The sequence below is a fragment of the Dermochelys coriacea genome, chromosome 2 (genome assembly GCF_009764565.3).
Source record: "Dermochelys coriacea isolate rDerCor1 chromosome 2, rDerCor1.pri.v4, whole genome shotgun sequence".
In the NCBI taxonomy this organism is placed as follows: domain Eukaryota; kingdom Metazoa; phylum Chordata; order Testudines; family Dermochelyidae; genus Dermochelys; species Dermochelys coriacea.
The window spans coordinates 170,545,356-170,833,713 of NC_050069.1; the positions used below are offsets into that span (position 1 = coordinate 170,545,356).

At 41.3% G+C, this 288,358-nt stretch overlaps 1 protein-coding gene across 2 annotated transcripts; it reads right to left on the reverse strand.

Moving 5' to 3' along the window:
- Positions 1-7,765: 7,765 nt before the first annotated feature.
- On the reverse strand, positions 7,766-234,167 carry ADCY1 (adenylate cyclase 1). 2 transcript variants are annotated; one of them, XM_038392725.2, is made up of 20 exons: positions 233,452-234,167; positions 161,408-161,557; positions 140,009-140,127; positions 128,340-128,451; positions 106,501-106,628; positions 92,786-92,944; positions 90,949-91,090; positions 68,064-68,219; positions 63,129-63,323; positions 59,218-59,315; positions 52,601-52,685; positions 49,017-49,106; positions 45,775-46,031; positions 44,871-44,997; positions 34,094-34,210; positions 32,116-32,262; positions 31,595-31,693; positions 23,307-23,421; positions 21,277-21,401; positions 7,766-20,361 (listed from the first exon to the last, which is right to left on the reverse strand). In XM_038392725.2, exons 1-20 carry the CDS (start codon positions 234,109-234,111, stop codon positions 20,023-20,025), a joined length of 3,420 nt encoding a protein of 1,139 aa, XP_038248653.1. In that variant the 5' UTR covers positions 234,112-234,167; the 3' UTR covers positions 7,766-20,022. The 2 variants fall into 2 exon arrangements, with proteins under 2 accessions (XP_038248653.1, XP_038248656.1); XM_038392728.2 differs by lacking the exon at positions 233,452-234,167 and adding an exon at positions 209,546-209,661.
- Between the last annotated feature and the right edge of the window lie 54,191 nt (positions 234,168-288,358).

Below are 288,358 nucleotides of genomic sequence, written 5' to 3' on the forward strand. Positions count from 1 at the left end.
ATCACTGTGTACCGCTGTGTAGTTGAGGCAGTTTTATTTTGTGGCTCTGAGTAATTTTGTGTCACCTCATTCTATGGGTACGTCCACACAGAGCCGCAGGATGGAACGAGGAGGACACAGCATGGGCTAGCAAGCCATGTTCATACACAGGGTCTGTGCCCCACTTGTACTACTTGCACTGAAGCCTTGGCTGTGCTGTTTTCTCTATTAATGTTACCCATACTAGTTGGATTCAAGCTAGCTCAGGTAGGCCAGTTTGTGCACAGCTTTTGCTGTGTATACATGCCTTATGCATCCCTTTACTGATTTCTTATTGTATATCAGAGCAAGTTGAAACTTTTCATCCTTGCCTCAAGCCCCTGTATAACTCTGTCCTGTACCTGCGTCTTTTTCCATACTGCCTCCTAGGCATAGACCTCCATTTCACAAAACCATTTCCCTTTGCTTCTTTCTAATTCCTCTTTCAGGGCCTATCTTTTCTGGAATGCCCACAAGAAGGGAGTTGTTAATGTAACAGGTTTCAGAGTAACAGCCGTGTTAGTCTGAATTCGCAAAAAGAACAGGAGTACTTGTGGCACCTTAGAGACTAACACATTTATTTAAGCATAAGCTTTTGTGAGCTACAGCTCACTTCATCGGCTGCTGTAGCTCATGAAAGCTTATGCTCAAATAAATGTGTTAGTCTCTAAGGTGCCACAAGTACTCCTTTTCTTTGTTTAATGTAACAGTAATTTTGGTGCTGATTTGCAGGTGAGTATTGCTATTAATCTCAGCTGTTGGTTAATCTGCCGATTTGTCTCTTTTGAGGGAAATGGAAGCAGGGGTTTGTGCGCAGAGTAGGGCCATTGTGATCTTTGTCATGACAGAGGGGCTAAAGGGGGATGGTTTAGATTGGCATCTTTACCTAGCATCTATACATACATTTCCAAACACATAACAATGCCAGTGGGCCCCAGCTTTCATGAAATGCGTGTATTAACTTCAGCGATTCCTGGGAGCTTGCGATAACTAGATTGCTTTATGTGGAGAGAGCAAACTTGGGATGCTTTAGCAACATACCAAGGAACAGCACATGCCACCATTGTGCAAACTTCCCCACCCTCTGTGCCCAGGTCTTGACTTGTGTGACCACCTCTTCAGTCTCCGCTGACAATGTGTGCCTTTTGCTGGGCACTCATTAGTGATAGGCCAATACCCGGGCCTGGGTCCAAGACTCCCCTAATGAGTGCCTTGTTGGTCCAACCGGAGAAGTCACATGTTCAACTCACCTCTAACTTTGATCCTGATACAGTTCTAAAAAAATACCTATTTCTTATTTAATGCTTTTTATCAGTAGCTCTCAACGTGCCTCACAGTCTTTAATGTGTTTATTGTCACAACACCTCTGTGGGGCAGGAAAGTATTAGCTCCATTTTATAGGTACTTAGAGGCTAAGGCCCAGATTTTTAAAGCAACTTAAGTGTTGCCACACTCAGCCTCTCACCCCCTAACTAATTTAGGAACCTAAATCTCATTTTCCAAAGAGATTTAGACACTTAGGCATCTGAATTCCATTGCCAGTCTATGGGCTTTTGAGTCCTAAGTGCCTAAATCCCTTTGGAAAATGAGATGTATGTTCCTAAATCAATCAGGTATTGTTATGCTGAGCACAGCAATGCCTAAAAACCTTTAAAAAATGGGTTTAAGTGATTTACCCATGGTTATATAGGAAGCTTTTGGTAAAGAAGAGAATTGAACCTACCTTTTTTAAGCTCTAGGGTGGTGTCCAAACCACTGGAGCATCCCTCATCTACTAGAAAGTACTAAGTCAGGTTCTTTGACTGTTAAGCAAACGGTCAGACCCCCCAGAATGGTCCTTTCACTATTGCTCATGCTACCATTCTGCTGGCCCTTGGTGAGAAGGTTCCAGATCCCAGGGAGAGCAAAATCTGCCATACAGCGGGAAAAAAAAGACTCTTGCTTCCATGGGGTGGGAGGGATAGCTCAGTGGTTTGAGCATTGGCCTGCTAAACCCAGGGTTCAATTCAATCCTTGAGGGGGCCATTTAGGGATCTGGGGCAAAAATTGGGGATTGGTCCTGCTTTGAGCAGGGGGCTGGACTAGATGACCTCCTGTGGTCCCTTCCAACCCTGATATTCTATGATTCTATGACTTCCTCCTGTCCCATTCCCCACGGCCACCTTCACCGTCTATCTGTGGTGTGATGTCAATGGACACTCTTCGGTTTGGAAATCAAAATGAGGTTGGGAGAAGGGTGAGCTTGATGGAGAACATAGCATGAACACACACAGTGCAATGACAGCTAGAATAGAAATTTTTTTGTTTTTTGTTTTTTTTAATAATAGAAAGGTTATGGTCCTGCTTCCGGTGGACTATCTCCTATTGAGGACTAGTGTTGACCCTTTTCTGCCAAAGGTGAAAGCAATAGGTTTTGTAGCTGCTCCGAAACCTTGGGGACAACCCCCCACCCCTGCCCCCCACTCCTTAGTTAAGAGCCAAAATATGGCATAAACATAGCAGTACTGGCATAAACATAGCATTGAAGAGCACATAGGTGAGATATATTGCATAGAAATGGCTATGTGGGGGAAGTAAAAATTCATGTGCAAGCTCAGAAATGAATATTTTGCTACCACCTAGATCCCAATGGCCCAATATTCCCCTCAAATATATAAACTTTAGAGGGATCCCCACTTGTATCTGCAAGAGGAGAATTGGGCCTTATGTATTTAAAGATTTTTTTTAAAACCTTGAAACATTTTCAGTGGATCATGGGATAAAATTTCTATGGCACTTTTTAATTTATTAAAAGGGGATTGTAATACATAGGGCGTTGTTTTTAAAATGTCCCAGGGAATGCCAATCAAGGGAAAATATTTATTTTGCCCTACAAGTTGGCTAAAGTGTTTGACCTTTTTTGTCTAATTACCTTGCTGATAATGAACTAGGTACAGTTTGATAGTTGTAAAGGTCATTAACCTTCTGAAAATCAAGACATCATCCACTTAATAGTGATGTCAATGATTCCTCTGCATAAACTCCATCTCACTCATACATTGTGCCCATTCAGTTCCATCATAGCTGCATGCCACATAGTGCTCTGTCTTCACATTGTTTGTGTGTTACTTGGCCTCCTATACAATTTCTACATGGTTCTACAGAGTTGAAGTCAACCCAAGTTAATGTTCAACAGGAATCCTTCCTCTGTACTTGCTGTGTGTATTCGGATGAGACTGCTCCCTTCTAATTCTGTTGGCAGTGTTGCTAAGTAGCACAGGATACTATTGCCAAAGTTCAATGAACATTCACAGTAACTATACGGTTTGAGGGGAAAACAGTCAGTGATGATTCCAAAACCTTTGGCAACAATACGAGTGCAGTTTGACCAATGCCAAACAGATGTCTAAACTCCAGCTCTCTCAGTGATCAGTAAGTGATGGATTTTCATTACTTTATTCCAGCTACTAATAAACAAAAAAGTTTGTGTCTCTCATTTGCGTGGTCAGACTGTAACCCAGGTCTAAACTGCACCAGATTGTTGAATAGATGCAGGAATTACTGGGTGACATTCTATGATCTGTGTTATGTAGGAGATCAGACAACATGGTCATAATAGTCCCTTCTGGGCTTAGAATCTATGAGCAAGAACCTCAGCTGGTGTAAAATGCTGTAACTGCAATGAAGGCATTGGCGTTATACTGACTAAACAACCACTGAGGCTCTGTATCTGTTGTAGTTTACCACCACTTAGTATGCCATGTCAATTGCTAGAACCGCACCAACTGTTCTATTGATGCACCCACTGGTATATTCAGATCATGTCTAGCTAAGAACAAATGTAAAGTAGACATCTACAATATTCAATCAATATTCATTCCTATATATATAGTAAACTGTAATAATATTGGGCCAATGTCTGGCTTCAGGCATGAAAACAGCATAAACCTGTGTCAAACAGTGGGCTCAACTGATGCCTTCTTAATGTAAGCATGTATTCTGACTGTCCTTGGCCTCATACACAGTAAACCTATAAACATTACTACTGCTGTCAGCAGCAGGAATAATCTACATGGGACTGGATGTGTATAATCTGTTCAGGATTCATATGCACCAAACCATGTGAGCCATGCTCCCTAAGTCCCATCCTCAAATATACCCTCCACAACTCCATGGGTCTGATAGGGAGCCAGAATCACAGTGGCAGTTTTTGACATGTGGCTCCCTTTCCAGCGGTAGCATTTTGGGTATGTGTGTGTGGGCAGCCAGAATATGGGCCATGATCAGTACATGTATAACTGTTCCAGTCCATTATGCAACAGCACATCACGTTCCACCATCAGCAATGGGAACCCAATTGACCTACTGATTCAAGAAGTGGCTGCAGAACTCTGGATGAAACTGGCATGCTTTGACATAGGTATAACCCAATGACAATCAGCCAGTAATGCCCAGCCAATGCACAGAATGGTCTCTTTTATTTTAAAGGTATAAAACTATTTCATAACAGCAAGACGACATTCCAGAGGCTGCATTTCTATAGTGTTATCTCACTCCTTGGGTGGTTTGGCCTTCTTGTCCCAGAATATCACTCGAGGCTATGAACCAATTGCCTGTACACTGCCTGTAGTACTTCATTGCTTAAGCAATACAACAATCTCAGACCGTGTGATTATGTTACTAACCCAGCTCAGCTATGTGGGGGGATGGGGGGCGGGGGGGCACAAGAGGAAACAAACTGTTCCCAAGGTTCAAGGTACTTGAGCAAGGTCATTACTCAGCACAGATGCATGAGCTAAAGTGTCTTACTGAGACTGTTTAAAGAGAAACACTGTAAAAGTTACAAATTTTAATAAAAAAAATGGCATTAAGTACTTATGTGGGAAAGAATTCAAACCACAAAAGGCCAGTTCTTTAGCTAGTGTCTCCATTGACATCAGTGGAGCTCCACTGATTTACACCAGGTGACAATCTGCTCCATAGGAAAAATGAATGAAAAATAAATGGTTATTTAAAGTCTCTCACTTATACCAGGGTAAATCAGATGTAATTGCATTAACATTCAGTGTCATTGTGATCACTGTGCAACATAAGCTGTGTTCTTTAAGCTACAAGTTAGAGTGTCTGGGAACTACAGTCCAGCATGCTGAATAAAGAATCCTTCACATGAATCCTGTCTGGTTTCCATCACAAGGGGACTCCACAGTTCCAGTCTCTCCAAGGTACCTATGAGATCTCCTTTTCTGCAGTGCTAACCTCTGACTACAAAACCCATTTCCCAAAGCCAAGCGGACTGACCATGACACTCAGCTTTCAGATCAAAATGCAAAACCTGCTTTTTTGCTATACCTTTCCCCTCATCATAACACTAGGAAGAAAGAAGAGAATGGTGTTTCATTACCTATCTCTTGCTGCCCATGCCTTGGGCTGAGCCCCTCCTGCCCCCATTGAACATATGTGAGAATTATTTGTATATATCAGTGGGCAGAATCTAGGTCTCATTTTGAGTGAATGCAGCATGAATTTTCCTCAAAGCAGTGTAAATTCTTTATGCTTATCTTCTCAATAGCTTCAGACTTTCCCTCCAGGGGATGATCAACACTCCATCGCAGTCAATGGGAAGACCCCAACTGCTTTCAATGGGCTTTGGAACAGGCCATTAATGAATAAAGCTTTCTGGTAGTACCCATCGCTTTTTCACACCCTGATCATCCCATCAAGCCTTGTCTTCACACATTTTAAGCACTGCCACCACCTCCTGTGAACACTCTTATTTCAGATTAAAAGTCTGCCTTATTTTGGGCCTTAAGTCTGTCAGTGACTGATTTAAGCACAATCAATGTAAACTACAGTTTAAGAACATCCACACAGGGGTTTTGTGCTAATGTAACTACATCTGTTTTTAAACCAGGTCTGTTTAACCCAGTGCAACTGTGTGTGTGGACCAGCCCTCTGTCTTCATGCAGCATTCACTCAGCACAAACTTCCTTTGGGAGCTGCCATACATAGCAGCTGCTCTACCCCTTTTGAACATTGTGTGGATCCCTAAATACAGGTTACTTGCATGGATGATAGCTCAGTGGTTTGAGCAATGGCTTGCTAAACCCAGGGTTGTGAGTTCAATCCTTGAGGGGGCCATTTAGGGATCTGGGGCAAAAATTGGGGATTGGTCCTGCTTTGAGCAGGGGGTTGGACTAGATGATCTCCTGAGGTCCCTTCCAACCCTGATATTCTATGATTCTATGACTGTTGTTAGGTTGGGGGAAGTGTGGCAGCATATGATCCAGCTGCCATTCCCCTTCTGCTCTTCTCCCTGGACACACGCGGCCAGTATTTGAACTTCCCTCTGCATAGCTCCATAATTGGGAGCATATGGCCGGAGCTAGCTCCGGCTGTAGTCAATGCACAGACTCCCATGGACTAAAATGGGAGATGGATTGGGCCCAGAGGATTTTGTAGTCCCAGGCAATCCTGAATGTACAATGGCAATCCTCGCTATGAGTTCTTAGACTGCAAATGTAAAAGCAGCGTTGTGAACCCTCTGAAGCACAGCTTAGTGCGGTTACTGTATAGAACGTAGTAAAAGAAATAGCAGCTGTTTACTCAAGCAAAGTTTTCCTTTATTTTTTTTAGTTAGATTTCAGAAATTATAATAGTGCAAACACTCAGTATAAAAGTTGCAATAAGAAATTTACATTCACATTTAACATTTCAGCCCATTCACTTTTTAACATAAAAATAGGACAAATATTCAATTGCTCTTCTCAAATTTAACAATGCTGAAAAAGAGTGGAAGATACTCTACAGTATTCTATTTACATAAAAATAGACCCGTATTTATGCAAATCTAACATTAGATGTTACCCAGTGTTGTTATTGTATTAATATTTTATATATATAGTATATGTGTATGTGTGTGTGTATAATATTTCTTTGAAGCATCAGTGGGCTACAGTAGTTGGAAAACACTGACATCTTGGCCCATTAGTCCATTCCTCAAAGCTATGAATATCTATGTTGTTTTACCTAGAGATGTTCTATTACAACACAATGAGTCTCATTCTATTTGCATGGAAGTCAATGGCAAAACCCCCTTTGGGGAGCAGACCCTTAATATAAAACCTGATACGAATCCCATTGAAGTTGATGCTTCCATTGATTGCAGTGGATTTTGGATCAGGCTGACAGTGTCTCTTATACCAATACAACTGAGGAAAATGTCTGATTGTCTTCCCATAATTAAGGATGGAATTACATTATAAGAAGTGATAATGAACTCAAATACTTTCATTAAAGTATGCAAGTTAGTTTGGAAGCCACATAGAATTTACTGCAGTCATCTGTGGTACAGGTAAAACAGCAGATAAGATTACTGTAACATGGTCTTCTTACTGAATGGCTGGATTCAATTTAGCTCACAATAAAGTATAATAAATGAAGTTTTAATCCAAAAATTGCACAGTTCAGAATCAATCTTTGCTCTGATTTTTGGAGAAAAATATCCTGATAACACTCAGACTAAATGATCATTTCTGAAATTACTTTACCTATGTTATGTATTTTCAGCAGAAGAAAAAAAAAATCAAGTTGCTTTCACTATATCATTTGGGCCACATTACTGCTTGCCTAATTCCCTCTAATAACATACATATTGTGTGTCAGCCGCATTAAAGCATGTATTATCACATATATCTTAATACACAAAGCAGAATTATGTTACTGTCTGAAATGTGTGTGTGTTGGTACCTGGCTCTTTTTCTTCTTAGCATCACTCTATTTGTTGATAGGAGTTTAAATGTCTTTGGGTCACTTTCAAGCATTTCATGGGGCTACAATGGATAGCACAGCTGGCTGTCATCTGACGACCGACAAGTTTTGATTGTGGAACATACGCTCCATTTTTGCTATCCACCTGCTTGGTGCTGGGACAGTTTGTGGTAGAAAGCAGAGACACAGGAGTCAGGGAGAAAAGATAGTTCATCATCTCTACCCTTTTCTATTCCGCCTTTTATAATTGTTTGTTTGCTACGAGGTGAAATCAAGCCCATGGAGAGGCTAGCACAAAGACTCACCAACACTTGAGAGTGCAGTAAGCCAAACCCTTAGTCCTACTTGAGAACCACGTAGGTGGTGGATAGTCCTTGGGTGAAATCTCGGCCCCACTGAAGTCAATGGGAGGTTTGCCATTGACGATAATAGGACCAGGCTTTCACCCCTTGTGCTGGCTCTCCGCAGAGAGCCAAGCTCAGTGTTTAAACACACATCTAGGACACTTTAAAGGACCCATGGAACATACTGAGGATTTCTCAGAGGAGAAACTTAAGTTAAAACAAGGCATATTAAATGTTGTAGGCCAGATCTTGCAGAATTTGGCTGTGTTTTGTGCTAAACACCCAATCTTCCCAACGGCCCAGGTAGTAGGAGATGGGGACAACCCATAAACTCAAATTATGTTTAACTCAGATTGCATTTTTGCTTTACAGTTCAAATCAGGGGATGAAATCCTGTCCCCACTTAGGTCAATCCATAGAATTCTACAGAGCCCAGATTTAACTGAGTGTCTTTAATCAGGCTGTTGAAATTAATAAACAACAATATGAAATGGATTATATTTTAATAAAAGGAAAGTTGAAAATTAAAATACATGCAGCCTGCCATATATTAAAAATGCTTTAGAGTAAGGGAAATGCAGCAAAGGAGCATAGTAGTACGTTAACAACGCCATATGAGAGAGTCAAGCAACTACTGTGCTTCTGAAAAGGACAATCTTTCTATAAATGAGAACAGACATGGCAACAAAGCTTACTGATGTCAATAGCCTCATTAACTTTAATGGGACTATTTGTATGAGTAAAGTGAGCAAAATTTGGCCCACAGTGTGTATGCAATAAGTAGACTTGTTCATACTTAAACCAACACTTCTTTCAAGATCATGGAGGAAAAAATATGTACAACATTGTGATGGGGTTTACAGACCTGATGCTAAGACTAAGGGAGTGAAGGGGCAGTATTGGACCAAGAAGGCCCTGCCCCTCAGCAGCCGCAGAGCATGCTCCAAATGGAGGATATACTTAAAAGGGGACTTGGACAGTCAAGCAGCAGGGAGAGTGAAGGAAAAACAGACTGTCTGCAGCTTTTGGGACACAGGGATCTACAGGGGAAGGATCTGGAGTGTGAGTAAGACCTGACTGGGAGAACAGGGGCCTGACCCCCTTCACCGACAAGGGAAAAATGGGGATGCTGAAAGTGAGATGGAAGCCCCAGCTGCTTATCTGAATTGTTGACACTGTGATCAACCCACTTCTGAGAGGGAAGCAGAGTGCTGGGACTATGCCCCAAACCGAAGAGAGAATCAGGGAGGTACGAAGGGGCCCAGGGGAAGCTGGTCTGGTGAATCAGCTAAGAGGGGGCTGAGACTCTCCCTCCTCTCTTTCCCCTGGGGCCCTGGGCTGGGAGCTGGTGGAGCAGAAGGGCCTGGGTCCCCTTACCTTTCCCTCCTCCTCTGGCTGATTGCAAGAACCCCCGGAGCACCAGGCTGGCTGTAACTTGGCTGCTGGGCCCTCAGATTGCCCAGCAAGGCCATCTCAAGACTCAGACTGTTGAGCTGTGACCTGCCCACTAGGCCTGCTGGCCCCCCAGTGAAGCCTGCTACAAACATTGAAAGGAAATCACTTGCAACATAAAATATATAGTACAAACTCAAAACGTTAAGGGCATGGTCACATGAACGTGAAAGCAGGCAAAAGATCTGTAAATCTGCAACATTTAAAAACAAGTTACTATAGCTCCTGTACTACTAACTCCTGTTAAAAATGTTTACATGAAAAAAATATGTACACACACATACACTGCTGTAAGACTTAATACTAAGGACCAAATTCTGGTAATAAGCAAAATGATCCCCCTAAATGAATATTTATTGTAAAAGCAACATTAATATGCACCTGTGTTCTGACTGATAACAGCTTCATACCCTGCTGTCAAATGGAGGCATAAATCTGTGCAAGGGTATGTGCATAGGACCATTGCTGGATCAAAGCTGTAAATGCATCAACAAGTGAATCATGCCTCCTGACTGAAGTACAGATTACACCTTGGCAGTTGTCACAGAGAGATTGTAGAATGTCTTCTCTCGAAGGCCATACGGGGCCAGAATAAGGGTTGTTGGTACGGGATTTCTAGCTTGCTAGGTAAAATTTGTCCCCAAAAGCTGTAATTTTGAAAGGCATATTTTTCTTTTTTAAATGTTAAAGTGCCTTATATTCAAAATTGCATGCTTACTTTGTGTGTGCAATTACACCAATTCTATGCAATAATTGGTCATTTGCACATCAATACCTTATGGAAAAAACATATAGAACTTAACAGAAAATTATACCTATCTATAGAATTTCTGAACCATCAATAGAATTTCATAGAGAATTATGTCCATGCTAGTTGCTATGGAATTCTATAGATTGGTTTAAAGTTCTAAAGAATGGATGTTCTCTATTGAATTCTGTTTTTAGAGTAGTTTCTATAGAAGCTTATTGGCTCCATCCCTATTAAGTTCTATAGGGCTTTCCATCTGGTTGCCTATTTGTGAGTTTAACTGCCTGTCTGGATGCACAGATAACTCACTATCTGCATATGCTGAATCCAAATCCGTAAATGCAAATGTTAAAAATTTGTACTGTGTGCGTGCAAATCAGGCAGTCAATTTACCATTACACAGTTTTGAAAACCAGGCTGTAAATGTTCAATGTGGTTATCAAAGCAAAAGCAAGAGTAACAATGGGAAAAGGTTTTTATTGGGGCTACTCTTTAAAAACATTAAGTACTTTTCTTTAATAGTAAACACAATTAACCTTAAATTAATCTACATTTAATCAGAACACGTTGATGTATCACTTGGATTTCGAACTGAAAGCGAAGGAAAAAAAAATCTCTAGGCTGTCTAGAGAATAATACAAGTTTTACAATAGCCTAAAATGACTTCAATTTGCTAATTCCAATTTGTCATAACTGCTCCCAGCATCAACACATTTGGGGTAAAAGTCATGTGCCAGGCACTTTAGCAGCAAGACACAATGGAGTGTGTGATAGCAGTAATTAATGCACACCTTGACCTAGTCTACAATGAGAATTTTTAGCAGTTCTAACACCATTGGTTTAGCACAGATACAGTTCCGTTGGAACTAATAAATGTGATAGTGCTACTGTAGATTGGAAATAGGTGTTTTTAATCAAGATATCTGTTCTGTACAATATAGGGCCAGATTTAAAAACAAACAAACAAACAAAAACCCCCACTCAGCTCCCCCATTTAGGCACCAAAATAACTAGCCAGATTCTCAAAATAAATTGGATGCTGAGGATTTAGGAGAATCTGGCCCTTATTTAGCTTTCTAAATGGGAGCTGAACACTTTTTAAAAGCAGGCTCCTTAATGATAAACAACAATAATAATGGTGGTAAACATTCCTGTGTGTGGCCTACACACGCACTTCCATTCCACCACTGATGGCACTGGTGCAGTCGTGTTTGTGCTAGATCAAATTGGGGAGGAAGACGTAAAAATGCTCTATACAGATACAGCTCTGGGGCCTGACTCTCCATTTTGTTCCACCAGTTTTAAGATGATGTGACTTCTTTGATTTCAGTGGAAGCACAGTGGATAAAACTGGAGTAGCGAAATGGAGAACCAGTCCCCTAAACCATATGGTAAGGCACAAGCAAAGCCAAGTGCTTCAGCACATCGGCCATGTACATTAATCAGTGCTAAGCCACATTCTGAAATATTGTGATTATAAAACAGACATTTTTAAAAAAAGAAAAAAATAACATTCCAAATTAGTTTAAAATTCTGAATACAGGTAAAAAACCAGCCTATTAAGAGATCTTACACTTTATTGTGAAAATGTAAACAAACAATACAAATTTGGCCCTGATTCAGCTAAGCACTTAAGCAGTTGCTTAACTTTAAGCACATGCCTAAATCCAATTGAAACTAGGCACATGCTTGAATATCTTGCTGAATTGAGGGCCTAAGCATTGAACCCTGCACCACTCAATCCATTGGGAATTTCACCACTAACTTCAAAGGGTGCCAGATCAGACCAGTACTATTCCTTTTCCTTACCATAGATTTTTATCCCCTTCAGTATTTTGGACCCCCTGCTTTGTGCTTTTTAATTGCCCTCCCAGTCCTTGCCCTTGCTGCAATCTGGCCCATTCTAGGCTAGTCCGCCTACTAGGTGCTGTTTGGTAGTTCAAAAAGGGAAATAAGGACCAACAGGGAGCTCCCAATTAAAATGACACTACCAGCAACATGGGCTGTGATGAGGCAGGTTGGATAGCTGTGATAGGAGAATGTGTGTAAGGTGTAGTACAAACACTAGGTAAGGAAGGGGACAAAAATCGAGAAAGAGGGAGAAAATTAGATGGAAAGGAGAAAGCAATATATGAAAGCAAAGAGGGTTAGGGTGATGATAGGAGTAGGGGAAGAGATAGGCAGAAGTGTAAGAGTCTAGATTGTCATTACTCATAACAAATACATCACATTTACAATAAAAATGTACTGAATTTGAGATGAATTAATCTATACATACTATTAAATGGGTTTAGAAAATCCTTAATTGTCATATGAAGCCAGTCATTCAATAGGATGTAATGATTCATGTATGAAGCCAATTTAGATACATGGATCAATGTCTGCATTTATGATTAAACACTAGTGTTAATTAACCAGGCAGTCATGTGAAAGGATTTCAAGCCCTGTAATAATACTAGATAAAAGTCTGCAAAATGTAAGAAGTCCATGTTAACCCACAGCATAAGTTATGTATACTATACATAGTGCATACACTTTTTCTACTTCCATCAGCCTCAGTGCTGTTCTGTGGTTAGTGGTCTCAAATATATTATTGAATTATTATGTAGCAGAATTGCAGTTGTGTAAATAGTTTGTCAAATACTATTAGCTATAGTAACAGATATTACAACACAACATTATAAGGATTTAAAGTTTTAATGAGATATTGAATAGGAGACTGGCTTTGGAATAACTTTCCCATCTTCCCTGCAACAAATGGGATTAAATTGCTTTGAAGCATAAACTACAATCAGTTAAAAGGACAGATTCCGATCGGTTATACAAGTGCACTTGACATCAGAATCTGGCTCAGGGTCCGATACTGCACCATTGCAGCCAATGGGGGATTTGCCATTGACTTCAGTGGGAGTACGACTGGGGCCTTCTACAGGAGGTCCCAGAAAAACCAATATAAAAAAGCCAAGTTTACATTTTTTTATTTTTAAACACAATTATATGCAGCACTCTTATATTTTGAACTACGGTTCATTTTGCAACAACAGGAGTCAAAAAATAAGGCCATAAAATGAAATGTTTATTATAGACACACATATATATATATATATTTATATGAAAATGATGTATTTGTATAGTGTATTTCTCAGATACAATAACTGTAGTATTTATTACTACATTAAAAAACAATCTGGGTAACACCAATGGGCCAAATTTACTTTCTTTCTCTTCAAATGAATTGTGCCTGCTCACTGCACTTATGAATTTGACAACGGCTTTTTCTCCCTTGATGCCTGTCCTAAATCAAACAGTACCTATTGAATGCCAGAATTGTTACACTGTTAGACACTAATATTTCCATTCATTTTTATTTTACAGTAAATGGTGTTTAATTTATTGCTTCTAATGACCAAAAGGTACTTTTAAAAAGATAGCATAGATGTTGATAGCACATTTCATATACCATAACATGGATTTAGCAACACTGAGGTTGGCGTGATTATTAGGTTACAGTTTCTCTTTGTTTTGCTGTTTGTATTTTGAATTTGCTTTGCAGAATGCACATGCAACGTATGGATTAAACTCCGTCAAAAGTGATATGTCAAAAATATTTAGGAAAAACTTACTGTTTTCTTTTGTTTTACTGAAGTCAGGCATGTGTGGCATGCAGTAGATTGCAAGGAAAAACAAAAGGATGTCCATTTCCAAAGGATTTATAATCTTCATGCGCATGTAAAACCTCTGTTACAAAAATCATTAACATTTGTTAAAAGTGTGCCTTTTTTTTTATACAAGTGTACATGCAATAATCTGTCATAGCTAAAACTATTTACAAAATTTCATACAATACCTCTTAAGTGAATAATACATGAAAGGCCAATGTTTAACACTGTACAAGATTACAAATAAATAAGGCATTATAATACAGTTTTATCACAAATTAAAAAATGTTTGTTGTCACTGCAATACAAAACTGTAACTTGAAAGAACATTATGGCTAAATAGTCCTCCTGACTGGACAGAACATGTGCAGAATTCGGACTTGCTGATGGTAGAGTAAATGCTTAACTTGTGCTACAAGCAGACAATCAAATGAATTAAAATTATTCATATTGACCACTTATTAATAGATTCAATTCCTAAGTTTTGAAATGGAACAGGACAGACACACACAGATGTTTCCCAAGTACTTTCTTTGCCTTATAGTTACAATACAGGCAAAAATGAGAGATATTTAAGTCTGTAATCCATTCTGTTACACTGTTCTAAATAAGGAGCAACTTTGATGGCGATACTGGAGAGTTACTTTAGTGTAACCAAAAGCACAATCTGGCACGCACTGGGCCAAGTACTAAACTTCTTCTACACCCCATACATTCATTGATTTCCATAGAACTTTTGGGTGCATAAAGAATACAGGTTCAGGCCTGATGAGCTGAAAGTTCAGGCTCTCCCAAAATCTCACCTAAAGGGAGCAGAGCTAACTATTATAAGTGTGCTTGTATTTCAGGTGGTGGTAATGGAATGTCAATACTCACAGGTAAGAACATCTACAGAGAAACAATGCACTTTACCTGTTGGGTAAAATTGCTTTTTAATCGATCAATGTGTTAAATGTTTGGAAATATCTAGCCAGTAATTCAGCTGAATGCCAGTTTGTAATCATGGTAGAATAAAAAAAAATCATTTAAAACACAAATGTAACATGGGAACATTTTGAAATTAGTTCCCAAGAGAGAAGGAGGTTTGAAGACCTCTGATGCTTATCTGCTTATGTAAAGAATGAAAGACTTTAAAATTATTACTATTATCTTAAGAGAAAACATGCAAACTGATGTGAAATATTGTGCTTGCAATTCACAGACATTAAAGACATCTTGCCAAAACTGGAACCAGTATATTGTAGGGCTCCTCCCAGTTAACTGTTCAAGCCAACAGCTACACAAGAATAAATGTAACCTTAGGACACTATTCTGCCCATGATGTGTCCATATAACTTCTCTTAATTAAAATGGGAACTACATATATATATATATATATATATATATATATATATATCAAATGGCAGCATTGACCCCTTAATGGGGCTAAAGCAAGATCCAATGCAAAACATTAATTGAAAAAATAATAAATCTAATATAGGTGAAATGCACCCTGATCCAAAGCCCACTGAAATCAATGGGAAGCTTTATATTTACTTCCATGGCCTTTGGATCAGGCCAATTATTATCTTCAGGCGGTTGCCGCAAAGAAACACAAGGACATTTCTCAAATTTGTCAAGAATCACATGCTTTTGTAGGCTGAGCAGGTATTACCTCTATTATCTTTCCTGCATAAAGCTTGCTAAAGGCATACATGGGAATGTAGAAGGGTGGAGAGACTACAGAAATATGTCATTTAAAAGAGGATACAAAAATGTACACAGAGAAATGAAATTGGAAAAGTCAGACAAATAGGAAACGAGAGCAGAAAGGCGAAAATATACTTTCACTCTAACATTATTAGAATGGGTGCCTAGTAGTGTGTTCTGTAATGGCTGCAAAACAGGTAACTTTGTTTTAATTTTTAAAACATCTGTTTTTTTCATTGGGAAGATGCAGCCATCACAATGTAAACAGATGTACTGCTGCCTTGTTAAACCTGCATTGCAGAACTGACCCCAACTATAGCAACAGCAAGGGGAGGAATTCACTTTTCCTCAGTTTATCGCCTCAGTGACATTAGATGCCAAGGCAATTTCCCCTTAATATTTCCTGTTTTTAAAAACCCTAGACAATTATTTAGATTGTAAGTTCTTGGGGCCAGGGACCGACTAATTGTTCTATTTGTACAGCACCGAGCGCAACGGAGTCCTGGTCCGTGACTGGGGCGCCTGGTGCTACAGTAATTTTACTATTAATAGTAATTGTAAATGCAAAAAAAATGGTTTTAATTTGACATAACAACTGTAATTGTAGTAGGAATGAATGACCCTAAACTCTACGGTTTAACTCACAAAGTAAGTAAGTGCATAAGTTAACCGATGGTATTGCACCTATACAGAATTTTCCATTTTGGTTAAATGTCTAGCTTAACAGAGGTTGTTTTACTTCATAAAATGCATATTATAAAACATACAGGATATGCAAAGTTTATAGACCAGGTTCTCATAGCTCTTGGAACCTCATCCTTTGCATTTCCTGACAACTTTTTATTTCAACAATACAAGCTCAGTGTTGCATTAATACAGTTTGCTTCAATTTAAATTATGCAATTTTTTGTTCTTGCTAACGTGTGTGATCCGTTTACTTAGAGGGCCCTCATCACCATAGTATTTGAATTAATGATTTTACTCCCAGCAACACCTTTATGAGGCAGGGAACTATTATTATCCCCAATCTGAAGATGGAAATACACACAGATGAAGTGACTAGACCAAGGTCACACAGGAAATCTGTGGCAGAGCCTGGAATTGAATCAGATCAATCTAGTTCAGTGCTTTAACCGCAAATCTAGCCTTTCAATCACTGTACTGACACACTGAAAATTGCTACAGAACTGAATAAAATAACTTCTACAAATCCATGATACACAATATAGCATTGATTTGGCTACCTGGAGAGCTGAAAACAAACTTCATCATGTTTACTCCCACGCGCTGCAACTGTTGGGACAACATTTGTCCATAAAGAGACCCCATTAAAAAACCCTTTAAAATAAGAACAAAAGAGCTCCTATAGTGGGCAGGCCCAATATTCTGTCTCCAAGAGTGATCCATGGCAGAGTTTAAGGGGGAGTGTACAGAAAGGGAAATTGTGGAGTGATCCACCCATCGTCCACTGCCAACTTCTGGCAGTCAGAGATTTAGGATTGGCGTTCCTGACCATCCAGGCTAATAGCCATCGATAGACCTATCCTCCCTGAAGTTACCCTGTTATTTTTTTCACCCAGTTATGCTTTTGGACATCACAACTTCCCAGGGCAATGAGTTCTACAGATTAGTTGTGCAATGTGTGGAAAAACTACTTCCTTTTCTTTGCATTAAACCTGCTGCCTACTAATTTTATCAGGTGACCCCTGGTGTTTGTTTTTTTCCACAACATTCATGATTTTATAGACTTCTATCATATTCCCACTTAGTCATTTCTCTTCTAAGATGAACAGCCCCAATCTTTTTAGTTTATCATATGGAAGCCGTTAATCTTTGTTGCCCTTCTCTGAAACCTTTTCCAGTTCCACTATATCCTTTTTGAGATGGGGTGACTAGAACTGGACACAATATTCAAGGTGTGGGCATACTATGGTTTTATTAGTGACATTATGATATTTTCTATGTTATTTTTTATCCCCTTCCTAATAGTTCCTAGGATATACTTAGCCTTTTTGACTGCTGCTGCACACTGAGCAGGAGTTTTCAGAGAACTATCCAAAGCAACTCCGAGATCTTTCTTGGGTGTTAACAGCTAATTTAGAACCCATCATTATATATGTACAGCTGGGATTATTTTTCCCAAGGTGAATTATTTTGCATTTAGCAACATTAAATTTAATCTGCCATTTTGTTGCTCAGTCACCCAGCTTTGGGAGATCCCTTTGTAACTCCTCAGTCTGCTTTGGACTTAACTATTTTGAATAATTTTGTGTCATCTGCAAACTGTGACACTTCATTATTCACCCCCTTTTCCAGATCATTAATGAATATGTTGAACAGCACGGGTCCCAGTACAGATGGCTGGGGGACCCTGCTGTTCATCTCGCTCTATTGTGAAAACTCACTATTTATTCCTACCCTTTGTTTCCTATCTTGCAGTTACTGGTCCATGAGAGGACCTTCCCTCTCATCCCATGGTTACTTAGTTTCCTTAAGAGCCTATGGTGAGGGACCTTGTCAAAGGCTTTCTGAAAATCCACATACACAATACTTACTGGATCACTCTTATCCACATGCTTATTGACTCTCAATAAATTCTAATAGATTAGTGAGGCATGATTTCCCTTTACAAAAGCCATGTGGACTCTTCCCCAACAAACTGTGTTTTTCTATGTGTTTTTGTTCTTTACTACAGTTTCTACCAATTTGCCTGGTACTGAAGTTAGGCTCACTGGCCAGTAATTGCCAGAATCTCCTCTAGAGTCCTCTTTAAAAATTGGCATTCGATTAGCTACCTTCCAATCATCTGGTACAGAGTGATTTCAGTGATGGGTTACATACAACAGTTAGTACCTCTGCAATTTCATATTTGAGTTCCTTCAGAACTCTTGGGGGAATGCAATGATCATTGCAAGCACACTGGCCTATGGACGGGCAGTTTACGAAAGATGTAGCCTATAGAACTTGACTGGGTGTATGCCTTAAGGCTTAATATAGGTGTTCGGATACCACAGTAATGGGTGTGGTATAAGATGAAATACAAACTTATCCATGAGATCATGAGAGCAGCTGAAAAATGTTCCCTTTTTTGCAAATGAAGAGCAGCCCTCAACCTCTGGGGAAGTTTACCAACGTGATCATCATTTGGAGAAAGTTTGATGTGCTCGCCTTTCAGAGTCCTATCTTCAAAAATAGGTATATACTTTCTGTAATCGTGTAACTAAGAACAAGAAGCCTGGTGTTGAATCACGATATATAATAAAACAGTGGCATCAATTAAAAAAAATGTTGGCTAATGTACAAATATAACAATACCAACAGCACATTTGTAACTGATACTGGTCAGCCCTTTGATCGGTTCAAACAGGCCTAAATCTTCACTGAGCAAGAAAATCTGTGCTTTCAGTGAAAGTCTGCTACTGCAAAAAGAGAGTGTCCCACTGTTCTCTACCTTCAATACAATTCGCAATGTGCTTAAAACAGGAAAAACTGTTCTATATTTCATAAGCATATTGCTGTACTTGCAGGATGGCACCTCTGTCTCATACAAGGCTAAAATGTCCTACAGAAAGACAGTATTTTAGCAACCTTCTTTGTCAATGGAAAGAACATTTATTAGTATCTGGTCAAATTCCTAAGCCCCGTCTCTTGTCTACCTCATAGCATTGTGTTGTAATTGTAACTGGAAAGCATTCAAAGTTACTGAACATGCAAATAAAACTTTAAAAGATACAATTTGGCAGTTGGCTTTAATTCAACCTTCATTTACCAATCGCTGACGAATTCTTGTTTCCTTATTTCAAGCAGTAGAACAAGGTTTCCATAACTCTTGCTATAGCCCCAAATTATTTTCAATCATCTCACCCTCCTTTCCTAATAGCAGCTTTACTAACCTCAGACCCAACAATACTGGATATGGTGGTAAGAGAAATCTATCCCTTATGCCATTGCAGGTGGATGTGTACATGAATACATATTTTTATATATATATAAATCTCTCTTATCTATCTCTATATAGGAGTGTTTGTATATGTGCATATATAGATTTAAAATATATATATATTCACACACACAAATGCAGTGTCATGTGTACACTTTTTTCAATTATAGCATTTATCCTTTAAAAATGCCAAGAAAATAGTCCATATTTCCAAAAAATTGGCTTTAGACTTTTCCTAACAGAATTGCTAGCCCTTATTTGTTCCACTCCAAGAGTTCATTTATGCAGTTCCCAAGTTCTCTTTGGTTGGGTTGTAGTGATCCTTGGTTGACGCCATGGCCTATGATCCTTGACCTCCTGGTGAAAATTCAGACAACCTCTGCTCTCTGAGTTCACTGCAAATGCCATAACCAAATTTTCTTTGCTCTATACTTCTTTCACAGCTGGCACAGAAGGAAGGTAATGTAATGTTTGATTTGTATGGGTTGTTGATGCTTGAAGTGCTCCAATCCCAGCTTTTACAGTAAAGCTGGCGACTGAGGACACTGATGGACAACTGGTGCCCAGTTTGGTTTGAATGTTTGTTCTCCCGTTGGAGTACATTTTCCGCTCTAAGTTTAAAGACCGTGGTTGTGAACTATTTCCATTGGCCTTTCCTTCAAGAAAATAGGTCAACATTTCGCCTTTTCCCTTTACACTGACTTTACCTCGGCACACAAACTCGTAACTGCACCTCTTTAATATCCGCTGAACTTCTTCTGTCACCTGTGGGTAAGAAGAGCCAGTATTATATTTTACCATTCCTATCAATTAGCTAGGGTTAATCCTAGAGTAAGAAAGCAGAATTATACTTCTCTATACTTTCTTTAACTGGGATGAAAGATGCCCCATGGAATGAATGAATAACTATTGGTTTTGGTTTTCCCTGGTACGTGCTTTGCTGGCAATAATTATAATAATTAATAATGACATGGGCCCTAAGGAGAAAATTTCCGATCTAGAACTGAAGGACTCCAAAGTTCTGGGGCGTTCAGATCTGGGGGTTTGGTTCTACTCATTAGAAACATAGGGCCTAATTCTCTGGTGGTGTAAGCTAGCACTGCTTCATTGAAGCTAGTTTACAGCAACAGAGATTTTGACCAAATGTGAAGTTCAGATACAGGCTTCCCCAAAGTTCAGTCCATGCTGGGAGCTGGAGCTTTGGTTCAGGACAATCTCGAAGTTTAATAATATTTTTACAAGAGTGTGGTGCCTTTCATCCAGAAGGATTCTACAATCTACACAAGATGTGACTGAATGTAATCTGATATGGGTCCTTATCCTGTAGTCCTTACTCAGGCAAAATTCCCGAGTGAAGTGGAAGTTTGGGGGTGACTGGCCTGCGTAAAGACTGCAGATTCAGGCCTATAATCCAATGGAGTTCAGTACAGCAGAAATTTAAAGGTGAAACCTCTCTTTGTGGTTTGTTGATCCTTTGATTTCACCACTTCAAAGCAATGGAACAGATAACAGAAGAATGAATACACAGCAGGCACCTGAATCACCTTTGGGACGTTGCTGCCTTCATAAGAAACATGAAGAGATGAGGCTAAGCTTTCTAAGCAGCCTTGAAAATGTAATCATAGGATTGTTAATATACAGGAACTTCAAACTGACAAAGAGTGATTGGAATGTACTCACCTGAATTTTACCCTGCACTCCAGTACTATCCATTCTGCTGGCAACATTTACAGTGTTGCCCCAGATATCGTATTGTGGTCTTCTGGCGCCAATAACTCCTGCCACTACAGGCCCAACATTAATACCTAAAATCAGAACAATGGCTTTTATTTTGTTGTTGCTGCTTCAAGTGCTGTGACACAGATCTAAGAGAAACAGTCGCTCTTTCCAACTGTTTCGCCATAAATGACTTCAGTGTTTTTACCTGTCATAGTATACAATAGCATCGTATTATATTAGAGCTTTTCAACACCCAGGATCCCGAAGAGTGTTAGAAATTGACCTATACAGGCACACAGAGCACACCTGAAATGTAACATTAATTTAACTCAAATTTTAAAAAAAACTGTTCTAATCTCATGAGGGAGGAGAGGAAGAATCACTTCCCGCATAAAATGTGTCCAGCTGTTTAGTAGCATAGAGCAAGACTCTAGAGGTCATGGCAAGAGGTTATTGACCCTTGATTACTTCTTATGGGCTCTATTGTGCTTTTTAAGAGACAGCCTTCTAAGCAGGAGTGCACCAACCCTGCACCGCCATTGGGCTGGGAAACATCAGGAGTTGGGGCAAGGGAAAGCAGGTCACAGGAGAAATTCTGATACCAGCACCAGACTAGGGATATATTCTGCATGCAGAGACACACAGGCTTCTCTGGGAGCGCTATCGGGGAGAAGCACTCAGAACTGGCACATACATTTCCTTTTTGGAGGCACAATATTAGCTCCCAGCCCCTATGCTGATTCACCAGTTAGTGTGGAATTGGGGAGCAGCATGACCGTACCCCCTTTTGCGGTGTCTTGCACAGTTGGTGGTTCTAATGGTCTTAGCCCCTGTGCAAAGTCAAGAATTATGGCTTCCCCAGGAGAAGTTGCACAAGATAAGTGGGGAGAGGGATTCTGGTGTTCTGTCTGCCCCTTGCACACTTGTGCATGGCCAGCCACACTGTAGTCTTCTAAGGACACTTTGGGAGGAAGGCATTGTACCAGTGATGGAGGAAAGCTTCCAGTTGGTGGATGATGAGGGAGTTCAGGACTGTAGCATGACTTGCCTCTCCTCACTATTGATGTCATGGTCTATGACCACTTTCACCACTTGGCTGCTAGTTTATCTGCTCCACTTTGAGCCCACAACTGATCTGCTCTAGTTTGAGCGCACAACTGAACCAATGGGCTAGGAAACAAAAGGGGATGAGGGTGGGGGAAGCATGTCAAATTAGAGGATTTCACTGAGATGAGAACAGCCATGGAGTTACCGTTGGGGAAGGGCTGGAAGGAGAGATGGCACTGAAGCAATGAAGGCTGCAAAAGGGAACTGGATTTCAGGGGTGAGGATCACAGTGCAATCCTACACGTGGAGGAGAGCATGTGTGTGTGTGGCACGAGAGGCTAAAGGAGGGAGCAGGGGGGTTGATTTGTTGGAGGAAGCAGAAGCTGCAGCAACTAGGAGAGGAAGTGGGGCTAAATGCAAGAAACCTGTTGATAACATAAGAAAGGTCTCAAGGATTCCAAAGAATTGTACAATCTATATCTGCACACAAAACATTTACACACACCAGTGAAGTACAGCCAGCTTTGGAGTGGAATGCTGCAGCAGTTTAACAATGCACAGCAATATTAGAGAACGGAGAATGACAGGGAATGAAAGCGAACCATATGCAATTGAAACTCTAAAAGAATTTTAACTAAGCATCACATAACTAACCAAACTGGAACTGATCCTGAACATAAGGACTAGCACCCTTAATCTTGATGTCTTCATTCTCACCTTCTGCATGTGTAACTCCCCTTAAATTAATGACAAACATGCTGATGATAAAATGGCCATCGATCTAGACTCTTCTGGCTCCAAGTTTCACTCAAGAGCATGAATATGAGCAATTTTCATTCAAATATATAGGCAATTCTCTATTACTGAACCTCTTCAGATAAAATGGTGAAGGCAGCCAACAGCAATGCTACATTTTATAGACTAACTCTAGAAACATAACTTACCAACTCGGAGGACAAAGTCGTTGTAAGACTGATAGTTGATTTCATCAAGAACGTCAAACATCTCTATTGCAAAATCTGCCAATGTACTCAAGTGGGAATAAATTGATTTTTTAGCCTAGATACAAAATAACATTTTACATTACATTTACACAGTAGTTTGAGCCAGATAAAACACTGCCATACCCCTTCATTCTCAATTGCATCTAAACTGTTTTGCTAAACGTGAAATGGAACTTTCAATTGTGTTTCGAATGTTTGCATTATTTTCTCCAGTGCTGAATTGTTTTGGTTTCTCTTTTTGACTTCTGGGAGTCATGGGGACAAATCTGGAGATTCAGACACAGACACTCAATGGGAAAAAGGGATCACAACAACAAGTCAGATGTGGCCAAAGCCTAAGGTTATATGAAGCTCCTCCTTCTACATTACATTAATTGAAAATCTTTATCTATTTATTATGGATTAGCATTGCAGCTCTGGCACATGACTTACCAAGGACTTACTATCATCTTAAACTTCAACACAGAGCTGTCCTTACTTTTGATCATTATCTTTTCTGTCTGAAACTCAAATGCTCTGGATTGCTGCCTTCCTCAGGTGTTGTTGAGAGGAGAAACAGATGAGTAAACAACAGGAAAGCAAAATTACTATGGGAAAAACTGTTTCTGTTGCTGGGCAATAGCTATTTGTTCAGGGTTGTAAGCACTGCTTTCTGTGGTAACTGATAACTATGTGGGTTCTGGGGGCTTCATGCTGTTCCTGTTGACAACATTCCTGTTGACCTGAGTGGTGCAGGATTGGACTCAATCCTGTGAGGAATGGAGAAGACTTATCTCCCTTGCTTTCAGTAGGAGGTGAAGGTTGGTTGTACCCTTCAAGGTCTAGGTCCTTTGTAGAGATTAAATCTGAATTATGTCAAGATTAAATATGAATAGGTAGAACAGATTTTCAAAGTGAAAAACTTGGAACAACTTTAGAGAGTGGGAGAGGGGCCATTGCAGGCGGATGATTTTGGTGGGGTGGCAGGAAGGCTCACACAGGACAGCTTTGGTAGCTGGGATAGGATGAATCGTGGTAGGTGAGCAGACAGCTCACTGGGTGGGCTCATGATGGTGAGGATGTGACACATCTAGCTGGGGGAAGTCCAGAGTGGTCCCCAAAGAGATGCGTTGTATTGCTGCTCTGTTGTCCAGCATTATTCTGATGGGGTGGCCCTTGATGTGCGGTGAGAACTATTAGTGAGCATAACAAACTGCTCTGAGATTCAGTATGTTGACATGGAGGCTCACCTCCTGAGGGGTCCATTTGCACTGTGCTGTCAGTTTCTGGAACTGCGTGCTCCAATCTATCAGGGAGCATCTGTGATGATAATCTTTGTGGGAGGAAGCTGTAGAAGGGAACTCCCACACACCCATTTTGTGGGTCCTTCCACCAATTTAGTGAAGCGAGGACTTTCTGAGCAACGGACACCTGCTTGGATAGACTGTGATTGTTGGGGGTGTAGATGTTTTTCAACCATGCTTGAAGACAGTGGTTTGTGAACATTGTTGAATTGTGAAAACAAGGTTGGACATTGTGGCGAATCTGTCCTTGAGGAAGTACACTCTGGTAGATAGAGTCCAGTATGGCTCTGATGAAATCTATACATTGTGTGGGTGTTAGAATAGGCTTTTCCACATTGAGGCAGAAGCCCAGAGAGTGAAGCAGAGAAACGGCCTTGCTGATTGCTGTCTGTGCTTCAATAAGTAAAAAACCTTTCAGAGGCCAATTTTCTAGGTAGGCGAAGATGATTATGCCCATCTGGTGAAGATAAGCTGCTGTGGCTGACAGAACTTTGGTAAGAATCCTTTGGGCAATGGAAAGGCCTAAGGATAAGACATAATACTGGCAATGATCCCAGCCTACCACAACATGCAGGGATTGTTTGAGGGATGAATGACAACATGAAAATAGGTTTCAGAGTAGCAGCTGTGTTAGTCTATATTCGCAAAAAGAAAAGGAGGACTTGTGGCACTAAATTTGTTAGTCTCTAAGGTGCCACAAGTACTCCTAACATGAAAATAAGCATCCTGAAGGTCAAGGGAAACAGACCAATCTCCCAGACCTAGGGAGGGAATTATCGTTGCTATGGTTACCATTCTGAACTGTTGGGAGTGGGCAAAAGTGTTTAAAATCCTCATGTCCAGAATTACTCTACACTGTTGGGGGGAGGAGGGGGGAATGAGAAAGTACCAGGAAGAAAAGCTTTTCCCAACCAAGTCTGGTGGAACAGATTCGATTATCCCAAGAGCTAGCAGGGATTACACCTCCTGCCTTAAGAGGACTTTGTAAAATGGGTTCCTGAAGAGGGAGAGAGGAGGCATAGGGGGTTGTAGGGAGCTGAACTGGATGGAAAAGCCTGTAGAAATCACTCCTAGGATCTGTTTCTGACACTGGCAGACCAGCTGCCAGCTCACGCCAAGGTCCCTAGGCCCTGGAATACTGACAAATGGATAGCTGGAAACCAGTCTGGCTCACCTGTGTATTAGCAGCGTTAAAATAGATATTAGAGTTATAAGAACGTGGTTAGTGTTTAGACTTTATGAAATGCTTGTAGGATGCTAAATGTATTAATCTTACTTATAATATCTGTATTTCATGTTACAAGGTAATATTTAAGTGTTTGCTCTGCAACTATAAAAATGTTTGCTAAGGCCTTGGCTACACTTGCAAGTTACAGCGCATTAAAGCAGCCCCGGGCGCCCTAACTCCCAATGTGTCCACACTGGCAAGGCACATAGAGGGCCTGGACTCTGCAGCTGAAGCACTCCTGGTAATCCACCTCCACGAGAAGCATAACGCTTGCTGTGCCCTGGCATCAGTGTGAACGAGGTGTTGCATTACTGTGCTGTGACTGGCCTCTGGAAACGTCCCATAATTCCCTGAATTCAAGTGGCCACTCTTGTCATTGTTTTGAAATTGGCTACAGGAATGTGGATATGCCCTTTCAAAGCTTTGTTTCTGACAGCCGGCATGCTTATCTGCTCCGGGACAAAGCAAGCCATTAGTGTGGAATGCTGCTGTTATGAGTGTGGGGGGAAGGGGGAGTCTGCTGTTGTTTGAACTTACAAGACAGCATGCTGACACACTCTCAGCCCCCCAAAAACCCACTCTCTCTCTCCCACATACACACAACACACTCCCTGGCACACTCCTCCCCCCACTTGAAAAGCATGTTGCAGCCACTTGCATGCTGGGATAGCTACCACAATGCATTGCTCTTTGTGAAGTTGCAAGAGCTGTTAATGTAGCCACACCACTGTGCTTGCAGCTGACAGTGTAAACACATGGCACCGTTTTCCCTGCTGTGGTCTCCAAAGGCTGGTTTATCTCCCAGCGCTCTATATCTGCAAGAGTAGCCATGCCCTAAGACTGAAAACCCCACAGTCAGGAGAGAAGCATTACCAAGTGTGAAATACTAATTTACCACAAGAGAAGTCATCTCCTTCCCAACAAAAGAAGGCCTATAGGCACCAGACAAGCCATTATGGAACATCAGTGGACAAAAGACTTTATTGTTGGCTTCCCCTATACCCACGAAGAGGGTATATGCACAAGCCCTTGTCCCATCACAGCTTGAATGCTGGGGGAAGGGAATAAAAATCCCCATTAAAGAGAAATTATCATCACTATGTTGCTTGGGATTTGGAGAAGGCAATATTTCTAAGCATAAGCAAGGGATTCCCAAGCTGCTTAGTTTGGGTTATCCCTAAAGGACATACAGAGCTTGCATATAGAGCAGCTACTATCACCTTTTCAAACCTAAGACTAACTCATTTATATGTATATGTTTACCTGCTTTAACCTTGTAAATAGCCCTTATTTCTTTTCTTGGTTAATTAGTTAGTTTGTTATAAAATTGTCTACAAGGTTTGTGTTTGGTGAGAGATCAGGGGTGCAATTGACCTGGGGTGAGTGACTGGTCCTTTGGGACTGTGCGTAACCTGAATATTGCTGTGATTTTTGGTATAAGGGACCATTTATCACAAATGTAAGCCTGTCTAGGTGGCAAGACAGACTGGAGTGCCCAAGGGAACTGTCTGTGACTCCCTGATAAGGCTTTTATAAAAAGAAAAGGAGTACTTGTGGCACCTTAGAGACTAACAAATTTATTAGAGCATAAGCTTTCGTGAGCTACAGCTCACTTCATCGGATGCATTTGGTGGAAAAAACAGAGGAGAGATTTATATACACACACACACAGAGAACATGAAACAATGGGTTTATCATACACACTGTAAGGAGAGTGATCACTTAAGATAAGCCATCACCAACAGCAGGGGGGGGAAGGAGGAAAACCTTTCATGGTGACAAGCAGGTAGGCTAATTCCAGCAGTTAACAAGAATATCAGAAAAAGAAAAGGAGTACTTGTGGCACCTTAGAGACTAACAAATTTATTAGAGCATAAGCTTTCGTGAGCTACAGCTCACTTCATCGGATGCATCCAGTTTGCAAATACTGGATACAATTAACTTAGGCTTGAATAGAGACTGGGAATGGATGAGTCATTACACAAAGTAAAACTATTTCCCCATGGTATTTCTCCCTCCCACCCCACCCCCCACTGTTCCTCTGATATTCTTGTTAACTGCTGGAATTAGCCTACCTGCTTGTCACCATGAAAGGTTTTCCTCCTTCCCCCCCCTGCTGTTGGTGATGGCTTATCTTAAGTGATCACTCTCCTTACAGTGTGTATGATAAACCCATTGTTTCATGTTCTCTGTGTGTGTGTGTATATAAATCTCTCCTCTGTTTTTTCCACCAAATGCATCCGATGAAGTGAGCTGTAGCTCACGAAAGCTTATGCTCTAATAAATTTGTTAGTCTCTAAGGTGCCACAAGTACTCCTTTTCTTTTTGCGAATACAGACTAACACGGCTGCTACTCTGAAACCAAGGCTTTTATAGTGTTTGTGGAGTTCACACTTGGTACTTGGTTGATGAAATCTAATGACAGAACACCCAACCTATTTGGGGATTGTGCCTCCTTCTTGACAGTCTGTCCAGAGCTTGGCTCCCATGTTTGTGATCCTCTCCAGACTGCTTGACACCATCTGTCTGAGGTGATGAGCTCCCAGGAAGTTAAGAAATGGGAGAGAGGATCCTCATAAAGATGGGGGTGGAGGGGATAGGTACAACATAGGATCTGGGGTAAAAAGTTTAGTGACCCTTGACCAATGGGTCAAAATGGGCATTTCAAGGCTGTTGTTGACTAAGAGGTTGCTGTAGAAGAGCCAACTTTCTTAGTAAATCTGGGTGATTTGGACCCTGTGATCTCAGAGAGTGCTCCATAGGCAGGAATTTAACTCTGACCTCCCTCCATTTTTTACATCTGCTTTTAAATCCTAAGCAGATCTTACATTTGGAGGGGATGTGAGTCTCTCTGATGAATGTCTGTTGCTGGTAGGGTTTGAGGCCCGGGGTCTTAGGCAGAACCTGAACTTGAGGAAAAAAATACAAAGCCTGTACCACATGAACACCACAAAGGGAGCAGAGCAGAACTGAAAATCTAGCTCATTGTCTAAAATTTTGGCCTTTGCGGTCTCTGTTTTCATGGCAAAATAATTAGGATATTTTTGTAAGAGAATTTCTATATGATTTGAACCATTGCGCTTGGCTATACTTCACTTTATTTAGCTTTTCTCTTAGTCTTTAGTTACTTTTTCTTTATTTGTTCCGTTATTTAGCAGAGTTTGTGCTTTGAGCGGTGTTTTCCCCCTCTGTCCTTGTTTGCCCATCTTGGGCTTTGTATTTTTTCCCTCAAGTTCAGGTTCTGCCTACGACCCAGGGCTTCAAATCTCTACTATAACATTTGAGTGAATATTTTCAGTACTGGACTAATTCAAATGACTCCTCTGCTAGCAAATATACAATGCATGAGATAAACATATTTAGCTTTTGGAACATACACTGCTGGAGTTACCCAATAACACACTTGTTTTTGGGATTCTAGTTCAAAGAGCATTTATACCAGACATATTGGTATGCCGTTGCTTGTTTGCCTGAGATCACACTGATACAAAATTCAAGTGATCAATTTTTGCCTGTCTCAGGACCCCAATTAGAGTCAACAATTTTACCACATACAAGTATTTTAAAAATACATCTCTGTATGTTTGGATTTACGTTCGTTTAACAGTAGCACAGAAATGAAGAGAATTAGGAATGGCAAAAAAAAGCAACAATCAGAGGCACAGAACACAATCACAGAATATTTATTATCTGGGATGTATTCCAAACTGATCCCAATAGTTGATTCAGCTAAAGCCTTGTTTTTTATTTATTTAACGAGGTTAATTGTCTCCTTGAAAAGTTCATGGCTCATTCTAGCCCAGGGGTTCTCAAACTGGGGGTCAGAAACCCTCAGGGGGTTGTGAGGTTATTACATGGAGGGTCACAAGCTGTCAGCCTCCATCCCCAAACCCCACTTTTCCTCCAGCATTTATAATGGTGTTAAATATATAAAAATGTGTTTTTAAATTTATAAGGGGGGGTTGCACTCAGAGGCTTGCTCTGTGAAAGGCGTCATAAGTACAAAAGTTTGAGACTTTCAGCCCCCTGTTCTAGCCCTTTTGCCCTCCAGTGCACTGTTATTCTGCAATTCTATTTCAGCTCACTCAAGGGTGCCTCTATGATTCATGGACATGAATATCAGATCAGGCATGGACAAATGAGGGGGTACATCCTAAAATGCATTGACCAGGGCCTCTGATATAGAAGTCCAACTCCAAACTTGCTGTGATTATTCTGATTTATACTGTGTTAGTGCCCAAAGGATCCCCCATTGTGCTAGCTTCTGTACAAACACTTGGAAAAGCATGATCCCTGCCCCAAAAAGCTTACAGTGTAATTTAAAATAAGACAATAAATAACAGGAGGAAAAAGGTGGAGGGGAGAGGACAAGGGTAGCAGTAATAAATTCACATGTCTACACAGACTAACTGTGCACATGGGGAGATGCTCAGAACTATGCTTAGAACTTGATGGCTCTGAAGTCATTTAAAATTTAAAAAGGAAAAAAGTTTAACTATGGGGTTGGGGATAGAGAAAGGATGAGGGGAAGGATGGAAATGGATGGGTTTTGGAGGAACCAGGATGGCAGTTCAACTATCATACCTGAAAAAATGAGGAGTACTTGTGGCACCTTAGAAACTAACAAATTCATTTGAGCATAAGCTTTTGTGGGATAAAGCCCACTTCATCAGATGCATGCAGTGGAAAATACAGTAGGAAGATATATAAGGTTTTAGTTGGGTGCTTCAAAAACAGACTCCAACGAGAAACTGCAAACTGGACACCATTAAATTAGGCCTGAATAAAGACTGGGAGTGGATGAGTCATTACACAAACTAAAAACAAATTTCCTCATGCTAATTTTCCCGTACTATTACCCACACCTTCTTGTCAACTGTTTGAAATGGGCCATCCTGATTATCACCACAAAAGTTTTTTTTCTCCTGCTGATAATAGCCCACCTTAATCGATTACTCTCATTAGAGTTGGTATGGCAACCCCCATTTTTTCATGTTCTCTGTATATATCTATATATATCTATACATATATCTATCTATCTTCCCTACTGTATTTTCCATTGCATGAATCTGATGAAGTGGGCTTTATCCCACAAAAGCTTATGCTCAAATGAATTTGTTAGTCTCTAAGCTGCCACAAGTACTCCTCATTCTTTTTGCTGATACAAACTAACATGGCTACTACTCTGAAACCAATCATACCTGAGTTACCCTCCCTGTTTCTGGGTTTTTGTCTAGAAATGTAGACCAATGTCTACATTTGGCCTCAGACTCGTTAAACATTGATCCCTAAGTTATATTCTGGTGGAACTGTCATTGCAGGACTTCCTGCTTCTCTGTTGCACTTATGGGGCTGACACGAGTACAAAGTGGGTGTAAAACACTTCCATTCTGCTCGGGTAGCTTTCACACTTAATTTGCACTTCTGAAGTTAACTACATAGGGTGCAGGGGAGCACAGAATCAAGCCCCAAGTCTTAACCATGTGCCTAATGCTTAGCACACCATGCTCACATTGTATCTCTAGAATCTTAAGTTATAGTTTGTTTTTTAGATGTAAAGAAGGTAAATTGTTGCAAAGAAATCAAACTGTTATCAGTTATATTTCTAGACATATTTTTACTACTGATGGTGTTTAGTAGTTCAGTTAGAGACTGAATTAGCATAATTTGCACATGGAGTACACCGAGTCTTTCATTATACTGTGTGACCAGCTTACCTTAGTTCCTGTAGTTGGTACAAGTCCTACCGCTGCCATATATGTACTGCCAATTGTCTTGATCTTTTCTATGTCCTTATAACATTCTTTGTCCAGAAGCTTTGTTTAAAACATAAAACTGTTAAACGTTACATAATATTTTAGACAACAAACCACTACTATCTGAAAATATGTGCATATTAAAGTTGATAAACGACTTCAATCTTTATAGGCCCAGTCTTGTTCCCATTCAAGGCAGTGGCAATATTCGCAGTGACGTCCGTGGGAGCCACATCAGAAATAAATGTTTTTAAGGGCATTTTGGGCCAGATTTTATAAGATATTTAAGCATGTAAAGAGGCAGATAGGTGCCTATTGGGATCTATAAAAGCACCTAGGCTCCTAACTCCCACTGAAATCAGATGTTTACAGAGTCACATTATTAGATAGCCAAACTAAGAGGAATTTTCCACAAATAATCTTGAATTGGCAGAAGTCTGGTAGACTCAGTAAGATCAAATGACAGAGAGTTTAGACCTTACCTCATCAAAATCGGCAATAATTTCATTTAAGAGGCGTAAACACTCCACTCCCATGTTATTGCCATCCAGTTCAATGTAGAAATCGTTGAAATTTGGGATGGAAGCAAACATCACTCCCACTTGTGAATATGACTGGTAATAAAGGTCCTGCAATTTTTGAATTATATGGGTTTTTAAAATTCGAGATTGATATAAACAGGCATATCATCCTTGTGATTTCTTGAGCTCAGCTTTACTTTTGTTAAAGAGAAATTTCATAATGTTTACCAAGCTCTGTCCTACAAATGAAACAGGTCGTAGAATGTTGTTTTATTTCCTATGACATGTCCTACCTCATTTTCCACCCACTCCCATAGAGGGCCTAAGATGCAGCACAAACAGTGTAATTTTGCTGTGCAAAGTGGGATAGGATTTAGAGAACTCCTAGAAGGCTCCATGCTTGAGAGATGGGAGCTTGAAACAGGGTGTGTGATGAAAGCAAAGAAAGACTGTGAAGGTTCACTGGCCATTCTTTCCTGTAAAAGAGGAGCAACTATGGCTGTATGGGGCTATTGCCGCACTGAACATGCTGCAGCCACTACAGAGTGGCTTTCCTACCACAGAGCAGGCTGAGGGAGGAAGGGACAGCTTCTTCCTGTTACAAGATATTACATATAGAGCCAAGTCCTTCATACAACACGCAGCCAGAGTATTGAGACTGTGAGCTGGGGCAATCTGTTTATTTGCTCCACCATCTTCTTACTGCGAGACATAAATACAGTCCATGCATGCATTGCATTCGTACAACAAATAATTATAAAGGCTCAATCATGCCTCTCCTGAGGCTTGGCCAGGCGGGGGATAGGCAGCAGAAGTATTGCTGGAGCACTGGTGCCTGTGGGAGAGCTGCTCCTTTCTCCATTTAGTCAATATGAGTAGTATGAGCCCAGCGGGGCAGCTGTCTGGGATGGGGAAGGGCAGGGCCTTGGACTTACCCTCACACTGGGCCAGAACTAATGGCCAAGTGGGGTCCATTAGTTCTGTCTGCAGCTTTAGCACCTTCCCCCACACCCACATTTCCCTACAGATGTGCAATGGAGGTGTGAGGGGTGGGTAAGGAACTCTCTGCACAATCCCTCCACTCCCTCCATGAAAGCTGCATTGGGAGCAACCATAATGTAGTCCTAAACATTTTTATGAATTTCACATTTACTATCTAGCCTAGTGGGATGCTGACCTCAGACTGGGCCTTCTAGGTGCTATTGCAACACTAACAACAACAATAACAATTCATAGTGTCATTAGTTGGTCAAGTGGTCCATCCCCCGCATTACTACAGGATTTAATTACTCCCACACTCTTTCCTTAACAAATAGGTGCCTAGATATTATTATTAATAATAATAATAATTATTATTATTCTACTCTCAAGTATTCCCAGTTACTATGATTCCATGATATCCTGTAGCAGTTTGTTCCCTTGCCTAAACTTTGAGATTAGTTTTCACCCTCAAAGTTACTGTATCCTTCTAGAATGTGTAGAATTCCTTATTTTGACTTTTAAATTTATGTTTTTGTAAACGAGGCACATTTCAAGAACATGAGTGCCTCAACTGGAAGCGTCTGACATTTCACACTATATTCTATTCAGAACCAAACTGATCCCAGTGGAAGATTGTAATAAACTCTGATCTTTTGACTTGATTGAAAAAGAAATTGGTTATTTGCATGTTGGCACTCAGTGCCATTGATGCGGAATGACACCTCATTCGCCTGAACGATATTGTACTGAAGTCCTTCAGAAAAGGTGAATGCTACCGAGAAAGGGAAAATAACCCGGACCTGACATCTGACAATGGCTTTTACCAGAACTATTCGCTTTAATGCATATGAAATATAAATGTTTCAAGCTTTGAAGAAACTATATAATTTCCCTGACCTGGCTGCCACACACAAATCATGCGTATCATCATGTGCTTACTTCCCCTCCCCGGCCTTACCATGTTCCTGGGGTTAGACATAAGAAAATGCTGTGCAACATGTGCTGGCAAGAGATTGAAGAGAATTCTTTTATTATCCAGCTTCACTCTCTCCATATCATCTCTCTCTTCCTCTGCCTAAGGGTGAGAGCAGGGAAAACTCTTTAAAATGACTGTTTTGTAATGAGCATAATATTAATTCAGATCCTCAAATTGCTTCGTCTGGCTCCAGGCTTTAAAAACCAGCTTGCACGGCAAAATAATAAATATCACCCTTTATGACAGTTGCAAGATCTGTCTGCTTTTAACATACAGGGCAAATTCCGGAACTCCTTATTAGGGCAAACTCCCACTAAAATCTGTGGGCCAATTTCTGCTCTTAGGTCTGGATCTGATGTCCGCAGAAGTCTCCCATTGCCTTCAATGGGCTTTTGATCAGGCCCTTAGTTAGAGGTGTAACTCCACTGACGGCAACTTGGTCCAATGGGAGTTTGTATGCACAAGGATTGAGTCAATACTTCAGGATTTGGCCCACAAAACCTTCAATGCCTTTTTAAAATTTCAAGTATGCAGATGACAGTTTCCTAAGAAATATTTACATTCTTGTATGATTTCTACATTATACAGGAATTCTTTTTGCTTCTGTAGTGACTTTATCACTTGCAAATGACAGAATTTCTCCAAATGGGGCTGCAGATTCCTACACATTCAGGCAACAGATTCTATCACAGAGGTGGGCAAACTACAGCCTGCGGGCCACATCCGGCCCGCAGGACCCTCCTGTCTGGCTCCTGAGCTCCTGGCCTGGGAGGCTAGCCCCCGGTCCCTTCACCGCTTTCCCCCACACCCGCAGCCTCAGTGTGCGGCGCCACCAGCACAATGCTCTGGACGGTCGGGCAGCGTAGTTGCAGAGCCGCGGCCTGACCCAGTGCTCTGGATGGCGTGGCTGTAGTGCCACCAGCCACTGGTGCTCCTGGCAGAACAGTAAGGAGGGCAGGGGTTCCGGGGGTGGTCAGGGGACAGGGGATGGTGGATGGGGTAGGAGTCCCAGGGGTCTGTCAGGGGACAGAGGGGGTTGGATGGGGCAGGAGTCCTGGGGGAGCTGTCATGGGGCAAGAAGCGGGAGGGGCGTGGGGGGTCAGATAGGAGGCTGGGGACGGGCCACACCTGGCTGTTTCAGGCCCTAACTGGCCCTCCATACAATTTTGGAAACCCAATGTGGCCCCCAGGCCAAAAAGTTTGCCTGCCCCTGTTCTATCATTTGCTATAGCAGGTGATAATGCTCAAAAGGACATTTTAAAACATTTGTACTGGCAAGGGTGACCATATGTCCTGATTTTATAGGGACAGTCCCAATTTTTGGGTCTTTTTCTTATATAGGCTCCTATTATCCCCCACCCCCATCCCGATTTTTCACATTTGCTGTCTGGTCACCCTAGTACAGGCTAAGGAGCATGCGCACAAAGAGCTTGGATGTTGCAAGCTAATCTGACTCTGGGTGCCTAAAGTTAGATTCCTGGATCCATATTCAGGCATCCAAATATAAGTGATTTGATCTGCAGAAGACAGAAGGAACTGCGGATTTTCAGCATTTTTGAAAATCAGACCACTTTTATTTAGGTGCCTAAACATAGACTTAGAAATCTGATTTTAAACACCTTGGTTTGAAAATGTTAGCCTCCGCTCTGAGCGAAGTCTTTTCTCAAGACACAGTACCAATCAGATCTTTCATCCAAATGCTCCTAGTGAATCAGACAATTGCTGATCAGGAGGATAAAATTCAGCCTACGGAAATCACAGCAAGTAGAATTTATTCTTTTAACTTCAACCCCCTCACCACGCTGTAACACACACTACATTTGTCATCAAGCACAACATAATTCTTGTTTACCTATTTGCGAAGTCAGCAAAAAGGTGGAGGGCCATATTCTCAGGTATTATAAATCAATATATCTCAACTGAAATCTATGGTGGATTTACACCATCTGAGAATCCAGCCTAATATTTCCCAATGTCTTTTTTTAAATGTAGACCTTGTCATACTACTGATATTGCAAAATCCTTTTGCTCTTCTGACAAAGACTATGCACATACTGACTAAGATGGAGGGTTTCCTGGTACACATTTGCCTGGGAGAAAAATCAGCATGCTATCTCCCATATACATACAATCTTATGATTAGAAGAAAAGTTTTCATGAAAACTCTCCCTTTTGAGGAGAAAGCAGGTTTTGTTGTTTTTGATGAAAAGTTTAAATTTTCAGTGGAAACTCCCTGCATTTTTTTGATAATCTCTACACAACAGTCATTGTTCAATTATAGATAGCTTTGCTTAGCAGCCATTTTCTGCACAGTGTTCTTTGAACTTCTTAAAAAGAAAAGGAGTACTTGTGGCACCTTAGAGACTAACAAATTTATTAGAGCATAAGCTTTCGTGAGCTACAGCTCACTTCATCGGATGCATTCGGTGGAATGCATCCGATGAAGTGAGCTGTAGCTCACGAAAGCTTATGCTCAAACAAATTTGTTAGTCTCTAAGGTGCCACAAGTACTCCTTTTCTTTTTGCGAATACAGACTAACACGGCTGCTACTCTGAAACCTTTTAACTTCTTGTCATTCTTTAAAGAGACACAGAAAAAGAAACCTAAAAAAACCTGATTTCATCAAGTTGACCTCTTTGGGAATCATCACCCCCTTTGGAAATACGCATTCAGCTTCTGTTCTAATTTGGACTGCGAGAATTTATTATAATTTATTCCGGATCCCTTACTCAAACTAAGCCCTCCAGTGACTCTGAATGCAATTTGCAGTCCACCCAAAGTCTCTATTTTCCATCTGTGAAGTATTTTCTTGACACTTTTTAATGCTTAGCGTTCACACTCTGTCTGCTTTCTCAAAACAGCCTCACCTCCTCCTATTTTAGAGATGGAAACACTGTGTTTCTTTATCATTATCTACAAGCATTTGAATATGTGAATGATGACAATCTGCAGCCTTATTGGTGGAGTCTGAGTATTTTATAGTAAAAACAAGAAGCTTTCCTTGAACTGCAAACTCAAACTGAGTTGCGTACATCCTGGTTTGTGTTATACTCAACTCATGAAGCTAGGGTTCTGAGAACAGCAATGGGAGTCCTGTACTCCTGAATTCTTACTCTATCTATGGGCTTATCAAATGCTTCTATTCCTTTATTTTTAACTCCTGGGAGTGTTATGATGATTAGTTAGTAATGGTCTGATTTTTGAGGAGTGGAGTACTTGCAGATCCAATTGAATGGTTGCTACTGAGAGGTCAGCATTTTTGTTAAGGCCACCATTTTCAAAAATAGGAACCTATGAAATCTAGAGAAATTCTTGAAGGTCAGTATGGTAGTATTATGCAGGAGGTCGGACTAGATGGTACTCTCTGGCCTTAAAAATCTGTAAAAGGATACTTGTTAGTTAGCTGAGTCTTTAGCAAAATTGAAGTGTGAATGATAAACAAGAAATACACATCAATAAACCAGAATACAAAAATGTATAAAGTTAGGTGTGAGAAACATCCCATGTAACCATCAGGTAAACATTCTGTGGGGATGTGCACACCATGATGTAAGACAGATGTAATGTTATCTTTTGGGAGCATTTCCAGTTTTGGCCTTCTTTCTTGTTAGCATTTATTAGGATCAAGATACCTTTAAATGGTGAATATGCAGTCATGTAGTCACCACACGCAGTGAACCACAGGTGTTATCATATAACTGTGTATGAAGCAAAATACCCTCCAGATTAACATTATGGGGCAGAACAGAAGTTAAAATAATTGTATACCAAATTCTTCCAGTCATGTAACAGATGTGTGGAGACATATGGTCAAATTAGAGTAGTCTAACAGTAGGGCTGGGTAAGTGGAGTAGAAAATTTGAAGCACAGCATGGATATTAACGCTATTCAATCACTATGTGTTTGGCCATCTGAGGCAGGAGTGCATGATTAGCATTCCTCTAACTCTGATTTGTCCAGTTTTAGGCCAAGCTTCCAACTCCTGGGAAAAATAATTGAGCAAGTACTAACCATCAAACTTCATCAACATGTGATATCAGCCAACACCCTGGAGGACTCAATATCAGGGTTCAGACCAGGGCACAGCAGAGACAGCTCTAGTGGCACTAAAAAAGGTAGGAACCACAAGGTATTAACACACCTACATGACACAACAGGAGTAGATAGCCCAGCACTACAGTGGCTCCAACCACTCCTCTCCAACAGAACTCAGAGTGGTGTTCTCTTCTTCAAATGTCCTCATCTGCGGGGCCTTGCAGGGACCCATACTATCCCTGCTGATCTTCAATATATACATATCTACCACTCGGAGAGATAGTGATATATAGTGGGTTCAACTGCCACTACTAAAATGTCAGAATGCCTGCAAGAAATTAGTTCTTGAATGAAGAGGAGCTCCTCAAGCTGACCCCAGGCAAGACCAAAGTGATGCTGGGTGCAAAGGGGAGACGCTTCCAAGAGCCCAAACTGTCCAAGATGGTATCTCCACCTTTCACCAACGTCATGTGGTCCCCATTAATCAAAGTGGTGCAAAGCCTCGGGGTCTTGTTTGACTTTTCACTAAACTTGGATGACTAAGTAGCATCAGTTTCCAAAACTGCCTTCTTTCACTTCCACTTTGCTATGAAATTTCATCCCTTTCTCCCCAGTGAGAAACTGGCCACAGTGATCCATACCTTTGTCTCCTCCAGACTGAATATGAAGACAATGCACCGGCTCCAGCTGGCACAGAATGCAGCAACTTGCCATTTCCATGCCTTAGCCACAGTGGGCACATCAGGGCTATGATCAAGACTCTCCAATGGCTCTGTCACGTTCTGATGCCAGCTTAAAGCTTTGGTCCTAATTTTCAAGCTAATTAATGAATTAAGCCACAGCTTCATCAAAGACTGATTTTCGATCTATGAACCCCTATGATATTTGGCACAATGCAGATCACAAAGTCCTGGAGGGAAGCATATGAGAGGGGGCACAAAGCATTCCCTATCCCAGGGATCCAGCTATGGAACAATCTTTCAGAGGAGATAAGGTGAATCCAGAGCCTGACCATCTTTAGGAAATACTGCAAAGCATTTCTCTGAGGAAGAGTTTCCAATATAAAGGACACTCACAATATGAAAACCCTCTACTATTCCAAAGCCCCTACCAATTCCACAATTCTACTCCCCTCCACAAAAACACCCATATTTATGTAAAGCTTTCACTCAAAAAAGGACAGGTGCCAGAGACTCCATGAAGTCCACTAGGGACTTTGCTATTGCTGTTGATTTTACATGGAAGGACTCAGATACTAGGGTGATGACAACAGTATAAAACCCTAAGATAGATAGCAAAGCTTGGGGCATGCTGGTCATACACTCTTAGTTCTGCCTGTGTTGGGCCCAAGCAGAACGTAGTGTTTCAGCTCATGCACTCTCCTCTCCTCCCCACCAGATAGTGGGTATGGGGAATAGAACCTCCTTCAAGTCTCAGGGGAAAGGGGAGTAAAGAATTCCACAGGTTAGGGAAGAAGACTAAAAATTCTGCGGCTGCTAGGCTCTGGAGATCCTTCCTCCCCATACCTCTCAAGGTAGCACCCATGTTCATCTTCAAGAAGTCAGCAGGAAGGAGAGAGAAGATCTCCTTGCCTCAGTGGCAACTGCAGACTTCCTACCAGGCGCCAATGAATGAAGATATATCCCGAGTCTCAAAATGAGATGAGGAAAGACTTCCTTTGATTTTCATCAGCAGAGAGAACTCCAGTACTCCCCTCCTCAAGTGTCTGAGGTGAGGGGAGTTAGGTAGTCACTGTTTCCCTTATGGACCCCATTATGACTCTAGCTCCCCTCCTTGGGCCTCCTGAAGAGGACAGCAAAGACTCCTGTTGCCCTCCCTCCATGTAGCTGAGATGAGACAACCTGTCTGGGCCCTGTCCCTGCCCAGACAGAGGCTGACAAAGAAGGGAAAATGGTGTGAGGGCTGCAGAAGGAGGAATAGACCCATACTCACAGGGGATGATATTTACAGCCAGGGACTGAATATTATCTATATAGTTCAACGCCTGAATATTATCCAAGCATTGGGCTGCATGCCCCCTCTTTCTACTGGTTAATTCAGGATAGCTGACAGCATGCTGTTTATATAAGTATTGGCTCCAAGAACAAAGCAAATTATTGAGAAAAAGTGCGAGACAGGAACTCATAGGAATAGCAACAAGAAAAGTGACTGTCATATGGACCACAGCAGTTTGGTAGTTATCGCATTTTGGTATCATTTTGGGAATTCAAAATTGTAATATTGTAAATCAGGACTTTTCCCCCTCTGATAAAAGTAAACAGTTCTCTGATGTCATGTTTTCTAATGTCAACATGATACCTGGGTAGACTTATAGCTTTGCATTACATAGTTGCATAACAGCCAGACCTACAAAAAGCTAAGGCAGAGAGGGAGTAAAGTCCCTTTATCAAGTAAACAATATGTACAAGTACGTACAAATTCTCAAGATCTGTGTTAAAGAGATTATCTGAAATGTTCTATGTAATTAGTTAATAGACAAAGAATCTGCTTTGGTAAGGTACCTCACTAGGTAAAAATTATCACATGAAGTTTCACTATCTGATGATACAGCTAAAAATAAATTGTGCTACCACTGTTCCTTTACCAATACATTCATATAACCTGAAGGGGGCACTAAAATCACAAGAAAGAGACAGTATATCAATAAGCAATTTTATGAACATGGAATATACAGGGCCAGGTTTTCAGCATTAGGTATGTAAAAAACTTTGAAATTCTGGCCTACAGACTGCAAAACTGCATTAGGACAGAGATTCTAGCTTAGAAAATTATGAATGGCTGAGATGCTAGTATTCTCTAAATGATTCAACAAAAGAAACAATCATACAGTACGATTACCCTTATTTTCCTTCCCAGAAACACAGGCAATTGTCAGAGGTGGGCAAACAATTCACAATGAATAATTTATCTGGTAAGTTTAACCTCTTTTTCAGGTTCCTGATATTTTAAATTAATTTGTTCATTATTTGTAACAGTTTGTTGAATCTTTTGTATAAGCAAATTTTGTGATTACACATACTGTTAAAGTACTTGTGTGAGTATTTGCAATTCGCACTTATGATTTGTCATATAAACACATAAGGGCTGTTTGAAAACTATATCAAAATTTTTTTTTTTGGGATAAAAAAGGCTTTTTGAGAAAATGGAAATTTTTGTAAGAACTTCTTTGGTTTTTGGTTTACTTTAAAGTTTTTTTCAGAAACGAAAATACATTTTTTTTTTACCAGCTCCATGCTGACTAATCACAAGTGCAAACAGAAAATACGTACACAAATATTTTAACTGTTTGTAGCAATCACAAAGTTTGTTCATACACATGATTTGACATATTATTTGTTATTAATTATTATTATGGTATTATTTCTGTTCCTTGGATACATAACCTTAAACTTTGTGAACTACCTTCACTTCTGCCTGAAACAAATTTTGTTTATTTATTTAATTTTGGCTACAGGCCCAAAATTTGGTTTCCTCAAACAAAACTTCTTTTGATGTCACAATTGGAGATAAGAGATCTGAGACAGCCATTGTGTTAATGGGGTTATCATATTACTCCTTCCTTAGCTCATGTTGTCAATTTTTATCTAGCTCTAATGATTGCCTATGTTTACTGGAAATTACTGAAGAAGAATCCTACCATGTGATACTTTACTTAATTGTTTCTCTTAGGCAACGCTATAATGTTATTAAACAATATTCTCTTTCCTGTTTCTCAATTGTTTCAATAACACTCTTCTCCAAACAAAACTGGCCTAATTCATGTACATTTGTGGTAGCAGAAGTTTTAGGAGCAGTGGATATTCAGCAGTTCTTGGCACATGTGGTCTACACTGAGAATTTCTTACATGTCTCAGACCGTGTTTCCTGGTTCTTTGTGCACACCCCTCACCCCAGTCTTTCACCAAACTCAAATGTATGAAAGAAATTGGAGTTTCATGTGAGTTTTGCCTGTTTTAAGAGAGCAGAATTGAACCCTCAGTGAAGGAAAAAAACACAAGCTTTTCATTTGGGGTCACATTTGTAAAGGTATTTAGGCACCTAAAGATGCAGATAGGCACCTAGTATAATTCTCAGAAGTGCCTACGCACCTGACTTTCCATTAGTGCTGTGGTACCTAACGTCAGCCTAGACACCTCACTTCAACTTCCAATGGGTGTTAGGTGCTTACGCACTTTCAAAAATCCCACTAGATGTCTGCCTGCATCTTTAAGAGCCTAAATACTTTTAAAAAAAAGAAAAAGAAAAAAAAAAGAAACCTGTCCTTGTGTCACCATTTTCTATCTTTAAGACTCAGGTATTTAACTGTCAGATAGGTGTGCTGCCTGTGGAATTTGCATGATATAATAGAGCTAGGTTGCGGTCAATTAGTAAACAAAGAAAAACAGGGACCAAATCCTTAGCACCTATCACTCCCACTGAAGTCAATTAGAGCTGTGGATACTCTACATCTTTCAGGATTTGGGCCAGACTTGTACTGCTGGATTTTCCATGTAGTATAAACCCCTATACATATTAATCAGTGGTAGATAGCCATCTTATACAATCTCTGCCATATGCTGTATCATCTTTCAGAGTAGCATCTGTGTTAGTCTGTATCCACAAAAAGAACAGGAGTACTTGTGGCAACTTAGAGACTAACAAATTTATTTGAGCATAAGCTTTCGTGGGTTACAGCCCACTTCATAGGATGCATAGAATGGAACATATAGTAAGAAGATATATATTAGCCTCTTAAAAAGAAAAGGAGTACTTGTGGCACCCTAGAGACTAACAAATTTATTTGAGCATAAGCTTTCGTGAGCTACAGCTCACTTCATCGGATGCATCCGATGCCACAAGTACTCCTTTTCTTTTTGTGAATACAGACTAACACGGCTGCTACTCTGAAATTAGCCTCTTACTTCACCTTTTCATGTTCTCTGTATGTATATCTATATCTATATATCTTCTTATTATATGTTCCATTCTATGCATCCGATGAAGTGGGCTGTAGCCCACGAAAGCTTATGCTCAAATAAATTTGTTAGTCTCTAAGTTGCCACAAGTACTCCTGTTCTTTTTGCTGTATCATCTGTTAACTCTGTAAAGTATTAGGGGCAATGATGAAAATCAGGACAAGAAATTACAGAGATGGGCACTGTAGAAACGTCTAAGATACATACACTATCCAAACAAATAAGTAATAAACACTCTGTTTGAGTTGTGACCTAATATTATTTTGAATATTTAAAATCTATCCAGAATGCTAACAGGAAATATCTAAATTTTAAATCAGACTTCAGATAGTAGAAAGATTATAAGTAACTAACTGATTCATCTTTATATGCTTATTAACAGTGGTGCTGCTCTCTGGATGCCTCTGTGATGTTTAAAACATGGTTTTATTAGGACTAGATTGCCATGCAGCATGGGGTAGGCAGGATGTGGTTTATAAATCACTGGGCAGTCAGTTGGAGCAGAATTAATTATTGGTACAAATGTAAATAAAATATTGAACAAAAAGAAAATCCTTCACACTGCGGTGTCACAAATGGGGCTTCTCATGTGGGTAAGGTCCTATAGGATCAGCCTGATGGCGAGCTTGGAGAGAGGAAGCAACGTGAAAGACAGTGTAAAGTATATTTTGGGAGTAGTGAATCTCCACTGGTGTAGAGTTTTGTCATTACACCCCATTTCATTTGTCATTATTTGTGATTTCTTTGCCAATTTGAATGTAATAGGAGGCTACAGAACACACCACTTTGCAAAACAAATATAAGAAGATATCCAAATAAAAGTTTGGGACACTACAGCCAGCGGAGTCAGCACCACCTCTGGGAAGAATGAGTCCCCATAGTGGCTCCAAGGATGCCTGCCCAAGTTCAGGGGGTGATTCTAGAAGAATGGGGACTTGGCCAGGGTGCCGCTATCCCCAGCAAAGTTCAGCTTCTGGAATGGTCCCTGTGGACCTTGGGCTTCTGGGGATATGCCCCCAACACCAGGGAAGCACATGACACTCCAGTTTCTTTCATATATTTGAGTTTGCAAAATTATAAAAGTAAGGCCTTTTAAGTTTTAACAATCACATTCCTTAGGGATGCACAATTCTCTTCTCCAAGCAGGGCAATTTTTTTTGAAAAATTGTGGAAATTATAGGAATATTCTGGATATTCCTATTTTCTATGTAAATGTCAAAACACTTTGAATCTTGCCAAGTTCTTGGTCTCAACAACTTCCTGTGGCAATAAGTTCTGCAGTTTAATTAAACATTGTATGAAAAAGTATTTCTTTTTATCAGTTTTGAATTTGCCACTTTTTATTGCAGAAAGACTGAGGAGTACTTGTGGCACCTTAGAGACTAACAAATTTATTTGAGCATAAGCTTTCGTGAGCTACAGCTCACTTCATCGGATGCATGTTACTCTAATTTTGATGTATTATTGTAAGACATTAATGCCCACAAGATTCAGTTCTTTGAGGAAAAAGATTGTGCAGTTGCATGTGGAAAGAAAATAAGGGACTCCTTTGCTGGTGAGCCACAACAAATATGGAGTTTTGTTTTACCTCGTCAATGCGTGCCATATGAATGGTTTTGTTTTGCCTAGTCAATGTGTGCCATATTAATGGTTTTGTTTTGCCTAGTCAATGCGTGACATATTAATGGACAGCATACAAAACAATTAGACATTGTGTGTGTTTTGGAAAGAAAAATAAGTGCCTTGCCTGCACAGCCCAGAGGTAGTCCAGACGTAACTTCAAGTCCACCTGTCTGGAATGAAGCGCCAAAGCACAAGAAAACAGCAAAATGGCTAATATAGGTTCATAGCCACGCATATAAAAGGAGCCACCCCTTTAAAAAAAAAGAAAGCATAAGTTAATACAGACCTTTTAAAGCAAAAACCTTGATCTAAATTCTCAAAATTGACTAGTGATTTGGGTGCCACACTTGAAACACACTGAAAGGGTATGATTGTCAAAGTGCTGAGTGTTCATCTTCTGAAAATCAGTATCCTTTAAATTTAGGCACACACAAATGGAGGCACCCAAAACCACTAGCCCCTTCTCAAAATGCAGGCTCTCTCATGCAGATATGTCAGTGTACAGGCTGACACTGCTGTAAGTATGATCCCTGCACCATGCCCCAAAACAAAGTGTGCCCAACTTCTTCAGGGTCTTACCCAACAAGAGCATAAATGTAGATAACATGCATCATATACTAATATGCACCATATACGTGTGTGTAGCTTTGTTTTAACATTATTTGAGCATTTCAATTACACATAAGGGCTTCATTCACTGCTCTGTTAACACCATTTTTAAACCAGTGAGTGTGACTCCAATATAATCAACTCTGTTACATCAATGTAAAACTGGAGTTACACAATGCGGAATCAGGCCATAGCTGTTAGTTCACAAAAGCAAATGTCCCACTCATGAATATTACCACAATAGCCAGATCCTGCAAGGTACTGGGAATTGAGCATCTCTTAGGAGATGCTGAGAGCCCTCAGTATCTGGCCTGAATACAGCACTGCAGTGTTTTAGGACAACAGTAGTAAAACAGAGTTGGCAATGTTTTGGATCATCCATAATGCTACTACTTTCCTTAACTTTACAGTGTACTTACCCTACTGCTTTTCTGTATCCGCTGAGTTCCAGAACAACTATGTAGAAAATAGTAACAAAAAGCAGGAGGATCATTTTTGGCAAGGAAGAGACACGTAGAAATATTGCCAAGGTAAGAGTCCCCACAATGCAGGAAAGGAAAGCATAATGGGCTGTATCACATGGAAGTTCATTCATTGTTTTATTCATTCCACCGGGAGAAAGGATAACAATGGAACTGCTGGAATTTGTACTCCATACCCAAGGCATGCAGCCAACCTGGGGAAAACAGCAGGGTTTAAAATGAAACACTTCATCAGAAGTTCAGTAGCTCTTGGGCCTGGTTACAGCCCTCTTCTCTCAATCAGATTCTCAAGCCAGAAACAAACCTCATATTTCCCAAATCCTAGCCTTACTTCTTAACAACAAGACTATTCTTCCTCTCCTAGCACCTTTCCACCTCTACTTGAGGTAGGAATCATGCTCCCAGTCCACTAGATGGCAGCGAAGGTGGAGAATTAGAGTTTGAACACAGTTTAAAAAAACCCTCTCCCTTTTCAGTGCTCAAGCAACAAAAGGACACAAGAAAATATCTATTTATTAATATTTTAAAGTATTTTAATACCCATATGAAGTGGTGATTTTGCTCGAATAGTTCTCACACACATCAGAGGAAGAAGCATGTTGATTATACACACACTTACTAAACTCTAACAAGTAAAAAAAAATCAAGTCACAAATGTAAAACAATATTTAAATCTCTGATGGAAGAGAAGAGGTATATAATTATTCTCTTTCATCTAGGGAGCTAAACATGAATTATGTCAATAACCATAACAGATTCAAATAAGACAGATATGGATAAACAGGAAATGCAGAGATCCATAGATAATTAAGGATAGGGATTCTATCTCCCTTTTTTCTCTAGTCTAACCACCATTAGTTTGGCACTCATCCTCCAACTGGGAGGAAGGTTGATCACATTCTTCCAAAGCTGATGTCAGTGACACATCCCAATTCCAACAGCCTGGAAAGTGAGGAATCCCAAGTGTATGATCTACTCCCAACATTTTTGTGATTATAATCACACATCAGCTTTTATCTTACATCATTGGAGAGGACTAGAGTTAACATTAAATGGGAGAGTGTGGTGGTAATGTGGGTTCAGGAGGACATCAGTGTTACTAGGCACCTACAGAAAGCTCTACCTGTACTCTCCTTCTATTCTGAAACCTATTATAGTCTTCTAAACAAATATTAACCACCGATAATGAAATTTTATAGTGTGCCATAAAATCAGTGATTGTCTGAAAGGTGATGAAGCAGTACATTTTATAGGCAGTTGCAATCATTTCAGAAGATGAGACTATGAGATAAATACTTCTTAGCTAATATTGTGATACAAAATCAGAAAGAGGGAAACAAAAAATTGAACACAATTTTGTTCAACAGCTTAATTAAAAATGTCACTTGCACTACAGAGCAGCCAACATTTCGAAACTTAGGAACACACAAGAGTTTGTAGATGATACGCAACTCATTTAGGAAAACACCAACTGCTCTGTAACTACCTAGGGTGAAACCTCAACATCTATCTGATTGTGAACAATTCTAGAGGGTGTTTTGCAGGAACTTATTCTACTGATTAAGCAGCTCCCCATAACGTTTGAAAGGTTACAAGTTATTGCTACACTAAAGTGTAAAGCTACAGATGTGAGATGCAGCATGGTGTAGTGAAAGAAACAGAGGATTGGGGAGGTCAGGACTCTTTGAGTTTTAGCCCCCACTCTTCCATTGACTTGCTTTGTGGCCCTGGACATCATAATTTCTGTATCTCACTTTCCTCATGTGCAAAACAGGGGTAATATTTATTTTGAAGGGGACGGAGAAGTGAGCCTTTTATTAAATACATTGAAGATTTAAGGTGGTGTGTAATAGCTGCTTCAGAAATGCTTACAGATATATACAAATACAAGTAGATATTCTTATATCAGGATGGGATTAAATTCCTGGTGGCACTTCTTGGAACAGCACTGTAATTTCTGTGAGAAAGTCTGTGTCGTTTGCAATTGTTATTCTACTTTAGGGAGTAGCCAAATAGCAGGATGTGAAAGTAGTGATTTAGGTTATTCAAATACCTAATTTTCCTGCAGATATCTAAATACCTCTTGGGGAGGGAGGATGCCTGTGAGGAGTCAAATCTTTTTTTTTAAGCCATAAAAGGTATCCATAATACTTGGCACTATACATCTTTAAATGCTTTATAAACAGTAGGTAATCAACCCTCACAACACTTCTGTGAAGTGGAAAGGTAGATATTACTATGTCAATTTCAGAGGTTAGGAAACTGAGTCGCAGAGAAGTCATGTGACTTGCCCAAGGTCAGACATCAATTTAATGGAGGAGCCAGGAACAGAACTTAGAAATACAGAGCTTCTAGCCTCTGCTGCACCACTCTGCTTCTCTAGCTTGGCTTTTAGTTCCAGAATGCCATATTGTGACACACCACATTTAACTGACAGCATCAGCCATCTTGTAATATATTCAAAGCCTAATTACGTTAATGGCAAGACTCTCTTTGGCTTCAGTGGGATCTGGATCAGGCCCAGTGTTATTTCTCTTGCTTTTTATATATATTTGTGTCCACATTTTCAAACCTGGGATCCTAAATCCCCATTTAAGCACTTAATAAAAGCGGCCTGATTTTCAGAAGTGCTGAACACCTATAACTCTATACCAGAGCAATTACACAGGCCTAAGAGATAGATGGATATTATGACCAAGATATTTATATACCTCCTTTCATTACATAATACTGTCGTGATTTCAAGATCTGATCTCTCACGGTCTATCAGGTATAGAAATAAATGTGTTATTCCATTTGAAAGTGTGGATTCTCTGACAAGTCACAAAATATCAGATGTTCATTTGGTCTCTGGTCCAATACTGAACATTTCAAACATAATTCTTCTGTAAAGTATGTGACATATGCAGAACATATGATGGTGTGGTTTGATATGAAGATTATTGTGGCACTAATTTGGAATAAACTATATAGCTTACTAGTGGCTTCCACTACTCATAACGAATATAGCCTTTAAATTATACCACATTGCTATATATACTTTATTAATATATTTACATATTTTGTGCATGAGAGAGAAAGAAAATGGGATGAAGTGGGGGACTAAATGCGATCTATAACAGATCGTTCTTAAACTTAATGTTAAACTTTATATACTTGGCTTATAGTTGTATACTCACCACGCACCCTTGAGCCACAGAGTAAATTAAGATCACAATAAAAATACACAAAATGGTTCGAATTTGTATTGTCAGGCACCCTGGAAAACACTGAAGGAGAAAAAAAGATTGTAAAATAAGTATATTTTAAATCCAAATAATGTAAAAAATGGATATGTTATTGTTTACAAGGATAGGATGTCAAATAAAAATAGGGAATAGATATGTGAATTCTGCCTGTACTGTAAATTACAAAATGATAATCATAAAATAAGAAATGTGCACGAATATTTTAAGGACCGTCGTATTTTCTGTAACAAAAAGGAAACAGATTTGTAAGTTATTTCTCCCTATAATTAAAATTGGCTTTCATTTTATTAATAGGATTTCTGTTCACAATAAATACAACAAATCAAAATGCTCAAATTAGCATTCTATTCTGTACATGTGAAGAAACGAAAACAAACAAACATTATAACTGTATCGTTTGGAAACTGTTAGTTGCAGACAGCAACCCAAGATTCCAGACCATACATACCGCACAGAATTTTGTAGTGCTATTTCAGTAACAGTGAACGCCAGTTGAGTTTTAATTAGTAGAGCCCATGTTTAAAAAAGTAATCTAATTTGTCAGACTAGGAAAAGCAGTATGGAGCAAAGATGGTTAATGAAGGCAGAGTCTTGAGCATCCCTCTCTCATCATTCAAGTTCATCTGAGTATCTGAGCACTAGCCCTCAATATAAACGAAGTTCTGGGGTAGAAGGTTGAAAAGGGAGGATAACAGTTTGTGCACTCATGCTGGGTTGAGTTATACTGATTTACTTTGGTCCCATGGGGAGCTGCTTGCTTCCTTATCCCCTTGGCTTGCAAATGAGTGGCACATTTACTATAGCTAGGGGCTTGATCCTGCACCATTCAAGTCAACATTTTCCCACCTAATAACTTGAACGGGAGCAGGACCAAGACCTAGAAGACACAAGAGTTTCAGTGGGGGAAAATCAGTGTACTTCTAAGAGAAGGAAAGTGCTTAGCCCCACCTGGACTTGATTTGGCTTAGGCCAGTGACAATGAGGGAGAACCAATTTTTGTATGCCTGTTAGTAAACATATGTAAGCCCTGCTTGCTTGGTGTGGCACTCTGTCCCCCTCTAGTGGTGGCTAGGCCATCTAAGATTAATGAGCCTGCTACAGCTTTGGCTAAGAGAAGTGCATCTTTTGGCTCAGGCAATAGAGGGCCATCTATTAAAGATTCAGATGTCCCATGTTTGATCCGAGTTGCTGCTGATTCATCCACAGGTTACAAGTACTGGCCTGTACTGGGAATTGAAATGGGTAGATACTGAAGCTGAGGATGGTTCCCCCTCTAATGGTGGCTAGGCCAACTGGAGATTAATGAGTCTTCCCAGTTCAACTGGCTTACACATGGTAGCCTCCTAACTGCATGAGGAACAGAGAAAATACCATATACACCTCACTGCAGGGTACTACAAAAGGGCTTCTGTAGGAACAGGTATCATGCACTGGAACTCCTGCTCTCCCTTTCACATGTGGAGACATGGACTCACTGGATTTATGTCACCCCTATGCATGGCAGTGACAGAATGTATGGCTGGTGATTGCAGGTGGACTGTACTCATTTATATTGCAAAAAACAGGAATACCAATTCTGTGGCTAATTAATTACACCAATAGAGCAAAACAAATCTCAGTGTGTATTATGTGATCTTGAAATACATCCTGGCTTCGATGTGAACCAAGGGATAAAACCCACATGGATGTAACAAGAGAAACCATTATTGTAATATCAACAGTTGATTGCTATAAACAACATGTTTAAAACAGAATGCAATAAACTGATCCCTAGTGAGTGCAATAAAGTTACACCAGGAATCAATTTGATTATCTGTCGATATCATTAAAATACGATAGACCATCTGGGATGTAAACACAGTATCTTCACACATTGTCCACTATGAGAACAAAGTGTTGAAAATCTACTGTGTCACAACAAGGGGAAAGGGTCAGCATTGTGAAAATACTACAAAGTGCAGCAGGGGACAGAATTCATAGCTGGGAACAAAGTCCAATATGGCATCTTACACAGGTGATGTGATTCAGTACCTAACACAACAAAGGATAACTATAATCCCATCGTATCACAGGAAACATTTTTTCATTGTATAGTGAACGATGCAGTTTGCAGTGGAAGTAATTCAAGGATAATTTCCTTGTTCTTCACAAAAGCAGTAACAGCAATAATGAAATGCAGAATATTCTGTTAGTACAGTGATAATGTTGCATAATTAAAATGACAAACAAGTAACAAAAGGTTCCAACCTCAATCTTGCCACATTGTATATCCTGTACATTTTATGGTTTACATACGGTATGAAGCATAATTAAATAAGCAACAAATTTAACTAGAAAAACCAAGTTTAAGTAATGCATGTAAGACTTGGTCAAGTTAAAAGTTTCACTTAAACTTTTACATTTCTTGCCTTTTTCTTATGATTTTAATATTGCAACCACTATATTAACATAGGTTTTTGCATGTCATTGCCTTTATTGACATTTATTTTCAGGACCACTGTATAGTAATTAATTAATTAATCACTCCCAGATTCCCTAACAAGGTTGGTAAATACCTGTATTATTATTTTTTCCATTTTATATGTGAGAAACTGAGGCACAGTGAAGTTGAGTGACTTGTCCAATGTCATACAGCAAGAGAGTGTGCCATAGCCCGAATTAGAATACAGGAGTTCCTGGCTTCCAATCCCACACTCCACAAACAAGGCTAAGCTGCTTCTCTAGACAATTGCTGATGTTATATATGGAATTGTCTACTTCTCTGTTTTCAGATATAGAGTTCAATCCAGTGAAGTGATAAACACCCTTATAGGGGCTGTCATTTACTTTAACAACAGCAGGAACATATCTTAAGTTTACATTAGCCTCAGAATTAGCCTTAATAATGGGAACGATTTCCTACAAACTGCATGAGTATGAACTACTGTGCCTTTTCAAAACAAAAGAGACTAACAAAATTACTCCCAAATAATTGTATATGTTTGAAAATAAAGATTTGCTTTTTACCAGATACTCTGCTAATTAAACTATTTATGTTTCCAAGAAAACAATTCCTCTCCTCTAACCAAAGGGCATTTTTCTTAATTTAAAACAAATCAGCAGAGCTGATTAATTGTGTGGGTATTTTCTCCAGCTCTTTATCTGAGAATACCAAATGATGACTAATCCAGTGAGGACTTCTTTCACCACAAAAATTAGTCTCTGCAGATCCCTGCTCTGATTTTCTCCTTCGACAGTGTGCAGAATGTCCTTCTGCTTTATTACCATTTTGAAAATCTGCTCAAAAACATGTCTAGGAGAGGGAAAGAAATATCTTTAAAAAGTTAGCCAGCCCCAGATTTGTTGGTTCTGTTTGGAGTTTCTAATGCATTGCTTTGCTACAAATTAGGCAGGTTAGAAAATTACACAGATTACATCATGCTATGAAGTGCACATAGGTGTTACCAGGTTCCAAATAACTACCACCAAATAAAACTCCTGAAGGAAAAGGTATCACGAAGACTCAGATCACTTACTTGTACTCGTGTGACATGTAGATACATAATACAAGCCACTAGGAAGCATATGCAGAACACCAGGAGGACAAGGACTAGGGTACTCCTAGAAGAAAAAAATATAGAAGTAAAGCAATGCAACTAAAGAGTATATCTGAGCTAGCTGGATTGGTGTTTTTCTAAGGCCATTTGATGGATCAGAGCAATGCATGTGGGATTTTTCCCCCCATGTAAAACTGACAGACACAGAGGGAGTTTTCACTTTTTTTTTTAAACCTTCTTCCTATTGTGCTGCCTGAAATCCTTTAGTGAAATTCTCAAGAATGACAATTCAATAACTTTTTTTATATAGTATCTATCAGGAACCTAGTAAGGGGATCACACAATCTCAGAGCCTCAGCTGTATTACGTCTCAGGGGTTTATATTATTTTTAATTGCAGGTTAATACAGGATATCCTGCACTATGTCCCTTATAAATAAAGAGTTTCTCCCAATTACTTAGCCTTCAGGGCTTGGCTAGGGGTCGGTAACATGTGCGTAAATAGACACAAGTGTCCAAGATAAACATTTTGAGGTCCGTGGGGGCAACTCCTCAGAAGTGGCTCCCCGTCCCTGCTGTTGCTGGCAGAGGTGCAGCCAGGCAGTTCTGCATGCTGTCTCCGTCCTCCCTCCTTCCCCGGCCACTGACTCCGCGGCTCCCAGCCCATTGGCCACGAACTATGGGGGGAGAGCGCCTGCAGACGAAGGCAGCGTGCCTGCAGAGCTCCCTGGCTGTGCCTCCACCAGCAACAGCAGGGACGGGGAGCCGCTTGTGGGGAGCTGCCTGAGGTGAACCTCCCCACAAGTGGCTCCTCATCCATTTTGTTGCTGTCAGAGGCACATCCAAGAGGCTCTGCACGCTGCCTCTGTCGCCCCTCCCCAAGCACTGACTCCACGGCTCCCCACCCATTGGCCGGGAACCACGGCTAATGGGAGCCATGGGGGCGGCACCTGTGGACAAGGCAGCACGCAGGAGCTGGAGCGTGGGACATGCTGCTGCTTCCAGGAGCTGCTAGAGGTAAGCGCTGCACGAAGCCTGCACCCCCCATGGCCCCCCCCGCCCTGATCCCCCTCCCACTCTCTGAACCCCTTAGTCCCAGCCCAGAGCACCCTCCTATACCCCAAATCCCTCATCCTTAGCCCCACCCCAGAGCCTGGACCCCCAGCTGGAGCACTCATTCTCCCATACCCCAAACCCCTGCCCCAGCCCGGAGCCCCCTCCCACACTCTGAACTCTTCAGCCTCAGCTCGGAGCCCCCTTCTGCACCCCAAATCCCTCATCCCCAGTTCCACACCAGAGCCTGCAACCCCAACCCCCTGCCTCACCCCGGAGCCGGCTCCTGCACCCTGAACCCATTTCTGGCCCTACCCCAGAACCTGTATCCCCAGCCCAGAGCCTGTACTCCCTCCCACACCCCAACCTCCTGCCTTAACCCAGAGCCCCCTCCCGCCCCCTGCCAATGTCCATCACTAAGTCCAATAATTTTGTCAAGTGTCCGTCGTGCAACATGGTGGTGTTGACCCCTGGGCTTGGCTGATATACAGTGGTTATCACAGTTCCTCTCTCTTTAATTCTTTGTGAGAGAAAGAAGAGTTATAAAGATTAGAGGTTTGTCCACTCGATCACTTATTCAATCAGATCTTAGCTGCTCCATTTCAGCTACTCCATGCAAAGCAACCAGAAATTTAACAGATCTCAACCCTGAGAATTCCCCATGCATAGAGAAAAAATTGGGTACTGCACAGTCGCTACAGTAACTCCTGTATCAAATTTCCTTTCAGCCCCCAAAGCAGGATATGAGGCTAGGAGAAAGGGGATATGGCCAGGCATTCCTACACCTTGAGGATCCTTGTCTGCTGGACTAGTCGCTTGGGTATGTGGCTAACCAGGCATAAATTACAGCATACATGCAGGTGTGCTAATTTATACATGGGCCAGGCTAGCCCTCGGTAAACCCCAGGATTGCGGGAGCATATAAGTGGCTTAACTTTTTTATAGGCCATTGTGTCTATGTCTGTGCTCTTTACTGTTACTACCAAAAAGTTCTTGCTCTTATAGAGTTTTAAAATCCAATAGTGCAAGAAGAAGAGAGTGACTGCTTTACAGTGGAATTTTTCCAAGTCACTATATGATCCCAATAAATATCCCTGATTTAAAATTTAGAGAAGTCCTGCAGCACTACTGAGACTTTTTTTAAAACTGTGTGAGACTCTAGCTAGGGGTAACTTCTTTAGGACAGGAATTACTGTTTGCTATGTGATTGTACAGAGCCTTGGACAATGGGGCCGTTGTGACAGATATTGCCTTTTCCTGCAACATATCTTTGGGGGCCAAAGATTGTAAGTATTTCCATGGATGGGGGAAACCACCAATCTCCAGAAACTAAGAAGTGGGCAGGGAGGGGATTAGGCAAATTCACTCAAGCTGTAACAGCTTTCAAGAGGTACCACCACCAGGCGAGGCTCACATTCACTGGATTTTCTAGAGACCAACACAGGAAGAAAGGACTTTTGGATAAATAGCCTGAGTTTACACTGACTCAGGACTTGCTTTCTGATTCAACAAGTGGACAAAATCTTCTGTCCAAGGGAGGACCCAAATCATTCCTGGGAAGTGTTGGAAGGACTTGACATATTCATGGGGTATTCTTGTTCTGAGGAAAACATGCTCTAAACTTGTAACCACAGAAAAAAAAAACAGTGGGGGGTTAAAAGAACTGTTCACCTGCGAGAGCCCATGCTGGAGTTGGGATGATCTCTGGTAACCTTATTAGCATGCGTGTATATTCTTTTATTGCTTGTAATATGTTTTCTCTCTAATGCTTTTACCTTAAGAATAAATGTGCTTGTTTAGAAAGAGCTGTGTGGTAACTTAACTATGGGTAATTATGCTGGTTATAGCTTCTGAGGAGAAGGCAAAACAGGCTTGCTGAAGCATTCTGACCTGCTCGGGAATTCACAGTGTAGGCAAGGAACTGTGCAACCTGGAAACAATCCAGTCAGGAGAAAGAGAGAGATGCACGTCTTCATCCAAAACAGATGATGGCTGATGAGCCAGGAGCCTAAGACTGGGTGCCCTTGCTGGACCACGGAAGGGGAACACAGGTACAGTTGCCCTAAATTGTGACATCCATGACCTGACTGGCCTGTAGGTGCTCCCGCAATATAAATATTAATAATACTAGTAGAATGCAGGTGCTATCATGCTTTTAAGGCACTGACTTGTGTGTGGTACAGCCTCATACCACCTTAGCTAGGAGGGGCGCATCTGCTGCATCACCCCAGAAGGGGGTGAAGCATACAGTCTCCTCCATAGTAGGCTAGCATAGGAAGACAGGATCATGGCCTAACCTTCCCCCACTCCTTTTGGGGAGGCAAGCACCACTTGGTCTCTGCAGTCCTTTAGCTCAGTTGATCACAAGGACTGTGAAAGTGACAGAGCCTTGTGATGGTCTGTATCCCTATGTTCACCTTTTCCATAAGACTTTGATAAATTTGGTTCAAAGTATGCCTTGTGAGGTATCATTTGAAAACTCATAATCTGCTGAACATTACTGTCCAGATAAAATGTGTGTGGCAACACAGTACGTAAAGTTATTCAATTCTACTGTATAAGACATGTTCAAAGTTTAGAAAAGTAGGCACAAAGCAATTCCTTAGGGACAAAAGGCAAACTAACACCTCCATTGGGTGTTAACCAAAATCAAAATCAAAACTGCTAGACCATGTGGTGACAGAGATCTGCTGCTTTGAATTCACTCTTACCTTTGTGTTGTGTTTTACCGATATTTTCTTGTAACCAAATTCTGACCTTTATGCCTCATTACTTGTAATCACATAAAAATCTATCTTTTGTAGTTAATAAACTTGTTTATTGTTTTTAACTAAGCCAGTGTGTGTTGTGTTGAGGAAACTCCATTTGAGATAACAAGATTTGTGCATATTAATTTCTATTAATGAAATGACAGACTTTATATGACTTTGTACTGTGCTGGATAGTACAAGACACACATTCTGGGGGAAAGTCAGGGACTGGGAATTTGCTGGTGTCACTATGCTGTATATTTCAAGGGTGGCAGACTGGCTGATTGAAGCATTCTTGCTGTATAACTGGGGGTAAATTTATATGCTGGAGGCTGTTCGAGAGCAGAGAACTGAGGGGGCACAGCTGCCCAACAGTCCAGATTGTACCCTGAGGAATGTCACAAACCTTTATTGACAGCACAGTGAGCAAAGGCTCCTTCCCCTTTATGTGCTCATGCAATGACTGACCAGAGTCTGGCTTTTAACACGGAGAAATAATGTGAAGGATTTTGTTGTTGTGATTGCATGTTCCCTCTGGGAATATTTCTCCTGTTTGAGTCGTCAAGCTTTTTGTTGCTTTGCTATATTTTCAGTCCTGTTGCAATAACATGACCTACATCCTTCCTGACTGTCTTTGTCTCTATTGACAAGAATCTCTTTCATCACCATATGCGGCTTTCGGCAATTTAAATAGTATTTCCAAGTCAAAAGAGTTGTGGGCAAGGGAGATCAGGACTTTCCTAGCAAGAATTTGCTTTTTCCAAGTTTTGGAATATGTGGGCTGTGATTTTGTCACAACCTTCAAAGGAACTGCCTAAATCAGTACTCAGAAGAAACACTGTTCAAGAACCCGTCCAGTGGATCCTGCAGAGAGTGGTACTAGTTATTTGGGAAGTGCAACTTTCCTGTCTAAATCAGTAATTAACCAGTGCAACAGCATGGTGTTCAGTAGTGCTGATCAGCTGGTGGTCTGTCAGATTAGATGTTAACCTGACGGCCTGACCAGATGATCACTAAATAACTATGCCCCTTTTTACAAGAGTCAATTTCCTATTACCATATTTTTTTGTCCCCTTAAGTTCATTCTCAAGTTTCAACTGCATCTGCTATACTTTGCCACTTCCTGTCCTGAACTTTTATATGCTGCTGCTGGGCTTTACCTTGAAGGTAAGTGAAGCAATTCCTAACTATGTTTTGCCTACTTCAGGAGGCCCGTTGGGGGTTAATTCCCTGAGTTTTGTAATTGGCTTTGAAATCCACACAGGAAAGATGCCATAACCCTTTAAAGTATTATTATTATTTCAACAACAAACACATGGCTCAAACTTTCGTATTACAGAACCTTCTTAAACTACAATTTAGTTTAAACTACCAGGAAAATTTAGTAGAGAATCACTGAATGAAGAGTTAAGGGTGGGTGTCATAAGGCAGGGTTTCTCCCCAGTTTACTAATGGCTCACTCACACCCACAGTCTCTTTCAGGTAAGATTTTATTGTCCAAACTTAACCGCCAGCCAAAAGCACAGTTTCTCACCTCACCCTTCACATCTCAGGCTCTCATTGCTTGGCATCCCAGGGGACTCTGGCAGTCCTGCCACGCCTGCTTCCTTTAGCTAGCTAGCTAGCTCTAGCTCTCGCTCTTGCTCTTGCTCTCGCTCTGCTAGTTCTGTTCTCACAACCAGCCCTGCACTGGAACTCTTCCTCTAATCATTTAGAACCTCAGATGCAGCCCTGCCCCCTTAATTGGCCCAACTGGGAACACCTGCTCTTGCACAGACCTACTTCAATTGCAGGGGCCAGCCACTCCATGACAGTGGGATTTTTAGCCATGGCCTACCTCTATTCACATCAAAGTCCTAATGACTTGGATGGGAACAGAGTTAGCCTAATATTGAGTGCTTCTGAAGATCCCACCCTAAAAAGGATATTGTCAGCAAATTAAAAAACAACAACAAAACTCTAAAAAGTAATTTCCCCCACTTGCTGACTATAATAAATCCTTGGAAACTTGACACTTGATGTCTGCTTCTTTACCAGTTAGAACCAATTCACGTGACTCAGTGCTAATTACTGAATTATATGAATTAGCCAATAAGCAAACGTACAATCAAAAGACAATGATACTGCATCACAAAATATTCCTGGCTCTGTAATTTCTCAAGTGCAGCTTAGTTTTAAATACTTATGATTAGACTTCATAGAAAACTAGTAAATATTCTAAAAGTTAAAAGTATTAGTAATATGAGACCTTACTCCAGTGCTGCTCCACTAGTAAACCTTTGCAGAGGATTGGGAAGAGATCAACATTTTGTGTGTGAGAGTTCTCAGTTGCAGGGCTAAGCAATGTCCCATTTAGCAAGTTTCTATTGTATTCTTCTTCTGCATGCATACTTTACTTGTTCGTTATTAAAGGGGTTGAGCATCAGAGGTAAGATGCTGGCAATGTGAAAAAAACCCAAAGATGAGCACTGAAGCATTTGTTTTGAAACAAGCCAGCTACAAATAATTATATGGTGATTTTATAGACAGGTGGAAGGGACAAGGCTGGAGTTTGGATACATTGTTTTACCATTGGATTCAAAGTTTACCAACCTTGTCTGTATACTTTCAAAATATCCTTTCAAATGCCTTTTGTTGTTTGGGGTCTCATTTTCCCTGCTTAGTTACAAGATCTAGTAAACTGATGCTAATAATATGTGCTTCAGTTCTTGCTCCAGAGCAGCTAATGTTGGAATCTGTGTACAAGATCCTTGAAAATAACGTGCTTTGAATTTAAATAGCAAGAGATACTTACTGTGGGATTATTAGAAGGTAGACAAGGCCAAATAAGGCAGCCAGAATTAGTGAAAGAACTACAGCACTGGTGAAGTATTCATCCTGAAGCTGGTGGTACTGTGAATGAGAGGAGATGCATAAAGACAGTTAGTGAGGCATCTATACCATATTTTCTGACTCTAAACTAGGAACAACCATGGTTTAAAATAGAGTGTGCGCCTATATCTCCACATATTTACAAACGTTGGAATGAACATGTTTTAATTCACACCCAGAAAAGATCTTTAAATGTGAAATTGCAGAACTAACTGTAGGCTGTAATCTATCATTTAAATCAGCTTCTGTACCAAATGACTGGAGGATAGCTAATGTGATGCCAATTTTTAAAAAGGGCTCCAGAGATGATCCCTGCAATTACAGGCCTGTAAACTTGACTTCAGTATCAGGCAAACTGGTTGAAACTATAATAAAGAATAATATTGGCAGAGATATAGATGAACATAATTTGTTGAGGAAGAGTCAACACGGCTTTAGTAAAAGGAAGTCATGCCTCACCAATCTATTAGAATTCTTTGAGGGTGTCAACAAGCATGTGGACCAAGGGGATCCAGTGGATATAGTGCACTTAGATTTTCAGAAAGCCTTTGACAAGGTCCCCCACCAAAGGCTTTTATGCAAAGTAAGCTGCCATAGGATAAAAGGGAAGGTGCTCTCATGGATTGGTAACTGGTTAAAAGATAGGTTAGGTATAAATGGTCAGTTTTCAGAATGGAGAGAGGTAAATTGTGGTGTCTGTTCTGGGACCAGTCCTATTCATAAATGATCTGGAAAAAGGGGTAAACAGTGAGGTGGCAAAATTTGCAGATAACACAAAATTACTAAAGATAGTTAAGACCCAGGCAGACTGTGAAGAGCTAAAAAAGGATTTCTCCAACTGGGTGACTGGGCAACAAAATGGCAGATGAAATTTAATATTGATAAATGAAGAGTAATGCACACTGGAAAGCATAATCCCAACTATACTAATAAAATGATGGGGTCTAAATTAGCTGTTACCACTCAAGAAAGAGATCTTGGAGTCATTGTGGATAGTTCTCTGAAAACATCCACTCAATGTGCAGCGGCAGTCAAAAAAACGAACAGAATGTTAGGAATAATTAAGAAAGGGATAGGTAATAGGACAGAAAATATTATGTTGCCTCTATATAAATCCATGGTATGCCCACATCTTGAATACTGTATGCAGATGTGGTTGCCCCATCTCAAAAAAGATATATTGGAATTGGAAAAGGTTCAGAAAAGGGCAACAGAAATAATTAGGGGTGTGGAACGGCTTCCGAATTAGGAGAGATTAATAAAACCGGGACTTTTCATCTTGGAAAAGAGACAGCTAAGGGGAGATATGATTGAGGTCTATAAAATCATGACTGGTGTAGAGAAAGTAGATAAGGAAGTGTTGTTTACTACTTCTCATAACACAAGACTAGGGGTCACCAAATGAAATTAATAGGCAGCTGGTTTAAAACAAATAAAAGGAAGTATTTCTTCACACAAAGCATGGTCAACCTGCGGAACTCCTTGCCAGAGATGTTGGGAAGGCCAAGATCATAACAGGGTTCAAAAAAGAAGTAGATAAATTCATGGAGGATAGGTCCATCAATGGCTATTAGCCAGGATGGGCAGGAATGGTGTCCCTAGCCTCTGTTTGCCAGAAGCTGAGAATGAGCGACAGGGGACGGATCACTTGATGATTTTCTGTTCTGTTCATTCCCTCTGGGGCACTTGGCACTAGCCATTGTCAGAAGACAGGATACCAGGCTAGATGGACCTTTGGTCTGGCCCAGTAGGGCCATTCTTATGTTCTTATGTTCTATTATTTGGTATCTGATATAGTTAAAGCTGCATGACACTTTCCTTTCTTACCCTCTGTGTCTGTACCCCATATCTTTCCCAAACATTCACCTTTCAGTCTGCAATTATTCAGCTTTGATCTCAGCCCAGAGGTGAATTGATTTTTGAAAGATCAAGCAAAAAGAGTTCAGCTGCTTTGTGGCAGAATGGGAAAGAAAAAATACACTTTTTCCATTATTAAGAAAAATCTTTGCTGCTTTCAAACAGCTCTTTGGCTGAAACAGCTGAGGGAAGAAGACTGATTTGTGGCCTGAAAATACCTCTTGTTGATAGATGTGGGTGAATCATTGGTTTTGAGTCTGAGAAAACAGTATGCCGCACAGGTAAGGAAGAATTTGAATGATTCCGATCTCAGTTTCACCAGCACGGACTTGAACTCGTTTCACTCAATAGACTTATTCAGGATTTACACCAGTGTAACTGAGATTGGAATTTGGTGCTAAACTTAGAAAGTGTGCAGCTACATAAGACTGCATGTGCACCATTGTAAAGTGTGCAGAGGCTGAGCCTAGGGTCCCACATGCTCAAACCCTGCGAGTTTGTAAGATGTAAGTGAGCTTTGGACAGTGCATAGGTGACAGTCCTGCTACAAACAGCTCAGGGGTTGTCTTCTGTGGAATTCTTAGGGGCAGGGCTCATCTCATGGGGTTTAGCCCCAAAAAATTCCAGGTTATGGAATTTACAAACTATTGCTTTTTTTCTCTTCTCCCCAAATTAATGGAACTTTGAAGCTCTTTCTATGGATTTTTTTTGTTCAACCTTCCCCACCCCCATCTCCTGTCGGCACTCCTTCTACATGGAAGTGAGGGAGTGGGAGGTACAGGGCTGGCTAAAATGGCTTCACATGACCTGAGGATTCCGTTCGCTCCAGTGGAATCCTAGGCTCCTACTTTAGGGCAGCTTTGCAGATGCTTTCTGCAGTAAAGCACACAAAATCACCAGCTAAACAAAATGTCTTTTTTAAAAGTCCTAAACATATATTTTCACAAGATTCCAAATACCTTTACCCCAAAAAAGAGCTGTTCCATTTTCTTTGGTAAACCTCACTCTTTTTAGAGTTATACAGGAAGGGCTTGTTTGCTTTTTAAACAATGAAAATTAAATGATTCATCTGTGGCATCTTGAAATGAATGTTAATGGGTAAAAATTCAGTTTTGTGTGTGGGACACTGATCAGAGGTGACAATGTACCCTTGACTATATCGCTTACATCTGAGAAAAAAAATAAGGGCTATTGCTACATTAGTCTAAAATCAGACCACTGCTGCCTTCCTTCACAAAAAAAATAACCATGTGAGTTAAGACTATTCTGATCTCATCTCAGTGTAACTACAATAAAATCAGTGGAGTTACTCCAGGTTTATATCCACATTCATGATGTCACATTGCAGTTTGGCCTAGAGAACATAAGGTTGTAATCCTAACATGGGATCCTCTACCAGCTCCGTGAGCAGAGGGAAGCTTCTGCATGTGATGCTCCCCTCTCCTGTGCAGATGTGTAGTGGTTAGTGTCTCCCCTAACTCCAGACTCCAAAGAATGGATCCACAGTTGGGGACATGGCAGGGACTGGGCAATTTGGGGAGTAGTGGGTAGGCCAGGGCTGGGTCCAGGAAAGATGAACATCAACCCCCAGCTCCAGCTTTACAGAAATTCTCCAGAAAAGATAATGTGGCCTTCTTACACAAGGTAGGCTACTAGAGGGAACCACAGAACCAGTGGGGGCAAGTGCCTTTTCATGGGTGCCTGAACCCCCTGCATATGTCCCTACATATGGACCTTGCAGCCTATTACGCAGGGCAGGAAATGGAATGGAATGATAGGGGAGGAAATCCACAAAGGAATCATCACTGGGATTTTCTCCTCTTTAGCCCCATCTTGTGAATTTCTGCAGGAGCGGGGAGTTCAGGCTTCATAATATTGTTTAAAGATAATGAGCAAAATCTGGACCTTGTCTAAGAAGGCACAATTCCATCTGTCCAATTATCTTTGGTTAGTGAACTTATTAAAATTCTCACTTACTTTATGCTCACGTTCAATTTGTTTATACTTGAGGGTAATGAAATTCAAGTCAGCCATCTCGGACTCAGTTTGCCGGGCCTCTATCAAACGGCTGATGTATCTGTTTACTCGAGTTCCTGGAGTGGTGTATACCACATTCGTAGAAAAAGAAGAACGATTCCTGAGTTTTTCAGAGGCTGTCCTTAATGCTCTCCTCTGCAGCAGAAAAGAAAACAGGAGAATGACTGCTATTCACTGCAATGACATTATCCATGACTGAAAATGTCTCATCATTTGTATTGCCAAGTCCCCAGTCAGCATCAGGAATCTGTTCAGCTAAGCAAATACAAATTTGTAGACAAATACATGGAAAGACATAGTCCTTGCCCCTGTCAAGTTACAGTCTAATTACAAATTAGTTACAATTTCTCAGGTAATATCCTGGCCCCATTAAAGTCAATGGCAAAACTCCCATTGACTTCAGTGGAGCCATGATTTCACTCCTCATCCTTAAAAATCCCTCTACATATTGTCCTCGACAGCATTCTATTCTGCCACTGTGGTGAAAGCCAGCTCAGCCCAGATCAGGGTGACTTGATCAGCAGAGTAACAAGAAAATTGATCACAAATGAGAAAAACTCATTTTTGTGACTTAGCAGCGACAACTCAAATTAACCCTAGACTGTCCATGCCTCTGAACAGTTTTGCTGTTGAGCACGACATGGATGGGATAGTATTTGCAAAGCAACCTTTCTTCACCTTCTCCACATCCACAGCATAAGACTTTGCATAATTTTACTCCACAAATTTAGCCACAAATATAGGGCTAATGAAGGGCTAATTCCCTTATAATTATATTTTCTCTGTTACCATTTCTCTTGCATTACTAACTCCTCTGGCTGCTGTCCTGCAAGCCTGGGCCTGGCTCCCTGCTCCAGGCGTTGTGACCTGATGCATGGGATGACAGCGCTGCTCAGATTTGGCCTGGCTGTGCCCCTGTCATGAGCTGTACAGAAGGGCTCAACCTGTTTCTACATAGTCAGAAACATATTTCTTTTATGAAACATTTGCAGGTGTCAGGGAAGACCATTTAATGCATTAGGTTATGACTGATCAGCTTGGAAAAAAAACAAAACAGATGTCTACCACCTAGGATATAATAAGAAGAATCTTTGCTGTCCCTTGTTACAAACAGACATAAGGTCTCAATGCAGTGCTGTCAATGCTACTTTTTAAAAGGCTATAGACCAAGAAAATATCTTTGAGATTTTACAATTTCCTTTCAAAGTCACAGCTCAGGGGACAAAGGTGACCAGCTAAATGTATGCAGAATGAATAGACATTTCCCTTCTCACTGTGCGTGAAACAGGAGTGGCAGCTCTTCTTAAAATCAAAACACAACACACAAACAAACACAGATCAGTAGTTAGTTGACTAACACACATAAACAGACTTCCCTGTAAAGTAGATATGTGAAACTAGTGATCAGTCAGGAAATACTACAAACCAGTGGCTTGGTTCAGGAGTGGTCCCTGATAAGTACTGGAAGAGATTCCATAGCATAGATAAAATGTCTTTTCAGTTCTCTCACTGTTTTCTTGTTCTCATATTCACACAATAGTGCTGGTGCTAAATGCTTATGACACAGCTACAATACCTGCTTGAGTTTTGCCTTTTGAGTTTAATATATTGAATAAGCATGTAATCTGAAGGGCCACTATGTTAACATGTACTTGAAATTCCAGTTAACACACACAAATAGATTACTACTCATTTCAGATGCTTATATTTTGGTGTCTCATAGTTTTGCTTTCTAAACTAAAGTTTGCAGGGCGTTTTTTCAATTAAGTGACCGAGGTTTTGTTTGGGTTTTATGTTGAAGAGAATTAAAATGGAGTGAGCTATTAGCCCATAAAATCAGCTACTGTCCACATATAACTACTTTTTCATTTATTTTCTAATATGCACTTTACCTCTTTTTTCATGTTACAGACTTTCATGATGTCTCAGGTTTTTGCAAGGTAAAAGTATTCTTGTCAGATAGTTTTTTTAACTTTATTGTGGCACAGATGCAGATAATACTGGGCCAGCTTCAAAGAGTTTTGAGCTAAATATGGCTTTCATGATTAAGGAATAATGATATCTGAAGGAAGCCTGGAGAGCAGGCTGGTTTGTACAGATTAAACTCTTAATCATTTTCCCTGAGATAAGAGTCCCATCTGAGTTGCAAACACTTGACACACAACTAGATAAGTTAAAGATAACATTATAGCAGTGACTTTGAATGTTCTGACTTCGGGGAATTTAAGCTAGTTCCCTAACATACTATAGGTTTTGTATGTGTACTATGTATACATGCACACACACAAAAGGCTAAATTGTCATATAACTTTTATAGAATAAACAGATTTTTTTCAAAATACTCAAAGAGCATTTAAAAGACATAATTCAGAGCTATGATGTCATCTGTGAGTTACATGCTATTTCTATAAATGGTAAATAAAGTCTGCAATAAGAGATTTGAGATTTAAACCAAAAAGGGCTGCTTTTTTACTTTTTTGTTTCTCTCAGTACTGACAGAAACACAAAAGTTTCACGAACAGGAAAGTTCTAATACTGCTAGAAAAGAAGATTTGAAGTTTCTCAAAATGTAGCTCTTATATCAGAGACAGTCCAAGACATAGTTCACATCCCAGTGAATGAACCTCCTGTTGACATTCAAGCAGCAAACTATGTAACATTGCCACCTACTGGCAAAATAAATGATCTGACAACTCTTCCAATCTTTTGGTTTCAACACCAAATCAGCTTTATGATTCATGGTTACCATTCACATTTTCATATAGAAATGTATAGGCATACAAATATACTTACTTTCTGTATGCTACTGCATGTACAGTGCTGTCAGCTGAAAACTGTGGAGGACTCCAGGGATTTGCAAAACAGGTTTTGAAATTTCTGCAATGGCCTCAGGGACTCTTTTCTGAATGTAAGTGGGGGAATAGTCCCGCTCTTGTGGGGAACTCTCCTGGCTTCTGCACTACCCCGGTGAAGTGGGCTAGTGAAAGGATCTGAGTCCTCACTCCCACTTCCTTTACCCAATGGCCTCCCTGCCCTTGAGGACTCCCCTTCCACTCTCCCATCTGGCAGAGTCCTTGTAACCACAACAAGGCTGGGCCCAGGACTCCTGGGGGGCTCAACCCCCAACCCGGCTGTGGTTACCTAGGACAGGGGCTAAGGTGTCCCCTCTCCGGGGTACTCTCTCTGCACTGGGCACTTCTCTGACCCACTGACCATTTCATACAAGTTAAAGCAAATGCAAGTTATTTAATCAACAATTAATTTTAAAAAGAATAAGGAAAAATGGGAAAGGTTACAGGAAACACATCAACCCGCTCTGTGGCAGGGAACATCACAAACAGTGTCTCTGGAATGTCAGGGCAGTTCACAGTCTGTTCCTTGTAATGGGGGAGGGATAGCTCAGTGGTTTGAGCATTGGGCTGCTAAACCCAGGGTTCTGAGTTCAATCCTTGAGGGGGCCATTTAGGGATCTGGGGCAAAAATTGGGGATTAGTCCTGCTTTGAGCAGGGGGTTGGACTAGATGACCTCCTGAGGTCCCTTCCAACCCTGATATTCTATGATTCTAAGTCACAGGCCTTCTTCTCAGGCCATGGCTTTGCTGCAGGAATGCTGTGGATTGGACACTTGCTCTGGTGGTCTCAGGCTCTAAGTGGTAGGACCCTTCTTCCCAGTGTTGCCCCCGCCCTGTCAGGGTTACGATCCAAGCCTGGCCTGCAGAGCCTCTTGGCTGAGGTGTCTCCCTGTGCTGGGCCCGCTGCCCAGGGTCCCCCTCGGTCTCCCCAGCTGCTCACCGCACCCAGCTCCAGACTGCTCCAGCCTCAGCTGCACCTCTCTGTTTCTGCACTTCTGCTGCTGCTGCTCTGCCTCCAGCTCCCTGGGCTGCTTCTTTGGCCCCTCTGGCTCTGGTTGCTGCAGTTCTGCTCCCAGGACAGGTCTGCTCTGCAGGCTGCTTCTGTGACTCTGCTCCCAGCATGACCTGCTTCCTGGGCTGCTTTTCTGGCCCCTTTGGCTCTGGTTGCTGCAGCTCTCCTCCTAGGACAGGGTCTGCTCTCTCTGGGCTGCTTTTCTGGTCCCTCTGGATCTGGCACAGCTCTGCTCTCCAGCTTAGCTTAGGCCCCTGCTTTCTTCTTAGCTTGGCCCCTCTGTCTGACCCAGGAAAATCCAGCTCATACAGAGGACGGGACCTCCCTGGCCTCCTGTCTCTTTCATTAGTCTGCCCACCCTGTCATTCAGGCTGATCTGGAGCATTGGCCTCTCCCTATTGTTCCTGGGGACTATTAGTCTCAGGGTCCTGGTTTCCCATAGACCCTTCCCCTTTTAGTACTGGGAGCTAGCCAACCAAAATACCCACTGAATGTTAGTAAGGGGGCAACAGTCCCCTTACATGAAGGACAAGTCGCAGATGGTAGCCACTTGTGAGATGTGTGTGTGCACACAGGTATGGGTGACTCTGCACCTGAGATCTGCTACACTTAAGCTTTGTCTATAATGGGGAAATTCTGCAAAATTTTTCATCATTGCTAGCACCAGTTCAGCTCCAGCACTAGTGGGAACCCTGGGATTCCTAGCACAGACAGGATGCCTGGTATCATTTGCCTTTTCAAGAGCCAAGTCAATTTACTATGCTCTAATTTACATGGTGCTTGAAATGCACAGATAAGGCACTTGTGGGTGCCTCAGGATTAAAGCTGCTATTACCTACTGAGCAAAAACCATATTAGCAACAATGGGGATTTTTTTCTAGACCAGGGTTTATTATATTGACAGCACTTATGTAGTAACAACCTGTTTTGGTTTAGTTTGTGAGACAACATGGATCAACATACATTTTAAAAGCACACATCCAAGGACCTCAGAGAATCCTTATTAATTACCTTATCATCATCCTCACATGTCATGACATTGGAGAAAGGTATCTCAGCTTTGAACATCTTACGACAATGCATGAGCTGGACCAGCAGGTAGCAGACTGTTTTGAACTTCATTCTTTTGGCAGGCTTTATGTCTGAGAGAATCAGTCCTGGAAATATCTGTCAGGCAATTAAAAATATGAAAGAGATACACACAGATTTACATACCTATAGACATACCTACATATACATATACCATCCAATGATCAGAATAAGCATGAAAACATTGTAAATTAATATTGTGATCAAACAATGTATTTTATTACACATTTTTTACATTTAGTACCTATTTTTTTGGGGGTAGAATACTTCTTTTTATTTCAAATATATAGAATATGTTTAACATGTCTTTAAGCACAACATAACTAATATTTCAAAATTGAGTTTCTATAGAAACTACGAGTACCAAACCCATTAGCGACTGATGTAGAAGAGAGGCATTATTTGTATTTTTTCTTTTACTTTATATTCATTTGACTTAACCATTTTTTTCTGAAAATAAAAACAGCACATAAGAAGTATAAACATAAGTGAACTTTTCTGTTTATTCCTTTTCTTTTTATAACATTTCTGTCATGTTTTTCTTACCTTCACTCTCCCATTTTATCAACTAGAGTTCTGGCTCCAGGATACAGGCATGCATCCATGGAACCATGGTCAAACAGGGAGCTGGGGACCCAACTATTATACTCCACACCTTGCTTCTTCAGAACTGGGGACATTGAGCCATGGAGAGGAATTCTGGGGTGGATGTTTATGGGTCCACTTCTTTCAGCACAGAGGCCCTGATTCAGAAAAAACACTTGCTTAACTTTTAAGCATGTGTTTAACACCCACTGAATTTGATGGAATGTAAGATATGCTTATGTGCTGTTCTTAGATTAGAACCAGGACTAGAACCCCTTGATCTATTTTCAGGAGCCATGCAACCACCTCTGCTTGGATTATTTATGCTTCTGGCATATGTCATCTGTGAAGGAGGATCTGCGAGAATTTTGAAAGGCCACACTACCTGATAGCACTGTAACACAAAGAAGTACCATAACTCTCATCAAATTACTATGCACCCTTTTTAGGAGCAAAAGTGAAGAGACCCAGAGTTCGGTGCATAGTGCTCAGACACCTGAAACATATTCTCAACCCCAAACAAAGCTCAGATCTTTGTCCTTGGGAGCCAAGGAATATGGCCACTGAAATGAGTAAAAAGGATTTGGTTTATAATTGCCATTAAGAGTCGAGAAGTGTGATGGCTGTTCACTGCAGCATAAGAGGTCTACCGCATGCTCACAACTGGGAGTTGCCCATGCCTATCAGGATTCACGGAAACAATCCCTTACTTCACCAAAATCATTTCTTCTATAGCTCCCCTCTACCTACACCAACCATGGGAAACGTTAGAGAAAATTTTTTGAACAAATTAAAGGGAATCCAAGAAAGTGATTCAGAGGAGTGTGCTGCAGATGAGTGAGATTCCCAGCATACATGGAGGGTTGAACTTCTATATCTTGATAGCACAGATCCAATGTACTATGGCAATGTATCAGCCAGATACAATATACTAAACAGAAATGTCATCTTGGTTGCAAAAAGTTCTATCCATAAGAGAAAATGTTTAGTCCAGGCTTCCATTATTGGTTTATATCACTTTTTTGGGGAGTGCTCAATTTAATGGTTGGCATTTAGGGTTTGATATCTAATCAACATGATGCAATGGTGTCATCTGCTTTATTACATCAAGTCCTAATGAGCAAGGTAGAAAGGAGGAAGTAAATCAGAACCGTTTGTTCACATACTAGGGTGAACGTGTACATACTTGGTTTTCTGAATTTAGAGCAACTGGGACAAATTTTCCTCAGTTATACACTCTATATTAAACACAGAGTAAGTCAGTGTGGAATTTGGCTTTATATCCAGTTTAAAATATGTGTATTTAGGTATTAAGAAATGCATTGCGTTTTATGGTGCAATACAGAGCTTTTCCTACCGAGTTGTATGGGTACCGTTCAGCAGACTACATGTTGCATTGCGACAACCAAACACAGAAATCAATTAGTCAGTTTAAATATCTGCATAACATTTAATTAATGTGTTACACAACCTATTATTGAACAGGAAAAAATTCCTGAATGGGCACAATGACTATATTGTGCACTTCAAGGATGATTGAAATAGATTAATACTATCTGCATTATACAGCACATCTGATAGTACTTCAATTTAAAGGACACTAGTTTACTGTGCATGTTATTCTGCTATATAAAGAGTTGATTATGTGTAGGTTCAAAATAGTGAAAAAATCTCTCTTAAGTGGCTTCCCATATAATCTCTCAGTTGAGGAATTTCTGGCAAGTGACTCACTGCTGGAAAGCAATATTCTGCCCAGAGGACATTGTACAGTGACATTCACTTCACTAAATATCTTGAACACATTCCTTAGTTGTTCATACCAAATAAAATATTTTTAGGCATAGATAGCCCTTAGGTCAGAATATGGCAAATGAGATCTACCTTCAGCCCAATGCTCTGCAAGCTAGAACATAGCCTTTGGGTAAATAGTTGTGATGTTACTGATTAATCCGATCATGTTTTCTTAACACAGCCATAGCTCTTCTAGAAATATAAGTATTTTGTTGCATGCCTTTCTCTAAACCCAACAAAAACGTAGCAGCTTTTTTGGCAATTAACTCCCAGTAGTTTTGCTCTATTTTGCAAGTTGCAGTAATAGAAAGGGAACATATAGAAGGCACAAGGTGAAATAGATCTTAGTGTCGCCACTGGATCTCAATTCCAAAACAACTAGTCCCTTTTCCTCTGTCTGGCAGACAAGGTCATTCCTCTCAGCTGGAAGTCACATTGAGCAGGTCAGTGATTTTGCCACACCTCTTCATTTTGGGGGCGATATTAGGCTGATTCTGAGTTGATCTTCTAGTTAAAGAACGAGAAGCTCCTTTGCAGCTCAGAATACCCACAAAAGAGAAACTGTAATATAGCTGGGTGTGCTAATGGAAATTTTTGCTAGCAGAGCCAAGAGGGCATATATGAGAGAGCAGCAAGAACAGGGGCATGGTCTCTCTCCCCCTGGAAGTGCTCGGAGGAGTGCGCTTTGGAAAGTACAGTCTAAACTTCCTTCAGTGTATCAAATCTCCTGTGAACACTATGCTTCTCTGACTGCCCAGAAGCATTATGACTTATAGAAGAATGTTGCCTGACAACTTTGCTTAGGCAGTGTATCTCCTCCCTTTCTCCAACTTGGCGCTCCCTCAGAAGAACCCTAAAGTGTGCAGATAATTTTTTAAAAGGTAACTTCCAGAGTTTATAACAGCTTCTTTAAAATATCTTCAAAGCAGCAGATGGAGCAAACCGTTTATTTACCAGTCATTGGGCATTGTTGGGCTCCTGCTAAAACACAGACAAATTGTCATTGCCAGGCATAATTCTCTTTATGCCACACTTAAAAAAAAAAAAAATTAGGCCATCCTTGACAGGCATCCCACTGAACTTGCTCATGGCCTGCTTTATTTTATTTTGGCACTTCTTTTTTAAGTGCAGCTGAATTGATGCCTATTCATTTGCAACATCATTTTAGGAAAGGTTCTTTGGAGTAACATAGCCAGCAAATCAGGATAAGAACAGGGATGTTCTATCAGACCCCTACAAAGGGCAGCCAGCCTATTTACAGCTCCGAGAGTGCATTGAAGCATGTGGAATACAACAATCATTGATTAAAATTCTGAGAAAACACCCCTCTGTTTGCATCTCTTGTAATACTCTGGTAAAGGAGCCACTGCTGCTTATCTAGGCTCCTCAGAAACAGCATCAGACTGCAGTTCATTTTGCTGTGGTCAGCTAGGGGCATGAAAAAAAAATCACAGAAAAGGAGGATATCGTTGATATTCGAAGTGCATTCACAGAACGCTTCCATGCTGTATTCTGTGTGTGTCTCTTGCTTATGCCTTCAGTCAGTCAGGTCTAAGCTTCTTGGTATTAGCATCTCTCCTGTTATTATTTGCAAGTTACTGAGCTTTCCTGTGGACTTTTTTTATCCTGAGATAAGTAAGCAAGTTTTATTTCAGGTTCGTCTTTTCACAGCTATTGTAATTAGCAATTTTTAGACAAATCTCTCATATGCCATATTATACTTATTTATAATCATTCCTTTACTAATATACTAAAGTCAATTTTACTTAGTGGTCAAAGAATACAACTTGCATAAGAAAAAAATTCTCCATAGTTCAAACCAGTTTATCTACCTATCCAACACAAATACAGCAAATATTTCTAATGTTTGCAAGTGTTAAAAGATGGCTGGGAGACCAATAAAATAGATACAATCATTCTCTAAGTCCATCACCTCTCTCGTCTCCAAGTGCCACATTTTTGGGGGAGTAAAATAAAACGGGAGCAACAGAACATAAAGCAAAGGCCCAAACCCAACTCCCACTCACAGTGATGGAATAATTTCAGACTGGGGGCCATCAGACTGACATTTGTGCATTTCTGTTCCTAGCACTATTCACAGTGACAGCAGGAGTGATACTGAAGTGGTACACCAACACATTTTGCAACAAAAGCATCATTCCCTCGGTGACCCTGGCAGAGCAGGTCAGATCAGGACAATAGGCCAATTCACTTGTGTATTAGAGTAAATCGAAGAGAGCAACATTTTAAACTTCATGAAAGCTAGTAGAATGTTACTTGTATTGTTTTCACTTATCTGTTTTTGTTATAATGTAGTAACAATTATTTACATTGTATATACCCCATGTAACTCAATAACACATCAAAGAATTCTTGTGAAATGCTAATGAAGGAATTTATTATATAAGGTGCTAATTCCAAAGCAAATGGCCATAGTGATGATGACTGGAGGTCAAAAGACTAAGTGTCATCAAAGGAAAAACCCATGTGGGTAAAGACAGTGTCCGCTTGCTTTCTGCATGAAGATACCATAAATATGGAGTCAAAGAAAGATCCTTTATCTCTGACTGTTTGGACTTTTACATGGAAGCGTACCAGATGCAAACAGAGATCTCCAGAGACAATCTGGGTATCTTGAAAGACTTTTGGGAAACTGGCAGTTTATTACATCACTGCTACTATTTGGAGTTAAAAACTGTGATTCACCTGTACATTCATTTTACCTGCTTTAATCTCTCAATAACTCTCATTCTTTATTCTTAACTAATAAACTTTTAGTTAATTTACTACAGAATTGGCTGCCAGCATTGTCTTTGGTGTAAGATCCAGAGTACCAATTGATCTGGGGTAAGTGACTGGTCTCTTGCGACTGGGAGAAACCTGATTTGTTATTTTTGGTTGACGTGACCCTTTTTCACAAAGTCCAGTTTGTCTGGGTGGCAAGACAGGCTGGGTACTAAGGGGACTGTTTGTGATTCCAAGGTAAGACTGGGATCCCAGAGTTCACATGTGGTGCTGGCTTGGTGAAATCTAATTATAGAATATACTACCAGTTGGAATATCAGCCCTTGTTTTCTGACAGTCTACCCTGAGGTAAGCACTCACAGTTGTGAGCCACTCCAGACAGCACAACGCCCTTATCTTCTTCTTTGGTCAGAGGTAGCACAGAGAGGCTACTCCCAATGTTAGCTGTGTGTTTGGTAGACCTAAAAATAGTGCTCTTCATTGTTAGCACATTTCTGTGTACAGTTTTTGAACTAATACAGATACCCTTATAGTGGAAGCTTTGAACTGTAATTATATCCCTTCACTTTGTCAGATCTGCATAAACAGTGGTTAGAATTTTCAAATTTAGGTGGTTAACGTTAGGCATTTACATTCACATTTAAGTGCTGAAATAAAAGTGATCTGATTTTTCAGAAAGTGCTGGACACCCATTTCTCCCACAGACAAGCAGACACTGGGAGCTGTGGGTGCTCAGCATCTCTGGAAAAAAATATCAGACCACATAATTAGGTACCTAACTATGGATTTAGGTTTCAGAGTAGCAGCCGTGTTAGTTTGTATTCGCAAAAAGAAAAGGAGTACTTGTGGCACCTTAGAGACTAACAAATTTATTAGAGCATAAGCTTTCGTGAGCTACAGCTCACTTCATCGGATGCATTTGGATTTAGGTGTCTAACTTCAGGAACCTAAGTTTCAACATTTTGGCCTAATGTGTTTGTTTTGTGGCTTCCTCTTTGCTTGCACAGAACACAAGCCACAAAAATTTCACCTGTGCTGCAGGAAGAGAGTGTCTTTTCTATAGGGACACACTATTATTCAATGGAATGCACCTTCCTGCAAGGAAGGTTATCGCAAGCAAATATAGATGGAAATTTAAGACTCTGTTAGTATATAGATGGACATCAAAAAAGAAAATAAAATGACTGGAATGCTAATTTTAGTCCTTTTCCTTCTCTTAATTTATTCCCCCCCCATTCCTTTTTTGTTTTTTTTACACATTGCTGACTAGCAATATTTCAGCTCATCAAGTTCAGATTTATTTATTTATTTTTATTTTAAGACGAATGAAAATCTAGTCCCCACCGTGGTAAAGTTTCTTTGGTTGGTCTGACAAAAACAACAACAGCCTTCTGTCAAAAATCCTATTCCAATAATAATCATACACATCAAACAAGCTACAGTTGATTAATAAAAGTCACTTGAAAGCCTTTGCAATATAGAATGAAAAGCATCCAGGGACCACATACACAAACCAAATGCACTTGCTAAATCTGAAGAATGCAAGCTGCTAACAATGATTCACTGATAAAAGCTGAATTGTAAAAACCACGCAGTAATTGTATATTCTACCTGTTCTTTGACAATGCTATCACTCTTTGATATTGAGTGTTAAATTCTATTTCTGGAGGCAGCTTTACGGTGGGGGAACTACCAAAAATATTGGTAGGCTAACTGAACTGATATTTTGGGGGTACAGGGATATGGGACCCCTGGTATGTCCTCTTAGTTGTTTTTACTGAAAGATGGAGCCAGGAATGGAAGGGTGGAGATCTGAGGGTGGGGAGATACTATAATTAAATGAGGAGAGAAAACTTGAATTCTCTACTCCCTCATACATGAATTCTCAGTCTTTTTCATACTCTAATCCCACACTCTGGTACCTGTAATCCATCCTTTGTACTGGTTTTCACACTGCAGTGGGAATTAGCGCAAGGCTTTAGTGTCTGCTTTCAGTATCTTTTTATATGCACGTGTGACTAAGGAAACTGTTTCAGATGAAAACCAGAGACAGAGAATGAAAGCAGATTCCTGACTATTATATTTGGACCCAGCAGAGGAGACAGAAACACAGCTCTATGCCGTGCTTGCTTTATTCTTCTTACAGCAAAACTGAAACCAACATGAAAGTGAGGCTTTGCACTGGGTGGGATAGGGGAGTGCTCAAATATTTAAAGGGACAGGACATCACTTTCAAACACCCTATTTAAAATTTTTTCCCAAATTATATATATATATATAATTTACATTTTCCACTGAATGCATCCGAGGAAGTGAGCTGTAGCTCACGAAAGCTTATGCTCAAATAAATGTGTTCGTCTCTAAGGTGCCACAAGTACTCCTTTCCTTTTTGCGAATACAGACTAACACGGCTGCTACTCTGAAACCTGTCATAAAACACTATATAGCCTAACTAAAAGTTGTGGGTAGACTACCAGAGATTCTCAAATGGCAAGGGATTATACTGCCCTGTAATAGCAACTCACTACCATATAAGATGAGGCACACAACTGGTTTTCACACTCTCTTGGGATAATGTGGTGATGGTTAAGTGACAGTGTCCTGAAAAACAGGAACAGTCGGTGGTAAGGAATCTAGTATGGCTCTAGTATGGAATCAGAGTCCTGTGATCCCTTTGGGTGCAGATGCACTTCTCCTCATATCATGGTGTGAGCTGTGGCAACCTGCTGCAAATAATCCTTGCACCAGTCAACACAGCTGTCCCCTGCTGGAATTGGAGTACATGTGAATCAATAAGAGAATACAGTTCTGTGGGGGAAAATAAAAAACACATAAAATGGCACACTTACTTTGTCAGTCCTTATGTCTGCTTATTATAGTGCAGTCTTCGCTGAAGCGTACTGACAGTATATCCCCACTGGTTCTGGGGGCAGAGTTAAGGTTGCATGGCATAGCTTGTGCGTACCGTAACTCTGTATTTCCTGGGTTTTAGAGATTTAAGTACAGGTGCACTCGACATTCAGGAAGTAGATGGAAAAGGAATACTTGTGGCACCTTAGAGACTAACAAATTTATTAGAGCATAAGCTTTCGTGAGCTACAGCTCACTTCATCAGATGCATTTGGTGGAAAAAACAGAGGAGAGATTTATATACACACACAGAGAACATGAAACAATGGGTTTATCATACACACTGTAAGGAGAGTGATCACTTAGATAAGCCATCACCAGCAGCGGGGGGGGGGGGGAAGGAGGAAAACCTTTCATGGTGAGGAGGAAGTAGATGGTCATACTTAACTCTGCACTAATGACATTTTAGGGCAGTGAATAATCAAGGTTGCCTCACATTTACCCCTGTAAGACTCTGTTTTCAGTTACTTATAATTTCCCCAAGTTTTAACTGTTTGGACTGAAATTTTCCATATGGGGTGTCTGCCTCAGGTCAAGTATTTTTGTAAAGTTTGGACAAGTTCAACAACACTGGTTCAGTCATTTTTGAGAACAGGGCTAGAGAAAAACAGATTGTTTTGCCAATGTTATTTTTTTTTTTACAACTGTTTAATTGACAATCTCTAGCACCCCATGCTTTGTAGTGGAGACTTTAAATTTAGCTGGGGTCAGAGAGATGCTTTTCCCCCATCCCTGTAAAAATCCACTCACATTTGGCAGTTATAAGCCTCTGAAAATTGCCATTTGCACATGCCTGGTAGAGGTTTGCTAGAAGCTGGCTGCTAAAGAGTGTCTGCATGCATGAGCACGCTCCAGCCCAAACTGGCACAGATGAGCAGGATTTTCTGTGCAATTTTCTTCTCTTACAGGCTGTAGTGCTGGACACTGGAACTGAGAGCGGGGAGACTCTCTCCACTGTGCACTCAATGCCCCCCGATGATCCAGGCAGCCTGGAGGAGGAGGAAGCATCCCACATCAAATGCAGAGGAGGACAGGACAGACTGAAGTCATAAGAACATATGAAGGCCATATTGGGTCAAATCAAAGGTCCATCTAGCCTAGTATCCTGTCTTCCGACATTGGCCACTGCCAGGTGCTTCAGAGGGGATGACCAGAACAGGTAATCATTAAGTGATCCATCCCTTGTTGCCCATTCCCAACTTTTGGCAAACAGAGGCTAGGAACACCATCCCATCGAGATAAATGGGCGCTGTAGTTTTCGTGCATTACTGAACTTAGAGTGTGTGTTGGCATTAATGTATCATATTCGACAATTCATGTTATGCGACCTATCGTAAAATGTTTATTTTGGGCTTTGTGGAAAAGCGCTAATACAGAACTTGCTTTTGGGTGATGTTGGTGAACGGTTTGTAGTGAATAAGTGAACAGACATAGCCGGTTTTTACTTTTTGTGAGTTATCTACAGACAGGCTTTGATTTTTTTAAAAATATGCTATTTATTCAAAATTATTTGGCGAATGCTTTATGCAAACATATATCAGTCTATCAGCTAGTCCAAACTATTTGATTATATCTTCAAATATTTACTGTTCTTCATTAGTAGTGTATGCCTGGTCATCTAAGTTACCAGATGTTTGTATTTCTGCTCTCTCTGAGAGGATGACAGTGTTCTGAACAGAAGATTTTTAAGATGGTTACCATAAAGAATTCTGACATGAACTTTTGCGCAAATATACATTTGCTTGAGTACTTCCCAGACTTGCAGCTTCCCCACAATGAGTATTTCATTTTCTTTCTGAATGTTAATTGAAAAAACAAATACTAAACTTATTTCATATTGTTTGCACATCACAAAATAAGCCGCATAATATCACATTGATTTCCTCTTCACCCTTCCTAATTTCTTAGAGCCCAATCCTGTAATCTGTATGTGTGTCACTCCCATTGAAGTCAATGGGAGTTTTATGTGAAGATAGATCTCACAATGGCCTAGACAGAACATTTGAATAAAATATCAAAAATGTCTGTGTTCTTCACATAAGAGTGGGAAATATACTAAATGCTGTTAGAATCTGAAGTCTGCTCTCTGCTGTTTGCTCTGTGCTATAATATGCAACGTTTGCTCTATGCTCATTCCCAGTTAGGGTGACCAGATAGAGTGAAAAATTGGGATGTGGTTGGGGGGTAATAAGCACCTATATAAGAAAAAGCCCCATATATCAGGACTGTCCTTATAAAATCGGGACATCTGGTCACCCTATTCCCAGTAGCGGATTTAGAATTAGTGGGTCCCTGTGTGCAGCTCCATTTTCAGGGCCCCCCCTCAGGACCCAGCCAAGAAAAAGAACATTCTCTCTTCCCTGCCCCATTTTTCATTTTTTCTTCTTCATCCTCCTCTATATTATAAGTAGTGGGAAGTAAATGAAAATAAAGTGAGGTTCCTTGATTGGGGCAGGAGGGGTGCGGGCTCCGGGAGGAAATTTGGTTGCTGGATGCGGGCTCTGGGCTGGGGTGAGGTGTATGGGGTGCAGGCTCTGGGCTGGAGCAGAGGGTTGGGGTGTGGGAGGGAGGCAGGGGGGAGGCGCTTAACTCGGGCAGCACGGCTCCCAAAACGACTGGCACACACACCCTTCCGGCAGCGGCTCCTAGGCGGGGGAAGTCAGGGGGTCTCCATACACCACTGCCTGCAGGTGCTGCCTCTGCAGCTCCCATTGGCGCTCAGGGTGGGGATAGCACACAGAGACCCCGCCCCCTCAAAGGGCCACAGGGACATACCGGCCGCTTCCAGGAGTGAAGCGGCGTAGAGGGAGGCAGAGCGGGCAGGGAGCCGCCTTAGCCCTGCTGCTTGCACATCTCTGTGTGCCCCTTGGGTGGAGTGGGGAAGCAGGTCTCCGTATACTGCCCGGGGCGGGGCAGCGCACGGAGCTGCCTCCCACCCCCCACCAGATATTTGTCCTGCATTTTGGGGGCCCCATGCCACCGCATGGGTTGTTTCATGGTAAATCTGCTCCTGCTCATTCCAAGCTGAACAAAACCATCAAATCAGTTGCAGATAAGATACATTAAACAACATTCATTGTTTAGTGGTGGGAAGGCATAGGGCTCAGTACAACATACAGGGACAGGTCTTCAGCTGATGTAAACTAGCAAAGCTCCAGTGAAGTCCCTGAAGCTACACTGATTTACACCAGCTGAGGATATTGCACTGTGTCAAAAATAGTTTCTGATATTCTTCTGAATCATCAGAATTATATACAAGCTGTTTACTTACTCACTTAGTGACAGGATTGCAACTGCAGGAAGTTTAAAATCGCATCTGTTTATGTTAGGTGAAACAACAGGGTATGACAGTGATGTGACAGCCATCAACACTTCTCCTGCAGCTGCTGTCACACATTTTAAAACAAATTCCAGGTTACTGAATTCCTGCCTCACCTTTTGAGCTATCAAATGCAATTGTGGTTTATAGTAAGTTTTTCTCAGAGGTGTACTGTAGATAATTGCTCTGGATCTCTCCAACACTCAAGCCACCTGGTAAATTTTAAGCATTTAGTGCTATATATTCCAAAAGATGATCCCACTGTATCTCATACGGAGAAGAATCCTCTACTTAAGTGTTTTGAACAGGTCTCTTCTAAAACAAACAATTATTGATTTCCTCTTTATTTGCAGATACGTCATTGGTAGCAGGGTTTGGCTGGAATATCTCCTAGATTAGAGAAACATAGGAAGTGTAGTTCTCTGCAGTAGAAAGTGTTTTGTAAATGATTTCCTTCACCAGAGTAGACCAGATTAGTAACAGAGATCCAGAATCCATCTAGCTCTCACTTCCTCTTATTAGGAATCCTACACGCTGGACTTCAGAGAGATTAATGAGGGACTAGTGAAATGTTCAAGTATAAACTAAGCAATATTCACTCACAAGAAAGCCAAAATCCATGCTCTCTCTGTGATGATGAGATCCATGTACGTTGACTTGCTGCCCCAAAACGAAATCAAAAGGGAGAAAAAACAGGAATTGGTCACTGACCTGAAAGGCAGCAGGAAGAATCACCTGACGCACCTCACCCTCAGTTATGAGCATGTAAAACTGTCACAATACCAGGCCTGACTACTGAAGGATCTGAGATAATCATTTACATGAGTAGGCCCTTATATCTGTGCATAGTCCTACAGAAATGAGAAATGAGAGCCTCGCGAACCCGCTGAGCGGCAGCGAACCAGCTGAGCAGCGGGGACAGCAGAGCAGCTCACAGCAGGAGTTTGCCTGGGAGTTCGCCTGGAGTGAGCCCAGTGAGGCTTACATCTTGCCAACGTCTCTGAGGAAGCTCATAGTAGGTAGGTGATATGGAAGGGGGGGGGTTCAGCTGTTGTGACCTGCACTGGATGTGCCATGTTTGTCTTTCTTCCACAGGACAGAAGCGACTTTGTCTGTACAAAGTGCAAGCTGGTCTCCATATTGGAAGAGAAGATTGAAGGTCTGGAGCAACAGGTAACGACCCTGCATTGTATACAAGAGACTGAGGATTTTCTGGACCAAACTCAGGATAGGCTTCTAGGGGCACAAAGCTCTAAAGATATAGAGCAGGTTGCACAGAGGAGCCAAGAGGCCAGTGAAGAAGCTTAGCAACATGTGACCTCCAGAAGAGGTAAGCGGAATGTCCGGGTTCCAGTAACACAGACACAGGTAACTAACCGCTTTCATGTTCTCTCCACAGGTACCATTGCGGAGAGTGGACCAGATGATAGGTCTGGGGGGAGAAAGCAGAAGGAGACTCCGCTGGTTGGGAGGCATGAGATGCGATGTCCTGAGGTTGGGGGTTCCACGACCACCACTCCCAAGAGGAGAAGGCGGGTGGTGGTGGTCGGGGACTCTCTCCTCCGGGGGACTGAGTCATCTATCTGCCGCCCTGACCGGGAAAACCGAGAAGTCTGCTGCTTGCCAGGGGCTAAGATTCGTGATGTGACGGAGAGACTGCCGAGACTCATCAAGCCCTCGGATCGCTACCCCTTCCTGCTTCTCCACGTGGGCACCAATGATACTGCCAAGAATGACCTTGAGCGGATCACTGCGGACTACGTGGCTCTGGGAAGAAGGATAAAGGAGTTGGAGGCGCAAGTGGTGTTCTCGTCCATCCTCCCCGTGGAAGGAAAAGGCCTGGGTAGGGACCGTCGAATCGTGGAGGTCAACGAATGGCTACGCAGGTGATGTCGGAGAGAAGGCTTTGGATTCTTTGACCATGGGATGGTGTTCCATGAAGGAGGAGTGCTGGGCAGAGACGGGCTCCATCTTACGAAGAGAGGGAAGAACATCTTTGCCAGCAGGCTGGCTAACCTAGTGAGGAGGGCTTTAAACTAGGTTCACCGGGGGAAGGAGACCAAAGCCCTGAGGTAAGTGGGAAAGCGGGATACCGGGAGGAAGCACAGGCAGGAATGTCTGTGAGGGGAGGGCTCCTGCCTCATACTGGGAATGAGGGGCGATCAACAGGTTATCTCAAGTGCTTATATACAAATGCACAAAGCCTTGGAAACAAGCAGGGAGAACTGGAGGTCCTGGTGATGTCAAGGAATTATGACGTGATTGGAATAACAGAGACTTGGTGGGATAACTCACATGACTGGAGTACAGTCATGGATGGTTATAAACTGTTCAGGAAGGACAGGCAGGGCAGAAAAGGTGGGGGAGTAGCACTGTATGTAAGGGAGCAGTATGACTGCTCAGAGCTCCGGTACGAAACTGTGGAAAAACCTGAGTGTCTCTGGATTAAGTTTAGAAGTGTGTGCAACAAGAGTGATGTCATGGTGGGAGTCTGCTATAGACCACCGGACCAGGGGGATGAGGTGGATGAGGCTTTCTTCCGGCAACTCACGGAAGCTACTAGATCGCATGCCCTGATTCTCATGGGTGACTTTAATTTTCCTGATATCTGCTGGGAGAGCAATACAGCGGTGCATAGACAATCCAGGAAGTTTTTGGAAAGCGTAGGGGACAATTTCCTGGTGCAAGTGCTAGGGGAGCCAACTAGGGGGAGCGCTTTTCTTGACCTGCTGCTCACAAACCGGGTAGAATTAGTGGGGGAAGCAAAAGTGGATGGGAATCTGGGAGGCAGTGACCATGAGTTGGTTGAGTTCAGGATCCTGACGCAGGGAAGAAAGGTAAGCAGCAGGATACGGACCCTGGACTTCAGGAAAGCAGACTTTGACTCCCTCAGGGAACAGATGGCCAGGATCCCCTGGGGGACTAACATGAAAGGGAAGGGAGTCCAGGAGAGCTGGCTGTATTTCAAGGAATCCCTGTTGAGGTTACAGGGACAAACCATCCCGATGAGTCGAAAGAATAGTAAATATGGCAGGCGACCAGCTTGGCTTAATGGTGAAATCCTAGCGGATCTTAAACATAAAAAAGAAGCTTACAAGAAGTGGAAGGTTGGACATATGACCAGGGAAGAGTATAAAAATATTGCTCGGGCATGTAGGAAAGATATCAGGAGGGCCAAATCGCACCTGGAGCTGCAGCTAGCAAGAGATGTCAAGAGTAACAAGAAGGGTTTCTTCAGGTATGTTGGCAACAAGAAGAAAGCCAAGGAAAGTGTGGGCCCCTTACTGAATGAGGGAGGCAAGCTAGTGACAGAGGATGTGGAAAAAGCTAATGTACTCAATGCTTTTTTTGCCTCTGTTTTCACTAACAAGGTCAGCTCCCAGACTGCTGTGCTGGGCATCACAAAATGGGGAAGAGATGGCCAGCCCTCTGTAGAGATAGAGGTGGTTAGGGACTATTTAGAAAAGCTGGACGTGCACAAGTCCATGGGGCCGGACGAATTGCATCCGAGAGTGCTGAGGGAATTGGCGGCTGTGATTGCAGAGCCCTTGGCCATTATCTTTGAAAACTCGTGGCGAACGGGGGAAGTCCCGGATGACTGGAAAAAGGCTAATGTAGTGCCCATCTTTAAAAAAGGGAAGAAGGAGGATCCTGGGAACTACAGGCCGGTCAGCCTCACCTCAGTCCCTGGAAAAATCATGGAGCAGGTCCTCAAAGAATCAATCCTGAAGCACTTAGAGGAGAGGAAAGTGATCAGGAACAGTCAGCATGGATTCACCAAGGGAAGGTCATGCCTGACTAATCTAATCGCCTTTTATGATGAGATTACTGGTTCTGTGGATGAAGGGAAAGCAGTGGATGTATTGTTTCTTGACTTTAGCAAAGCTTTTGACACGGTCTCCCACAGCATTCTTGTCAGCAAGTTAAGGAAGTATGGGCTGGATGAATGCACTATAAGGTGGGTAGAAAGCTGGCTAGATTGTCGGGCTCAACGGGTAGTGATCAATGGCTCCATGTCTAGTTGGCAGCCGGTGTCAAGTGGAGTGCCCCAGGGGTCGGTCCTGGGGCCCGTTTTGTTCAATATCTTCATAAATGATCTGGAGGATGGTGTGGATTGCACTCTCAGCAAATTTGCGGATGATACTAAACTGGGAGGAGTGGTAGATACGCTGGAGGGGAGGGATAGGATACAGAAGGACCTAGACAAATTGGAAGATTGGGCCAAAAGAAATCTAATGAGGTTCAATAAGGATAAGTGCAGGGTCCTGCACTTAGGATGGAAGAATCCAATGCACCGCTACAGACTAGGGACCGAATGGCTCGGCAGCAGTTCTGCGGAAAAGGACCTAGGGGTGACAGTGGACGAGAAGCTGGATATGAGTCAGCAGTGTGCCCTTGTTGCCAAGAAGGCCAATGGCATTTTGGGATGTATAAGTAGGGGCATAGCGAGCAGATCGAGGGACGTGATCGTTCCCCTCTATTCGACACTGGTGAGGCCTCATCTGGAGTACTGTGTCCAGTTTTGGGCCCCACACTACAAGAAGGATGTGGATAAATTGGAAAGAGTACAGCGAAGGGCAACAAAAATGATTAGGGGTCTAGAGCACATGACTTATGAGGAGAGGCTGAGGGAGCTGGGATTGTTTAGTCTGCAGAAGAGAAGAATGAGGGGGGATTTGATAGCTGCTTTCAACTACCTGAAAGGGGGTTTCAAAGAGGATGGCTCTAGACTGTTCTCAATGGTAGCAGATGACAGAACGAGGAGTAATGGTCTCAAGTTGCAATGGGGGAGGTTTAGATTGGATATTAGGAAAAACTTTTTCACTAAGAGGGTGGTGAAACACTGGAATGCGTTACCTAGGGAGGTGGTAGAATCTCCTTCCTTAGAGGTTTTTAAGGTCAGGCTTGACAAAGCCCTGGCTAGGATGATTTAACTGGGACTTGGTCCTGCTTTGAGCAGGGGGTTGGACTAGATGACCTTCTGGGGTCCCTTCCAACCCTGATATTCTATGATTCTATGATTCTAAATGAATGGACTTTCCACAAGAACAAGGGCTCTCCTGCACAGATCCCTTCACAGAATCAGGGTCTTCATTGTAATTCCTTTTTAGACAGGGTTTAGTAAGCTGTGCATGTGTTTACAATTAAAAGTGCACATCATTGTAATTCCTTTTTAGACAGGGTTTAGTAAGCTGTGCATGTGTTTACAATTAAAAGTGCACATAATTGTCTTGTGAATATACAGTTTTTACTGTTTCCCTATACTAATTTCAGTCACACTTCATATTAATAGAATATTTTAAATGATTAGTAGATGTTGTAAGCATGTTACAGAAATGAATAGCATGCATTATGGATGAACATTAATGTCATCCTATCAGAGAGCAGAAATAACCACCATTTGATTTTGGTGAGCAGTCACACACCACAAATAAAGAATAGCAAATATTCAAAGGCAATTCAAATTGTTTGTTAATAATCCATAAGCACATTAGTATGTGTTATAGACAGCTGTAATAAAGCTATTCACCTTTTGGACTCTAACAATTCATTACAATTTAAAAATTATTAATTAAAATATCCATGATGTATTTATTAACCCTTTATAAACTATTTATAAATGTACATTTGTATTTAGGTATGACCATTATAATTCCATAGAATCATTTGGCCTCTTCTGTTTGTCAGGGTTATCTGTCTTTCCCAAAAAGTACTGAATCAAGCAGGAGAACTTAACCAGTCAAAGAGTGACACTGATGGCATGTACCATCCAGGTGACCACAGAAGTTGAGACTTCCTGGGATAACTTTTTGTATGTTTCTGGACTATCTGGACACATTACATCATCAAATGTGTTTTGTTGTTTTCTTAGCATGTGAGATAATGAGGCTTCTTAAGAGGCATGAAAAGAACTAACACAATGGATACAAAGGAAGTATACCTAAGACCATAACTGTCTGGATATTACCAAGGCCAAAGACCAAACCTCATAGATGTAAATGTGCCAACTATACAGCTGGGAACTAGCTGGAATCCACGTTTCAGCTGTACAAATGAAGCAACGATGCTTTGACTAACTGGCTGTGGTGGTTATGAGGATCAGTGAATCAGAGAAGGCAGTCCGGTGAAACAAAGGAAGTTAGTCACACGCTAAAATTTAATTTTGAATGCAGAACAACATTACAGTTGGAACAGTATAAGTCAGGAAAGTTACTAGGGTAATTATCAGATCCAGAGACTTAGCTGGGGCTGGGCAGACATACTGAGCTCTTGCAGGGAGTTCCACTTCTGCTAGGAACTGGCCTGGAATTTTCTACAGGGAGTTGAAGTACAGTAAGATCAGCAGTACCTCAGAAGGCCAAAAACATCTTGACAACTGGGGGTGTCCCCATGTGTCAAGCTGAAAGCTCAATAGTTAAGCCAAAATTTTAATTTGACTTCAGAGGGAAAGGTCCGTGCTCAGCACCATTGAAAATCAGATGAATTATTTAGGTGGGTTTAGGAGCCTAATGTTAGGTCACCAAGTTTGAAAGCGTTGGCTATAATGCTTGCTGATTAAAAACAACAACTATAATTAATCAAACCCTATAATGTAATCTCACGCTTCCATGGAAATAATAATTGTAATGAAGCAAAACAAAATAAAAAATGACTCAGTGGCTTTCCAATAAGCACCTCTCCACTTGCTAATGTGCATTTTAATCACACCAGACCTCTAGAGTTGGATGTTAATGGGCCTCAAATAAAAGATTAAAAAGTTGTGAATATTTTATAATCTGTTCTCATTTAAAGTGCAACTGGTACATGAAAGGGCTTTTGTGTGTTATTATTCTCATTCTTGGCTTACAAAATCATTGTGACGATAGATTGTTCCGACTGACCAGATTTTGAAGAAAGTAGGGAATATATCTTCCTCTTAATTAAAACAAAATATTCCAAACTGCTCCTATTTACCTTTCAAATTGAACAGATTCTTGGCCATCTGTTGCTGATAACATTGATTTTCATTCCTCTTGGCATCGTACCTGCTAAAGTCAGTTCATATTAATGTCAGAGATGATGCATAAAGAATAAAAAAATGTGACCATGTTTCAGTGATTGAGGCTCAGGAGGAAGGAATACAATATTAAACCAGTGGACATCTGAACTCAGCAAAACGTATCAGATTTTGTCCAAGCTTTAGGGACAGTCTTCCCTGTATCTGTCTCTAGAGATTTAGTGGTTGATTCAAGAGGGGTGCGGACACTATGTGCTTTGTGTTGAAGGTAAAGATAATATAAAACATTTTTTGTCAATGTTTTATGGTCCAGTGATAAGTATGCAAGTATACAATGACTATGGAAAGGTTTGATATGCTGTGATGAACTGCAAAGTGAGACATTGATTGATCTGTGAGCCCAGTGAAGAATCAGTCGATACCAGTAAAATTCATGAAGTGTTTTTCTGCCAGTTTCACAGACACTCCATTGATGCATACCAGAGAGCTAATGTTATTAGCTAAGTTGTACAGGAACATCTGGCACTTCCATAAATCAATCAGTGACACAATAATGGGGAAGGTGCCATTTGCTTTTTGCAGCTGATGACAAGCTAATCATTAGCTTCTCGCTATTCAACACACCCCTTGCAAATATAAAGAACCGTGTGCTCACTTATTATTAGCCCTTCATCCTTGCAAATAAAATGCATGTTGACCTAGTTACCATAAAATTTAAAATTTATTTCAATTCCTAAATTTTGCTTTGCCAACTCCTCCCTCCTTTTTTCATTTGTCTGTGTGCATCAATTTAGCTTACTCTTCTCCTTTAAGTGCCTCCTAAAAGCTCACTTATTTTAGTTAGCCTTCCTTCTTCCAAACCACCACCATCAATATAATAAATTAGAGATATAATGCACCAGAAGTTATATTAAAATAATGGAGGAAAAAATCTATAACCAAGAAGCAGCATTTTTAGCCTAAATAATTTCTCCTCCTGCCCCTTCCTGTGTCTCTATATTGTTTAATTTAGGGACTAATCCTGCTTCTATGGAAGCCAAAGATAGAACTCCCTCTAGCTGTGGGAGCAAGATCCAGCCCCTTGATTGTAAAGGGGCAAAAACTTCACGGCAAGTTTATATCGGACCAACAACCTTTACAGAAAAGGGCTCTTAGGAAACATAGGAATTGCTATATTGGATCAGACCAGTACCTCATCTAATTCAGTAATCTCTCTTCAACAGAGTTCAATATGCTTCAGAGAATGTGCATAACCCCTACAATCACCATCTGGTATAACCAGCCTTAAGGAAAGCTTCCTCCAAACCCGCAATACTAAGAGGGAGGCTAATGCCCTGAATCGTGGGGACTTGCATCTCTTCCACATCTCATTTTTTTTTCATATTTGCTCTTATAACTCTGGGTTACACATATAAACATCCAGTGCCTGAGAAAAACTTGTTAGGACAGACTAGGAGGGCCAGGTGTGAGGAGGTCTGTATCCTAAGTTGTCTGATGTGGTGTGATGGGGCGCACTCGCCCAGCACTGAACGGGGAAGGGTTAACCGAATCCCGAAACCAAACAGGTCCATCTGGTTTTGTATTGACTTTAGAAAGGTGAACGATATATCCTGATTCGATGTCTACCCAATACTGTGGGTTGAGGAACTGTTCAAGAGGTTAGGGGGAGCCAAGTTCCTATTGACTTTGGATCTCACCAAGGGATATTGGCAACCCCTCTGACCCCGAACTCATGCTCGAAGATGGCCTTCCCAACCCCCTTTGGCCTGTATCAATTTATAGCCATGCCGTTTGGGGTACATGGGGTCATAGAGTCATAGAATATCAGGGTTGGAAGGGACCTCAGGAGATCATCTAGTCCAACCCCCAAAGGTAGCAGCCACCTTCCAGCAACTCATGAATCGGATATCACAACCCCATGGGCAGTAGACCACCGTTTATATCAATGACATTGTCATATATAGCACCATCTTGGAAGACCACCTTCAACACCTCTCTAAGGTGATACACATGCTCAGGGAGGCTGGACTCACGAATCCAACAAAATGCCATCTTGGGCAGAACGAAGTAACATACCTAGGTTATAAAGTTGGGGGCAGAGACCTGCGACCCTTAGTTGGGAAGGTACAAGCATTGCAGGACTGGCCTGTGCCGACAACCAAGAGACAGGTGCAGCAATTCCTTGGCCTAGCCAGATAATGCCGGTGTTTTGTACTGGATTTTGTGAATTTGGCAGTCCCCCTGACTGACTTGATGAAGAAATCACAATCCCAGAGAGTTCAGTGGTCTAGGGAGTGTGAGACAGCCCTGCTAAGAGGGGCAAACCTATTGACTCTGGCCACCATTCTGCACTGCCCAGCTAACGGGGGCAGAAGCAGTGACTTTGGTCCCCAGGCCTTGCTGCCCTGCCTATCGGGGCAAATGCATTGACTTTGGCCATTGGGCCATACTGCCCTGGTAAGCAGGCCTAATACATTGACTTTGGCCATTAGGCCACATTGCCCTGCTAGCAGAGGCGAGTATATTGACTCTGGCTATGGAGACATAGACGTAGGTTACATGCACCCTGCCCCTGCACCCTAAGGGAAATGAGGTGCACTCTCCCTGCACTGGATGGGGTCTTTCTTACCCCGTCACACGTGGATAAAAAGTACCAAAGCTCCTTTTGGCCTGTAAACATGTATGGAAAGATGGTATAAACTGGATGTGTTTAAACTGTGAATAGGGAATTTCAAGGCTTCTAGTGAGGTCACAAACAGTTTTAGTAACAAACCAAGACACCAGGATGAGAGGAAGCTGTTGTAAAGGAACTACCTGATAGTTGTTTTGACTATTTAGTTCTTATGGGATGGGCTTCAGCTTTGTTTTTGGGGAACGCTTGTCAATCTGTTTTAAAAGGAAGGAGTGAGGGATGGAAGAAGAAAGGTGTTACTACATATCAGCCAGTTTCAATATCATGTTTGTCACCAGCCCTGCCCTGCTGAGGTCCAGGAATTTCTCATCACAGTACAGACCTCCACTTTCCTTTCCTCAAAGACCTGGCGAAGAGAGGGAACCAGATTACATCAGTGTCTCTATCAGAATCAGCTCAATTGTTAGCAACATCAGAGATATGAAGTGAAGGCTCTTGCTATCATGCCTTCCCTAGGGTGTTAATTTCCTCCCCACCTTATCTTTCCTCCATAACATTCAGTGTTGGCCTTCTACGGGGGCGAGGGGGGGGGGAGAGGGAAAAGGGTCAGGAAAGCACAAGTGCCTCTTCCTTGCACACAAGCCGGCTCCTCATCTCCCCTCCCCCACCTCTCAACAGATCTGGCAGGGGGCAGAGGAGGGGAACGGAGATAGGGGGAGCAGAGTTTTGGGAAGGCCATGGATTGGAGTGGGGATACTCAAGGCATATGGGGACTGTGGCTGAGGTGGATGAATGAACAGAGGCAACAAATCTGAGGCCTCAGGAACAGCTCGGCTCATCAGGAGGAGGAGAATGAACACACTGGGCAGAATATTGAGTATTTGCTGTGCTACCCTTATAAGATTTGTTCTAAGGCAGCTTGAATGATTAGCAAACCCTGATGCAATGGTCTATGGACTAATTAACTTCAGCCTCTTCCCCTGACCTATATAACTAGGCCTGTGCTGTAGAGCTCACAGTACAACTTTTTCAAACTCCCACGGTATGTTAGGTCAATTATGGCTGAGTTCATTTCACTTACTTTTCTGCTGCAGGCAAGACATGACTGTAATCACTATTTTTGCTGATTCTATCCCCTGGGGACTCCTTCAGGCCTAGTAATGGGCCATTAGTATCACACATTATTGTAGGAACAGTTAGGGGAGCATGATCAAGAATGTAAACATGTCCAAACGTGGACATGGGAGAGGGGAGAATGACCAAAAAAAAAAAAAAGAAGAAGAGTACAAAGATGGAAGGTTTGATGTTCAGAAATGCTTATATAAAAGAAAAGAGGGAGAGAAGAATGAACTTCAGTAACTTGGGTGATATTTTGTCACATACAATTTTAGACAGTACAATTGCAGGGTTTGAACGAATCATCTGCTTTTCTGACAGTTCATACTTAAAAATAGATTATTTTTCAGAGAATAATCAATTTTCAGAACTAATCATGTATGATATCCCCCTCCCTCCAAAATAAAAGATCCTATTTTCATGGATGGTTTGAAGAACTGTTAATAATTAAGACATTGCTTGCAGGGTTGTTGTAGCTGTGTTGGTCCCAGGATATGAGAGAGACAAAGCTGAAGAATTGCTCTGTGAATCTCACGAGCTTGTCTCTTCCAGCAACTGGAGTTGGTCCGATAAAAGGTATTATCTCACCTACCTTGTCTCTCTCAATAGTTAATATATGCAGATATTGCCTCTGTTTTAAGGGTGGTTTCACAATATAGTTGTTAAACTATGAAATTACACCATGGAATAAGCTAGAATTAGTGAAGCCTACCTTCCTCCGATGGGATGGCACAATAAAAAATGTTTCAATATTATGCTTCTTCAAGAAACTGTTCCTTTCATGGCCATACCCTGGTTCTACCTCATAGTCACCATTTAGGCACTCTAAGGTGGTCTTTGTAATGTGAACTTTCCTAAAGAGAAAGACAGGAAAAAAGAATTTAATGCAATGATACATCATGAGCCAGGACCTATTCATTGGGGTGAAATCCACCCCTGTGCAGAGAGCCAACACAAAGGTGAATTACATGCACAAACAGTAGGTGACTTTGTTGTATGGCAGCTAAATTCTTGCAACCAACCAGAATGGAGAGGTGTTTTTAGCATATAAAACTTCCTACATGTAGCAGATGCTTTGAACAAATGTAAATAACTATAGAGTACCACCTCAAATTGCAGTCTTGTTGATTTTACAAAGTATGCAGGCATACATGTTATATTTCAAGTACTCTATCTTTCTAAGTATTTATTAAAGCGCTTGCTAGAGATACTGGCCCTCTGTTTGATGCGTGCCAACCCACTCTAAATCTTTCTAGTGGCTGTTCTTTTTCTGCTATATAAAGATCAGGCTTTTGTTTTCACTTTCCCATGCATTTACAACTCTGAGGGCTTGTCTGCATAAGTGTAAATGGTAAACTGAACCTCAATTAACTTTCAAAGTGGATTAGTTAAACCACATTAAGACTCTGGGTGGATACTCTAAATCAGCATTAAAGTGCCCTTAATTCAGTTTAGTTTAATTCACTTTGGAAGTGAAATAAACTACACTGAATTACAGTCACTTTAATTTTGAATAAAAGAGGGTCCACACAGGGGTTTAATGAAGTTTAATCCACTTTACATATACACAGTTGATTAATTTGGATTAATTTTCCTGAGTGTCCCCATGTAGACAAACCCTGATAGTCTTAATTTAGCCAACCTATTTTATTAGCTGCCCCACCCATTCTGTTCTCCCAACAATGCCAGCTAGGTTTCTCCCCTATTTTTCCTATAACTCTCTTTATACTTTCTTCTATGCCACCCTTTACACATTGAACATTTTCATAGAAATTAACTGTAAAGGTATTACTTCTCTTAAATATATTTTCAAATTCTTTTTACTGTGATGCCTTAAGATAAGCGAGTTTCCAAAGCAAACTAAACTAAACTACCAAAATCATGTAAAGTAAACAAATGTCATCCAAGTAGGAAATTTTGCATATTAACCACAAGAATTTGCAGGCCCCACCTCTCCCTGTTCAGCAGAACACAAATAGTTTTGTAAAAATCCAACAAATCTCCAGTTGATACAGGGGATTCCGTTCTAACACGTTTGCATGCACTTAACTTGTACTCAAGAATGCTCAATGCGTTCTTGAAATTTCAGTACCTGCTTGTGCCCATATCCAATTAAATTATTAGTTGTCCAAGAGAACATGCAAATACATGATTTGCACACATATGCTGAGTATTTGGATACAGATATTAGGCACAAACTAATGTTTGCATGGCGTTGGGCATGACTAACTTTGAAAATCTGACTTTGTAATGATAATCCTAAGCCACATATTTGGAGGCAGAGATGGGCAAATCCTCCCCTCCATTACACTGAGGTAACTCCATTTTACTGAGAGGAGTATTTAGCTCTTTCTTGACTGAAATTTTATCATTGTCTCATTCCTACCCGTCATATTTGGCAGTTTCTAGTGAAAAGCTTATTAAAAGAACATTTACATTTTAACAGAATTTTGTTCACAGTTACTTCTCTTAATGATTACTAACAGAGATATGCAGGTCACTCAATCCTAGTGTTCCTTAGGCTGTAGTTTTTTCTCTCTGAGACTTACCCAGGCAATCCTCCAGTTTCCATTACATTTGCTAGAGTCACGTCATTTGACCAGACATCATATTGCCATTTGCGGAGACCTAGGACCCCACAAAGCACCCTGCCTGTATGTAGTCCAACTCTCATGTTGAGATCCACTTCAGTGGCTTCTGCTACAGACCTGCAATAGATGGTATCAGATCTTCAGAGAAGAACATTCCTTTCCGTCATCTTCCTGTCTCTTTCTCCCAAGACTCATAGTTGCTGCTCATATACACATTGCCAACTGCAGAGAAATGATCTTTAAAAATTTCAGACAGTTCAAACCCTGATTCATATCACTAATTAAATAGATTTGGTGATCTCATCCCAGCCCCAGCGAATCAAAATTTCAGTATCCCATAGTGGATTTTCACCTAGAATCTGGCTACTTCATGCTAGTTGCAAAATACAAACTCAAACAGCTCTGTGCTAGATGGGCAGTTACACTGATAACAGAACAGGGAAGAGAAATGATCCCAGCAGTAGAAAAGTTGCTGCACCACAATGTTCCCCAGTGGTGGATTTTCCATTGTCAGGACCCCCTATGTCACAGTCTATGGGACCCCCTATGTCAGAGCTGATTTATTTTCTCTTATTGCTCTCTTTGTTTTATTTCCTTTCACTTTTGCTCCTATAAAAACTTCCCTTTCTGGTCTCTCGGGATAATGGCAAGTTTACCAAAGATCTAAACCATAATAATATAATGTTTTGTTCCTTACAAAGAGTGAGTGTTTTAATTCCTAACTTTCAGCACCAAATGAAGTTTTGATTTGACTTTCAGGTTTGAATGAATCCAAACACTCAAAGCAAAATTCAGTCAAACATCATGTTTCACCGAATTTTATCCAGAAAAAAATTCAGGGTTAAAGCAGATGTTATACATGACTTCAATTTATATTATCCTGGGGTCATTTGAAACTGGGTTAAAGTTCATTTGAAAAGTCTGCTCCTTTTAGCAAACCTTTTTGTGAATGTGGTCCGCGATTCAAGTTTTGCAAACTGTACTATGTAGTTCTAGTTGCCGCCTTCACAATATTTGCTATTAAATTCCTTGTGAAGCTTAGATCTCCCATCAAGATAAACAAAATACACTCTACTTGTAATTCAGCTGATCCAGTGACAGCCAAACTACAGCACTTGCTTGTTTATCTTCTGTCTCCACTTATTTATCCACAGTTTTTTCTGTCATAAATTTTCCTGTTTCCTAATGCATATTTACTTTAGGCAGCTATGACAGCTGACAGCAAACTGATGGTGAAATCAAAAGAAAATAGTTGAAACTATCTTATTAAGTGTAATTTTAACCTGACATGCATCCAAGCAAACATATTTAAATACAATATTAAAAGGAATAGCTTTCAATTGAATATTAAAATGAACAATATTACTTTTAGAGTTCCTTCATTGCATAGAAAGCATATCTTCTATTTATACAGCCTGGTTTTGTGTTAGAGACTGAGGAATTTTGCCTGGTAATTCATCTCACACAAAAACCATGGGATTTATATGGGTAAAGGGATTTCACCATAACCATTCATACAGGGCACTGAGAGGAAGGTTGGTCTTGTGGGTAGAGCACTAAACCAGGATTGAAGAGCTCTGGCATCAATTCGTAGCTCCACACCAGACTTCCTGTGTGACCTTGGGCAAGTCACTTAATCTCTCTGTGTCTCAGTTCCCAGTCTGCCAAATAGAGATAACATTTCCAAGCCTTTGTCTGCAAATGGCACAGTGGTTGGCCTCGGTGTGACTGCAATACAGTTTCATAGAAATGATAATAACGTGATACAGAGGAGATGGTGCTAACCCTCTGCACTAAGTTGAATTCCATCCACTGTTTTATCTTTGTGCATCAGAGAAAGTCCTAAACAATAAACATCAATAAAAATGTTTATCACCTCTGATTTATTTCCTTATTCTGGAGTAATGTATTTGCTTGGCATTCTATCATTAGTTTTACTATCTGATGAACAATTCCACTTCATTTCATTGATTTGAAACTTACTGAAGTAAAAATAATTTTCTTCTAAGCATCTCTGATTGTTTAATTCCCTCCTTACAATGATGCCTATTTAATACATCAGTAGTCATTTTCTTGTATTAATTTGCTTACTGCTCTCAAGATTTCAGATTCAAAATCAGTAAGCAGGCAAGTTCTGCCCTCCCCGCCCCCAAACATGATAACATGATATTCTAGTCCTGATCCCTGTGCACCTGCATGTCCTTGGGTTAGCTATTCATAAATACATAGGGCTAGATTTTGTCTAGTCCCCCCAGGGAAGTAGGGTCCCCCTGACAGCCACACACCAGCTTCTTTTATTGAGGCCCAGGGAGCAAGGCTGTGCACATAAGACTTTCCCCTCACTTTACCTCTGTGAGCAAATGGGCATGAGGAGATGCCAGTGGGGAATAGCAGGGATGGGGCAAAGTCTTGGTTCCACCCTCCATGCGTCAGGCAGCACAGCTGGCCAGACATGAGGGTGGCGGTAAAGGGTGAAGTAAGGGTGAAGTAACACATTGCATAGGAAGGTAGCATAGGAAGGTAGCAGGGGAGGATTTGTGACTGAGCCCTAATATCTTTCCTCCTGTAGTAGCATAGCTATTCACTGCCCCATATGCAGGGCTGAGCCTGAAGGCTCAATCTAGCCTGAGGAGAATTACATTTTATACATGCAGGAACTGCAATTAGTTGTTAAAGTCAGTGTGAATGGCCTCTCACTCGGGGCAGCATTAAGAGGATTTTTTATTTCTAACAATTGACAATCTATTGCACTGAAACTGCAAAAACTTACACATGTGCTTAGCAGCTATCTCCACAGTTAGGATTGCATTCTAAGATGGGGCATAAATTCCTATCTCTCTCTAGAAGTAGGTGGCCAGCTGGGTGAAATTTCACACAGGGTTAATTTTATGCTGTTTGAATTTTCCATGTAGGTTTTAATTTGAGTTCTCCTCATATATTTTTGATCAGAAGTTTTGAATTTGGGCTGTGGGTAAAATTTCCCAGCAGCAACTGTTCATTGTTGACTGATATCTCTTTGAAAACATTGTCTTTTTACACATAACTTTAGCAGAGAGGCAGATCCTGAGGAAGACTGATGCAAGAGGGAGTTTGTTTTTGAAAAATGCTGAATCTAGGATAATTGTTAGCACTTATTCACATTATAGTAAAAAAGTTTATGTGCTGAGCACACAAACCTGATGGGGGCCAGGAATACACAAGTCTGAGTGGTAGATGGCGGTGGTGCCAAGTGTATACAAGTTTGATTGATTGGGGGTTGGAGGATGGCCAGTTCATAAAAGCTTCTCTAGAAGGAGCAACATTCTTCTATAAGATTTTTTCCTACAGCAGGGAAGGGCTAACATGCAACTGCCAAGGGATGAAATACTCTCTTGTTGCATTTCTATCCCCACATAGGTCCACCCCCATCCAATACCCAACCCAGTTAAGTAACACCCTACAAAATTAATACACAAAAAATTGTTGTGGAGCAGTTAGGATGCAACACACACAAGCTACCTGACACTAACCCACAAAATCAAGGAAATGGAAAATTAACCTATCTAACAGTACATACCCTTTACTCCCACCCACAAGCACACACCTTACCACAGACCATGCATTATGACCTTAACTCTGCCCCTACAGAGATACCAGCCTTCCATCACCTCCTTTAACTACCCATCTGTGCACAGCCTTTACCAAACTAGCTTTTTGCAATACAATAATCTACTATGCCAAACTTCCACAACTGTTAGGGCAGGGGAAAAAGTAAAGTGTGTATACAAAATGGCAAAAAAAGGGCAAAGCTAAGATTGCCGTGCATGGTCTGTGGTAGGAGTGGTAATTGTAAAACATGTGCTTGTGGGTGAAAGAATGGAGAGTATGTACTATTAGGTGGGTTAATTTTTCATTTCTTTGTTTTCACGGGCTTGCGTCAGGCACATTGCATGTGTTGCATTCACAATGGAAGTCATGTATTAATATTTATTGTATTTATGTCCTATTCTGTGAACTATACTCTTCTTCCTGGTAAGTGGCACTTCCTTATTAACTTCAGTGTTGCCTGCTTTGAAGAATAATTTTTAACATTTGTTCCTATGTTACAGTGTCAGGGCAGCTTTACAATAGTTAAAGTTGAAAAATCCTTTCCATTCTAACCCCCTAATTCTAAACTATCATTACTTTCTCAAAACTATACCATTTGGGTTATAATTTCTTAAGTCAGGCCTTAGCCCAGAGATGAATTTTCACTGGAAATTTGAAGATAATCAGTTTAAGATATTTCTGAATTAGGTAAGAGTTAAAAAGAGAAACACACTTTTTTAATTAAAAAAAAAACCTCCAGGGAGCGAGGTAACCGTGGATGTTTGCACATTCTTAACTTTGCCTAAATATTTGAAAAATAATTCAGCTTTTACTCTTACGTTATAGTGTTGTCTTATGGTATAGCTCTTATGGTATAGTGTTTTTATTTAAAAAAAAAAGCCTTTAATTTTTGTGCTTAATTAATTCAAACTGATCATTTTGAACATTCAAACCAAAGTCACAATCCTGCACACACATATGCATGTACTTCCCTTTACTCCTATGAGCAGTCCCACTGATGCCAGCAAGACGATTCACGTGGGTAAATATAAGTACATTCCTGAGTGTCTCAAGATTAGGGCCTTACTAGACTTTATATAGTCTATCACATAACACAGTAGCTGTATATTATCTGGAGTCACGTACATGCAAGTACATGTGCATGTGCATAAATTATTATTTTGTATACACAAAATACTAAAAACCCTTTCATATTCCAAAAAAGTATGTTGAAACTCACATTAAATGTAAAGAGAAGGGAAAGGAAATATCCCCAAAGAGGGAAAAGAGTCACAATCCGTCAAGACCTTGAAAAGAAATCTGTTCTTTCCTCTGTCCTAAATGTCCTCAAAGGAAACCAAAAACTCATCTTTTAAGGAAATATGCTTTTCAAAACGGGAAAATTGTAACAAAATTTGTCTGCAAAGTTCTAGTTAGAGATCGCAAAAGATAGAGTAAAACTACATTACTGATTACTACATGTTAAGGAAAGTGAGCTTTGCAATATATTCATGGATCATGAAGTAGAATCTGAAGGCATTTTGTGCTTTATTCAATTAATACAAAATCTAAATTGCAAGTGTATTTCTACCCCCTTCCCAGAGACTGCAAAATGTGTCAATGATATTTGTATCATTATTAAAGCCAAGCAGAAAAACAAAAAACACTGTTCATGTATATTTGTTCAAATTTTACAATTCCCAATTTGCTTTGGGTGTGTTTGTTCCTCTTTTGCAATTAGTTTCCATGAATTTTCTAGCAAACAAACATATGAAAAATGGGGAATATTAAGCAACTCTTAATAAATACAGTGGTGAGTAAGTTTCAGACACAAAAAGTGTCAGCGTGTTCTCCCAATGTCATGGCATTTCTGTCTAATCAAAAGAAACCAAAATTGTTCTACGTGAATTTTAGAAATTTACTTTAAATCTGCTTATTAAACAATCCATGGGCCAAGAACTATTTGCCAAAAGTATTCAGTAAATAATTTCAAATTATGAATACATTTCTGAAAGTCACCAGCTATTCAAGGACAACCATATTACTAGAAAAGAAGTTGAAATTTGTTAAATTATTCACTTCATAGATTATTTCTGTAGCTAATGATTCATTTTTTTGCTTTGCAAACTGGACCCAGAAACAAACTGAGGCTGAAATTCACTCTACCCTCACAATCCTTGTGGGATTATGGCTCTGTGTAAATGGCCTAGGGGTAGATGAAATCTACTCTACCAGCCCAGCCTCTGCTGCTTCTTTAATTTTAAGAAGTTATGTACTTAGCTACAATTATTTCACATAGCTCTTACAAACTATCAAACTCATTTTAAAGAAGCTGCTGAACAGTTATCAGATGGAAATGCATTTCAGAATAGATCAGTAGTGACTGAGTTTGAACTGACAGCACTGAAGTAGGAAAACGCTTTTCATCCCATTTCCCACAAGTCATTCAGTTCCCACCTTCATTTACCATGTAAGTCCAAAAGTGTCTGTATACAAGTAGATATTTCCTGGTAGCCAAATATATATAGGAACTCTGCTTTCTAAGTCTAAAGAATTCCCAGCTGGTGGTCCTTAAATATTAGGAACACAGTATGTCCCTTGAAGTTTTCCTAGATAAATTGAACTACCATCCTAAAAATAAGAACCATCAGGAATCCGTTAGCTCTTGGATGCTAATGACAAAGACTGTCTTACTATGAATTGCCTCCAGATTAGCTGGATGTTTTTGAATAACCGTTATGACAGATGCCATGTCTGGGAGGACCACACACTATCATATTCTTCTGTTGTTTAATAAGGGTGTTTAACTGGAGAGTAAAGAATACATAACCATTAAGTGCCATTTGTATGATATACAGTGTATACGATGGAACAGTCTTTGAAAGGCAAACATCTTAATTGGGTCCCTAAATCCCAATGCCAAGATTTTAAGACATAGAAGGCAAAAATTAGGCTCCTAAACCCATGTTTAGACACCTAAATAAATTGCCTGATTTTCAAAAGTACTAGGCAGTCAGCATCTCCCATTGAAATCAATCCATCTGATCCCAAGTGTTTATAAGACTTAATTTATTACAGACCCTCATCAGTAGTAATGGATAAAGAAGTCTGGGTAAAATATGGGCTGAAATGTTACCATGCTCATGAACCAAACACAGAAACTTCTATGATCCATGTCAAAGTCACACCTGATTCTGTATTGCAGGCAACAGCCTTCTGAGAATGCTCCTCAGCTGACTTCGAGCTGTTGTAAGGGCCGTAAACTAGCCACGCTCTCAGGCCCCAGCTTAGGGATATATCTGCTTAGGGAGAAAAAGGGTAAAGGCAGGCAAGGAGTGAAAATGGAGTACATCTGTAACATACTATACAATGGCACCTTAGAGACTAACAAATTTATTAGAGCATAAGCTTTCGTGAGCTACAGCTCAATTTGTTAGTCTCTAAGGTGCCACGGGTACTCCTTTTCTTTTTGCGAATACAGACTAACACGGCTGCTACTCTGAAACCTGTCATACTATACAATAGCCATTTTCTGCTTGTGTGAGCTCATAGGATGCCACGAGAAGCAGAACATAAGTAAGGCTGTGATTTAGTCACAGGTATTTTTTAGTAAAAGTCACGGACAGGTCATGGGCAATAATCAAAAAGTTACTGCTGCTCCAGGGCAGCGCCCAGAACCAGTTGCCTGGGGCCGCCGGAGAAGAGGTTGGTGCGGCTACAGAAGTCACAGAGGTCCTGGAATCCATGACTTCCATGAAAGATTTGCTGCCTTAAACATAAGAAAAAGCAGCTTGAGGTCTGCCCTAACTTACCCCAGGGAAAAACAGGCTCTTTGCTGACTCAGAATATATAGTGGGATAAAATGGCTTAAAGCTGCTTTCCTTCACATTCCCATCTATTCTTGCCCCAAATGCAGGGAAGAACCTTACCTTATCCTGTTAGCTCCCACAGTTAAACAAAATTGGACCAGGTGAATATTTGGATGGGAGACTGCCCAGGAACACCTAAGTGCTCCTGGAAGTGCTATTAGTAATTCAGCTATGGCATGCTTCCCTCTGTATTGAACCTGGGCCCCAGCATGAGACTGTAGTGTGATATGTGCCATCAAGCTAAGGAGAGGGATACCCAAGGATAGCGATTAAAGATTCCCTAACACTTTTCATAAGCTTATGAATGTTAACCTCAGTGTTCTGGCCACATTCCAACTGTAATATTTATCTCCTCCTTACCCATATTGCATCTTCATTTTCAATTGGATACATTACATTTCATTTCCTGCCCTGTGGCACTGCTGGGTACGATTAAATAATTCCCACATTTCATCCCTGAAGAGGCTGTATTTCCACCCTAAGCAAAGGAATTCTTTATATGTAATTAGTATATCAGTTTTTGAAATACTTTTGAATCCTTTGGGTTGAAAGATGCAAGTTATTATTTTCTGTTTAAAGACTCATAAATCTCCCACCTTTAAACGAGGCTGAGGCTCCCACTTCCACCCACTCTATTGGGGAGTAGCCAGCAGCTTGGAAAACTTGAGTTACATAATAAATATACCCTGGCAGTTACATAATAAATATACGATTTTTGAAAGTAAAATACCCTTGTAAATAATACTGACCACTGAAACCTTCAAGGTGTGACAAGCAATTTAAATAAAATGAAGAGAAAGAATCCCTGGCTTAAATACTATTAGAGAGTGAGATGATGACACCTGCCACATACTGATGAGAAGCTAAAGAATATGGGCACGTTTAATTATGTCACTAATGAATCTGATAAAGAAGATTTATGGGCAGAATTCACACCCATGCTGTGGGCCAACAAGTTCTATGTAACACTTAACTCCACCTCCAGTCTCACTTAATCCATCAAGGCAAGACTTAAATGGGGCATACACCTTGTGCTGTACCCCTGCACAGTGGTGAATTTTGCCCTGTTACCATAGGGCTACATAGGAATTCAGCGTGCAGAACAAGGATAGGATACGGTAGCCTAAGCATTTTACTACTGTGAAAGAGATGCCTCACACACTGACTGTAGTCTGACTTGGATTGTGAATTTGAAGAGGTTACTCTGAGGAAAGAAGTTGGGACAATGATAGGAAATTTTCAATAAGTTTCTTAGAGAATCTCCCAACCCCTCTTGGATCACTCTACTGGTAACAAGGAGAAACACCATCAACTGGAACCTAAATGCAGGGCCATATTTAGGGCATTTAGAAAAGGAGCATCTGCATGGACATGTTAGAGAGCACATACCATATTGTCCTAGGGACTATACAAAAATGTAGTAAAAGACAGTCCCTGCACTAAAGAGCTTGCAGTCTAAGACCCTGTTACTGCAAGCACTTGTGCACATACTTAACTTTGCACATGTGAGTTATCCCATGAAACAAATAGAACTACTCACATGTGTAAGTGTTTGGAGGATCAGGGGCTAACACTTAGGACTTTTTTGTCCATCCCAAAGAATGCTTTACTCCTTGCGTTCCTGTAAATTGGAAATGTCTATTGTGAATACCTAATCATTAAACCCTTCCAGAAGATCCACCAGGTGAATATCAAACAGCTCAAACAGATGATTTTTCATTTCATTGTGTAATGTGACAAGGCTGATACTAGGGATGAAACCTTTCTCCAGACAGGGATTTATACCAGCAATACATGTCTTCTGCAGTGGGGCAAGACCTTGAGAAGCCCACTAATTCTACAGATCTGATGTTGCCTGAAATGAAAGGTAATTTAAATACCTAAAATGCTTCCACAGCTCATGGAATTGATGAATAGCAGCATCTTCACATATGGAATCACGAACCAGACCAATGGACAAATAGTTAAAGTTGAAATTCAACTTCCATTATAAACTGTGCCTTCATCCCCTTTTTCATTTGCTCATTACACTCTCAAACTAAATTCCTTTGGAGTCTGAAATTTTCCAAGTTTATTCAAAATCCAGTTAGCAGGCTCTTGAGTTCTGTGAACGTCCGTTGGCTTGGCTATACATTCCAATCAATCTAATCTTGGCACACACAGCTCAACAATGTCTGACTGGATGATGCTTCCTGTCACAGTGTTATGTACTGGGCCTGGATCCAGGCTAGCCTCTGCCTCAGTTTCCCCTTTAGTTCCAAGGCCAATTGCTTGTCTGCTTTTCCCCAACCTTCCCAGGAAGGCCTAACTGCCATGCCCAGAGCATTTCAAGCCCTTCTTTCAGGGCACCAGTTTATTAATTCAATCAAACCTCACAATCAGTGCAGGCTGCTGGGACCCAGAGGTCTTTCATTCTACTCCCATATCTTTCTGTGCCAGGGCTAGTCATAGGAGCCAACCTCTCTCCTGCAGCCCCCCGCTTTCAACTGAGGGATCTCAGCTGTTTGCAAAGCTCACTTAGCCCCCTCCTCAGCTGAGTCTGATAAACTGAACAGGACTGGTTGATCCTAGGTTCCTGGCCCTTAAAGGGGCAGGCCATCCTGGTACACCCATATTAAAGTGAGGAAAATTTTTGCAGTGATTTCAAAGGCAACAATAGCTGTTCCCTGACCCTTTTCTGATTTCTGAGATGATCACAGTTTTTATGTTAGTTAAACTAACAGAAAGCATATGTAGCAGGTCTGGGTCTTGCAATCCTTACTCACACAAGTAGTTCCATTGAAATCAATGGATTACTTAAATGTGTGAAAGATGAAGGATTGGCCTCTGCCAATTTAACTCTCTCTATAAATCTGACACCATCAATTACTGCTCCGTCAACCTTGACTCTTTTTCATCTTGCCCTCTCCCACCATCTCCTAATCTCCAGTGCACACACTGTGCTGTCTTTTCCAATTTATTAAACCCTGTCAAAAAGAAAATGCTGAAGTTGCCTGTTACTTATCTTCCACCATGAGTTCTCACTGACTGTGCCTAGATAATACACAGCAGCCCATCTGCTTCATTCCCTCTTTTCTAATTTGACTTTTTATTGATGTTTACTTTATCATGATAGCAAACAATAAACGCAAACATGAAAGAGAGTCCAACTAATGAAATTATAGATTAATTTTCATATTTAAAAATAGATAAGAGGCAGAAGCAGTGCCTTTGCATACATTTTAAATGAAGTTCACAGAATTTGTAGAAGGTCTATATGTCTAACTCTACTTCTCCCCAATTCAAGGACTTTCTATAAGTGGAACACCTATTTACTACAGAAGGAATGCTGTGCATGGATGGCTTTGGAGGATACATTTATTTAGTAAAGACAATATTAATTCTGATCCTAGTGTATATCTGAATTGCTGAAATATCCCTTGTTACTATGTTTTAACTGTATTTACATAACAAAAATATCTAAAATAATAATAATTATTACATAGTAAAAGAAATAATAATAGATCTTTAGGTTTGTATATCACCTTTCACCCTAAAATGCTTTACAGATTTCACAATATATACATACACAACAGGAATTTATACTGGATGAATGGATGGCTGAAAATGGGACAAGTTTAACCAAACCTTTTAAAATTTTGGTTATTTTGATAAATGGGACATAGAATCAAATCATGCCTGAGCCAGTGTACCACAAGGAGACAGAAATGGGATACAGCCACTAGCTATATCAGATTCTTCCCTGCCTTTCTCTGCACTGTGGAATTCTCCTTAAAGGAAGTCTAATAGAGCCATGCCACCACAAAGCTCAAGAGCTGGTATGGAGATACAGAATTGTGTGTCTATTGCCATGCATCTCCAAAGGATCTGCAAGGTTTAGAAGACACAATCCTTGCCATGACTTCAATGTAGACAAACCCATCTCTCAAAAGAATTTGGAATAATAATAATTATTGAAGAGAACCCCATACAATTTTCCACAGCTCCAAGCCCCTTCATGTAGCAGCATGATCTGGTTCTTATACAGCTATTTTATATGAATGGAATACACGATGGTGTGGTGTATACATCAGCATGCATTTCAGGATCTGGAAGCGTATATTTCAGGCTCTATCAGCATGCATTTCAGATAGTCACATTGCATACAGGTGGCAGAGTCACTTTTGAGTTATGTAGGTTGCAAGTGCCAGTAAGACTTTTACAACACAGCATACCATCATGTATGGTAGAGATGTCACATATGATAGACAAAAATATTCATAGCAATGTTTGAGAGAGTTTTTTCAGACGTTATGAGGACTATTTTTCATAATGCTCTGACTGTGAAACTATGGCCTCAATTATCCTGTTTGCATGTGCACTGGTCTAATGGCTTTAACTGGACATTGCACATGTATTACAGACAGCATGCTCTGGCCCCCAGATTCTTCATCCAGCTGTTCACGTCTCAGAAATATAACTAATGCATTAAAAATACCTCTAAAAAGTACTTAATATCTCACCAATTTAAACCTGGCATTCAGAGCCATTCCTAGCCTAGAAGTGAAAGCTAAGTCCCCCACATAGGGAAGTTGGAAAGTCCCATTTCAAGACTTAGAGGTTTGTCAAATATCTGTCCTTGACCAAGAACTGAATTTGCCCATTCTGCAACTTGGGCAATTAGAATTCTGGGAGCAGGGAGGCCTGCAAATTTCACCTTTGGACTGTAGAGGAAACATTTCTTTGGCAAGGTGGTTTAAAAAGTAGACAAACATGGCAACTGTGCAGAAACTACCCAATAGTGACTGAAATGTTAGGCTAAGTCCTGAGAGAGATGGATCAGTGAGCAGAGAGGAGGTGAAATGATCAAAGTTACAGGCTAATTCATTTATCACGTGGCTCTGCAAGATAACACATGGATATTGCCTCCAAATATGTAGGATAAATAAAGACTAAGACGGAAAGATACTACATTGTAAGGCACTATAGACCCTTCATAATGTTTCTTTAAAATCAGTACTGAAATGTTACTGAGGACTACAAATGCATACAAATTATGCTTTTCAAAAATCATACAACTTCCAGTCATTGTAAGTTTTTGATCACTCTACATAAAACTATAGCAGAAAATGTTTTACTGCCTGCTTTCAAATTAAAGGCTAGATTGTACCTTGATCTATGTACTTCTGCTGGGGACTAAGGGGCTGCAAGCGTGAAAGGATCACTTCTCTTCCTCTCCCAAACAGGTAAGTAATGAGGAGAGGTGGAGCCTTGGCTCTGGTCTCTCTCCTGTAAATGGGATGGCCAATGCAAGGGGCAGGGGCAGTAATTAGCTTCTCGTAAGAACTAATAGCCAATTGCTATCCCCCCTCAGAACAGGGCTCCTGGAGAGTTGCTCCCGCAGGGCTTGTGGCAAAGCCTTAATCTGTCCAAAGGCACTAGCATTACATAACTCAGTGTGTATTTATATGTAGCATGACTATGTGTCAGTGTGTTCACATATATATTGTCTGTAAAATATTGATACATGGTAGTGAAGAAACCACACAAATTCTTCTCCCACTTCTCCCTCCCCAGTGTCAGTATATGAAATACATTTCCAGCTCTTGCTTAGTAACTAGCAGGTCATTCAGAACTCTCTCACATTCACACTTCACCTTTTGGTAAAAAGGCAATCAGTTCAGAGCTCTGAAGCATAACGAAAACTTCTCTGAGACGCAAAATGAATTTCACATTGCATGTCTGATGAAAGGCAAAATAAAAGTTTCAAAATGACATACAGAAAGGCAAAAATCAGAGTGAACAATTGATTTGGGAATATGAACACACACAACAGATATACATCAAAGTCTGTTTGGCATTTACATACAAGTGGGTGAACTCAGAGGAGTTTCCCTGCTTAGAATTAGATTCCCTGCTTACTGGTTCAATGCACATTGCTATGGCAAATAGTAATAGAGGTAGTTCATGAGTTCCCCTTTTCTCTCTCCCCCTCACTGCGTGGCACATGTGCATGCATGCACAAACTCATTTTTTCTCATCAAATTGATTAAATGAAATAGAAAAGCAGTACCTAGAATGCACTGTGTAAAAACAAGACTCTCTCATGGTAAAAAAGTGTACCACTGTAAAGGTTTAAATGAGCATAGTTCCAGCAGAAACTGCCACTCCCTTAATAACACACATCACAAACATAGCAGGAATAATACTGTTTCCCACTGGGCACTGAAGCCTGAGTACCGTGACTGAGATACTTACGTGATGGTGTCAATCATATCCAGCCCCATTTCGACACAGCAGTGGGCATGGTCAGTTTTGGGCTGTGTCAATCCAGATACACAATAGTAACAGTCCCCTAGAATTTTAATTCTTCTGCAGTGGTTTTCCTTTAATAAAAACAGACAGGAATAATAGATTTTTAAAAATATTTACAATAGAAATCACATACTGCATAACAAACTTTTTTCATATAAAGTTTATGTGGTCACAGTAAACAATCTCCAGTACAGAAGCTATGAGGTCATAATGCTGAACTGTCACCTTCTGTATATCAAATAGGGTAATCAGTTCAGCTTTGTTCAATTGGGCAGCATCATAATTCCAGATTACAATGTAACATTGTGACTGTATGCTTTCCAACAGAGATGCCTCAGATCAAACACTGCATCTTAACAGTCACAAACAGTACATAAGTTCGGATCCAAACTTTGCATCTGGACTATAATGTCTATAATAGTTCAAACCAAAAGGCTGGAACCAAACTACCTCTGAACATTGGGGAAGTTTGGATTCAGATGAATTTGTGACTCAAACCCGTCTGTAATTTATAAGGCAGGTGTTTTTTGTTGTTGTTGTTGTTGCTATGGTGGTGGTATTTTGTTTCTTTTTTTTTTTTAAAAAAAAAGAAGATGCTCATTGGGCTGTATTAACAATACATAAATTGATAGGGCAAACTCATTCTCAATTTAAATGTGCAAACATGACATATGGGCAGAATAGAAGATGCAGTCATGTACTGTTACTGAATTTGCCTCTTATTTACATGGGCTGGCAAGTTCTTCAGTAGCAAATGTATGACTAAATCTTTCATGATTTGAAGAAGAAATGATGGGAGGTGGTGACAGCTATATTATTTTCAGTAGCACCTCCACCACTTGCAAACTAGAACACTGTTTAATAATAATGCAGCATCATAGGTTGCTTGTCAGATCTCTGTCCAAAGCCCTGACATGGAAGGTGTTTTCCAGTGATCCAATGCATGGCTGCCAGCTAGGACCTCACACATAGAATTATGCTGAAATTGTTACTCATTTGTTTGGGACAGTGACTATGTTGAAAGGTGAAATCTAACAACAAATTGGAGATCAGGAAATTCAATTAATGTAGTTGGTACAGGATATGAAATATTACTATACAGTCCTGACCAACAACCCAGGACAATGTAGGTAGGGACTGTTTTCCTGAAGCCCTCGGTTAGGGTCTGGCAATAACATAGTTAAACAAGAAAAGATGGTGATGGTATCCGTTGCAAGAAGGACTGCACAAAGCTCCTGGCGAGAGCAGTGAAAGAGAGTACTTAAATAAAACAGATTAAAGGATCCCAATTTTATGTCTGGGACTATGAAGGCACATGCCTCATGAGATTAGTTAGTATGAATACGAGGAGAAAAAGCTTAAAATTATTCTGACCAATTTTTCCTATAGTGATGTCCCAGGTAAAGCTTAAGTGGCCCAGAAAAAAAAATTTAAAATGTCCAACAAATTTCTTAATCTGACTGGTTCAGCTCCTCCTAAATCCACATTCTGAGAAAATCTAAGGCTCAGTTATTTGATCACAGCTCCCCCACAGGTAGGTCTACACTTAAAGCAGCATGTAGAATACAGACGCTGTATGGATATAAACAACAATGTAAACAGTGAGGCACAGCTGAGGAAAGTAGCACAGAGTAGAGTGCCTGAACCCAGGGTACATACTGTACACGATTCTCTACATGCCTAAGCAGTGCCTCCCACATCTACAGTGCTATTTTTGGCAGTGTACTGCCAGAGCCTTTCCCCACTGCAGTGAAAGACTCCAGCAGCTGGGAAAGTCTCTGGTAGCTTCCCACTGCTGGAGCCTTTCCCTGCTGCCTCTCCCTGCGTAGGAGCCTCTCACCCCTGTGTGTAACTACATGCCACAGTGTGGAGGCAACTCGCTTATGCCATCAAAAGTGTAGGCAGCTGTAGACCAAGTTACAGTGACACTGATCCAATCAGGGAACAGAAACAATAACACATGGCTCACACCAACCACCATATATTCTTGTAACAACCAATAGCAAACAACTTGATAAAAGTGTTACGACTACGAGCTGTTTGCTGTGTTTTCATAAAATATATAAGTATTTCTGACTAGTGAATAGAAGTACTTGTGGCACCTTAGAGACTAACAAATTTATTAGAGCATAAGCTTTAAATGCATCCGATGAAGTGAGCTGTAGCTCACGAAAGCTTATGCTCTAATAAATTTGTTAGTCTCTAAGGTGCCACAAGTACTCCTTTTCTTTTTGCGAATACAGACTAACACGGCTGCTACTCTGAAACCTGACTAGTGAATAAGTCTGTATGTATACACCCAAATATATATATAAATTATATGTACATATAAAATCAACATCTGTCCTTGAACAGAAAAGAGGGTGAAATCTGTAAAATCAATGGTGAATAGTTTTCCCAACTCCTTTTACACAGAGCATTAATTAAAGAGGAACCCTATACAGAAAATAAAAGAGTAGGCCATTCTTCCCAGGTATGTACTAACAAGCAGCATAGATATTTTAGTAGGTCAGGTAACTGTTTAATATGCCATAGGGCATGATTTGGAATGTATTAGTCTTTATCTTTGTCCATATTTTTGTTATTAATTTCATCATTAATTGGAAAAGTCAAAATAGCATTATCATGCAAAATAACTTCTGTTAAAGAATGTGTGTATTTGGCAGTTATTCTTCAAAATTATGCTTTATTGCCTAGGAACCCAATATTGCAAACACATATGAATGTGCTTAAGTTTAACCTCAGTTAGGATATTCCTTCAGCCCATACTCAGGAAAATTCTCATAGATTTTATTGCAAGTTTTAAGTAAGTAAGGATTGCAGACAAAAGCCCTAAGTATTTTGAGATCCTTGGCTGAATGACAGTATTAATGGAAGGTATTATTACTAGAAACAAAATACCTATGAATATACAATCCAGGAAGTCTATCCTGACATGAAACACCTCTTCTTACTCCATGTACTAACTTTTGAACAGGGGCTGCTAAATTATGGTGACAAATTAAGTATTTTTCATGGAGCAAATTATGTACCAGTAATAGCTGCTGCGCAGTAAAGACTGAAACCCGCTTTTTGTCCTACCCTACATAAAGTTTTTTTCAGCTTCAAATTTGATATGTGTGGTCTGTGACCAACAGATGACTGCTTGACCTAATCAGAAGTTATTTGAACAAAGCCACTTAGAAATATGGATGCAGAAAATTAATTGCGCCACATTGCTTCTTCAATGCCTGCCTACAAAATGGCTTGAATGAAAGACTTAGTTTTATTAGAGAGAGCTTGGTGTAGAGTATTGCATAAACCACATATGAGATGATGTCAAGGGACTGTACTAAGTTATTAGGATCATCACAGCAGCAAATCAGAATCCAGCACATTTAAGGATTGTTGGGTAAGATAAGTCAGAGTTTTTATTATAATTATGTGTATTACCATAGCGCCTGGGAACCCCTTGTACTAAGCATTGTACAAACACAGAACAAAGGATGTTCCCTGCTCCAAAGAGTTTACAATTTAAGTAGAGGACAAGAGAAAACAGATGGATAAAGGCAGACAGACCAGGAAGAACAATGAGACAACGTTGGTCAGCACAATAACTGTTGTCAAGATTTTTGTAAGCATCATTGGAAAGGAGAGTTTTATTATTTTTATTATTATTTTTTTTCTATCTTTGTAATTTTTTAAAATCTATTTTTGTTCCCCTCCTTTCCCCATCCCCAGCTTGGACATAAAATAAGGGAGAAATCAGCTGCCTTTCCTTCAAATAAATATGGTCGATAACTACTCTTCTTACATCAGCTGTCACTCAGACACTCGTATAGAGAAAACCACCCCACTCTGAAATTATTCTTTAAGATTGGTTGAGATTTAACCACATGTTCCATCAAATTTAATGAAACACACATGGTGGTTGAGGTAGTATCTTTTATTGAACCAGCTTCTGTTAGTGGAAGAGACAAGCTTGTGAACTCCACCCTCATCCCTTTAGTCCCCCCCCCAAAAAAAAACAACAAAACAAACACACTTATAGAGGACCTGGAGCTAAATCATCTGCACTGCTTTGAAAAATCCCACTATATTTTTATCAGCTTTTTTCCCCTCACTCATATCTATTTATAGCAACTGACTAATGCATAGTGATCTGTAGGAGCTTGTTTGATTTTCTTCTTGCTGCTCACTCTCTCTCTCTGTGTGAGGTTGATTTCAGTGCTAACAGTGAATCTATATGTGAACAATCACTTTAACTTTATATGCAAGTTAACCAAAGAAACTCTCTTTTCTCTTTTGTTTTATCAAAACTCCCAGAAAAACCTGAGTCAACACAACTCCCCAACAGCAATAGTTATAAATTCAAGTCACCATAGCTCCTGTAATAGTTGATCATTTTGGCCTCATAAGCGTAATAGAAGACACCAGGGTCTGCCAGTATTTCCAGCCCACTGCATCCACCAACCAGACCGTCCACCTGCAGAGTTTAATCAAAATACTTCCAAAATGACCTGCAGAGAGTTCCCTCCAGACAAGAGAGCAATTTGTTGGTATCAGGTGGAGGCCTAAATCTACAACTTCACAGATGGCAGACTTTTTCAAGTTGCTAAGTAACCTTTAAATTTTCAACCAAAGTGGCTAAAAAATCCGTTGGTCTCCTCTGAGTGGGGCAAGGGGAGCTTTCTTAATTCGGAAAGGGTTCTGCTGTTTTTACATCTCCAAGTTCTCTTGCAAAAGTCGTGGTTGCCACCTTGGGATATGGAATACAAAACTGGAATTTCAGATACATTAGATCAAGCCCCTTGTACCACCCGATCCAAATTATGTTTCATGCTCAGTGGTTAAAGATTTTTTAATAAAATAAAGGGAACAGAATTCACAGAGTAAGAAAGGACCATGTAACAAGGTATTAAAGTTTTGACCTTGAAGGAACTCTTGATAAATGCTTAAGTCCCTCTGGAGCCAATGCTTTGCTGGCTCAGCACTTAGGACTATAACTGAGAGACCTTCTCAACTGCCAAATTCTAAAAAGGTCTAGAATTACTTTTTGTTTGTCTGCTGCCAGCAGAGGAGATAGACAGATGTTGATGGGCATACAGCTGTGTGTTGCCTGGGGTTTATTGTTCTGGCTGCAAAACTGAAACTAACATGAAAGTGAGGCTTTGCACTAGGGAGGGGGGAGACCACAGAGCTCCCTGAACATTTAAAGAGACAAGGCATCATATTGTTGATCAATGCAACTCCCTTTTTGGATAGGACTGGTGAGAAATTTTGTTGTTAGGTGAACAGATCTAGGTCAACACTTTGAAAATATTGGGCATGTCTACACTCGAGACATCTTGCTTGAGCTAGTGCATTGAAAATAGAAGTATAGCTACAGCAATATGGGAAGCAGGAAGGGGTTGCCACCCCAAGTGCAATCCTGCCCTGGACATCGGGTACATACTCAGGCAGCTAGTCTCTACTAATGCTCACACTGCCATGACTACACTTCTATTTTAGTACACGTATGTCTGCCCAAGTTGCAAATTACACCTCCAGCTCAAGTATAGGTGTAACCACTGATGCTTTTTCTAACATCTGTAAAAATAAACTAAGTAACTGCTGCAGGGAACAGATGCTTCTCTATTTAGAGCACAGTGGAAGCTCTAGGGTTGTAACTAGCTATCTGGACTACAGCATAGCTTCTGCGCACCAAAAAACAAGAACAAAAAATGAAGACTAGTTAAATATAATTAAGACGAACAAACTTTTAAAATCTAAATGCCAAATGTATCCCTAAGGTAACTCCATTAACTTCAAGGATAAATTTGACCTTATGTGACTTATATATAGTTAACTCAGTGTTTGACATATGGATCCAACTTACTTACTGTAGGCCTATTTTAACCTGTTTTGCAGTTATGATATATAAATTAGTTTATTGCTTAACCCCTCTGGAGTCACAATCCATGAATGGGGCAGGAAGGAAATCTGTTAAGTAGTAACATTTTTTATTAGTAGAAAAAGTGTGGAAATGTATATCCGCTGAGCTATAGAAAGAGCTCATTCCCCATAGGAGCTAGATTTGGGCTCAGATCTGCTCTGCAGAGCTACGGGAACGATTAAGAAGAACTAGCAAAAGATGCAGAAGCAGGGCTCCCATCTCTTCCACCACAGACTCCAATAGCCCTACTCCCTCTCCCAGACAGCTCATGGACATGATAACTAGTAATACTTAGCTCTTATACCAGCTAGACAGAAGGAACGTGAATTCAGTTACTGCTTAAGAACCTATTTAAAATGATTACAAGAACCAGAGTATTTAAAAAAAGCAAACAACAAAAATACCCACCCCCTCCCCACATACATATTCAGCTATTTAAATTAAAAACAGGAGTCAGTTTGTGCCTGATAGGCACAGGCCCGCATTGGAGATTGTGCTGAGTTTCACCCTCTCAGGGAAAGCTCCTACCTAACCTTAGGCTTTTGGCCAGAGACCCAAGTTTTTGTGAGATTTCTCAGTCCTGCCTCCATGGTGCTGCAATCATGAGGCTGGCCTCGCATAGAACAGAGGAATAGGCATATGGGTCGCGTCTGGGCAGGCTGCAAAGACAACAGCTCTTGGGCTCTTCTTCCTCCATACACACATTTGGAATCATCATTGCCCTGATCTTTTAAAAAATACATTTCCTTTGCGTCCATTTCCCCCCTCACATGTGGAAGAGGAGAGGGAAACTGCTAAAACAAACATCTCTGGCTTTTCAGTTTCTCACTGAAGCCCCAGGAGGGATTGTGCAAGAGCTCAAGGGAGTGCAACAGAAATGTACTCAGCATGGTGCAGGAAGCGCCTCTCTCTGTGGCTTGCCAGTGCAGAAGAGGAGGATGACTGCAGGGCCTCATCTCCCCTCTATTATCTTTGGGGTGTCTTCAATTCATGGTGGTCACAGGTGTGATCAATGAGTAACTGGTCCTTGACTGAGGGAGCAGTCTCTTTGCACTCCCTCACTCCTTCCGTATTTTCCTTGCTTCTCTCTGTTCCCTATTTTCACTTCTCTCTGCTACCCCACCCTTCTCCCCGCATTTTTCTGTTCCTCTACACCAGTCCCCAATGTCCAGAATAGCCACAAACTTTGTTGGAAGCTCTGGTCCTGCAGCCTTTATGTGAGTAGCCCACTGTAGTTATTCACACGAGTTAGGGACATGGGATCAGATTTTTAGTTGCAGACAAATGGCATGGCACCACTGCTTTCAATGAAAATACACTGATTTACACTAGCTGAGCATCTAGCTCTCAGGATCAAGCCCTTAACCTATTTAACGCAGGTTGAAATCATCATAGTTGTATCCTTGTTTTAGGGTCTAAATATAAAATGTTTGTTAGATCAGAAACAAAAATCCCCCACAATATCATATCATTGTAAGACAAAAAAACAACCCCCTCATTATTTAATCTGTTTTCCCTAATTTAGGGCCTAATTCTGCTCCCACAGAAAACCAATGGAATTTTTACCATTGACTTCAATGGGAACAAGATAAGGCCCCTATTCTTTAGTTAATGGCTGTACAGACCTTTGAAGATGTGACATAAAAATTATAAGTAATATTGCTATTGTTATCAAGTCTAGCTTCTATTCAGTTTAATAAACATGTCCAGCTGTAAAGCCCTCTGAAGCTTAATAGAAAATTAAAATGGTTTTAGAGGATTTTTGAAGCACCCTATAGAATTTAATAGGGAAGTACTATACATCTCTACTACAGATATATATATAGGATAACTTAAAAAAAGATCTATAGGTCATTACTAGTTTCATCCCTATTAAATATTATAGATTTTTCCATTAAATTAGAATATTTTATACAGAGGCAGAACAACAGATTATCTTGGGCATAACACTGCACAAACATTCATTCACACAATGCTGTACACTCAAATATTCAGCTTCTGACCTACAATTCCTTACGTTCAGTTATTAATTAAGGTTAATGGTAATAACTGTAGGATGCTTTGTAAAAGCCAAATTGAATAAAATGTATACTCCCATACCACATTAAGTTCACATTTTAAAAAAAACAGATCTCTTTATTCTTCTTGCCTACTTTATTTCTACTTCAGTCCAGGAAAGAAACATGCCAAAATAGAAAATAAAAAGGAAATAAAAAACAAGAATAATAAAGGATGGGTGAGTTCCCTTCCATAACATTTTCTTAAATTATTAGATTAAACAAAAATCCTGCTGCTGCAACTCACTTCAATGGGGCAATGTGCAGGTATAGGGGTTTGCCTACAGGAATGCAGTTGCAGGATCAGCATCTCAACTTACTGTTTTATGCATTCTATGTTGTACTGTATGCAGCTATTGGAAATTCTGAAACTATTTAAGTTGGTAATGGAAAAGTATGGGTATTCAACACAACCTGAGTCTAATAGGTTTTTGTCTAGATGCTAACCTAAAGTTGTTTGTTTTCAGGACAATATCCCCTACTTCCCTTTCCTACATCATATATGAAATGTGTTCTCTCACCAGTGGATATTATTTGGGATAAACTACTAAAAATGTGAAATATGAACATAATGGAGAACATAGTTGGCATTTGATCAAACAGAATAATTATTATCTGTACTGTGTCGTTCATAAACCTTTGCCTCCCCCTCCACAAGAAAAATATTTTTATTTCAATTAGTAAATCAACTGACCACTTGGTAGCTCCAAGGAAAATCTGTAGTCTCTAAAAAAATACAGCGCTTTGAAAAGACTGCAAAAGAGCTGCTGACAAGTTATATACATTGTTTGCCGTGTTGTTGTAGCTGTGTTGCTCCTAGGATATGAGAGAGATAAGGTGGATGATGTAATATCTTTTATTGGACCACCTTCTGTTGGTGAGAGAGACAGGCTTTCGAGCTACACAGAGCTCTTCTTCAGGTAGCTTGAAAGCTTGTCCCTTTCACCAACCGAGTTGGTCCAATGAGAGTTATAGAAGTGTTATTTATTCCAAAATGGCAAGTGTATAAGCAGCTCGTTTTAAGCCAACAATATTGAAGAGCTCTTGACGAGCATGGAAAAGTAATTACAAAACCAACACCTCTTTGTTACTAAATCTGTTCAATCCATGAGTGCTGAAAAGAGCACATTTCTCAATAACCATCAAATGCAGTTATGAGATCACTTGAACTTTGTTCAAAATGAGCATCGGGAAGAATTTAGAAGCTTATCAGGCAGAAGAGTCTTCCTGTCCCTGGAAGATGGATGGAGAAGGTACTCTGTGCCACCCCCTGCAATCCCATCCACCCAAAGGAACTGTTGTCTCTGAAATAGCATGCAGATACTACAGCGATTATATAAAGTGGATCAGCCCTGAAAGAAGGAGTTGACCTTCAATGACTCTCACATGAAGTGGTCTCTGGAAGCAGGAACATGCCATAGGTGGCTTAATCATTACAATACTTTTGGCAACAAAATATCTGAGGCTCATTCTCCCTCAGGTATCTCTTGTAATATAGGTCTCTCTAATTTTTTGTATCTTTGAGCATGACAACAAAATAGTGGATAAAACATAACTGGCTCACACAATTGTAGAGTTTTAAAAAAACCTTTGACAAAGTCCTTCACAGGACGGTCTCAGGGAAACAAAGGGCATGTCCTACCTTGCAATCATGGGGTGTAACTAAAGCACATATATAGACCTACTCTAGCTAGCGTGGGTATTGGTAGCAGTGAAGGCATGGTAGTGCAGGCTTCCGCACAGGCTGTACAAGCCCACCCAAAACCCCAGGGTACTTACTCAAGTGGCTGACACCTGTGCTGGCACAGCTGCACTGTTACTGGTACCCAAGCTCACTGTATTAAAGCAAGCTCAGGTATATCTACACACACTGCAATCGCACCCTTTGATTGCAATTCAGACACTCCCTAAAATTGTCATGAGGTGAAAACTATGGATTAGAAACTGGCTAAGAGAGTCGGCAGATTAGAAATAAAAAGTCAATTTTCACGATTGCAAAAAGCTAACAATGGGATGACTCAATGTCCTCTACTAGCATGGGGGCTGTTCAATAATTTATTAATGATCTGGAAGAAGCAGTAAACAGGCAGGTGTCAAAAACTGCAGACTGCACCAATTTACTTAGGTTATTCATGCCTAGAGATGGCTGTTAGGAACTTTAGAGGGACATAAGAAAACTAGGTGAAAGGGCAATCCAATCGCAGATGAAGCTCATGGTTCAGAAATGCAAGGCTATGCACATGGCTATGAACTACTCTGTCATGTCACTGGATTCTTAAGTAACCATAGCCACTCGGAAAAGAGACCTGAACATCGCTCTGGACAGGTCAGTGAAAATCTATGCGCATTGTGTTATGATAAACAAAAAGAATATTGCAGAAATGTCAAACAGGTGAGGAAAGTGACCCCCATGATTAGATGAATGGAAAGAAGATGGGGATTGTTTAGAGACTAGATTAATAAAAGAAGAAGTTTGCAAACTGTAACGAATGGTGAAGATAACATCAGTTGAATGCTCTTATTTACTGTTTCTCATAAAACATGGAAAAGGGCCCCATCAACGAAACTGAAAGGCAACAAATGCAAAAATCATATGAGAAAAACTGTTTACATAATGCTTAACTAGCCTGTGGAACTCACTGCTATAAGATATCGTTGAGATTAGCAGGATTCAAAAGAGGACTGGACATTTATCTGGATAAGGAGAACATCACTGTTACACTAAGTAGGAGTAAAAACAAAACAGAACTGCAGCAGTTACATACATTCTCATGCTTCAAGACATAAGCCAACCTCTAACAGATGAGAGCAGGATATTCTGTAATTGTTCACTTTGAGGTTCCTGACAGCTTCCTCTGAAGCATCTCGTACTAGCCACTGTAGGAAAGAGGATGCTGGACTAGATACAGGTCTGATACAATATGGAAATTCCATATTGTGAGTAAGGGAAAATGGCTTATGGAACATGTGAGGCTTTCCAAACCTCTATATTTTGTGGGTGGCTGTCAGGATAGGTGTATACAGTAGAAGATGCTTATGAGAAACTGATTCACTGTAGCGAAACTCCCACTATAGTGAAGTAGCATGAGAGTTATAAATTGTTTCAATGCACTGCAGTGTGTCAATAGCACTTCTAGTTAGAGGGAATCTCCACTTATGAGAGAAGTAATGTTGTCTAAAACAAATGACTTAATTATAAGTGGATTTCACTATGTCCTGTCCAGTACAGTACACATATTTAAAGGATATTTCTGCTGCCTTTAATTTTTAACTTTACATTAAAAAATACTGCTCTGGAAACTTTTTGGCTTCAGTGCAGTCACATTCCTGGAATTTAATGTCGGTAACAGTAACTTTACAAAGTTACACTAGTTTGTTTTCATTCCATGGTCCCTTGCATACAAAAAGCTTAAGAAGGAGCAGCATGCAAGACCCTACTGAGTTCAATTTAGCTGGGTAATGGAGACATGGTCGTAGCAATAATAGGGAATGTGGGCTTAAAGGGAAGTAAGGCCTTTTACAACATGAGAGGAATAATAGAAAAGGAAAACAAATCTGACTCCAATATAGAAAGTCCCACAGCAAACAGCTTGGATGGCTTTGATGGCAGAAAATTGGTTGTCTCCAGTCAAGCCTACATAAATTTGCAATTCAGTGATGTGTTCGTGAGGATGAAGTGAAGTCATAGTAAATGCCCTACCATCCTGGGAACTATATGACAGATGAAACAAAGCAGAGTTATTTAGAGTAACCATGAAAGGGAAGACACATTTTGTTTCATATCATTTTACTTATGTTAAGTATGTATGTTAATTTGTAAGAGTCCAGCGGCTTCTCAAACTTTTTTGTATGGGGAACACCTCTCCCACCTTGGAATTCCCCTCTAATCTAGTTGGATCTAGCTCTAATTTAGCAATATGAGAATGTCAAAGTGGTCGCAACAGCTGGGTTGAGAACCAGTTTAATAGTCACATATGTTAATTTACATGCTTGACTACTATAAGGCATATTGGTAAGAGCGATTTAACATGACAGACTTAGGCAAAACTTTTCATTGCCACTCTAACTGTTGTACAGTGTGGCATGTACTGGTCTTATGCCTAGCTTTCTGCCTGTGTCCCTAGGAGGCTGTACTTCAGTCATGCTCTATGCATGTCCTATGCAACTACTAACACTAATGCAACATCCAGGTTGAAAAGCCAAGTGCTGAAGAAAGAATAAATAAATCAGAAAAAGCAAAGGATTTCTTTCCCAGTCTCTCACCCCACAAAAACCACCGAACAGCTTTTGTTCAAGCTTTCCAAAAATAATGTCATTTTAAGCAGGCACAAAACATGGGAAAATTAAGCCAAACCCCAAGGTGAATATTTTGGAAAACTATGCACGTGTAAATGCCTGGCAATGGCAGATGACTTTGCATAATAGACATTACTGAAATATAGTGAAATGAGAAAAATCAAAGGGCTGCTGTAATACCTGGCTATAAACTGAACAGGTCAAAGGGTGGTGGGGCGGAATAGTGTTGTATCTATCAGATACCACAGAATCTAGGGAGATAAAAATTCTGAGTGGAAAGGACCACAACGGAATCTGTGTGGATACAAATCCCATGGCAGGGTAAGAATTTTGACTATGTTCTACTAACAGCTTCCAGACCAGGGCAAGAATTGCACAGTGCTCAGAAAGTACAACAAGGCAATGTTTAATGAAATGACAATCATTGAGCAATTCAATTATCTGTATATATTAACTGGTCACAATAGGATAATGTTTACAAAACCAATTTCTTAAATGATTGCTTCTTGAAAGAGCCAGTTCTAAAGCACAAAAGAGGAGAAACTATTCTTGATGTAGTACAAAGGAAGAAACAAGAGTTGGTTCAAGAAGCAACTACCGTTAAACCTCTGTGTAACAATGACTAGAATATAATTAAGTTCAAGGTCTCTGAGGGAGGAAAGGTACCACAAACTAGCCCTTAATTTAGAAAGAGGGGAATTTAATAGAAATCACAGAATATCAGGGTTGGAAGGGACCTCAGGAGGTCATCTAGTCCAACCCCCAATTTTTGCCCCGAGATCCCTAAATGGCCCCCTCAAGGATTGAACTCACAATCCTGGGTTTAGCAGACCAATGCTCAAACCACTGAGCTATCCCTCCCTCCAAAAGCTAGTCAAAAAGTTCTTAAAGTCAAGAGTAAATAAATTAAAATACTTAGATTTAGCACGGATTCTATTGACACAGAGTCTCATAGCATATATAACTCTAAACTGAAAGGGAAATAGGAAGACAAAAAATAAATCAGTGCAACTAAATGGCAATATCTAAGACATTATACAAAGCAATCAGAGATCTTTCAGCATATGGAAGCGCAATCCCAGTAAAGCCGATAGGCAATTTCTAAGAAGGAAATTAGGTGTAGGACTAAGGTGGAATTTGAAAGGCAGATAATTGAAGGCATACATACAAATAGTAAGAACTTATCTATGTATAGTAGATGTAGGAAGCCTGTGGGGAAATTTTGGGTTCAGCACTGTGATAGGGAGTATAAAGCCCTCACTGGACGGGAGGGGATTAAGGAGGAACTCTGAGCTAAGGAGGCCCCGCCCCTCTGCCCGTGCTGAGCATGCTTGGGTTGGAAATGGGATTTAAGAGGTAGCCAGACAGCTCAGTCAGGGCCTGGAAGGCCAGGGAGAAGGACATGCTCTGGGAGCACCTGTGAAAGATATGAGCCAAGCCAGGCAACAGGGGAGACACAGCACCTGGACACTGAGACCATGGCTGGAAGCCCTGAAGGCAGTGCTCCCTAGGGGTGGCTGGCAGGGATGCAGAATGTGATAGGACATGACCCAGGGAAGCTGACTTGAGGCTGAGAGAAGACACCACAAGGTGAGTGAATTTGAACCAACTTTTCAGGGCCCTAGGTTGGAACCTGATGGGAGTGAGAGGGCCCAGGTTCCCCTACCAGCCCCAGGACTGCACCCGCTAGCAGAACTGCTGCTTGAGAGCTGCACCCACTAGGCTGAACTGCTGCTGGGGATGAATCATTGGGTGTGTCTGCTGCCTTGGGCCCTAACTACTAGTGGGGAGAACCTGCTCCAGCTCACAACCATTACAGGGAACAATTAAAGAAGACCAGAATATTTCTGAAAAGCTAAATTGTTTTTTTTTTTGCTTCAGTCTTCACTGCACAGAATGTTAGGGAGATACCTACTCTTTTCTGGTAATAAAGATGAAGAACTATCCACAAATTAAAGTGTCAGAAGAAGGGGTACTGGAACAAATGGGCACACTAAGAAGCAACAAGTTACCCAGTGCAGATGGCATACGCCCAAGAGTTCTGAAGGAAAGTGAGGATGAAGTGGCTGAGCTGTTAAGAAAAATACACAATCTCTCATTGAACAAGTTACCACATGTGACCCAAGGGTCTCTTGATGCCAATTGGCAGAGGGCACAAGGATACATAGGGATCCCATGGTTTCACCAAGAAATGTCATATGACATCTCCGATGAAAGCCTCTGTCATAGTGGTCATCAAAATCATTGTAAGATGTATGTATGGAATAATATGTGAAGAGTTACATATATATGCTGAAAATTGCATTCTCTAGGTCTTGTAGTTAAAGCCAGGTTACTCAAAGATAGCGTGCTTTGAGACAGGAGGTGGAATAAGCTTATCTCCCTGGCAGACCATTGTGTGTCTTACAACAGAAGTTGATTAGTATACCGAGTCAAATGCTAATGAAGGGCTTGTGGAGACTTCAGAAGGAAATCAACAAGAAGAGGTAAATAGTGGGGAGGGAACGCTGTTTTCAGGTGAAGTTCAAAGGTCTGATCTATCTGGGGATGCAGAGAGTTGTTCTGACATCCTTCCATCTGTGAAGACAAGCTGCAGTGAATTTCATCCATCCTGATGGAAAGTGCTAGGAAAAGGACTTGGGCCAAGCTACCCTGTAGGAGACAGGAGAATGTCCTGAGAGTTAAGTTTAGGCTCTAGAAAAAGTTTTATGACTTAGTTTTATACCTTACTGTTTGTTTCAAATATTCTTGCTTACTACCATTTGAATCTCTGTTCTTTGATAATAAACTTATTATTGTTTCCACTATAAAGATATCTAAGTGCTGTGTGTTAAGCAGAGCAGTGATCCTGAGTTAAAACTAGTAAGGTGGTGTATACTATTCCTTTGGAAGGAGAGATCTGAGTGTTCAATGAGTCAGGGTCTGGGCACTCCAGAGGGATGCTTGGAGGACTCGGAGCTTAGTCTGTGCTTATTACTAACTGTATAGAGACAGTGAAGTCTGTGAAGGACTGGAAGGTTGTGCTTGTGTTGCCAGAGGCTGGTGGATTCAGGGAGCTGACCCACAGCAGGTGCAGTCATTACTTCCTCTTGCTAAGGGAAGGTGGTATCGAGGTGCCTCATAACCCTAGGAGGCATCACACCATATAAAGAACTGAAGTGCAGCAAGTATCGTACCTAAATTTTAATAGGAGTGATCTGAGATTTACACACCAGTAAGACTTTCGGTACCTGGTGAACTGACTGAAGTTATAATTAAAACTAAAATACCTAGAAGGCACATTAGCTTCTAACTAGCACAGCTGCTACTAAGAAAATTGTGCCTCTCTTATCTCTCAGAAATTATTTGAACATGCCTATGAAATAGTGGATAAAGGAGAACTGGTTGATATAGTTTATTTAAACTTTCAAGAGGTCTTTTTGACAAAGTCCTAAACAAGAGGCTGTTAAAGGAAATAAATAGGTATACCGTAAGAGGCACGGTGTGAGAGTGCGGTCATGGATCAAAACCTGACTAAGAGAGAGAAAGAGTAGGAATAAATGGTCAATGTTCATCGTTAAAAAGGTTAACAGCAGGGTACCAAAAGAGTCCATGCTAGAACCTGTGCAGTGTAATGGATTTATTAATGATGTGGAAAACAGGATGAACAGCGAGGGGACAAAATTTGAAGACAAAGTAATACATGCTGGAGGGAATAATTTTCCCTGCTCATACACCTTACTGGATTCTAAATTAATTGCATCAGCTCTAGAAAAAGGCATGGCATCATTGTGTACAGTTCAATGAAGATCTTGGCTCAGTGTAAAAAAGGCAGTCAAGAAGCAAGCAAAACATTAGGATGCATAAGGAATGGGATGGAGAATAACAGAAAATATTACAATGTCATTACGTAAATCAGCTGAGTGCCCTGTGTGTTCAGTTCTGGTCACTCCATTGTAAAAAAGGACTTAGCAGAAATGGAAAAGTTAAAGACTAAGAACTTGAAAAAAACTCTTATATGAAGAAAGATTGAGAAGACAGGGACTATTTACCTTAGAGTGGAGATAAATAAGAGGGGACATGACAAAAATATACAAAATAATCCATAGCATGGGGAAGGTAGGTCAGGAACTTCTATTCACACTGTTATAATACAAGAACAAGATGACATTTAATGAAATTGAAAGGTGGGAAATTGGAAACTGACAAAGACACTTTAAGAGAAAACACAACACAATTTACCTGTGGAACTCACTGCCTTGAGCTATCACTGAGGCCAAGAGCCTAGCAGAATTAAAAAAAGCATTAGCTATAGATGAATAAAAAGAATATCCAAGTTTAAATAGCAAATAGTAAACAAATAAATCAGAGTTTAGGAATGGATATTAATCCTTGTCTTCAGAGCATTAGACATCTTCTCTAAGTATTTTGGGTTAGTAGCAAGTTTCTGTTCAGGGCCTGATTATCCCAAAATTGTCTCCTGCAGGGTTCTTGCCCTTTCTCTGAAGTACTTTGTGCTGGTCACTTTCAGAAGTAGGAACTCCACAGGATCACAGGAATTGCCACACTGGACCAGATCAATGTTCTTATGCAATAACAGGGCAGAGGAATAATAAGAAATATTAGATATTGTTTTGTAACCTTTCCAGAACTCCTTTCAGGGATGCCCAGCTACATGTCACCCAATACTCAGTGCTAGGAACAAAGACTCAATATAGCCCCTAATGATTATTATAATAGATTTTAACATAGCTTGGGATCATTTGGGATGAAAGGTGCTATTTAAAATGTTTTTTAAAAAAACCTTACTAAAATGTTAATGCTGAGAAACATTTAAGCCCATCTGTTTCCATAAGATTTACTAACAGTAAGTAAATGCTGTTTTAATATTTGCCCTTTCCTCCTACCACATTTACTGCAGTGGTATCTGGGATCATTTTTCTGTATTACCTTTGTAAGACAGGGCAATTATTTTACCAAGAGGGGGTACAAGTTGCCACTTCCAATTGATGTTGGCTCCTAAGCACCAACAACAAACACAATGTACAATCACAGATCACACTTCAGTAGTCACAGGGACTGTACACATCGCAACTAAATGACCGTAGATTTTCTTTGCATTTCTCCCCCCTCCCCCGGGACTGTTAATGCACACCATTGTTCTTAACCAATACAGATGAGGATTTTGAACTAATCAGGTACAAAACACATGCAGTAGTTGTTCTAATCAGCAGATCAGAATCCCTGTGAAAAAAAATCATGTATTGCTGTGCACATTTCATCTGACTGAAAGTGACATGATTACAAGACTCTCTTTACTGCAGAAAAAAAAAGACAGATTTTGTCCTCTTTCACGCTCTGCTGCTGTACATTATAAACTACTGTCACATGCAAATACTGGTTCATGCCTTTGCATCGTTAAGAGACAGGAGATTTCATTTCATTCTCAAAGGAAAACAGTGTGTAAGATTTTAGAAAGTTGGGGGAGTTCACTGCTCCAATCAGAGGATGAAATTTACCCTTGAAGTGAAGCTCGGAGGGCAAGAACTCAGCAAGGTACTTAAGCACATGTGTACATTAAAGTACATGGTAGTCCCATTAGTTTCAAAGTTATGCATCTGCTTAAGTGCCTTGGGCGTTAAGCCCCACATTTTATCTGGGCAGGGATACCAATGATGGATTGATCTCACAGAGATTTGTGTGCAACCCCAGTGTGCCATGTAAACACTTTCACCATTGGCTCCACATGTACTGACTCAGGACACAATGGAGCTGGAATGGGAAGGCGCCACACATTCACGTTTATGCAGCTCCAATAGTGCTAATACTCAGTGCAAGCAGCTCAACTGGGCTGTTCTAGTCCATAGGCTACAGTAGCAGCCCTGCACCCTGGCCCTGATTTGGGCAGTGGATTTAATCTTTCCAGTTGCTCCACACTTTACTCACATGCAGCCTGTCGGATTTATGTGCAACTGGCTATCTTGCGAGTGCATAACAGAGTCACCATGTAGTTTTAAAACTCTACCATACACCTCCTTTAGTGTTTTTATCTGGGTTAGATTTCTGTTCTTGATTTCTTTATTGTTACCATTTTCATGAACACACTGCATGCTGCTTCCGTGCTAGAATGATGGTGTGGAATGTCCTAGAGTAGACACACCATGAGAGGAGAATCAGGCCTATCATGTTCTCATTAGTTGCATAGGCCCCAGTGCAGAAACAGACTTACTTCAAGGAAATAAATCATAAGAATTAGATAGCTTTCTGTTATAGCATAAATGCAGCCAAAGAAGGAACAAGATTTTGATGAGCCTTCCTAGAACAGGAAAGTTTATCCAGTGGTTAGGACATGAGCTTGAGGTTCAGAAGACCTAGGTCCAATTCTCTGTTCTGCCAGAGGCTTCCTGTGTGAACTTGGAAAAGTGAAAGTCTCTCTATGGCTCAGTTCCCCATTAATGGGGAATGGGGATAGCTCACAGGGGTGAACATAAATGCATTAAAAAGTGTGAGCTGTTCAGATTCTACACATATGTACCTTAGATAGATAGCCTTCTATGCCATTCTCTCTCTCTTTGGGGTATCAAACACTTGCATCTCTGAGTTCTGGGAAAGAAAGTGAGAAGGATGAACAGCTGTGTCAGAATAATTATGATCCACTGACAAGAATCCGACTCTAATACTGAGAAACACTTTAGTGTCTCCTCATGCTGTTGTAAGGAATTGCAAGAGAACTTGCTCACTTAAATCATGCCTGGCTCTCATGGTCTTCATTAAAGGATTATCTGAGTCTTCTGGCTGGACCTCTATGGCACATTGAAAACTTCAGAGGATGAATCTACTTTCTCATCTGGTTTCTCATAGGATGTCCATGCTTTCACTACATTACTCCGCAGGAGGGCATCCTGCCACTGGGAAAGGGAGCCCAGACAAGAAATACCATGCAAGAAATGAATGATATATAACAGGGAATAGGTAGGAGCTACAACTGCTGGAGATAAAGTGTCAACAAGATGAAATGGAGCAAGACAGGATGGTGAGAACTCAGAACAGGGAAAAGAGAACTGGTGGCAGCGACAATCCCTTTCTCATGATAATCATATATTCAATGCACATGCCCTACAAAAGGGCAATTTTGGGTCCTCCCAAGGCATTCTTGTACAACCCAACTACTTGGCTCATCTTTGTCTCCTGACACTGGCATTATCTGCATTCTGATCTCCCCTCTATAGCACCCAGCATGCAATAGATTCCTCTTATAGAAGTCATAGCAACCAGAGGAAATGCAAGCATCCTTATTAAAATCTGAGAAAGACAGGCTAACTCACACCATAGATATATCACTGCTCAATTAGAATGCACCCAATACAGAGATATCCTATCTGGCCAAAGGCGAAGGATACCATTGCTGTAGGCACATTTTATAAATAAAATAATAAGTTCCACTGAATTCCTGGAGTTTGAATATTTGTTTTTTTTTTATTTTAAAATGTTTGTTCTTATTAGTTCCTAAAAGAAAATGCAGAAGTCATCTTGAGCTGAATGTCTGGTCAAGAGCTAGGACCTGATCCAAAGACTCCCATTGACTACAATGAACTTTGCCCCATAGCGATTAGTGTTTTTTTTAATTGTGAAAAACATTCAAGCGTAAAGGGCATCGGGAACGGCCCAAATGCTTATTTATTGTCACACAAGGTTGACATTCATGGAGCTGTGCTGGCATTTAGAAATTATGCAAAGCTTCCCACCTAAATCCATTGTCATTTGGCATCCATCCCGTAGGCCATCCATCTAATCAGCTCTGCCTGTGCTAGTGTTTGGTGCATATGGCATCCCTAAATGCAGCTCTGAGGTTGAATAAATTTTAAAGATAATTATAAAAGCTTCTGTGGCTACATGAGGCAAATTTTTAGGCTACACTGATCTAAAAGAAAAAGTGAATTTCTCCCTCACTTTTTTTTACGGTATAGGCAGCCCCTACAGAAACAGCTAAAAACACATGGGGAGGGCTTAAGGGATGCTAGAAGCCCTGCCCCCCAATCATACAGGCTAAGAAAGGAAGAACATCTCCCGAGGTGGGGCCAGATCCCTGGGAACAAACATGGCATCAGCAGAAACTGTAGCTGCTCCACTTGCAGAGCGAGGAATTGAGAAGCCCAGAAACGGCCACTGTACAGAGGGATGGAAAGCACTTCAGCTGGAATTGCTGCAGCAATGGGGTAGGGGGGCTGCAGCCCAGCCAGAGCACCTCTTTGGGCCTGAACACCATTGTGTGTGGGGACTTTAAGGGATGGGAGAGAAGGTTCAGTCACAGTTTCTGGACTCCTGTGACACAGTTTGGCCCTGATCACCTGTGATGACCCTCATGTAGAAGCTCCATTCCCTTAGACAACTGAGAGAAAAGGAGGGCCCAAAAGTCACCACACCCTCCGGTATTGCATACAGCAGGAGACTTCCTCCTACCCAGGAGACACTGCCAGCTGTATTATCAGCAAGCAGTTTGGCAAAGAAATGAGGGGATGGAAACTGCTCATCTGTCTCAAAGTTTGACATCAGAGTAATATACAGGGACAGAGGATTTGTACTGAGGAAATTAAGAGAGGCTAATCCATCGGTGGTGCAGAACTACACATGCTAGGTTGCTGTGTGGAGTCAGGAGAGGAGATAGTAGGATGGTGAGAGCACAGTGCATGGGAGGATATTTTTGGATGGTGAGTGCCCTATGGGAAGGAATGGAGAGTCTTAATTAAGGGATCACTATATATTGAAAAGGACGTTTGTTGAGGAAACGTATTGTACATAATATAGAACATAATTTGGAACAGGACATGGGTGTCACACACAAACACCACATGAACTCATTTGATTATTTGTAACCACCCATCTTCCAACTTCCCCACCAACTGTTTGTATCTCTCAAGTGCTATGTCTTTGTACCATTAGAATATCAGATCTTATGGGCAAGGAATGTGCCTGTCTTTTTATTCTATAAGGCATCTATCACTCTGTGGATGCTGTGACTAGATAATAAATACTTGTAATCAGAATACATCTATTACATCCATAATAGCCTCTCTGATGAGCCATCACAGTTTCAGTGACATGGGCAACTGTCAGTGAGGAACTGAACTGAGGCTCTGAGCTCTTGTCACCAATAGATTTATACTATAGATTCAATATTCACATCTTCCACTATACTATTTCTTTTCTATGAATGGTAAAAATGTACAGTTTTAATAGTTACCTCCATTATTTGTAACTAGGTCCAGTCAAGAGCACTGGGAAAAAGTATTTTAAAAATAGCAACTGCAGTTTCTTTTCTTACCATTTAAATGGATTGCTTTATCTCAAAAATATGAATCAATGAAAAGAAACCTTAGCAACTCATGATTTATGGGCCTCACAGTGGAAATGGGGCTAGCGATCAATCTATTTCATGTCTCTAACATATGTAATCCACCCAAGACATCATTATTCAAAAAGCAATTCAAATTAAATAGGAAAAAAAAAAGAAAAAAAAAAGAGAATGACATGCTTACTGTAGCTAATTCATCAAACTTGCCAAAGAGTTCATTCAGAAGCTTCACCAGCTCTTGAGCAGTGCACTGTGATGCCAAACTAGTGAACCCCACAATGTCTGCAAACAAAATGCTGTAAAGAGAAGGAAGGAAACATGGAAACATTAGTGCAGAACACACCTTCTTAATCCAATTATCTTTTTCTATGCACTGAGTGCAACCCAAAACACAAACCCAGGCAAACCAGGATTGCCACCATTAAAGTGCTATGCAGAGCACAAATATCAAAGATCCAGGATCATCTTGCATTTAAAAGCACAGACTATGAGTCGGGGAATCGGCGTTCTGTTTCTGGCTCTGCCACAGGCTTCCTTGGACCTCAAGCAAGTTTTCTCTTAGGTACTTATATCATTGTCCTTCCTCCTCATCACTGTAGAGGGTCTGAGTGCCTCAACACCCCTTTGTGGTAGGACAGTACTATTATCTTCATTTTACAGATGGGAATTGAGCCATAGAGAGGCTGAAGTGTCTTGCCCCACATTAGAAAGGAAATCTCTGGCAGAACAGGGAATTTAACCTGGGGCTCCTAAGTCCTAGGTTAGCACCCTACCACTTAACCATCCTTCCTCACTTAACTTCTAAGATGTGTAAACTTTCTGTGTTTCAGTTCGCCTACACAAGAAATGGGGATAATTTAAAGTACTGTGAGGCTCAACTGATTAATGCTTACAAAACACTGAGGAATTAAGGCTGTGGACCAGGACTCGAGAGATCTGGGTTCAATTCCTGCTTTGCCACAGACTGTAAAACCCCAGGCAAATCAGTTAGGCTGGAATTTTCAAAACATCCTTAGGGAGTTAAGCACCCAAATCCCACTGACCATCAGTGGGACTTGTATGCCCAGCTGCCCTCTCTGCCTTAATTACACTTCCCTACCTCATAGGAATGTTGAGAGGATAAATCTAAACATAGTTGGGAGTTACTCAGATACTGCATTGAAAAGGGCCATATAAGTACCTAAGTAGATCCTTGAATGGAGCGGCTACAGAAGTATTAATTATTTAGATTTACTCACCTGCTGGTCCAGGGCCTGTGGCAGCTGTAGAAATGCTATGGATCTACTCACAGGCAGTACCCAGCCCAAATAACATGAAATAATCATTTATTTAAGTTTATAAAAATGCCACCTAACTATATGCTCTAGATGTGCTTGCATGACTTAAAATACATCTTGAGAACAGGTTTCAGAGTAGCAGCCATGTTAGTCTGTATTCGCAAAAAGAAAAGGAGTATTTGTGGCACCTTAGACTAACAAATTTATTAGAGCATAAGCTTTCGTGAGCTACAGCTCACTTCATCGGATGCATTCCACCAAAGTACTCCTTTTCATCTTGAGAACAGCAATTTAAGATAACCCAGCACAAATCTCCCTCCTCCAAAACAATTCTCTACTCTTACAATTGCAACTCCTCCCCTCCCAATTAATGTAACAGATGCTAGATGCTAGAAACACAAACCTAACAGTCCCCCATTCTTGCTTCCAGACAAGGTCACCAAATTTGATCCCTCACCCGAAATCCCAAAAAAGGGAAAATATAACCTTCTCAATTCCCAGCCCAGCCCCTTATCAAAGGCACATAAGCCACCCCGCTGCCACAAATCCTCCCAAAACCTAATTTGATTCCATGCAATTGATAAAAAAACATTTCTACCCCCAAAATCCTTTTCACTCCCTAACCTAGGAAACCTAGCTCAACACAACACTGAGTCTTCTAAATTTCAACAGTTCCAAACCTTAATACAGATTTACAAGCATGTGTATGCTGTCATGAATATCCTTAGAGCAACTCCTCTTTACTTCCTAGAACATGCTTTCTTAGAGCATTGTTTAAGCATACTACACTCTGGAATTTGATAATTTACATCATTCATGTGTTTTATCATCATAGTAAAGACTTTTTAAATATAAAATATGTACAGTTAGATTAATCTCTAGTGCCTTCTGTCTCCAGTGTCATAACCATGAGATGCCATGGAGATGGCACGGTGAAAGACTTAAATAGAATAGAAATAAATATGGTAGTGCCAATAAGTGCTCTTCAGATTTACCCACAAAGCTCTGCCAACGTACTTCATTTTGGACCTAGAACATCTTTGCTTGACAGACCTGGATCTGTCTTTCATGAAATCAGTCCGCCAATGCCAAATCATCATACTAAATTCCCTGAAGTTTTTGAAATACACTCAGGATGAGCATTAAAGATTTCTAGAAATCGACCCAAACACACACTGGAATTCAGCTACCCAAGGGTAAAAAGCAGGGACTGTTACAATCCAATGTACCACCTAGTTATCAGATTTCAATTATATTCAATGAGACATCACTGGTATTTTCTTTCATGAATTATTTTACTATTCTATTAGAAACTCTATTTGGTTTCTCTGTCACGCCAGAAGTTCCTAGGATCTACATAAGCATATGATGAGTTTTTCTGTTTATGCCTGATTTATTACTCTCTGTGTTTTCCTATTCTGATGCAGCCAAATTTTCAGCAGTGGTCACTGATTTTGGATGCTCAACATGAGACAGCCAAATGTCTCATGAGATACCTCACGCTGGGCACCCAAAACTAGTGGCTACTATTTTAGAAAATGTTAGCTTTAGAATTTTATGGTTGTTTGTTTTTCAAATCTGGAAACTTCTTTAAATCTTTCAAAACATAAGACAGTAAAACACAAATATTTGCTCATCAAGAAATTTTCAAATCAGCACTCGGAGCAAACAAATACGTAATACAGAATGCCATGTTTTAATGGAAAGAACATAAATGCTCAAATACTTAAAAGTTAAATATAGTAGGTGACCTACAGTTACTGTTAAGAACAGGTATGTTGTAGGCAATCACATCTAGAACTCTTAATTATTTAACCATGGCCTACAGTAAAGGTGTTCATTTATTAGCTGTGTGCTTAAAGGAGGGTTATTTTACAGAATCGACATGAGTTATACAACAAATACATTCATTTAAAAGGAACATTATTTGGCATATATGTTGATCCTCATATTTCACCATTTGGTCTACAGGGTTTTCATTTATTACCAATAGGCCAAATTGGGGATGTATAAAGTGACCTATAACACATACTTGCAAACACTTTCATTTCATACATCACTAGTTTATGCATAACTAACTATATAAAATATATAAATAGTCGTATGTTAAGAGTTCTGAAGTGTATGTTGTAGGTCACAGTTACATTTGTTTGTGAAATCTGAAAGGTGAAGTTCTATATATCAATATTGTTAATTGAATGTAGATATTTTTTAAAGTTAACAAAATCTTTATATATGTTATCTTACCTTCTGTTCATTTCGATTTAAGGTTTATGGTTTTTTAACAACTTCAAGTTCTTGAACATTTTAATTGTAATGTTCTGATTATACACAGTTGAGTATTATTACAAATTTATAATGTTCAAAAATGGCTGTTTTGAGTAAAAAGGCAGTGAAAATGGCAAGTCAAAATTGGATCCAAAACTAACTCTGCCCTCTTGTGCATATGTCCAACAATGCAGTCTAATTATATGATTTCAAATAACTGCAGGATACCTGCCTCATTCCATGTATAGCTTGAACACCACACAGTGAATAAGACAGAGGTCCTGTGGATCTGTGTCTTATGTTGGATTACATTATATTTTTCCATTACCACAGTGAAAACCTATAGCAAGCTATAGATTTATTCTGTAAAATCATATTATTCATTCTATAAGTCATATTATTTATTATTTAGGCATGGATTTATTCTGAATAAGTGATAGCAAATGCTGAGTCCTCAGCACAGAGGACAGGCAGTATACAGTGAATGAAGTAGGGGTCTTCCAAATCCCCAGGCCTCTACTGTATTGCAGTCTCGCTCATTCCATGGTTTGTTGTTGTGCAAAGAGTAGGGTGCATTTAGGCCTATATTCTACTCAGGCAAAAAAAGTATTTAACACACACAGAAGTGGAATGAAGACTCATTTTCCAGTTCAAAAATATTTAATACCATAAAAGTTAGTAATGGTCAGCAAGATGTTTCATTGGTTCCATGTACTCCCCATCCGTCAATATCGATCCATTATCTTTAGTATTATATTTAGGTTGTAGGGTCCTGTGGGCACAGACCATGTTTTTGTTACATGTTTGTAAATGACTTGGCACAATGGGGTCCTGGTCCATGACCGGGGCTCATATGGGCTACAGTACTACAAGTAATAAACAACAGTAATTTCATTTTGTGTGATAAACACATCGCTTTTCATGATGTCCTTCCCCATTTGTTGGAATGGAAGGACATTGAAAGGAGAAGGAAAAATGCATCCCTATTGTAAGAACATGAGAGGATTATATGCTTTGCGTAGCTACAGGATTTATAAAGTTGTTAAATAGAGTAATTACAAGAAAATAATACACTAGAGCAGGGGTGGGCAAACTTTTTGGCCCGAGGGCCACATCGGGGTGTGAAACGGTATGCAGGGCCGGGTAGGGAAGGCTGTGCTTCTGTGAACAGTCTGGCCCCCACCCCCTATCCGCCCCCTCCCACTTCCTAGCCCCTGACTGCCCCCCTCAGAACCCCCACCCCATCCAACCCCCCGCCCCACTCCTTGTCCCCTGACCGCTCCCTCCCAGGACCCCCATCCCTAACTGCCCCCCCAGGACCCCACCCCCTATCTAACCCCCCTACTCCCTGCCCCCCCTTGACCCCTCACCCCCATCCAACCCCCCTGCTCCCTGTCTCCTGATTTCCTCCCCCAAACCTCCGCCCCATCCAACCACCCCCTGACTACCCGCTCGGGACCTTCTGCTCCTTATTCAACCCCCCCGCCCCCTTACCATGCCGCTCAGAGCGTCAGGACAGGCTTATTGGAAAGCCTGGGAGGTGGGCGGGCACAAGCCGTGCTGCCCGTGCGGCTGCAGAGGAACAACAGGGGAGGGGCCCAGGGCTAGCCTCCCCGGAGGGGAGCTCAGGGGTCGGGCAGGACGGTCCCGTGGGCCGGATGTGGCCCATGGGCCACAGTTTGCCCAGCTCTGCACTAGAGCTGCTACGTTGTGACATTCTAATTATCTGCAATGCAACTAATATGTGAATTGTCCAGATCCCTACCTGGTCCTCAACAGGGCACACCGACCCTGAATTAACATCCAAATTAACTCCCTGCCTGAGGTTTGGCTTTATTGTTCACTCAAAAATAATGCCTAAGCCTCCCTCGAGGATCTTTTCTGCCTTAGCTCCCTCCCGCTGCCCTTATAGCCTGGATGGCATTAATGAGCTGCACCTGCCACAATGAGTCAGCAGACCTTCAGCAGTGCGCCTCAAAAAAGTGCGCCTCAAAATTCTGCTGCATAGCATAGCAGATCTAGGCTGCTTCCCTACAGCGAATGCCATTAGAACGGTTCACTGCCGTATCCCATTCTTTATATAGCATCCTCAGTTTTGGAAGGAAAATACTGCAAATACCATAGCAAATTTAAATACTACAGATGACAAATGTTCACTTTGTAACCGTGTTCATGCATATACTTTATTCACATGAAAAGTCCTATTAACTTCATTGGAACTACTCACATAAGTAAGTGCTCAGCAGTGTGAGTAAGGATTGCTAACTGAGCCCTTAAGTCGCCTTCAGTCAACATACAATAAGAATGATTTTCTAGTATAACATACTGTCACAGGAAGGAATCTATAACAGTTTGATAAATAAAACTGTTTCTACGGGTACATCTACATTTGAGCTAGGTGGTGTGATTCATAACTTGCATAGATGACCCAGTGTTAGTTCTAAAAAACAGAAGCGTAACCAGGATAGTGCAGACAGCAGGTTGGTCTAGCCACCCAAGTATGTACCCAAGGGCTCTGGGTGGATACATATTCTAGGAGCTAGCCTGAGCTGCCACCCGTGCTACCCAGGCTATGCTACTATTTTTAGCATGGTAGCTCAAGCACAGCTGGCATGAGTATGTCTATGTGAGCTGAGAATCATTCCTCCCAGCTCCAGTATAAACACATTCTAAGTCACCAAGATCTACAATAGGCTGTGTGAATTATGAACTTGGGGTTGTCGGAGTGATCATGAAAGGAGAAAATGTATTCTTTATGTTTTTAGAAATTTCCTTAAAATCAATTCACAAGGAACCATCTGCCTCAGGAGCATCACACAGCACAAGCTTTGAAACCTTGCTACAGGGTAAATTAAGGGAATTTTTAAAGTCATCTTGACATTTCATAAACATCTGATTTTTAATGAGACAGGTATTTCTGGTCTGATCTTTCTTGGGAATGAAGATGCCACTATTAATCTTGGAAATTTACTGTTTGTTAAGAATAGTAGCCTCTATTTAGGCCTTGAATGTCCAACCCTTACATGGTGGCAAGCATTTACACGAATAATCCCAGAGATTTTCAGTGGGACTACTTTCACAAGTAAATGTCAAAAGAACTGAACCCATAGGGTGCCTGCTGAAGACAGTGAATGGGCTTTGGATCAGGTGCTCAGTTTGTAAGAGATCAATATTTTCAATTTCGTTGTCTATTGTTGCCTGCGTTTAGTTGATTACTTGTCGCTTATTAACATTAGGCTAAACTAAACTACCATAGTAGAAACTAGAAAATTTGGAGTATCTTGAATGCTCATTATCCATTTATAGCTTGAGGAATCTGACTCACAGAGCAGAGTGAGTACTTGTCTGTTACATTCTAAACTGGCCACATTTCTGTAAATTGCATATATTAAAATATCTTTATTAACACCTGATTATGAGTGGGAAAAGCTAATTGCAAAGTAGAGTAACAGGCAGATTCTCTGCAGGCCCCATATACACTGTGCAGATGAGCAGATTATGTTATTTTTTTTTAGTCTTATAAGCAGCACCTAGCCACTCCAATCATGATTGGAGTCCCATTGTGTTAGGCACTGTACATATATATAGTAAGAGATGGTTTCTGCCCTGAAGAGTGCATGATATAAATAGATAAAACAGACAAAAAGTGGGAGAAAGCATTATTATCCCCATTTTACAGAAAACTAAGGCAAAGACCAATCATCTACCCTGATCCACCCTCTTTGTGCCACTCTAAACCTGCTTTTCAAGACCATCCCTCCTCCAATGTCTTTTCCACATCTTTCTTGATGCCATGATCATGTCAGACACACAAATATAACCACACCTTTCCTTTCTGCTTTCATCCATTTATTCTACGTAGAACTTTTTTCAGGTAACCCATGGCATTTGCATCTGTTCCTATTGTTATATCGAACAGCCCCATTAAAAACAAAACACAAGCAAGCAAGCAAACAGTTCTGTTGCTTTCTTGATAACTGACATAATTGTTGCCTCTCTGAAGTCGAGGTCCATCCATTAGATAACCACTAATTATTACACACAACATGTAGGAAGAGGAAACAGAGCTACCCAGAAGAGTACAGATTTCATCTGCACAATATTGACTCCCATCAGATTATGAAAAGTCCATTTGACCTCTTCCCTGGAAAGCTTCCAAAGATCAATGTTTTCTGTTTTTAATCACAATTTTTTATGCATCTCGGTCCACATCCTAGACATAATGAAAGTTTGCCTTGGAAAGATTTCTTCCTCCCCACCCACACATATAAGTAAATACACACACAGAAGCCTACCGTAACATAATATTTTCTTGTGCAATTATTTGGCTTCTAAGTCTGTGGTCAATCTTAGGCTCATTGATCTTTCTCTTTTGATAGGAAACAGAGCTCAAACCCAGAGTTTTCATGCTGTTTATGGCTTTAGAGTAACTTCTCATGATATAGGTAAAAAATGTAAAGCAGTTCTTAACATACTGGTTTTTTTAATTGTAAATAATATAAAAAGATACTATGCTATAAACAGCCATGTACTTCAGTTATAAGAAAGCAAGCAAGGATAGCTTATCACTGCTCTGACTGCGATTATGATGGGGAAAACAATGGCTATAAGTAACTATCTGAGAACCCATTTAACCATTTAAATTCAGAACGATATAGCTAGAGTGATATAGACAGAAAATTAGTGGTCTTCAAAGAAAAAAAATTTGTAAAAATATGAATGATGATAGGGAAAGAAATGCAGCACTGATAAGGACCAAAGAACACTTTAAATCATAATCAATACTAACATTCTAAGGTAATTTATTTAGCACCAACAGTTAGCACAGCACTGCATGAACAAGAGCCTGATTCTGCTCTTTCTTACACTGGAGTATCTCCATTTATGTGACTGAAGTTAAAAGCAGGATGATCGGCGTATCAGCCTCACAATCTCCATCTCATTACGGGTGGCACTTCACATATAATAATCATAACAACGGTTCCTTCCCAAGGAGTTTACCTTGATTTCTCCCCCCAGGTAAGAGCTTGTGACTGTCTTCCTGTCTAGTCTAACCTTCTCTGTGGAGTTTGCCTATGAGAGAAGGGGAGTCAAGATTCCTGGGTATTATAACTAGCCCTACACTTGGCTAGGTGAAGACACTTAATCTTTCTGCCTCAGGCTATTCATCAGTAAAACGGTTAAAACAAGACTTACTTTATCCTCTTTACTCACAGAAGTGTTAAGAGCTTTAATTATACTATGTTCATGGCTGAGCGTTTGTGACATCCTTGAATGCAATGTGCTGGATACTACAAGTGTAAATTACTATTTAGTTGATATGATTATTAATGACAGATTTATTGCATTGTAAGACCAAGTGAAAATTCCTTTGAATAAGCTTTTAAAATTTCTTATCTAAAATTTATTAATTTTATTTTCATTTTAGAATCACTTGTAAAAGAATTCACTACAAAATTACTGAAATTGCGAAAGTGCTTGTAAGTTTCTGGGAGGGCAGGATTTACTGATATCCCTACAGTCGCAATTTAAGAATGTAACGGTGTCAGACTTAAGGAAGAAGATAGCTTGTTCTTTGACAGGGCGAAAGGTTTAAAAGTGATCCTTTGAGGTTTATGGAGCAGCATCAAGTTAAAAGCAAATGTAGTTTAAAGTCTTAATCTAGCCCCCACTCCACACACAAGGTTTCCACTGATGTTAAGGGGAGTTTAATGCTTTGAACTGCTGAGCAAGAATAAACCCCTACAGTATTAAGAAGGAAGCTTGAAGTGACTTACTGCTGGAGAGATTCATCTGTGAACAGATGAGAATACAGGGAGACAAAACTCACTGAGAAACATGCTGGAAAAACTTTCTGGAATAAGCTAAGAGGTACATTGTTAACATTTCCAGCTTGCTCCACAATGGTGGCCAAATCCAGACCAGAGTGGGTCAAGGACACCCAAGAACTCAAGATGTGACATGTACTGTCCTCACTTCACTTTCTCAATAACCTTCCCTGAAAACATTAGGGTAGAGACTGGTAGCCGGCACCACACTTTAATAACTCACTATTCAGTGAATATGATGCATCCCTCGCTAGTGAATGCGAAGGATAGTCTGACAGAGGCTCACACTTCTTAAGCACTGGAGGTCCCAAATTCAATCCCCGGTGATGAACAGTTATGACAATCATTACACTTTCACTAAGAAAAGCATTAACATGTCTCAATAATTAGCCCCAAGCTTTCTTGTTTATTTTCACATGCCAAGAAGTGCAGGTCCCTCCCAGTTAACTGGCTGTAATTACCTCAACACTGAAGATTTCACTGAACAAAATTGTACAAAATCCACCCAAGATGGTACTCCATTGAAAACATCCTGGTGACACTGATTCCAAGTGTCACCCACTCAGCTCAGGTAGATTGTTGCAGCAAAGTAGATTGAAAGCTTGTAGATAGATAAAAAGGGTTCACTACAGAGCCCAACATGACTGGTTCTGCTGGACAAGGACTTGCTGATGGTATGTCTGAGGAAGAGGATGTCTCCTGCGACTCTGCCACAGTCACAGCATAGGAATGTAATACAATCTATCTGGTTTAGCAGGTGTTTTCTTCAATCAGTTCTCCAAGCTCCCATCATTATTACTTCATCATTTGTCAGCTATCTGTAAACTATTATGAGTTGCAAAGATGATGGGGAGCATGTTAGCTAGCCATGACAAATAAAGGGAGGGGGCAAGATTTTTAAAAAATAGGGACCTAAAGTTAGGTTCCTAAATCCATTCTTGTACCCAAAGAAATGGCTTGATTTTCAAAAGTAGGTAGTTCTTATTTAAAGGAAGGATTTTTCAAAATGTGTATAAAGTGATTTAAGAGCCCAAGTCCCGTTTACTTTGAATGGGACTTGTGCTCCTAAATTGCTTAGGACCTTTGAAAATCTCATCCTAAGTGTCTAACTACAGGCACCCATTTTTGAAACTCTCAGCTTGGGTTTTGCGAAATCCAAGATGAATATAAATGCAGCATTACCAACCCTAAGCATTCAAAAATCATGAGCCAGGATCCCAAAAATAATGAGACTGGCTTAAATCTTACCTGCCTTTTGATTTCTGAGCCTGTAGGAGGCACTTGGGTCACATTTTCAAGCTTTTCTCTGAAACTTTGAGAAACTCATTTAAAAATAAAAAGGAAAAGCTGAGATTCTCATATAATTACAGGATTCCGGGAACTGAGGCTTTAAGAAAACCAAAATCTACCATGAAACCTGCACTAAAATCATGAGAGTTGGTAATACTATAAATGTGAACTTCCTGACCCGAGTAAAAAGGTTTTTTATTTGAACTTTCCCGCAGAAGTGTTTGGAAGCCAAATATTTTTTTGAGGTAAACCCAAACCCTGCAGCATTGTGCTTGTGCAGAGGAAACAAAGTGAAACAGACTAGAAACAGAGTACAAATTTCAGTGAAAGTAATTTCTCTGTTTTCATTACTCAAGCTGATTATTAGAAGCAAATGAAAACAAAGAGCATTAATGATGAAAAGCAGTGTTTTTAAAAAGGTTTTCAGTTTTTACAATGTCAGTTTCTGCTAAGAACACAATTAATAGATAAAGAACTTGAACTATTGGATCATTTAACCAGGGCTTTGCGGTAGTAAGAAAAGAAAATGACTCTTTGTAGAATGGAAGGCCCTGTGCTCCTGAGCACTAGCAGGGCCAGATCATTCGAGAGGACAAGGGTGGTGGTGGGATTGAGAAGAATAGCAAGACTGAGATAACAATTGATTTTAGAGGGCGTGTTCATGGAACAGCATGCTACTTAACATGAGAAGGGTGGCAGAAACAGGCCCTCAGTCAATCACCTGTGAGGCTGAATGCTCAAGTGATGGGGACTGATATACATTTTCCTAGGATGACAAGTGGGTGCACTGCACCGACATTTACTTCCTTCCCATTGTCCGGATAAATGAGCTATTGCACAACCAACCAACCAATGCTTCCTGTTTGTAGGGAAATATAGTCTGTTACCATCACACAAAATAAATATTCATATCCACCACAAATATAATAGACTATATCAGATGACTACTAGGTCATAGAAATTTTGGTTCCTCCTAGCATAACTACTCTAAATTATTTATCAACTCAAAATTGTTATCCACAGTCTCTATGGACATGTTACCACTCAGCCATTCCAACCTCCTGCAAACCAACACAACACATCTCCATTGGGCTTGCTTTCTTGTGCTGTAAGATCTCAAAGTCACTGCGTGTCTTTTGCAGTGCATGTTATCTGCTTTACATTATTTTGTGAGCTGGTGTCACTCCTACCTAACATTGTCATGCCTCTGTATGTAAATCTTGTGAAAAATCCTTTCAGGTGGCTTCAGGAAGTCTTCCTTCATTTCCATGGCAACGTTCCTGGGCAAAAGACTCATCAGGAGACGCTCCTAAAAGAAAATGCAAACCCATTAGTTTTGGGGTGTCACTTTTTCCCCATTCAGCAATTCTAAATAATATCAAACCATTCCCCCTATTTTAGCATATGTCCTGAGAATTTTGTTTCATAAAGAACATGAACCCTTCCCCTCTTATATATCTGCTGCCTGTAGGAGAGTCTTTTCAAATGTCTCTGTACAACAAGAGAGACCATACAGTAAGGAAAGAGCTAGTTTCAAGAGCAGATCATTGTCCATAATTATACTTATCATCATAAAACTAAGAATAACAACTTACTATATCACCAGTATCATTTACCTGTGAAGCAATTCCAGGATCATTTGCTATGCTTTTGTATCTACTGGTTTGGAATTAAAGTGTTATCTTACTTGGTCTATTAAAGCAGGTTTTTAAACAGTGTAATCTGCCATATATTTTTCCACACAGCCTGAATCAACTGAACAGTAATAAAGGTACATTTTTATAAAATATGGGCCAGCATGGAAAGGTCTAGTTCTAGCAAGCACAATAGACAACTCCAGGTTTAACGAAAGGCCTGCCACGTCATTGATAGTGGTTTTATCATATGTCACTCTCCCGCTCACCCAAAATCCCATATTTCCAAAGGTTTTGGATCCCTCTGATATTGGTTAAATTATATTCTCCAAATGGTGACCTACTCATAGGCACTTTAAAAACTTGTGTAGGTTACCCTATTTAGATAGTCCCAGAAGTCCTCAAAGAGATCACAATCTGAGTATCAGCACTTCTTCACATTTAAAACTCAAATAATGCCAATTTTTGCCCTAAGATGCATTTGAATTTAAGGACCCAACTCTGCAATCAGATCTGCTAGCATCCCACATGGAAGATGGAATCCAGGCTGCCATATCTGACTGCAAGGTTCAGAGCTAAAATAGTGGGAGTTGTGAAGGACTGCCCAAGAGCAAACTTTGGCCCAACATTTCTCCTTATTTCATTTGGCCGAGAAAAATAAAGGGGACAACAATTAAAGAAAATGAAATAAACAGTAAAAGAAAGACAGAGAATGGAGAAAGAGAAGTGGTTAATATGAGGTTTGATCAGAATAATGCTCTGCATTGCTCGGTAACATTTTACAGCATACTCCTTATGCACTAGCCATGAGCTCGGGACAGTGCTAAAGCACAACACAAGTCTTCCAACTTTGAGTTCTGACCTATAGTGTTGTTTCCAAAGGTTAATGTTTCAGATATTTACATCATGGAGGAGTGAGTTAAATTTTGCAAGAAAAAGATTACTGACCCGATTCTCATTTACAGTAAAGCCCCTTAACATCCCTGTAGCAGCGTAAATGGATGCTAGCATAAATGAGAATTAAGTCCCATTAATTTTAATTAGGTCTCTTAATGTCCAGGTATAAACTATAGTAAATAGAGTCATAAAGAACATGCAGAAATTAAATATTTGTGAATTCCCTTACAGAAAAGTCCTAGAGCATGTTAGGAAAATATACTCTTACTATAAGTTTCTGTTTAATTACTTGTGTAATTTTATATTCCTGCTATTGATGGAACTGGACAACAGAGGATCTCTTACTCGACAAGCTGTCCTGTTCTTTTCACTCCCTCTGAAGCACCTGGCACCAGCCACTGCTGGAAAAGGGGATACTGAGCTAGATTGGTCTGGCCCAGTATGGCCATTCTTATGTTCTTAGAATTTTACAATGTGGTTCAAAAAACCCCAGTGGTCCAGACTATGACAGATCCTTACAAAGGTGAGTGTGGGGATGGAAGGGATATCTTGTGTAGTCCCTATCCTCACTAAGGAACATAGGGACAGCTCCCACAGTACACATCAGAAATGTACAGAGCTCCATAAAGTGCAGAGAGGGGAATGTGACAGCTGCTTTGTAGGCTCGATGGAATGCAGGCTGCATCACCTTACAGCTGATCACCTGTGTTAACAATAAAGGTACACATCTGAGCTGGAATTCAATTGGCTATAAAAAGGAAGTATGTTTTAAAATATTTTTTTCATGGTAAATTTTATTTTCACAAAAATTAGAGGCATTGCCAAAACATGTCATTAGCAATCACACAACAGCCACACAATTTACACAAACAAGGTTAGTTGCCTAGAACTGATTAAATGAATAAAGTCCAATTACAGTACATCCTTGGAAAGAGGACAGACATTGGTGAGCTTCCAGGCCAAGGAGGGAAGTAGCAAGAAGGGTTGGGTAGCAGAAAAATTAAAAGGGAGCCTGGCAACTATAAGAAATTATAATTTTCTAGAGAATAACACAGCAAAAAACAAACAAACAAACTAACAAACAAACCCAGAGATGCCATCAAAAAGTTTGTCTTAAAAAACACGAGAAAAGCCCATTTCCTTTTGGCCAAAATTTTAGATCCTTCAAGCAGCATGGTATTGAATTCCAGATTATCTGAGTAAGGACTGGTTAAGAAACCCAGGATTTGGACCTGTATGAATGAAATAACAGTCCGAGCTATGCAGAAACATGATCAGGTTTAGGAAACAGCATTGTCTGGATCTCCATTAAGTGAGCCCCACTGCGTTGCATCTTCATTTGCAAAAAAGGATGACAAAAAAGACCCACACAAGAGAAAAAAAAATGAGATCAGCATGGCTGCATAGAAAACTGAATGGGAACAAGAGACAGAATAGCAAGCAACATTTGTGTTGACATTTATGCTCGAGCAGCTGCTGCCATTGAGGATGACAGAAAAAAGTGAAACAGGTAGAAGAACAGGGAGTACCAACCTATTTGTAACAACTTTGACAAGGAAAAACCACACACATTGCAGGCCTCCTTTTTAGTGACAAGCAGCCTTGTCTCCCATAAATCATCAGGATCTCTAGCGTATTATCATATTGGATCCAAACAAAAGAGAGATTCAGCCAGTACACAGAAAAATATAAAGACATATCTGGCTCTCTTGCTGACCTTTGGAACTCTTTAAACATACCCCAACACTACAGTGTAGCTGGACACTGCAAAGAGGATGAAATGCTGGTCTCATTGAAGACAATGACAAAACTTCACTGACTTCAATGGGACCATGATTTCAGCCAGAGTAATTTTATTCTGTATTCAATCTATTCACAACATGTCAATCTTCCACAAATATTAATGGGATTTAAAGTGTGTTCATACTCTGCAAAAATGATCATCTCAGGATAACATTAAAGGGTTCCATGTTTATGGTCTATCCAAAAAGAGGAATCAATCTGGCACTCCTGGCACAAAATCTCACTTAGGCCAAGGAATGGCAGAATAGGCTTCAAATATCCTCCATTAACAATGTTGCATTATGTTTGTATTTTAATTGCCATTTTACAAACTCAACCTGGAATCTGGGAATGTCAAGCTGGACTCTTTCTGCCTAATCTCTCACCATTAATGAAAATTTCTGTGAATGGAATTTAGTTAATTCTAATGATAATGCCTGAGTCAGAATAGAATCCAGAGTTCACTGTCTCGCAGCTGTATTGGTTCCGCATTGCTAAGAGAAGTAGTAAAAATATTTTTCGTACTAAAGTCAGCAGATATGACTCAGAATATACATGGTAAACAAAGAAGGAAATAGAAATTTTTATGTTGCCACTATTCTGACCAATAGAACACTAACTTTAAGCAACCAAAAGGAAAAGATATATACAAGATCGCCATACAATAAGGTCCATTGCATTGTTATTGTCTAATCTGGACATTAGCTAAAAAAAAATTCTCTCAAAATAACTGCTCCAAAAACCTCAAACTGTACCTTTTTTGTTTGTTTGTTTCTAGTCTTTATATTCTAGCCCCACAATAAATTTCACTAATATAATGGACCAATTCTGACAGTATACACAGAATATATTTATTTGGAATGCACAGTCTGTCTTCATCTTCTTCTCCTTGCTACTCTGATAATATGTCATTGTAATCATAAGTATGGTATTGTTCAGACAAACAATTCCATTGCCGTAACAGATATGAGGAGAGCAAAATAGTATTTTATTTTGCACACTGTTCAACACAGATTGAGAATACAAACTCTCACATCTTTAGTAAGTTATTGAATATGGTGATTTCCTACTCTGCTTGCACCAAAACAGATATTTCAAATGAATGAAATTGATGGCAAAACTCCCAATAACTTCAAGATGGACAGGATTTCACTCAAATGTATTTTTGGTACCAGTACAGACCAGTACAGAGCGGTGTTATTGCATTAGGAAAATCTAATATTTTAGTACATTGGAACTATAACTTTCATCTCCTGCATATTTGTATTTCCAAACTTAATTTGCCATTAACATAATTTTTTTTTACTTTATTACTTAAAAACTGAAATGGTTTATATAACCCCTTACATGTTGTACAGTACAAAGAATATATCTTACCATGTTCAGCTAATACTGAATGATTTGTATTACTTCTTATTAACCTATATTAAATTTACAAAATAAACTCATTTAAAAAACTGAGCTTTAACTCACCCAAAAAAAGCCATGATGTATACTTGCCACATAAACAGCCAAGGAAAGATTTCAACTTCCAGAGTTTAGGATTTCCTCGATTCTGTGATATTAGACTTTTGGAAATGATAAATTCTCTGATCTAGAGCTATTCAACAGCCTGAAATCAGCCATCCTTATATCAGGTTTCTTGAACCCAGTCAAACTTAACTCACTTGCATTCTTAACTGAATGACATACTTAACTCAGATGTTTTTATTTAAACTTATTTTTCCAAACGTTCAATACTTTCTCAAACAAATTACTTCTAAAGTTTCTATACTGATTTATAACACTTTAGGCAGCCCCCAAACAATAACTTCCAACACAATATAAGATGCTATTATTTTTCTGTGAAATTATTTGTATCAGTGTCCATATGGGATATGACTGTGACACATTTTTGAATCCTTTCAGCAATCTGTAAATCACTTATGAAACCAAAGTCTCATCAGCATACCAGCCTCAAAACAGCAAATTCCATAATGTTCTTGGACAACGTTTCTCCTCTTCCTTCTGTTGCACACTGCGCTGTGCAATGATTGGTTACAACTGTCTACCCACAAACTGGCTGCTTTTCCATTTAGGCTTTTCATTTAAGCTAATCTATTTCTAGTGCACCCATGAATTCATAAAATACAATGAAATCTAGGTGCCAGTAGAACAATTAATAGTAGCAGAAACATCACGGTCCGAACATGGACCGCCTTAGCTGCCCCTCACTATGTCAGGACATATTTTTAAGGATCATCAAAGGAGAAAAATATATTTAAGAAAAGGGAAATCTCATTTGATAGTTTTGTAGATTTCTTTATCGAGAGAAGAAAAGGAGTACTTGTGGCACCTTAGAGACTATCAAATTTGTTAGTCTTTAAGGTGCCACAAGTACTCCTTTTCTTTTTGCGAATACAGACTAACACGGCTGCTACTATGAAATTTATCGAGAGAGGAAGTGTCCTCCATTATGCTCTAAAAAAGGTAAGACAAACTGATCTTCAAGATTGATAAGTATGTCCCACAGCCAAAGGCCTTCTATCTAGGCTGCCCTTTCCCCACCGCCATTGAGTTTCACCTTGGGCCCCATTAGCAAAAATATCCCTGTGCTGTGTGGTATTGTATATATCTCCAGTAGAATCCAGACACAGCATTCAGTTACAGTGAAACACTGCTTAGAATGAAGTAGCGTGAATTGCTGCAGTGCAATGCAAAAAACTTCCAGATCTCTTATACAGCCCTCATTATGAGAGCATTTAAAGATGTATGCACAACAATCCTATTGCAGCAGCTACCTGCTCGGATTAAAAAAATATATGGTTTTCTTGACACCTTCACAATTGCTAGATCCCTTGCATTTTCAGGAGGTAGAAACAGCTGGCATCACATCCATGGTGAAGGAACAGGAATATTTTACTCGTCTTTCTCCTGCTCTAGTAAAACTCTTTATGTTGACAATTTGAGAGGAGAAGTTAATAGATATGTAGATTTTAAGGCATGAAAGGACCATTGGGAGTCTCACCTCCTGCACAATACGGTCATAGAACCTCACTCCGTAATTTCTGCCTCAAGCCCATAACTTCTGTTTGAGTTCTAGATGTAGTGAGTTATTTCACTATAAGGTTCCATCACAGTTTTTATTTAATTAATTTATTTTAGGAAAAAAGGCACTAATATTATCACTTTCTACACAATAAATGCCTGCATAAGGTGCATGCCTGCATCGGTTTTAAGATAAAACCACTGACCAGCGGGCTCTCCGATACCCCCACACTACATTGCATAGCTATTTTAATTCCTTCTAGAGCTAAACTATTGTAATGCCCTCACAGTAACTTTATGTAAACTTTACTGAGAGAGTCAAGATGCAATATATTTTATTACAACAGCTATGTGTGTGAAACCAATCACTACCCTCTTGAATGAGCTCACACACAGAAAAGTGATTAAAAAAAAAACAAAAACAAAGATACCCCATCATCTATGGGTGAACACTTTCACAAAGTGATCACTCCATATCTGACTTCTAAGTCCTCATCCCTAAAGGAAACCTGCACAACACATTTATAAGATAAATCTGGGAACTTAAATTCATAACTGTGCTAGACACTAAAAGCCAGAGATACTAGTTTTATGGCCCATTTCAACAATTTGCAACACACCCTGTTGCCTGCTAACATTTAATTGCCCACTTCATTTTAAGTGATAGCCTACAGCATATGTGAACCCCTTATGCTTAACAATCTGCCCCAATTTGTATTTAGCTTAGACACTCTGGTTGCCCTCTCCATACCTGAAGAAAAGCTATGTGAAGCTTGAAAGGTTGTCCCTTCCACCAACAAAAGTTGTTCAATAAAAGACATTACCTCACCTATCATCTCTCATATATTCTGGGCCAACATGGCTATAGTACAGTGCAAACAACCATGTGAAGTTTACTACCATTCATTCTTGTAAGTTGTAAAACAAAGGCAGAAGACTTCATTTATACATTGTTTTAAATTAAATTATGTTGTGAGCATAGTGTTATTGTTATGTATTCCCTAAATAGTGTTAGAGGAAAGAACTACTATATTAAGATGACTTTGCTTTTTTTAAAAAAATGGCCACTAGATGGCAATGTTTCAGAGCATTACTGTAATGTCTCAAAAGTTATGATAATTTGTTAATGCTTTATTATTGAAATCATAATTGCTGAAGATCATTAGTGATGCTGTACTGCAACGCATGGGTTGTGAATATCAGAGAAGCTAGTGGCTCACTGCAGTGTTATGCTAGAAGATGATCAGTTGTTAAAATGCGGATTTTACATCTAGCAGTTGGTTTGTCATTTGAAGCTATCAGATGTAAATCTGACAATCAGGCTAAATGATAGCAGCATCAGCCTCGCACAATCCTTCTTAACACTCTCCAGAGAGACATTCCCACACCATTGAAACCGAATTGACAATGGCCTATAAAATGATCAGTGGCCTATCCCAAAGCAGGTGTACTTTAGATGCAAGAGCAGTCCCCTCCTTAGGCCTGGTAGGGTAGAGAACATTCTACACACAAAGCATTGTTGATATGTAAGAGGCATCTGTGGAGATTTTGCTGGTGAATTTCTGACCTCATAATAGCATCTTCTGGTTCAATTTCTAGCAATAAAACCAACTTTTTAGTGAGTCTGCTGTTTTGTAACACATTAGCAGCCCACAGAAACCTAAGCTGCAAGTTCAATGTCAATAAGAGGATCAGAGCTGTGTTGACAGGAAAAAGAAGAATCTTTCCTAAGTTCACAGAGAGCCCCCCCTCTTGGAAACAAACAATATGAAATTAAACTAGATTTACATAGCCAGCCAGCTTACACAGAAAATGACATTGTTTGCCCCAGCCTCTCTGACACGGTAATGGCAGTAAAGAAATCTAGCAGGAGCTATACACAGAGCGAGTCACTTGTACTGAAATTCTGCTCATAATGAGATGGAATGAAAGCCCCACTTGATTGCATTTCAGTGCGCTGTTACTCCGTTGAGTCCAAGTTTCACTCTGCTACAAATTGGTGCCATCCTGATAATCTCCTTGAAATGACGCAATCACCACTTACCATAGCAGTGTGGAATGCTGTATTTCACCTCCCTTTCCTCCTCTGTTCCCAGAGAGAAGAGGCAAATGGGAGGAAGAAAAAAGAAAGCACTACTAAGCAGCAAGGAGCGTGGGAAAAGAGAGGCTGTTAATATTTCTACAGTGGCTACCAATAGGGAATGCAAAGGAAATGGAACAGCATAACTGCAGCTGTTTCCTACTACAGATTAAGATAAGTCTTCTTTCCCCTCAAACCTATCAGTGCCATATTATCTACAAAGAGTGAATTGAGTTCCTACTATTGCTACTGGAATGAGGAAGAAAAGCACTTTTACCCTCTCCCTGTTATAAAGAAAACCCCGCTTATATTGATGGGAGAGTTTTCAGACAAGAAAAAGACATTTCACAGTAGGAGGGTTTCACTGTTCCTATTTTATGGCAACAGAGAACTTCAGCCAAATTAGAGAGAGGTGAAACTGTCCATCCAGGGAGTAGTGCCCTGGGACGAGAGGAGTTATCATAAGATAGATCATCTTACCAGACGTTGTATGTCAGGGCCCTGACAAAGTCCTTCAACACCAACACCAGTGCCAGGATGTTCAATAATTATGGAAACAGTGTTACTTAAATTCTGCATTTTCATACAGTCCTTATATCAGTGTTCTCCTCCCAAGGACAGAATGACTGAGGCAATGTGGTAAGCCTTCACATTTACCACAAACTGTTCGTGTCAGTCTTGTTCATGTCATTGTTCAGTAAACATTTTACTTTATTCAAAGAGTTTGAGGCTCATCAGAGACTAGGGATATCGATGATATCAGCTGTTCAGAGAAATACCTGGGAAGCTTCCAAGGCCCTTTGGAGGTGAGAGTTCAAACTCATTTGTGGTTGAGGCTGACATACTCTATCAGTAAATGTTTGTTAGAAGTTGTTAAATTAAAAGTGTGAAAATGTATACTAATTAAGAAGTTATTGTCTTACAGTCCCCACATTAAGGGCCACACTCCTTCCTTTTTTTGGTTGTACGTAACTCCTATCAGCTCAAGTGGGAAGCACATGTGTAAGTCCCTGAGGGCATATTATGTACTGTAAGGCACTCACATACTCTGCTAATGTGTGTATGTGGGGGGAGGGTCACATAAGTACCTAAGATACATAAATACCACCCTCTTACATAACTCCAAATCTTCATGTTTGTGTTCTCTACGGCAAACTAAGAATATTCTGTCCTTCTATTACCACTGAATCAATGGTAAAACTCTCAGTGAGTTTAATAGAAGGAGGATTAGACCCACCGAGTTTGTGTTTGCATTTAGATTAATTATCCAGACATACCGGCAGTGCTGTCCAAATCCTGCTACATGTGCTAAACAGATGTAGAAAAACAAGTGAGATATTAAAAGCACAGCTTGAAAAGTTGCTTTACTTTACACAAGGCTGGTCTCGTTCAAAAAAATAAATGAAACCATCAGAAGGAACATGGCTAACGTGCTACTATAATTCTTAATTAGGCAAGTACCTGGAGATGTGTCTGCTAGTGGCTGCTCTACACTGAAGCGCTCCATCGTCATGGCGTTGTAAATCTAAGCCTCACTTGATAATCGCAGCATTCTATTGTCATTATGAAATTGACAATAATACTGTCATTGTGATCCTCTCTTATTGCTGCTGCTAAGATGATGGCATTATAAATGGCATCTTCACCGATACTGATCATTTTCAAGAGAAATGGTAAAGCAGATGGCACTTCACAAATAGTGCAGCTCAGAACAGAGAAGTTTCCTTTCTTGCTGAAGGATCTCTTGATTTCTAACTTTGAACCATGCCTTTGTTGTTAGTCACACCAAGCTAACATTAAACCCCCAAGTAAATACTCTTAGTCCTGTCTCAGTGAGCGATAGGTCCTTCATGCATATGATATCTCCACCATCTGGGACAACTACCATAATTTTATATATCTATCTGAGTGCTAGGAATTATCATACATGGAGACATTAAAATATTAATGCGAGTTAGGGCAGGGTAAAGGAGGCAGGGGAAAAATCAGACTTCAACTCTGCAGGTTAAAATAAATAAACACATATTTAGAGGTGAGGCACCTCACCACAACACATCACGGGACAGAAGAAATTGTTTTGATAATTCTGTCCAAATGTACAGAAAGAAAATAAGTATGTATGAAAACCTCGATCTATAGATTCTTAATAGTGGTAGAGCAAGTGGGCACTCCATAGGAAGATTTACCTTTAGCTCAACAGACAGCAGCATTGTGACTGATCATGCTACAACTGATCTAGACGTCAGGAACATAAAAAGTACACTAGACTTCTAGTTTTGAAAATCTTGATCTTAAAGTTAGGCTCCTAAAATCAATATTTAGGAACCCAAATAAGTGGTTAGATTTTCAAAAGTGTTGAGCACCCAGCACTCCTTATTGAAAAATCTTGGCCTAATAGTCAAACCACAAGAACCCTTATACCTATGCAAAAAGAATCTCATTGCATAACAGAAAACCAGAAAATCTCTCGAGACTATCCAAAAACCAATCTGGGGATCAAATTTGGGAGTAAAACCATAAATAACTCAAGGCACAGAAAACCAACTGATATGTTTCTGAACAAATTATACAGATCTAGCAACACTTGTCACTGGCTATTTGTCCATGTTATCTCTACACTGGAAAGCAAAGCAATCCTAATCATGCAATCTGCCAAAAAAATAAAAAATGGATTGCAAAAGAGAAAGAAAGAGGAAGGAAAACAGCCTGGAATAAACAAAGGAACCTGTGAGGGAACTCACCAATTTTAAGCAATCAGATTCACTTGATGCTAATCTACACTTATCATGTACAATAGAGATTTTCCAATCAATACTAAGACAGAAAAAGAAATGAGACCACATAGGAAAATTAGCACAAGTCAAAGATGTACTAGATACCTGTTTCTTCTGTGAAATCTGAAGGAATTTGGAAATCTGAACGAAATAAAAAAAATATCCCCCACTCCAAAATGATAAAATCTAAACAAAATACTCCCACAACAACAACAGCATACAAAATGCATTATATTACAAGAAAAGGGGAGAGGTTACTACATTGTCTGGTATCTTTCTACCAGCAGAGGTGCGGTCTGCTAGTTTAGGACACATGCAACTCTCTAGTAGGGCAAAACATTCCTTTGATGTCCTATTTTAGATCCAAAATAAAGCACATCTGCCATAATACACATAGCTTGCTGAATTAAGGGCAGGATTCATTTCCTGCAAAGCCCTGTGATAACACATGAAACACAAGTAGGGCCCAATCTTCAACTGCTGTAAACTTATGTTGCTCTACTGGACTCTGTGGAGCTATCAGCACCTGAAGATAGCCCATGATATTTTAAAGACAGAGATGAGAACATAAGTTAACTTGCACTAAAGAGCTGGCTGGCTTTCAAGATGCACTTATGGATGAACACATTTGTAGGGACATCAGTGAGGGGGAGGAAGATTTGATTTAGAAACATTCAGGAAATACAGCCCTATAAGAGTATTCAGGATATCAGTCTTCTACTGCTGAAATAGGAACAGCCCAAGCCACACATTCATAAGGATGTACTATTTTGCACAATGGTTTGTTAGTGCCTCCCCCGAGGCAACTAACTGAAACACACTACAAATGCTTCGTTGACTTGAAACTGTCTCCCTGTATTTTCATACTACAAAGAACCCAGATCACATCCATGAACATATGAGAATGCACACACAAGGTTACATTAGAAAACAGCGCTTTAGACTTAAAAGCCAATCTTGACAAAATGCCTTCTAAAGTATCTGTTTTCTTATTTAACTTCAGTGACATATGGTCTTACTTTCTAGAGTTCTGATGCATGATTATTTGCTCTAACAAGCGTGACACAAGATGTTATCTACTGAAAGCAATATAGTAGCCTATTCTTAACTATGTAACAACAAGTTTTATATCCTGGATCCACAAAGGTACTTAGGTGCTTAAGTCCTGTTTTTAGATGCCATTGAGATCCACAAAACTCCTATCTGTCTACCATCGACCCCTGTAGACACTGGGCGATGGGATGTCCCTCAATCTCACCTATTGAAGTGGTTCCACTTTAATCAAATAATTGAATAATTAAATATTAATTGGGCCAGGAAACAAGTGAGAATGACTCTATAGCCCAGTGGTTAGGGTATTCACCTGGGAGGTGGAAGATCCCTGTTCAAATCCCTTCCCCACATCAGGCAGAAGTGGTGGTTTCCCACGTTCCAGGTGAGTGCTGTAACCACTGGGCTAAATGTTATAAGGAAGGCCTTCCTCCTCCTCCCTCTGCTTTGTGCATTTAGGTGGCCTCTGAGCACACCCACCGGATTGGATCCCACATGCAACGTAGGCAGAGAAGCACCTATCATCCCCTGGTTTGTGGATCACTAGAAAAGACAGGTACCTTCCTACAGTATGGACTTAGGTGCCTATCTCCATGAGAGGATAACATACCCCTCTCATCGGATTCTCTAATTGGCTAGCTTAGGTGGCTTTCCACCTAGCATGCTGGCTTTATGGATCACATTCTAAGGTGCCTATCTCTCGCTGTTCACTGTATAGGAGCCTAGATGCCTGATTCAGACTTTGTGAATCACAGCGTTGTTCCTGTGACTTTCTACGTGTCTAAAAGTTAAGGGTTGCAATGCTCAGCGTTCTGTATTATATGCCTAGTAAGGAATCTATTTGTCAAAAAACATTTCCTGAATCATACTTGATGACAGGTATTTTGAAATAAATTACCAAAATAATTGAAACTGGCATGATTATACTGTGTCATTTTGACAAATAAAATATGTAACATTTTTGCAGAATTTTAAGATTGGGAACAGGAGCTGTGACATGGTGCTCAGTACCAAGCCCCATCCATCCCAAGAGCTCCGGGGGTGAGTAAGGGGTGCTGTCTAGGGTCTGGGAGGGGGGCAGGGGGAAGAGTGGGAAAAGGGAGGGCAGACCCTGCTACTGCTGCTGGGGGAGCATTGAAACAGTAGTGGCCTCCTATGTGCCTATCAAGGAGAAGGTGGTTAGGGGGTATCATATCCCCGCTCTAACAAAAAGTGACTGATAATTCTCCAACTTCTTATTAACCGAGATGATCCAAACCCCAACCACCCTCCCACCCTGGTGCCACCCACCATGATGGTGATCACTGAATCCCCCTTAGCTGCTGAAGTTTCAACAGTTTTTAGAATGCTACAAAATGGAAAATTTTAATTTAACTGTTTTTGTTCATCTCTTCAACCTACCATTAATGAGCAAAGATTCCATTAGGATAATTGAGAGCTCATTTCATTTTAGATGCCTTAAATATTTCGACACATCTATGAGAAAGATATACTGGAATGAGGAATAGTTCAAAACCTCTCTCCTACATTATATCAATTATTAATAACTCGAGCCTGCCCTATGCAACTGGGAAGAAGTTAATAGAGACATTAGCTTAACTGAGACTTGTGCCTGGGAACCAGGGTTCGTGTACTGTATTTTATAGGCTTTAAAATCGGTTTACTTGGCACAGCTCTGAGACCTTGTGCCAGATAATGGAAATGGCTGAAAGCTGATTTTGTTGTTTAAATGTCAGTGTGCTACTGGGATGGAATTAAACTGTAAGTGCAAGGGTTGAAGTTCCTGATATGACAGCAGGTATGAATAATGTTCTTTTATGAATTTCTTAGGTTTTCTGTATTTTTAATATGATATAATGAGGTTATAATTATTCTGTAATTTATAAAAATTCTTATAATGTAAGTACAATTACAATACAATTAAAGTGCATAGATAATACAGTTTACAGACCTATAGTCTGCAAGATGCCTTGGGTGTTTTTGTTTTGCGCTTCTAGATACCAAATGCTAGATGAAAACCCCACCTTCTGCTATTAGCCACATTCAGCTAATTGAGACATTTCTCTGCCTAACAACGGGTCCTCAGAGACCAAATTCTATTGTAAAATGAATGCGGGTATTAATTCAGCCACATGCACCTTCCACTGCAGGTTGCAGAGAGGAGCAAAATGGGGTAGGATAACCAAACCTGCAGAGGGAGGAAGCAGCAACCTAAGGCCCCACTCCTGCAAACACTTATACACATGCTTATCTTTACTACTGTGAGTAATCTTAGGATTCACTTGGATTTACCAGGTACTTAAAGTTAATCATGTGCATAAGGGATGGATTACACAGGAATGGGGCCTAAGGGATCTTTGTAATTACTACTGTGTTGACCAGCAATCACTCCCCCCTCTACACCTTCTACTTTGGAAAGGGGAAGGGAGACAAGGAGTAGGGCAATGTGGTGGAGGCAGCCAACAGTCTGCCTGAGATGAAAATAAGATAAACGTTTAAATGGTCAACTGGAGTGGAGAATGGGGATGTTCAAACCTTTGGTGCTTGTTATTGCTTGGCAAGAGACTTTTGCCCCAGAAAGCCTGGGTTAGCAGGGCCTCTCAGCACATCAGTTTACAGTGCAAGGGCTCTTTTCAAAATGGACAATGATAAAGTCCAAATTAAAATAAAAGAAACCGATTTTTCAGAAAACTGAAAGCTACAGCAAAAACTTCAGTGAGAGCCTGCAACTGTGAACATAATTTTCTCCTCTCCCTGATGCTAAGAAAGGGTGTTCTGTTTTCATGGATGCAGGGATTTTAAGGCCAGAAGGGACTATTAGGGTTATCTGTTCTGACACCCTGCATAAAACTGACCATAGAACCTCACCCAAATGATGCCTGCATCAAGTCCATAATTACTGGTTGATCCAAACTCAAAGTATAGCTTTTAGACACAGAGTGTTTTACTTTTTTTGGAGGGAGGATTGTACTGTGTACGTCTCAGTGATATATTTAGGCTTCGATTCTGCAGGGCCATGTATACAATGTTGCAATTATAAATTCAAGTCACAAAGCGCTAAGAAGGACAGGAAGTGTCGGGGAAACCAATTATCCATTAACTAGAGCACAGCTGGCAAGTTACGCCTGCCTAACTGCAAGAGTAAGGCATAAGGGAAACAAAAAGCTGATCCCTTACTAGCATGATTCAGAACATACCCCAATCCTGCAAACTCTTTTATATACGTACAGTCGTATGCATATGAATCATCCCCTTCCACTCAGTAGGAACACTTACATGTATAAAGTTACACTGAGGTGTGAAGAAAAAGAGGACTTGTGGCACTTTAGAGACTAACAAATTTATTTGAGCATAAGCTTTCATGAGCTACAGCTCACTTCATCAGAGGGATTCCGATGAATGCATCCGATGAAGTGAGCTGTAGCTCACGAAAGCTTATGCTCAAATAAATTTGTTAGTCTCTAAAGTGCCACAAGTCCTCCTTTTCTTTTTGCGAATACAGACTAACACGGCTGCTACTCTGAAAACTGAGGTGTGATTGCAGGATCTGGGTTAATAAGTACTTTACCTTTCCTCAGACATACTCGTACTCCAGACATACTCGTACTCCATCCATACCAAACTTCATTTTTTAATCCTGTTCACTTGCAAGTTAATTGGTTCACACTTCTATTCCTTGCTGCCCTGAGTAACATTACTAAGGGCCTGTCAACAGGACAAGTCATTATGCAGCACATCGGGTTTGAATCTACCGTGCACCAGCTTGCCACACCATAGTGTCATCCGAAGTCGACACTGCCACAGCACACTGTAGCAGTGGCCATATGGGATGCTGTTACTGCATAGCAAACTGGTGTTCTACAGATTCACACCCTGGCTTGCTGCGCAGTAATCTGCTGTGTAGACACGTCCTAAGAGTCAAACCTGCACCTCTCCATAGCAAAGTAGAGACTTAACCCGAGACCACTAGGTAGGGCTAGAAATCTTTTTTAATACAATAGTCTACATGAATTAAACACAAAGGTGCAATGGACACATGAAGGAGTTAAGAGGTATTATGTAGAGTGGTGGGAGATTGTCACTAAACTAGAGAAAAATCCTGAGCCCGACTTACCCTCATTGACGTTAAAGACAAAACCCAATATGATATTAGGACTGGTCCCTGAGATTCGGCAAAAAGTCAGACATTTTTCACCTTTTTTGGGAGGAAACAAAAAGGCACTTTTCACAGGTTGGTAATGCTGCAGAAAGTACATCATTTAGCTGGTGGAAGTGATGCACTTTCACCCTGGATCAAACTCAGGAACACGTCGCCCCCTTCCCCAAAATCACTGGCAAGTGAACAAGCACTGCTAATATCACACAACTCTAACTAGGAAGTGGGGGGCTAGTTGTATCTTTACAGTCTGCCCATGGTTAGGAACACCAGGTAGCTGCCCCACCCCAAACGCAGACCAGGAAGGGAATTATTACTCACCAAGTCACAATTACCTCCCTGGTTCCCCCTTTGTTGCAGTAGCAGATTAGTATCTTGTCTGCACTGGCCAAGATTTCACTCACTCCCCACCAACCTGCAATGGAGGAGAAGTAGCAGCTCCAGAAAGCTGCTCTTCCCACTGTGCTGTGACTTCCAATGCAAGTAGCTCATGCAGTGTAGGGGAACGGAGCTCCTTGCACACTAAGCCGGTGACAATCTCAACCTAAATTAATATTTTCTTTGTTTTCTTGATTGCAGAGCAGAAAATATGGGTAAAACAGAGAGAAAAGAAAAATTGAGGTATTTTGGTTGCAATTACACGTTCTGGGCACAAACCCTGCTCCTTTGGGAGTTTGGCCATTCATTTCAATAGCAGCAGGATGGAGCTCACAATAGTTACATTAAGCCGCTTGTTCTAGAAAGGATAGTATTGCTGCTGAGATTTATGAATAACGGGAGCAGCATGCTTTTCCCAAGAGGCTGACCACAGTTATTCTCTTATGCACACAGTCTCTCTTGGCCCAGAGCCTTGGATTCAGTGGTTGTTTTTGAACCTTAGCCTCCCATCTGGCAGCATAATGAATGCATGCTGCCATGCCAATCAGATAATTTATCTGTCTTAACTGCACGCAGCAAAAAGTTAAAAAAAAATTAGCATTTACATCACCCTGCTTCAAATGCCTTCTTGCGTGCTCCTAATATAAGGGATGCTGACTTTCTGAACATGTGATATACAAAAAAAGAGGGATCTTAGCGTTCCCCATTGTAAACAAATTTACCACAATTACCATGTGTAGCTGCTAAAGGAAATCCAGAGAGGGGGAAATGTCCCTTGCAGATAGATACAGCTGCAGTCTCTGTCTTCACAAAATCACCATTTTAAGTCTAAAAGATTGTGTGTTCAAAAGTCAACAGGGGTCTGCTTTTGCTGTTTCATTAATTACATGCATAGAAACATCAGGGAAAGGGTTTTAACATTTTGGTTTGAAATTCTTAATGTAAGAAGGCTACAGTATTTGGGTCAGGGCATTTACATTAGAACAAAAACGGATTAAAAATATCAGTACTTTTCTTTTTTTACATTTAATATTTGTAATTCACCAAACGAAGTTACCAGGATGATTATACATGCCCAAGTAATTCACTGATGTCATTTTATCCCCACCTCTCCACTTTTCAACAGCCCTAGAGTTCGCAGTGGGACTAAAATCGCATGATAAATAGGCCTCAGAGTGTTATCAACTGGAAACTTGGGCTACATTAGGCCATAATGGCCTGATAAGAATATTGTAGCTTGTAATCAGGTCTTGGTGGGGTTTTGGAGGGAAGAGATTGGGGTTCCCCCTTCCCTGTTTTAGAAGTGTAATTTAGTTTAAGAGCAGGAGTGGAAGTCACCAAAAGTTGTTTGAAGGTACTGTATATTGATAAATCAGTGCTTTTCACCATTGCATATTGTACTGCATAAAGGAATATCTGCCAATGTATTAAAGTGAAGAATGTAAGGTGCTCAGTGTACTGGTGTACTTGCATATTGGATTAGAAAAATGTTTATCACGTGTATCTTACTTTAAAAATTGTGCAAAGTGCCTCTCTTTTGTTTGTTGTTTTTGGGGGGGGTTGCTTCTTTGCTTTTTTACAGATAGGTATCAAAGACACCTTTCAAATAACTAGAGATGGGCAAAACAAACAGTGCTTTGGTTTGAGAACACAGAAGTAGATTTTCAAAATACAGAAATAAAAGTTAGGTATCTAAGTTCCACTGAATATCATTGTGATTTGGATGCCTAAATGCCATGCACTTGGAAAATCTGCTCCCTTGTCAATTGTGTTTAATCATAACCAAAACAAAGAGTGATTTGAATGAAGGTTACTTTTTATCCAGACTCCCAAAGTTCAAAGGCAAGGAAGTCAGAGGTATCTATGTAAGTGTTATATAAATACACATGCACATACGCATGCACACGGTACATCTATCTATGGCTATGCAAGGAGTATGGGGAATGAACAGAGATCACTAGAAATATTAGTACATAAGCTAAATTATGACTTAAATAGCATCATCAAGACTTGGTGGGCTAAGTCTCATGACTGGAATATTGGTATCGAGCGGTATAGCTTTTTCAGGAAGGACAGGAAGGAAAAGAGGGAAGAGACATTATATTATCCAGCAAGAATATATACACTTGTTCTGAGGTCCAGAAAGAGATGAAAGACCAGTTGAAAGTCTCTGGGTAAAGATAAAAGGGGGAGGGGGGGAAATAAGGGTGGCATTATGGTAGGGGTCTACTATAAATCACCAAATCAGGAACAGGTATTTCTAGAACAATTTATAAGCTCCTAGATAATAATTGGGTTATATGGAATAGCCAGCATGGATTTTTCAAGAGCAAATAATGTCAAACCAACTTAATTTCCTTCAGGGTTACTGGCCTAGAGGAAAGGGGGAAGGAGTAGACTTGATATACCTTGATTTTAGTAAGACTCTTGACACAGTTCCACATGGATATTCTCATAAGAAAACTAGGAAAATGTGGTCTAGATGAAATTACTATCAGATGGGTGGCACAAGTGGTTGAAAGACTGTACTCAAAGAGTTGTTATCCGTGTTTCACTGTCAAACTGGGAGGCCATATCTAGTGGGCTCACAGGGGCCATACTCTTCTAGCCATAGATGTACCATGTGGAGAATAGGATTAGAATTGAAAACGACTTTGAAAAAAAGGATAATTGATCTGAAATCAATTAGATGAAATTCAATAAAAAGTGCAAAGTACTTCACTTAGGAAAGAACAATCAAATGCACAGCTACAAAATGGAGAATAACTGGCTAGATGGTAGTACTGCTGGGGATTATAATGTACCACAAGTTGAATATGAGTCAACAAAGTGATGAATTTGCAAAAAGGCTCATATCATTCTGGGACGTATTAACAGCAGTGTCGTACGTAAGAGATGAGAGGTAATTGTCCTGCTCTACTTAGCAGTGGTAACACCTCAGCTGGAGTGCTGTGTCCAATTCTGGGCACCACGCTTTAGGAAAGATGTGGGCAAATTGGAGAGAGTTCAGAGGAGAGAAACAAAAAATGACAAAATGTTTAGAAAACTTGTCCTATGAGTAGGGCCCTACCAATTTTACGGCCATGAAAAATGCATCACAGACTGTGAAATAAGCCCTTCCCTGTAAAACCTGATCTCCCCCTGCTGCTAGGAGTGCCCCAGCCAGGGGGCTCCTAGCTCCAGCGAGGCTGGGGAGGCACAAGACTTGTCGACCCCTGCACAGCCACTCTCGGGCAGAGCTTAGACCCACCTCCACCTCCGGGAACCTCCTCTGGCTGCAGGAAGCTCCATGGTTGCTGCCTTCAGAGTCCAGCTTTGAAGGCAGCTCAGACATGAGGGTGGCAATCCCTTGATCCCCCTACAACAGGTTTGCGACCTCCCCAAAATCCCCTTTTGGGTTGGGGCCCCCACGGTTACAACACTAAGAAATTTCAGATTTAAACATCTGAAAATGTGAAATTTACCAATTTTAAAATCCTATGGCTGTGAAATTAACCATAATGGACCGTGAATTTGGTAGGGCCCTACCTATCAAGAACACACTTAAAAAAAAAGAAAAGAAAAAAAAAAAGGCATGTTTAGTCCTAAGAAAAGAAGACTGACATAGGGCCTGATAACAAATCTTCAAATATGCGAAGGACTGTTATAAAGATGTTGGTGATCAGTTGTTCTCCATGTCCACTGAAAGAAGGACAAGTAGTAATTGGCTTAATCTGCAGCAAGAGAGATTTATGTTTGATATTAGGAAACACTTTCTAACTACAAGGGTAGTTAAGCTCTGGAATAGGCTTTCAAGGGAGGCTGTGGAATCCCCAACATTGGAGGTTTTTCAGAACAGGTTGGGGAAACACCAGTCAGGGATGGTCTAGGTGTACTTGATCCTGCCTGAGCACAAGGGGTGGACTAGATGACCTCTCGAGGTCCCTTACAGCCCTACATTTCTATGATCTATGGTCCCTGTTTTGGACTGTGTTACAAAAGGAGATAGACAATTACAGGGTTGGGGGAAGACCTGATTTTGCAAAATCTCACCAGAGCGGATTTTGTTTCACAAAACCAAACCTAGGATCCAAACCACTCCTTGGTTTAAGTCCCATTTTACCCAACTACCCAAAGTTGTTTAAAGAAAAGGCCCTACATATTCGTCATAGACTATGAACAGTATACCACAACGAAGACCTGATCCAAACTCCACCGAAGTCAACAGAAAGACTGACTGACTGCAGCCGGATTTGGATCAGGCCTCAAGTAAGTGATAACGAGTTTTGCCACAGTGATTTTCCTTATCATACCTTATTTCCATGTCAGTGTGGAAGGCCGATTGCTGTAGTTTTAAAAATAATACTGGTTTTAGTATATTTCACTTAAATGAGTGGAGGGATGGATTGTGGTCCAAACTGTTTTGCTGCAACAATGGAGTCTATTCTCCCTGTAAAGTGTGTTTTTACCATAACGCTCATTAAGATTAATAAGAAGTGCAGACATACCCCTAGGCGAAGAGAGATTTGTACAGGATGTCTAAAATCCACCTTATATTCAATATGCAAATAAAAATATGATTTCTATATTGTCTAATATGTTACCTTTCTCCCCGGCCTAGAAATTTTCCACTTCGGTGCTTGAGTTAATGCTAACTCCTGCATGCTGTGTTTTTGTGGCAGATCAAGACTAAAATGCAAAGCAGAGAAACTCCCCTGGCAATAAGGTAATTAAAGACCTTTCCTCATGAATTAGTCTCTCAACTTACAGTGCATGTATCTATAACGATACCAAAGAAAGAAGAGATAAAGCAAGAGTGCTTTTAAACTGACCTGTTTTTCATTTTCATCCTCCAGCTTTAGCCTGTCTTCTATGCAGTTCCTGGCCTGAAGGAACGCCTTTCTCTGAGCCCTTTCCGTCAAAATCCTCACAAAGATCCCATACAAATTTACACTGACAAACAGGATAGCATTGGCCATGAGCTGTAAGGGAAGAAGAAGAAGAAAAAAAGACAAAAATAATTTAATATGCAGATTTTTTCACATTATTACTCATGAATGAAAAAGTGAATATTTAAAATCCGGCCCTATAGACTACATTGGTGAAACACTTTCCTGTATTACAACATTATAGAAGCAAAGATACCAGCTGTCATGCATCTAGGCAGGCATACATCACAGTCTATAGCTTTTAATATGCTACATGTACCTTCTCTTAAGGTGACCTGTGAAGTACAACCTTAAATTCATCCCATGGTCTTGAGCTGAATTAAGAAGTGAGGCCCTGCTCCAGCAAAGCACTTAAGCATATCTGTAATTTTAAGGATATGAGTAATTCCATTCTACCCTAGTGAGAAACTTAAAGATGAACTGCAAAACACCACCACCACCGTCTGTGCCCCTACAGCTCCAGTTTTCTGTCTACAGGAGACCGCACTTTGCTACTGATTTCCTCCTTGGCTTTAAAATATTAAGTACTGGCTTCCTTTTTCTTTGGAGCGATTGTCAAAATGACAGCGCCCCAAGATCAGAACTGAAGTACAGGTCTTACAGCCCCTTCTTGAGAGAGGAAGGAATGAAGCTGAGTCTTAGGTTGCCTTCTTTACACAGGCACAAGATTCTCTATGGCCTTGGGCAAGAAAATATATGGCCCCTCTCCCTCCATGATCACATCTATAAAATGGTGATAAACATTTAATTATATATCCAGATCATGGGGATGAGTTACTGCTTGTACAGCACTTTGAAGATGAAAAAACATGAATGTTTATTTAGAGATATAGAGGGCACAGAGAGATGTCTCTGTTCTTGTATTGTAATAGAAAGCTGTTCATGGTGTTATCAAATTTCAGCACAAATAAAAGCCATTGAAAATGTACAACAGAAATTTCAATGGAGCCTAATATTTAGGCGCATGAATGGTGCCACTATCACCGAATGTCTACATTTTATCATACACTCTGCATGATCTAATGGTTCTGACTATTGCAATACCAGTGTGTTGTAAAGCTGATTTGTACTGGTCCAATGGCAGCCAAGTCTGGAGGCAGCTATCAAAGACTACAGAATGAACAATCAGAACTATTATGGACAATGCAAATGGCATGACTTTGCTCAGAAGTGGTTCTAGCAACATGACTGTGTTATCAAATGGTGTCAAAACCTAATATTCTTCTTTGGATATTGATATTACAGTGAGATGGGAGCTGGATAATTGTTTTTAGATGGAATAAAAAAGCTTATTCAATTTCTATTGGAAGCAGTAAAAGAGCATATATTTTAACAATCTTCCAGCTGTTCTGGGGCTGTCATTATGGATTTCACTCAAACTCTGGTGATCTTCTGGACCCTGAGCAACCAGTAGGTGGGTCATTGCAATCATGCAGCCACTTTCAAACGCAGCAGCGCAAGTCATTTTCTGACAAAGTTTTGAGCAGTGCACGATAAAACAGGGGTTTAGTTGTCAGCGTTGGCCTGCAGGGAATCAGGAAAAGCGATAAAGCAAGTAAAAGTCACGGAATTAAGAATGTGAGAAAAGAAAGTAGGGTAGATTGCCTCCTGATATAATATTCTCTCCCTCCCCTCACAAGGCCCTCTAATTTATTTATTTTTCTGACTGCAAATGCTGTATATTTCTTTCACTGTTGATTTCTTGGATGTATGCTATTTTGTGGTCCCAATATACATGCACTATCTGACATATGACCTAGGAAAGGTTAGTAAGGTTTTCAGAATTAAAGCCAATAATGAAATTAATTTTGCCAACTAGATGGACTCAAGCAAGAGGCCAAAATTAGGCCAAGAGTCTTAAAAATGACTAGTGACTTTAGGTGTCTGAATTTCTGGGTGCCCAACTTGAGATACCTTAAAGGGACCTAATTTTCAGAAAGTGCTGAGAGAAGTTTGAAAATTCAATGCTTTTAAAAGGTGTCTTGGGTTGGGCACCCAGAAATTGAAGCATCAGAAAGAAAACTGCTAGTTGTGTCCAAAAGTCGTTGTTTAAATCCTTGCTCATAAGATGCTAAGTTCTTTGGGGAAGGGACAGTCTTTTTGTTCTGTGTTTGTGCAGCGCCTAGCACAACAGTGTCCTGGTGCATGACTAGGGCCTCTACCTTCTACAGTAATTCAAATAAATACATAATAATACGCAGAATATATGCCACTTATTACACTAGAGGGTAGTAACAAAAAGGTGGTATTTTCTATTTGCTTAAAAAGAAACAATGCTTTTTTGTTTACTTAATGTGACAATAAATTGCAAAGAAGCTTTTAGTTTTGCATGTTTTCTTAATACAGTAGACCCTCAGAGTTACAAACTGGCCAGTCAACCACACACCTTATTTGGAACCGGAAGCACGTAATCAGGCAGCAGCAGAGACCCCCTGCCCCCCCCCAAAAAACAAAAAAGAAATATAGTACAGTACTGTGTTAAATGTAAACTACCAAAAAAAAAAAATGAAGGGAAAGCAGCATTTTTCTTCTGCATAGTACAGTTTCAAAGCTGTATTAAGTCAATGTTCATTTGTAAACTTTTGAAAGAACAACCATAACGTTTTGTTCAGAGTTATGAACAACCTCCATTCCCAAGCTGTTCGTAACTCTACAGTAGAATCGCAAATAACTGATGCCGTTCTTAACCAGAAAGAAAAGGAGTACTTGTGGCACCTTAGAGACTAACAAATTTATTTGAGCATAAGCTTTCGTGAGCTACAGCTCACTTCATCGGATGCATTCAATGAAGTGAGCTGTAGCTCACAAAAGCTTATGCTCAAATAAATTTGTTAGTTTCCAAGGTGCCACAAGTACTCCTTTTCTTTTTGTGAATACAGACTAACACGGCTGCTACTCTGAAACCGTTCATAACCAGGTTACCCACTAGCTGGAATAACAAGTTCCTCAGTAAATTCTTTCCTGAAAACCATTTTCTGTTTTTGATTAAAAAAAAACAAAAACTTTTGAGGTTTTGACAGCTAGCCCTTCCCACTGGACTATAACCTGGTACATGACACAAACCTGAGAAATCACAAATGCTAAAAGGGTTTCTTGATTACTCGGAGGGCCTCCTATGTAATGGCTCTAATAGGGAAGATCCTAAAGTACACAGCTGGAATAGACTAAATGTAAAATGAGGGATGTAAATCACTGTGGAACAGTTTTTAAAATGAGAGCCCCAAATCAAATGAAATTTTGCTCTCTGAATGAGAAAGTCAAGGTTGTGATCTCATATAGGATTGAAGACTGATTTCAATGGCAGTTGCAGATGTTTGGCATTCTCTGGATGAGGCCTTAATTGCAAATATCAGTTACTTGAGTCACTCCCACAGTGGCACATTGTCCTGTGGGAGGTGGGGATGTAGCAGAACGGAATAGTGAGGGGTTGCTGTCAGCAACTCTAGTAGAAGGCCAAGATCTGCAGAAAATGCTGGTCCAGTTCTTGCAGATTCTTAGGCAACTGTGGCCAGCTGAAAGAGCAAAAACTAGTAATCGGAGAAACTGAATGGTATTCCCAGTTCTTTTCATTGACTTGTTGAGTGATATGGGGGCAAATAACTTATCCTTTCTGTGCCTCAAGTACCCTGTTTGTAAAACTAGAACAATAACATTCACTCAATCTTGTAAAATACTTTGAGATGTATGGATATTATCATCATTTTTACTACAGGCAATACATTTTCCATTATAACTCATGCATCCATGAAAGAGCAACAGGCTACACAGAACATTGGTAATAAGAGTCTTACTTAAATGAGTTTTAGGCCTGGTCTACACTGAAATTTAGGCTGACATAGCTACATTGCTCTGGGATGCGAATAATCCACAACCCTGAGACATATAGGCATGCCAACTTATTGTGTATGTAACTAGGTTGACAGAAGAATGCTTTCGTCGTCTTCATTACTGTCACTAGTGGGAGATGATGTTCTTATACTGATGGATAAATGTGAAGACTGCATCTACACTATGGGGTTATGCTGTAGCGATGCTGGTATACTCCCCATAATAGAGACATGACCTTAACATTGACATTATAGCACAATACCATTGAAACTTTGCTGAAAAGTGAGACAAGACTGTGTTTTTTTGAGTGAGAGAATTAGAGAGGATGTAAATGATAAAAAGAAAATGAACAAGATTTTATCAGCATTTTAAACAAGAGAGTGTCAAATATTTTTCTTTTTCCTTCTATGGGATATGTTAACATTAGAGCACCTCCTTTATTTACAACACAACAGACAGCGTAGAAGAGAATTTCAAGATGCCGTCAATTTCTAATATTTCCCGATGCACGATTGCCTCTTGATCCTAATGTGGCTTTGTTAGGTCTAGTAATTCACTTAACTCATTTTACAGCCTCTTGAGAACACTTAATTACTACATCTGCTACCTCCTTGTACTGAAGTGTCATCACACACAGGAGCAGAGTCCTGACAATGTTCCTTTAGTTCATAACTGCTTCCCAAACAGCACTCCCTGGTACCAGTAAAGTCAAGTCCAGCCAAACAGATGATCTATAGATTTAACATTTATTCCCAGTTTGAAAAAAAGTCTTCCCTTATTCTTACTATTATATTTTTCCATTGGATTATGCCAGTTATTAAGCAGATCTTGTGCTTTTGTGCTGATCACTCTTTCTTCTTCCTTTCTCAGATTCAAGAGGAAAGTAAATGGTAGTAATGTGGCCTAGTAGGGGACTAGCCATCATGGATATTTCAATGACCCTGCAGGTGACCATAGGCAAGACAGCCTTTAGAAAGTGCACATGCACAATGCATGATCTGCACATATAAGTCAAAGACTTGCACATACGCTCATTTCTGTGTGCATGTGTATTTGACCAGGGTTAACATAGCTCATGAGCACAGTTTTAGAAACCCAAGTCTCAGAACTTATATAATCCTGGAAATTTTTAGATGAAAGATATACGATGAGAACAAAGGATTATCGTCAAGTGCCATTAAGTCTTACATCTTATTACTACTAAAACCAAAAGAAGATTTTTGTGGGGAGAAAGAGAGCTTTGAGGAATGCACTTAATATGTTTACTTTTTTCTCTTTCATTTAAGGCATATAGTACAGGGAGATTAAATATATTTCTATTTTCATCAAGGCTTTCATTGAAAAAAAATCACACTTTTTTTGTTTTTTTTAGCAACTGAAAACCATTTTTTTTTCAGATTTAAACTAAAAAATTGAAAATATTTTGGTTTTCAGATTTTCAAGAAAGCCTCCCCAAAATGTCAATGAAAATAAATTAAAAATTTCATTTTCCAACCAACTTTAATATATAGGCATCTAAACATTTGGCCTCATTTTTAAAAGTGAGGACCACCCACTAACTGCTAGGTGCTCAACAAGCTTCTTATTTAAGTGCTTAACTATGGCTTTATGAGATTAACTTGAGGTTTCTAATTTTGAATGTTTTGACCATTGTAACTATTTACAATTCTAAATAAAATTTAGTACTGAACAGTTACTACCCCTTTTTTGTATTACATGAACAAAAGTTACACAAATATTTTCTTTAAGCATACACACGTTCATGGAAAGCAAATTTCAAACTGTAGCAAGGGTTCACTTCATCATGAAGAAAGAGTTGTTTCATGGCAAAATGAAATTCATTTCACAAGGAAACAGCAGTCAGTTAACAGTTTCAGTCATCTGAACAAAGTGTGGAGAAAAAAAAAATCATGTGTCCTAGGGGACTAACCTACATTCTAATATTAAAACCTAAATTGCAGCTCAAATATAGAATTGTGCAGATGAAATATAGGAAGGAATAATCACAACAAACATTTTGCAAGCAACTCACAGGCTGAAGCTTGTTCAGTCATAACATTCCAAAGATTGCAAAGAGTGCAGTGCGGACACTGTTTATTATGAATAGTTGGCCCAGCTCTACTTGGAATGCTATAAGCTGTTGCCAAGTCCAGAAGTGGCCTGCAAAGTCCCAGCTATAAAAACACAAAACAAAACAAAAAAAATAAAATGCCAATTTGTTTCCATTTCAAGCCAATTTCTTACCCATCCCAATATACTCTAGGTCTCACTCACTGGATTTTGAACTCATAATATTTTAATGGATTATTTTTCTTGTTTTCTTATCGGCACTTACTCAGTCATACTGAAGTTAAATACCAACCATATTTCCATACGTGTAGTCAGGTCTTATCCAAGTGCAAATGGAGGTTTCCTTTTTTAAAAAAATTGTGCAGGAACTACAATGGATGGATAGCAATATTTGAAGGAAAGTCAAAAGCATTTCCTGCACCTCAGAACAAGCCTGGCAATTCTGAGAACCTAGTTTAACACCTCTCTCCCTTTGCTTTGTAACGATATAGTGAGAAATTCAGATAATGGTGGTAATTATTGAAAACCATAAACATTATACTAATGATTTTGAAATGTAGCACTCTCACTTAGTGGCAATGTTGTATTAGATGCCTAAATGTTACATTCCCACCACCTTAATATAGGTGAGAATTCTGAATATAAGCGTTCTGAGCAGAACCACATCCCTTTACTATAATTATAAGGCCAAATCACTCCCCTTCTATGAAAAACCTGCAGGAGTGGGCTACAGGGGAGGAAAGCTTGGGGAAGTTCCCTTTCTGGAGTTTCTTGCAAACGTTTACATGCAAGGGAAGGAATGGACAGGGGTTGGTCCTATCCACTTCCCCAAGAAACTGCTGGATCCTCTTGCTCATATTGGGGTCCATTATTGGATATCACTTCTCAGGTAATCCATAATAATAATCCAAATAAATAATAATAAACTATTTAGCATTTCTATAGTCTTTTTACAGGGTGGGTTTCTTTTTGACACAGTTATTCAGGCTGGACAGAAATAATTACAAGCAAATCCTACACAAAAAGTATGGTTTCGTTTTCACACAAATCAATATACAATGTGTCACTAGAATGGTTTGCTGCCATTTCCACAGAAATTATGACCAGCATACCTTTTTCTATTTATGCACAATTGCTTTCATTATTTGTTAAAGTTCTGTTAAAGGCAGTGCCAATTGGTCCCTGCTTGCTTCCCATCAAAATGGGAAAAATCACAGCCTCTATCTGCCACACTATGTAATGCAGTGCTGGGCAACCTGTGGCCTGCCAGACAGTTTGTTTACATTTGCATGGCCTCCCGCAGCCATTCCCAGCCAATGGGAGCTGTGGGAAGCAGCGGCCAGCAGGTCCCTACAGCCCATGCTACTTTCCGCAGCTCCCATTGGCTGAGAACATAAAGGTGGCCGTGCAAATGTAAACAAACTGCAGCCAGTGGATTACCCTAATGGGGCCACACATGGCCCGTGGGCTGCAGGTTGCGCACCACTGATGTGCTATACAGGCTACATGAAGTGGGTTTTGACAATTATAGTAAAATAGACAGCATTGCTGTCTTAACATTTGTTTGCATGTATTAAATTCAGCCACTTAGTCCTTTGACCACCTCCGAGGCTTGTCCCTGTGCAACAACTCATTGAAAAGTTGAAAGATTTTCTAAAAGAGCCACAGTAATTAAAACACACTTAAAAATAATGTCTTCAGAAAATATGTTTTCCAAGCTATTTGTGCAGCTTTTGGTGGAGGTAGAGTTGTTAGGTGAATGGATGTTTTAAGCATTTAGCCACAATTTTACTGCATCTATGTTCCAGACACTCCTTGCATGGTTGTAAGAACTGACATACAGTCAGCTTCACTAGGGCTCTATATTGCTCTAGGTGGGTAAGCATTGCTTCCTGAGACTGCACTTCTTATTCTACAGAGGTACAGGGATAGACCATGGCTTCAGTTCAGATCTGCCCTGAGCAAGGGAGAGAACATTGTACTGCCTGTGGAATAGCCTAGGAAGGGAGATTGTCACTTGGACCTAGATCCACAAATGTACTTTGGCACCTAAAACCCAGACTTAAGTCCCACTTTTAGGAACCAATGCTATCTACAAAATTCCCACTGAACTCTGTAGGTGCCTAAAGTCACTCACTACATTTTTTCAGTAAAAGTTCCCTCAGTGCCTATGTTTCTGCCTTTGCACATCACACTGCTGCTTCCCTATTGGTGCCCAGACACCAATCTCCTGCATAAGCTTCAGAGTAATACACAAAGCAGGAAGACAGTTGTTCAGCTGCCCAAGCCGTATGTGGGGCCCACTCCAGTAGGCGCCCTCTGAACACACCTACCAGATAAGGCCCCTCAGGCAAGTTCACAAAGAATAGTCAGGGGAAGGACCTCGCTCAGTGGTCAAGATGCTTGTCTGGGGATATGGGAGACCCCTAGCTCAAGTTCCTCCTCCATCTGAGTGGTAGAAGGGATTTAAAACAGGGATCTGCCACTTTTCAGGCGAGTGCCGTGGGCTCCATAAATCTTTCCTATTAAAGCTGTCCCACTGTGGATAAATAATAAAAGACTCATTGGGCCTGAGAGAGAGAGAGAGAGAAAATGACCGTGAGAACAACAATGTAGCACGATGATTAGACTACTCATCAAGGATGGCAGAATCCGATGGTCCAGTACTCTTGCTCCAGTGACTATTTATCCACAGTGGAAAAGCTTCAACAGGAGAGACCGATGGAGCCCCCGCGTCGGACTATCCCACAGCCCAGTGGTTAGGCCCCCACCCAAGAGGTGGCAGATCTCCTTCCCCTCAGATGGAGGGAGGACTTGAACTCTTATCCCAAGTGAGTACCCCGACCAGTGGCTAAAGGTTATGAAGGAGGTCTTCCTCCCTTGCCCTCCACCACCACTTCTTGCAAAAACAGCATAGGCACTTAACTCCAAAGAAGGTCCCTGGCTGTAAATCATTAGCAGCACTGTCACCTCCCTGCAGCCCAGCCTGGACACAGCTATCTCTGTAACTAGAGTGGGGCTTAACACACCCTACTCTGGTCAGCATCTCCTGTTGATTAACTTAGGCAACTCCCCAGCAATGCTTGCTTTGGTGAATTGTATTCTATGGCACTCATCTCTCCTCAAGCTTGGATAGGGAGTCTGAGGCCCACCTCTGACTTTGTGTATTCCATTGATTTTCTAGGCGCTGTGATGCTCAGCATCACAACACCCAACTCTTTTTGTGCCTCCAGGCCTTGGAGGCTAACAATCTCCCTGTTTACCCACTGTTCTGGGGAGGGAGTAAACTGCACTGTGTCTTTACCTGGTACAGTACAAACGGCCTAATGTGCTGGTAGCAGCTGTGTTGCTGGCCACATTGCCTCAGTGGTGACCATATATTCAGAATATAGGTTTGGTATTACAATTGGTACTGTCCAGCGACTTCTTTCCACCTTCATTGTCACCTGACTTCATGGACATTATCAGCTCTTGGTTCACTGACACTTGGAGTGTCCAGTTTCTCTCATTAGGTTTGTGAGATAATAGCTGGGCTCCAGGGTAAAATCTACCTTTTTCTTTAAGGTTTATAATGGGGGGGGGTCCTGGTACCCAGTTCTTTGTCAGTCTTGGATTCTTTCACTACCTTATCCTGGTATATGAGGAAGTTACTCCCCTTGTGCAGTAACAATGGTTTTTTGACTAGTGTCCCCATGGGTGCTCCACTATAGCTGTGTCTGTCCCCCTGCATCTCTAAACTGGAAAATTTAGGTAGCAGAATCCATTCGGCCTGCACATGCGCCCTCCCTCCCTTGTGGTCTGCCTCGAGGCTATCTAGCATCGTGTGGGCAAACTGCCCTAAGTTCCTTCTCAACCACCCTTGGCCTGAGACAGAGCGAGTAGCAGTCCAGTTTATTTAATTACCTCGGTTGCGTTTGTTAAAGATGTCCCCATCTCAGAAATCTGAGGGCAGCAAGCTGGTCCTCTGCCCACACTTATGCAAACACTATGCGATTATTCGGGACTCAGCCTTGGATGCCATCTTCGGCTTCACAATCCTACTGTCAATAACGGACTGCACTCCGAAGCCCCAGCCTTCCATGAGAGATACGGCTGTGAAGTCACCTACAGTGGAGCACCCATAGAGACACTACTCAAAGAAGAGGAGGAAGTTACTCACCTTGTGCAACAACAATGGTTCTTCAAGATGTGTGTCCCTATGGGTGCTCCACAATCCACCCTCTTCCCCTCTGCTTCGGAGATCTCAACTAGGAACTCTGCAGTAGAGAAGGAACTGAGGCAGTTCTCATGTGTGGGCCAAACAGACACGGCTACCTACATTCTCTGATTAGAGGTGCAGGAATGCAGACAGCTACAGTGGCGCACTCATGGGGACACTACCTGAAGAAGAAAGTTCTGTTTTGTCCAAGTGAAAGACACTGGTTCAGTTAGATACAGCGGTTTGAGCAAGTAAATCAACCTGTACAGTTATTTAACTATAGTTTAATCTTTTCCTCGCATTTAACAGGGACTTTAATATGGCTTATGACAGGCATTTATTACCCAGGAAGCGTGACAAACATTGTATTGAACTGTATGCTGGCAGAACAGTGAGCCAAGCGTATTTGAACATTTGCTCCTGTCTCGCGCACCATCTCCCTGACTGCAAACACCATAAATATTCCCAAATCATTAATTCCCAAAGAAGCAGGAAGTCACTCTTCAATATGTGAAAGCATTGTCTAGATTTTGGGCCATATTCTCTCCTGAGCCAAAATCTGCTCAGTGGAGGGCATAAAAACAGTGGACCATCAGGGAGCCAGTCACAGCTCCTTGATTCACTAGCCATATCTGCTTCTGCTCCAGCAGAAGGAAGGACACAGAGTAGCCTGTGTGAGTACATTGGAGGTAAATGCTTTATTACAGAAAATCAGGAAGTGTCACAAAAGAGTTATCACAGCTTCTAGGCACAGCGAGATCTACAAAGTTGTGACCTGAATCCTGCAAACAGACACTCACAAAACAGATATAGTCTTGACTTTCAACTAATTACTGCTTGTGTGGGCAGGGACATCCCTAAGGGAGTGCGGGGACCGGGACACACACACCCCTCTGTCCCAGGTGCCGCCCCCACTCCACCCCTTCCCCAAACCCCTGCCCCGCCCTCACTCCACCCCTTCCAAGCCCCGCCCCTTTCCAACGTACGCCCCTCTTCTCCCCCCCCCCCGAACGACACCGGGAGCCGGGGTGGAGTGGAGTGGGCTGGGTCGCTCCATTTCCTGCTGGTGAGTGTGGGGGCGGGCCCAACCCCTGCTGATGGCACCAGGCTAACGCTAACTCCCCGGTCCACCCTAGCCCCACGTCCCTCTGAAGCACGGGGCCCCCCCAAGCACAGAACCTGCAGCTGTTGCCCCATTCTGGCCTATGGTGAGGATGGCTCTCTGTATGGGTAAATTTAAAGCATTTGTGTGTTTGCAAATCAGAGACTGTCTAAATGGGTCATCTTGATTATCACTACAAAAGTTTTTCTCTCCTGATAAAAGCTCATCTTAATTAATTAGCCTCTTACAGTTTGTATGGCAACTTCCACCTTCTCTGTATGTGTATATATATCTTCTTACTATATGTTCCATTCTATGCATCCAATGAAGTCGGCTGTAGCTCAGGAAAGCTTATGCTCTAATAAATTTGTTAGTCTCTAAGGTGCCACAAGTACTCCTTTTCTTTTTGCGAATACAGACCAACACAGCTGCTACTCTGAAACCTGCCTTAAGTGCATAGTCCATACATTTCAAGTTTCAAAATGTAACTCTTTATTCTAGAGGTCTAGTAACAAGTACAATCAGAATGCTTCTACATGAAAAATGGGTTGGCTTTTTTTCCACCCTTATGCACCAAAACAGCAAAAGGGATTTTGGTCCTTCCACAGACCAAAGCTGAGAAATTTCAACTCATATTTGTGAATTTTTCAGAAGTTGTGTTTAAAAGCAAGGAGTTACAATAGACAACATTTTGCAAGTTTAGCAAAGGAAATGTAAAAGTAGAGAATTGTTGCAAGGGAGAGCAATCTGAGCTTTTTTACTTGTTAGTTTTCTGATAGTGGGATATACTGAATTATACTGCTGTGTTTTAGTTGTATTTGATTATTAATGTTGTTGTATGTTTAAGTTATGCCAAAGCAACTAGAGCACAGGGCTAGGTGATCTTTGGTAACATAGATAAACATGCACTTTTTAAGGAGTGTGCAATCTAACTAAACAAGCAGAAGAAGGGTGGGTGAAAGCAAGGATTATTGCTGAGGCACAAAGAATTAAGTGACTTGTGCAAGGTCCCATAGGAAGTTTGCGGGACAGACAGGAATTGAACCCACATCTCGAGTCCTTCTAATTTACCTAAAAATGATTATAGACATTTTTACAGATTGGGAAACCAAGGTACCAAAAGGTTAAAGTAGTGGCAGATTTGCGAATGGAAAGTAGAAATCCTGCCTCAGTACCCTGCTTTAAACACCACACAACGCTCCTTTCCAACTTGTGCATTTCTTGTTACCCAGTCTGTGTCAGACAGAGATTTTAAAAATACACCACCTGGCTTCACATTTATTTTATGCTTAAAAAAACCCCACCAAATAAATGAAAAAAAAAAAAAAAAAAAAAAAAAAAAAAAAAAAAAGAGTCCTTCTAACAACTCACCCACAAATTAAATTGAGTGACTAAACACCTGATCCCTTTCCAACTGCATGAGGGCAGTTTGGGGGAGGGAAAAGACAAAGGGAGGGAAAGTAAATGCACTATTGCTCTGACTGCCTGCGTATTGCTAAGTGATAGCATGACTGCATTAGGATTAAACTGGTCTCAGTCAGTTTTTTCTCCCCCAAAAAGATTGCTTAGTCCTGACAAATGTTCTCTTGTTCTCACTCTCTCGGTCTCTTTCCCCCCCTAGCCCCCCATACAGATATCAGAAGCAGTCAGTGAATGATGTTAAGTTTGGTCAAATGTCCTCGAAAGATGAAAGTGTTTGCCTTGAGGAAACTATCTCGAACATTGATTTTTTATGTTTTATTACACTGAGTCGGTTTACTTTTCTCCTATTGTGCTTTATGACTTGCAAGAGCTGTCACTATAGATAATAAGATTTTCATTCTGCAGGGTCATTTAAGGTATGGCTTCTTCTGTCAGCCTTGGTACTTGAGAGCTTTAATACTGACAAAGTGGCTGAACAGTAATTTAAACTGGGAAAATAGGAGGAGGATAGTTTTAAGTAATTTTCTATATTTTTCTATCCAACTTTTAAAATCATTTTTCAAAAGAGAAACATTCATACAGCATATCGGCACACAGGTGCTCAGAAACTATGATGCTGATACTCACAAGTAGGCACATAGATAAGAGATAATACTTTTTATTTTTGTTTTAATTTTTTGGGAGAGAGTGGCAACTTTGGGCTGTAGAATGTCTTTAACTTGAGAGACCTCGAAGCAAAACAAATGGAAATATTTCCGTTGAGGATTAGATTCTTCATAGAAATCATAGGACTGCAAAAGACTAAACATTAAAGGTTACATATTTCTTGGGTAACTCCACTGATTTTAAGGGACTTTTACCAGAAATTAAATTTGACTGTAACCTAATCTTCATATACTAATAAAAAGGTCTGGGTGACGAACAAATGTAGGTCCTGATTCTGCAAATGTGACCACATGGGTAGAGTCACAATCGGACCCGTGCAGATACAAATGCTGGACCAGGGCCTTACAGAGACTAACATGCCATTTAAATGAACAGGATGAATTTAAAAAAAAATATTCCTTTCATGGGAATTTGATTAATTCTTTCTTGACTTTTGCAATCTTCCTATACTGTGTAAAGATTTTTGGTTTGTTTTTTTTAAACATCACCACCATTTAGTTATAAAGTTTATTCTGGAAAAACTGCATGATAGCACCGCAATTGCCAAACATTAAACAAATCAGGAGTTGGGCTGCAAACATTCAGGATACTGACTTAAAGATGGTGAGGATTTTTGGTTTTGTTTTTTAAAGTACAGATTTTGTGTTTGGTTATTTGCCTTCTGGTTTGTGAGCTGTTAGGGTTCACATGTTCAAGATTTTCTCTTCAACCAGAGAGGCTAAAATCTTTTCTTTTTTTAAATGAAAGTTGGGATTCTCACATAATCACAGGAGCTGGCAACACTGGAATGAGATCCAACTGTACCTAACCGGGGGGAAGGGGGGTGTGTGTGTGCATGTGAGGGGCATGATGCAGAGCCATCAATCTGCTATGGTCAAGCTCCTCCCTCCTCACTTGCTCCATGGGGGGAAAGGGGGAAGAGAAGAAGCAGTGCTGTCATCCCCAGGTCCCAGTGGTAAGATCCAGGATCACAATAGCTAAGCTGCACTGCTTTCATATCCAGACTGCTGTAGCTGCTGACCAATTCACATCCATGTTTTCTCTCCCAAGAGCTTGTGTGATGGATGTGGAATGGGGGAGACATTTCTGAGTCTGGGAAGAGAAAGGCAGAGGACTCAGAGTGAATAAGTGTGCCATTAGGTAGGAGGAATGGGCAAAGAAAGAGTAAACAAAAGCATACAGACTAAAAGAAGAAAACCACAGGGAGGGAGGGAGGATAATGATTGAAAAGTAGAAGAGGAAGAATTCAAGCATGACCTGGAGGAGAGGAAATTTAACAAAATAAAGGCACAGGCACAATGTGTCTGAACTGAGAGAAAACAATAAAGGGGTGCAGAAGGATAAATGCTATCATCACCATCTTTTACTGTGCCGTGTTACACTTTTAATTTTTTAAGGCGAGAGTGGGGCCAGGAATGAGTCTGGAGGAGCTGTTGCTTGGCTGAACATGGAGGGGTTACCCTCTTTTCTTTCCCCTCCGCCCCCCACTACCAAAAGCCATCATTGTATTGATTCCTGACTCTCACCTAAATGATCACATGGCCCATTCCCTCCTACATGTGACCGGTATCTCCGTTTTTCACTTTGAAAATCTGGTCAACTTTTCTGAGACTGAAGCAGTCACAAAAAAGGGGAATGTAGGTAGTTAAGAGAGAGAGAGTGATATTTTCATATATGACATATTACAAGAGATTGCAAACACAAGGATTGTATAACCTGGTAAAAAGAATGGGACTTAATTGAGGTATCGAGAATTATGAAGGCTATAAAACAGATTAGTCCCTAGTTCTTATCATGTCCCATAACTAGAGAGCAAGAGGACACCCAATGAAATTAATCCCCATAGCATGTGGCTTCATTCCCAGAGGAGGTAATTAATGGAGTCAGTTGCTATGACTAGACTGTAAAAAAAAAAAAAAGATATTGGAAAATTTTATAACTATTAACGATGCAGTTTATAGTTATGAAACTAAGACAGGAAATCAAAGATCCTGTTTCAGTTCCTGTTCACACCAAGTTCAGGAAGCAATTCTCTGCACCCTCACATAGAGCACTACACTGGAAGCATGGTTGCAGGCAGGATATTGGAATTATAGGTTGATTCTGTAGATCTCATTCAGACAAAACTCCCACTTAAATCACTATTCTTGAAAGCAACAGAAATTTTGCCTCAATAAGGACTACAGAATTAGATCCTTGCTCTTTTCTAGTATAGCAAAACCTATGACTATCTTTTTGAAAGAATCCACTAATTTGGGATGTCTCAAATTTCAGGCCATGATGCTATGGTTTGAGTCACAAAGACTGGTGCCAAATCATTAACTGCAAATCCACTTGATCTGATAATAAAGAGGTTATATAATAAATAAAGCAACACTGCATCATTCATTAATTAGGCTGGAGTTCTCTTTATGTATACAAGAATTACATTATACAAAAAAATGAGTCAAGGTCATTACTACTCCATGTGAAAGCTTTGCTACCCATTGAAAGATTGAATACATTAAACACTTACTCATGTATCTATTTTATCAATCCTTTCAAAAATTTCTATGCCTACTGAATGATCTAAAAAGTAACTCAGTAGTTCCTCAATCAGTATAGCATCAAGACAACCACAACATTAGAAATTATTAGTCAATACCACAGAAGATGAATGGATTACAGCAATGATATAGGTAGCCTCAAATTAAGGCTTAATAATAACTGTGTGGATATCTATGGTCTAGACATATTTAATTCTAAACACAAGCAAAATATAAAATATATCACAGTAGGCTGTATTTATCCCCTCTACAGCTCTCCTTCCTTTTCCCTTTGTGTGAAGAACAAAATGAAAAAAAAATTCTTGTAATAAACAGCAGAATCTCAGTTATATTCCACCTTGCACAGTTATAAATTGCAGTTAATAGAGATCAGCTTTCATTGTAAATTTTACAAACAATTCTCATAATGGTCTTTATTTTATTTTTTTTTAAACACAAAAAAGTATTTGTTTTTTCAAAATCTGTCATGTCATTTGAAATCTTCACTTTCCCAATGGCAGAGTGCTATCCTGTGAGGTTCTCAGCATCCCCTGAGGGCACAAGTGCTCTCAGCTCTATTGAAAATGTAATGCCGTTAGCCTTTCAACGTAATCAGTCTATCCCAAAAACTTTACATGAGTAGCCCTTACAAAAAGACAGTTACCTTTTCCATAACTGGTGTTCTTTGAGATGTGTTGCTCATGTCCATTCCATATTAGGTGTGTGTGCCTGCCACATGCACCGGTGCCAGAAGTTTTTCCCTTAGCAGTATCTGTAGGGGACCAGCTTTTGTGTCCTCTGGAGTGGTGCCTGCATGGCACGGTAGAAGGGGCGCCACCAGTTCCTTCTTGCCAGAAACTCCGACAGCGGGAAAGAAAGGTGGGTTGTGGAATGGACATAAGCAACACATCTCGAAGAACACCAGTTACAAAACATGTAACTGTCTTTTCTTCTTCTAGTGCTTGCTCACGTCCATTCCATATTAGGTGACTCCAAAACAGTACCCCTGGAAGTGGGTAGGACTTCACGGATGTGTAAATTACAACACAGCTCTGCCGAACCCAGCATTGTCTCTGGCCTGCTGTGTGATGGCATAATGAGAGTTAAACATGTGAACAGAGGACCACCTTGCAGCTCTATTGATGTCGTGGATAGGGATGTGTGCCAGGAAAGCTGCCGAAGACACCTGCACTCTCATCGAGTGGGCTCTGACAATCGGCAGCGGCAGAAGCCCCCCAGGTCGTAACTGGTCCTTATGCATGAGATGATCCAATTGGAAATCCTCTGTGAGGACACTGGGTGATCCTTCATCCTATCCGCTCTAGTGATAAAGAGTTGAGTCAATTTTCGGAAGGGCTTGGTATGTTCTAAGAGGAAGCCAAGGCCCTCCGGACATCCAAGGTGTGAAGACACCTCTCCTCACTGGTCTTGTGCGATCTTGGACAGAACACCGGGAGGAAATGTCCTGGTTCATATGGAAGGTGGAAACCATCTTTGGCAGGAAGGCCGGGTGGGGCCGCAACTGAACCTTATCTTTGTAGAAGACAGTGTACAGAGGTCCTGAGGTGAAGGCTTTAATTTCAGAGACCCGTCTTGCCAACCTCACCCCACTAGGAATGCGACCTTCCATGACAGGTGGGAAAGGAAGCAGGAACCCAGTGTCTCAAAGGGACCAAGTTAAGATCCCACTGTGGGACAGGAGTCCATACCTGTGGGAAGCATCTCTCGAGGCCTCTCAAGAATCTGACCGTCACGTCAAGAGAAAAACACCATCTGGCCCTGGATTGCTGGGTGAAAAGTGGAGATGGTAGTGAGATGCACTCTAATGGAAGAGTGTGCAAGGCTCTGGTTCCTCAAATGGAGCAGGTAGTCTAAGAGACTGTATGGAAGTGCGCAAGGGAGAGATGCCACACTCGGACACCCAGCAGGAAAACCTCGTCAACTTGGCCAGGTAAGTCGGTCTGGTTGAGGGATTCCTGCTTCCCATGAGGACCTATTGGACCTCATCCGAGCAGGTCTGCTCCTCTGGGTTCAGCCACGCAGCATCCACACCAAGAGATGGAGGGACATGAGGTTGGGGTGCAGGAGCTGACCGTGGTCCTGTGACAGCAGGTCTAATCAGTTGGGCAGGGAGGGGCCGCTGCCAGGTTCATGAGCTTGCGGAACCAGTGATGGTGAGGCCATGCCGGGACGATCATGATAACCTGTGCCTTGTCTCTCTTGATCTTTGCCAGCACCCTGCTGATGAGAGAAATTGGAGGGGATGCATACATCAGGTTCCCTGATCACAAACAGGAGGAAGGCATCGCAGAGGGAGTCCTTGCCCTGAAAAAAAACAAAAACAAAAAAAAAACGCCACACTGGCATGTTGTTGTTTAGCCTAGTGGTGGACAGGTCCACTTGGGGAGTTCCCCACTTATGGAAGATCATGCAGGCTACCTCCAGGTGGAGCGACCACTCGTGGTGAGAGGAGAAGTCCCTGCTCACATGTTCTTGATGCCAGGGAGGTGACAAGCTTCCAGATGGATTTTGTGGCTGATGCAGAAGTCCCATAGACAGAGTGCCTCTTGACAGAGAGCTGACAAATGTACTCCCCCTTGCCTGTTAATGTAGAACATTGAGGCCGTATTATCCATCAGGTCTCCCACCACCTTGCCTGACAGGTGAGATAGGAAGACTCTACATGTCAAGCTGACAGCCCCGAGTTCGTTGACTTATTTGTAAGTCATCTCTTTGGGGGAACCACATACCCTGGGTCTGGAGGTTGCCGAGATGTGCACCCCAGCTGAGATCCAAGACATCAGATACCAACTCGATGGAGTGATGTGAGGGGTGTCTAATGGAACCCCCTCTAGGCCGGTTGTGCGATTGGTACATCTTTGCAGTGAGGCGAGTACCGTTGGGGGAATAGTAATGACCTTGTCCAAGTGATCTCTGGACTGGGAGCAGACTGTTGCCAGCCATTGTTGCAGGGGCCGCATCCAGAGCCTGGCACGGTGGATGACGTATGTGCACATTGCCAGGTGACCTAGCAAGTGCAGGCAAAGAACTGGGAGACCTCCACGATGAGGTCTGTCAGTCAATGTCTTTAACCTTTCTAGGGGCAGGAATGCTCTGGCACAAGTTGAGTTGAGCATCGCTCCAATGAACTCTGTCTTTTGCAGCAGAACTAAAGTTGGACTTTGTCGTTCACCAGTAGGCCCAGGGAGCGGCACGTGGTTTGCAGCACACAACATCCTCTTGGACCTGAGACCTGGAGTTGCCCTTATGCAGTCATCGAGGTACGGGTAGATCTGGATACCCCGACACCTGAGGTAAGCAGCCACCACTGATATGCACTTGGTAAATACTCTGTGTGCTGTTGCCAGGCTGAATGGAAGGACTGCAAATGGGTAGTGGTGGGGCCACACCATAAACTGGAGGAAGCATCTGTGACTTTGAAAGATCACTGTGTGTAAGTATGCATCCTTCAAGTTGAGGGTGGCATACCAGTCTCCTGGATCCAGGGAGGGGATGATAGAAGCCAAGGAGACCATGCAGAACTTTAGCTTCTTTAGATACTTGTTGAAGCCCCTCAGGTCCAAGATGGACCACAGACCTCCTTGGGCCTTTGGGATGAAGTAGTACCGGGAACAGAACCCCTTGTTCCTGTACTCAAGAGGAACTTCTTCCACGACACCCAATTGCAGCAACCCCTTTACCTCCTGTGCGAGAAGACTCTTTTGAGAAGGGTTGCTGAAGAGGGATGGGGAAGAGGAGTGGGGTAGAAGTAAACTGTAGGGTATTACCCTCTACCACAGTATTGAAGACCCAGTGGTCTGAAGTTATAGCTGTCCATGCCGGGAGGAAAAAAGAAAGGCGGTTGGAGAGCAGCAGGACAGATGGATCCAGAGTAAAGTCTGGTAGGTCACCCTCGAGTGCACCCTCAAAATACTCTTGCCCTCCTGCTTATAGCGGGTCAAGCCTGACTTGGCAGAGGGAGGTGGGTGGGTGGATCAGGCGGTGCTTGTAGCCCCTACTCTTCTTATGGGGGAGGGGGGCTCCTGGTGGGGTTGACTCCCTTGGCCCTGAGATTGCTCCAGTTTGAACCGCTTATGGGTTGGACCTGGAACATTCAGCCCCAGAGTTTTCACGGTAGTGCGGGAATCCTTAAGACCATGCAGTTTACTGTCTGTCTGCTCTGCAAACAAGGCCTGGCCATTGAAGGGGAAGTCCTGCATCGATTGCTGAGCCTCCATTGACAGACCCGAGAGAAGCAGCCAGGACGCCCTTTGCATGGAGATGGCAGAGGCTATGGTGCGAGCGGTGGAGTCTGCTGTGTCTGAGGCTGCTTGAAGGGACAGTCTCACTGCAGCCATGCCCTCTTAAAGGATTGCCTGGAATTCCTTCTTGGACTCTTCGGGCAGCAAGACCTCAAATTTGGTCATAGACTGCCACATATTATAGTCTTAGCAGGCAAGGAGAGCTTGGTGGTTGGCCACACTCAACTGAAGGCTGGAAGACTAATACATTTTTCGCCCAAACAGATCCAGTCTCTTTGAGTCTTTATTCTTGGGCGTAGCCCCGGGTTGAACCCGCCACTCCATCTGGTTAACTAGGAGGGAGTTTGGGGTGGGGTGAGTATAGAAATACTCACAAAATACTTTTGAGATGGGGGGCTGGGGGTTTGCCATAGGGCATTATTATTTTCAATACCCCCTCATGTAGGGGTAAAGCCCTCTAGCAGGTGGAGCAAAGGATGTCAAACAGCTCCTCTACCTGGAGCCCCAGGTTTCCTTCTTCAAAAGCTCCTGATGAGCCTTGGCGTCCAGCGATGAGGAGCACGAAGCGAGCACTGAGGGATTCACCACATCCCCTGGTGATCCAACTGGCTGCTCCCCTAGGTCCTTATGGGCCTCCAAAGGAGGGCGGGATATTGCGGCTGATGGCCTATCTGAAGCCCCCACCACTGATCGGGCAGGCTGGGAAGGCTGGGTGAACCCACATGGATACCAGGGGTACCATGCTGCTGGCCATTGGCCCAGAGGCTACTAGATCAGTTGTGGTGCCGATGAGGTTGATAGTACCATTGGTGCCGGAGTCTATCCTGCTACCAGGGACTCCTGATAGGGGCTCTCATCATTGTCCGGTGTGGCAAGCATAGTATGGGAGGGTCTCAACAGCTCAATATGAGCTGGGGCCTGACTCCCTGATGGAGGTGTCGAGCCACCCAGCACAGATCTTCGCTCTCCTCCAGCCCTCTATTTCCCCTTATGGGAAGTGGGAGATCTTCCACTTGCAGGCCTCTTGGGCTTCTTGACGAGGGATCGGTGCTGGCTCGTAGATGGCATGGCAGGATGCTCCGTACTGACACTGTTGTGCTCAGGGCCAAGTCGGACCTCTGCACCTGTACCAGGGTCAGCACCAACTATCAGGAGTGCCCTGAGACAGTTGTCTCTCTCTTTTTTTTGTTCTGGGTTTGAACGACTTACAGATGCGACACTTGTCGCTTATGTGTTCTTCTCCTAGACTCTTTAAACAAGTAATGTGCGGGTTGCTGATGGGCATGGGCTGCTTACAGTGATAGCATGGTTTAAAGCCTGGGGATCGGGGCATGCCCCGATCCCCAGGCTAAGTCCCATCTGGGACCAACTAACTAGAACAAGGGTCGGCAGCCTTTCAGAAGTGGTGTGTCAAGTCTTCATTTATTCACTCTAATTTAAGTTTTCGCGTGCCAGTAATACATTTTAACATTTTTAGAAGGTCTCTTTCTATAAGTCTATAATATATAACTCAACTATTGTTGTATGTAAAGTAAATAAGGTTTTTAAAATGTTTAAGAAACTTCTATTAAAATTAAATTAAAAGGCAGAACCCCCCCCCCCCCGACAGGTGGCCAGGACCCGGGCAGTATGAGTGCAACTGAAGATCAACTCATGTGTAGCCTTTGGCACATGTGCAATAGATTGCCTACCCCTGAACTAGAACTAATACTAAGGGTAAACACTAAACTATATTCAACTATTTTACAAAGAAATGTTCATGAGATACAGTGAACTAAGCGAGAGCCGAAGCAGCAGAAGTTCCAGCACTATCACTGGCGGCAAGAAGGAACCAAGGGTGGGGGCGCCAGTGGCGCCCCTTATACCATGCCATGTGTGTACCACTCCAGAGGGCACCAGAGCCAGTCCCCTATGGAAACTGCTAAGGGAAAAACTTCCAGCACCAGTGCATGTGGTGAGTACACACACCTAATATGGAACGGACATGAGCAAGCATTTGAAGAAGAGGTGGGCTCACTTGGCACAATCTCATTACCTTCAGAAGCAAACACTACGGACCTGATTGAAAAGCTCAATGAAGTCCATTTGGAAGACTCTCATTGACTTCAGAGGACTTTGGATCAGGCCTTATGTCTTGTGGTGCTTGCAGGATCAGCTCCTAATGGAAATTTAAAGTGACTTCATTAGAATAATTCATCTGGGGTGAAATTCTGGCCCTACAAGTCAATGAGAGTTTTGCCACTCAAAAAGAAAAAGGAGTAATTGTGGCACCTTAGAGACTAAAATTTATTTGAGCATAAGCTTTCGTGAGCTACAGCTCACTTCATCAGATGCATTTCAGTGGAAAATACAGTGGGGAGATTTATACACACACACACACACACACACACACACACACACACACACACACACACACCCCGAACATGAAACAATGGGTATTACCATAGACACTGTAAAGAGAGTGTTCACTTAAGATGAGCTATTACCAGCTGGTAGGGAGGATGGGGGAAGGAAGAAAACTTTTTGTGGTGATAATCAAGATGGGCCATTTCCAGTAGTTGACAAGAACGTCTGAGGAACAGTGGGGGTGGGGGAGAAATAACATGGGGAAATATAGTTTTACTTTGTGTAATGACCCATCCACTCCCAGTCTCTATTCAAGCCTAAGTTAATTGTATCCAGTTTGCAAATTAATTCCAATTCAGCAGTCTCTTGTTGGAGTCTGTTTCTGAAGCTTTTTTTTTTGGTTGAGGAATAGCCACTCTCAGGTCCATAATCGAGTGACCAGAGATTGAAGTGTTCTCCAACTGGTTTTTGAATGTTATAATTCTTGACGTCCGATTTGTGTCCATTCATTCTTTTACGTAGAGACTGTCCAGTTTGGCCAATGTACATGGCAGAGGGGCATTGCTGGCACATGATGGCATATATCACATTGGTAGATGCGCAGGTGAACGAGCCTCTGATAGTGTGGCTGATGTGATTAGGCCCTCTGATGGTGTCCCCTGAATAGATATGTGGACAGAGTTGGCAACGGGCTTTGTTGCAAGGATAGGTTCCTGGGTTAGTGGTTCTGTTGTGTGGTTGCTGGTGAGTATTTGCTTCAGGTTGGGGGGCTGTCTGTAAGCAAGGACTGGCTTGTCTCTCAAGATCTGTGAGAGTGATGGGTTGTCCTTCAGGATAGGTTGTAGATCCTTGATGATGCATTGGAGAGGTTTTAGTTGGGGGCTGAAGGTGATGGCTAGTGGCGTTCTGTTATTTTCTTTGTTGGGCCTGTCCTGTAGTAAGTGACTTCTGGGTACTCTTCTGGCTCTGTCAATCTGTTTCTTCACTTCAGCAGGTGGGTATTGTAGTTGTAAGAATGCTTGATAGAGATCTTGTAGGTGTTTGTCTCTGTCTGAGGGGTTGGAGCAAATGCGGTTATATCGTAGAGCTTGGCTGTAGACAATGGATCGTGTGGTGTGATCTGGGTGAAAGCTGGAGGCATGTAGGTAGGAATAGCGGTCAGTAGGTTTCCAATATAGGGTGGTGTTTATGTGACCATCGCTTATTAGTACCATAGTGTCCAAGAAGTGGATCTCTTTTGTGGACTGATCCAGGCTGAGGTTGATGGTGGGATGGAAATTGTTGAAATCATGGTGGAATTCCTCAAGGGCTTCTTTTCCATGGGTCCAGAAGATGAAGATATCATCAATGTAGCGCAAGCGGAGTAGGGGCAGTAGGGGACGAGACCCGAGGAAGCGTTGTTCTAAGTCAGCCATAAAAATGTTGTCATACTGTGGGGCCATGCGGGTACCCATCGCAGTGCCGCTGATTTGAAGGTATACATTGTCCCCCAATGTGAAATAGTTATGGGTGAGGACAAAGTCACAAAGTTCAGCCACTTGGTTAGCCGTGACATTATTGGGGATATTGTTCCTGATAGCTTGTAGTCCATCTGTGTGTGGAATGTTGGTGTAGATGATTGCCGAAAACCAAACGCCCTTGCCCGGCCCCTGCCCCAGCCTTTTCTGAGGTCCTGCCCCCCGGCTCACTCCATCCCCTGCTCCCTCACTCACTTGTTCATTTTCACCAGGCTGGGAGAGGGGACTGGGTTGCAGGCCCTGGGGATGAGGGATTGGGGTGCAGGAGGGAGTGCTGGGCTGGGGCCAAGGGTTTCAGAGTGCGGGAGGGGGCTCAGGGCTGTGGCAGAGGGTTGGGGGGCAGAAGGGAGTTTGGGTAAGGGAGGGGGATAAGGGCTGGGGCAAGGGTTTGGGAGGGGGTTCGGGCTCCAGGCGGTGCTTACCTCAGATGGCACCTGGAAGCAGCAACATGTCCCTCTGCCTCCTAGGCGCAGGGGTAACCAGGGGGCTCGGCGTACTGCCCCATCTGCAGGCACCACCCCCACAGCTCCTATTGGCCATGGTTCCCAGACAATGGGAACAGCAGAGCTGGTGCTTGGGGCGGTGCCTGCACCGCGGGCAGGGACAGCATATGCAGCCCTCCTCGCCGCCCCCGTGCCTAGGAGATGGAGGGACATACTGGCTGCTTTTGGAAGCCATGCAGTGCCAGCCGCTGCAGCCAGCCAGCCTTATAGCAGCCCAGTCAGCAGTTCTGAGAGGAGCTGCCAGAGTCCCTTTTCGACAGTGTTCCGGTCGAAAACTGGATGCCTGGCAACCCTACTTGAAATATGTTTAACTAATTATACTAAACAATCTGTTCCACCTTGTATTTAGCTGTGACACTGAGTATGTTTCCCAGACCTGAAGAAGACTCTGCATAAGCTCAAAAGCTTCTCTACATCAACAGCAGAAGTTGGTCTAACAAAAAATATTACTTCACCCACCTTGTCTCTCTAATATCCCTTGTTTAGGCAGAACTCCACCTTCTTTGGTAAAGATAGCAAAGTACCTACTTAATAAAGAGGAGCTCTTCACTCTATTATTTATGCCTAAGGACCCCAGTCACAGGCCAGAGCACCACAGTGCTGTACAAACAAACACAGAACAAGAAGACTGTCTCTTTGCTGCGGTATCCTTTGCGTGTAAAAAAATCCTTATTATTAATGTTGTTTGAGATGTTTTCTGTAGTTTGCTAGCAGATTTACTGCTTTTTGCTCTTCTAATATTTCAGTTTACTTTATCTACTTATTTTTAAACTTTCATAATCTCAGTCTTTTTTCTGGTTTTCAAATGCTTGCCTTTTATGTTGCTCTTTATTTCCCGATCTAGCCACTTTGGTTTCTGTTGCCCTTTAGTTCTGTTGATTTTACTGGAATTAATTTTGCTTGTAGCTTCTCCACCTGTAACCTTAAATACTTCCCACTGTTTCAGTATTGATTTCCCATGTGGTTGAATTCCAGTCAGTCAATTTTCTTATTTCATATTTCTTTACATTCTGCTCTTCTAATGCTGAATATTTTTGTGTTCCTGCCCCTTCCATATACTCTCAGAAATATTAGACACTAAGAAGTTATGCTGCTAGTAGTTTTCCAATTTTGACATTATATCTAGCTTATTTCCTATTATTACACCCAGAACAGCCTCTGACCTAGCTATCTATTCAACATACTCTGTAGAGAAGTTCTGTGTATCTCTGGGTACAAACTTTCATCTTTAGATTTTTACATGCAAAACTCTGAGTCTTTCCCCCCCCCCAGGACAAATCTTAGTGTCAGACACATGGGTATTGCTTTTACTGATTTTAAAGGGACTAGCGAGACAGGTCCTGTTGTATGTTCTTCAGTCATATATGACTAGCTAAAAGCTAATGTAGTGGCCACAAAGGATTTCTTAACTGAACTATCACACAAATCTGTCACCTGCAGGAACATTTGTTTATCTTTTTGTTCTATCCAGGAATCCTCCAGCAGTATCCAACCGTCTCTATTGTCATTCACTCCAGAAATGCAACCACCAGTGAGTGATCAAATCAGCACATAAAGGGGATGCCATCACAGATCTCAACCATGAAGAGAGCAGCTCTCCGGCACCACCTACTATAAAGAACTCAAAGAAAATCCCATACCACCATTCAAACAGGAATTTAAGTATATCCTCAAATCCTTCCCCAAACACTCAAAGAGAAACTCTACAAACTCCTCCCAGGAGCCCACCCCAGGGGCCTTCTACCTGCTTCCCAAGCTACACAAACAAGGGAACCCTGGCAGACCCATTACATCTGGCTATGGCCCACTTACTGAAGCACTATCAGGACTCATAAAAACCATTCTCAGACCACTCACACACAAAGGTTCAGCTTCCTCCAGGACACAACCAACTTCCTCCAGAAACTCTGCAACATTAACAACTTCCCTCAGAACACCATCTTTGCCACCTTCTTAAACCCCAACATCTATCATGACAGCATTGCTGCCTCAAGTATCTACAAGAACATGGACACACTCAGATATCACCCCAAACACATTGCCAGACTCATGCATTTCATCCTCACCCACAACAATTTTACATTCAACATGGTCCAAACCATGGGAACAGCATTGGGTACTAGGATGGCTCCCCAATATACCAACCTCTTCATGGTTCACCCCGAGGAAGAATGAACCATGAAACCAATGATGTACCTGAGGTACATCAATGATATTTTCATCGTCTGGACGCACAACCTAAACTCTGTTACAGAATTCCACCACAAATTCAACAACCACCACCCATCCATCAAACTCTCTCTAGAACACTCCCAAACTAGCATCAACTTCCTGGATACCAGGATCAGCTTCAGCAATGGAACCCAATGCCAGAAATCCATGATCACCACACTTACATTCAACTATCCAGTAACCACCCCAAAACACACCAAGAAATCAGTTATCGACAGCTAGGCACTCAGATACCACAGAATATGCTCCAAAGAAAAAGTCAACTCTAGGATACACACGTTAACACTTAAAACCACCATCAGCAAACCAGGCACTCTGCCAGAGAAGTAGATTGCATCATGAAACAAACCACTCAAATACCTCAAGAGAACCTGCTTCAATAGGGAAGTAACCTCCCCCACACCCCGCCCGACTATACACCCCTAGTTGTCATTTACCCCATATGGGTTCCAGTCTGGGGTGCTATCATATTTGATGGGGACCACATCTTGAAAGAAACCTTTCACAACCCCCCCCCCCCTTTTCTGGCTTTCAACCAAGCCCTAACATCACCAAGCTCATCATCAGAAGCAAGCTCCCTACTGACCAGGGCACACCAACTCAAGGTGGCACCAGACCCTACCAGAACACATACAAAACCTGCAGACATCTCCACTGCTACGATGATCAATACCCTCCACGACACAAATAGTTGTTAACGGGCCATTTCACCTTGAATAGTCTCTTAGAATATGTATTAACTATTTATGCTAGACAATTTGTCCCACCTTATATTTAGCTGTGACACCGAGTACCTTTCCCAGATCTGAAGAACAGCTCTGTGTAGCTTGAAATCTTGTGTGTTTTTCACCCACGGAAGTTGGGCCAATAAAAGATATTATCTCACCCATCTTGTCTCTCTAATAGTCACTCCATAAATCTGAATAGTTTCTATAGTGTCAATCAAAACACAGCCTTCACTCAGACAAAGTTCTCACTCACTTTAATAAGATTAGGCCCCATATTTTTATGCTAATTTGATATCCTCTCTCACCAATAGTACAATCACCCTTTTCTTTTAAAGCTCACAAAAGTAAATTCTATTGTCACTAGGCTAAATTCTACATTAAACCTGTGCCATTTCATGGACTTCAGGGGAATGAACAGGTATAACTGAGAGCAGAATTTTGCCCTGATAGATTCAATCTCCCAGTAAGTATTCTAAATTTTAGTTCTTACATGTATATCACAATTCTCCATCAACACACAGGCTTTTAATGTAACTGTGACAGGTTCCCCTCAGGGTGCCACCTGGAACTTGGGTATCACTAAGCCTCCCTGACCCACCAGCCTGGGCTCCCTCTCACACTGTACTGCTGTGATGAGTTGCTAAGCTCTCCAAGCTTGCTCTTTCAATCAGCATACACACAGGTAGGGACACACCCAGCTGTGGTAACATGCAGACAGGCTTTCTGACCAGCCCCTGAATGGAAAGGTTATACAGCTAGGGCACTTACCAGCTTCTCAAGCACACATCCCCTCTGGAGGGTAACCCCAAAATTATACTGTTTTGCACTGCACAGAGATTTGTACAGCGTAAACTCATGAGATTTGCCCCCTCCCTCAATGTGGAGAAGAATATACACAGCTTTCTGCCCCAAGTTTCCACACACTGATTTTAGACAAAACAAAAACAAATTTTATTAACGACAAAAGATAGATTTTAAGTGATTGTAAGGGATAGTAAACAGATCAAAGCAGATTACCTAGCAAACAAAATACACAATCTAAATATGCTAAAGAGATTGGATACGAGTAGCAAAATTCTCACCCTAATTTAGGCAGTTTGCAGAGATTCTTGAAGGCAAGCTGCACTTGCTTGCAGTCTAGAACCCCAGGTATTCCTTTCACAGGCTAGAAATCCCTAGCCTGGGTTCTGCCCTTCTTCCCCAGTCCTCAGGAGTTTTCAGCAATCTTCTTGGGCAGGAAGTCAGTGAAGAGCCATGATGATATCACTCCCCTGCCTTAAATAGCTTTTGCATATGGCAGGAACCCTTCGTCTCCAATTTTAGTTCCCACGCCTTTCAGTGGAAAAAACACTTATATTCCAAGATGGAGTACAGTACCCGGTGATCTGGTCACATGCCCCTGTAGCATTATAGCAGCCATGACTCAGGCTGTTTGTAGCATTCTCAGGAAGGCTCCCTGGTGGGAGATTAAAAGAAAAAGGAGTACTTGTGGCACCTTAGAGACTAACAAATTTATTAGAGCATAAGCTTTCGTGAGTTCATCGGATGCAAGTGAGCTGTAACTCACGAAAGCTTATGCTCTAATAAATTTGTTAGTCTCTAAGGTGCCACAAGTACTCCTTTTCTTTTTGCGAATACAGACTAACACGGCTGCTACTCTGAAACCTGGTGGGAGATTAGGATCTTCTAAAATCTATTGTTCTTCCTAATGGCCCTTCCCAGCCAGCCATCTAGACTGATTGCATTCTGCCTAGTGGGCATTCCCCAGGTGTAAGCACATTTGTAATAGAGGCATATACAATATTCCTAACTTCAGATACCAAAATGATAAATGCATACAAATAGGATAATCATATTCAGTGAATCAAAACCTTTTCAATTATATCTTACATGACCTATTTTGCATAAAATACATAATAGTTATGTCATAATCATATCAGAATAATATTACTGTGAAGAATATGGGGCATAATCCCACAATAACAATCTTATTTGTCTTATTTCACCTTCGTATCCCACTTTCCTATCTTTTTCCTGTAGCATTTGCTAATAATGTTTATGGATAGCTGTCCTTTGTACTCTTCCCAAACTCTTAGTGTAAAGAAAAAGACTAGTCTACTAAACAATCCAATGAGGAGATAGCTTTGCAATATAGAAATTTAGACATTTTCATACTATGTAATATTAAAATGCTTATGCAGTATAGTCAATATGTGGAATGAATTGATGCAGATGAGCATTGAGGTAAATATTGTAGCTGGATTTTTATAAGTCTAAACAATTTTCTGACCATTAATAAACACAACATCATGTCCTTGGAGGCATTATGTGATAGCCATCGATGACCAACATGACATTTCTGCCTCCCCTCTCATCATGTACTGCATTACTCAGTTAGCTTTGTGTGTGGAATATATCAAGTAATTGCATTTTGCCTATTCAAATTACCCGTGAGTTTCAACTGGATTATAGAAGCCTACTAGGTGTTAAACAGCTTCAGTATTTCACCTAACCAGTGATTGTATTTCAGTGGTACAATAGGCAAAGTGATCCCACTAAGTCTGTAAACTCTCTTGATGCTTTTGAAAGAAGAAAAGAAAGTAAAGAAATAAAACTGAACCTATCTGTAGTATTACAAAATTAACCAAATCCATGTACTGCCTTTGACCGTATTACAACATTGCACACTTGAGCTTAACATTGTCAGTAGATACTGCAGTACTTGAGGTTGTTGTTGTAGAATACTGTAGTATTTGTATAAGACTTAGTGCATGTACAATGCTCTGCATTAGTCCAGTGCATCAAATTGTGGTTAATGACAGACGTGGGATATAAAAATAGATGGATTAATGATCTGACCTGGTAAGGAAACTCCTTGGAAAAAACGCATTACATAATTTTAGGGAATTTAAGGAATCTGAAAACCCAACTAGTCAGCCTAGGCTTATTCCCACACTCTATAGTAAAAAGCCAGATTCTCTTGTTCAAAAAAGAATAAAAGCAGTCTGCTGTACTTTTCCGTTTACTATCCAGACACATCCCTAATTATTATTATAGCCCCAAGATTATTTTGATTTGGAATACGATTTCCAAGCATCTAAGTGATTAAGGAGCCTAAATGCCATTTCCCCCACAAAAGTGATTTAGGCACTGACAGGTTTCAGAGTAGCAGCCATGTTAGTCTATATTCACAAAAAGAAACTGAGTACTTGTGGCACCTTAGAGTCTAACAAATTTATTTGAGCATAGGCTTTCGTGAGCTACATTTCACTTCATCGGATGCATCTGAGGAGCCTAAATTCCACTGACTTTCAATCACAGGCACTTCTGAAAATGTTATGCATAATTTACAAATAATTCCACTTTCTGAATGTGTGAGCCTTGTGAGATTTAGCACTTTGGAGCAGTAAGTAATGTGTCACATACCACAATGTATGTCTGTATTCCAAGTGGCAGTAAGATACAACTGATCCTACTGTATTATAAAATGTTCCATAGCCTGTTTGCACGGGGAAGTAGGAAATGGTTGTAAACATGTGGACCTTAGAGATACTTAACTTTTGTTTGTGAAATAATCGCAAAAGGGGACCGACAGAGGTCTTTAAATTATCAAGGCTATTTAACAATGGAACAGATACAACATGGCAACCGAAATTTGAGCTTCCCATTAGGGCAGCTCTGACCAGAGGAACAGCCTCAAAGTGAGGGCGGATAGTTCAGTTTTCACATTCAACCAAAAAAGCCTCTGTGCCTAAATCTCTAGCTACAAATTAGAGACACACTCACTAGTGAAGCACTTCTGAAAGGTCCTGGAAGCTGAATACAATACAATTAACAATAAATAATAAGCATTGTTTGAACTGAGTGTGGGGAAGAACTGCTCGAGGGCAGAAACACATTCTGAAGATGTCAAGCGCTACAAGATTTGCAGCAGGAGGTTGTACAATATAAGAGCAAGAGGGTAAGAGTGTGTAAAATTGAAAGGTTTCTTCATTAATGAGAAGATCTGAATGGTGAATGTGATATTACAGTGCCCTACAAGGGGTATATGCTTCAGGAAAGGGAACATGGAGAAGATAGGTAGGGTTCCATTTCTAGCACCTCCTCCACCTAACGCTAATGGCAGTTTTACCATGGACTTCAGTGGAAGTAGGATTAGGCCCATAGTAGAAATAAATCAGGTTTCAAAATTCTGGGTACCAACTTGCCCAGGGAGAGCAAACCATTTCAGTCTCTTGTTGACAACAACAGGGTTTTCACTGGAATTGTGATCATGATAAAGGGTGGGCCAAGCTGATTTTGTGATTGGGTTGGTAAACAAACTAGGATGAATTAAACAAAATAGTAATGTATATGGGATTAGTTTTCAGATCTACAGACAAGAAGTCCCAGAAGAGAAGAGAGACAGGGAGGGCTATAAAAATTCAGAAATGTTGATTTTAATCTGCTAAACCCACAGATAGGCAGACAAACAAGAAAAGCGACTGGCTGCTTTTAGGTCTGGAAGACAGCAAGGCAGACAGAAGAGAGGAAAAATTGGCAGTTAACTATTTATCATCTGGGAGATCCAGTCAGGCAGCCAAAAATTCAGTAACAGATAATCAACTTATGCACCATACAGAGTAGAAATGTTAATGGTAGCAGCCATCTGTAAAATGAGCCAGCTAGCTCTGCAGCTAAATCAGTCCCAGTTCACTTATGGATAGCTGGTAGCTAACGTGACCAGAGAACGAACCAGCCAACGTTAGTCTCTAAGGTGCCACAAGTACTCCTTTTCTTTTTGCGAATACAGACTAACACGGCTGCTACTCTGAAACCTGCCTACTGAAAGAGAGTCTGATTACTGCACAGTAGGTGGCTATTTCAGGGAATTAGAGATTGCAACAGTCAACCTAAGGTACCAAAATTTCAATGATTTTTCACTAAACACAGGTGGGGGATGAAGCTCTAAACCAATACATTTTCAACAGCCACTGGAAGTTAGTGACTTGTAGTGACATGTAAGTATGCTGTGCTTTTGTAGCTTTTATCATTTAGATTACATTCCCCATGAATGGAATGCAAAATATCTGCCCTCTCTTGTTAATTTATCCCTCAAAAATCAATTTAATTTCATTTACAAAAAGATTTGGTATAAATAGCCTTGGATTGATTAGATTTTTGTAAGTAAATATTGGTAAAGTTTGATTTCACTGTACACACACAAACCAACAATACAATATTTCCATCAATAATCACCAAAATTTACACACAGGGAAACAGTACTCCTTGAAAACTTGTTAGAATATGCTGTAATGATATTTGCTTTATATATCTTGATGTGAGGTTGACAATCTGTGTTTTAATGGTTACAAAACGTAACTTTTTCAATCTTAAAGTCTACTGTCATTAAATTATGATTGTCTGTTTCCCCCCACATTATTCCCCACAGCTGTGAAAAAATGTAAACCAACACAAATAAAAATAGAGATTTATTTTTAAACGTTGATATTATCCATTACAATTATAAAATATAAAAATTAAATTCCGTCAACCTTAGGTATAAATAGATTTTATTTAGATAAATAAATAGGTTTTATTAACACCCTTTATTGATTTTAGAGTGGAACTCAGCTAATCAGTGCAAAAAGTCAAGCCAAGACTTATGGATCATTCCTGACCCACTTAAGATCTGTTTTGTAGTTTTAAATGGGACTTGAATAGGCCTCTTGTAGGTTTAAATGGGAGTGGTGTAAAGACCTTTCTGTGCTAGCCTCCACATATGGGAGACGCACAGCCTCAGTGTTATAACATCGAAGTAGCACACCGACAAAGACGATGAGGAAAAAAATGACACAAATTACTGTAACCTCTCCCGATTGTTCTGCTGATATATAGAGAGACTTAAAACAGATGTTAAGGTAAGTTACTGGAAAACCCAGCTTTGCACGTCCTGCAGTCCCACAACAAACAAACAAGTCCATAGTTTTCTGCACTGTCTGACAGAAATGACAGTCTGTGCAGAAATATTTCATTATTATTGTGATTGTGATTAAATGTGATCATAAATACCTGTCAATTTCATAAATGAGTAATGTGCTTGACTTCTAAGATGGCATGAGACTGTTTCCACACCCTCACCTCCAGGGTATCAGGTCAGTGATTATAACTCATGGAGAGTGAATGTGTCTGTCTAACTGCTCAAACAATGGAGCAGCCATCATGGGGCATTCTCCTGGATAGGCCCTAATGGATGCGTCTCCTGACCGGAGGAGGAAAAACACAAAACAAAAACAGTTTGAACAGTCTGACTGAGGACCCTTAGACTATCACCAGCACTCAGAAGGCGGAGAACAGCAGAGCATGCTGTGAGTGATAACCGGTGTGGAGCGTGGGGGGGGCACAGTTACAGAAGGATGTGGGCTGCTGGGAGAGAATGTAAATAGGGTCTATCCTGTTCCTGTAACTTAAGTTATCTATAGGTTTCAGAGTAGCAGCCGCGTTAGTCTGTATTTGCAAAAAGAAAAAGGAGTACTTGTGGCACCTTAGAGACTAACAAATTTATTTGAGCTCTTGTCCCCTAATGCCCCTACTCTACTTGCACTACATTGATGACATCATCATCATCTGGACCCATGGAAAAGAAGCCCTTGAGGAATTCCACCATGATTTCAACAATTTCCATCCCACCATCAACCTCAGCCTGGATCAGTCCACACAAGAGATCCACTTCCTGGACACTATGGTGCTAATAAGCGATGGTCACATAAACACCACCCTATATCGGAAACCTACTGACCGCTATTTTTACCTACATGCCTCCAGCTTTCACCCAGATCACACCACACGATCCATTGTCTACAGCCAAGCTCTACGATATAACCGCATTTGCTCCAACCCCTCAGACAGAGACAAACACCTACAAGATCTCTATCAAGCATTCTTACAACTACAATACCCACCTGCTGAAGTGAAGAAACAGATTGACAGAGCCAGAAGAGTACCCAGAAGTCACCTACTACAAGACAGCCCAACAAAGAAAAGAACAGAATGCCACTAGCCATCACCTTCAGCCCCCAACTAAAACCTCTCCAACGCATCATCAAGGATCTACAACCTATTCTGAAGGACGACCCATCACTCTCACAGATCTTGAGAGACAGGCCAGTCCTTGCTTACAGACAGCCCCCACATCCTGAAGCAAATACTCACCAGCAACCACACAACAGAACCACTAACCCAGGAACCTATCCTTGCAACAAAGCCCGTTGCCAACTCTGTCCACATATCTATTCAGGGGACACCATCAGAGGGCCTAATCACATCAGCCACACTATCAGAGGCTCGTTCACCTGTGCATCTACCAATGTGAGATATGCCATCATGTGCCAGCAATGCCCCTCTGCCATGTACATTGGTCAAACTGGACAGTCTCTACATAAAAGAATGAATGGACACAAATCAGACGTCAAGAATTATAACATTCAAAAACCAGTCGGAGAACACTTCAATCTCTGGTCACTCGATTATGGACCTGAGAGTGGCTATTCTTCAACAAAAAAAAAAAGCAGCTTCAGAAACAGACTCCAACAAGAGACTGCTGAATTGGAATTAATTTGCAAACTGGATACAATTAACTTAGGCTTGAATAGAGACTGGGAGTGGATGGGTCATTACACAAAGTAAAACTATTTCCCCATGTTATTTCTCCCCCACCCCCACTGTTCCTCATACGTTCTTGTCAACTACTGGAAATGGCCCATCTTGATTATCACCACAAAAAGTTTTCTTCCTTCCCGCACCCTCCCTACCAGCTGGTAATAGCTCATCTTAAGTGAACACTCTCCTTACAGTGTGTACGGTAATACTCATTGTTTCATGTTCTTTGTGTGTGTATATAAATCTCCCCACTGTATTTTCCACTGAATGCATCTGATGAAGTGAGCTGTAGCTCACAAAAGCTTATGCTCAAATAAATTTGTTAGTCTCTAAGGTGCCACAAGTACTCCTTTTCTTTTTAAGTTATCTATCTAATTTAGCTTCTAGTGAAGCATAACATTAGATGAGATTAAATAGGCTGTTTGTTTTAGATTCCTCTGCTCTCAGATACTTTGTTCCAATTGCAAAATAAAAATAAGTTGTTTTAAGAAGGCTTTTTGGTCATTATCACTAATCACAGGTTCCCAAAGGGAAGAAAGGCCGAGGCCCAAAACCCAGTTAGACCTGGAGGGGGATAAGCACTTGGTACACACAGGGTAGCACACCTGCTCCAAGAACTGAAGAATCACAAGATTCGATTTAGGGCCCAAGACCTAGAATCCAGAGAGACCAGAAAGGGTCAGTTAGCCCCATTACTGTGTCAGATATCCAAAATAGCATGGTAGAAAATCCCTAGTTGACCTATATCCTGGGCTGTCTCATTTCAATTTGTAATGATCTAAACGTTTTTCTACAGAACTTAAATTCCTCTGTGGATTATTTGATAATTGATTACTCTGAACTATTCAAAATGCAAATTGGGCTGACAGATCTGTCTCAATTACAGGAAATATTCCTTTTCAACTAAAACTCCTGAGTACTACATCACCTATTTTTTAACATTACAGCTTCATGAATGTAGGTCAGAAGGCAGCAACTATTTTTGACCGATCATCTGACTAGAATTCCCAGTTAAAGCAGCCTAAATTTAACTTACTGGAATATACCATTTTAGAAGTAAGAAAAACATTCCTAATGCCAAGTCAGAATAACTAAAAAAAAAAAATGACAAATACCATTATAAATTCAAAACACATAAAGGTGTACATGTATATTATGGCCCAGATCTCTCTAGTTACAGTGTACACCAATTTGCCATGTTTCTCTGACCAGGCTGTTCCCTCCCATGACACAGAGCTGAGCTTCCAGGTAGTGGCCATGCAAGTGAGAAAGCGATGCTAACACTTTGATACTACTCAGTTCCAGGTGGCCCTTGACAAGCTTTACCCATTGTGTGATTATTTAGCTCTCTCCATCCCTGCAGCATATGGGAACACACACACGCACACAGAGTCTCTATCTATACACACACAACTGTAGATCACATATATACTATTCGTATTAGATTATACAATGAAGGAACTTGCATGTTTACTATAAGGCTTTAATACTTTCTAAATTTGTTTGATCACAAAGTAAATAATAAAATCTAAAGCACAATGAGCAATGTGTTTACCAATTAATAACAGAAGTAAGATGTATTAATTGCACAGTTTTGATGAAACAGTGTTCTAAATAGTTACTGTGTAGGTATAACTATTGCCAATGTATTGGTCATGTAGTTATCATAAAATAAAGTCCACTGCTATGTATTCATAAAGTCCAGATTACATTTATCAAATTAGCTGGTGACAACCAAGTACATTCTGGTCTTAAATTCTGCCCTCACTACTGCCATTGGAGTAAATGGATTTATTCCAATGCAGCTGAGAGCAGAATTGCTCTATAGTTTGGTTTTTATAGTTGTATTGGTTTTGTTTAGGTGTTGACCCTTTGGATTAGTTATTGTGGAATTTAAACAGAATGCAAGGCACAAAGTCAACAAACAAAACTTTTAGTGCTTTGGGAGTTAACTGACCTATCTATTAGCCACAGAACATGGATGATTTTGGCTCCACCAACTACCTCATTGTGCCCTAGAGGAATGGCCTCCCATAGTGAGAAGGTAGTTCATTTTACTTGCACATTACATTGCTAGACACTCTGCTGAGTCTGGCAGCAGTAGTGCCACATTGTGAGGTCAACACATGTCCACTAATATGGACAGAGCCCACCATTTCATTGTATTTAACCGACTGAATAGCTGTCAAATGGTAATGATGTGATCACTACGGACCGGAGATTAAACTGAAGCAGCGATCTGGATGTGAAAACTCCCTACTCCTGTCCCCAGTTCTTGAACCATTCAGTCACCCTTTGTGATTTGGGTTATATGGAACTGTACCTTCTGCTGGGGATGGAGGAAAGTGGGAGGAGCACAAAATATCTGGAACATATTTCTGGAAGGTGCAAGATTGAAACGCAGACTATTTAGTGCCTTGATGTACGTCTGGAGTTTGTGTTTATTATTCTCTAGATGTGTCATGCTAAAATAGTTGTGTGGGGAGTTTGTGTAGTCAGGAACCATCTTAAACAAAACTGGGATAGAAAGAGGAAAATTTTGTGCACATTTTATTCATGCTTGTTACTTTAATTGTTACTTTCACCCACTATTGTTTTTTATTTAAAATTGTTATTGATAATGTGGATGGGGTGGCTTCACTGACAACGTGTTTGACACTGTAGGTTGTTGTTATCGGTCTTCAGATTTAGCTGCTTACTTATGATTGTGTCTAAGTGGGTAACATGATATGTACATTGACTTGGAATTTGATGTTATCCTTGTACAACACAATACGCTGGTTCCTAGAGGAGTGTAGTCAGAGGCAATACAAGTACCTGAAATAACTTCACTGTGAGTCTCTCATTCTGCAGCAGAATAGGGGCCCTAGAGAAAAAGTATAGGGATCTCCCAGGCCAATTAGCAACAGCAAAGGGTATCAAGGAAAGTGAGAGATTTATCATTGAGAGCTTCAGTGGAGTGAACATGCCACAGGCAGTGGGAATGGAGTGGTGAGGCCCATAAAGCAGAGCATGAAGTGACAGAGTGACAGCGCACAGAGTAATAAAGAGGCTTTTCTGACAAGCTGGCACACCCTGCTCTTGACTTAATATATTATCAGAATCTTGAAGCTAATAGCAACGTAAAGGATAATATCTGGGCACAAAAACATCAGATAGCCTGCGTCTTTAAGAGTAAATAAATACAATAGGGCTTCCCTCAGCGACAGTCCAACGTAAATATGTATAGTGTGGCTCAGTTCAACCAAGCTCCAAGGCGAAGAGTAAAACACTCCAGTTCTTCTCTCATCTTCAGCCCCTTTCCTGGAGGCTTTTCCTTTGTGAATCTCACTAAGAGATTCAGCTTCCCTCAGCACATTCCTTTTACAAGAGTATTCCAGGAAGGGGGGGGGGGGCGGATTGGATAGTATATGAATTAATTAATCCCAGCCCTCTACCTTGCCCTCATGACAGGCACATATTGTTGTCCCTCTAGCTTGGAAGAGGGTTAATCCTTCTCTAGCAGAGGTCTATGGATGGGTTCTAAACACCCACCTGAACATGCAATACGGTGTTCCTTATGTCAGGAAGTGTTCCACAGACGATCTTGTAATTAGGAATGATTAGGTGACTGAGGACACACTGCAATAGTAAAAGATCAGAAAGAAGAAATTAAGGAACAGAGCAGCATAGAGACTGGTAATGGATATATTTTTAGGAGACTAAGAAGGTTAAGAACATAGGTGACAAATCTGGTCCGTTCCTCTCACTGAAATAAAGACCTTTCTTAAATCCATTGTATTGAAATAGGTATTTCATCCTTTTCCTTACGCCATCAGGGTGGATATCACTTGTTATTGACAAGATCAATATTAGGCACCAGTGTCCAAAGATCACAGGTCATGTCCTACTCTCTGGGACAGACACGGACTTTTTGTTGTGCTTGGCCAGCACCTAGCACAGGGGAGTTCTGGTGCAGGAGCAGAGCTCCGAGGCACTACCACAAAACAAACAACAGCCGCTAGCCTACAATGAGTGTAGCGTGAAGATTTACCAACCCACAAGAAGCACTGGCAGGGATTCTGACCTGCATGCAGGCAGACCTGACAGGATTCACCATCCATGAAGATGACCTCACTTCCTCTGTGGTCCTTCTGGGACAAAGTGCTCTCCAGGAGGTCCACTGAGGCCACAGTCCCTGTACTCCCCTGCAGAGACTGCAATTACAAGTGGCCATTGAGTAGAGTACACATACATGGGGACTCCTTGTTCACCATTACCGGGGCCACTCCCTATCTGGCCCACAGCGCTTTGCTGCATTCCCTTTTTACCATCACTGGTCTTCCATGGGCTCTTTTCTTTTAAGCTCATTATCTCTCTATGGGTAATGTGATCATTGGCTAATACCTACTGAAATAATATCAAGGGTAAAAGGTGTGAGTGACTGTTCTCAGGGTACCCAAGACTGTGACTCACCTTGCTACTCCCTGCTCTAGAAAGAGGGAGTCTGTCTCGTGGTAGCAGGGTGTCAACTCCCTGACACTTCCTGCACTTCAGCCACTCAAGCACTCTTCTCTGGGCTATGCCAGCCTTTCCTTTGTCTTGCAGGTTAAAAATAGTTGCCAATCACCAAATCTTGTTGAATTGTTCCCCTGTGATATCCAGCCCCAGACACTGGTTACTGATGGAATTTCTATGAATCCCCTGCACCCAACGGTTCAATGTAACCCAGTTTAGCAGTTGTATCTTGGCTTACACCACCACTCCCATAAGCACACAGCTTATTAAAGAAAGAATAAAGATCTACCTAGAAAGTGATGGAAACTGTTACAACACAAAACAAAATCATAAAAGACAAACCTGGGTCTACACTTATCAATAGTTACCTTTCCAATCTCATAAAGTAGGTTTCCTCCCAAAGTTCAGTCCATTGCAAAGCTGGCTGGTTTCACAAGAACCAGATCCAAATGTTCATGAAAGCAACCCCCTATTCCACCAAGGCTTTTCCTCAGGGAGTGAATCCAGAGTGCCTTTCCCTATACTCTATTATACTGAAAACACTTGAGTTTCTTTTCTACCTTTAAGCGGTTTCAATTGTTTGTCACTGTCTCTGGTGGTTTTCCATTGACTGGGGATATGGCACGGGTAGACTATAGAACCTTGTATTACCTTGCCATCCTGACTAAGGGTGATAACTCCCTCTTGATTGAATGGATCATCACTGAGACTCCTGGTGACTGATTTCTACTCAGAAATCTATGAAGCATACATTCACTATAAATACATTATTCCTTCAATATCATCCATCCATCCATCTCACAATGATTAGGAGTCCTGACAAGTTTTGAGTTTTCGATGGATACTTTATACGTTATTTATCCCAAAAGAATACCTGTAAAATGTGTTTGGTGTAGCGAGTTTGTCAGGTCTGATATGAGAACTGGTTGCAAAGAACTGGGGACCGTTTGCCAAGGGGTCTCTGTGTCACAGTACGTTAACTTGAATACAAATTGTTTGGTCCCTGCTTTTTATTTTCCTTAGTTCCTAACATTTTGATTAAATAAAATGAGGTCTCAAATTACCCAGTGCCTGAGCTAAATGGAAGTCACCATAGCATTCCCATTGCAGTCTACAAAAGCATAATGTTCTGGGGTTATAAACAGCTGAGGTATATACAGTGGTGAGCTAGAGCCGGTTTGCACCGGTTAGCTAGAACTAGTTGTTAAATTTAGAAGCTCTTTTAGAACCGGTTGTTCCACGAGGGACTGCATCTCCATGGGTACTGACTCCATGGGTGCTCCAGGGCTGGAGCACTCAAGGGGAAAATTTGGTGGGTGCAGAGCACCCACCAGCAGCTCCCCACCCCACTCCCAGCCCCAACTCATCTCCGCTCTGCCTCCTCCGAACGAGCCGCCCCGCTCTGCTTCTCCGCCCCCATCCCAGGCTTCCCGCAAATCAGCTGTTCATGTAGGAAGCTGGGGCAGGCAGAGAAGCAGGCCACGGCTTCCCACTCAGGCCCAGGGAGGCGAAGGTGAGCTGGGGCGAGGGTGGGGGGCGTGAGGAGGGCCGCCTGTGCCGCAGCAAGTAACCCGGGGGAGGGGGGCGGCGCAGGGGAACCGCTCCCTGCCCCAGCTCACCTCTACCACCCTCTGCCTAAGCGGGAAGCCGCCGCCTGCTTCTCTGCCCTCCCCGGCTTCCTGCCGAACAGCTGATTCGCGGGAGGCAGCGGAGAAGCAGAGCGGGGCAGTGTGTTCAGGAGGAGGAGCGGAGGTGAGCAGGAGCCGGGCAGGGAGCTGGCGGTGGGTGCTCTGCCTAAGGCGCCACTTTTGATGTAATCAGCTGCTCCCCGTTCCCCCCCCCAGCTACACTCCCCCACCCCTAGGAGCCAGAGGGACCTGCCGGATGCTTTCTGGGAGCTGCCCCCGGTAAGCACCTCCAGGACTCCCCACCTCTTCCCCCGGCAGGTGCCTCTGGCTCTTAGGGGCAGGGTGGGCACCCACTACAGAGGCCCACGAGACCCTCCTACCCAGTTCTGGGGGCAGTCAGGGAACAGGGCAGGGGTCCTGTGGGCTGAGGGGGGGGGGCGCGCAGCAAGGAACGTGGGAGGGTTGGATGGGGCAGGAGTCCCGGGGGGTGGGGTGGGCAACGACCCCCTTGTGGGGTGAGGAGGGAACCCATTGTTAAGATTTTGGCAGCTCATCACTGGGCATATACAAGTTAACAGAACACATTTTGTAGGAAGCAGGCAGGACAAGGACTGATCATGGGCAGCGTTGATTACATTAGTACAGCAACCCATTGCAGCAGTTAACAAGGTGCAAACCATGCTAATAGGTAACACTATGCCTACTTACAGAGTTGCTGCACTGTGGCACAGGGGTCAAAATCTCTGTTAAGTAACACGTTAGTTCTGTTGTAGATACTGCAGCTAAGGTAAGTTAATTTAAGCAGCCCTAGTGGTAAAGCATGAGTGGAGCACACAGGGCCTAAAACGTTATCCTTGATCGGGGGCTCCAAGTCACAGGCCATGGGCCATCTGCGGCCCGAGAACCTCCCCAATGTGGCCTGCAGAAACTTTTTAAAAACTTCTTTCATCTGGCCCTCGTGGCTGCCAGCCAAGGGCTCGGGGGGAGGGGAAAGGGGAGTGGGCCGGAGAGACCCATGCACCCATGCTGTGGGCTCTGTGAGCTGCAGGCACTGCCCCCCCCCGCCTTGCCCAGCAGCTCCCGTTAGCTGGGGAAGAGGGACAGAGATACTATCACTAGTCGCCGGGCAGAGTCAGCTGGGGTGGCATGAGTGACCTTTTTGCAGGCCAATAATAACAGGAGGACCTGTGGCACCTTAGAGACTAACAAATGTATTTGAGCATAAGCTTTCATTGTTAGTCTCTAAGGTGCCACAAGTACTCCTGTTCTTTTTGCAGATACAGACTAACACGGCTGCTACTCTGAAACCTGACATTATTGGCCTACTGGGAGGATTTGAGGACTGGCACTGGCTCTAAGGTAAATTGAGTTTGAGATGCCTGTGCTAGAGCTTAAAATGAGACTCTTGGGACAACATTAGAAACAGCAGGCCAAACTTTCAGATTTAGGCATGCTCAAATCTGTGCCTATATTGGTGTATGCCTAACTTATCCCAGAAAATATCAGATGTCTATGCACATATTGTGCATGTCCATTGTACTTTTTATACAGATTGTCTATACACTCAGAGCACTGGATAGACATTTTTTCTATAAATCAGAAATGGAGGAATATAAAAACAGATTAGGCAATGATTAAAAGAAATCTGAGAGAGAAAACAAAACAAAAGGTAAGCACCAAGTAAATGTCTTTGCTTATACCTCATTGAACTCAATGGGACTCCACACTGGCACAAAGATCCCAATACAGGACCAGTGCTTAACTGAACTAATTTACAGACAAGCTGGAGAGGGAAAGGGATAGAATAAAAAACTGAAAATATGATTTGATCCTCTGCCTAATTCCCACTTTTCATTGTCACACATCCCAGACCAAACTGCAGTGATTTCTGTTGTTTGTTATTCCTCCAGTTAAAATGGGATATTTATAACATAAAAGCAAGCAGGGGGGAACACATATTTGGGGGGGGGGGGACATAACACCACATTCTAGCCCATCTTTATACAATGCAAGAAGCCAAAATGACTCATCATCTTCTGCAGTTCACCTTCAAAATGACCTGCCCAAAGATTAAACAGAAAGTCAGGGTAAAACCGGAATCAGAATTAAGATCTCAGCTTCCAGCCCTATGGTCTCTCCAGCACACCGGAGGTTCTCAAACTGTAGTCTATGAATCATTGTTAGTCCATAGAACACTAACTGGTGAGCCTTGGAGAGTCAGATAGACATATGTTAATGGCTTCCCTCTTTGTGTCAAGCTGAGAGACACAGAGCACATGGGAAGGAGAGATGAAAGAAAGATCAAAAGGAGATACCAAGATTAACTTTTTTTTCCCCCTTTCCCTAAAAAGACAGACCATTTATCACACTAAAGACAATGAAAAAAACCCATCAAATACTTTCTTATCTATCTTAGGGTTTTATACAGCCACCCATCACCTTATTATCTCACGCCTTCCACAGAAAATAGACAGCAAAACCAAAGTCCTCCATGGACCTTGAAAGAGACTGTGGTGGTTTTCCGTGTTGGGAATTAAAAAGCTGCTTGGAGTAAAGAATTTTTGTTTTGACTGATTGGTTTATTTGGTTCAGGGTTTGTCTGTTTGCCTGCTAATGTTGCTCTCAAGGAAAAGTAACTTCTGTAGTTTGATTAAGGATGTTACTTAGGAGGACAGGTGAGGTGCCACAACACATTTACATGTGAGATGGTCCGGGAGACAATCTTTCTATTAAGATCAACTGCAGGCATGTCACCTCTCATATATCACAAGAGCTTGAAAAGCGGAAGCTTTCTCAAGCAGTGGCCTAACACCAATAACACCAGTGACCTGAAGACAAGCTCTGTGTAAGCTTGAAAGCTTTTCTTTCTCACCAACAGAAGCTGCTCCAATAAAACATATTACTTCACCTAGCTGGTCTCTCCAATATCTTGGGACTGACATGGCCACAACAACCCAACACCAATAAAATCACTTTTAAAATGAGCGCAAGTATTTCCTAGGAACATTTGTCTATTGGTTGCTTTGTGAAGGAGCGGCTTTCCTGTACCTACCGAGCTAGCATTGGTCTCCAGCTGCCGCAGGCTCATTAAACTTCTTAGCATGAGAACACAACATATGCATCTCACATGCTCTGCCTTCAATAATTGCTAAGTGCCTGAAAATCCCCAGCCTTGATGCTATATTATTGTGCTCATCAGCATGATTAGAAAATAAAAATCCTAACCTGTGCACTAACAAACACATGCTACCTTGGACACAATCCCTCCTAGCAAGGCAGAAATCACTTATCTGTGTGGTTCTGTCTGTGTTGCTCTCTCCTCAGACTGATGCCACACACAATCAAGCTGTATTCTTCATCTGTAGTACGGTATACTCCCATTTTCCAATTATCCAAACCTCTGCTTCACCCGAATTCCTTTTTTGTCCCAATGCATGAGATACATGCCCTCTGTAACATGCATCTTATGCTGTGGGATAAAGAAGGGATTCAGATAATGAGGAGGTTTGGATAATAGAGCACAGACTCCCAGCCAGGACTGCAAGGAGAACAGCGATGAGGATGAGCTGCTGGGGAGGCCACACTGCTTCATGAATGGCTCCTGCGGCCGCAGGGAACCTGGTGCAGCCCAGCTGTCATGGGATTGAGTGAGTAGGACCATGACAGCGCAGCTGCAAAGGGCTCTCTGCTCTGCTGCAGGACCAGTGATGCCCAAGTCTTGCAAGCACCAGGTGCAGGGAAAGATGACAAGGCAGAGGAGAGCCCCCCCGCCCCAATCACAACTGTGAGGAGGCTAAATGACTCCTTCCCCCTCAATTTTCCAAACTCCTGATTCTCCAAATAAAATCCATGTCCCCGTGCTACGTGGGAGTATACTGTATATCCCTTGTTTGAGTGTATGACTGGGGGGGAGACACAATTAATATTATTTTCTTCCTAAATTCTTCAAAGTACTAGTTCAGTGATGGTAAATGTATTATGGCCTGATCCTGTAAGTGCCTACTACCAGGTGCAGTGCTCAATGGACTTACTCCATTGTAATTAGTACTCTGAGGAAGATCATCAGCTGGTGTAAACTGACATCAATAGAGCTGTGACAGTTTACACCAGCTGACGATCTGCCCCATGCCTGGTAGTAGGAGTTTTCATGATCAGCCCATGGGACTCAATTCTTATTGAAGGAATGTATAATGAACTCACAGCTGTGAGTTCACCTGTTTGCTCCGGCTTACATAATTAAATGAAGCACCTAACTAACATTACATTATTTTGGGAAAGATCATAAATTGCAAGGCTAGAAGGGGCCATTGTGATCATCTAGTGATGATCTAGTGTGATCATCATCTAGGGGTGGGCAAACTACAGCCCAGGGGTCACAATGGGCCCTTCAGACATTTTAATCTGGCCCTTGAGCTCTCGCCAGGGAGCGGGGTCCGGGGCTTGCCCCGCTCCCCATGTGCCGTGGTTCCGTGCGTCTCCCAGAAGCAGTGACACGTCCCCCCCTCTAGCTCCTACACTTAGGGGCAGCTAGAGGGCTCAGCTCACTGCCCCCGCCCCAAGCACCACCCGCGTAGCTCCCACTGGCCGGGGTTCCTGGCCAATGGGAGGTGCAGGAGTGGCACCTGCAGACAGGGCAGTATGCAAAACTGCCTGGCTGCACGTCTGCATAGGAGCCAGAGGGAGGACATGTTGCTGCTTCTGGGAGCTGCTTGAGGCAAGGGCCACCTAGAGTCTACACCTTTGAGCCCCCCTCCTGTGCCCCTGCCCTAGCTTTAATCCCCCTTCTGCCCTCTGAGCCCCTCAATCCCAGCCCAAAGCACCCTCCTGCACCCCCCAACTCCTCATCCCCAGCCCCCCCCAGAGCTCACACCCCCAGCTGCAGCCCTCACCCACCCCAACCCCTGCCCCAGTCCAGAGCCCCCTCCCACACCCTGAACCCCTAATTTCTGGCCCCACTCCAGAGCCCTCACCCCTTTCCGCACCCCAACCCCTAATTTTGTGAGCATTCATGGCCTGCCATACAATTTCCATACTCAAATGTGGCCCTCAGGCCAAAAAGTTTGCCCACCCCTGATCTAGTCTGACTCCAGCATACCAAAGGGCAAAGGACTTCCCCGAAATAACTCCTAGAGCAGATCTTTTTGGAAAAAAAAACCCCTCTTATCTTGATTTAAAAATAATCAATGATGTAGAATCTACCACAACCCTTGGTAAATTGTTCCCATAGTTAATTGCCCTCAGTATTAAAAATTTACACCGTATTTCCAGTCTGAATTTGTCTAACTTCAACTTCCAGCCATTGGATCATGTTATATTTTTATCTGCTAGAATAAAGAGCCAATTAACAAATATTTGTTCCCCATGTGAGTACTTACAGACTGTAGTAATCAAGTGACCCCTTAACCTTCGCTTTGTGAAGTTAAATAGACTCACGGAGCTCAGTCACTATAAGGCAGGTTTTCTAATCCTTTAATCATTCTCCTGGTTCTTCTCTGGACCCTATTCAATTTATTAACATCCTTCTTGAATTGCGTACAGCAGAACAGGATACATTATTCCAGGAGCAGCCATACTCGTGTCAAATACAGAGATAAAATAACCTCTCTGCTCCTACTCAAGATTCGCCTATTTATGCATCCAAGGATCACATTAACCTTTTTGGTCACAGCATTGCACAGGGAATTAATGTTTAGCTGATTACCCATCCCCAGCACCAAATCTTTTTTTAGATTCTTGCTTCCCAGAATAAAGACCCACATCCCATAAGTATGGCCTATGTTCTTTGTTCCTAGATGTAGACATTTACATTTAATTTTTTTAAAACATTTATTGTTTGCTTGTGCCCAGCTTACTAAGCTATCCAGGTCGCTCTGTATCAGTGACCTGTCCTCTCCATTATCTACCACTCCCCTAATTTTGGGGTCATCTGCAAATTTATTCAGTGATAAACTTATGTTGTGTTCCAGGTCATTGATAAAAGTGTTAAATAGCATAGAGAGAAGAAACAATCCCTCCAGGATTCCATACACCCACTTGCTAATGATTCCCCCATTTAAAATGACATTTTAAACCCTATAAGTTGGTACATATTATAGTGATTAAAAGTTGGCTAATGTTATATCATTCTAGTTTTTTAAATCAATGTCAAGGTGTGCCTACAGAAGTCTAAGCCTATTACATCAATATTATTATCTTTAGTGAGCAAACTTGTAATCTCATCACTAGAAGGCATCATGTTAGTTTCACAGCATCTGTTTTCATCAACCCATGTTTATTGGCATTAATTATGTTACCCTCCTCAAATTCTTGATTAAGTCCTATATCAGCTGCTTCATTATCTTGCTCAGATCAGTGTCAGACTGACAGGCCTATAATTACCTGGGTCATCCCAATAACCCTTTTTAAAAAAAGGTTTCTGGCATAGGCTATACAGGAGGTCAGGCTAGATGATCACACTGGTCCCTTCTGACCATGGAACCCACAAAAGGCACCATATTAAGAGCCTATACATGGTTGCTTTTACTGCCACAGCACCACCTGACATTAAGAAACTACATTGCAGAAGACTTTGTCTTTCATGCTCCCTGTTGACCATTTCCTTGGCCTCATGATGGGTTTCACTGTCTGATTATTCTCACCTCTTAAATTCAGCCCCCTTCTAGGATAAGAAGAGGTTCAACTGAAAGTCCAAATAAATTTCCAAGTAGTAATTATTCCATCCCATTGGGCTATGCTGAAGTTCTCCACTTTTTGACACCTATTTTTGGGCCCTGCAGAATTTCTCTCCTTCCTCTTAGCAGGTTTTCCCCCACTGCCTCTCCTCCCTAGGAACTCCAGTAGCATCTCTTAGAGGACTCACCTTGTAGGCCCCAGCTCAGGTCTCCCCCACAGGAGTTGAGCATACCCTGCTCCAGTGGGAATTCCACTTAATCATCTCTCTTGGGTCTCCACACCCAGAGGGAGTTCACAACTCAGTTTCCTCTGATTCTCCCACAGCTGGGGGCAGTCATTATAATTAATTCTCCATCACTTGCAGCTGGGATCATTAATCATCACTATGTTGCTCGATCACCAGTGAGGCTGAGGGATAGCTACAAAGTCACAGGCAGGCTGAGCCTGTGAAAGGTACTAATCCTGTGAATAAGCTCTAGGCTAGATCCATAACAAAGACTTAGGTTCAGCATTTCAATGTCTAACATTTGAGAGCCCTTTCTCATGAATTGTTGTGGTAGTCCAACTACTGCCTCCAAACACTATAGCCCCAGTGGCTAGGACGTTTATCCAGGAAGTGAGAGATATCAGTTCAACCCTGCTCCAAACCAAGCAGAGGGTGAACTTGAACCTGGTTCACTCACATCTCAGGTGAGTGCTCTAACCACTGGGATATAGAGAGTAACAGGGAGGAACCTCCTCCTTGGTTGTTATGTGCAGGGTCTGATGCAGTAGGTGGCCTCTGAGAATACCTACTGCATCAGATCCCACAGGAAAGATATGGAGGGATACTTAGCTTGAGCACCCCACTGGAGTTTTGAAATTGAGCTGCTCAGCAGCATCAAAAGTTAACGAGCTTTGTGTACACGCACTGGCAGACGCTTAAGAGTATGCCTATAATGGAACGTATGCTCATGCCTGGACTCAAGTCCTGGACTCTTGTGTCTACGCAACAAGTGTGCTAATCCAGGGTCCACACTCAAATTAAGCTAGGACCCAGGGCCTGAGTCCTATTGCTTTGCAGTGCAGACACAGTCCCACTTGACTCAGATCCTAGGAGTCAGCCAGACATAACCTACAATTCCATGGGACATCTTCCTTAGTCCTTTCTATCCCAATAGTCTGCAATCACTCCATTGAAAACAGAAGCCACTCCACCTTTGCAAAACAGCAGCAGCTCAAGTCAGCATTAACCCATTCTGTTCTGATCACCAATCTGCAAGCACAGTATCAGAGGACCTCCTGGGTTTGCAATGGAGAGCGAACTGATCAAGCCTTTTCCAACATGAGCTGTTTCCTGGTAACATGCAGGGCAGGCAGTAAAGTTTTACTACTGTGCACCGTGGTCCTAGGGCTAGAGCAGCCACATTCTGGTGGGGGTGTGTGGAAGAGTGCTATGCTAGGGACTCTGGGATAGGGTTACTTTGACTCAGGTCTGCACATTGCAGTGTGAATGCCAGAGGCCTAGGTTCCAGCACAGGTTAGAAAATCTTAACCTTGGGTTAAAATACAGTGTAGATCCTCAAGCCCAGGGTTCCCTAACATGGGTCAGCTGACTCAAGTCCCATTAATCCTGGGCTTACATTGCAGTGTAGACATACCCTTAGGTGCCTATAGGATTAGTTGGGACCTAAGGATCCAAATTTTGGATTGAGACATTTTAAGTGGCAATTAGGCACCTAAATCCCTCTGTGGCTCTAGCCCTATATGCTTTCTGTAATGTACTAATAGTGGAATTTTCAAAAGCATCTACTCAAATTTGGTGCACAATTTCCATTGACTTCAGTGGGGAGTTAGATGCCTTGCCGGTTTAGGTGCTTTTGAAAAAAAAAAATCATCCTGTAAGTGCCCTCATTTCCTACTGACTTCAATAGTAGTGAAGGGCTTTCTATAACACACTGTACTATTTCATATTGGCAAAAAAACTATGCTAAATATTTGTCTCAAGCACCATCCTGCCAAATACTGAGGAACTAAGCCCCTCTAAATCTCACTGCAGCCAGTGGGGTCAAATCTTGAAATCTTTACTTCCTTTTTTCTTAGGACCTAATTTGTAAAGATATTTACAAATATCTGGCTAAAGATGCAGATAGGCACCCAGTGCAAATTTCAAAAGGAACTAGACATCTAACACCTATTGATTTCAGGATCAGGCCCTTAAAGAATAGAGTCATGGGGCCAAATTCTGATCTCATTTACATCAATGTAAATTTAGAATAATGCCACGAACACCAGTTGAATTGTTTCAGATTTAGACTGGTTTAAAGAGGTCCTAATTTAGCTCATTGATCATATTCTATCATTAGATGTGCTCAAAGCAGTTTTCCAAAGAAATCAATAGAATCTGTGCAAGCACATCTGAGGGCAGAATTTGGCCCATTTTCCATAATTACAGCAGTTGTCCTTAAAAATCTTCAACTGCCTCAGATTACTGTAAATGCTGTGGTAACTTTATTTCATTTTCTCCAGATATTTCCCAGACTAATCATACTGTAAATACCATGGAAAGGTTATCTAAGGCAAACCTAGAAAGCTTTTGAGCACAACTACTGTATCTTTGAACTGAATGTGATTTCTGATATAACAATAAACCTCTTAAATCTTACTGAAATCAATAGGACTTAAGCAGGCACTCATATTATGGTGATGACGATAGCATAAGAACCTATGTAGTGTAGAATAAAGTGCTTTACTGAATCAGGGCCAAATAAACTGAGCCAAAAGACAAGCTTGTAACTCCACTGACTTCAGTGGGGTTGCATACAATGTAACTAAGACCAGGATTTGGTCCAGTCCTTATTGTTCAATGGCAGTGGTACCAATGACTTTTTTTTTTTAAAGAAACAACATCCTTCCTAGAATGATTTAATTCAAGTTATGGAGGTACATAATGTTTGTTATGTACATGATGTTTCTGTATGGCAACATTACATCTTTCTCCTCAGTTCAATAAAGTGTGTGCAATCTTCTCAACCAGATTTTGTCAACAGAAAATTATGCTGCTTATTTTCCCAACTCTAAAACCCATATATTTTCTGCCAGACAAAGCAGTTTCCATTCCAGTGAATTAATAGCAACAAATTTAATCTGGGATTTGAAGATCATCAGATACATATTACAAACAATGCAGCATTTTGAGGGGGTTGTTTGTCAGACTGCTTATTGAACTCAGTGAAGATGATACTGGCAGCACAAGGGAAAATGTGTCAGGTTTCTTTTAGTATAATAGTCATATTTATAGTTACAAATGCAATTATATAATAAATTTTAAAGCCTTCCTTTCAAATAATCCTGATCTGAATGAGTATGATAAAAGACACATTTTTTCACTGGGGGATATGATTTTCAAGATGAATGTGCTTAAATGGAAAATAATCTTCTAGCAGACAGGCAAATGTTTCTAGTTGAAAGCACAGTGATTATGAAAGAGTAGACCCTTTAGTTGCCCTGGAAACTATATTTGTAAAGGGCCACTATTTATATTGTCCCAGAAGCTTTTAACATCTGCATCAAAGATTCAGAAGAAGCGAACTGTCAGTGAGTATTTATTCACAGAAGAAAAACTTCATTTCAGGGCGGTGGAGTGATGCACTTCCCTCCCCCCCCCCGGTTCATAATAAATTATCTCTCTTCTTGGGAGGTAAAAAATGAAAGTTGTGGAGTTGTGACATGTTCATGGAAAGACAAGAGCAACATATTTTCATTGTTAACACTTGCCGGCTTGGGTTACACAGAGAACCTTCACAGAAAAAATGAAGAAAAAGGAACACTGACAACGCCATAGTTTTAAGTAGTGTCTGTGTTTCTATGTACTCTTGTTATACAGTTATACTAAAGTTGCACCAAGAGGCCTCAACCAGGTTGGGACTCCACTATGCTAGCCACAGTACAGTTGCATAGTAAATTACATTGCTCCCACAAAGAGTTTACAGTACAAAAAGGCTGACACGTTGGCAGTAACATTTTGATTTAGTCTGAAACTTAACAAGAAGTCTCAACATTAAGAACAGGGGAGGATTTCATTTTTAAAAGGATTATTTCTTCAAAACTTTTCAAACGTATTGGTTTGTATTATTTCTGTCTTACAAAAATAAAAAAGAAATCTACTTGTCTCTAATACCTACCTTCACACATATTAACAAAAAGCGGCTTTGGAATGAATCCTGAAGTCCATGGTATAAGGGCTGAGTAAAAACTTAAGGATTTTACCCTTCAATTTAAGACATTTCAGGGACTATTTTCTTTACCCAAAGATTTTGGCTAATATCCATTCCTTTGTGAGTGTGAGGAATAGTGACATGAGATGCAATTTGCACCATAATTTACGAGGAATTTCCAGGGTAGAACACTGCATATAGTGACTATTTCTTCAGTTCTTGCCCACTTTGACAGATCATGCTCTCCCATACTTCCTCATACAGAGCTGAGTTTAAAGGCAATAGCCAAGGAAGTTCTAGAGGAAGCTACATGGTCTGGATATGTTACCAAATAGTTCAATTTCTGAACTCTCCATCCAGACCTCAATGCCTCTGCCCACTTTCATTTTTTTATGGTTAGTTTTTGTTCTGAAGGAGCTCATATGCCACAATAACAGTAGTTTCACACAATGAGGGGGAGGTGGACATCCCTGGCCAGAGATTATTCCATAATTCCATAGTCCTCCCAAGCCAAAGGGAACTTGGAAGGCTCAATAAACCAATTTCTGTATAACTATATTTGCCTCACTTGCTCATAAGTGGATCAGACCAAAGTTCCATCTAGCCTACTATCCGGTCTTTCGACAGTGGCCAATGCCAGGTGCCCCAGAGGGAATGAACAGAAAGGTAATCATCAAGTGATGCATCCCTTGTCACCCATTCCCAGCTTCTGACAAACAGAGGCTAGGGACACCCTCCCTGCCCATCCTGGCTAATAGCCATTGATAGACCTATCCTCCATGAATGTATCTAGTTCTTTTTTGAACCCTGTTATAGTCTTGGCCTTTACAACATGCTTTAGCAAGGAGTTCCACAGGTTGACTGTGTGTTGTGTAAAAAATACTTCCTTTTGTTTGTTTTAAACCTGCTGCCTATTAATTTCATTTGGTGACTTCTAGTTCTTGTGTTCCTATTGTATAAGTCTGGTGGACAGTGGAAATCTTGCAGGCTCACATAAATGGTAGCTAAGTGGACCGGTTTCCTGTGGCAAGATGGGAACTGGAAAGGGACAACTGGGGAAAAGGTAGGTAAAAGTAGCATAAAGAGGCAGATCAAGTCCTCAAGCAAGTCCTCCACCACACACATGGAACTCCATGTGTGAAGCTGCAAAGGAAACATCCCTCTTTCCAAGAAGCCCTCTATAGCTGCAGAAATAGAGATGAGACTCCATCACTTTGAGTCTTTAAAATGAAGACTGAATGTCTTTCGAAGAGATATGCTCTAGCATTCAACCAGAAGTTATGGGGTGGAGGCAGGGCGAAGTTCTATGTCATGTGGTATGCAGAAGGTCAGAGTAGATGGCCATAATAGTTCCTTCTGCCCTTAACTATGGTTCCTGTGGAAATGCATGGAGAGAAAGTTTGGGATAGGAGAGAACTTTGGGGAAGGAAGAGCATGAGTAGAGCAAGAATGAGAAAGAGAGACTGAGGGAACAGAGAGAACTAGGGACCTTCGGCCTGTTTCCTTCGCAAGGGAAGAAAAATGGAAGAGGGAAGAGAAGAAATATTAAAGAAAACTGGCCTGATTCTCCTCTCGCTAATACTGGTTAAGTGTCACAATAACGCTCCTGACTTACACCTGCTCTCTCCTGGTATAGGTGAGAGAAGACTCAGGCCCAAAGCATACAAATTGAAAAAGAACTACTGTAGGGTTAGAGACATTAAAGGACAGAGGTACAGTAGAGGTACAGAAAAGCAAAGCAAAACCTCACAATGGGGAAATGATAATTTTGTACATACTATTTTATTTAACTAAGTTTAATTATGATACTGTATATATTACTGACATGAAAAGCCATTTTATGACTACTGATAAAATATATGATGCAGACAAAAAGTCCTTAATGTGAGTCATGTGTCTCCTTGTGCTGTTGAGAGTTATGATTTCAACCACAAGACTACAGCTAAAATCTACCATCCTTCCAGGCCCATGAGACTTGGCAGAATTCATTTCTGAGCCCATGATCCCATCACAAACTTCTAAAGGAACGGCTGTTGAGCAACACAGATGATAAAATGAGAACAGCTCCCCCTGCTCTGCCTGGCTCGGGTAAGCAGTGCTCTCTTGTAGCTCCCCCTCTATCTTGCCTGATGGAGTGAGAGCTTTCCCTCCTCCCTGTTTTCATCTACTTTAACCACTGTAGTAACATAAAGCCAAAATTCTCTCCAGGGGGTAGCAGTAAGATGCTGCTTCCAGGCTGTTAATATTCCTTTAAAATATCATTCATAAAAGAAAAGGAATTCAACATAGGGTTTTTTGTTTTTTTTAATAGCATTTAAGGACCTTTTTTGGTTCTTTCTTTTTACAGAATCAAACACAATCAGGTCCTGGTTCATCACTGGCACTCTTAGGCACTTCTACTAATAATGCTCATGGTGTGACACAGACTAGAAAGAGTTCCTTGATCTGTATTCCTGAATCCTCTCAAAATGGCTGCTGTGTTTAAACAATGAATGTTTTTGTATAACATGTTTGTTGCATCTAGGGTGACCAGATATTTAGTTGTTTGTCCCACGTCCCAACCGATGTATGATCGGGGTGCCATTTGTCCCAACATTTTGCTTCAGCGGCCCTCTGGCTTTTTTTTTTTTTTTCCTTCAGCGGCACTCCAGCTTTTTTTTTTTTTTTTGCCTTGGGGCGACAAAAAACCTAGAGCCGGCCCTGGTGGGAGGATGAGCCTGTGGCTGCCCCCCCATGTGTCCCGATATTTTGTTCTTGTCATCTGGTCATCCTAGTTGCATCAGATAGACCACAGAAGAACAAATTGTAAAGTGAAACTATCTCAGCTATTAGAGGATAAAAACAAACTAACATGAATAAAATTATTCTTCTTGCTTTCATTCATTTTCAGTCTTGCCTGGGTCAGACAAAAACAACATTTCAGGCAAAGTTTATGCTGTTAATAATCAAGCTACTGAGGCAAGTACATTTTTTTAAAAAAGTCTAAGCAGCTCCTAAACATGCTCCATTTAACTGTTACATGAAATTCCTCATTCTTTTGTGAGCATCCTGCCCCATGTCAGAATGCTGACCCAAGAGAGGAAAGTGTTCATCTCAGCGTAACTGGAAAGAAGAGGACATGACAGCATAGGATAGCCCAAGCCAAACTGAAATATTTAAAAGTAATCCTAGGGGGTTTATGACCCTCAAGACAAACTCTTATTTATAACATCCTGGTCTAGTAGGCAGAACGCTGAACAAAGAGTCAGGAACATGGGTTCTATTCCTCATTCTGCCACTGACCTGCTCTATAAGCTTGGGTAATGACTTGACTGCTTTGTTCTTTTGTTTCCCTTCCAACTCTGACTTTCTTGTCTATATAGAGTGTGAGATCCTTGGGGCAGGGGCTGTTTCTTAGGTGTTTGTACAGCACCTAGCACAATGGGGGGGAAATCTGGGTTATGACCTGTAGGGTGGGGGTGCGGGAGGAGGCTCAGGGCTGGGGCAGGCAGGAAGTGCAGAGCACTTACCTGGGGCACCTCCTGTTTGGTGCAGGGGGTGTGCAGGTGGCTCAGCGCAGCACAGAACCACCCCCATGGCCACGATTCTGGGAGCTGTGATTCTGGGAGCTGCCCCCCCCACATCAGGCAGGGCCACCCGGAACACAGGGGCTTTAGGGGCTTCAGGGCCCTAGGCTAAGGGGGCCCCGGGGCGGCCTACAGCTCTAAAGCCCCTTTCGGAATGCGGCCCTTCGAGCATGGGCTTGAAGACTCAGAAGGAGCAGAGGCAGCCACACAGCCAGCGGCCAGAGAGAAGTGGCGCTTTCCCCTTCAAAGAGCTGCTTCTCTCCGGCCGGCTGTGAAATGAAAAGTGCTGCTTCTTTCCGGCCGCTGGCTGCATGGCTGCCCCTGCTCCTCCATGGGCCGGAGGACTCAGGGCCGCCCCCCCTTTCTCCTCCCCTCCCCCCCCGGTAGCGCTCCTCCTGCCACGATCTCCAATTGATTGTCGCACACTTTAAAGATCTGGCCCACTGTGTATAAATGGCTAGCGGATGCAGTGAAGAGGAATTGCAATTTGCTTAGCCTTTACACGTATCTTCTGAGATTTACTTCTTGCCAAAGCATCTGGATATGGATTAAAAATACATGTGCTTGGATATGAAATGAAGAGTAAGATGATGAGAGGTTGCATTTTCAAAAGCCCTCAGCATCAGCTTAACTCTGCGCCCATCGAAGGTCAATCAGAGCTTTACCACTGACTTCAGTGGGAATAAAGTTAGGCAGATACTGAGCACTTTTGAATGTCCCACTAGCTGTTTGATCTCTTTTACCCAATATGTCAATGTATTGCAGTGGTCTTGGAACCGTTTGCAGTTTCATGATAGCACAGGCAAAATTAAGCTAAAATGAAAGCTGGAGGGAGGGACTCTATGGTGTAGTTCGTCAATATGCCAGAATTCTATCAGCAAGTTAGTTTACTAATGCACTAGCCTTTCACCTCCCAAGTTTCAGATCCCAATCCTGTAGGGCCAGAAATGAAAATCCAGTAGATTGAGTTGGCATCACATTTACTGGGCATTTATACACATTACGAAAAACAGCACAGCCTTTGTACACAAGGCCAAGAACTGGAACAGCATTTGTTTTGCTGATCAGGACTGAAGTGCATTAGCAGACATGTGCAAGAAGTTTACTTAGTGCCTCTCAGCTCTATGTCTGGCACTGTCAGTGCTATTTGTCCATCAGTTTAATAAGCCTACGTTAATCCATAAATCTGAAGGCAGGATCAAGCGGTTAGCATTTACTAATTGCAATCAGATGATAGTCTTACTTTTATTTATGTGTAATACCCCGCTGGGGATTTAGTTTAAAACAACTTCCAATGATATTTCCCTTTTAGGAGGGTATGTATTAGAAGAATTACTGTATTCAATTTATGTAATACCAAAATAATCCTGTTAGATTGTGGACTAACTAAATAGGTTAGGCTTCAATTAAGTTACAGCAGTAGAAGACCCTTCAGGGGTAATGTGTGTCTGTTGCACAAACAACATATGTTTCAAGATCATTACTGTTAAAAATGTTAACCAACAAAAGACCAAGTTAATTTTGCCCATAAATATTTCTCTCTCTCTCTCTCACTCTCTCTCACACACACACACACACGATGCGCAGATGCACACAGCTGCACTCCTAATATGAACTGGGATTTGCAGCTCTGTCTTTGAGAGACTTTAGAGATTTAGTTATTTTAACAACTGCTTCATGAAGCTTTTCCATAAAATTCTTTAAAGAACTTACATTTTTTTATATAGGCACAAATTACTATTCATATTTGAGACCTCAGTCTTTTATTTCTAGATGCCTTATATTTGGGGCTTCTGATTTGAGGTTTTAACCAATAAAATACCAATAAACCACTCAATAAAAAAAGGAAAAAAACCGTTTATCCAATAAACACCAGAAAGAGTTAGCTGTATCTATGGGCTTGTCTACACAGAGCAGTAACGCAGACTACAGGGGTGTGATTTCTAAAGCACACAATCATGTTGCGCATAATGGGTCCATGCAGACCCAGCAGGTGTACACTAAAGTTTTCCTCGTGCACTTTAAACACTACTACATTAACGTCCGCTAGAGAACATTACAAGGAGATAACTTATTACAGCAGTACATTCTGCAATGAGTAATGTAAATAATATTCATTACGCATTACAGTGTATACAAAGAGAAAGCGCCAACAAAATCAATTTTATGGGCATCTACATAAAACTCAAACCCAACGCCCTAAAAATAAAATTAATGAACCCTCTAAAAAAGAGAAACCCTACTTATATTCTATACCTAACCTGAATAACAAATTATATAAAAACACAAGTTGGCCAAATCCTGAGGTCTGCTCAGAGACAGATCTTGTCCTCTGGCTCCGCATGAAGAGGGCACCTTACACATGCAGATATCCCATCCCCCAGATAGAAAAGGGGGCATTCAGTTGCCTCCATAGAAGCATCCCCCTCTCCTCTATAACTCACAGAGAATTCTATGTGAAGCGGGATAAGGAGATAAGTGGATCAAGGATGAGAGATATCCTCCACTGGACCCAGTAAGCAAACATGGTGAAAGCTAAGATGGCTAGAGGCTGACTGGTCTTCTTTGTGGAGCTTCCTCCATGGGAGAGAACCTCCATAAAATGTGGTACCCAGGTGCTGCAGAGAGTCCAAAGGCACAACAAAGAAGACACTAATGTCTGAGTGGATGGGGCCATGCCAGCAGCAGATCTCTGAGATCCATATTGATTCCAAGGGACTTCCTCAATAGAAGACTGCACAAGAAACTTTCTGAGGGGAATTTCATTAATTTTTTTAGCCCCTATGCAGGTACTTCTGTAGAGACAAATGATCTAGACCTGAGTTTTCACTTGATCTTGACTTAGAGTCTATGTGAATTTTGCCTGAATAAGGATCTCATATTTGGCTCAACACATTAAAAAACAAACACACAAACCCCAACAGCAGTCTATATGTTTTGTTCCTTCCACTTTGATTTATTAAATAAGTTAATACTAGCAATGGGCAGTAGTTTGGAAGGTCTGGAGTAGTTACATTATCTGCAAACCTAAACCTTAATAATCTAAGATGTGCATGTTAACTCTGAGCAATTTTTGATACTTCAGAAAAATGGCTCTCTTCTGATCAATAAACCAAGTAAACAAGAGAAAAATGGAGCAATTCTGGTTTAAAAACTCCAACCACCTAGTAACTATTCCTATATGCAAGTAGCTACTATGTCATGGAAAAAGTAGTGTGTAAATCAGAGGTGGGCAAACTACAGCCTGTGGGCCACATCCGGCCCACGGGACCATACTACCTGGCCCTTGAACTCCCGCCAGGGAGGCTAGTCCCCAGCCCCTCCCTCGCTGTCCCCCCTCCCCTGCAGCCGCGCTGCCAGCGTGGGAGTGGGCTGCACTGAGAGGGCGGGGAGAGCAGGGAGGGAGGCTCATTTGCAGCCTCAGGGGAGCAAGCGGGCGGTGTGGGTGGCGGGAGCGCAGCAAGCGTGGGCGGAGGACACAGGAGGAACACTGGGCGGCCACGCAGCCAGCCGGAGAGAAGTGGCGCTTTGAAGGGGAAACCGCCGCTTCTCTCTGGCTGCGGGGCTGCCCCTGTTCCTCCCGAGTCCTCCACTCATGTTCCCAGGGCCGCATTCTGAAAGGGGCATTGGGGGGGAGTTGAATAGGGGGTGGGGTCCCGGGGGGGGCCTGTCAGGGGGTGGGGTGTGGATAGCGGTTGGGGCAGTCAGGGAACGGGGGGGGGTCCTGGGGGACAGTTAGGGGCAGGGGGTCCCAGGAGGGGGCAGTCAGGGGACAAGGAATGGGGGGGGTTTGGATGGGTCAGAAGTTCTGGGGGGGGGGGGCAGTCAGGGGGCAGGAAGTGGGAGGGGGTGGATAGGGTTAGGGTTTGGGGAGGCACAGCCTTCCCTACCTGGCCCTCCATGCAGTTTTGGAACCCCGATGTGGCCCTCAGGCCAAAAAGTTTCCCCACTCCTGGTGTAAATCATAACTTGTGAATTGTTGTCTTCTGGTGCACTCTTCATATTGAATCATGTCTGCAGGCCCTCCCTATGATCTGCACAGGATGACTTGCATGACCAAGGATTTATCTGAATTTTTTAGTTTCTGATTAAATGTGGCAGATCAACAGGCCTAATCTGCTGTCCACACAATAGCCATGGTACAAGTGGCCATGGATGCTTCCTCCACAATATTCATTAACTCTGATCTGGAGGGGCCATCTCTAAGTCTGCATAGGCATGGGGAATTAAATCTTTGGCCACTCTTTGCTGAAACTGCAAAGGATGCCGGTTAGCGCTGGTGTATTTTTGTGTCAATTGTAATGATTATTTGTACATGTGCCCAGCACGAACTGGACTAACACTATCAATCCACTTTACACGCCATAGGGCATCACAAAAGATATTAGATGGTAATGGCATTCAGGCCTTGTCAACCTAAATTAACTGGAGATGCTGACCTAGGAGACGAAAAGCTCTTTGTCACACTATTCCTCTCATGAGCTATGTAATTTAAAAAAAAAACAAACCCTTTCCAGGACTCTGATGGTGGAATAGAACAGTCTCTTTTAAAGTTTGTACTTAGAAGATCTATAGTAATTTAATGTAGCGGCATACTATAAATCAGCTTTATAGTTCTTTGTTTTATTGCCAAAGGACAGACTCAGAAACAAGAGCCTTCAGTTGCAATGTCTTGTACAAAGTAGTTCTAGCCTTGGAAGTAGAATTCCCTTATCTCATCTCTTTCTTCTGAGCGACAGACCTATTACTTGTGATCATTCTGGATAAAGATGAGTTTTGATTTCTTTTCGTTGGATTAGTCATTGCCGAGATGCATCTCCTTCCCAAATCAAATGCTGCTTTTCCTTCGACTTCATGGCCCTGTACTTCCCCCAATTAGCACATCATTTTTTTTCTATGCAATTGCAGCAAATGTCAGAAACCATGCAAAGCAAGTCTGCATACTATTTGACTCCTCTTTTTCACTATACAAAGGATCTATTAAGGTGGGGTAGGTGATGGGTTTTGTGTATGAGTGAAAGTCATATCTGTGCATTGATCCAGGCCTATTCACATCAAGTCCCAGCTAATCCCCTCAAAATAGATCTATAAGTGGGATTTTCGTAGTGTGTAGGCCTCATGCAGACAGTGTGTATAGGGGCTGATTTTCACTCACTTTAAATATTGTTCATTTCATTCAATAAAGGGTAAATTCCCTGAACTTATGCTCTGCAACTGAACCTGACTCATCATCATATCAGTGCACTGGGAGATGGGGGAGACTGGCTCAGAGATCATGCTATCTCACTAGGCTTTGTGGAATTAAATCAGAATCTTTTGACAATAAGGTCCAAACACCTCTGAATTGGAGCTTCCAGCCACAGTGAATGAGCCAGAAGGTCTCCGATTCCTGGATAGCGAGAGACATCTCAGCTCTTGCCCCAATCACTTCCAAGGCTTCCTCATCCACATGGGAATACTCTGTCTTCTCATCCCTGGTCCATTCTCTCACTTGGAGCAGATCTGGTAGGAAAACTGTTATAACTACCAGGGAACCACAATTTTCTTATGGGGGTATTCCAGCTCCACTGAAGTCTTTGTGTTAATATACCTTGCACTTCACTGTGTGCATTAATGACAGAAATACCATCAGAGTGAGCTCTGTGACAGATATTGCAACCACATGCAATATCTTTGGAGGACCATATTGTATTAAGCAGTGGTAAAGTGCATAGGGGGATAGAAGTGGCACCTTCCCCTCAGCCGTTGTTAGGTGTACATGTGGCTTTTCAAGCCAAGAGGTGGCATGAATTGAAGGTGGCTCCACCACTGCTCAAAACCCAGCTCTACTACTTACATTAAATTTATGAACAGTTTATGTATCACTCTGGACCAGGGATTATATGCAACTCCAGTGGGAAGAAGGATTGCCACAGCTCCACCAGAAACTAAAAAAAACAGGTGATTAAGGTAAATCACTCAGGTTGTAGACACGCCCAGACAGGTACCACCCACTAGGAAGGCTTGAATATGCTGGTTCAAGCTGGGTTTTTCAGAGTTCAACAGACAACAATAGGGCATTTGGATTTAAAAAAAAAAGGCTGCATTTAAGCTGATCCAGCTGTCTGTCCAAGAGGGCTCCCAATCCTTGTGGAAGGGTTGGAAAATTGTTGGCCTACTAGGGCTCCATAAGGTGTTGAAATCTCTAGTGAATTTTTAGCATGTGCAGGAATGAAGATCAAAAAATCAAATAGAAACTTCCAAAGTGGTAGAATAGTGACAGCTGCTACAGTCAGTTCATCTCCTCCCTTACTCAACTGGGGGGGCTCCATTCACTCTTTCAACATGAAGATGACATTGATTTCAAAACAACCAGAAACTACATTTCAAAGCTTAGTTGAATGCAAGTAGGGCAGACTTATCGCCCCTAATGCAGACATAGGGAACTAGGTTTCTTCTGACGTCCGTGTCTACCCTGCTACAATCCTATGTACAGAAAAAAGACAAGGATAAAGATATAAAGATAGGCAAATACTATGTTGAAATACAGTGGAACCCTGGCCAAGTGTTGCTGATGTCATTTTTTGTTTTACAGACGAGTTTCTCTACAAGCAGAAACAACAAGGAGTCCAGTGGCATCTTAGATTTATTTGGTCATAAGCTTTCATGGGTAAAAAAAAACACTTCTTCAGATGCACATAAACACACTCTGACCTCCTTAGCAAGTCCCATTAAATGGAATTCCACTTTATTTGGGCACTGTGAGTGGAATTCACCCCAGTGCAGAAGACCTATGCAGGACCCACACACCCCATAAGTCTCCACAAAGCCCTGTAATAAGGGCTTAAGTGGACCATAAGTGGGATGACGGCCTTGCCTGGTCCCTCTGGATTGAGACAAATGCTGCTCTATGAAGGGGTGCATTTCATGGTATCAACAAAACCAAACAGCATGGCAAAACACAACATTACTCATTTTAAAGTAGTTTTTATGAAAATGTTTTTACCTAAATTTATTAATTGTCGCTTTTAGCTTGTTTTCCTCCTCAAACATGAGACCATCCAACATTGTGTTCAACCAAAGTAACAGGCATCATGGTACAGGAAGAGGGAAGTCTTCACTCTGAACTAGAGGATCTAGTTGGCAGTTAATGCCATAGCGAACATTAGAAGCACTGGCCCATTCTCAGCTTTTAAGTAGGAAATTACATAAGTACTACTCAAACACAGTATTTTTTTCTGGCTTGTCAATACTTCATTCTATGAGTATATTTTAAACAAGGCTCTATTCTAAATGTGTTTATTAATGTTGCTTTATTTCCTAATTGTGTGTGGGTGGATAATTACTTATAGTCCTCAGAGCTTCATAAGTGAATTATACAAATCTAAAAAATGTCTCTGCTATTATAGTATATGAATGAACAACTAAAGTACACTGTGAAAGAAAGGCAGACTAGTAGATCTGCTATAATTAGAGACATTTTTCTTGTGGCAACAGTTGGAAAGGACAATTAATTGTAAGCTTTATGTTTATCTCAGAAGCTGCATAACCATTGTTAGCAAATTCAGTAATGCACTCCTGTGTGCAAAAAGGCAACTTCTGGATTGTGTCAATAGCACTTTCTACCATAGCTATATTTTAATGCATCCAGGTAGTGTGCATTTCTTCTTTCCTATGGAACATTTTACAGCTCTGCAATTTCTGAAACACCCAAGAAAATAGTGTCTTGGGCAACACCGGATCTTTATTTCTGTTGTAATCTACCTGGCCTGGCCTAAATAAGTTTTCTCCTTACATCACAATTTACTATTTCACTCTGTACAAGAATTTTTGGGATACTGTTTGTATGAAAATGCTACTCAGAATAAATTTGCATTGTATTGTTACATTTATCCACACTGAGATGAGAATTTGCCCCAGTAATACTAGTGTAAATCCAGAGTAACTCTACTGAAGTCAATATTTCCCTCAGATTAGTACAGATGGATGGACAGTGTAGTAAAAATGCTGTTTCCTCAAAACTCCTGAACTATGTACTTCAGATTGTAAAAGATTTTGAGCTACACCATCTTCTCTGGAGCAAAAGTGGTCCTGTGGTTGGGGGTGGGGTCACATTTCTGCAGCTTAGAAGTAACAGAAAACAGGAGCTACTTTCCCTTCTTTGGGGACAAGGGGTTCACAAGCCCCTCCAACCATGCTAACCCAAGGATCTAGTCCCCAACCCTAGAGATCTTGGAGTATCAGCAAAGAGGACCTGACCTCTGTGTTGCTCTCCAGTCTCCTACAGTTCCCAGCAGCAGTGCTCCTTCAGGAGTTGTACTCCCACTGGCTTCCTCCCCGATAGCAACATTTCAAGGGAAGTAGAATACAGCAGCATTAAGTCCTGCTGGAATTTCCTTATGATATTTCATTAATTTGCCAGGGAATAAAGCTACATAGAATGGCATCACCCTGTCCCCCTTCTATACCTCCTCAAAACCTAGAGATCCCAACAACTTAGTGTTCATGCAGAAAAGCAAACATGAGCTTAGGAACAGTGAAGGATGATGCTATTAGCCTCTTCTCCTGCCTTCCAAATGTGCCATCTGCATTTGGCTTTGATTCGTGCTACTCCCATTGTCACTACATCTGAAGTAAGAGTGAGGATCTGGCCCTCTGAATTTAAAAATCACAAGACTGCCAAAAGCTGTTGTTTTATGTTTGCCAGCTGTTTATGGAAATGAAAGCAGCATAGACCACTATGAGAGAGAGAATAATTTACCTACATTGACAAGCAACAAAACTTAAGAAGGTTATAAATGAAACTTTTCACCACAGCCACCCTAGTTAGAAAGGATCATATCACACAATGCAAAGACACACTGAAACATGTAGAGATTAATGATTGTAGTTAAATCTGATCAAACCAATCTGAAACCCTCAATATCTAGACACTGCGCTATACCAGATATATACAGTAGTGTACTGTATTACAACTGTAACTGGGAAATTCATATTGAGAAAAAATAAAATAAATAGTTGGAGCCAAATTTTGCACTTACACTGGGGGGAAATATCTGCCCCAACCTTAACTATGCTGCTGTGACCAGCTCAAGCCTAAATTATAAAAATATAATTACACATACACTCTATGTGATGCTCCTACCCAAATGATGACCACCTTCTCTGTCTGCATTCTGCCCACAACTCCTCCTCCCTCTGCCATACCTGGGCTACTTCTATCATTCCAAGGCATCAGAGCTTGAGACAGGTATGTTATATTGTTAGAAAGCCAGAAGCTTTTATTCTAATGGGACATTTGTTTCTAGTCCTGGTAGAGCTCAAGATATCCAACCTTTGAATGTATCATTATTATGTGTTGGAAAACTATTTTAGTTAATTCTGTAAGTTTCTAAACTATATTAGTATAACATTTCCATTCTGCTTTGAGCAGAGCGTTGGACTAGATGACCTCTTGAGGTCCCTTCCAACCTGGATATTCTATGATTCTTTCCTCTGAGGTCTCTACAGTTGTACTCATGGTTCTAAATGAGTTTACTATTCCCAGAAACAGGATATGAAAAACAAAAACCCTAAAAGAAATTTTTTCATTCTCATCCAATCAGCGGACAAAACTGTAAGCTCTTTGGGGCAATGACCATTTTTTAAAATACAGAACCTAGCACAATGGGAGTTCTTGGTCTGTGACTGGGGCACCTAAGGACTGCAACAATACAAATAAACAAAACAAACAAATAAAAAAATCTACGTTATTTCACCAATCACAACTATCCAGCATAGTTTAAATAATGAATACTTGTATAGAAATGTAAACAAACAACTTGGAATTTTTTAAAGTGAAAAAGAATTTGATAAATATATGTTTGAAGAAATGTGAGGGAAGCACTGTCTGCTCACAGACATTCTGTAAGCAGAAAAAAGTAGCTAAACTTATCTGAGAAATTATTCATTGTTAATGATTTCCTCAGCTCTATGTGATTTTTGTCAGTTTCACTGATGCCCACTGGTTCTCAAACATAGTGAGAAACTCACTAGTTTTGAAACTGCATTCTGTTGCTGCCTAGTCCCTAAGCAGCAACAGTAGTACAATACTAAAGATACCTGTCTACAGACTTAAGAAGCCAAAGCTATTAGTTTATATTTAGTTCACATGGGCAAAATCATCTTCACAACTGTAGCCCTTCATGTGATTTTTTAAAATGCAACTCTACACTCTGCAGAAACAAATGGCACCCTGTCTCCAACTCACCAGAAACTTACCTATTCACCACTTTTCAAGATATGTTGTAATTGAAGACTAAAATTCTACTTTAACTACAAAGACATCAGTGTCCTTCACCCTTCCAAAAATAAGTTTCCTTCAAACACAAGGTGAACTTCAGCTAGAAGTTAGGCATAGAGGTTGAATACACTACCAATATTGGCCCCAATCCTACAAACACTTTGTAAATTTAGGCATTTGAAGAATCCCATGGATTTCAATGGGACTACTGATATGCAGAAGCATTTGCGAGACTAGGGACATACTTGGCACTTCTTATACATAATGCTTTCCAATATTAACTACTGCATAAATGTGGAAAATGCAGCAGAGGAAGTAAGCAACTAGTCCAATGCAACAAGACAAGACTGCATCAGATACTGGATTAAAATTTAGTAGCTCTTGACTGCCACTCCTTTTATTAGACCACTAGACCTCACCTCTGTTTTGCAAAGGGAACAGGGGGAGCAACAGTCCTGTCAACAATGTGGTTAATTAACTGCCTTTTCCACATTAGCAGCAAAATACTAATCATATAAAACACAAAATGTGGACAACACTGTGTGATATTGTGGATTATTTTGCAAGTGGCCTGGGAAGTGCTACATTAACTTAATCAAATTGTAAATGTTAAAGAGCATAAAAATGTGTTATTTCAACATTTTCTGAATCACCAGCCTCCCTTGCGGCTGCTCTTTCCATAATTTACCAATTCCCCTCTACTCATCCATTTTCCAAGCTGTCACTATTTCGTTACTGGCTTGACCCAATAAATGTTCAGCTTGAAATACATTTAAATATAAAATAGATTGAAGGGTACATTATAAAAATATTGCTCTGTCCACAGTGTTAAAAACAAGATATATTTATGGTAATTTAAAATGGCATCCCTGTTTCTGCTTTGTTCTGTTAATTTGTGTTGCAGTTCTTTGGTTTGCATACACAATTCTGTATCAGCAGGGTGCTACCGCATGCCTACTACTTTACAAGTACTCACCTACTGTACTTGCAGGTTGTGTGTATATATATATATATATGATAGGTATATGGTATACCTATAGGGTTTTTTTAATACTATATATATGCTTTTAATGACCAAGAGATCAAAATATTTAAAATGTTATACAAAGTTAATTTGTTCAACAGCAACTTAAGACATGAAGATGAGCCCACACCACGGATAAGTAATTACAGTAACCCCTGCTCACCCCATCTGCCTTTAGTGTCTATAATGCCCACTCATTGAATCTCAACATAAATTAGACTAAGCTTTTGGAGCAGGGATTATATATTTTTATCTGTGCTGTTAAGCACCTAGCACATGTTTGGGCACTTCATAAATAAATCAAACTAGTGCAAATGTCATTAAATCTTCCTTTGTAGGTTCTACCTTTTCCAGACACTTCTTTATGGTTTTGCTCACAAAAATGCTGGTGGCGAGGGAGAAATAGTCAACATGCAATATTTTATTTCAAGTCTCCCACTGCAGTCAATGAGAGTCATATGGCCAAAATGCTATTGATTACATATACTATGTAGACCTTTATGACTATGCTGTAGCTATATATACAAAAATAGGTGAAATCCTGCTCCCAATGAAGTCAATAGGAGTTTTATTATTAACTTCAATGTCAGGATTTCACCCTAGGTATGTTATACATAAGTAACATTCAATTTTTATATTTTATTTTACTTCAATTATTCAGTCAACATTGGGGATTGGGTTCCCCCATTTAGTCACAAACAGGTACAGAACGGACAGCTACAGTGCAATTTTCTCCATCTTACCCTGTCAATGTGATTTAACCCTGACTTGGAGGGAACACCTCGAGTGGTGTAGAAGGCTATGTGAAATAAGCCAGGGAGTCCCCATAACCAACTCCCTGAATTACTAACCACAATCACATTTGATCTAAATATTCCTGAAGTTCACTTAAGGCTGAACCTCATTAAAAGCTATTTTCACAACAAGCTAGTCTATTGGTTTTAATATGCTAAATTGTTCATACTTTTATATGAATGCAAATTTTATGCATACAGAAGAGCCCAATTAGGGACTGATCCTGCACCACTGAAGTCCATGGGACTTTGGCACTTCAATGGGACCAGGATCAGGGCCTGATGGAGGACTTGGATATAAAGAAACTCTGTTTATAATGGAATGAAAACCTTACGGCCAAAAACTTTTCAGAAGTGACCTCTGAATTTGGGTGCCTCTGTTTTGGCGAGTCCAGCTTCAGACACATTGGGCCTGATTTTGCTGACAACTCACTTCAGTGGGAGTTATGGGCACTGAGCATTTCCAAAGATCAGAGCCAATGCATGTCAAGTTGGGCTCCCAAAAGCTGAGGCACCCAGGAGTCAGAGGCCATGTTTGAAAAAGCTGACCTTAGTTGTTCTATTGCTTTGCATGTCTGGTTGCAAAAAATCTCGGTTTACAGGGCCCAGGCAAACCCTTTTATTCGGTTGCAGCTCTGCACAGCTCCACAAGCCTGGACAATGGACTGTGTCCTGCATCCATACAGGCTGGCACAGAAGGAAGCACTGAGGGCAGGCTGAATTAAATCCTGTAACTAGAGCACATCCCTTGCCTGAGACACAACTGCTATTGCAGCTCATGCATAGGAGCAGCTCCTACAAAAGGGCTGTGCTGCCCCCAGGATGCCCACATAAGATGCAATTACTCTGGTATTATGCAGGCTTCAGAATTTCGACAGTTGTGAAAATATTGTGTGAAAAACCGACAACTTCATCATAAGAGAGCACAAAGTGTTCCTGTTCAAATCACAAGGCATTTTGCTTGCAAACAGGGGACGAATCAACACACATATCTGTTAAATTCACAGACCGATTAATTTGCTCGACTTCGAGCAGGTTTCTGCCTAACATTCTCACCAAAGCATAATGTCCATGGGACTTTGTATAAATGACAAATTACTTTGTAAGGGGGAAAATGTACAAATGCTATACCAGCTCTAGCAGGATTTTTTAACATTGTCTGTTGATTAGCTGAGGAGAGATCAATAAGAGGACAAAAAGCTTATCAAAATGTTTATCGTCAAGCCCTGGGTAAGATAATACCATAAACAGACGTGTGGTGCAAGTTAGATCCTTTGTGTAATTCTGGTGGAACAGCAGGTGTCACACGTAGCTGTAACCCAGTATCAATGAATATCTGCCTCCATGTCATAGGAATTAGGATTGCCTGGGCTCCACTTGGGAGTAAAAGGTTCCCGTCTTCTGGTACAAGAAGCTGTCTATAACCCCATTCAAAGCAGAGTATTTTAGTGTTTTTCTTTTATCTTTTTGGATGTTTTCAATGGAGACCCCCTGAATTTCATCAGCACTCCCTCTTTCTCATGGAAATTTTAAATCACGCACTTAAAAATAGACCCATCAGATTATCTGGGTAAATCATAAAGCTCTGTTTATCTCTCTCTTCCCCTTCAAAACATACAATTTATTTTGTCCACCAGCATCAAGCCAAGAGCAATCCAGTAGTCCCAGCAACCTCACTTCCTTGGCTATCTATTATATCCATATATGTGTGTGTGAGATTCTAGGTGAAGGTGTATGAATGCATGCCTTGGTGCATGTGACTATGTGTTTGTTACTGTGTCTGGGGGTGTATGGTCTAAGTGTCACAACGCAGCCTGATATGACCAAGGAGAACATCATCAAAAATCAAAAGCAGTAAAGTAGCAAATAATCTAAACAAGGAATAAAGTATCACTAAATATTAATCTAAAACCCCAAGACCCATTATTGCTCCTGTTAAGAGCAAACATAACTAACCCAGTTCTAGAGAGAATAAATCAGTCTTTCCCAGTGGTTCAGATACACAACATAATAGAACCTAAACAGACAATCCTGACTCCTAGCCCTACCGCCTCAAACATGCACATCTCCCTACTCTCTTCCCCCATTCCCAGTATAGCCCATCAGGCCATGGGAGCTGGAGAAAGCCCTGCAGGGCTATAAATAGCCCCTCCTGGGAGGAGGGCACAGAGGATGGAGGAGAGTGCAGCAACACATTCCCAAAAATGCTGCAGAGGGAGGCATCACCGGATTAATGCTTGTGGGGGGAAAGACTGCTAGGAAGTTCAATAACATCTTAACTAATCTGCAAGGGGAGGAGGAAGTGGCTGGAATTGGGAAACTAAGCTGGGAATGCCATGCATACTGGGAGAAGAAAGAAGTGGGATTTCCATGCCTGGCTTCCCACCCTCTTCCAAGGAGTTTCTCCAGCTCCCCAGAGTTCTGCGATTTGGGGTCGAGGGATGGGGAGGGTTTCCTGGGGGTTTGAGCCTGTGGAAAAAATAAGAATATCAGTTCATGGCGATCTCACCAAACAAATCTAGCTACCTATTCCAAGTCAATAGTGAGTCAGATGGGATTTCTTTATGTTCATTGACTGCATCTCCCGCATGGAGTGTCCTTGTCTTTTCCCCATTGAAGAAGTCCTGCTGCTTTTTATTATTTACTATTAGACAAAGTCAAAAATCTTCTCCTTGCCTTTTCACCCGGCAGCCAAATATCTCTCCCTTAACTCTGACCCCACATCTGCCCTACATCTCCCCTTCAAACTTTGTGAGGTTGGGAGCCAGCAGGCAGACGGCGACATGCCTTCTCTAAGAACACACGTCCCAACACGGATTATTCAGCATCTACCGCTTCCCACTAGCCACTCCACATACCTGATACCCCGATATACTGTTAACACGCCAGCCATAGGCACTCGCCGTGCGTCCAATACGCACCACACGGGCACCGTATATCCAGCTTCCACACTCACTTCCCCAATACAGACACCTCCTCAATACAACTACAGACAGATACACGGCAACACACACACACTCTCCCAATGCATAAACACACGCCCCGCATGCCCCACAATGCACACACTGTCCCTGCAATTCTATACACATCCCAGGTCCAACACACACACACACACACACACACTCCCAATGCATAAACACACGCCCCGTATTCCCCACAATGCACACACCGTCCCTGCAATTCTATACACATCCCAGGTCCAACACACACACACACACACACACTCACTCTCCCAATGCATAAACACACGCCCCACATGCCCCACAATGCACACACCGTCCCTGCAATTCTATACACATCCCAGGTCCAACACACACACACACACTCTCCCAATGCATAAACACACACCCCGCATGCCCCACAATGCACACACCGTCCCTGCAATTCTACACACATCCCAGGTCCAACACACACACACACACACACACTCTCCCAATGCATAAACACACACCCCGCATTCCCCACAATGCACACACCGTCCCTGCAATTCTATACACATCCCAGGTCCAACACACACACACACACACACACACACACACACTCACTCTCCCAATGCATAAACACACGCCCCGCATGCCCCACAATGCACACACTGTCCCTGCAATTCTATACACATCCCAGGTCCAACACACACACACACACTCTCCCAATGCATAAACACATGCCCCGCATGCCCCACAATGCACACACCGTCCCTGCAATTCTATACACATCCCAGGTCCAACACACACACACACACTCTCCCAATGCATAAACACATGCCCCGCATGCCCCACAATGCACACACCGTCCCTGCAATTCTATACACATCCCAGGTCCAACACACACACACACACACACACACACTCCTAATGCATAAACACACGCCCCGCATGCCCCACAATGCACACACCGTCCCTGCAATTCTACACACATCCCAGGTCCAACACACACACACACACACACACTCTCCCAATGCATAAACACACACCCCGCATTCCCCACAATGCACACACCGTCCCTGCAATTCTATACACATCCCAGGTCCAACACACACACACACACACACACACTCCTAATGCATAAACACACACCCCGCATGCCCCACAATGCACACACCGTCCCTGCAATTCTACACACATCCCAGGTCCAACACACACACACACACAACTCCCCACGCTCTGGATCCTCTAATCTCCCCCCCCCAGCTCACACAGCAGCTGCAGTGGGACCCCCCCCCCCCGGCTGCTCCCTTCCTTTCCCGGGGACTCACCGTCCTCCAGAGCCGCTGCCTCTTGGCGCGGACCGAGCTGGCGGTGACGATGAGGTGGGAGACGGCCACCAGCAGCCCGAAGGCGATGGCGAGCAGGGTCCGCACGGGCAGCAGCGAGTAGGAGACGAAGGTGACCAGCATGAGCTGCCACATGCCCTGCTCGGGGGCGCTGGGGGGCTCCAGGCCGTAGGCGCCCAGCGAGAAGGGGCAGCAGAGGAAGGAGAAGGTGAAGCTGAAGAGCAGGGTGAGCTTGACGATCTGCTGCAGCTGGGTGACCTGCAGGTACTTGACGTTGGTGACGACGAAGAGGGAGAGGAAGATGATGCAGTGCACCGGCTGCGAGCCCTTGGAGATGGTCAGGCTGGGGCCGGAGAGCAGCTCCACCAGGGCCAGGCTGGCGGTCAGCACGATGAGCACGGCCAGCGCCTTGAGGGTGGAGGTCTGCTCCAGCTTCAGGTTGTAGCTCTGGAAGAGGGACTCCAGCTCCTTGCAGGCGAAGTCGTCCTCGCAGGCGACGGCAGCCAGCCGCCGCCGCGGCGGCGGCGGGGCTCCCCCGAGCCCGGCGCCCGCGGCCGGGGGGGAGCAGCAGCAGCGGCAGCACTTCTTCCTCTTGGTCTTGACTTTCTGAAACCGTATTTCCTCCATGTCAGTGCCATTCATAAACCCCGGGGAAGGAATGCTCCTCCTGGCGTCCCCTGCTGCTGCTGCTCCTCTGCCTCTCTGCTCATGGGGCGGGGGGGGGGGGGAGGAAGGGGGGCTGCGAGCTGGAGCAGCCGCCGCCGCCAACTAGGAGCCGGCGAGCCCCAGCTGCAAAGCCTCCTAGGAGCCGGCAACCAGAGCCAAACCTACTAGCAACCAGAAGCAGCCCTAGGGAGGGATCCAGCCAGCCCCAGATGCAACCTGGTAGCCAGAGATCGCTGGGATGGCTGCAGGACAGAGTCAAACTCTCAGTTGTGTGTTATTACTCCAGCCTCTTCCCCCCCCACCACCCACCACCCACACACCCACAGCCCCTCGCTGGAGCTCCAGGGATGATAATCTCCTAATGACACCAAAACACCACCCAAAGGTTTGAAATCAAGCGGAGGAGGGGGGGGGGGAGTAATCAACAGGCAGAACTGGCTTCAGATAGCCTGGGTAGAGGAGTGGGAGCTGGGGGGATACTGTTTCCTAGGGAGTAGGCGACGTTAAAAACAACAAGGGGGCCTGGACTAAGCAGAGGAACAGAGAGACGTGCGGGGGGGGGGAAGGAAACACAGACAGGGAAAGAGGGTGATCCCCTTCCTACGTCCAAGAGCATTTCACTGGGGCTCGGGAACGATATGCGCCTGCGCACTGATTGCTTGAGCAGCCAGACACGTCTCCCCAATCGGAGCAGATTGACAAGAAGAAAACACAGATTTGACAACAGGACCACGTTTGAGTCTGCTTTGCAGCCCCCTCCCCCCGCCCGCTGCCTGCCTCCGGCCATCGGAACACACACAACCAGCCATCGCTTGCCCAGAGCCAGCCCTGCCTTGCTTCCCTTCGGGCTTTGATCAGGCTCCGCATTTGTTTCATGTCCCTGCAAACGCACCAGCGTGTGGACCAGCCACATCCTGCCGGCGGCAGAGGAGGAGAAGCCTAGCCTTCTTGGTACAAGTCTAGGAATAATACGAGCCACGAGAAAGATGAACAAACTTTTCACCTACTGCCTAGTTAGTCTGCAGACCTTCTGTCTGATGTGGGAGAAATATAACCCATTACAGTAGGATGCGAAAGAGCGTAATTTGATTTTAATGGGATGTGTAAAAGAAAGATTGCAAGTTTGAGTAAAATGTAGAGCCCACTTAATGCTTGTCTCTGCCACCGCTAGTCAATTGCACATCAAATCAGTCCTTAAACGATGAAGAGTTTTACTTTCGTGTGCACCGTTATATATTCTGCGCCAAATTCTGTCCATGTTTCCATTTATGCAATGCGATTGACTTCACAAGATGTCATTTATGCAGAAGTTCGTCGCAGATCTGTATTTAAATTGAAAAAAAGTGATATTATGAAAGTGCATGTTTCCCAAAGAATTTATACACCTGGGGTCCATAGAAGGATTAGATTTTTAATAAGTGTCAATCTCACCAGACACAGAATATCCGTAGATAATCAAAATGTTTCGATAGGCAAAATAAGAAAAATAGTTTTGAATTAGGCTTATTACAAATAAATTAGCAGATGAATAGTAAAAACAGGTATGCTTTGTTGATTTAAGAACACTGACTTTGTGTATTTTGATATGTGATGTTGACAATTTGGGTTTCAACCATTTATAAAACTAACTTTTTGAATGGCAACATCTCCTGTCATTAAATAATTGACAATCTCTGCTCTTAATTTCCCACATCTGTGACAATTTAAAATCAATGACCATCTAAAAATGCTTACAAATAGATAGACATTATAAAAAAATAAAAATCAAATTCTACCAAGCGTATTATATATATAATATTGTGTGTGTCCTGCTTCAAAATGTGTGCAGATATTAAAGTAAGTTAAAGGCAACAAAGAACATAGAAAATTATCTAAAAATCTCAAACATTTCTGTCAGCACTTCTGACTTTTTCAGGGAACAAATCAGGTCAGTAGCTGTGGACAGATATTCTTATTATTTGAGTTATTTTCCATTCGACATAGGAGTATATTGTGCTTCAGCAACATTTTTTTTTAAACTTTCAGTGCTAACATTACAATACTGCATAGTAATATTGCCATGTTATCTCCAGTTTTAAACTTCTGTAACCCTTTTACTCAGGTTTGAGGCTATCGGCCTGATTCAAAGCTCATGAAGTCCAGGGGAAAGACTCCCATCCACATCAATGGGCTTTGGATCAGACTTTAAAATGCTTTCCTAATTATTTTCTTATAAAGAGCCAGAACAACGTTATAAATTGTACATGTGGATGATATTTTTTGTCTGAAAAAGACCATAGGATTGCTTTAATGGTCTTGTGGGTACAATAAAGTCTTGATGGCCTAATCTCCCTCTCATTGATGTCACTTAAATCTTGATCATCAGCTTCAGTGGTCTGATGGTTTGCATTGCTTCCTTGGTGTTTACATTGCTTTTCAGGATGCTATATATAATTTCTGAATGGTAAAAATTGCTTTTTAAAGTCTCTGATAAATGTTCTAACGTAGTGTCAAACATAACAGAAAAGATCAAAACATGAACAAGGTTGTCTGTTATATTCCTCTAAACAATGTTATTTAAAAAATGCCAAGAATTCAAGTAGCTTTGACAGGTTGGCTATTTTGTTTAAAACCTTGGATTTTACCCAAAGTCCTTGATGATCCGAGTTTTAAAGCGTGAAAAATAAAATTTATGATATTATGACCACTCGTTGTGTGGTCTACATTTGAGAAAATAGCTACAGTCCTGAAACATTAAACAGATATAACACTGTTTATAAATACTTTGCAATTTGCTTTGCCTGAAAAAAAAAAAAACAGCTGGGTTTGGATAACTTCTCTTAGCTGCAAAGTGCACCTTTCAAAGATGGAACTATAAAGGTGATACTGCAAGTCACTAGGTAATAAAAGATATGCCTAAATTCTATTAACAAGAGTAGTGGTATAAATCAAACTTGCTTTAAATGAGTTTGTAAAAGAACCTGAAAAACTGTTTTATTTCTTTTACTGTTATAGTTGTATACTGTACCAAAGAATTAAATCTCTCTTATACAGAAAGGATAGCTAATTGGTACTCCTCATGCTGCCCAATAATAGGGAGAGAGAAATTCTTTGGCCAAGAACATCTAACTAAGCTCCTTCTCCTTAAATATCTCATTGCCCCTTTGTTATGTACATGCAGGAGCAGACAGGAACTTGATTGTTAAAAAAATGTCTCATTGTCTAGACTCAGTATAAACATAAAAAATATACTCTACCACAATAGGGTTTCATTTACTTCTTTTCCCTACGTCTACAGAATTGAGTATCCATGCACATCAGGGTGTCTTGAACTTCAACTCTCGCTTCTCGTCTAAGCTTTCCAGGACAGCATGATGCTCCTGTGACCTACTGAACTTCTATGTTAATACTAATGAATCATTTCAGCAAGCAGGCAAATACTGGCTGCTAACTTTTCAGCCAACATGATTTATGGCAGGTCAGCTGGATCCTCCTTGCTTTTGACAAATCATTCACCTCCATCAGTACCATATCCACAATGATGTATCTGTTCTTCAGTTAAAACTTAAATACACCTAAGAGCTGTTTAATAAGATAACACTAAGCCCTGGTCTACACTGCAAATTTATGTTGGTATAACTACGTCACTTAGGGGCGTGGAAAATTCACACCCTGAGTGATGCAGTTATACTGACCAAACTCCCAGTGTAGACAGCGCTATGTTGATAGGAGGGCTTCTCCCATCAATATAGATTAACTAAGGCATAGAGTGGCTACACTAACGAACTTACGGTGGTGCAGCTGTACCAATGCAACCTCTCTAGTGTAGACATAGCCTAAGATTATTTAGTGCTATTTACAGGAAGAATCCACTGATTGATTACCTGGCTTCTTTGGTCTTTTCTATCATTGTTCCTCTTCAGGTGCCTTCAGAAAAAGGAGCAGGATAACAACATGGAGGCTGAGCTGCCTAACGAGTCTGATACCCAGGTCCCATTAATGGGCATCCAGCTCCCCAAGGCACCTTTAAAAAAATCCATCAGCCTTAGTTTTAAGACTAAAATGTTTTTGTGCGTCCTAGACTTATTGTCCACTCTATCCTACAATTCACATTTTAGGATTTTAACAAAATGCTGCATCACAGGAAGGCAATAATATTTGATGGTTGTGTATGGGTCTGATCATATTTCATCAAAAGAAATGAGAATTTCACCATTAATTTCAGCTGGATCAGGCCTGAGGTGCTCTGCACTTTAAGCAACATCCCACTCTTCTCAGGGAAAATTCTATCTGCATCTCTTTGCTTTCACATTACCCTGTTTCCATGAGCTGAAAAGATTAGTCCCAAGTCCTTGGGGGGGGGGGGGGAGAGACTTTGAAAAGAACTGTCTCATTTTGTAAGATTTGTAATTTACTGTACCAATTTCATTTTGGATTTTTTCCTTCTCTTGTGTATGTTTTCCTTCTCTGAAGTCTTCCCTCTTGATACTATTCATTATCAATTATTCTGAACAGCCACCTGAAGACCTCAGATTCCATCCTGGACTCCTGATTCAGGCAAGATTCCTCACTGACTTCACGGGGGAGATTTTTATCTCAGTAAGGATTACAAGAGCGGGCCCCTAATGTGAACATATTTTCATCTGGGAAATTTCGTGTCTTATTGGAATGAAAAGTACATTCTCAGTGAGATCATCATCATCAAAAACAAAACTTATGTTTCAATTCCTGCTGGAGAAAAAAATATGTCCCTCTTTTATGGCAACACCATGGTGCTTCCTGTTTATAATTAAAAAGCTAATAATAGCATCACCTGGTTTCAAAACCACTGCAGCACATAATAAACTCTTTTTTTTTTGTAAGCCTAAGCCAAAAGCCCTTTGAAATCAATAAATAAAGAGTCCTACCCTTTTCATCAGGTACTAAGTTACTGACTTCCAATAGCCAGTTATATGTTTATATTGCACCTAGTACAATGGGGTCCTGGTCCATGATTAGAGCTCCTAGACACTACAGTAATACAAATAAAATAATAAGATAGTGATAAATGCTGATTTACAAATTTTCACACAGAAATTTGGAGCTCCAGCTCAGACATATGAAACATTAATCAAAAAAACACTTTAGTGTGCATTGGGGACAAGAACAGGGACCTGCTCAGCTTCATTTAAATAGATAAAGCCATTGAATTTCCCTACTAATTACTACTGACACTGTCACCCATGAGATAAAAAAGGTTTATTCCTTTGCACCTATAACTACAAACATAAATAGAGTATCCACATACGAGGGCAAGACTTTTAAAAAAATCTTAATGATACTTTTCAAAGAGAAAATGGTAGATGTTTTCTAGAAACTTCAACCCCACCCACTCTGCCAGTACTGGACATCATACCCAGACAGAAGATGTATCCGATATTTACTGACACTACTTTTGATCTTTGCCAAAGGCCAAGATTCTATCTATCTTACATCTAACCTATATAAGGAGATTTCCATATAATTCCAGGAACTAGTAACAACTAATTAGGTCAAATTAGCTGCACATATGTTACTGGTTCTATTTTGAATTTAACCCCTCAAGATGGAGCTACCCTCTTCTTTGAGGTTCAAATACTGCCCTGCTCAGATGACAGTAAAAAGCGTATTGTGTTTCCTATTCCCTTAGTCAGACCATTACCCATTTGTAAAACAGATTTCCATTGGTTTTCAATACTAGGCTCATTCTCTTGTCTTTTACTGTCCCACCCTTCACCCTAAACAATTTGTATAAATCCACTTAATGCTATTTAGCTTATGTCCCCATTGTTACTATAAATAAGTGAGCTAGAGCTGCGGCTTAGTGAGACAATTCTTTTCTTGTCTCTTTCTTCCTTCCTTCCTTATGATGTCTGGATAAGTGTGAAAATTAAGTAATAAATGTTGTTATGCTCACAATGAGAAGTCAAAGCACAAGTCTTTTGAGGTAATACAAAGAAGAGTAGCCCTAAAAACAACCCATAATATTGTAGCATTTCTTTTGTCTGTTCATGACATAGGATTCAGTGATTTTTTTAAAATTCAGAACAGGGAAATATTTTAATCTTTTCTTATCAGAGAAGCTGACACCACAAGAGAAGAGACCTGTTTACTGAGGTAAAGAACATTGCTAGAATCTCATCTAATATATTTCTTTAATGTAAAGAACACATGCAGAGTCTACACATTGACAGTTCTCATAAAATAATTTGTGATCTCATCTTTTTGACTATCATGACCAAGATTGTCTAGTATCAGTGTTTGACAATCAGGCCATTTCTTTAAATGCCTACATATGAGCTTAGAAGTCTATTTGTAGACACACATTTTTAAAAATCTCTGCCAAGGCTCTGGAAGTGGGAAGGTGAAGATTTTAAATTCTTCAACCATTGATGCAACTAACCATTTCTCACTTCTCAGAACAGTTACAGAAACCACACTGGTTTATATAGAGCACTTCATGCCTATGGAATGTATTCATTTCTGGAAAAGCTATTGCCATGGCACCTTAAAAGTTAATTCCAGAAAAACCTTTCCCCTCCCCAGTCCTGGTAGCAAGTTACAACACAGAGATATATATAAAATGAGCTTACAAGTGCTTTTAACTCTAGACTGAATACCTACAAGCCCTAATGCATCTATTGTAGAGTAAGTATTATCCCTTAGCCTGAAGTGTACCTCACTTGTCACAACAAGGCTAAGTGCAGTTTTTCCTCTTCTAATCCTGATTAGGACGACAGCTCTAGTAGCCCAATTTAATGGGACAAAGGTCACATTTAAGATTATTTCAAAGACATCATGTGGCACCAAAGGGGGACTGCTTTTTCCTAAAGGATTTTTGCTCATTTAGGTAGAACACAAGATCAAGAAAGATGACAGAGGAAAGAACATAAGAATAGCCATACAGAGTCAGAGACCAATGGCCCATCTAATTAAGTATCCTGTCTCTGACAGCAGGTAGTGTCAGATGTTTCAGAGGGACTGAAGAGAACAGGGCAATTTCAGAGATCCTGTCATCCAATCCCAGCTTCCAGCAGTTGAAGGTTTAGGGGCACCCAGAGCATGGGGTTGCATCCCTGACCTTCCTGGCTAACGAAAGGAAGGAAAATATTAATATTGAAAAAAATGTAAGAGAGTTCAAACATTTCAATAGTGATCTGTGCTAGTGGTTTAGGAGATTTTGTGATTAGGTTTTGGAGTTTTATACAATGTACATTAGATTCTTGCACTTTTTTAGTTCTTAACCCAACTCTCATTGAAATCAAAGGGACTCTTCCATTTGACTTCTGATCTGATGTACTGCTCTAAGCTGCCGAAGAAGGTGCACTAATATGCGATAACTGTAATTTTGGAAATCTGCTACAAGAAGAATTAGATGGCTCAGAGTACAAGGAACAGACTACTTATCACGTCTAGTTCAAATCCAGCCATGGTCAGTAGCATCTAGAAGCTGTTACCATCTAATGGCTTTTTGGCACAAGTGCAATGAGTTTGATGGATTAGTTCACCAGACTGATGTCCATATTACAAAACCCTTCACCATGTGCCGATGCTAGCCCATTGGGGGTCCTAAGCAGGAATATTTTGGGGCCCTGCCCCACACAGCACATACTAATGATTAATAGGGGGCCCTATCAGCCAGGGGCATAATTGTACGGCATACACAAAAGGGAGCCCTGTGCTCTTATCTTGATAACTGAAGTTTTCACAATGGCTGAACCTTTAGGACACCTCCCCCCCAGCACACACACACAGTGTTCCCTAGAGGATGAACTAGGCGCTCCTAGACACTCCCTACTGTTGCTGGCTAGGGTTGTTGTGGCATGGAGGAAACATTTTATCCGAGCCCTGTTTCATACAGACCCTTGAGTATCTCTGTTCTGCATTATAGGAGTGTACTGTAAGTTTATGCTTTAAAGAGTTCTAAAACATTTATTGCCTACATATAAAATGGTTTAAAGTGCTAGGAATATGTTGGTACAGAAAGTAACTTGCCGTCTGTTTTGCTCTGTTGGGTCAGGCCTTGAACATTATGTACTGTAAAGGAGCAGAAAAGCTTAAACTACACGGCTCATTGTTAGGCTATTAAATCAAGTTGTCCAGCCACATCAAACTATGTTTGAGACATTTTAATATGAGCCCTGTTCTATGTAGACCCCTGAGTCTCTCTCAGCTCTGTATTACAGGTGTTTATGCTATTTAAGATAAAGAATCTGGTGCCTTCAAAGAGGAGAATCTGAATTTGAAGTGTGTTACATAATCAGCATGGAGAATTAACCAACTCCTAGAGGGAGTTTCTTCAAATCAGGCTTGAGGCACGCTCCTAGGGAAGCATGAAGGAATGAGTATTGTCACTGCATATTTGAGCTGGTTGGAAAGATAATGTGTTTTCTTCCCAATTCTCTGACCACCTCTACTGCCATGATGTACCTGCTCTGTGGGGCGAGGACTTCATTCTCCTGCAGCTGGCTCTCCTCACCCTGAAGGATAGGAGTAACTCCCACCAAGTTTAATAGAAATTATTTGTATAGGACTTGATTCAAAACTCACTGAAGTCAATAGAAGTTTTTCTATTGACTCACTGGGCTTCAGATTGGGCCCCGAGTGTCTACATTTGTGTGTGTTCACATGAGAGAAGGAATTGATTCTCTTACTCTTAAGCCAACATTTTTCACAAGCACTGAAGTATTCTCTCTCTGGATACCAAATTTCAAAATGTATTTTTTCCAAAGTTTTCATTTCTAATGCTCTAATTGAATAGCCTTTGTATTGTAGTTTCTCCCTGCCCCCTTTTAACTACTTCATGATTTCCATGGCTTTTTGATTGGCAGTATCATTTTTTTCTCATGCTTGCATGTTCACTAGTTTATATGATTAAATTACACAATAAAACCAAAGGAAAGGAATTGCCGACTGCATAAGACACTACTCAGCTAGTAGATCTGCACTGAAGGCCATTTGTCTTGGTTCATTAACATCCTTCTGTGTGTCCTTTTTTGGTATTCTTGTGACTGTGGTAAAATTCTTTATAGACCCTTTATATGCAACATTTCCTTTCACCTAGTCTGCTAGTTGAGCTATTCTGATTAGATGAAACATAACTCTGAAATATTATTTTTCTTTTAAATGGATCAGTCTGGCTTTTAAATAGATTCTCCGAGGGTTGATAGATTTATCAAGAGGTATTTTTGTTAATGTAAGCGGTATTATGCATACATTTATGGTAATGAGTACAAGCTATTATACTAGTCATAATACCCAGCAATTCATCTGATATTATTTTCATAAAGAAGATTTGAGACAACACACACCTACAGTTTAGATTAGGTGAGAACACTTACCACTTCGCCCTGCCAGGTGCACCCCAGACTCAAATGACATTCCTGGCTAGATGAGACAAAATAATGACTATAGGATTCTATAGGTTCAGTCTGGGGATAATGCAGTATTTGTAGACTCAGATGGGCATCACTGGGATAGCATTTGATTGCCTCACCATTGTGGAGCCCTGTGTATGGGGTGGTGCATTATCCCATGGAAGCACCAGGGCAGATAGCACCCCAAGAAACAACACTCCTTCTTGGGGTTCCTTGGGGTGCAAGAGGGAGTTAGAATCATAGAATCATAGAATATCAGGGTTGGAAGGGACCCCAGAAGGTCATCTAGTCCAACCCCCTGCTCAAAGCAGGACCAAGTCCCAGTTAAATCATCCTAGCCAGGGCTTTGTCAAGCCTGACCTTGAAAACCTCTAAGGAAGGAGATTCTACCACCTCCCTAGGTAACGCATTCCAGTGTTTCACCACCCTCTTAGTGAAAAAGTTTTTCCTAATATCCAATCTAAACCTCCCCCATTGCAACTTGAGACCATTACTCCTCGTTCTGTCATCTGCTACCATTGAGAACAGTCTAGAGCCATCCTCTTTGAAACCCCCTTTCAGGTAGTTGAAAGCAGCTATCAAATCCCCCCTCATTCTTCTCTTCTGCAGACTAAACAATCCCAGCTCCCTCAGCCTCTCCTCGTAAGTCATGTGCTCTAGACCCCTAATCATTTTTGTTGCCCTTCGCTGTACTCTTTCCAATTTATCCACATCCTTCTTGTAGTGTGGGGCCCAAAACTGGACACAGTACTCCAGATGAGGCCTCACCAGTGTCGAATAGAGGGGAACGATCACGTCCCTCGATCTGCTCGCTATGCCCCTACTTATACATCCCAAAATGCCATTGGCCTTCTTGGCAACAAGGGCACACTGCTGACTCATATCCAGCTTCTCGTCCACTGTCACCCCTAGGTCCTTTTCCGCAGAACTGCTGCCGAGCCATTCGGTCCCTAGTCTGTAGCGGTGCATTGGATTCTTCCATCCTAAGTGCAGGACCCTGCACTTATCCTTATTGAACCTCATTAGATTTCTTTTGGCCCAATCTTCCAGTTAGGGGACCTTAACTTTGGAACTTACTTCTCCCCGTCCCTGGGTTCACCAGAATATTCAGATTTGTTAACCTTCAAGTATATTGCAAAGCCCATTATCTTCCTGAGGCTACTGCATACAGGGTGAGCATAGGTCAATTAGCTCCCACACCCAACAGCCTTGAATGGGCACCTCTACATATATATGAAGCAAGCCATTCTTCCCATACTATGGCTCCAGTTGCTCTGAAATCATTGCCGTCTCCTGTATGGATTGAGAATACTCCATTAGCAGCTGTTGCTCTATTCTTGCTCTAAATTAGTATTTGTGGAGTTTTAGTATTTAGTAATTAGTATTAGTATTAGTATTAGTATTTGTGGAGCTCTTTAAAGCAGATGGAGGCTTATGGACCTTTTCATGACACACTTCAAGAGATCTGGTACTCTGTTTGGAATTTGCCTGTCTGGCTGTTAAGTTTAAAGACTCTGAGAAAATGAGGAACTGTTTTAAAGTATCAAGAGGGTGGAATTCCTCCACTTTTCTTTGTTGTTCCTTGTAGGAGTAATGGCGATAAGGAAACTCCTTTATGTAGTAGCTGCTTGGGTATGGTGTGCCATGGCAGATACACCAATAATATCTTGTGTGGTGTGCCAGAGAAGAATGAATGAGAATGTAATTTACTGATTAACAGTTTGGAGGTAATATCTGTAATAATGCCATGTTTTACCAGGATTGGTAATTATTTGTATTCTGATAGCACAGTGGAGCTCTGTTTAGAGCCTCTAGGTACAAAGTGCTGTATAGATACCTAGCAAGATACAGTCCCTGTGCTGAAGAGCTTACAATCTAAATAAACAAGACAGATGAAGGCTGTAGGCACTAACAGACATGAAAAATACAAGGAGAATGTCTTAGGCAGAATGTCTTAGGCAGACAGATCTGGGAAGAAATGCTGTGTTAGTTGCGAGACAATTCTTTTAGAATCTATTGCATCCACAGGTAAGATTTGTTCACTGAATCAGTTTTTTCTGATCAGAATCATTTCTCCAGTCAGAGATGCTGCTTACAGAACACTCACACAAAGGAATAGAGGCTGATTCCCAACTGTGCCATTAAGATTGTTTTCCTTTATGCACAAGTCCTCTGGTTTTATTTCTCTGTCTCCATGCAAAATGGCTCCCACTGCACATGCCATAAAAAACTATCCAATACGTTTAATGTCAAACAATTAATAATGGCTATGGGGCTCCCCCCCTTATTGGCTCTCAAAGTGTTTGCATTTGTTTTATTTATCCATATTCTTACTTGTTTACTCTTCCACACATGAAGAGGCTCATTGCTTATCACCAAAAGAAGTTCATGATCCGGCTGTGACAGCCCATACCCCTGTGTTCACCCCTTTTATAAGACTCTGATCAATTTCATACAAAGTATGCTTTGTGAGATATCATTTGAAAACTCAATATACTGATCAATATTGTCCTGGTAAAATGTGCAAGGCAACATTGTATGTAAAATTATATGACTCTACTAAAGAGGTTATAAGTCTGGGGAGGAGTCACAAACCAGTTTCCCAGAGACAAAAGATTAGCCAACACCTCAGCCAGGTGTTAAAAAAATCAAATGGATTATCACCTGGTTAAGTGGCCATTCTTTGGAAGGAAAGAGGATGTGGGTGAAAATCTACATCTTGACGAACACACAGCAGGGGGTTTCTGTCCACACAGACTAGCTGTTTCCTGAACCTCAGTAGGAGATGATTCTCAAATAAGTGAAAGAGCTATAAAATGGGGGAGCAGATGCCCAAAATCATTCCTCCTTTCTCTCTACCCACAGCATCCATAACATGTGCAGAACAAAGGGAACAGCTTTGGACTGGGGGAGGGATCCTGACTGAAAGATTCAGCGAGTAAGACTGCTAAAACATGAGCGAGAGATCTTTGCTTTGAATTCACTCTGGCTTGTTAAGTTAGGCATTAGTTATGATTTACTTTTATTTTCTTGTAACCAGTTCTGACTTTTATGCTTCATTACTTGTAATCACTTAACATCTATCTTTGTGTAGTTAATAAACTGGTTTTATCTAGACCAGTGTGTTTGTACTGAATTGTTAGGGAAGCTCCATTTAGTATAACAGGATATGTGTATATCATTTTCTATTAATAAAATGACAGACTTTATATAAGGTTGTATTGTCCATTTCTGAGGGGAAGTCTGGGAAATGGAATTTGCTGGTGTTAGTCTGCCATGTAATTCAAGGGTGGCTGGTATAGCACTCTTGCAGTATAACTGGGATTAATTTATGTGCTGGAGGCTGTGTGGAAGCAGACCAGGAGTGTGAAGCAAAGCAGTGAGAAACAGTGGTTCTCAAAGCCGATCCACTGCTTGTTCAGGGAAAGCCCCTGGTGGGCCACGCCAGTTTGTTTACCTGCCGCGTCTGCAGGTTTGGCCGATCGTGGCTCCCACTGGCTGCGGTTTGCCACTCCAGGCCAATGGGGGCTGCGGGAAGCGGCGCGGGCCAAGGGACGTGCTGGCCGCCCTTAGGGCTTTTCCATTTTAAAGCCCATTATGAACTGAAACTTCCAATATTCTGTCTCAGGAAAAAAAATGGATATACCCCTAGGCATACACTATGCTTCAGGTTCCAAGTTCACCTGTATAGACTGAAACTGAGACAAAACCTTTCCATTTGAAACAACCAACTACAGTCTGATCTTAGGGGTCAGACATATAGCATACTCAGTCTTTTCCTTTCTCTCTCCCCCAAAAGGTATATATAGCAAATCAGCCCAAACCTTCTAATGAAATAGGTGTTATTCATCAACATTTCTCAAAACTGAATAAGTGTATTACTCCTTTAAAAACTGTCAAATCCCAAAATCCCAAGTCATAATAGGAAACACTACCTTCAAAAATATTGAATATAGAAAACCACCAGTAAATGTGTCAAAATATCCAAAAATGTTTTGCTACATTTGTTAAAAAAGTAACCAGACCAAACATGTGATATGATAATTAGAGTCTTCAAATTAGTACAGAAAAAAAAACTTTACTACACACAATGTAAGAAAACTGCATTAAAAATGTGTATTTCCAGGGACAGATATAGTAAGCATAACAACGAAGTTAGCAATATGAATTTGATCCAACTCTCAGTGAAATCCATACAGTTTTCATTTAATTCAGTGGGAGCTGGATCAGGTCCCATTTGTGTAATTTTAATCCCCTTTATAGAATTTTGTGCTAGAAAATAAACTGTAAAGGAAGAAGATAAAAATCAACAACATGCAGTTTGTGTTATAGGTGGTAAAACAAGGTTCCAGAGTCTAATGGGAATAGACACTGCCTGTAAATCTTGTCACATATAATGAAAAGCAAGAGTATAAAAATCTGAGCAATCTGTTAGAGTATGCTTAGGTCATACATGTTTTAAAATACCTTAAATAACGTTATCTAGATGCCAAAATAGCATTTTCTATATCAGTCTGCAATATCCAATATTGTTTAAAGAGACAACTGGTATCCTAGTCAATTAGAAAAAATTATGTCCTCCTATACACTCCCTCTCCCCTGTCACCTTTTTGAGCCTTTAAAAAGATATAAAAAAACCCCATGAATGTTTTTTTTCTTGCAGCAACAGGAGAGAAACTAACACAAAATGGGGTGGGGGCAGCTGACCAACTAAAGTCCAGACATGCCTGAAGTAGCTTATACCATGATCAGTGAGACTCTTTGCAGAGGAAATGACTATTTAGTGTGACTAACAGAAGTAAGGGGAGAGAACCTGGCTGTTATTAGGGTGACCAGACAGCAAATGTGAAAAATCGGGACAGGGGATGGCCAGGGGGCGGGGGGGGGGGGCGGTTAGGAGCCTATATAAGAAAAAGACCCAAAAATCAGGACTGTCCCTATAAAAATTGGGACATCTGGTCACCCTAGCTGTTATTGATTAGTTGGAGGAATAGGGAAACTGAGTTCACACAAAATCCTGTGGAATGCACAACACACAACCTTTATTCAGTTATACTTCCTAGAGTTGATCAAAGACATTTTAGATGAAAAGTGGCTTTTTGACAAAATGAATATTTTTGCAGAAAGTATCATAATTCCTCATTTTGTTCAGTGAAAAATTCAAAAGAAAAATATATATTTCATTTTGAGGGTTTTTTGAAAGGGCCCAATCCAGGAAGAAATTATTTGTTGGTAAACCTCTGCACTGACACAGCAAATTCAGTGGGGATCTATATGGGCGCAGGGCCCACTTTTGGGCAACAATCTGCAGGAATACCACCTCTACCAACAAGTTCTTATTCATCAGTAGATCTCAAAGAACTTTACAAAAAGAGGGCTGTCCCCTCTTTACAGAACTGAGGCACATATAAGTGGAATGACTTGCCAAGGTCACCCAGTAGGCTACTTGCAAAGCTAGGAACAGAACCCAGGTCTCCTGAGCCCCAATCTAGTACTCTATCCACTTGAGCACTCTACACCAGGCTTTAGTTGAAAGTAATAAAAAACATGACTGGAATGGTAAGCTCTTGGGTTCAGGTACTCTCTTTTTGTTCTGTGTTTGTACAGCACCTGGCACAATGCAGTCCTGCTCCATGACCTCGGCTTCTAGGCACTACTGCAACAGACAGTAAACAATACGAATTACAGACAATGCTTGGAAAAAGATTGGTCATGTGTCCATCATTAACTCTACTATGCCATCATAGAACCCCAATCTTAAGATTTCAATCCTTGATACATAATATTTTTTGGGGGGGAGGCAAAGTAGAAAAGTTAGTAGAATAGAATGTGTTTACATATCACTCTTCATATTCAAAATGTCACAAACTGATTTACTAGCATATCAGGTTACGTACCCAATTCAGAGTCAACTTTTCCGGTTTTTAAAAATTCTCCATGGACTCTCTGCTCCCTGTTTTTGTTTTCTTGTTTCCTTTTCCCCTATTTTATGGTTATACAAATCTTTGCCAGAACCAGAGATCTGGAAACAATGCTTACAGCCAGATCAACATACTCAGGGATAGGTCACAAAAAAGTAGTCTGTGTTGCAAATTGTGCTGCACATAGATACAGCTATTTTGAGCCATTTGGAGGAAAAATGAGCCCTTTAGTCCTTTGTGCAAGATATTTTTTTGATTCATATAATGCAGAACTGTTAAAAATGTATTCTTCAAAATGTGAATTATTTTACTAACAATAAAGAGACACTTTTCTCTCAGACACTCACAGTTATATAAAGGATATCAATATGGATATGTCCAGCCCTATCATTTTGGTGCATCTCTGGCAGTTCGCACAGAAAAACAGCCTCTCTCCAGAATAGCTACCTTTTCTTTTGGCACAAATATGAATATGTTATTACTACCACTATGATTGGAGGTCTCATACAATTAAGAGCTGACATATTGGGTGGATTACTGTGTGTGAATTTCCCAAGGTCTAAGACACTGACAGTTTTTATAATCACATCACATAGGCAGAAACAGCAAAGGAAATGGTGTCCCCCTGCCAAAAAAAAAAGGGGGGGGATTTCTTCTTTCCTTTTTACAACACTTCTTAAAACTACCACCCTTTAATAAAAAGAAAAGGAGTACTTGTGGCACCTTAGAGACTAACAAATTTATTGGAGCATAAGCTTTCGTGAGCTACAGCTCACTTCATCGGATGAAAGCTTATGCTCTAATAAATTTGTTAGTCTCTAAGGTGCCACAAGTACTCCTTTTCTTTTTGCGAATACAGACTAACACGGCTGCTACTCTGAAACCCTTTAATAAGAATCCATGATCCCAAAAGCACCGACACTGTAACAATCTTCTCTCTCATGACAATGCTGGGCACGTGGAGAATGACATGCTCCCTCCTCTCAGGAGCCATTCTGCCTCCCTGATACGCTGAAGTCCTCTTTGTCCAAGACTCAGAAACCTGGTGAAATCCTGGTCTTACTGAAGTCAATGGATATTTGGGCATTGACTTCAATAGGACCAGGATTTCATCCTGGACTTTGGATTCTCTCCTAAGGGCAGTGCATTCATTGTTGTGGTGCCACTAAGATTAGTGGCCCAACCCAATAGAAAAGATCTTAACAGCCCAACCAATTGCTTAAAGCCAAACACTATCTATAGTTGACATTTTAAAATCTGGATCAGCTCTCCTGTGGCTCCTTATTGTACCTAGAACTATTTAAGAAAGAAGTAAAATTTCATTCAGTCAGCACCTTGTTAAAAAAAACAAAACAACAAACAAAAAAAAAACCCAGCTGACTGACAGCCCTTGCCAGCATAAGTCAGATGAAGATTCAGATTGTGAAGCTAGTTTTATAGCAAAATTATATAGCTAAGGCCTGTTTGCCTCACTAAATTGAGTTAATCATTCATGTATTTGCACCGGTTGGCATACAGCCAGCTTAAAAATCGACACTCCTAGATTTTAACTTTTCAAATTTCTACAGCTTAATTGGTAAACAAAAAACTCACTAAATTTAAAGTTGAAATAAATTCCAAATGATATAATCTTCATAACTTTAATAATTTATCTGGCAGGAAATTAAGTAAGAGCATGTCCAAGAGTCAGTGGAGTCTGGTATCTGGAAAGGGCAAGGCATGCTTATGAATTACACAATTGCAGTGCTAATTTTTCTTTGGTTTTATTACAGCAAATATTAATTTTTTAATTAAAAAAGTGTTCACTCCCTCACCAAGCCAATCTCACCGAAGAACAGAAATGAAAGAAAGCAGATCTTGGTTTTGCTGGGGTTGTTTAAACAGTCTGAAGCAATAAAAGGCAACAACTCTCATCTAGATTTCAATTAACCCCCTGCAGACATAGCTACAGGTATTTACACAGCCGTAATGAGATGGAGCTACCCCATTCTAGCTGATAGGGCATAGCTGATTGGCTACTTGGAAGAGACCCCGACAGTATAATTCAAGGTTTCAGAGTAGCAGCTGTGTTGGTCTGTATCTGCAAAAAGAAAAGGACCAATTTTATTTGAGCATAAGCTTTCGTGAGCTACAGCTCATTTCATCGGATGCATGCAGTGGAAAATACAGTAGGGCGATTTATATACACAGAGAACATGAAACAACGGGTGTTACCATCACTCTTGTTACAGTGTGTATGGTAACACCCATTGTTTCATGTTCTCTGTGTATATAAATCTCCCCACTGTATTTTCCACTGCATGCATCCGATGAAGTGAGCTGTAGCTCACGAAAGCTTATGCTCAAATAAATTTGTTAGTCTCTAAGGTGCCACAAGTACTCCTTTAGTATAATTCAACTCAGCTTTAAAAGGATCATCTGAAAATCTTTGGCACTGCAAATGCCACCTACAACAGGACTGTAACACAAACATTTATATGCTAACATCTATGGCATTCTTCCACCAGAAGAGACTCACAATGACCCTGTTTCCTTTTTCAATTTGATATTGCTTGAAGAGCATTTTATTTACTGTCCCTACAGAAGATAGATTGAATGGAGAGGTGGGTTTTTGTTTGTTTTTGTTTTTAATTTTCCATCGCTCTGGGAGGCAGTGTGGCTGGCAATTAAGACAAAGATTGGGAGACAAGAGTGCTGGATTCTATTCCCAATTTTAAATTACAATTTGCTATGTGAGTTACTCAAGTGACTTATTGTTATAATCTCTCTCTCTCTCTCCAGAGAGACAGACAGACGCACGCTGTGCGGCTTAGAAGAGAGGTGAATAGTGGTGTCCCCCAGGAGTCTGTACTTGGACCAGTGCTGTACAACATATTCATAAATGATCTGGAAAAAAGGGTAAACAGTGAGGTGGCAAAATCTGAAGATGATACAAAACTACTCAAGATAGCTAAGTCCAAAGCAGACTGTGAAGAACTGAAAAGGGATCTCACAAAACTGGGTAACTGAAAAGGGATCTGACAAAACTAGGTAACAAAATGGCAGATGCTATTCAATGTGGATAAATGCATAGTAATGCACATGGGAAAGCATAATCCCAATTGTACATATAAAATGATGGGGTCTGATAGTTCTCTGAAAATATCGACTCAATACGCAGTGTCAGTCAAAAACGCTAACAGAATGTTGGGAATCATTAGGAAAGTGATAGATAATAAGACAGAAAATATCATATTGCTTCTATATAAATCCATAGTACACCCACATCTTGAATACTGCATGCAGATGTGGTTGCCCCATCTCAAAAAAGATATAATGAAAGTGAAAAAGGGTCAGAAAAGGGCAACAAAATTGATGAGGGGTATGGAACAGCTTCCTATGAGGAGAGATTAATAGGATTGGGACTTTTCAGCTTGGAAGAGAGACGACTAAGGGGGGGTTATGATTTAGGGTTATAAAATCATGACTGGAGTGAAGAAAGTAAATAAGGAAGTGTTATTTACTCCTTCTCATAACACAAGAACCAGGGCTTACCAAATGAAATTAATGGGCAGCAGGTTTAAAACAAACAAAAGGAAGTATTTCTTCACACAACACACAGTCAATCTGTGGAAATCTTTTTCCAGAGAATGTTGTGAAGGCCAAGACTATAATAGGATTCAAAAAAATAACTAGATAAATTTATGGAGGATAGGTCCATCAATGGCTGTGAGCCAGGATGGGCGGGGATGGTATCCGGCTGTTTGCCAGAAGCTGGGAAAGAGGATGGATCACTTGATGATTGCCTGTTCTGTTCATTCCCTCTGGGGTACCTGGCATTGGCCATTGTCAGAAGAGAGGATACTGGGCTAGATGGACCTTTGGTCTGACCCAGTATGGCCATTCTTATATATTCAGCAGCCTTCCTGACTTAGTTCTTGCTGATCCTCAGAGTTGATAAGTGCCACCAATACCCAAGCCTCAGCAGCATTCTCTGATAAGCCTGACAATAGTCAACGGCTGGTGGCTCTCTCTAGGTAGCCTCTAGAGTTTATAAATGCTACTGGGGAGCCTGCAAAATGTATAAACTCTGCAGATTCCTTGACAGAATAATTCTCAGAATGTAAAAGGAACCATCAGAGAACAACTCAAAAATGCATCGTTTGAAATTTGATACTCCAAGTTGTCAGGAATAAACAAACACATTGAAAATTGACTTTGCAGGTCAGCTTGTTTTAGAGATATGAAACCTAGGTTTCATATAATTTTAGGAGACTTACAAACAGGAAGTCTCTACATTTTCAAAGCTCAACTCTCATTAGTGTCTTGTCTGATTAGCTTAGTTTTCTCAACATACAGTGGCATAAGACTACACATTAGAAATGTCAGGCAGAATGGCACTCTTCTCATGAAGTAATAGAAAGGGGCACATGTCAGAGAATGAGAGAAAAAAGAAAAGCAGAAATCTTGTTAAAGTCCTAATTGTGGGCTTACTGTTACGGTTTCATAGCTTTTTTAAATGTCAAATTTATGGTCAAATGAGCACCTTTGAGACAACAAACAGCAAAGTATGTTATCTCTCTAAATCAATCATATCAGAAGGCAGATAATTTGTCTGATCTTGTGAATATCTGAAACTGTTAAATTGCTTCCAGTAGTTCTCCAGTTGCCTTAATCAACCCATGGCCTTCCCAGCTCTCCATGTATCCTTGTCTGCAGAGGATTCTTTAACTACCTCTGGAGCTTCTTTGATTCCCCCCTCCCCCTCACACACACACACACAAAATACCTTCAGCCCTCTAACCTTCTTCTACTATGTACCAGTGCAATCCTCACCCATAAGAACCAGCATTTTGTCAGGATCTTTTAATTGGTATTTGAAGTTATTTTGTAAAAGGAACCGGATTAAACATTTGTCTGAGATTTAATTTTACCATGGGCACAATTTGCATGTGTGCTTGATTTCCAGGGACTGAAACGTCCTACATCTTGTTGACTAACAACAAAACAGATGCCATTTCCACACCCACCGATTACCACCTGGCATCTCATTCTGCAAGATCTCTCCTTTGGGTTTTATCTTACAAAGCACAGGTACATCTGTCCTGTGGTGATCTCCATCTTCTTGTGACTTAGCTCTCCAGCAAGGTCAACTTACAGTCTCATCCCTTCTGGGGTATCGTTGTCCCAAACATAGACTGGTAAATGGTATAAGTCTTCCTCCTCTCCAGGGCTCATCTTCGATTCCGCTCTGTTAGAGTAGTGGTCCCAGGACTTCTTGCTGGTGTCCTTCAACCAAACTCAAAAGCAAAACAAAAACTACAATGAAAGCAACTTTTACCATCTCCCTTGGACTAGAACTTTTAATGCATCCTGGGTCCTCCACAGCTGTACGTTCTTCTCCAAAATGTTGACTCCCAAGAGTTGCCTCACTGCAGTCTACTCCCAATGCTATTTGCCTGGTGGTTGGCCTTCTCTAAGGCCCACTTCAGGAGTTACTTTAATTTCTGCTGCCCTTTTTCATCCAGGCCTGTCCCCAGGTATAAACTCCCTCCTGAAGCGCCTTCTCAGTTAAGCACCTTCCTGAGTTTCTGCCCTGAAGGTTCAGGCCGGTCCTTTTGTCAGGACTCACCATCAGAGCATGCTCCACCCTGCTGGTTTCTCTGTATCTCTCCAGGTATCAGTCTCTACTGCTCACTCAGAGAGGGACTGCAGAATTCCTCTTCCTTTCTCCCTGCAGCCCCCTTCTACTCTGGGCTTCCTCTCTTTACAGAAACTATCACAATTCAGGGCAACTGCATTCCCTCTCTATGATCCAACCCGGGCACCCACTCTCAGGCTTCTAGATCCCCAGTCATCACCTACATTGGATGGAGAGCTGCCTGACCGGGCTTTTTCCACTCTGCAAAGTTCCTTGCCTACAATGAGATCCGTAGCAAAGTCCAATTGCCTAAGCAGGTCTGCTTGGATGTCTCCTCAGAGGCACAAACAGCACAATTGCCCACAGGTATATGTTACCACTCACCCCTTTTTAAGCAAGCACATTTATTCTTAAGGTGAAAACATTACAGAAAAAAACATATTAAAACAACTACCTACATGCTAATAAGCTTACCAGAGACCACCCAGCTCCAACAAAGATTCTGGCAGGTCATTCAAACCCCACCAAGAAGTTTTTCTGTGGTCACCAGTTCATGACCACAGTGGCTCAGAACAAGAACATCAGGAATCTGGTGGTCCAGATTTGGGCGTCTACTACAATTTGGGCCTCTAATATTGCCCTCATATAACAGGTGATCAACAGACAAAGGTACCTTCATCAAAGTGAAGCTTCAAAACGCTTGCCTAACCAGAGCGTGTACATTTGCATATACCTCCCCCTATAGATTTCCTTGGAAACTCATTTAACTTTGAAAGTTCATCCTTGTCTGACCCATTGTTTCAAATATTGTTTGAAGCTTATAACATTTTCCATGATTTACATTAATGTCTCCCCCTAGAGATGTTACATGCAATGCCACGATAAACATTTGTGTTTTTAAACACAAAGAGTTCCTAGACACAAACTGAATTCAGTACGGGTTGCCCAGGATATTACAAGATATTATCATATCTGTCACAGAAATTACCCAGCTCTCCTTCTTCAGGGACTCCTTCTAGGTGCAACTGGGAGCCCTAAACAAGCTCTTCATCTTCAGTTAACTCTTTTAGAGCCAGGATAAGCTATACACCCCATCACAGTGGGGTTACACTTTCATGAAAAATCTTGCTCCTCCCCCCCCCCACTCCTCAGTATCCGATCACACAATGTTCAAGAGTAATGCTATGATATTTTTACATCTTTGATTACAAAGCAAAGCATAAGGAGTATTATTAATCTAATTTTGTTTGAACGTAAAGGATGTATGACCCTCATCATCTCAGATATGTACTACCCAAGATCATTACAGATGAAATTGTTTTGTCCATAGTAGGTGGGCAGAGAAGTGAACCACAGGCCTCAAAATAAAGGGACAGTATTTTCTCTTCCAAAGAAAAATTGAAAGGGCTAATACTGAAGTGCAAAGTTAGTGTCTCTTAAAGTTTCATATGCAGTTATATAAAGTTACATCATATGCTATAGGCAAACACAGAAAGGACACAATATCAAAACATCTGGACATGTACTTTCATGTATTTAACTGTGACACTCGGATTCCCAGGCCCAAAGAAGAGCTCTGTGTAAACTTAAAAGCTTGTCTTTTATCAACAGAAGTTGGTCCCATAATAAAAGGTATTACCTTACCCACCTTGTCTCTCCAATATCCTGGGACCAGTACAGCTACAACAACTCTGCTCTATATTGGAAGATATTAGAAATGGGGCCAAGCTACGTAGTTTGGACAAAGATTCAGGCCTAAATCTGAACTTTCCTAAAGTCTGGAGAGGTTTGGATCCAGGGCTCCAATTCAGGCCTTTTTTTAACTGAAAGGGGTTAAACATCTAAATGTCCTTAGTTCCCTTATTTAAAATATGTTCTCTTCTTTCTTCCTTTATGAAAACTGTCATCCAAATAAAACAAACACTTTGCTCCTTAAGGGAGCAAGGAAACAAAGACTAGCAAATAAAAGTGACAAGGGAAAATATTGCTATAGCTCCTGTGGTCCAGTTGTGCACTTGTATTGAAATATAAAGCTGTAGCATTCCATGCCAAATCAGGAACAGTTTGTTCTTCATGGGAACAAGTACTGTGGGGAGGTAGAGTGATAAATTTAGTTACAGTACCTTCTTCTATACTAGTGCAGCATGTTATGAAGGAATAGGCACATAACGTAAGTAGAGAATCTTCTATAACTTAAGATGCCCTTTGCCTGCTAGCTTCCTGAACTGCCCAACTGTAATTCTGAAAGGTGTGGACCAGAATATCTCGGCATATTTATTAACAATCCATTGACTGCTGACAACACATTGATCAAAAAAAGCCACAGAAAAGACAAAAAGAAAAGAAAAAAAATCCTTAGCTACCCTGGAAAAAAGTCCTTTACAAAAGTCAGGTTGTGCATTTTAGTGTCCCAAAAAAAGTACTCTGCATGTCATGATAAGTACCTCATTTCTGAGGGAACACGGGTGGAATTTACAGATTTCTATAGAATATTTCTGATGTGCTGCTTATGTCTGGACAATCACCAAACAGAGACCAATCAGATTCCTCTCTCAGTGCCAGTTAATCTAAGGTATTCATAACAACCAGGAATTTTGAGATGATCAAGGATCCCATTTTCTCCTTTTTCAGCAGTGTGGTTTTGAATGCTATCCATGTGAATAAGATCAGCATTCTGTTTTATAAAATGAGCCAGCAACCTCAAGGTATCAGACTGTCTGCTCTACCCAAGCTTCACTCAGCACAGGAAAGAAGTGTGTGCAAAAAGTGTGAGGAGGTAGGTGCCATTTAGTCACCTTTGTGCCCCACCATGTATGGGAGTTGTGCAAGGCCAGTTCAGCCCTCAAGCAATTAGGTTTAGTCAACCCTATGAAGGTTTGCCAGCATTGCTATGTCAGGTCGGAGTGTTAAAAATAAATTGCACCCTTTAGCTGGCACAGCTATGCCAACAAAAGGTATAATGCAAATGCACTTATACAGGCACAAGAGGCCATTTTCTTAGGTCCTTCAGGAAGGTAGTTTAACTATGGCAGCAAAAGAATTTAATTTTGTTGGTTTAACTGTCTCCACTAGGGGTATTTGCTGGCATAGCTCAACTGCGGTAGTATTTGAAGCATAGATAAGTCCTTCGAGCAACCTCAGGGCCTCTAAATTTCACCTTATGGGCCACAAAGCCAGTCAAGAATAGCCATAGTACAGCATGTTTGGCCACACCTTCTCTCCAGCCACACCATCTACACTAGGGGAGGAAAGGAGAAGGAGTGAAGAGCTACTTCACATGGGCAACACCATGTATATTTTCCCCCAAATCTCATTCTTGGAAACCATTTAGCTGAAACTTCACAAATAAAATAGTACTCAGTGTGAGGAAGACTCCCATCTTGGACAATTTCAGCATGAACTTTTTAAGTTTGCTGAAGTTATAAGCAACTGAAAGCAGGGTCTTTATGATGGAAAATATCAGGCATTCAACAACAGGCAATGCTGCCAGCTCTGCCTATAATACAGAGATTATCTAAGTAGCACTAGTCCCCTCTCTAATTGCACAAATTAGATTCCAGTTGCAACACAATACCTTGAAGGAGGGATTATCATTTCAGATCCAGCTCTTGTGCCATGCACATAGCACAAAAGAGCTAATTTTTGCCAGTAACTAGCCTGTTGAAAATTTCCCCAGCAGGTGGCAATGCTCAGCTTGTGGAGCTTCCTTCTATGCAAACACTTTACGCTCAGAGATAGGGGTGTGCTGGGGGTGAGGAGAGTGGGGGCTACACTCTGCTGATGTAGGGTCCCTTATAGACCATGCACCACTAGCATAACTCATTGCAATCTCCAGGCCTAGGCTGCTAGAAGTCATGCTGGAACTAGGGCTGGCACAGACCTGCTCACAGAATCAAGGATCTATATCCACCCCCATATGTAGCTAAACTTGGATGCAGAAGTCCTGAGTGTTGTACTGAATACGGCTTTTGTTGAAAAAAATTGTCAAGTTCTTTGCAATTACCACTCTTTAACATCAGCAATTTAAAACAGCACAATACCACTACACAGGGATATTTGCTAGGGCAAGAAACAAGCTCAAGAAGGGAAATCATATACACTATATCATTAAGTAATTTTTTTTTGCATAGTGCAGTCAATAAAAAATTTCCATGCATCATTAAAAATTCTGTTTTATTCTCAACCCCAAATATTGTTCTCATAACCCGCAGCCTAGGAGAATAGGGTAATCAACTCCATTCTCTTGTAGGCAAAGCATCTGTTCAGTGACAGTGCATGCTGCATTCTAATACTTCTGTTTGGTGCCGTGATGACAGGCATTAATGACTCTCACAAAGGGGTCCCACGAGATCCTTGCCAACATTTCTGTATTAAGCTGTGTTATGCCAGTCAAGGCGACAACTACATTTTACCACGATGGTTCCACATGGACTCGTTAGTGTTGAGCAATCTTGCCCACTGCTAACTATCTCAAGGAGCAATGTGTATGTAAAGCACGGCCTTAGGATCCTATTGGGAGTTCCAGAAGGCATCAAGTCATGTTCTGGCTACAAGCCCCAGCACCCCAATCCTCCTGCTTTGCATTGCCCTCAGTAACACAACATAGTCATAGAGCTGATTAATGACCCAGGAAGTTGAGTAAAAGGAGAATTGCCTGGAGTGACAGGGCAATACCTGCTCTATGCCACCTTCTGTGCTGGTCTTGGTATATAAAGTGTGCCTGGAACATGATAATTGCTACACTCTGGCTATTCCTGGCTGCTGGAATGATCTCTTAAGGTGACAGAGAGCCAAATGTAAGTTAGAAGAGACAGAGGGGTCTAATTTGTGCAGAGCACTCTGGACCAGTTCCCAGCCAGCCTCAGGATACAGGAACTGCAACAAGGTGATTTGTTGTCTCCTCCTTCCAAGCACTCCAAAGCTGCACTGAGTACAGCACAGCCCAGCCATTGCTGAGATTTGCAGCCATTGTGTCTCAAGTAGGCACTCATGAAATTTCATGGGCACAAAAGCTGCTACACCTCTGAAGGCTACCGGCCAGCTCCTGTAAGATAGCACAGCGAAGAGGGGGGTATGGAGTTGGCCAAAAAATTAGTAACAAGGAGAAACATTTCAAATTTGTTTCACAGGAGTCAAGAGACCCATTTTCATGAAATTCTTTTTTAAACATCCTGATATTTTTTCATTTCTCCTCATTTCAATTCCTCCCCTTTTTCTCCCACCCCCTTGTCATTTTTCAAAAATATAAATATGGAGCTTCAAAAATGACTGGAGAAAAGAAAGATAAAATTGGAAGACAGAAAAAAATGACAAAATAAACATGATAAAAGAAAAAAGTGAATAAAGGAAAAAATAGTGAAACAAAAAATATTAAAAATTTGGTGAATTCTTTTTAATGGGGCGGGGGGGGGGGCTTTTTTGAGAAGAAACCCTTTTCATTTGAAAAACATTGACCAGCACTAGTAATTGCCAAAATAGACTGATAGTAACAAATAATACCATGTCCCCACTGTGATGCACTGTACCTCAAAAGTAGCACCCTGTAATCCCCATTATTTATCATTTGTATATGGTTGTGATATTTCACACAAAGCATGCCTTGTAAGGTTCCATATGTAAGGTAACAATTTGCTGAAACTCATTGTTTTGTTAAAATATGTATATTGTTATTGTGTATGAAGTTATGAGATTTTGCAATATGGATGTTATTGAAATATGTTGTGATTCTGGGAGATGCCCACAGCTAGCTCTCCAGTGACAACAAAGGAGGTGACCACACCCAAAATGGGGTTGTGACCAACACGAGCCATTGACTAGCAGGGGAATTGTAAACAAGAGATTTACAATTCTGTAAGAGGTAGGTGCCCAAGCACCAAGCAATGGAGATTGCTCAACTCTGACTCAGCAAGGCCCACCTGGACACGTCTAGGCCAGTATCTTCCCTGAGACGTGAACTGAGATTACAAAATAAGGGACAATGGCATCATCAGACCACCTTTTTCCTCCCCCACCTATGCTGAAGGCAACAAGAATGCTGGGAAGACTTTGAACTGAGGAGGTTGGTCGCAGGCCAAGAAGGAAATTCAGCCTGTATATTAAGAACTGTAAGCTACCTGCAACATCCACTGTGGGGGAGAAAAGCTGTTTGATTCAAATCTTTCTTAGTTTGATAAAGTTTAGAATTTAGACTGTGATTTTATTTTATTTCTTTTGTAACCATCTTTGTCCTATATGCCTACCACTTATAATCACTTACAATCTTTCTTTTAACATTTTATCCTTACCAGTGAGATTGCCTAAAGTGCTTGGGGAATCTGATCAGATTATAAACTTTGGTGCATGTCCACTATCATTTGATGAACTGACAAACTAATTAATGAGTTTGCATTGTTCAAGAGAAGGTCTTGAGCTGTGTAAGAGGGTACATTTCTGGGGTGCAAGGCTGGGAGGATTTACTGGTGTTTCCTGTTCATGAGTCACTTAGAGAACATTCATGTAATTTAGCTGTGGGAGTCTCTACATGCTACTGACTGAGTGACTACAGCACCTGGAGAGGTTTGATGGTTGTCAGTGTCAAAACATCATCAGAGACAGCCCAGGCTGTAGGGGGCACAGTGGTCCCCCAGTTCTAGGCTGTACCCTGGAGATCCTGTTCCACCAACCTTTCTGGAGAATCTAGCAGTACTAGCTCAGAACCAGGTTGTGACCAGATGACATGTTGAGCCATAGTGGCGTAGAGGCTAAGGCTCTATGACCACTCATGATGCAACCAGCCACCACCTGGCACTAAAACCAAAGGGGAGTTAAATCTGAGCAATAAAAACAGAATCCCACCCACAGTTTTTGGTCACTGTGCATTAGGACATCAGCCTACTAAAGCAAGAAAAACTTCAAGTAGCTATTTGCCTTAACAAATAGGCAGATATCTGTTGTATGGCTAAGAGCCCAGTCTTGAACATTCTTACACACAAGGGCCCATCTTCAAGGGGATTACTCACATGCATAAATGCTTGCAGGATCGAGCTCTGAGACCAACCACTGATATTACAAAGTCCTGTTATCATTCTGATTTAATATTTATATGATTGTAGCAACTTAGCATCCAATTAGTATTGGAACTTCATTACGTTCAGTACTATACAGATACAAAGATACTAGGTCTTCAGAGCTAGATAGTTGTATTCATAGAGACAAGGGCAAAATCATCATTGGTGTAACTGATTTGATTTCAGCTGCCACCTACTACTGCCAAGAAGCCCTGTGAACTCACTCTTTCCTTGGCTTTGGCAGCCACATTTTCCAGCAGGTTTTTTGGTTGTATTGTTCATCCAACCATTTGCACATACCATTTTTATACACTATCACAGACTAATGACAGACTTCCAACTATTTTATATGCATAACCCCCCCTCCATATTTATACATACACCTCAAGCACAAATTGAATGTAAAGAGTATTTGCAGGCCTCTCATTTGTATGCTTGAGTCTTAGTCTGCAATAGCTGTGCACAAAAGAAAATTGAGTTGAGGATCTTTGATAATATGGGGCTGGCTGTCTTCAGAAGCATCCTTTGGCTTGTTTCAGGGGTGGGGATAGAAGAAATAAGTTGGCTGGGTGAGGGAGATTCACAGGCTTTTCTACTACATTAACAACCTTGTGAGCTGGTGTCTTTCTCAATCTGCCTCCTCCCACCCCAAAAAAAGGGAGTCCACACACTGTGCAATCAGAAACTCATCCCCTTCTTGGGGGTTTGCTTGAAAGATATTTAAATAACCAGCTATGAATTTTAAGGCCAGAGGGGATCATTAGATCATCCAAGCTGACCTTCTATATACCATAAACCATTAAATTTCACCCAGTTATCCCTGTACTAGGAATAACTTGTGTTCAGCTAAAGCTTATCTAATAGAAAAGCTCCAGTCAGAATTTGAATGCTTTAAGAAATGGAGAGTCCACCACTTCCATTTGTAGATTAAAGTATTAAAACAATCACCCTCAATTAAAATGTGTGCCTTATTTCTAATTTGAAAGAGTCTGGCTTCAGCTTCCATGTACTATGTCTTGTTATGTCTTTCTCCGCTAGATTAAAGAACCCTTTAAAACCCACTATGTTCTCCCCATTGTGATATTTAAACACTGCAGTCAAGTCACTTCTCAATCTTCTATTTGATAAGCTAAACAAACTGAGCTCTATGTAAGGTATTTTCTCCAGTCTTCAAATCATTTCTGCAGGTCTTCTCTATACTTTCCAATTTTTCAATTTTTTTTCAACTGTGGACCCCAGAATTATATGCAGTATTCTAATATCAGTCTAATCAATTCTATAGAGAGAGATTAAATCACCCCCCTACTGTCTACTTCCCTGTTTATATGTCTAAGGATTACATTAGTCCTTTTTGCCACAGCATCATACTGGGAGATCATATTGAGTAGCCCGTTCACAGTCATCCCTAAATCCTTTCCAGAGTAACTTCTTTCCAGGAAAACATTCTCTGTATTTCTTGTTCCTACATGAATAACTTTGCACTTAGATACATTGAAACACATTTTGTTTGAATGGGACCAGTACCAAATGATAGAGATAGCTCTGTGTGTCTGCGCTGTTATTATGTACCACTCTGCCAATCTTTGTGTTGTCCACAGATACCATCAGCAGTGATTTTATGTTTATTTTCAGGTCACTGATGAGAATGCTGAATAACTTAAGGTCAACTTCTGATCCCTGAGGAACCCTACTAGAAACACCCCCTTTGATGAGGATTCTTCATCAACTACTTTGAAATCTGTCAATTAGCCAATTCTTAATCCATTTAATCCATGTTATTGATATTGTACATTGCTCTTTTTTAATCAGAATGTCATATGGTAAGTCAAACACCTTACAAAAGTCTAAGTATTTCATATGTACAGAGTTCATTTTATCGATCAAAGTCAAAGCATGAAATCAGGTTTGTTTGACAAGACTTATTTTCCAAAAATCATGCTGGCTAGCATTAATTATATCCCTCTCCTTTACTTCTTTGTTAAATTGGATCCAGTATGAACTTTTCCATTATGTTGCCTGGGACTGATGTCAGTCTAATCAACCTATAGATATCCAGGTCATCCTGCTTGCTTTTTTTGATTATTGGCACCATATTAGCACTCTTCCAGACTTCTGGGATTTCCCCATGATTCAAAGTTTAGTAAAAATGATCATCAGCAGGGCAGAAATCTCAGCCATCTCTTTTTAGACTCTTGGGTTCAAAGTTATACAGGCCTGCCAATTTAAAAATGTTTATGCCTAGTAGATGTCTAACATCTGCCTTACATGCTAATGGATTGGAAAGTACTTTATCATCCTCATGCACTATGAGTACATCATGTCAAACCAACCTAATACCTCATCAAAGAAAGCTAACAAGCCTTGGGGATGAGGGGGGGGGAAGTGGTAGATGTGGTATACCTTGACTATAGTAAGGCTTTTGATACTGTCTTGCATGACCTAGTCAAAAACAAACTAGGGAACTGCAACCTAGATAGATCTACTATAAATGTGGGTGAGTAACTGGTTGGAAAACCATTCCCAGAGAGTAGTTATCAGTCGTTCACAGTCATGCTGGAAGGGCATATCAAGTGGGGTCCCACAGGGCTAAGTTCTGGGTCCGATTCTGTTCAATATCAGTGATTTAGGAAATGGCAGAGAGTACACTTATAAAGTTTGTGGATGATACCAAGCTGTGAGGGGTTGCAAGTGCTTTGGAGGATAGGATTAAAATTCAAGATGATCTGGACAAACTGGAAAAGTGGTTTGAGGAAAATAGGATGAAGTTCAATAAGGACAAATGCAAGGCACTCCACTTAGGAAAGAACAATCGGTTGCACACATACAAAATGAGTAATGACTACCTAGGAAGGAGTACTTCAGAAAGGGAACTGGGGGTCATATCACAAGCTAAATATGAGTCAACAGGGTAACACTATTGTAAAAAAACCAAACATCATTCAGGAATGTGTTAGCAGAAGTGTTGTAAGCAAGACATGAGAAGTAATTCTTCCGCTCTACTCTGCACTGACATGGCCTCAACTGGAATATTGTGTCAAGTGCTGGGTGCCACATTTCAGGAAGGATGTGGACAAATTGGAGGAAGTCCAGAGAAGAGCAACAAAAATGATTAAAGGTCTAGAAAATATGACTTAGAAAATATGAGGTAAGATTAAAAACAATTTGATTTGTTTAGTCTGGAGAAGAGAAGACTGAGAGGGGATACAACAACAGTTTTCAAGTACATAAAAGGTTGTTACAAGGAGGAGGGAGAAAAATTATTCTTAACATCTGAGGACAGGACAAGAAGCAATGGGCTTAAACTGCAGCAAGGGCGGTTTAGATTGGACATTAGGAAAAACTTCCTAACTGTCAGGGAGGATAAGCATTGGAATAAATTGTCTAGGAAGGTTGTGGAATCTTCATCATTGGAGATTTTTAAGAGCAGGTTAGACAAACACCTGTCAAGATAGTCTAGATAATACTTAGTCCTGTCACGAGTGCAGGGGACTGGACTAGATGACCTCTCGAGGTCTCTTCCAATCCTATGATTCTGCTTCTTTCCAACTAGAGAACAGAAATATTTATTAAAAACTTTTGTCTTTTTGGCATTAGTAACAATCTTACCCATCTTTATCTAATAATGGGCCTATACCACTGCTAGGATTTTGTTTGTTCCTAAGATACTTACATTTCTTCTTGTCCTTATACCTGCCAACTGTAAAGGTAATTTTTTTTTCCTGATCTCTTTAGCTTTCCTTATCAAACCTTTGGATCAAACCTCCTCCCTATGCATGGCTGTTCCTAGAGAGGCTTCCCACCTCAGCCCACTAAAGAGCCACTCCTAATTCCCTTTTGGTCAGGCTGGGTCATAAGCCACCTGCCTCAATGTGTCAGCCAAACAGGCAGAGCTGTCCCGTCCATAGGGGAGACTGGGACAACCACCCCAGACCCTCACTTTGGGGGGCCCTGCACTTCAGGGAGATGCGGGGGCGGCAGGGCAGCCCAGGGAGCTAATGGGGGGCCTGACGCTGGCAGCAGAGGTCGGGCCCGTGCCCTTCACTCACCGGCCAGGGAAATTATTTATTTTTTTTGGCCTGCAAGACTGGTTCCTCCATCCATCTGCTTTTCCACCTCCCCTACCCCTCCCAGCCCCCAGAGAAAACAGATCTTAGAGCCCCTCCTCCATGTTGGAGAGTCCTGTGGTCCCCCAGCACTAGGGCATATATAGGCCCTCCAAGAGCCACCTAGTTCCTGAGACATGGGCTCTCAGTGTTGCATATGTGTAATTACATTAAAAAAAATCCAGTGGGAGTAGTGAGACCATATGAACCCGGGAAGTGAGTTTGCTGCAAGGAAGTCCAGGAAGGTAGATTTCAGAATGTAAGTGGCGTGACATTGATCATGATGAGTGAGGTAGGTTTTTATTTAAATTATGTAGGTTTATTTAAATTATATGAACTTCATTATAATTATAAAAAAGAGCTACAATATAACAACATAATTATAAAGCTGGGTGCTACTAATATTTAACCTGAGGCCAGCAGCTGCCCTTGAAGTTCACTATAACCAGATTTCACCTGTATAAAAAATGCAAAGGGGGCCCCATACAGGCTGATTTGCCCCAGGTCCTGCACCCCTCTTGGGATGGCCCTGCAAACAGGATGTGTTAACAGAGTTTGGTGTTTCAGGCAAACACTGTCAGCTTCTTCCAAACTCTCCATCCACATTAGCCACACTCTCTCAAGCAGAGGCTGAGCTCAGGGAACAGATCAGATCACCAGGAACAAAAGGCCAAACTGCAGTGGGTCTGAGGTTCAATGAAAATCTCTTGCCCAGCTCTGTTGTGTTGGCTTCCATTTGAAAACATACACCCGCTTCCCTGTGTTTTCTTTTGCTTAAAGTGCATTCTGCCACCATATGTGTAAGAGCACAGACTGTTCCTGGAAGCAGCTGTTCTTTTTTTCTTTCTGGTCCACATTATTTACCAAAGTACTCCTAGCACAGAATTAAAAAGACACAGAGTTTAGTTGTACAATAGGGACTCTCTCCTCTCCTCCCTCTTTCCCTTCCCCCACCCATCTCTTGATTTTTGGTTCACTTGCAGAGGCATATGATATCGGGTGTATTGTTTGAGAGGGGAAGTACTTGGTGAATTTGGTCAGAATCGTCTGTTGCCCACAGCAACTCCTCAGTTTAAGAATTTTTATTAAAAAAAAAGCGTTAGCCATACAGATTACATAAGCAGGCCAAACACAAGGAAAACAAACCCTAGAGATCTAGTCACAAGATGCAAGCTCATTTACCAAGTCATCTTAAAAAAGGACCTCGGGGCAAAAACATCAATTGCATTTTCTTCTTTCTGTAGGTGTTTTCATTAGTTTGCAGCTCTGACAAGTTAAGTAAACGTCAGATTTAGGGACAAGTGAGCACATGGAGCTCTGATTTTTATTATATTACAGGCCATATTCTCTGGAGTAGAGGGGCTCCCCCCGCCCCAACCCACAATTGGTCAGAAATTAAAGGTGGCCTATTTGAACTAATATAGCTCACTGCCAAAGCTGGATTTAATAGAGATTTGGGTTTCTTATCCATGGCCACATGCATTGCAGTTTCCCTTGGGTTAGGAAGCTAGTTTAAAACACATTTTGTGACACTAGTTTCCATGAATGTGGCTAAGTCAGCCAGTTTCACAAAGGTATAACTTCATAAGACAGTCACCAAAGTCTGGTGAAGAATTGTTTCATAATAGATTTTACAAAGCTGTGCCCTTCCAGAGTCTACCCTACAGTACAGGCTACCTGTTGGGATTCTCTCCAAAACTCTTTCCACTCGGCTTATCCAGAACACCTTATTCAGTTCTTGAAGAACACTTCATCCAGTTCTCTGGGATCCAGAAAACTCAGTATGACTTCAACTCGTTACTCAGGTTACTTTATTAAGTATGAAACAACTCTTTGCCCAAGTTGGCCAGGTGCAGATGCAGGGCATTTAGGTAAAGAGTGATACCATAATTCCAACTCAAGCCATGCACTATGCAGTTTATATACATCATTCCTAGCTACTAATACCTATACTTTTTGCATGTAAGGACCAATTGCTTTGCAGATTGTTAAGGTAAGCTTACTTTGCCTATTTTGTTTACTATAAACATACCCAGAATAGTTAGTTTCTGCCTCCCTTATTTACTGTAAGCATATTCACAATAGCTAATTGTTTCAGCGATTACTTGTTCACTTTTTTTTCAACAGTTACTTGTTCAGGCAGGGACCTGCTCATGTCAGCTAAGTTAGTCCTAAGTTAGAGGGTAGCAGAGAAAACCCAAACATCATGTTGCCAACTCTTATGTTTTTATTGCAAATCTCATATTTGGTGTCATCTTAAAGCCACAGCTACTGGAGTCCGGTGATCATATGGGAACCCCAGCTTTCATTTAAAACAAAAAGCATAGAGCCCTGGTGGATGCAAAGAAAAGCTTAAAAATGTGAGCTAGGTGCACCCTTAAGGTAAGAGATTAAAATAGAGAAAGCCCCCCCCACACACACCCAATTTACTATTTAAGACTCTCGAGGTTTTGGTGGGGGGGTTGTGGTGTTGTTGTTGTTTTTTGGGGGGTAGTTATGACTCATATTTGAATGCTTCAGATTGGCCATACTGAAAAGGAGACAAAAAAGATAAACCATTTTTTGCTTCAGCTTCTTCTCTTTACCCAGCCACAAACTTTGGATCCTACCTCTGTTCTCCTTTCCTTCATTTCCAAGCAGGCCACCATCCAATCCCATTTCCTGTGCTCCCTTTTATGGCTCCCTTCTCCCTCAACACAGGTTTATACTCATCATTGCCGGACAGCTTGTTTGTATAGTCATTAACACCATTGCAAAGCTTGTGTTAAACTACCGTTCTGAAACATGATTCCAGAGTGAGTTAGAATCTGATGATCAGCGTCATCCTTTTTCTGCACAATAGGTGCAGGGCAAATGGCAAATCAAGCTCAGAGGTTCCAGACAGTCCCCTGTAGAGCAGTTGATTGCAATGCAGTTTATTTAATTTGGTCTGAGATTAAATGATACAAAAACAGCAGAGTCTTGATGAAGGCAATTTGTTTGGAGACCCAGCTCAATGCTATCCTCCCTCTGGGAGAGTGGTGAGGGAGGACTTCCCTCTTATTGTAGCCTTTGTTAGAGGAGGAGGAGAAAGAGCTTCCCTTGGGTAAAGAGCCAACTTTTCTTCAAAGTATATTACAATAGTTCTCCATAAAGGCCTCTCAACTTTGAATCCCACTTGCTACCTTGATATAGCACAGCCTGGTCTTGTTAGCCTTTTTCCCCCACAACAATTTAAGGGGTGCATCTGTGTGTGTCAGCATCAATGTCCTTGACATAGGGGGTTAAACTGGCTTTTTTAAGGCTGTTCAGATAATTTATGAAGGTGCATTTCTGAACTGGCTAATATATTTTATGTGGAAGCACCACAAGCATGGACAGGCTGGGGAAGAAAGGGGAATTGAGTTAGTATTTATAATCTGTTTTATTAATGTGTCTAGTTAATATTTTGCACCAGATAGTTATTTTTAGTTTTGTGAAGGACAATTCTGAGATATGTGCCATATTAACAAAATACATTAAATGATCTCAAACAGCAGCTTGATCTAAACATTTAGAATTTTGGAGCACCACTAGCCCTTCTATAGTAGTTTAGAGTTTAATGCCAGAAGGGACCCTTAGATCTTCTAGTCTGACCTCCTGTACAATCACTGGACATTAAATTTCACCTAGTTACCCCTTTACCGAGCTAAACAATCTATTGACTAAAGCCTGTTCAGTTGCAAGCAGCATTTGACTATAAAGCTGATTTAGTTGCCCCTTTCTACTATTCTTAATACTTTAAAATTCTCATATTTCTGCTTCATATTTGTATGACTGATCTTTGGACAGAGGCAAATCTTTTAATCACATTTAAAGTAAATCTAGCAAGCCATTTCTGAAATATTGGAAACAGCTGGCAAATTCTGGTTTTGAAAATTCTTTTTCACCCCATCTATCCAGAATGGGTTGACTTAGAAACATCAAATTTGGTGTATTCAACATTACCTGGACAAAAGTGTACCTTTCATCTGTAAAAAAGTGACCGTGGACATTTGGTAAAATTATTCATTACTTACTTAGGAGTGTTAGAACAATCTTCAGGGCTCAGTTAGAATTTTATAAAGTTGACTCCGATTGACAGGTTTTGTCAACTCTCCAAATAAACGAAGAGCTTGTGTAGTCTAAGTGGCAGGAGACTATCATCAGTATTCATTCACTGAGGCTCAAGGAGACCCAAGCCGGGGCAAGACCCGGGCACCACTGAAAACCTATTTTGTGTAACAAGTGGTGCCTTCCACCGGCCTTCTGCACAGGGGTGAATATCAACCTCTGGAAGCTACAGCTACAGGGGCAGTGTGCAGTCAGCATCTTGAATCCCCTCTGTGCTTACTATATCTGAGTCTTACAGTGGCCAGCAGGATGGCCACTGTATTTGGAACAAGGAGACAGCAGTAGCTAACGAAGAAAAATATTAGTTGTGTCCTGATTTTCTGTTTTGTTAGGGTGTGTGTGTGTGTGTGTGTGTGTGTGAGTAATGTCAAAATTGAAAATCCAACCCCAAGAAGCTGCATATAAATGGACATCAAAACAGGGCTGAGAGGGAGGAGCCTTAAAACACATACATTGCAGTAGGTTTAGTTTAAATCAGACACTGTAGCCAACTAACCCTGTCAAACTGGTGGCACAGGGTGCCCTAAGTTTCATAAAGGCAAAACTGTCATACACTGCGAGGCTTTTTGTAATTAAACCCCTAATATTGTAGGTTTTTTAAAGATACATGAGGAGAACAGATTTTTTAAAAATGATTAGGGACAGGAGCAATGGACTAGAGTTCTGGTGACCTTTGTTTCAGCACTACAATGCAGGCAATTATTATAGCCCAAGTTCAAAGTTTCCAGAATTCCGTTTCTTGTTTCCCTCCTCTACGTTTTATATTATACAGGTACCTCCAAAGAGCAAATATTTTAGTGTGAGTATTGAGGAAAGGATATAAGTTAAAGATTATTATGCTGTTCACACTCTTTAAATGTTGGCAGGCAAGCCATGACATTTGGGAGCCCAGCAGTGTTTTGTCCTGAGACATCTAGCAAGCGAGCTGTCCATGATCCCTTCCAGAAGGCATTTTAAAAAATTTTCTCTTTGTCAAGTTCTTTTGGTTCTGCCACTTCTGTAACCAATAAACTTCAGGTCCTAGGTCTCTATTTAGCAATTTTTGACATGCATGATATCTATTTATGTGGAGTCAGACAGGGCTTTTGAATGCACTGCATTCATCAGCTCCCTATACCTTTGCTACATGCAGTACCTATCCCATTTTTTCTCCTTTGCTGTCTTGTGCCCTGACATACCTAGAGAGTTTTCTAGTAATAAAGTTACACTCTGCTTACAGTTCACATAGGCAAACATTTTTTAAAGGTGCCAGGCTACTATCATCATCATAGAACTGGTCAAAAAAGGGAGGAAAACCGATGTTTTTTTAAAAAATCTTTCCCCTTCCACTTAATTAAAAAATAATTTAAATGAAATTTCATAGAACAATTTTGACCAGTTCTACACCTTTATCATTATCGAATACAATCCTTGCTCCAGTGTAAAATACCATGTCCAGTAGCCATGCCCCTTAAAACATGAGTTGTTAAAGGTTGGGTAATTGTCTATCTACCGGATCCCCAGACTCACTTCCTGATGCTTGCAGGGGTGTTCGAAGATGCTTTTAACCTTCAGGTATCCCCTTGTGGTGCAGTTGGGTAACACAGCAACTCTGCCTCAGTTTCCCTCCTTTAATGGACTGAACACCATCTAGACCATTTTGGTTTTTTAATATGACATTGGACCTCTGTCCTGCTGATGTTCTGGACTGTTTATCACCCCCAGGGGAATGGACTACCAACGACTAGGCCAATCACCCTAGAGGAAGGGTGTGCAGTCCCTGCTCTCTTCAAGTATGGCTTATTTGTTCAAGGCTTTAATAAACCCCCTTACTGGGTTTGGGTGGGGGAATTCAGGCCTGACCACTTCTCTGAGTTCTAGGCAGTAACCATTTAAGAAGTGGTTGGCATCAGTCTCTCCCTTACTGTTTCCCTAGCATACTCCATACCATACCTTTCTTGCAGGCTGTTCTCCTCAGGATCATGCCTTCTCTTCCAAGAGGTCCAGCTTGCTAGGTTGTGTCTGACCAGCCTGTGATTGGAAGGTCCTGCTCTGAGCAGCTCCTCAGTCTCTCAGGCAGTGTCCTGGAATCCTTTTATGCTTCCTGACCTCTCCTTTCAGGGCCAGTTCCAAGGGATAAGCTCTGTACTGCAGCTCTCCTCTCAGTTCTTCCCTAGTGGCTCTGCAGTCCTCTCTTTATAGGAACCACCCAGTCTGGTTCACCCCACCTGAGTCTAGTACTTAATTACCTATTTTCTCTCCAGGTGCCACAAAACAGGCTAACCCCTTAACCCCATCACTGACAGTGTGGGGGTCTATACAACCCATCACAAGGAAATTCCTAAAAGTCTCTCAGCCAACAGTGCTCGCCTCCACTCAGCTAGTGAGATCAGCCAAGGTCACAATAAACATCTACACACTAGATGTCCTATGTATGAACAGGTAATCAGTTCTAAAAGCATACCGGTTTTGTCGTGTTTTTTGAGTCTCTGTATTACACACTAATATAATAAAACATGATTAGTAAGGGCCTACCTAGAATTGTGCCCCATTGTGCTAGACGCTACGGAAAGAGAGTAGTAGACAATCCCTGTCCCATAGAGTTTGCAATCGAAATAGACAAGACAGACACAAGGTAGGGGATAGGGTATATATGTGCACGCCTAATTATATCATGATCAGATGATTGCAGTGTTTTCAGAATGTTTAGTCAATATTTTTGCAATATGGAGAAATGCATACAATATTAAAAGAAATATAGAGAGAGCACTTATCTCCAAAGTACTTTATGAGCAACTTATACTACGCTGATGAGTACAGTATAAGAATCTATATCTAAGAGAATAGAATTGGTCTCTTTAGTGTCATTCAGACTCTCTACAGGCAGAGACTTGTGGGGGAGGAGAGTGAATCATTGAAGGCTGAATCAGAAGCTTTGTGGGGGCAGGAGGGGTGGAGAATCTATTAATTATCTCTGAATTGGAAATCTCAAAGGCTCATTTTAGTGTTCTGATAAAAGACAGTGCCTTTTATACCCAGGCATGGGACAGATGGAAATTAAAGCTGGAGCCAATAGGCATCAAGTCTTTCAGACAGAACAGATTATTCTTACTAAATTTGGGACTGTATCTCAATCTATATTTACCCAATCCTAATACAGATGGTTAAGGAAATATTATATACTGTATAATTTCTCTGTTCCCTGCTCTATACCACTTTCTGCTGACATCAGGACATGCCCAGTAACTGGGCAGAAACATTTTTTTTAAAGCATGTTGTATAGATTGAGCTTGGTCTTGCATTTGAATCTGCGTGGGAGCACCCCTGTGAACCTCTGTTCACTTCCGTCAGGTTCCCCCTTGCACATTGTGGATTGCAGGACTGGGGCCATAGTGCTGACATATTTGATATGTTCTGTCACCAAAAATACGTTAGTGGCGGGGTTTTATTCCCGTGCAAGTTAGGAAGTGAGGGACAACAATTATTCAGCAACAATCTAAGATGGATTTTGTTTTGTGTATTCTCTAATAAGAATTACTTGCATGCACAGATTTATGCATTTAACCTTTGCTGTAACTAATATTATAAAGAAACAGACAAAAAATACACATCTTACACAATGGCTTGCATTTCTGTTAGCACCAGTTACTCTATGGTGATATTTTCTATTTGGTATTCAATAGGTGATGTTCTAGAAAAATACACCACAGTGTGCCCATCTAGACTACAAGCCACTTGACTAACATCACGGAAACTTTGTTCTGACCACAGGTGACCATGGGAACATGTTTACATAAAATGTTAATAAGATGCTAATGAGAATAAGGAGAACTCAGAACAACCTATGGAAAGAAAAATAACCCAAAATTTATGGGTTGTGAAAGTACAGATGAGGAAAAGGAGGGTTGGAATCCTTAAAGTCGTAATAATGGGATAAAAGGGGTTCTCTGGTATGGATAGGGTGGAAAGATCCTGAAGGAAGACCTCATTGGGAAGCTCCCAGCAGGAACCACCCCTCTATTGATGACTGCTTGTTGAGAGCTTCACCAGACTCTATAACATATGTGAAGTAGCAGCTATTGCATTGGCTCTCTCAGGTTTTGTATACTAATGTGTGATTGTAATTGTAGTCATCTGCTTAGTGAACGTATAATACAGACAAGACTTCTCACTTGTAACTGTGTGTGTAGTCACCGTCTTTGTTCTTCGTGAGTCCCTAGAGCTTCCAAATCTATGGAAGATTTTCACCCTGTTGATCTTAAAACTGCAGCAAATGCAGGAGCTGGACTCATTATGACTGAACACAGAACTATCAGTTCAAACAAAGTCTACAAAATAAACTGTCTTTAGTATCACACATCTGTAGGACATGCACAGGAGTCTGCTTATGCTTGTGCAAGATACGGTGTAATGCATTATTAAAATGATTTGACTTAGAAGCATTTGCTTTCTAATCATTCAAACCCTACTAAATAACGGTGGCAGATTTTTGCTTTCTCCAGAATATCTGCATTCATCCCTAGATTGTAAGATGAAAGTACGGCAAAGGCTGAAGAGAGTGTATTGAGAGTCATGCAGCTCATCCCTGACAGGTCTCTAAAGGAAGCAATCTGTTCCCTGCAGAAAGATGAGCAGGACCTATACTTAGCTCTGGCAGATTCACTGCAGCTCTAAGAAAATAGGTATGTTTTGTTGCAATGGGTCACTAGTGTGCAGAACCAATAAATGGCTCAACCTCAAACCTTGCCAGATATACAGGTACAAGAGAGTCACCAAATTACAGATTTTGAGAACTGTAGGAGGTGTGGCCACTATAGCTTGTAGTCTGATTTCTGTACCCACTGTCCTGAGTTCTGTATCATAGGCAGAATTATTGTCAGTCTGTATTCTCTGTGCACTTTTTAGTGCTCATTTCAATTATCTACCTGAAATTTCCATTTATTTTAGTGGGAACTTCATACACAGAACAAGGACAATGTGGATGTCAATAGAGAATTTTGCCCTTTGAAATGTAAAAAATAAAAAGAATCCAAATGTTATAATTTTGCTGCTTCAAAGTGGCAAGGGTGTCATAAGACGAGATAGTTTGTCGTTTGATTCTGGTCTTTCTACTGTACCTTTTTTGCTAGTTAATCTAAATATCGGAATATTCTTTTCAGCTTTTGGGCTAGACTGTGCCTTTAAGCACCACTCTGAGCAAGGGATGGTGGGCAGGATACACTCTCCCAGAAAAATGTGTACCTGGGGGGGCCCTTCTGAAGCAGAGTTCCTTCAGTGCTTCCCTCTTTCACTGGGAAAGCACTTTACAGAGTACAACATACTCTTCCTCCAGCTTTTACAGTCATCTCTGCTGGATGGTACCCCAGGGGTAAGGAACCATGCCTCTCACTCCCTTCTCGACCACCACTTTGCAGTATTGGACATTCAGCCCCTATGCTTCTACCTATACCCAGGGCAGGGCTGAAGTGACCATTCAATTGTGTGGGACTTTACTCCCTGCACTAGAACCAGGCCAGTCATGCAAGATGGGGCAATGTGACAGATTTCTGTTACCAATCTGCCTGAGGTGTCAGGTGATCAGGCTGAGGCCACAGGATCTTTAGGGAGGAGATGACAGAACACACCAGGTAACTGAGTTTTAAAGCTTTATTGGTAAAATAATAAAACAACAATGGAGAGTGCTGGGGGCGGGGGCTCCCCACATCACTCAGGAGAAAGAAAGAAAGCATTAGTGCCCCAAGCCCTCACATGCACTACCTGAGGCTGGCCAGGCTTGGGTGTAACGTAAGAAGAGGGGGAAGGGTGGACGGGAGTTCTGTCCTGTGCACAAAGGTCATCCAGGGTCCACTGTGATCTCCAGCTCTCAGGAGGGTTTTAAGTCCTGGGTTCCTTTGGGGGTGTTCTATTCCACAACCTCTATTCCTGGTGCTCCTTGTGCCAATCCAAACCAGCTTTCTGTGGTCTTCTTCGCTTTCCCAAAACACAACAGCTCCAGGGACGCGAAGCTCTGCTCCCCCCCCCCACCTCATCATCTTGCCTGTGTTTTTAATCTCTGCAGCCCTGTTTTTTTCATGGCTGGCTGTGGCTGGGTGAGAGATAAACTTCTTGTCTAGCGCCGTGACCTTGGACTGGGGCCAGCATCTTATTGTTGGACTGAGCTTGCTAGCTGCAGTGTTGAGTTAACCCATTCTCTGCTCACTTTCTCCTTCCCCCTTTGGCATCTTGCAGTCTGAAAAAGAATCTTTCACTCTTCACTCACACCTTTGACCCTCCCCAAAATGCTTTGCGATGCTTGCAACAGCATTAGCATCATGCAGTGCTGATCTGCCTTCCCCAGGGGAACCCCTGAGGTTGTGAGAGCAACAAGGTAGCCTCTGAGGGGTTCTTTTCACAATGGCCAGTTAAATCATTACCCATGGCCAGATTTCACACTAAGTAGCACCTTATTTTGGGAGTAGTCCCATTAGAATCAACAGGGCTATTTGCAGAATAAAGGCCCAGTTCACCATTGCCCTGCACCTTGTACAGCCATTTACAACAACAGTGTGAGGTGGACATAGAGCGCTGCCAAATCAAAGCAGTAGTGTAGCTAAGTGCAAGACACAAAGTGCAGGATAGGTTTCAGAGTAGCACCATGTTAGTCTGTATTCGCAAAAAGAAAAGGAGTACTTGTGGCACCTTAGAGATTAACAAATTTATTTGAGCATACGCTTTCATGAGCTACAGCTCACTTCATCAGATGCATGATAGTCACAAATCAAGACCCAAGGAGTCAATAGAAGGTTCAGGATGTTTTTGTAGCATTAATACAAGTGAATGCTAACAATCTATGGTGCTGAAGACAACTCCCAGGCTTTCTTAAGTCTCAGATCACAATATTGACTTTGGTGCATCAGGAGGAAAAAAATAATATGAATTTCAAATAAGATGGAAAATCACTAACATGATTGCAAGTTGGTGACAATGCCCTTCTTCTCCTCCTTCCTCCCCCGGATCATGTGCTCTAAAATATCAGCAGGTGTCTGGAAACCTTCCCCTGGATATCATACAAGCCTTGTTGACAGAAATCTTTGGCAGATGGTATGTGAGTGGAAGGGAGGATGAGCTAAAGTTTTTGGGCTAACAACCAGTTAAAAGTAAATGAAGGTATGGAAAATTCAAGAGGCCAACTAGTTCCCCCTTGATGCACACACACAACTCCTACAAACACTAAAGGGCACCATGGGCATGCAGCCAGGAGAGAAAAAAGAGTACACTTAGTACAATTATTAGTACATTTAGCATAGCAAGGAGTATACACCTAGCGTAGATGGAATGCTAAGAGAGTTAGAAATGGGATGTCTTTACTAGCAAGCTCCGAAAGAAGCTGTCCATGTGCCTCCTGTTTAATTTTAGTATGGAGGCCAATCCTGCAAGTCACTGCTTCACAGAACTCCCGTTGACTTCACAAAGTAGGCAAAGAAATAAGAGGAAAATTTTATGCTCTTAAAGGAGACATATTACTCAGATAGTTATTCCCTGTGATCATCAAACAAAAAGGTCCTGAGTTTTGGTTCACTGAGTTCCTTTAGGGCCTTATCCCACATGGCCAACTAACAGAGAACATCCAGCGATATTCATGGGAGTTCTACATGAAGTCGGCTTGCAGACTGAGCCATTGTCATCTCTGAGTTGGAGTATCCAATGACCAAGCATTGGTGCTTAAGAAACAGGCCAGTGCCAGGAAGACATCAAAAGTAGGCTTCTTTCAGATGAGGAGCCACGCCCATGTGATTTTCTCCAGATTACAGCTTCCATTTATCAATTATTGGCTTGTCTACCCTCAAGCTTTTCCCTGTTCTCCAGTCATCAGGGGCTTGCTATCCGCAGGAGCAAAGACCTTATTATTCTATAATTTCCCACTAGACGTTTTCAACTGTGACTCCTTTATGTTGTTGGAAACTCTATCCCACATTATGGATTCTGAGTGTACCTGACTAACTCAAACCAGAGTGACAGCCTGCCCCTTTCCTGTGTGTGTGTGGGTGGGGGGGAGGGCGGCGGAGGAGGCTATAAATCTAGTCACATTCAGAAAGGGACAATCAAAATGGGCTCTGGATCCCCTAATACAGGCCACACTTCCGTGGCCCCATGGACAGACTTTTCCTCCCAGTTCCTTATCAGGCTCATTCTTATGTAGTCACAGCCAGTCCTAGATGGAGCCTCCTACCGTCCTGGTTTCCCCTTCCTAAACTCTCCCTATCTATCATTTTTCACTATTACTGCCCACAAGCAGGGGAAATTTGAAGAGTCAGCAAGATACATATAAAGGAACAACAAAACAGAGATTAAGAAAGAGGGGCAGGTGGGAGGAAAATACATAGAAAAGTGGGGAGAGAAAAGGAAGATTGGGAGGAAACAGAAAGAGACATGACGATGAAGACAACGACAACAACAGCAGATTTGAGGTGAGCAGCCCTCAGTGGTGAAATAACAGGTTAAGGACTATTTAGTAAAGCTGGACATGCACAAGTCCATGGGCCCAGATCTAATACATCCAAGGGTGCTGAGGGAGTTGGCTAATGTGATTGCAGAGCCATTGCAGAGCCATCTTTGAAAACTTGTGGTGATCAGGGGAGATCTTGGACGATTTGAAAAAGGCAAATATAGTGCCCATCTTTAAAAATGGGAAGGAGGAGAATCTGGAGACCAGTCAGCCTCACCTCAGTTCCTGGAAAAATCATGGAGCAGGTCCTCAAGGAATTCATTTTGAAGCACTTGGAAGAGAGGAAGGTGATCAGGAACAGTCAACATGGATTCACCAAGGGCAAGTCATGCCTGACCAACCTGATTGCCTTCTATGATGAGATAACTGGCTCTGTGGATATGGGAAAAGTGGTGGACATGATATATCTTGACTTTAGCAAAGCTTTTGATATAGTCTCCCACAGAATTCTTGCCAGAAAGTTGAAAAAGTATGGATTGGATGAATGGACTATAAGGTGGATAGAAAGCTGGCTAGATTGTCGGGCTCAATGGGTAGTGATCAATGGCTCGATGTCTAGTTGGCAGCCGGTATCAAGTGGAGTGTCCCAGGGGTCAGTCCTGAGGCCAGTTTTGTTCAACATCTTTATTAATGATCTGGATGATGGGATGGATTGCACCCTCAGCAAGTTTGTGGATGACACTCAGCTGGAGGGGAGAGGTAGATATGCTGGAGGGTAGGGATATGGTCCAGAGTGACCTAGACAAATTGGAGGATTGAGCTAAAAGAAATCTGATGAGGTTCAACAAAGACAAGTATAGAGTCCTGTTCCTAAGATGGAAGAATCCTATGCACTGCTACAGGCTGGGGACTGGCTGGATAAGCAGCAGTTCAGCAGAAAAGGACCTGGGGATTACAGTGGACGAGAAGCTGGATATGAGTGAACAGTGTGCCCTTGTTGCCAAGAAGGCTAACGGCATATTAGGTTGCATTAGTAGGTGCCTTGCCAGCAGATCGAGAGAAGTGATTATTCCCCTCTATTCAGTACTGGTGAGGCCACATCTGGAGTATTGTGTCCAGTTTTGCCCCCCCCCCCCCCCACTACAGAAATGATGTGGACAAATTGGAAAGAGTCCAGTGGAGGGCAATAAAAACGATTAGGGGACTGGGGCATATGACTTATGCAGCGAGGCTGAGGAAACTGGGCTTATTTTATCTGCAGAAGAGTGGGGGCGGGATTTGATAGCAGCCTTCAACTACCTGAAGGGGGGTTCCAAAGAGGATGGAGCTAGGCTGTTCTCAGTAGTGGTAGATGACAGAACAAGGAGCAATGGTCTCAAGTTGCAGTGGGGGAGGTCTAGGTTGGATATTAGGAAACACTATTTCACTAGGAGGGTGGAGAAGCACTGGAATGGGTTACCTAGAGAGGTGGTGGAATCTTCATCACTAGAGTTTTTAAGGTGCAGCTTGACAAAGCCTTGGCTGGGATGATTTAATTGGGGTTGGTCCTGCTTTGAGCAGGGGGTTGGACTAGATGACCTCCTGAGGCCTCTTCCAACCCTAATCTTCTATGATTTGTTAGGACTTGAAGCCCCTCCCCATGTCACCTTGCACCATTTGCAAGTCCATCAAAATGGAGACTTCAACAAATAAAGGGGGGGAATTGCTGACTCATTGATGTTGACCTCAGTGGGCTTTGGATCAGGATCTTAAAAAAAAGTAGCTAAACAAACCCCCTATAAGTAAGATTCTTCTATTTGTCTGATTTATTTTCTCTTTAACTTGTGCAGTTTTCATTGAAGAAAATGGATCCAAGAACATCTGGCTTTTACTAACATCAGGACAAACTAACAGAAAATGATGGGGTTTTTACAAAAATCAGAATGACATCTTTGTATTGCCATTGTATAAAACACTAGTTTCCAGTGAGGCAACTTCACTGAATTGGCTAGCATCTTATTGCCCAATGGAAATGCAAATTGCTAGTACCTCACCAAGTTACTTAAGCCAGAGTAGTGTTCTAGCTTCAAAACAGAAGGTTACTATGGACCCGATTTCACCACCTTTATTCAGGTTAAGTAGCAACTTACTCCACAGTTAGATCTACTGAAGCCAATGGATCTACTTGTGGAGCAAGGTACTACTCAGCCTGAGTAAGTTTGGCAGAATCTGACCCAATATGTTTTAAAGTGGCTTGTAATTTATTGGAATACCAAGTACAGTGGAGGAAAAATAAGTCCAGCTTAGTTATCAAAGGAAGCAGTTGCTACAAAGATTCTTAAATTCATTGTATATCGATAAATGTACATTTACCATGTGTTTTTTTAAACTTAAGTGGAAAAATGGACAGTATCATTTATAGCAGTTCACAGTTCACATCATAATTCAGAAGTGCTAATGAGAAACAGATGTGTGCCACCCTCTCTTCCCTCCGTGACCCCCTCCCCCCAGCAGTTTAATTCACTTGGTTACGATCTTTGGATTTGGGGGGGGGGGGAAGGATGAAGTGCACCACAGTCTCGTCAAAACCATTTTAGCACGTGTCAGAGCTGTCATAATTGACATGTAAAATACATTATGCTTCTTCTATTCTACAATTTGTTAACAATTAGTAAGCTCACATTAAGCATAGTGAGTAGCTTCTGTCAGAATTGCTCACAACTGTCATTGTGTTCAGTTAAGCTCCCCATCACCACGTGCTTTAATGTTTTGCCAATAAGATGTCATAATAGCTTTTAAAAATAATGAAACTATTCTCTTTCTACTTAATGAGTGCAAAATATTTGACAAATGCTAATAGATTAAATTTCACAAAATCCCCTGTGAGGAAGTGAAGCATTATTCTGAGTTTTCAGGAAGGAAAACTGGGGCACAGAAAGGTCAGGTGATTTGCTCAAGACTACATAGTAGTGTGTGGCAGAGCCGGGAACAAAATGCAGATCTCCACACTCCTACTGCTATACAAGACAATGCCTCCTTTGTAGAGGCCTGATCATGTCCCCTAGATCCTATGTGTTAAGGTGTTCTATGTGAAAATCTCCCTTCTTCCACCGGAGGTTGGGTGCCCCACATGGCACTTCCTTCTCTTCCCTTAAGCCTGCAGAGGGTGCTCACACCAGTCCAGGGACTTCATGTGTGTGTGTGGGGGAATAGTGGGCAAGTCATCCTCACTGAGGCCCATAGAAGATGCTTAGAATAAAGTTAAAAAATAACTTTGTGTATTAACAACCATGGATCCCCTGCCGCACAGCCTGGGACCTCAGAAATCACTGTGGCCAAGGGGGTCTTTGGTATTATGGAACTGCCAAGCTTAGAGGTGGCTTCTCTGTGGGTAGACTAATCCAGGTGCAGAAGAACACCTACAGAAATCTTCAAGGAGATTTTCCATGCAAAACTCCCCTTTAACACATGTGGGACTATATGAACCAACAAGAGCATACTAGGTATTGGAATAAGTCTCTCCCTTTAAATTTTGTCAAGTTTAGCATTTTACAATTGATTTTTAACTCATTGCAGTAGTACATTGGTAGTTTATCTGCTTTGTTTCAGCCTTATTGTTGGATCCAAAGATCATTGAAATAATGGCAATTGACGAGCAATTTAGATCAGGAAAATATACCTCAAGTTCTACCCCACCTCCTTGATGAAGCATCAACGTTTCAAGGAACAACAGGCCCTTAAAACGTAGGAGGCAGTGTAGTCTTGTATGCCTCCCTAGCTTCTCTGGCTTTATTTTCTGTACATTCACTTATTGTAGTTTCAGTTTAGTCTAGAAGATAGGGCAGATGGAGAGAATACAATGTATGCGATGAACTTTGAAATATAAAAGATGGAAAGCAGCAGGGATGGGGAGGTAAATAATAAGCCTTATATGAATTTATCTTCTGTAAGTTTTTAGTCTCTCATCGGCAGTTCTCAGTAAGTCAAGTATCCATTCTTTATCCCTTCTTTTCACAGAGCCTGAGAAAACCCTGGACTCTCCCTAACAAGAGGGCTGTCTGGAAAAAAAAAAATCTTTCACTCACTAACAACCTCCCCCCCACCCAAAAAAAGCCACAACCCCCACAAACCTAGCATTTTCCCTGAAATACTGTTTCTGTCTGCACTGGAGGAAAAGATTCTACACAGTCATCATCACAATCGATCCTGCCACAACCACAGCAGGACAGATCACTGGGGGAAGTGGCCTCACTCTGGGAATAGGAAAACTACTAGCGTTAGCTGCAATGCTACAGAGGCTGAATAGATCTCTAACCTACTAGGGTGTCAAATGCCCTGCCTGAACAGCCAGCTCAGGCTTGTCAGCCATTTTTATCACCTCAGTATTTCAGCATAGAAGTTAGGAGAATTATGTCTTCCTCTCACCTCCTTGTTGCCAACAGAATTTCCAAATGAACAGTTAATCCTAATGTTATTAAAATATCCAGATTGAAAGCCCTGATCCCACAGCCTTATCCATGCTAACAAAATCATCTGTGTAGAATCCTACTGAAATCAACAGGGCTCTGGTTGAGATCAGAGGTCTGCCTGCCTGGCTCAGATAGCAGGGTTAGGAAGACATTCTGCCATATCACATGGAATAAGCAATTATTCAGCAACTAGGAGTAATCTGCTTTTTTTGCATTCTGAGACTTCTATATGATTAGCATGGCAAAGTTGTGTCACTATGCCTTTAGCTACTCATTGCTATGCTCATGTCTGTTTTTAGAACTATCATGAATTAGCTGCATTTTACACCTCCCCCCCCCAACTGCATTGAAGGGTATTACTGTGACGTTGTATCCCATAATGCTTTATGGGAATATGACATAACTGGAACATGTTTTATGCTACATATGCCACATAATATATCTCTGTAAAGGTTATGATCTATTGAATCTATTAATCCTATTTGTATGCATGTATCATTTTTGTATTCAACATTATGAATATTGGCTGCATACTTATTTGATTCTGAGTAGGTTTCAGTGAAGCAGTTGATCAGCTTCCTAAGAAAAGACTGTTCTCAGTAAGTGCCCAATCAAGAAGCCCTTAAGCCAGCAATGAACTTGGAGACACCAATCCACATCTGGGCTTTCCTAGGAATGTGGCTTTGCTGGTAAGGAACTCAGTCATGCATGGACATGTGACTTGCCCAGGTGACTCTCAAACTCCATTTTGCAGCTGGACTTTGCATAGAAGAGAGGAGGGGGCCTCCACCCACAAGAAAAAGTCTATTTAAACCCCTGGGAGACCCCTGCATGTTGTCTTCAGCTGGCTGAAGAGAGCCTCTCCACCTCCAAAGATACCTGAAAGAAACTGGAACAGAGGACAGTAACTACAGGGGGTGTGAGTGATTGCTGGACCCAGACTAGAAGGAGATTAGTCTGTAAAAGAAAGCTTACTGGAACTGGTGAGATTTTTACCTGTATTCAGTTTGATTAGACATTGACTTGCATATTTTATTTTATTTTGCTTGGTAATTTGCTTTGTTCTATCTGTTACTACTTGGAACCACTTAAATCCTACTTTCTGTATTAATAAAATCACTTTTTACTTATTAATTAACCCAGAGTATGTATTAATACTTGGTAGTGGGTGTCAAACAGCTGTGCATCTCTCTCTGCAAGTGTTAGAGGGCAACCAATTTATGAGTTTATCCTGTATAACTTAATACAGGGTAAAAATGGATTTATTTAGGGTTTGGGCCCCATTGGGATTTGGGCATCTGAGTGTTAAAGACAGGAACACTTCGGTAAGCTACTTTCAGTTAAGCCTATAGCTGTTAGGGGGCCTGTTTCAGACCTGGGTCTGGCTCAAATCAGGCAGGGCACTGAAATCTTAAGCTGACAGAGCAGGAAAGCGGGAGCAGAAATAGTCTTGGCACATCAGGTGGCAACCCCCAGAGGGTTTCTGTGATCCAGCCCATCACAACTACTATGTACTAAGCACATTAAACGTGTAGAAGATGTTCCCCCTTAAAAAATATTGATTTTTTTAAAGTGGTATTGTACCAAAATGCTAAAGATAATGCTTAATATTTTTCAACAGAATTTGTGCTGGAAGCACTCTTATGGTTATGAGAGTGCCTCTTCACACATTTGTAGAGTGTTGCATCTTGTCAGCTTAACTGCATGGTTCTCTCTCCATAAAAAAAGTGTGAAGGATGCACTCAAATAACCATGAGTGCATTCAAGCACTCTCACATTCAGAAACATTCTCTGGAAATATAACTGGCATCATTTGGAAGTCAAAACCACTATGCTTCAGTCTCAGACACAGATATCTTTTCAAGTGTATTGCTGCTTCTATCTCTGTGGCAGGGGCAAAAGAGAAGCAGGGACTCATTTTGTGATGTTACCATTCTTCTAAACTTTCTTGATTGACTAATGAATGAGTTTAAATCCATTCCCATTGTAAGCAGGGTCTCAATGAACTCTCCCTGACAGCTAGTTCAGGAGAGGGAAAGACTTATGAAGTGAGCTGTAGCTCACGAAAGCTTATGCTCTAATAAATTTGTTAGTCTCTAAGGTGCCACCGGTACTCCTTTTCTTTTTGCGAATACAGACTAGCACGGCTGCTACTCTGAAACCTGTATTTACATGAACACACCTCCTCTTGTAGGTATCCAGCAGACAGGACTTGTGTAGCTCCAAGTGATCAGCTTTGGCTGGTTTTGGGTTACAATCACTTTAGTATTGAATGCAGGGGTAGTGAAATGTTATCTTAATTGTATGACTAAAGGGGAGCAGAACTGTGCAGAGCTTGTCTCAATGGAGGGGTCACCCTCAGATGAAAGGAACTGGCTAAGACAGGGGCTTGAATCCTAGATCCCTGTGAAAGTAAGAGGGGGAGGGACAGGTGTCCCAGCCAGGAGGTATGGCCTGTTCCTCAGGGTCCCCAGTCTGGTTTAACCTGTTCCTCCCCACTGTTCAAAGATAGAGCTAAATAGGCTTCATTAGGAGCATTTGTTATGTTAAAATGCTCATGAGAGTTGAAATCACTTGTGTTGGGGAAGTGTTTCTTCCCAGCCTGCAAAGAATTGAAAATCACTTGGAGACTGATGTGCAGAGGTCTCAGCAGAAGGTCACTGGCTGGCGAGATGGTGAGCAGAATGAGAGGCTGGTGGCCAGGGGGCGAGGAACCGCAGCTAGCTGGGCAGAACAAGAGCTCAGCAATTGCTCAGTGCTCAGCAAGCAAGACGCCTTCTTCTCTGGGTGGAAGGTTAACTCACACAGATGAACCTCTGAAACCTTGGTCCTCACTGACCAAAGACAACCACTGTGAGTGGGGTATGGGCAGGGAGCAGAGAAGAGCACAGAAAAGGAACTTTTGGTTGTAGAATTTTTTGAATTACACATCACCTCTGGGCACCTCTGAGAGGCAATACTGCCCCAGGCAGCCTGGAAGCATGGAAGGACCGTGCTCATCTGAATAGAACTTTTAAAAAAAGACCTCGAGCTTATCTTGGCAGGTCTCTCACTTTTACTTACATCTGTCCATGCTTTTCTACCCAGCCTTTAACTTCTTTCCCATCTTTGTGGCAGGTGATCAGATTTTTTCTTCATAAAGTCATTGACAGCAAACTCAAATAGTAATAACAGGTTTCAGAGTAGCTGTATCTCATGAAAGCTTATGCTCTAATAAATTTGTTAGTCTCTAAGGTGCCACAAGTACTCCTTTTCTTTTTTCAAATAGTAATAAACTCAAATAGGAAGACTTCCTCAAAGCGGAAGTAGGATTTTCTCTCCTCATCTCTACCGCTAGGCTCCATCTACACTATGATTAGTCAGAACAGTGAAGAGCTCATTTAATATCATTCACAATATAAATAACTTGCAGTAAAACAGACATATTTTGGGTCTGAAACAGTTGCAGTGCTCACTATCACCAAAAAGTTGTAGATACTAAGGGCCTCTGGAAAATTAGGCTCATGAGAACCCAATCTTTACAGAGGCAATCATAAAAGAACAAAGCTGTCCGTCAAATGGACCATCAGCCAACAACTTTTTGTAGTATACTTGATCTTTCATTTTTAATCATCCTTCTTACATATTTAATAAATATACTTTGAAGTTCTGTTCAGCATTCCCTCTGAGGAGCTCTTGGCATGTTACAAACATTAAATGAATTAAGTCTTAAAACTAGTCTAGCAGAGTAGGTCAGTAAAACCCACATTTTACAGATGAGCTGTTCAGACAGGAATAAAGGTTCAGATTTGGGTGCATAAAACTAAGCATTCAACCTCTATATTTCTATTTATAAAAAGTGTATAAAGAAAAAGGTCGTTTATCCCAGGCTTGAGATGCCTTTGACAAGAGTTAAAAATGCAGTCAATTAAGAAAAATAAAGCCATGAGGCTGCTCCTCAACCCCAAACCAAAGAGATTGACCAACTATAATAAATCAAGTTCAAACAGCATCCCCTTCTCCAACAGACATTGGCCATTAGTGGGTCCCTTCCTTCCAAAAATCTTGGGTAAAGCGATGGGCTTTGGTGTACGAGCTAGGGGCCAACAAAGCTGGGCTATTTTAGAGCAAGCAACAGGAGTAGGCTTTACATTTGAATAAATTATCCCTCCAAGAACTCCCATGCCAAGGGAGGTCCAATTTTGGCATGGGGTCTCAAGTAGGCATGTCCAAAGCCACTGATGGCTTTACAAGAAGCAAACACTGTAAACCCAGAAATCAATAGGCAGCAAGAGCACACCCAGAACTCCAACAATGTGTGCTCTCACACAGACACCCCAATAATAGGTAGGCTGCTCCATTTCATGCCAACTTCAGTTACTGGGTGGATTAAAGGGACAGCCTCACAAACAGCACAGGGGAGTAGCGTAATCTCAAAACGACAGAGGAATGGATCATAATAGTAAGGTCTGCATCTGAAGGAAATCATGAGTCACTATAAAAAGAAAAGGAGTACTTGTGGCACCTTAGAGACTAACAAATTTATTTGAGTCACTATGAAGGAGATAAAAACAAATTTAGCGCCTCCCCCCCCTCCTCCCTTAGAGAAGCAAATATAATCTTTGCCACTATATCTTATTGCTTCCTATAATCTACCAGCAGCAGCTCATTTTAATCCAGATTGAGCACCAGTGAGCTAGCTGTCATCCATGCCACAGTCACACCTAAATTTATGCTGATTGACTTTCAGAAGAGCTAAGGCTCCACAGCCCCAGTTGATTTCAGTGAGAGTAGAAAATTAGACCATTTTTAATAAGGTCCCTAAATTCAGGCTTCCAAGTCTGAACATTTTGGCTTAAAAATGACTTGCCCAAAGTTTCACAATGAGTTTGTGGATGAATCTGGAGCAGAATCCACATCCTTTGACCGAAGTCTGTCTTGTTCAGAAGAGTAGCTTTTCCAGCTATTTTTTTTAAAAAAGAATTAACTCCCCTCCCCCCATATTGATTCATGTGTCATACTAATAAAATACAAAAAGACACAGTATATAGGTGCAATATCACCACGTCATGGAACCCACTAGTTTAATGGACTGACACCCTAGTTTGTTCTGCAACAGAAGGATAAACATATTTTTCCTCCGGGGGAAAGGCTTATAGCTTCTGCCTGACCATAACTCATGGAGTTCCATGTCCAA

Excerpts from the sequence above, each read along its gene's own strand:
- ADCY1 (XM_038392725.2), bottom strand. The coding sequence starts at position 234,111 with ATGAATGGCACTGACATGGAGGAAATACGGTTTCAGAAAGTCAAGACC. Across the intron at positions 49,107-52,600 it reads TACATGTCACACGAGTACAA|TGTTTTCCAGGGTGCCTGAC; the intron begins GTAAGTGATCTG and ends TTTCTCCTTCAG. Across the intron at positions 34,211-44,870 it reads ACTACCTCTGGGCTGTGCAG|GCAGAGGAAGAGAGAGATGA; the intron begins GCAAGGCACTTA and ends TCTCACCCTTAG.